The following is a 288,358-nucleotide window of genomic DNA, read 5'->3' as shown; positions in this document are numbered from 1 at the left end:
TGCCAATATTCCCTCTTTCCTACTTAATCCTTGGTATACATGTCTCTCAAACTTTCTTGCTACTTCTCGGGTAACAAACCAATTCCCGGATTGATTTCTGCTATCCTCAAAATCATACGTTCTTACTGATTATATCAATTGATCTAATTGTATTGCAGATCTAGGATTTGAACCACTAGTTAATACATTTATTGTTTCGCATGCCATTTTAGCAGCTGTGTCGGCGCTCTCATTCCCCTCAATATGAACATGGGCTAGAATCCACTGAAGACATATGTATGCTGTTGACATAAATGATACTATTTCCATGTAGCACAATACAACTTCTCTTGAAATTTTCCCATTGTGATCAAAATTGGCAAGTGCCTCCATTGCACTTTTTGAATCTGACAACAATACAATTTTTCTTTGGTTGCTAAGATTTTCTTTAGCAAATACAATTGATTCCTTTATGGCTATTACTTCAGCCTGGAAGATTGTTGCCTCTGAATGCAGTTTAAATGACTTTGACACTTATATCAATTGAATGACAAAGGCTGCCCCTACTGCAGAAATTGGGTTACTTTTCTTAGATCCCTCTGTATATATATCAAGGAATCCCCTGTATTTCTCTGCCATCATTAATTTAAATTTTATCCTGGAATCATGATTGCACTGTAGCTTAATTGTCTCCCAAAGAGCAGGTAATGCAATTTCTGGAACTTTTAACATATCTGTCATTTTTAGTGTCACTGCGAACGGACATCCACCACATGACTAATATGGGAGTAAAGTTCATTTGTGGTGCAAATAGATCTTATATTGAGATTGAGGATGCAATTCTAGGTATATATTTGCACATTAGGGGGCGGGGTATATATTCTCTGAATATATAGGTCCTAAGAAATTCATGAATTTCTTAGAAAAACAAGGAAAGAAGTGAAAATAAAGGCTCTCCCCCTGCAAAGTGTGTTAACTAGGATTATTCTGCTTAAAATACTGGTTGGCCGGTTGGCTAATTTAAAGATTTGTATAAATATATACACTGTCAAATTAGCCATCTGGTGGTATCCCACTCCAAACTGTTCACTGATACGAGAAGACATTTCAAAGATATTGTCCTGGTTTCTCTTTTTAAACTTATTTGATGTAACAATTTTTCCTGGTTTAATTATTCTTGATCTAACTGGGTTTGTATTATCTGTTGTCCACAATTTTTTTATATATTTCAGGACATTTACCTTTCTCATGGTTTCCAGGCTTTCAAGTCCTGACTCTGACATTAAAAACACAATAGGGGTAGTCTTTCTGGCTGCAAAGGCAATGCGTATAGCTGCATTCTGTACGGAATCCAACTTTGCTAGGCTTGTGTCACTGCCTGAGGAATAAATCACGGAATCATATTCTATCTTAGACCTAATATATTTTATAGAAAACTCCATCATAAAACTGGGTTTTTGCCCCCAGCTAACAGTTGTAAGCATCTTCATAAGATTCAGCCTTTTAAAGCAAGCAGCCTAGGTCATTTAAATATGTGGTTTCCAATTCCAATTTTTCTCTATATTCACACCCAGGAACTTTTTTTCACTCACAAACTAAATCTGCTGGCCATAAAATCTAATTATTGGGGTAACTTCCATTTTCTTCCGAGTTATTAACATGGCTTTTGTTTTATGTGTTGAAAATTTGAGATCAATATCAGTCGCCCAGTTTTCAACTTGTACTAATACTTTTGAAATAGCTTTGATTCCCTCTTCCAATGTCCTTGCCAAAATCACAAAATAATTGTTTCTATGAAAAGTAAAGAGCTCCATTAAACCTAAAATGAGCAGAGTAAAAAAATCTTCCAAGCTTAAAACTACTACAAATCACCATCAATAAATATGTAAAACCCAAGATAAACAGAAATTAACATGAGTAGGGTTGACAATCCCAATACCTTCTCAAGACCAGAACATAATTTGCATTTTACTTTAAAAAAGCAAATTAACATGGAATGCATATACAGATATTAATTCCTTAATGTATTTATACTTTCTTATTTATTAAAGTAAAAAAAAGTACAACATCTTATTTTTTTTTTTCAGTAAAGTGCAAATGGGGTACATAGACAGGGAGTAGGGCTCATGATGAATAAGAAAGCTCCTACGTCTTGTTTATGCTGGGAAGGCATTAATAATAGAATATTAATTGCTCATTTTATGACTAAATAGTTAATAGTATCAGTTATAGTAGCATATGTCCCTGTAGAACTGACTGACGGAGATGCTAGTGATTTGGATAAATTTTACTTGCAGTTACAGGAGAAAATAGATAGGGTCCCAGGTAGAAATATGATATTCTAAATTAGATATTTCAACACCCAGGTCAGTGGAAATAGAAATAGATATTATCCTAGCTTAGGTAAATTTGGTGTAGGAAAAGAAAACAGAAATGGCTACAGACTTTTGCAATTTTGTAGGTATAAAAATCTAGTTATAACCAATACGGTGTTTGGTCATAAAATAACCCATAAGTTAACATGGTATTCACGTGATGTTAAGACAGCAAATCTTATTGATTATGTTATAAAAAACCGATGACTGGCAGGACCAATACAGGATACAAGGGTATATAGGAGTGCTGTTATTGATGTTAAAAGAAAAGATCACCATCTAGTAGTGTCTAGGGTTAATTTATAGCTAAAATTTCGGAACGGTAACTACTTCCCAGGAAATTACTCCAGGATGAAAATTTGAGAGAAACTTTCCAGGAACAGTTGAATACTAAACTCGAGAGTTTAAAATTTGACCATGTGACAGATGGTTGGATTAATTTTAGAAAAACAATTTGTGAATTTGCTGACTGTGTCTTAGGGAAGAAAGTTAGAACTGCAGCTAGGAATATTAGTGAAAAGCTTGATATTTAATTGGTCTGGAGGTAGCACGAGAAGGAATGAGTTGATCTTGCGCTAAATAGTCTCGTAAGAAAGGTATTACTCTTGCATGAAGCCGTAACAGATAGACTATTAAAGGCCCGCTTTGGACACAAACATGGTAAAATGACTATTGTCGTATGCTATGCCCCGACCAACGATTCTGACAACAAAATCAAGGAAGAGTTGTACTCTGCTCTGACCAGATGTCTCATGACAGTTTCTCTCCACGATATAACTGTACTTCTTGGTGAGTTCAACGCAACAGCACGTGATAATACGGGCGTTTGGCGAAGCACAATTGGCCCTGTTTCTCCCGACCCACTTAACGACAATGGCCTTCACCTACTTGAACTATGCCAATCCCATGACCTAGTCATCGCAAACACTTATTTTCAACGGAAAACAATCCACCAGTACATATGGTATAGTAATAACAGTTGCACAAAGAAGATGATCGACTACGTCATTATATCTAAACGCTGGAGATCATCACTGAAGAACTACAGAACTCAGATTAGCTGAGCTTGGGAACGCAGACCACAGGCTTGTGTGTGCAGAAGTCCATCTCCGCTTTCAAGTACAACGATCAGAAAGAATGCTAGTTACTGCAGATATTGGGAAACTTCAGGAGCCAAATACTCCCCTGAAGTAAAACATTAACTCGCTTTATAATCAGTATTGAGGTATCAAATCGCTTCGAGCTCCCAGACACACTTAGCAGCAGTGAAGACGCCTGAAAGTATTTTGAATCGCAGACAAGTGAAGCAACACAATTGGTGCTTGGCAAGAGAGGTTTTTCGAAGAAATCTTGGCTAACAAATTATTCACTGGAGGCTATAGAGCAAAGACGGAAGGCAAGGCTCCTTGTAATTTTGAGCAATCACGATTCCCGTATCAGAAATGAATTTCTTCTTCCAGTCAGCAACAGCAACCACTCAGCAACAGCAACCAGTGCAGCAACAGCAACCAGTCAGTAACAGCAATCCAGATTCCCTTATCAGAAATGAATTTCTTCCTCCAGTCAGCAACAGCTACCACTTAGTTATCCTCTCTGTGTTATCCTTGAACATACGTCTGCAAACAAATCTTTGTCCTCAAACTGTTATTGACTACCCAGCAATATAGAAGGAACTAGCATCAATAAATTGGTCAAAACTAATTATTTCTGATATTAATATATCATGGAGAAATTTTAAAGAAGCCCTCTTATCAATTGAAAAAAAGCACTCCCGTATCATCTACCAAAAACAGCCAAGAACGCTTCCATTCCTCACAAAGGATGCAAAAAGAACAATCAACAGAAAAGCCAGAGCCTGGAAAAGGTACAAAGGCTCGGCATCTTGCCTCTAATGCAGTTAAGGAATTGAAGTCTCAGCATGAGGAAAAGCTTGCCACAGAAATCCAGACAAACCCCAAAATCTTTCTGGAGACATGTTTCTGCCAAAAATCCGAACGGTCACATCATTCCTGACCTCAGACATAATGGCATAACCCACTCATTGCCAATAGATAAGGTCAATGTATTAAATACCCAGTTTGCCTCTGCCTTCAACATCCAACCTTGTTCAACTATTCCTGTAGCACTGTCAAACGTAATATGTCATCCAATGCCAAAACTATCAATTACCGAAGATATGGTCTTAAATAGCTTGAAAAACTTGATTTTAATAAATCCAAAAGATCAGATGGAATACACCCGAGGGTTCTTAAGGAATGCCGAATTGTTCTCAGTTCTCCCTTGTGTGAACTCTTCCAGCTGTCCCTACAAAATGGGGAACTACCGTCAGATTGGAAAAAGTCCGACATAACACCGATCCACAAAAAAGGCCCCAAGGATAATGCAGAAAATTACTGTCCTATTAGCATCACTTCTGCAGTTGCAAAGGTGCTTGAGAGATTTGTTAATAGAGCTCTAATTCAGCATTTGGAAACTAACAACATCCTCACTTCCAATCAACATGGCTTCAGATCTTTAAGATCTGTTGACACTAATCTTATACACACATACGAGTATGTTACGTCATTATTGGACAATGATGTATCTTTTGATATGGTGGTCCTGGACCTTTCAAAAGCATTTGACAGGGTTTGCCATGAATTCCTCATTACCAAACTAAAAGCAGCAGCTGTTGATGACATTATTGTCCAGTGGATACAGAGTTTCCTTTCAGAACGAACACAAGTTATAAGAGTTCACGACTCTCAAGGTGTCTCTCATTGCTCCTTGTCTACAACTGTTTTAAGCAGCATTCCCCAGGGGACCATTCTTGGGCCAACTCTCTTCAACTTATATATAAATGATGCACCCAATCTCCTCTCTAACCTCCTCACTCTTTATGCTGATTATTCAAAACTTGTTGGTAAAGCAACCACGACTTCTGACTGGTAATCTATTCAAAATGACCTTAATATTCTTGGAACTTGGGCTGATACATGGCTCCTCTCGTTCAATACATATCAGCAATACCATCTCCAAGGTATCCCCCTTTCTGCTGTCTCTGAAGAAAGAGATCTTGGAGTCATTGTTGATCATCAACTAAAGTTCATGCTAAATCTGTATCATTGTCTGCCCTCCAATCTCTCGGAATGATCAAAAGAACTATCTCTAGCTGACGCACAAGCATGTTTATGAAGCTCTATAAGGGACTAGTTCGCCTGTGCCTAGAGGTTGGAATGTCGCTGGCATCACCCTATTTCAAGGAGGACAAAGAAATTGTAGAAAGAGTTCATCAAAGAGCAACCAAAATGGTCGACCCTCCAATCTCTCGGAATAATCAAAAGAACTATCTCTAGCTGACGCCCAAGCATGTTTATGAAGCTCTATAAGGGACTAGTTCGCCAGTGCCTAGAGGTTGGAATGTCGCTGGCATCACCCTATTTCAAGGAGGACACAGAAATTGTAGAAAGAGTTCATCAAAGAGCAACCAAAATGGTCGAAGGTCTCTAACAAATGCCATACAAAGAACGTTTATGTCATTCGAAACTTCTTACTCTTGCATACAGGAGGAAACATGGTGACATGATAATGACCCACAAAATTATTTCCAAATATGTTCTCTTTCGTCTCCTTACCCCTCCCCCAGAACATTTTGTCACTAGAATTCATTCCCAAAAAAATCTTCAAGCAATGCTCCTTAGTTCGAGAAAGAAGCCATTTTTTCAGCCAACAAGTAATAAACTTTTGGAACCTACTCTCTGAAAAAGTCGGTGGCTGCTGATTCAACAGTGCATTCAAGAAAAATTTGGACAAAGAATGGCTACAGCAAGAGTTCCTGTACGACTGGGAAGCTGCTGAGTCCTCAACCAAAATTTGGTCCTCAACCTCAAACCCATTGAAGTCATAACAGAGCATTACAAGGATTAAAATCCTTAATTTCGCTCCAAGCTGTGATTTAAGGTAATTTTAAGGAGTCTACAGGCTAAAATATGCCATGAGAAGGTACTGAGAATTATCTACCACCACTCCTCTCTCTAGAGGGTCCTGACCTTTAAAAATCTATAAGTTATAGAAGTGAAACTTTGCAAAATAGATCTTCTGCTTAGATGAAGTACAACAAAATTGTTTTCAGTTTCACAACTTTGCTCAATCCCAATTTGTAAGGTTTTAAAGATATACAAATATATTTCCTAAATTTTGAAAATAAAACTTTGATATGGCTTAAAATTCTGCTCAGATAACTGAAATTGCATTTTCAGAGCTAAAACCAGAGACAAAGAAACTGATAACTGAAAATTAAGGTAAAATGTTGTTTTGTCAAATTTCAGGACCCTCTTGAGGGAGAAGGAGTGGAGGTAGGTAATTCAAAATACCTTCCAGTAGAATTCCAGTATTTCCAGTAGACTGTCTATTTCCAGTAGACAGTAGAATTTTACTGTCTTTTTTATGGTCTTTCCAAATATAATAATTGTTTTTGTCAGAAACAAATTTTACCCCACTCCTATACCCCTATATATATTAATTCAGGTTATATATTTGCACACTAAGGGGGTGGGGGTAATTTGATTTCTGATGTAAATGAGAGGTAACTATAGTTTCCTCCCACCCCTCCCCCGAATGTGCAAATATATACCCTGAATTGATATATATTGGGGTTGGGGTAAAATTCATTTATGACAAAAATGATAATCATATTTGGGAAAAGCACAGAAAATGTATCAAGTGGTATGTCTACTTTATTCATTAGTCAATAATATGAACAGCAAAAATTTACCAAAGTATGTCCTGGGAAGGTATTCTGAAGTACCTACCTCCACTCCTTCTCCCTCTAGAGTGTCCTGACCTTTTGATGACCTTTAAAAATCTGTGAGTTATAGAAATGAAACCTTGCAAAATAGTTCTTCTGCTTAACTGAAGTACAACAAAATTGTTTTCAGCTTCACAACTTCGCTTAATCCCAATTTATAAGGTTTTATAGATATGCAAATCCTCTCTTCTAGCTATTCTCTCTCTCTCTCTTTCTTTTGTATCTTCCTCCTCTTTTCGTTCTCTGGCTATCCTATTAGTCTCTTTCTTTCGTTCTCTATCTATTCTAATATTCTCTTCTCTCTGCTCTTTAGCTATCCTCTCTTTCTCTCTTTCTTTTCTATCTTCCTCCTCTTTTCGTTCTCTGGCTAATCTATCTTTCTCCTCCTTTCGTTCTCTAGCTAATCTGTCCTTCTCCATGAAATTTAATAGTTGCTGTGTCATCTCTATTTGAGTACTTTTTCGCGAGCTCCTGCTTGAAATTGAGCTTCTACTACTCCTGCTACTTGGCATACTATGATTCTCACTGTCTTAATATTCTCTTAATTCGTTTTCTGAGTCTGCTCGTTCTATAGTATCTTCTCTTACCCGCAATTCCCCTACTTTTTGTACCTCCTCTGAAGGGTGAGTTGGTTTTGTTTTACCCGTACTTTCATGTAATGATTTTTCTTCATGTATTATCGCCACTGTTTATTTTGTCTGGGTTTCTCTATCTGGTAATAATTTTTTTCTGAGTCTGCCTTAAACTCTTTTCTTCTTCCATGGTTTATACCGGAGATTGTTCTATTACTGATTTTGTTTTGAATATTTCCCCTTCACACGTCTCAGAAATATGTATCTCACCCCCTGAGTGATATAGGGTTCTATCTGATGGTATTTTGCTTAGGGTACTTCCAGCGGGAGTTGCATACAATTGCATGTCTGAATGCGAGTGCTGTTTTACCGCGATAGATCTTGTCTGAATTCTCCCTTTTCCACCATTATTTCAAGGTTTACTTAACGTCTTCCATCCAAATGAAAATCCTTTTACCATTGTCTCTTTTATCTTTCAGGGAAAAACTGTTGTGTTTTAATTTGCCGATTCTACGTGTGCGGCGCAGCCTCCCTTGTCTCACAAGTTAATTATTCCTTTGGAATATTGATACTTAAATTTTATTACTTATTATTATCTAGCTAGGCACAGCCCGGATAAAAAAATCTCTGTGCGATTTTTTTTATGTAACCACAATAGGCTACTATGTAGGCTAACTCAACTTGCCTCTTCGAAAACGTGGAATTCTTTTACTATTAGGTTTACTGATAGGACCTTTTCTTGCGGCCACCAATGTTAGTGTTGATAGTCACCAATATTATACCGGTAGGCCACGATGCCACCAGTGTTATAGTGATAAGATACAATGCCCCAATATTGGCATGGCAATGTACGGGTGTCACCACTTATTGGAGGGGAAAGCCCCGGCTCCAAATTATAATGTGATGCCTACGTCTACCACACCGGTTCTGCAAATATCGGGTTTGGTACTGCCCCATTTACAGTATACCCTGTCCCAGCTTTAGATAACGTGAACGAGTGGTCATATGACCACTTTCTAAGGCCAAGTTTTCCCACCCTGGGTTACCACTAAAAATCTCTAACTCTCTCCTTGGAGGTAACAAACCCCCCTGTCAATATAATAATGACGGTATATCGTAACTCTGCTCCTACCCTGTCTGGGTTTCAGAAAAACTAGTACACAATTTATATAAAATACCTTATTTGTATTCTTCCAAACGGTCATATATAACAACCAAAAAAATATGCCTCCCTGAACGGGATCTAAATGCAGACTAGCTCAAAAAAATATTCTGTACAGCAACTGTTCATAAGGGTGGACTTTTGCTTGGAACAGCTAATCCTCTCCATCCCCATTCAAACCCATTCTACTTTCTTAGCTTTATCTTTCAATGACTCACCAGGAAGTCCAATATAGAATTTAGTTCAAAGCTTACTTATTGCAAAACCACTGTAGCTTAGCAACGAGACCTTAAATTGTCATTGAAAATTATACTGTGGGCAAATCTACGCAAATGTAAATACGGAACGAAAACAGGTCATTTATCTGAAAAGAAAAGAAACAGGGGTCGAACCCCAACATACGTGCTACTAAAATCATACTCGGTACAAATTATTTGTTTTAGAGTCTGCTCTCTATTTGCTAAAAATACCCTCTGTCCGTGAGCGCAGATAAGAATTTATCTTCAAATCTGGACCCTCACTACTCGCCAGTTAGAAGCATCGTTTGTTGTCGCCAACTTCTTGCGCAAAGCGTCTGCCTACCCAGAGCTGGAATAATAAATCGAACCGTTGAGATGCCGTACCAACCGTTTTACAAATTCCTTGTTCACCAGTGCTTTTAATCATTCGTAATTCATGAACCTGATGTTGTAAAAAAATACCGTAATTTAGTTACGGCTTAGGCCAAAATTATGAGAGCTTTTTTTATTAAAAGAACCTTGAATATTTTTTAAGCCCATATTATTGAATGATTATTCATTAAATTAACGGCTACATTGTATACCAGCCAGGCTGACGTGAAACAGGCCCTTCCTAGTAATTTAAATTTTAGGAATAATCCGATTATAACATATAAGTTTTCAAAAGCGATAGGACAAATGATTTTTAATTATAATTTAATACTTAAGAACTTTGTACACGGATAGTAATTGGAAACCTATTTGTAAGTGTGACCAATTGTTATCATTTGTTAATCCTGCTTACGAACATATTATTACAGGTGATTTAGCAATAATAAAACAAATTGATTTGCAGAATATAATGAATATGGGGGCCAAATTCCGTCTTTCAAATCATCTAAAACCCTCGAATCTGCTTAGTGGGTTAAATAATAATCTAGAAATATTTATCGGTAATTGGTACAAAAAAGAGAAAACGAATAAAAATAGTTTTCAGAATTGGAAAAATTTGATTATTAATAAGGTTAGAAATAAGATATATAAGAGGACAAATAAACCTAATAATGAGGTCGTTTTTTATAATTCTAAGATAAAACAAGCGATTGCTAGTATAAAGAGGGGTTTTGTAATTGTACACATTGATAAAGCAAACAATAATTTTACAATAATTTGTCAGAAACTATATTGCGATGTTTTAACAAAGGAGCTTAGTACAACAAATACATGTAAAAAGGTTCAAGATGTTAAGAATAGTCTATTGATTAGAATAGAGGATATACTTTTTAAAAAATTTAATATTAATATTAATGGTAATGATAAAAATTTTCCGTGTTTATATTGGAGGGCAAAATTTCATAAAAATCCCCCGAAACCACGCTTTATTGCGGGTGCAGCAAGATGCCCGACCAGAGTCGCGGCTACTGACCTGTCGTGTATTTTAGGAGAAATCAAAAATAAATTTAAGGCATATTGCTCGGGAATCAAAATTTTTTCTAAGTTTAGTCCATTTTGGAGCGTTAATAATTCGCTGCAAGTAATAGTTTCTCTTGCTTTAGTTTCAGCCAAAAGAGTGGACTCGTTTGATTTCACTACATTATATACAAATTTACCCATTGATTTAGTACTTATAAATTTAAAAAAGATTATTAAGAAAGCTTTTCTTTTGTCTAATTTGGCTTTTTTAAAAATGGATACGTATAATAAGAAGGGGAGATGGACTAATTACTTTAATAATACCACTAGTTCAAGATGTTATAGCTTAGATATTATTTTTGATCTACTAGAATTTGTTCTATTTAATACTTTTATAAAATTTAATGGTAATATATATAATCAAAGTATTGGAATTCCTATGGGAAGTAATGCCAGTCCAGCTATAGCGGACCTGTTTTTAAATTATTTAGAATATGATTATATGATGGATAAAAAGAATCTAAGTAACATAAAATATTCGCTCTCAAATAATAAAAGATATTTAGGTGACCTTCTGGTGATAAATTGTTCAAATTTTTTAGAGAGTAAAATATGTTGACCAGAGTTAAAGCTGGAATGCAGTAATGGGAATGACAATTATGACCATTTTCTAGATTTAGATATTAATGTTGCGCCTAATAATACAATAATTTTTAAAATATATAATAAAACAGACGATTTTAATTTTGAAATAGTTAATTTTCCATTTCCTAAAAGTAAAATTCATTTGAGTATAACATATTCATCGTATTTTTCCCAACTATTTAGATATGCAAGAATTTGTACTAATTTCATCGATTTTAGAAACAGATGTGTATTACTTAGCAAGAAGCTAATCGTAAGAGGTTTTTCCGCCAATGAACTTGCTTGGCAATTTAAAAAGCTTTGTTTTCAGTATAATCAACTTTTACATAAGAATAATAAAAGTTATCAAGATATCTTGAATGATATTTTACGGTAACCTGTTATAGGAATCTGGTTGATCTTCCTGGTAGTTTAGGGTTGGTTGTGACATATGTGGTAAAGATTAAAGTATGATATTTGGAATTTAATTCTTAGAATCTGAGTGAAAGTGAAAGTGTTCCGGGGGATGGCTAGTGCTATGTAATTATTTTGAGTTAAATGGGCTGAAGGTTTGGCTCTCAGCGTTAAATGAGGGTTGGTTAAGGATGCTAGGATAAAAATTTTTTTAGGGTATATTTTTTATATATATATTTTTGGGGATTTTGGATTTTGTTTATGATTATTCCATAGGTGTCACTACATAGGGATATGCCAGATTATGGCATGGCGCGCTCATTTTGCCTGGGTAATGAAATTTAAGTGCCGAAACCCATTTAGGCAAATGAGTTTTCATCTGATGAGCCCCAATATGTGGTGATCAACTGGGGAATATAAAGTTTTTGTAGATTTAAGGTGCTATAACTTGGTTTTGGAACATTGAAATAAACTTATTGGTGTCGATTTTGCTCTAATTGGACTTGATTTTCGGATTATCAGATTGGATATACTCTATTATACTAGGGAACTGGATGGATGAGTAAGGTCTAGACCTTGTAATTACCTTGTAATTAAATAGCCAAGTAATTACCGTAATAAATTATAATAAAGAAAGACCTCTTACCTATACTATATTTTATAGGCCACTTAACTATAGTATAGGTTAGCAAAGTTTACATAAAAGACCAATATAGTTCATCATTAATGGTGTTTGTCAATACGGTTTTATTTTATATAATTATCCATTTTATTATGTAAAATACAGTAATATTTGGGGGGTTTTAACAAAAATTTATTTGTTAACTGAAAATAGAATAATTCCTGAAAATTTTAAATAAAATTATATTAAAAGACGATTATTGAGATAGCAAACTATTGCATATATTGGACTTAGACAGCTGCCTGATTCTTTGAAGTTTGTCTCATACTAATCCAAATAAGAAAAAGCCGTAGGAGTTTCCTATTTGTAATCAATGTTATTATCAAGCAGTTCGTGGTAAAGAACTGTATAGTAAGAGCAACTCGTCTCAATAGTAACCGAAACTTTAAAAAACAGATTTTTTACATTTTTATGATGATTTCAATTATAATAAAGAACGACCTATTGCCTATGCTAAATTTTATAGGCCACGTAACTATAGTATAGGCTAGTAAAGTTTAAAAAAAGGACCAATATAGTTCATCATAAATGGTTACATTAAAAGACTATCATTGGAATAACAAACCATTGCATACATTGGACTTAGGTAGCTGCTTGATTCCTGAATAAGACTTTAAACTAATCGGCTTCCCGATCACTCCAGAAATGCCCCCTTCTGTGGAAATTATTTTTCGTAACTCAAAACACGTAACTCAAAATCCCCATGGATAGTTCCCCCGGGACATCTCTCCATGAAAAATTTTGCAAATAGAATGCAAGAAAATCAAAAGAATTTCATATAGTAATTCTGTCAAATCCCTCCAGTGTAACATTTCCCCTGGAATCTTCTCCCTATAGAAATCCACCCCATGCACAACTCACCAAAAAAAAATTAAATGTATTTATACTTCCCAACAACAATTACTATACGTAGCCAATGGGAGATTTTCATAACTTACAGGCTTTTCCCCACAGACTATGGGGAGTCATTTTAGATCTAAAGACATAATTATTTGCTCTTTCAACTATATTGAACAAAATGGCTATCTCAAAATTTTCATCAGATAATTTTTAAGAAAAATGAGTGTGGGAGGGGGCCCAGTTGCCCTCCAGCCTTACAGGTCACTTAAAAGGCACTAGAGCTTTTAATATCTGTTCATATACACCCTCTCCTGATATTTTAGATCTATTTTTTGATACATTCACCCCTGGATAAAAATACAAAAAAAACAAACACGCATCCGTGATCTGTCTTCTGGCAAAAATAGCGAAATTCCGGATTTATGCAGATAGGAACTTGAAAATTCTACAATAGCGTTTTATGGTACGCTGAATCTGATGGTGTGATTTTCATTAAGATTCATTTAATTTCAGGGGATGTTTTCTCTCTATCAGGCAAATTTTCTCAGGCTCATAATTTTTTATGAGTAACTTTAAACTTGATTAATTTCATATATTTGGAATCAGCATATGAAGTTGATTCTTTTGATGTGTCTATTGATATTAAAATTTCGTTTGTAGAGCTCCTGTTAGTAGGGGGAGAGGTATTACTCCGGGGCGAGCAACGGGGCAAACAAGACCACACCTCACTCTCGACCTGTTTGATGGTTTCATGTTTCTGTTGTGTTTGATGGTTATATGATTTGATGTTGGCTCTGTTCTGTTTCTTGATGGTTTGATGTTTTTTTCATAGTTCTGTTTGTTGATGGTTTGATGTTTCTATGCCTGAAGTATACAGACAGAAGTTCACATCATTGCTAAACAAGAGCGAGTCTAACGGGAAAGGATCAATGACACCTATTTCCAGGTCAATAGATTTCTATTACATCACAATTCACCGGATGAAATACTGTGATAACAAGGTGTAATCATCAGATAAGGAGATTTCAACATCGGAATATTTTTACTAGAGAGTTGAAAATACAGACGAGACAAGATAACTGATTGAGATAATTTCTCCATGAGATAAGATAAATTTGAAAGTAGAAACGAAAATGGTAAACCATCCGAGGGAATACTAGCTCCTATTAAGAGATACATATTATTTTTTTATTTGGGTGATTCTCGACTGTGTTCTGTATAATTCACAACTACCATTCGAACAGTGTTGTAAGGTCCCCTACCCCAACGCCAAGGCCCCCCTCCCTCACCCCAACTTCCCCCCTTTTTATAATACTTGTTTTTGCACGCTTGAGACATAGAAGGCCCCCAATCCAAACCGCTTTTGCCCCCCCCCCCCATTTTTTTACAATACTCTTTTTGCGCACATGCGACACAAAGGGCCCTCCTCCCCCATCTTTTTGCCCCCCCCCCCTATTTTTTTAACACTTTTTTTGCACGCTTGAGACACAGAAGGGCTCCCCCAACTTTTGACCCCCCCCCCCACATTTTTAATCCTTTTTTTTGCAGGCTTGAGACACAGAAGGCCCTCCCCCTCCACCCAACTTTTTCGCTCCCCTCCCCCTCCCCAGAATATATCATTTCAGATCAAGTTCTCTTCTTAATATTCCTCCTAAACTTATTTTATAAGTTGAAGTACTCATCTTTTTCATTCCCAACAATGCTTTACGACTTTTCACATACCCCAACACTAAGCATGACTTTTCAAAAAGCTTTATTATATTTTTTCAGAACAAGTACTTTTCTTAATCTCACTCCTAAACCAATGCTACAAGTTGAAGTACTCATCCTCTTCACCCACAACTTTACTTTATGGCCTTTTGAATACCCCAACACCAAGCAATACTTTTCAAAAGGTTTTATTATATTATTTCAGAACAAGGTCCTTTCTTAATATCCCTCCTAAACCAATTTTACAAGTTGAAGTACTCATCCTTTTCACCCACAACCTTACTATATGACTTTTTGCATACCCCAACACCAAGCAATACTTTTCAAAAGGCTTTATTATATTATTACAGAACAAGTTTTTTTCTTAATATCCCTTTTAAACCAATTTTACAAGTTGAAGTACTCATCCTTTTCACCCACAACTTTACTTTACGGCTCTTTTAACACCCCAACACAATCAATACTTTTCAAAGGATGTATTATATTTTTCAAAACAAATCCCTCCCTCCATCCAACTTTTTTTGCCCCCCCCCGGCATTTTCTTTAACATGGTATTTTTCAACTCTTTTTAGTTTAGAGTTATATTTTAGTTATAGTTAAGAGTTTTAGAGTTCATAGTTTTAGCTTAGAGTTTAGTTAGAGTTATAGTTTAGTTTAGTTTTAGTTAAGAGTTTTAGTTTTAGTTAAGATTTTTAGTTTTAGTTAAGAGTTTTAATTTAGATTTGTAGTTTAGTTTTAGTTGAGAGTTTTAGTTTAGAGGTTAGAGTTTTAGCTTAGAGTCATATCGTAGAGTTTTAGTTAGAGTTATAGTTTAGTTTAGTTTTAATTAATAGTTTTTTTAGAGTTGTTTTTTAGTTTTAGTTAAGAGTTTTTGTTTAGAGTTTTAGTTTGGTATTACCTTACAGTTTTAGTTAGAGTTATAGTTTAGTTTAGTTGTGGTTCAGAGTCTAGAGCTTCAAGTTAGAGTCTAAGCGCTTAGAGTTTTAGTTAGAGTTATATTTTATTTTAGTTTTAGTTAAGTATTTTTTGGACTTGTAGTTTAGTTATAGCTAAGAGGTTAAGCCTAGAGTCATAGCTTAGAGTTTTTCGTTACACTTTTAGTTTAGTTTAGTATTAGTTAAGAGTTATAGTTTAGAGTTGTAGTTTAGTTTTATTTAAGAGTTTTGGTTTAGAGTTGTATTTTAGTTTTAGTTAAGAGTTGTAGTTTAGTTTTAGTTAAGAGTTTTAGTTTAGAGTTGTACTTTAGTTTTAGTTAAGAGTTTTAGTTTAGAGTTTAGAGTTTTAGCTTAGAGTCACATTTTAGAGTTTTAGTTAAAGTTATAGTTTAGATTAGTTTTAGCTAAGAGTTTTAGTTTAGAGTTTATAGTTTTAGTTTTGGGTTTTATATTAGAGTTTTAGTCAGAGCTATAGTTTAGTTTAGAGTTTTAGTTTAGTTTTAGTTAAGAGTTATAGATTAGAGTTTAGTGTTTTAGTAAAGAGTCTTAACTTAGAGTTTTAGTTAGAGTTATAGTTTAGTTTAAAGCTTTAGTTTAGAGTTGTTGTTTAGTTTTAGATAAGAGTTTTAGTTTAGAGGTTTAGTTTGTTATTAGCTTACATTTTTAGTTAGAGTTATAGTTGTTAAGAGTTTTAGTTTAGAGTTTTAGTTTAGAGTTTTAGTTTAGAGTCTTAGCTTAGAGTTTTAGTTAGAGTTATAGTTTAGTAGTTTTAGTTGAGAATTTTTGTTTAGAGTTTAGAGTTTTAGTTTAGAGTCTTAGCTGTAACGCGATCAAAATGCTAGAAGCATAAACCCCTCCGTCGAGTTATTAATTAAGACAATATTTTCTGATAGTACGCTAAGTTAAAAGACACGGAACTTGCGTCGTGCTATTTGCTTAATTATGAGGGAAGTGCCTATATCCGGTCCTTACTATGAAACTTATTATTCCAAGTATCAATTAAAAAAGCCGAAATAAGTGAAATTCCGAAAGAAGGATTTCGCTATCCAATAGCTATAATTTATGTAAAATAAAACATGACCAATTTTTATACAAAACTTTTGTTGACAGAAAGAATTCCAAGACGTCAGATTTACAGCCATATATCTTATAGTTAATCTTTAAATTTGTGGTTTGACTAAAATTACCGGCGCCAGTATCGCAGGTGCAAAACAATGATGTCTTTAAGTATTGAATAGCATCCGCAGATGCAAACAAAGTAACCAATGGCGAAACAGTGTTTCACTAATAAAAAAAGATACAAAGTAGGATAGAAACCAAAAAAGAGAAAAATCTAAAAAAACAAAAAAAAAACAAACGAGACCGTGGCCAGTGGAGAGAAAAGAAAACAACAAATGTAAAACAATGGAGATATTTCGCCTGTATCCAAACAAGGTGTCTTCAGCACGGAAGAAACACAAGAAGAACAGGATAAAAAAAACAAGATAAAACTAAAAACCAATTAAACCACCACAAAAAAAAACAAACAAAAATTTGCACTTGGCGCAAACTGATACACGTAGGGAAAATATGCTATTTTAGGGTTACTTCAGAGAGGACACCAGAATAACTGAGGAAAAATAAAAAATCTGTAAATTACTTTAATTACTTTTTTGCGAAATAATCCTTTTGTTAGCTATTTCTGAAGCAAATCGTTTTGGTCTAGCAGGTAAAATATTTCCCTGGTGATTATTTAAAATCTTAACTCCCTTATTGACTGCTGATTCACTCTTTAGAAGATTATCATAAATTGGGTCAATATTAAAATTACCCGTGTCCCTATTTAGGGAAACGTTAGCAAACATATGTTTTTTAATTTCTATGGCTTCCCTCGCCCATTGAGTGTAACCCTTATCATTTGATATAGCCAAGGCTTCATCAAATTTAACTAAATGATCTGGTTGAAACCAAATATGCTCTGCTAAAGCTGAAACGAAAGTTTCTGGTGGCTTGCTTAATTGTAGGGTTTTTTTCTATTGAATTTCGGTGTTCAATAAACCTTTCAAAAAAGTGTTGGTGAGTCCTACCAATATAGAACTTCCCACAAGAACAAGGAATTTTATACACCCCACTTACTAAATTTCCCCGGGTTAAATCCTTACCAGAACTAAAGAAACTACCCATTGGCTTCAACGATTGGAAACATATATCAATACCAAATTTACGTAAAACCCGTGAAAGTTTCTCACCCAAACCAGGTACATATGGTAATGAAATGAAACTTTTTGATACAACTAAATCTAAAGACTTAGAAACCCCAATTACCCTACTATCATATTTAACCCGTCTATTTTCAATTATTTTGTCAATGAACTTAATTGGGTAATTGTTATAAAATAAAATATCCCTCAAGTATAACAATTCCGAATCCAGAAATTCGTGGGAACAAATTCTAAAGGCTCTATCCGCTAGTGAAATTACAACCCCCCGTTTCATCGACATAGGGTGGCAAGAATGAAAATTTAAATACCTATCATTGCGCGTTGGTTTTCTATAAATCGACAAAAGTAAATGGAGATCCCTTTTAATTAATAAAATATCCAGAAAAGGCAATTTATTATTGTCCTCAAACTCAACTGTAAATTTAATTTTATCATCAAAACTATTTAAATTCTTACAAAATATGTCTAAGGAGCCCAATTCATGTTTCCAAAAGCACACCACATTATCAATGAACCTGCCCCAGAATCAAGGGGAGACTCTAAAACTGTTTATAGAGGAGGTTTCAATGGCATATATGAATAGATTTGCCAATAAAAGAGAAAGAGAAGCCCCCATAGGTAACCCAAAAATTTGTCTATGAAACCCCTCGAAAACCAAAATAAAAAGAAAATTCATTTACTAGAATAATTAGTCTCATAATGACTTCAGTATCCAAACTGGCTAAAGTCACATCTTGTATTAAATCATAGTGTTTTTCTAATTTACTTTTTAAAATGTCCTCACACCTTTTTAAATCATAATTTGAATACATGGACATAACATCAAAACTGCAAAGAATTGAACTATCCTTCAGCGTGAAATTTCGCAATTTATTAGTAAGATCAGTCGAATTTTTTAAATATGATTTTTGTGTTCCCAAAAGTGAACGTAATGCTACAGACAACCATTTTCCTAATTTTGAAACAGGTGACGGAAAAGTTGACACAATGGGGCGGAGGGGGGCTCCAGTCTTATGAATCTTAGGTAGACCATAGATCTTTGATGCCGAACAACCCCTAGGATAATATTTGTTATAAAACTGTGGAGTAATGTGAACACTATTTTTCAATGATTCCAATTCCTTTCTTGTTGATTTGCCATATTTATCTCTTGGATCATAATCAAGTTTTTTGTAACTAATGGTGTCAGAAATAATGAATTTCATTTCATTATTATAGTCTTCAGTGTTCATAATTACAATCGTGTTTCCCTTATCGGCTCTGGTGATAGTGAGGAATTTAACCTTTTTCAAATCTGAAAGTATTTTAACGTCATTTTTTTGTGAAATATCTTTACCAATTAAGTTCATATTAAAGGTGTTTAGTTTTCTTACGATCTCGGCTCTGAGTTCTTGAGGAGTATCAACCTTATCTATGGAAGCCATAATTCCTGACTCCACCTTTGAAATTATTTTTGAATAGGAGATTGGTGTTGGAAAACAGAACTTAGAACCCTTCGACAAAACGGCTTCCTGTTGAATATTAAGAGGTTTAGAAGACAAATTCTTAATTGCTGGACCCAGACAATGACGAGGATAAAAAACATCTGAATCTTGGAACTTCTCAAACAAGTTTATTAAACTTGTCAACCAAACGAACCTTGGACAAATGAAAACCATGGCGAAAAGATCTAATGGCCATTTCCTTAATTCCCATAAAAATGTATTATTAAAGATTATTCCTTAAAAGGGTTTCAACAGAATCCAAGTCCTTAGGCAGTTGAAAATATTTCTGTTTTTGTTAAGAAACTACGTGATTTAAACCCGTTATACTTAATTTATTTTTTAAATTTGTTTAATTTTCATTTACAAAATGGGTATACATTTTAAAAGATTTCGGAATCACTGATTACTTCTTGCAATTTTTTAAGAAAATTTGTTGATTTAACAGATTTGAATGTTTTTTAACTAAAGACAAATAATAATTGACAGAAGCGGCTAGTTGGTGCCTGTACAATTGACGAATGAAAGATCTTAAGCCGAACTGGCCAGCCATGACAAAAAACAAAAAAGATAAAAATCTAAAAAAAAACAAACAAACGAGACTGTGGCCAGAGGAAAGAAAAGAAAACAACAAACGCAAAACCACGCAGATATTTTGCCTATACCCAAACAAGGCGTCTTCAGCACGAAAGAAATACAAAAAGGACAGGATAAAAAAAAGATAAAACTAAAAACCAAAGAAACCACCACCAAAAAAAAATGTACAATTGGCGCAAACTGATCCACGTAGGGAAAAGATGCTATTATAGAGTTACTTCAGTGAGGACACCAGAGTAACTGAGGAAAAATAAAAAAACTGTAAATTACTTTAATTATTCTGTTGCGAAATAATCCTTTTTTAGCTATTACTGAAGCAAATCGTTTTGGTCTAGCAGGTAAAATAGTCCCCATGGTGATTATTTAAAATCTTAACTCCCTTATTGACTGTTGACTCACTCTTTAGAAGGTTATCATAAATTGGGTCAATATTTAAATTACCTGTGTCCCTATTTATGGAAAGGTTAGCAAACATATGTTTTTTAATTTCTATGACTTCTCTCGCCCATTGAGTGTAACCCTTATCATTTGAAATAGCTAAGGCTTCATCAAATTTTACAAAATGATCTGGTTGAAGCAAAATATGCTCTGCTAAAGCTGAAAGGAAAGTTTCTGGAGGCTTGCTTAATTGTAGGGTTTTTTTCTATTGAGTTTCGGTGTTCAATAAACCTTTCAACAAATTGTTGAAAGTTATACAAGGTCGAACATTAATAATGTAAAACAAAAACTTTGTTTGACAGGAAAAATTCTGAAATGTCAATCTCATAACTATAAATTACGTAAAAGTTAAGTTAGCCAATTCGTGTATTCTCCGTCCAATAAGAATATAGGACATAACATTCGACCAATAGAACCAACGTAATATACCTTTTAGCAACGCCTGAATGTAACCTCTGGCGAAATTGGACAGTATAGTTAGTTAGAACTTAGCAATTTTGCGCCAGTCTTGCAGTCGAGTTTTAGAAGGAGTTTATAAACAGTGAATAACCAATCTAGAGCAATCTAATGTAAGTGAACTTATGATCTGACTATGAATAACTTTTGACAATTTGTTTGAGGTCACTAGTAAACCTACGTTGCGCTACATATGCCTCAGTGTATAATTTTCGTCAAAATGTCTTAACAGTGAATTGAAGTGCAGTTTATTTAATATTCCCGCATCAACTTTGTATTGCAAATGTGAGTAAAAATAAATACATTACTTTCTTACTTTTTATTCTTAATGTTAGTATTTCTCAAGAATAACTAATCCTTGTGGCTGCAACCGCTCTATAGGGAACCTGAATCCTTATAATCTGATTTCGACTCAGCTCGGCCATTAACATATGCTCCCCACTTGAACCGCTGTTTTAATCCCCATCACACAAAGTTGTCCCCCAAGCCAAGGTATAGAGTACCAGTATTACTACCAAAAGAGACCCCCCAAGTAGAATAACGAAACCCAACCAAAAGAAATAAAAAAGACCCCCCCCCACATTAGAATTGGCGCGGCACTGTTTAACGGAGCAAACACAAGGACAAAATTTCCCCTTAGAAAATATTATTGATAAATACTACGCATAGAGAAAGTGCAACATCTTGTTAGGCCTAAGTCTCCTTAAGATAGTAACAAAAAAAAGTATACCCCCTAAGAAAAAAAAGAGAATAGAAGATCCTCATAAGAGAAGCAAAATTTGAAAGCGTCAAATTTAAATAATAAAAAAAAACCTAAGTGCCGAAATTTATAAGGTTCTTGAAATAAATTGCCAATATGTCGTTAGATCCAAACGAATAATTGTTAAAACAAAAATTTATTGCTAAAAAAGTAGAAATTTCAAAATCCCTTCCATCATATAATGGAGATTCCGACGTAGATGAATTTAGTATCCAATTAAACCAATTTGTAGAAGAAACTCAAACGGAAACTCAACTCAAACGGAGAATCATTAGTAGGCATGCTGTTAATGAGACTAAAAGGGCAAGCGCTAACATCTTTAAAACAAATAGAAAACACCATAGGAGAAGATAACAACCTTCCAATAAACTCCATAGAAAAATTGCTAAAAGCATTCCGAGAAAGATTTGTCGAGACTAGCTCAACACACAAATTAAAGCACGGAACGGTATGTTTTGACGAAACCCAAAATGTTAGGGAATACCTACACAATGTAATGGTATCCATAGAGGCTAAATATGGGAAAGAATCTGGTAGCTTATATGATAAAGTTATGCTGAACGCTTTCTTACAAGGACTGAGCCCAAAACTATAACCAATGATAATATCAAAGTATACTAAAACGATAGAGTTAGTAGTTCAGTAAGTTGAAAGAATGGTTGAAATTGAAAAAATTTGGGCAAACCACAATAAGTCAAGAATAAATAATGTAAGAGAATCAACGCCGGGGCGATCACGAGAAATTTTCACCCGCATTCTTCTCAAGAGATAATTCCCCAAAACAGGATCGTAATAGATCCTCAACCCCTACCAGACAAAGAACTTTACGTTTCGTACCCGCGAATACGACAAACTATGTAAGTAACCCTCCAATTATATGCTATGCACGTAATAAACAAGGGCATATTGCCAGGGAATGCCGCACTAGAAACAACTATGCACCAGCAACCCCCAGTTATAATAACCGTTTGTTCGGGAGAACAAACTCAAATGCCAATGGGTCAGGAAGGTATAGGAGTAACCCCCCACGCCTGACATTGTTCCGCAACCCCTATCAACAAGGATTGGAATATGCAAATCTTCCCCCCAACAGACAAAATAATTATCGGTTTCTCAACTCAAATACGCGGCAAAACATGTACCAATTTAATTCACGGACAGTTTATCCTACTAGAGTTAGCAGGAATACGAATGATGACAGAAGATATTTTTTCCCGACGGATACAAATTTTTCGTCAATGCAAAATGAACAAATGCCACGAGTCGTCGTCACAATAAGTTCCAACCCGCGTAATAATAGTTGGCAACCAAGACCACCAAATGTCAATCAGCTTGCTAGTGAAGTTCCCGTCTAACCCGAATGTCAAACATCAACCTATAAACTTAATGTACAAGATAATGAATCAGGACCCCACGAAAACTAACGAGTACCTTGGAGGCCAGTGTTTTTTATATGTCCCATCCCGTAGTCGTACCTTCTTTAAGTGACAATAATTATATGTTGCCTAAATTTGAGTATTTTGGTGCTGCAAATATTTACTTCAAGGCGCTAATAGACTCCGGTGCGTCAGTTAACATAATAAATTCGAATGTATTCAATAAATTACCAGTGTATATCAGGCGAAGAAAAATTTTTAATATTCCCAGTTTAACTGGCGTCACAGGGCATAGGCTGGAAGCAATACGCTCAATACGCCTAGATGTGACAAAAGATTATAGAATCTTTCCTACCAACTTCATTATGCAAGAACTTTCCATATGAGGCTATAATCGGTGCTGATTTTTTAAAATCTAATAAAGTGTAATTAGATATAGCTAATCACAGACTCGTATATCCATCCGATTCTATTCTCCGACGCGTGGAGAAAGGGGAAGCAACAGTGAATAGAATAAAGTCTTTTGTACCCCATTTTTCGTCCTGTAGGAGAAATTCCAGTGGCAAATAGATCGAATAAATAAAAGCAAAGATAGGGAAAATGCAGGAGTATAGGCAAACAGAAATTAAGGAAATAGCAGAATCATGGAACAAAATAATAAATTTCAATGCGGTCCCCTTACAACCAACCCCACTAATAGAAGATTTGACGCAAACCAATGCCAATCTTAACTTAATAGAGAATAACTCGGAAGAAAAATATTATGGATTTGCAGTACGTAAGACAAAGATTCCCCCAAAAACAATGCAAAGAGTTCAGATCTCACAAATGGTCACCCCCGTAAATGACAACTCCGAAATTTGGTTTGCATCCCCGTGTGGAGAAATCCCTGAGAGTTTATGTTGTGAAGAACAGATTATTTCATATGAGAAAGGAGAAGGTTTTATTTGGTTAACAAATATCCACAAAAATGATACAATTACATTAAAAAAGGGAACTTCTTGACTTACTTGACTTAAGGCTCCTGCCGAGGGTTCGGCGTAGAGAACGATGAGACTAGGCGCCTCCAGGTTGACCTATCGCTTGCCAGGATCGCAGTGTCTTCCACCGGGATGTGATCTTGGGTGAGGAATTCATCGGCTTTGTCTTTCCACCTAGTGGGTGGGCGTCCTCTGGGTCGTTTCCATCCGTGTAGGGTGGGGTCGAAGTCGAATGCGACCCGTGCTGGGGCGTCGTTTGGCATGCGTAGGAGGTGGCCGTACCACCGAACAGTACGCTGGGTGAGCTAAGTCGAGAAAGGAGTTTGAGCCGTACGTGATAAGAGAGTCTGGTTGCTAACGAAGTCAGTCCAGTGAAGTCTTTTTTAAAAAGTCAATTAAAAAAGGGAACGTGTCTCGTTGAAATACAAGTTATTTCCGAGTGCGAGCTGTATGAATGGAAAAACTCCAAAAGGAACTTAGTTAATAATATTGATATTAGACACCAAAGGAATAAGTATCCCCTAAAGAGATCCCAATTTTTGGAAAAATTTAAATTAGATCATATCCAAAATGCGGAGTTAAGAGAAAAATTATGCGATTTGCTCCGGAACTTAGGAGATATATTTTCTACGTGTGAAGAGGACATTGGATTGATACCATTCTATGAACACTCTATCCAAACTACAGGGTTGCCTGTAGCTAAACAACCCTATCGTATCCCCCATCCCTACAAAAATTGGTTAAAAAATAAAATTCGCGATTTAGAGAGAAATAATGTAATACGCCCAAGTATAAGCCCGTATTCGGCCTCCGTTATATTAGTGCCAAAAAAGAACAAGGACCTTAGGCTTGTAGTAGACTATAGAGTCCTAAAATAAACAAGAAATCAGAGATATGTTTCCCCTGCCTCGAATCGACGAAATCCTGGTTTCCATCTCAAACAAAAATAAAAATTTTACCTTCGTCGACCTCACACAAGGGTATCACCAAGTCAAGATAGCAGATAATGATGTTTATAAAACGGCATTTTCTACATCTGAATGCGGTTCTTATGAATATTTAAGAGTACCCTTCGGACTTAAAACTAGTTCAAGTGCACTATGTAGACCGCTGTTACATTTATTACGAGGCGTAGACAATATTATTCATTTTCTGGATGATGTAATTTGCTTAGGAGCAAACCCGGAGGATCATTTAGCTACATTAGCCAAAGAAAAATTCAGGGAAGGCAACCTAAAATGTAGACCTAAAAAAGTAAATTTACTTCAAGCCCGAAATAAAATTTTTGGGAATGATAGTGACCCTAGGCAAGATATCACCAGATCCTGAAATAAAAATGTGTAGAAAATCTCAAACCCCCAAAAACTGTAAAACAGTTGCGACCAATTCTGGATTTGACCAGTTATTTTAGAAAATTTATACGTAATTACGCCCAAATTGCAAAACCCCTGACGGACTTAACCAAAGAGACCCCCCAAAATATTACCTGGTCGCAGGAAGCTCAAACTTCCTTAGACACTCTCAAGAAAGCACTCACTTCTGAACCAATTTTCTCACTACCTGATTTTAAAAAAGGACAATTTGTTGTCACCACTGACGCCTCTGCTCTAGGCATCGGTGAAATCCTTTCCCAGTTAATCCCCGTAGAAGACTACCCTGATACCCTACAGAAATCCCCTCAGTACATAGAGAAAGTCATTTGCTATTCAAGTGGAACTTTATCGAAAGGCGAAAGCAGTTATTCTGCAACGTAATTAGAGCTACTATCTATAATTTGCCACTTAGACAAATTTAGACATTATTTGGTGGGTCGAAAATTCAAGTTGCGTTCGGACTATAAAAGTCTGCAGTACTTAAGCACATGCAAAAATCCAACGAGAATTTTAGCTAGGTGGATAATGAAAATCCAAGATCTGGATTATGAATTCGAGCATTTGACAGTTAAACAAAATGCCCCCTGTGACTACTTAAGTAGGTACCCCGAAAATAACTCCCCATATAATAAAAACCTAGAGGTAAATGCCATCAATCCCAGTAAACGATGGCACAAAAGGAAAAAATTAAATTCAAATAGAAGAAATCGAGATTAATCATTGCCCCTTATCGCTGACAAACATTAAAAGAAACCAGATAAAATATGAAATGTGTTCGACTCTCATAAATTACTTCGTAGATTTTGATAACCTGCCCGATAAGTTCAAAGCCCTAAGAAGGGAAATAGATAATTTCTATTACGATTTGGACAAAGAAATCCTTTGCAGAATAGTAGCAGGCGATACAAATAGAAATCAAACTTCAATAATTCCATTATTACCCCAAAACTAAATAATACCTGCCTTTGAATATTTCCATTCAGATGTAGGTGGACATTTAGGAGTTATTAAAACCTTTCAAAAGTTAAAACAATATTTTTATGTGCTGTCGGCATTAACAAAACGTAAAGATTTTGTAAGTACATGCGAAGCGTGTAACTTAAGAAAAAATGCTCAAGTTTATCCTAACCCCCCAACGGGAAGAGTCCCGATAGCCAGGTTCACCTTCGATATTGTTTCATTTGATTTATATGGAACTAGTGGAGGCTTACCTGTTTCCAACAGGGGCCATACTTGTATTCTTTCAGTTATAGATCACTTTTCTGGATTTACTTTTGCTAAAGCATTGAAAAATCAAGGCGCGTACGCTACGAGTAAAGCGTTAGCGAAAATATTCTTAAAGTTTGGCATCCCTAACAAGGTTGTAAGTGATAATGGAAGTAATTTTGTTTCTAAGGTAACAAAAGATTTAATGAGTTTTCTTAACGTAGATCAATTGGTGACATCCCCTTATCACCCACAAGCTAATGGGAAAATCGAGAACAGGTATACAATATTTTCCAATGTCTTAAGCATTTATACAAAAGACCACAGACACGACTGGGATCAAGTCCTACCCTATTTAACCAATGTAATCAACACTGCCTATTCGGAAACAACCAAAGAAAGTCCTTTTTATTTATTATTCGGCCGGGATTTCAAAATACCGTATCAGGAAGTTATAGAATCAAGACAATATTACAATAATACAGAGGATCACAAGCAAGAGTTTATAAATAGGATGAGGAAAACCTATAAGATAGTTAGACAAGAGTTGGAAAAATTCAAAATAAACCAAGAGTTAAGAAAACAACCTAAAGTCAAGGGGAACATAAATTTCAAGATAGAAGATTGCGTCTACCTAAAAAATGAGGCAAAGGTGGATGGAAAGAAACTTTCCAACAAATATTCGGGACCTAACAGAATAATCAAAAAATACGACAATGATTTTACTTTTAAAATGATAAACCATGATAATAGAAGAACATATAAGGCACATGTTAGCCGGATAAAAAGAGCCAAATTCCCTTAAAGATGGAGATAGAAATTGTCATCTACCAATTTGTCAAATATAGAAGATGAGTTCCCCAAATCAAGTTTAGCTGAATTAAAACCTTTTAATTTCAAACAAGGTTATTTCGAAAATGACAGTGACGAAGAGAATTTTGAAGAATTATTGGCTATGAAAAATCTAGTTGTCCCCAAAATAAAATCTTTAATACCAGTAGGAACAAAAACGCCAAAAAGTCCAAAAAGTTCATCGTCAGAAAGCTCAGAAGAGTTAGACTATACGCTATCCTCAAAAACCCAATTTCCCGATAGAATTTCGACCCCTTGTCCCCCCAAAAGGCTCCCAGATGATATGGTATCACCAGCAACCCCAATAGACAGACCCTTATCGTTAAAGGATGAATTAAATAGAGCAATGGAAACCCCTGGTGCCAAAATAAAGAAAACTCAACCCAAGGACACAAACAAGAAAAATTTAAGAGAAACTATGGACGAAATTAATTTTCCTATTAAAAAAAAGACAAAGTACCTTGCCTTGGGCCCAACAAATCCCTGAAGAGGCAAACCTAGGACAATACCACGACATAACAGTGTATAAAGTCATACCTATAGAATGGAACTCCTGGCGAGAAACCACGCAACAGAAAATTCCCCACCCCCCTGAAGACATGGCGTTCAAACAATGAAGACACCTTGCGCAAACATTTGACTCCTCCCAGAGTTCTCAAGAATCTTTTAACTCTCCTGAAACAAGAATTCAGCATGAGGAAATGGAAAATAAACCTTTTACTTCCAGAGGAGACGAAATATATAAAGCAAGGGCAGGTGATACTTCAAAATTGCGAAGGATGCTTAGATAATTTTTTTGGGGGGGTATATTTTTTTTATATATATTTTTCTCTTACTATACAGTTCTTTACCACGAACTGTTTGAAAATAACCCTGATTACAAATAGGAAAAATCCTATGGCTTTTTCTTATTTGGATTAGTATGAGACAAATTTCAAAGAATCAGGCAGCTGTCTAAGTCCAATATATGCAATGGTTTGCTATCTCAATGATCGTCTTTTAATATGATTTTATTTAAAATTTTCAGGAATTATTCTATTTTCAGTTAACATATAAATTTTTGTTATAACCCCCCAAATATTACTGTATTTTACATAATAAAATGGATAATTATATAAAATAAAACCGTATTGACAAACACCATTTATGATGAACTACATTGGTCTTTTATGTAAACTTTGCTAACGTATACTATAGTTAAGTGGCCTATAAAATATAGTATAGGTAAGAGGTTTTTCTTTTATTATGAATCTTCAGAGACCAGTTCTATATAATCAGAAGAGGAATCAGTCCCAAACGAACCCCAAGACACACAAAAACGAAAATTAACTTCAGCTGCGGCCCATGCGAAGGAGGCTAAATTAAAAGGTCGAAAATTCTTATTAAAGCAATACAAGAAGTTTGACCTAATCTCTACGGGAAGATCTAAAAAGAATAAAACGCAAGAAAGCGAAGAGGAAGTTACCACCAAATCTGGCAGAGTGGTTAAAAAACCAGATAAATGGAAATACATATAGAGATCAAGTATTTAAAAAAAACTCCTAAATTAAAATTGATGCGAATTTAAATAATAATAAAAAAACCCTTAAGATAAATGCGCATGATGCGACACTTCTTCGAAGCTGTCTGTGAAAGGATGAAGGAAATTAATAGTTAACTTTTGCAGATAAGCTGAGTTCCGGTTTGATAGAGAATCCTGAAGGTAGAAGCAGAACAGGAATTGTTCAACCCTTCCCCCCAAAAAACGTTGCAGACGGATCGAATATGGACCAACTACTTCTGAGGCGATCAAAACTCCTAGATGCCTCGGCACAATTGATAACAGAAAGATTGAAAATTGAAAACATGATGCAAGCCGTACTTATATCCCTCAGCGAAGTCAAGGCCTCCAAGGAAAAAGTAAACAAGAAAATAAATGAAATCCTAGTGACCAAGCAAATAGATAAACTAATCGAGACCGATTTTGTGGAAGTTAAGGAACAGGCTGCAAAAATTCAGAATGAAATGGAATCAATGAGTGACGCTACGCTTATCAAGGGGTACAATTACGTCGATAAACTCCTAAAATTACAAGGCTTATATAATAAAATGCAAGAAATCGGTAAAAAAGTAGAAAACTATAGAAACAATACTGTCTTAACTGCAACAGCAGCGGTACAAGAAGCATTGGTGCCCGAACAAATCAAGCTCGTAAACTTACAGCATGAATACGACAACTTGAAGGCACAGAAAGAAATAATTAAACTACGACAGGAAAGCTTAGAAAAACAACTCAAAGAAAACAAAACCGAAATCAACAGAGAATTGCAAAAACAGAGACAATTTTGTTCAGAGGCAGAGAAAATGGTGGAAACCTTATTCACAATCGAGGTCGATCTACCCCTTAACCCACAACTGGAAAATTTGCTTGCTAACAAATATAGTGAAAGACCACAACCCCCATACCTCGTGATTCCAAATCAGGCTCAGTACCCTCTTATAAACCCCCAAACGGAATCTACTCAACAAGACCCTTCAACTTATAATAGCATGACTAGAACCCAATACCCCACTACCCAAGTAAATGATGCAACTGACCAAGGCTCCTCAAAAATCTCTCCACCACAAGGAACGCCCAAGGTACAACCGTTACTGTCCGTTACAGAAAATTAGGAAAGTATCGAGTGGTGCCGCCATTTAAATTCCAGAAGAAGGTAAAAATTTTCTTGTCGCTTAAATATTTAACAAAAAAAAACGAAATACTTTTACAAGTAAAAATACATAATAAATTGCGCAAACAAGGGATATAGCGGTAATCAAATACCCCGTGCGCGATCCACGCTAAACTAGAGGACTCATATTTGCATGGTGTTGGCAGTAATGTGTGACGTTAATAGAAAGCTTACGTTATTGCTAACGCCATAGAAAACAAATTTAAATTCTTTAAGACTTCTTATTTCGTTCCTGGTTCTTTAAACAATCTCGTCTATATTCACATTTGAAGATGAGTAGAATAAAATACTATATTTTGGATTCAGTTGTAGAAACTGAAGTATAATTGAAGCAGCAGTCTTAGTTTTACCGGCCCCTAGTAAACCCCATAGCTACCTACTAATTCAAAAAAGTGAATCCTAAATTAATTGAATTTTTTGATTAAATTAACTGAACAAAACTAATTGACCTGCGTACCGTTGTACATTCTGAACTATTTTAACATCCTTATAAATAAGTAATCTATTCGCCCAAAATCAGAGACAATATGAACAATCAACTTTCTACGATAAAAAAGGGTCCACTAAATAACAATAATAAAAATGCCAATGTCAGTGAAAAAAAAGGGAGGCAATTATAAATCTTTCTGGTGTCAGATTACGGATCCCTTTGCTATTCATCGAATTAACTAATGCACTTGTTACGTAAGATCCGAAGTAGGAAAATAACTCCCAAGCCTTTGTCTTCATGGTATTGTCTTCGTAATTTTTGTCCTTTGGAAAAAAAGAGACTTGCCTTAATAAAGTCAATAATACTTTAATCTAAGTCATCCCTTACCACTTTTCTTCAAAGTCAATCACGTTACAGACGTTGAGTTGAAATTTTTTCTGTAATTAGCTTACGTTACAGAGCGTAAGTAGGCTACGCTACGGAGCTTATGGAAAGTAGGGACCTTAAGTGGGCAAGTAGAATAAAAAAAACAAAAACAACTTATCTAGTGTGAAACTGGCAGTTTTCACTACGCAAAGAAAATAAGAAGCGAAGAAAGGATTTCGCCTTTTCATTGTAATTTTTGTGGTGCAATCCAAAGCTAATTCACATACCTTAAGTAAATTGTGACGCTTAACTCGCAAAAAAAAAACTTTTCGATAACTGACCCTCGGATTCTAGCAATCAATTGTAGGTAGCCCGTGCCAAAATAGACAATCAAAAAATACATAAAATAGAAAAAAAGCCCCTACAGTTTGCCTCAATCATCTCCCATAAGCTAAATGGACAAATACCGTTGTGGCTTTTCATGAAAATCATACAGCTTACCTCAAATATTATTAATCGCGTACATAGTTCAATTGCCCCATGTAAAGCGTTAATACGAGATAATAACATAGCGCCCGTTACTTCCAAGCGTGTTCGAGAAACCACAAAAATTTATGACAATTTAGTTGGTTCATCTACGCACATTCTGCTCAAATTAAACTAAATACCCTTTTTATTTTTTTTTTATTAGCAATTAGATATATTGACCTGTATACCGTTGTATATTCTGAGCTATTTCGATACCCTTAGTGACGGTCTATTCACCTAAAAACAAAAATCATAGAAACAATTAACTCACTATGCTAAAATGTCCATTAAATACCAAAAGTAAAAACGCCAATTTCAGCAATAAGGTGAATTGCCCAAGAGAAAATGAGACGATTATGAAATATCTTTTGGGTCTCAAACTATTGATATCTTCGATATATTCTTATTTATATATATCTTTGATTATATTTTGATTATATTTTAGTGTAGCATAATCCAAAAATACATGAGGAATAATTGCCAAAGAATCGAAAAAAAAATCATCCGTACTCTGAAAAAAAAGTTTAAATCGTAGCATTTAAAATACTAATTTAGGCCTGCAAATTTTGACCTAGAAAAATGCGATATAACCATTCACAAAAGATAAGTCTGTAGATATAGATAAAACCATGATGGCAGTATAACACTAAAAATACAAAATTAAGCCCCAGAAATACGCAAAACCTAGGAAAACCTGAAAAGAAAAGTTTTATGGCCCTAGTCTATTAATCTCCTCGGCTTGATATATATCTTGTTTGGCATAATCTAAAGTTAGTCTCGTATCTTTTAAGTCTAGTATGACAATCACATCGAACAAAACAATTTCAACAACCTATTCCTGCAATCTAGCAACTAATCACGTGTCACTCGCGTAAAAGAGACAGGCTTGAAAAACAAAAGAGGAACCTTCCATAAGTCAGAAGTACATGAAATTAGCTATCAAAGTTCCAAAATATAGTATCTTGGAGTCACAATCAAGACATAACTAAAGCAAAAAAAGAAGAAATATTGATTAATTTTTCAACTTTTCATGGCCCTCTATAGAGAAAGCATTTTTGCTAACAAAAATTGTACAATAGATTAAATTCGTAACTAACGTTTAGCTAACTGAGCCATTAGTTTTATCATCGTTAGCTAAAACCGCAGGACGCATACCGCCGGTAGGCAGAGGGCAAAATAATCGTCAAAAACCCTAACAATTGCAGCAATAAATTCAGCCGAAATTATCTTAAAACGAATCGAAACATACAAAAGTAAACCGCGCAACTAGAAGAATAAGAAAGCTACCCTTTGAAAATAAGAATAACAAAAAAAAACTTTACCTAGGCTAAATAATTCCTTAAATTTCGAAAGAATTATGCGACATAATTCAGAAATAAGCACAAACCTTTAAGTCAAATGTGGGACTCACCTTGAATAGAACTATTTCGATATTTATTGCTTATAATCTAGCAATCAGTCGTATGTGTCCCATACAAAACATTCAGTCCAAAGACACATAACATAGTGTATAGTATAAAAACGACCCTTGATATAAACCACAGTTTATAGACAGTAAGCTTATCGCAGATCATTTCTGGTCATCGTGAACAAAAAGCTCCTCCCACTTCTTTCTGCCTTAGCTTGTTTAGCCTGTTTCTGAATATACCAGTAAGCTTATCGCAGATCATTTCTGGTCATCGTGAACAAAAAGCTCCTCCCACTTCTTTCTGCCTTAGCTTGTTTAGCCTGTTTCTTTCCACTCGCACCCCTGTCCGGGTTTTTATAATGGGAGAGATAGAGAATGATCATACTGCTATATTCTGTCTACTGTGATATAAACAGTCATAACTCACTATGGCGATAAAAAGATAACGATCATAAATGCAAATAGGTCGACACCCTTTGAACATAACCATAACAAATATCATTCTGTTTCAGAACAAAACCCACATAAACCTACATAATCGAAGAGGAGTAGTAAAAAAAAATTGACAAAAAAAGTCAATACCCAGGGCGTGAAAATAAGTTGATAATCATAGCATTTAAGACACAATTTTTGGTCCGTAAATTCAATATAGAGGGAAGCAATACAAGCCTTAACTTGTTAAAATAAACCCGTCGAAGTAGGAAAACTTCAAACGCGACATAAATCTTAACCTATAAAAATTAAGCCCGTAGAGGTAGGTGAAAACTAGGAAAACCTAAGAAATACCATATGACTCGAAACCTAAGCAAATCGCGAGCCCTTCGGCGAAAGAAGTGGCCAACTGCGACAATAGTTGAACCAATTCCTAAGAGTAGGAAGGAAACCCCCTCCCCTTTTTTTTCGTTAACGGAAATTCTAAAACTAGAATCCGCGCGTTTTTTCAGGATTGTAGAATAATATCGTAATTTTAGCTTAATTTTCAGATAACTGTGAAAAAATAAGGCGTAAGAGAGCAATTATATTTTTGCAAATACGCAGGGTGCCAGAAAGGGTTTTGTCAAAACGAGTAGATCGAAGAAAAGGGGAAAGTTTTTTCTGATAGGCTGAACGAGAAATATACAATCTTGGCGACGCAAAAAGCAACAGCCGAAAAAACAATTCAATCTTACTGAGTTAAAATACAGAATAGCCAATTTTTCTGAACCTGAACGAAAGAATGAAATTAAATGGAAAAATTTTACGGTTGATTTGCAAATTGTAAAAGAAAACCACGATAATTGTTAATTTTACTAACCTTTTAGACCAATCGCGGAAGTCAAAGCGTGTTTCATCAAGCTAAGAACGTAACATTATAACCAAACAGAGGCTATCCATAGAAAGTTAATTCCGCACAAATAGTCTCTTAAGTCATAAATGTAAAGTAATAATCATAGCATATATGATGTTGAACTAAAACTATTATAAATGAAACCAGAATATATACGAAATAAAATCGACCCCAAAGTAGACCATAGTATAAATTGGATCAATAAATTATAATTACAAGGGACATCGGATTAATGGACGACCAAATAGTATTCTGTAAACAACAGCCACACCCAGAATTTCTCTTTTATGTAAAACCGACTAAATACACGCTAAATTGCAAAATTCTCGTGAGAAACCCAAACATCGTAAGGGATAATCCCTTATGACAAGCCTCTATGAAATACTAAACTAATGACTAAAGTAAATTTTGAGTAACCGATTTATTCGAATTACAGAAGACCGAAATGGCATAGTTCATAGTCAAGTACACGATTTATTGTATTTTTCAAACCACTTCGATAAATCTTGCATAAAAAGAAGGGTAATATTGTATTTAATTACAGGAACACAGGCCCACGACGTGGCACTTTTTTTAGCCGCAAAAGAAAAGTAGGCTGTTCCAACAGATTCCCTTCGGCAATAATGAGTCAAGGCCCCGAATTAAATAATTTTAATTATTTGCGAAATCGAGAAAATGGAAGATGAGTCAAAATTAGTTTTGTCTGTTTTACGCTCTACATAGGTATGAATAGCCCACGCTAAAAAATAATATAAGGTAATTAAGTTTTATGCTTGGCGCCACGTGCGAAAAAAAGGTTAAAGATGATTATTAAAATTGAAAAGAAATATGAGTATTCTAGAGACTATGCCTGATGCCCTAATAATCTGAATCTGACCCAGAGGGAGGAATGAAACTATTCATAAACGCTTGAATATTCCGCAAAATATATGGACTTGTTAATTAACACAGTGAAATTCAACATAAAAACTTAGATAACATCGCTTTTAAATATATATACCTCCGCCGCGTGGCACTATCTCTGCCACTGCAATAGAATAAGTCGACACATTAAATGTTGATACGGTTTTTAATTCATTCGAACTGGAAAACTTATTCTTTGTTAACTAGACTTCGTATTCCACCAATTTTTGCGTAATTCTGGAATAGCCTAAAATAAGGAGTTTATTCCTACATATTCTAACGATATTATTTGAGTAAACGTTTATGTACAACTCTTCATTCCAACTAACTTAAGAAATAGCCATCAAAACAAGCAATAAAGGAGCAACAGCTTTCAATATAAGATAAATTAACTCCCTTTAAATTAATCAAGTGCGAGACTGAGGAAAATAAATTAATTGCTAATTTAATAGCAGGAAGCTATGAAAAAAAACCTTGAATTAAAGCTGACTAAAATGTGACAATAAATGAAAATGCCTTACAGTTTAATAGCTTACTATTGCTTTGTAATAAGTATTAAGTTCTTAGTTTCCGATGGCCTTAGAAGATAAGTTTGTATTTTCAAACTTCTGTCGTAAGGAAGTTTGCTTACGTTGGCAGGATACGCGATAATTACAGATGCTTAAAAGATTTTTGGTTATGAGGATTCACCAAGTATTCATATTTAGGCATGAAAACAGGGATCGAATGCCCACATATAATTCTAAAAGAGAATTTTAGAGCTTTTTTCAAACACATCGTCAGTTCCTGCATTAATTGAATCCAGCCTTTTCAGAAATGTACTGTTTTGCGTTTGCATTTATTCTAGGGCAGACAGGAACAACAGAGAGTAAGGCTACTTACTAACTTCGACTATAACTGTGATTGGCCCAAGCCCAACACTAACCTTTACCATACATGAGTTGATAAGTAAGAAAAAAACACCCCACCAAATCGGTAAATTTGTCACATGAGTACCAGATAGCATTGTCTAGGATAGAGAACTTCTCTGTCACAAAATTTAAGATAATCAAATGAACGGTCAGACGAACAAAAATATTAACTATGCCCCACATAAACAGTACGATAATTCTCTCTTTAACGATCTACGCTCGAGGACCCACTCAAGACTAAGTAAAAAGACACTTTTAGCTAAAAATCAGTAGGGATACCCCTCACACTCCGGGAGGTAATAACAATAATTTTTTTTTGCTCTCGATACGTAAAGAAAGCTCAATATACACGGCGAAACTCTTTTGTAAGAACAAAATGACCAAACAATCAGCAAAATTTTGCTGATTGAAACAAAAAATTAGAATTTTTTTAATCTTTCCCCTTTCACTTCAAATATCTTAACCATTGTCCTATTAAATGATAAATATTATATATTAACAAATTTGCAGATACTGGTACGCGAGTAACCGTCGACCACTGGTTCAGTGAAACGTCGAAACAAGCGACTACATGGTACGTTGCTATTATTAACTCAAAATCTAAAATAATAAATCCAAATAAAGGGGGCAAACATGATAAGATTCTCGAGCCAACCACAATTAAGCAACTGTAGCCTGACAAACAAAACTTCGTGGAGACTCAAGAAAAGCCATAGTACGGGTAGTATTAATAACTCTTTAAAAGAATGGATTCTTATCAGAACAATGGAAAATCTTGACTGCCCCACACTACATTTCCTTTTAAAATCTCCAAGGGAAGTCTTGGAAGACAGAAATATCCTAAGATTAATAGCAACCTTAGTTCATTATAATTTTAGTGCACGTTTAATGACAAGAACAATCGAATACACCAGGCTGAGCGCCAATCTACCTTTCCAAATCTTAATACAAAGGATCCCAATGACAAAGTATGTTCTATTATCTGAATACATCGCAAACAACATTTGGTATGATCAAGACGATAACAATATCACTACAATTTGGCCCATTAAATTTCTCTCTATGCTAATAGATCGAGGATATATACTTAAGGGAGAAACTGCCTTAAGGGCCTATACGCAAACTGTGTAAACAACACATACCTAAACCCTATAAACCCTTCAACAGGATCCGCTATTTATCAAGTAACCCCGAGGGATTATAAAGCTGTAAAGAAAGTAACCCTGAATTTCTTCCAACAAGATGAAAATTTTGGGATCAAAATTTTCCCTGACTTTGACGTAATCGTGTGCGAGCAACTATGTTGCTGCCAATTGCACATAAGCTTAAGTTTTTCCGTTGTAAGAATAATAAATGACCCTCTTTCATTATCTCAATGGTGCCGAAAAGTCACCCAACAAAATATGCCAAGAAAAAACATAATTGCCACATTGGAAGGTCTGCACCTCCCAAACCAATTATTAGTATATTTAATGCATTTGAATACGCCATAATATCGCAAAAGTGACGTAGTATATGAACTCAAATTCCTTAGTTCCAATGTATCAACATGGGAAAACTATCGACTTACTAATATATTAACATCATCTGACTTAAAGGTGGCATTGCCAGATGATGCACCCATATTGAAATTGAAAGCCGATATGCGTGGAAGAAATTGCGCATATAATTAATCCCGTAAATAGAAGAGCTCACAAAAATTATCTGAAGTGTTATATCTAAAGTGATCAGTTGTTATTTGAAAAGTGCATTATATAAATAGGCTAGTAGTGTATTAATACGTTATAAAACTAAGTCAGGAAGTAAAACCCCAAAGACACCTATAGGTATATGTGTATACATATATATATATATATATATATATATATATATATATATATATATATATATATATATATATATATATATATATATATATATATATATATATATATATATATATATATATATATATATATATATATATATATATATATATATATATATATATATATATATATATATATATATATATATATATATATATATATATATATATATATATATATATGTATATCATTCGTTAAATTAAAAAAAAGGGAAGAAAAAAAAGGTAGTTTCGTGGAAAACTCAATACTTTTAAGCGTGTGTTGAACTTTGGAGAATCGAATTAAGTTCGAACTAATGAATAGCCAAATGCAAGGTGGCATTGGTGAACAAGTAGTTCAACCTCGACCTGAAGTTGCCTTACATTCCATTCAAAAATAAATATTCATTATTGGTTAATATGGAGCTTTAGAAGTATCGAATTATGTCAAACGAATAAGTGCCCGAGTATGAGGAATACTGGCGAAAAGGTAGTTTGATCTCGACCTTAAGTAACCATGATTGTAACTAATCTTGAATTAAAGTAACTAGACAAAAGCCAATAGAAGCTACCTTTCATTTCAGAACAATGGCCAAGGCTATTATTGATACTGAATTTATAACTATCAAGTATGCAAAAGAAAACGTGATATACTCTGCAGCAATCCTATTTGTAAATAAATCAGGGGAAGAAGTTTTCACGAAAAAGTCGGACGTCAAATATGATTTAAGGGAATATAACATAGGATCGTAGCGTTTTGGACTACGATTGGCAAATACACCCAAATATCGACCTACAAGAGGAAAATTAGGAATAAAATATAACGGGAGAAAGGGCAAGTACCTTCAATATATACAGCATGAGACAAGAAAATAGCAAAAAATATGAAAATAGGTTGCGTTGCAATATAGATTAATACATATTAATTCTAGAATTAAACAGTAAGGCGCGACCAACGAATGTCACCATAATTTTCATTGTTCGCTCAGCGGCTCAAGACGTCGTAAAGCAGGGAATCATACCTAAGCATGGGAACTACCCCCAAAATAGTCATAATGCATGAAAAATATGAATTATCCTAATCACAAGGAGACCAAAGATTATCATGTACGGGGAGCCAATGTGGAGATTCTTCAGCTCATTTCAAGTGGAATATTTAGTCGTTTACAAGACTGGAGTTCATTAATTTCCCTAACCATGAGGACTTTCTTGATCCCCGTTATGAAAAAATTATCAGAAGACGGGGAAAAAACCAAAAGTAAGATCACGTCGAGTCCAGTGAGATGCACAACCTAAACCCGGAACTCCCTGATAACCCTTAAGCCAAAAAAAGGGGAGGACATGATCGAGCGAATGGGTGTAGAGGTCCTCCTTCGTGCCATGTCATAGTCCCACTCCTTTAATTATTGTTTGCATGAGCCCATGCTGCCGTAAAGATAAGTTGACATTTCTTAAGCGGCATGCACGTGCGTAAACAGTAAAGGCATAAAAATTTATAGTAAATTAAGACCTCTTATTAAGCCATGTAAGCTACCTCATGTTAAATTAGATAGTTGAAGATTAGTTTAATTATATATTTGAGATTTATACGCAAAAATTAGTTGAATGTTGAGAAATGTTTAAGATAAGGTAAACACAGAAATGTGTGCTGAAGATATATAAATAAATATTGTCCTAAAAATTGACATAGTGTATCAATTTTCCTTGTAGTTAATCATTTTTTTATATAGGATTACTAAACCTGTAGCATAGTAATCCAGTATTGCTTTAATATGCTATAAAGATGAGAACAGCTTTTAATTGTTTTATCTTTAAATTTAACATTGCTCTGATTAATTAGTTATAGCTAGTATAGTTAATCACGACTACTGCTTCAAATAATAGTCCCTGTATAAAATCCTATAGAGTATGTACCATTGTCTTATGTGTTTTAACCTATGTGATTGCAATAGCATATGATTCTGCCTAGATATTTGTATTTTAGGAAGCGGAGTAATTAGTGGAAATTCATCATGGTATACTAGCACGCAACACAAATACAATCCAGTAGCCTCTACTCTCATCATTCGTCAACCACCGATAAGTACTCACCATGTAAATCCCTGAAGACAACACACTGATGACAACCCAAGTTACCTTTGGGGTAAAATCGTAGCTTGGTGCCCTAAAATACCAAGAAAAGAAGACTTTCCCCTGGCCTATTAGTATTGTCACTTAAAAAAGAGCTTTAAATTCACCTTTGAATGAGCTCCCTCAACAATTATCTTGGACCTTCGGTTTGATACAATCAGTAGTAACCTATATAATGATTTGAGGACAGATTTAATGTCCATGGTAAAAGCTTGTCAAACAGGGTATGTCATAGAGAGGTATCTGGGTCAAATGTTGTCAAGCAGGTTAATAACCTGCAGTTTCTGATTATACATAATCTATTCATCATTAGACAGATAGCAAAAGGTATATAATTTGCTTAAAGGTATCTCAATTTGCAAAAGGGTATTCTATTTGCATAATTCTGGTATGAATGATCTTAATTGGTGATTTGAATAATAAAATGAGACAGAACACAATAAAATTCCTATTTCTTAATTGGTTCTTATGAAAGTGATAAAGGAATTAAAATTGTTTATCAATTGAGGTGATTCTTAGGAATTGGTAAGTCTTACGCAACATGATATAAATGTTAAAATTCTGTCATTGGTATCAATTTGTGGGAATGGTTAGCGATGACAAGGCAATCTTGTGACTTGACTTAGCTATAAATTATTGGCTGTGTTCTGTATAATACACATATATAATATATAAATTGAGGAGTGTGGCGATATACAAATATTCTTTAGCATAGGAGTATGCTAGAAAGTTGAAACTAATAAAGTCGTAGGCGCCAAGAAAAGAGGTGATCTTGTAACTTGACCTGGCTTTACTTCTTGGCTCTGTTCTGTATAATAAACAAGTACCATTTGAGGAGTTTTGACAATATAAAATATTCTTTAGTATTGAAGTATGCTAAAAATTTGAAATTAATAAAATCATAGTTTCCAAAGAGAAGATCTCTTGACTTGACTTAGCTTTCACTTCTCGGCTGTGGTCGCTATAATACAGAAGTACAGAATGAGGGATGTGGACAATGTAAAAAATTCATTAGCAATGGAGTATGCTAAAAAGTAGAAAATCATAAAGTTGTAGATGACAAGAAAAGAATTTTAAAATAATAAATACAGAGCAATCTTTAGAAATCCTTAGAAATCAACTAGTGAGATGGTTATGGGTTTGAATCATAAAGGACCGCAACCACCAATGACCCTAACCACCAGGGACCTCAACCTCCAAGGATCCCTCTCTCCCCAACCTCCAAATGTCCCTTTCCCCCCAACTTTTTGCTTAGGTATCTTAAAATAACGCTTGCGGTTGAATTATGCTTGCGGCTGTACCAAAGATACTCTATGCTTGCTCATAGACACGACGACGCTGTACCAGTAATACTCAATTGCAGGTTATTGACACTAACTAGTTTATTGTATGTGTTAAATCAGTAATGTTCACACATTGGAAGGACAGACATCTGCATCATATTTTTTTTAAAGTGAAGATGAATTATTCCGCTAAAGTGTGTACACACGATAACTCATCGTTGTGTTGAATGCTGACAAAGATCAATATTTGAACTATGAAATATGCATTAATGGTGTTCTTATTGGAAATGTATGCGTGCGTTGCCATGACAGCGAGGAGCTAAATTTATTTGGAATATTGAAAGCATTCAACGTTGCTAATGGTGGATATGCGAGAGTAAGATCTTCAGAGATGATAGTGCTCGAAGAGAATGCCTACATAGAAATAATAGTTAAGCACATAATGAGGGATATGGACAATGAAAATATTCTTTAGCAATGGAATATGCTAAAAAGTTGAAACTAATAAAGCTGTTGATGCCAAGAAAATAATTTTAATATAAAAATTCGGAACAATCCTTAGAAATCTTATAAATCAACTAGTGAGATAGTTTTGGATTTGAACGTCCAAGGATATAGTGCTCAAAGAGAATGCCAACATAAAAATAATAGTTGATGAAGATGGAAGTCCTCTTGATAATGATTCTGGTAACACATTACCTGTTGATAGATCCTATTGCCATCATTCTGTTGTTAGCATTGTAAAAACAAAGAAAAAGAAGACAGGTATACTGCTGCACTATTATCATAATGATATCTTGTCTATATGTCAGAATTCCTACCTGTGTAAATACAATGTGAGAATAGACACTAAAATCGCTAACAAAATAAAAAGGGCATCGGCAGACAATATCACTAAAAAATATAAAGATAAATTGATGGAAAAAAAACGCAGGTGAAATTTATTACTACTTTTGATCATATAGTCAATGAATCAAATAATACCAAAGAGTAAACGCATATTAAACCTGTAGTTGAAACTCAAGTAAAAATTGTGTATGGCTCAAAATGGAATAATGTTTATTCTACTGGTTATGAACTAAGAGAAGAAGGTAACTGTAGTATCAAGAGAGAAGATGATGAATTATTTTATGGAAGATACTCAAAATGTCCAAAGTTGTTCAATGATATTAATAATATATGATAATGTACATAACATATTTTTATGATAATATTCTACATGTCGTTAATTCAATAAAATACTATATGCATTACTATGTAATATTACCATTATTTTTAGGGAACACTAGTAGGTCAAACGTTTAGGATGTTTATCATAGGCAGTGTAATCGCCCTGCCTAAATAAAGAACGTTGTTAGCACAATGTATTATTTATATTTTTTTTTTCTTCCATACCAGGGCACTTCGTATCAAAGGAGTTGTCGTATAAACGTGGAAAAGGGCTCGTTCGATTGGAAATTGGAACGAATAGTGTCCTTTTTAATAGTCGAAAGGGATTGGCAGGCAACTAATACCTCTTCCTCGTCCACCATTTCCCCAAAAACATCCAACAAAAATTTGGATATATCCATTTTCTTCGGCGTAGTTGAAAGTTCTGAAAACTAGGTCTTTGAGGATGACAACCCCCCACAGCCCTTAGGACACGGGTTATAAGTTATGCCCTGGGGGCATATAAGGTTTTCATAGAAAGCGTTGTCGTAGAAACTTCAAACATAGCTCACTCGATTGGAAACTCATAGGGCTAGTGCCCTTTTTAATAGTCGAAAGTGATTGGCAGGCAACTAATACCTCTTCCAAATCCACCTTTTCCCCAAACACATCCAACAAAAATTTTGATATAGCGATTTTCTTCAGCGTAGTTGAAACTTATGAAAATTAGGTCTTTGAGGATGACAACCCCCCACAGCCCTTAGGACAAGGGTTATAAGTTATGCCCTGGGGTCATATAAGGTTTTCATAGAAAGCGTTGTCGTAGAAACTTCAAACATAGCTCACTCGATTGGAAACTCATAGGGCTAATGCCCTTTTTAATAGTCGAAAGTGATTGGAGGACAACTAGCCCCCTCTAAGGCCCACCTTTTCTCAAACATATCCAATCAAAATATTGAGATAGCCATTTTGTTCAACGTAGTTGAAAGTTTTGAAAATTAGGTCTTTGAGGATGACAACCCCTCCCCCACTAGAGTCCTCAGGGCAGGGGTTGTAAGTTATACCTTGAGGGCATATAAGGTTTTTATAGAAAGAGATGTCGTAGAAACTTCAAAACAAAAAGGGCTTATTTGATTGAAAATTGAAAGGGCTAGTGCCCTTTTTAATAGTCAAAAGTTATTGGGAACAACTAACCCTCCTCTCACGCCCATCGTCTCCCAAACCACATCCAGTCAAAATTTTGAGATATTCATTTTCTTCTGGAATTAAGTCTTTGAGGATGACGACCCCCCCCCCACCAGAAAAAAAACCTCAGGGCAAGGTTGTAAGCTATGCCAGGGGGCAAATATAGTTTTTACAGATAGGGTTGTCATAGAAACTTCAAAAAGATCTTATTCGATTGAAAATTGAAAGGACTAGAGCCCTTTTTAATAGTCGAAAGTGATATAGAACAACTAACCCCCCTCTTAGGCCCACTATTTCCCCAAACACATTCAATCAATATTTTTAGATAGTCATTTTGTTCAATGTAGTTGAAAGTTCTGAAAATTATGTATTTGAGGATAAAAAAACCCGATAGCCCCCAGGGCAAAGGTTGTAAGCTGCACCATTGGGGCATATAAGGTTTTTATAGTTTGTTTTTTCGTAGACACTTCAAAAGGGGCTTTTTCAAACGGAAATTGAGAGAGCTAGTGCCATTTAATAGTAAAAAGTGATCGGAAGGCGAATGCCCCCCATATCCATCATTTCCCCAAATATTTCCGATCAACATTTTGATATAGCAATTTTATTGAACTTATTCGAAGGGTCCAGAAATTATGTTTTTGGGTATAAAAACCCCCAGAGCCCTCAGGGCTAAGGTTGTAAGCTATGCCATGGGGCTTATAATGTCACATTAAAAGTGTTGTCGTATAAAACTTAAAAAAGGCTTTTTCAATTGGAAATTGAGAGTGCTATTGGTGTTTTTTTAGCATCATAAGGATTTTACAACAATTTACAGAATCAAGAAACTATTGTACTTTCTCAGAATCTATTCTTTTGCAGTGTGGATGTAACTAAAATCTTCTATTATCAATTAATACAGATATTGATTAGCATCAAAAGGATTTTACAACTTTTCACATAATCAGGAAACTATTCAAATGCTTCAGAATTTATGCTATTGCAGTTTGCAAGTAACTAAAATCTTCCATTATCATTTAATACAGGAATTTTTTAAGCATAAAACTGATTTTACAACATTTCACAGAATCAAAAAACTATTCAAATGTTTCAGTATCTATTCTTTTGAAGTTTGCATGTAACAAAAATCTTCCATTATCAATTATCACAGGTATTTTTTTTTGCAACAAACTGATTTTACAACATTTCACAGAATTAAGAAACTATTCAAATGTTTCAGAATCTGTGCTTTTGTGGTTTTTGCAAAAGGTTTTTGCAAATTTTCACAGAATCAAGGAACTATTCAAATATTTCATAATTTATGCTTTTACAGTTTACATGTAACTAGAATATTCCATTGTCAATTAATGCAGATAAGTTTTAGCATCAAAAGTATTTTACAACATTTCAGAGAATCAAGAAACTATTCAAATGTTTCATAATCTACGCTTTAGCAGTTTGCATGTAACTAGAATCTTCCATTACCGATTAACACAGGTATTTCTTAAATTATCAAAAAGATTTTACAACATTTCACAGAATCAAGAAACTATTCAAATATTTCAGAATCTATGCTTTGGCAGTTTGTATGTTACTAAAATGTTCCATTATCAATTAATACAGTTCTTTTCTTTACCATTAAAATTATTTTAAAAAATTTCACAGAATCAAGAATCTATTCAAATGTTTCAGAATCTACACTTTTGCAGTTTGCATGTAACTAGAATCCTACATTATCAATTAATTCAGGTATTTCTTAGCATCAAAAGGATTTTGTAACATTTCACAATATCAAGACACTATTTAAATATTTCAGAATCTACGCTTTTGCAGTCTGCATGTAACTAAAATCTGAAATTATTAATTAATACAGGTAGGCTACTTTTTATCATCAAAAGGCTTTTGCAACTTTTCAAAGAATCAAGGAACTTTTCAAATATTTAATAATTTATGCTTTTATAGTTTAAATGTAATTAGGATCTTCCATTGTCAGTTAATACAGGTACGTTTTAGCATCAAAAGGATTTTGCGACATTTCGCTTAATAAAGAAAATATTCAAATGTTTCAGAATCCATGCTTTTGCAGTTTGCATGTAACTAAAACCTTCGATTATCAATTAATACAGGTATTGTTTAGCATAAAAAGGATTTTACAACATTTCACAGAATCAAGAAACTATTCAAATGTTTCAGAATTTACGCTTTTGCAGTTTGCATGTAATTAGAATCTCACATTATCGATTAATGCAGGTATTTGTTAGCATAGGAAGGATTTTATAAAATTTCACAGAATCATGAAACTATTCAAATGTTTCAGAATCTATGCTTTTGCAGTCTGCGTGTAACTAAAATTTCCCATTATCAAATAATACAAATACTTCACAAATGAAGAAACTATTCAGATGTTTCAAAATTTAAGCTGTTGTAATTTTACAGCACTACACAGAATCAATAAACTATTCAAATATTTCAAAATTTATGCTTTTAGGGTTTGCATGTTGCTAGAATCTTCCACAGTCAATTAATACAGGTGCGTTTTAGCATCAAAACTATTCTACGAAATTTCACAGAATCAAGAAACTATTCAAATGTTTGAGAATCTACGCTTTTGCAGTTTGCATGTAACTAGAATCTTCCATTACCGATTAATGCAGGTATTTCTTAGAATCAAAAAGATTTTACAACATTTCACAGAATCAAGAAACTATTCAAATATTTCAGAATCTATGCTTTTGCAGTCAGCACGTAACTAAAATCTGCAACTATCAATTAATACAGGTACTTTTTAGCATCAATAGGTTTTCGCAACTTTTCACAGAATCAAGGAACTATTCAAATATTTCAGAATTTATGCTTTTACAGTTTACATGTAACTAGAACCTTCCATTCTCAATTAATGCAGGTAAGTTTTAGCATCAACATGATTTTACAACATTTCAGAGAATCAAGTAACTTTTCAATTGGTTCAGGATCTATACTTTTGCAGTTTGCATGCAACTAAAATCTTCCATTATCATATGATACAGATATTTGTTTGCACCAGAAGGATTTTACAACATTTCACAGAATCAAGAAACTATTCAAATGTTTCAGAAACTATACTTTTACTGTATGCATGTAAATAAAGTCTTTCATGATCGGTAAATTCGAGTATTTTTTAAAGTATGGAAAGGACTATGCAAAATTTCACAGAATCAAAAAACTATTCAAATGTTTCAGAATCTATGCTTTTGCAGTCTGCATGTAACTAAAATCTGCCATTCTCAATTAATACAGCTATTTTTATAGCATGAAAAGGATTTTATAACTTTTCACAAAATCAAGAAACTATTCAATTATTTCAGAATTCATGCTTTTAGAGTTTGCATGTAACTAGAATCTTCCATTATCAAATAATACAAATACTTCTTAGCATCAAAAGGATTTTACAACATTTCACAGAATCAAGAAACTATTCAAGTGTTTCAGAATCTATTCCGTTGCAATCTTACAAGACTTGACAGAATTAAGAAACTATTGAAATCTTTCAGAATTTATACTTTAAGGGTTTGCATGTAACTAGAATCTTCCATTGTCAATTAATACAGGTACGTTTTAGCATCAAAAGTATTTTATAACAATTCAAACAATTTAGAAACTATTCAAATGTTTCAGGATATATGCTATTGCAGTTTTCATGCACCAAAAATTTTCAATTATCGATTAAAACAGGTATTGTTTAGCATCAAAAGGATTTTACATCATTTCACATAATCAAGAAACTATTCAAATGTTTCAGAATCCATGCTTTTGCAGTTTGCATGCAACTAAAATTTTCTATTATCAATTAATACAGATATTTTTCAGCATCAAAAGGATTTTACAACATTTCACAGAATCAAGAAACTATTCAGATGTTTCAGAATTTATGCTGTTGCAATTTAGCAGCACTTCACAGAATCAAGAAACTATCCAAATATTTCAAAATTTATGCTTTTAGGGTTTGCATGTGACTAAAATCTTCCACAGTCGATTAACACAGGTGCGTTTTAGTATCAAAACTATTTTACAAAATTTCTCAGAATCAAGAAACTATTCAAATGTTTCAGAATTTACACTTTTGTAGTTTGCTTATAACTAGAATATTCCGTTATCGATTAATACATGTATTTCTTGTTATCAAAAGCATTTTACAACATTTTACAGAATCAAGAAACTATTCAAATGTTTCAGAATCTACGCTTTTGCAGTCTGCATTTAACTAGAATCTGCAAGTATCAATTAATGTAGGTACTTTTTAGCATCAAAAGGTTTTTGCAAATTTTCACAGTCATGGAACTTCTCAAATATTTCGGAATTTATACTTTTACAGTTTACATGTAACTAGAATCTTCCATTGTCAACTAATGCAGGTACCTTTTAGCATCAAAAGGATTTTGCGACATTTCGCATAATAAAGAAAATAATCAAATATTTCAGAAACCATGCTTTTACAGTTTGCATGTAACTATATCTTCCATTATTAATTAATACAGGTATTTTTTAGCATCAAAAAGATTTTACAACATTTCAGAGAATCAAGAAACTATTCAAAGGTTTCAGAATCCATGCTTTTGCAGCTTTCATGTAACTAAAATCTTCCACTATCAATTGATACAGATATTTTTTTGCACCAAAAGGATTTTACAACATTTCACAGAATCAAGAAAATGTTCAAATGTTTCAGAATCTACACTTTTACAGTTTACATATAACTAGAATCTTCCATTATCGATTAATACAGGTATTTCTTAGTATCAAAACAATTTTATATCATTTCACACAATCAAGATACTATACAAATGTTTCAGAATCTACGCTTTTGCAGTCTGCAAGTAACTAAAATCTGCAATTATCAATTAATACAGGTACTGTTTAGGATCAAAAGGTTTTGCAAATTTTCACAGAATCAAGGAACTATTCAAATATTTCAGAATTTACGCCTTTACAGTTTACATGTAACTAGAATCTTCCATTGTCAATTATTGCAGATACGTTTTAGCATCAAAAGGATTTTGCGACATTCCACATAATAAAGAAAATATTAAAATATTTCGGAAACCATGCTTTTACAGTTAACTAGAGTCTTCCATTATCGATTAATACAAATATTTCTTAGTATCAAAAGGTTTTTACAACATTTCACAGAATCAAGAAACTATTCGAATGTTTCAGAATCTACACTTTTACAGTTTACATATGACTAGATTCTTCCATTATCGATTAATACAGGTATTTCTTAGTATCAAAAGGATTTTACAACATTTCACATAATCAAGAAACTATTCAAATGTTTCAGAATCCATGCTTTTGCAGTCTGTATGTAACTAAAATCTGCCATTAACACAGCTATTTTTATAGCATCAAAAGGATTTTACAACTTTTCACAGAATCAAGAAACTATTCAAATATTTCAGAATTTATGCTTTTAGAGTTTGCATGTAACTAGAATCTTCCAATATCAAATAATACAAATACTTCTTAGCATCAAAAGGATTTTACAACATTTCACAGAATCAAAAATTCAAATGTTTCAGAATTTGTGCTGTTGCAATCTTACAGAACTTCACAGAATTAAGAAACTAGCATTAAAAGTATTTTATAACAATTAAAACAATCTAGAAACTATTCAAATGTTTCAGAATCTATGCTTTTGAAGTTTTTATGTACCTAAAATCTTCAATTATTGATTAATACAGGTATTGTTTAGCATCAAAAGAATTTTACAACATTTCAGAGAATCAAGAAACTATTCAAAGATTTTAGAATCTATGCTTTTACATTTTGCATGTAACTAGAATCTTCCATTATCAAATTCAAAAGTTTAACTATTCAAAATTTTCAGAATCTATAATTTTGCAGTTTTAATATAACTAAAATCTTTCAGTTATCAATTAGTAAAGGTATTTTTTACATCAAAAGGATTTTACAACATTTCAAAGAATCAATTCCAAGTGTATTCTTGAAATCATCACTGTAAGATTGATTTTAAAATGAGTACTACGAAGAAAAACCACCCCAAATGCTCCCATCTTGCCACGCCCAGGGTACCCGCAGCCATTGTGTCACACCGGACTACCTATAGTAAACATTTTTGTATTAACTAAGTTACAATATGTTAACTATTGTTTTTTTACCTCTAGCTATAGATGGCCGCAAACCCGATCAGACACACAGATCCAGTGAGAGAGAAAAGCAAAAAGTTAGGTTAATTTAGGTTAGCTTAGCATGGCGCAACATGCTAAGTTTTCCAAAATTGTTAAACATTAACAATTGGCCTAAATGTTAAAAAATACCTGTACTAATTGATAATGAAAGATTTTAGTTACATGCAAACTGCAAAAGCACAGATTCTGAAACATTTGAATAGTTTCTTGATTCAGTGAAATGCTGTAAAATTGCAACAGCATAAACTCTGAAACATTTGAATAGTTTCTTGATAATGTGACATGTTGTACAATCCTTTTAACGCTAAGAAATACCTGTAGTAGTCGATAATGGAAGATTCTGATTACATGCAAACTGCAAAAGCGTAGATTCTGAAACATTTGAATAGTTATTTGCTTCTGTGAAATGTTGTAAAATACTTTTGATGCTAAAAATATCCTGTATTAATTGATAATGGAAGATTTTAGTTACACCAAACTGGAAAAGAACAGATTCTGAAATATCTGAACATTTTCTTTACTATATAAAATATAGCAAAAACCTTTTGATGCTAAAAAGTACCTGTAGTAATTCATAATGGAAGATTCTAGTTACATGCAAACTAAGCATAAATTCTGAAACTGATTCTGTGAATAGTTGCAAGATCCTTTTGATGCTAAAGAGTACCTGTATTAATTGATAATGGCAGATTTTAATTACATGCAAACTGTTTAGAATTTAATTACATACTGCAAAAGTGTAGAATTTGAAACATTTGAATTGAAACCTTTTGATGCTAAAAAATACCTGTATTAGTCAATAAATGAAGATTTTAGGTATGTGCTAACTGCCAAAGCGTAGATTCTGAAACATTTGAATAGTTTCTAGATTCTTTGAATTGTTATTAAATACTTTTGATGCTTAAAAAAACCTGTTTTAATTGATAATGCAAGATTCTGGTAATATTCAAACTGCAAAGCAAAGATTCACAAACATTTGTGTAGTTTCTTGATTCTGTGAAATGTTGTAAAATCCTTTTGATGCTAAAAGATACCTGTATTAATTGATAATGGAAGATTCTAGTTACATGCAAACTGCAAAAGCATAGATTCTGGTACATTTGAATAGTTTCTTGATTCTGTGAAATGTTGTAAAATCTTTTTGATCCTAAAACAAAATAACTGTTTTAATTGATAATGAAAGATTTTAGTTACATATAAACTGCAAATGAATAGATACTGAAACTTCTGAAAAGTTTCTCGATTCTGTGAAATGATGTAAAATCATTTTGATCCTAAAAAAATAAAATACCTGCATTCATTGATAATCAGAGATTTTAGTTATATGCATGCTGCAAAGCCATAGATTCTGAAACATTTGAATAGTTTATTGATTCTTTGAATTGTTGTAAAATCCTTTTGATGCTAGAAAAAAATACCTGCATTAATTGTTATTGGAAGATTCTAGTTACATGCAAACGGCAAAAGTATCGATTCTGAAACGTTTGAATATTTTCTTCATTGTGTGAAGTGTTGCAAAATCCAATTGATGCTAAAAAGTACCCGTAATAATTGATAATATAATATTTTAGTTATATACCAACTGTAAAAGCATAAATTCTGAAACATTTGAAAAGTTTTTAGATTCTGTGAATCAATAGCATAGATTCTGAAACATTTGAATAATTTCATGATTTTTTGAAATTTTGTAGAATCCTTTTGATGCTTAAAAAAATATCAATATTAATTGATCAAGTGGACCAATCATATTGCAGGCTTTTTTTTACTTGATCCTAAAGATCATGAATTCAAAGACACTCGAGAACTAATGATAATACAGCGATAAGCAATTAGAAGCACGTAACACAGTTTTTCAAAGCACATTGACAACATATAGAAGATTTTAGTAGGCATAGCTTCTGAGACGTTTGAATAGTTTCTTGATTCTGTACAATATTATAAAATCCTTTTGATGATAAAAAAAACCTGTGTGGTTGAATCTGGTGTATGCAAAACTACTTTTAAAAAAATTAATTTCTTATCCTCAATCCTCATTATATAGATTTATGAGTCTGCTAGTAGAATCTATGTCTCCGAAAATTCCTTTTCTTACATCTCTGACTTTTAATAGACATGCTAAGCGTTTGACCTGCTAGTGTACCCTAAAAATAATGGTAATATAACAAAGTAATGCACAATATATTTTTAATTAAATCACGACATGTAGAATATTAATAGAAAAATATGTTATATACATTATTGTACTTTATTAACTTCATTTAGCAACTTTGGACATTTTGAAACTGTTACATAAAATAATTCATCATGTTCTCTTTTGTTACTATATTTACTCTCTTCTCCTAGTTCATAACCAGTAGGATAATCATTATTCCATTTTGAGTCACACACAATTTTTACTGGGGTTTCATCTACAGATTCAATATGCGTTTCGTCTTTGCTATTATTTTGTTCATTGACTATATGAATAATAGTAGTAATAATGTTCACCTACGATTTATTTTCCATTAATTTATCTTTATATTCTTTAGTGATATACTTGCTAGCGATTTAACTGTCTATTCTGACATTGTGTTTACACAGGTAACAGTTCAGACATATAGACAAGATTTCATTTACGATATTAGTGCAGCAGTATGCCTGTCTTCTTTTTCTTTTTCTTTACAATGATAATACCAGAACGATGGAAATATGATCTATCAAAAGGTAACGTGTTACCAGAACCATTAGCAAGAAGATGCCCATCTTCATCAACTACTATTTTTATGTTGACTCTCGCACATCCACCATTAGCATTGTTGAATGTTTTGGATACTCCAAAGAAATTTAGCTCCTCACTCGGTGTATTTTGCTAGCGATTTCACTCTCTATTCTCACATTTTGTTTACACAGGTAAGAGTTCTGACATATAGACAAGATATCATTTATTATATTTGTGCAGCAGTATGCCTGTCTTCTTTTTCTCTTCTTTACAATGCTAATACCAGAACGATGGCAATAGGATTTATCAACAGGTAATGTGTTACCACAACCATTTGCAAGAATATGCCCATCTTCATCAAGTATTATTTTTATGTTGGCATTCTCTTTGAGCTCTATCATCTCTGGAGATCCCACTCTCGCGTATCCACAGTTAGCAATGTTAAATGCTTTGGATACTCCAAAGATATTAAGCTCCTCGCTGTCATGGCAACGCAAACATAACTTTCTAATAAGATCACCATTAATGCTTGTTTGATAGTTCAAATACTGAGCTTTGTCAGGATTTAACACAACGATGATTTTATCGTGTGAACACACTTTCTCCAAATTATTCATCTTCACTTTTTTTTAAAAATATCATGCAGATGCCTATCCTTCTAATGTGTGAAAATTACTGATTTAATACATACAATAAACTAGGTAGTGTCGATTACGTAGAATAGAGTACCACTGGGACATCCGCGTCGTGTCTATAAGCAAGCATAGAGTACCATTAGTACAGCCACAACCATATTTCATGTTACTTTCAGATACGTAAAAAAAAAGTTGAAATATTTTAAGTCCCGAAAATTCCAAGTCAGAAGAAAAAAGTGCTACTACAAACATTATTTTTCTAATAGTAAAAGTCACGACTAACGTATCAATATCATTTCCATTTTGTATTTGCAAAATATTAAATGTGATTTTTTTTTGTTTAAAGTATATTTAATGTCCTTTTAAGACATATAAAAAAAAGTTGAAAAAACTTCCATGTTAAATTTTTTTTAATAAAAAGAAGTTTAAAAAAAACTTTAAAGAATGTAAGCAAAAAATAGGGGGAGACCCCAAACAGTTGTGGGAGGGGGCCCCTTGTAGAATGGAGAGAGGGGGCCCCTTGGAGGTTGAGTTCCTTGGTGGTTAGGGTCATTTGTGGTTGCGGTCCTTGATGGTTCAAATCCATAACCATCTCACTAGTTGATTTCTAAGGATTTCTAGGGATTGTTCTGAATTTCTATATTAAAATTCTTTTCTTGGCATCTACAACTTTATTAGCATACTCCATTGCTAATGAATATTTTACATTGCCCACATCCCTCATTATGCACTTGTGTATTATAGCGACCACAGTCGAGAAGTGAAAGCTAGGTCAAGTCCCGAGATATTTTCTTTGGCAAATATGACTTTATTAATTTCAACTTTTTAGCACACTACAATACTTAAAATATTTTATATTGCCAAAACTGCTCAATTGGTACTTGTGTATTATATAGAACACAGCCAAAAAGTAAAGCTAGGTCAGTTCATAGGATTACCTCTTTTCTTGGCGCCTACGAATTTATTAGTTTCAACTTTTTAGTACACTCCAATGCTAAAGAATATTTTTATATCACCCACTCTCCTCAAATGGTACTTGTGTATTATTCAGAAGACAATCAAAAAGTATAGCGAAGTCAAATTGCAAGATCGCCTTGTCATCGCTTACCGTTTCCGCAGATTGATACCAATGGCGTTATTCAAACATTTATGTCACGTTGCGTCTTAATTGATAAACAATTTTAATCCCTTTATCACTTTCATACGATCCAATTACAAAAATAACGATTTTATTGTCTTCTGTCTCATTTCAATCAAATCATCAATTAAGATCATTCATACTAGTATTATGCAAATGGAATATCTTTTTGCAAATTGAGACACCTTTATGCAGCTGAGATACCTTTTTCTATCTGTCTAATGATGATTAGATTATATGCAATCGGAAAATACAGGATATTAACCTGTTTGACAACATTTGACTCAGAAAACTCTCTATAACATATCCTCTTTGACAGGCTTTTATCATGAACATTAAATCTGTCCTCAAATCAGCATATAAATTACTACTACAATCACCCCTGGAAAAAAACAACAAATATACATGCATCGACGATGTTTCTTCTGAAAACAAGCGAAATTCCAAATTTTGATAATTTGCACTCGAAAGCTCTATGGTAGGGTTCTCTGATATGATGTATCTAATAAAGGGATTTTCAATAAGATCGCTTGCTTTTTTTGGGGTGTTTCACCTTTTTTCAAAAATCTGGCAAATTTTCTCAGATTTTTGGTTTTGGGTGGGCAACAATAAACTGAAAGAATTTTATATATTAAGAAGCACTATAAAAAAAACAAATCTGCCGGTATAGCAATTGTCATGAGAGTTCCATTTTTAGTTTTGGTGAATATTGGTCCAAAACACTTTTTACTCCCAGTTTTGTTATCACAAACTATTTTATAAGATTTATTGTGACGAATTTTTTTTTACCTGTTCACTTTATTTAGTTGAATAGGACACTAAAAAGAAAGAGGGTTAATTTTACAACAGCTGGATAGTAAGTTTAAATTTAGTTTTTTTTTCGCTATTCCATTTTTTAAATGTCTGAATATATGAGGGATTTAAGTTCGATGGAAGCAGAATTGTCCTGTTATGAAAGAGGTATATTTTACAAGGCCGTTGTAAAACCTAAACGTGATATCTATGCAGGCATGATGATTTTTTAGTATCTCTACTCCTTCTGTAAACTATTCTAAGGATTAGGAAATTGTATAAAGACAAGCCTACATTTGTTTTGATTAATTTTAAAAAAAATTCTTCTTTCGCTGTAAAAGTCTAAAACCTACTGCATCATTGGCACTTTACTGAAAACCAACTTTATGACAAATATTTTCTTTTGTACTTAATATTGAAAATAAACATTAAAATTATAGTAACACTTTATAATGTTACTAATACAATTACAGTGAAATAAATTCTTGAACAAATGGATCTTTCAACAATTAATATTATTATACATGAAGCACTTAGTGTGATGTTGTTTATACTTTCCAAGACTGTTTAAAACGCAAATTGTATCCAGTAAAGTACCAATGACGTAGTTTTTTTTGGACTTATACAATGAATGAAGGAGGTCATACCCAAACTCTTCTTTGTGGTGATTTTTGTTCGTTTCAAGCTTGATTTGTATATTCAATTTAAGTTTCACCCGTTTTAAGATTTATTTATGAATTTACATTAGCATCTATTGTTTGTTTGTTTGCATTGATCGTTTATTTAATTTCTGTTCGTTTTAAGTTTCATTTATACTTCAATAGGAAAATATTTTTTTTCGTTTAAAGCTTGATATTCATATTCAATCTAAGCATTTTTTAAGATCTATTTATCCATTTATATTATTACTTGTTGCGTGTTTTTGCTATGATTGTTTATTTAATTTCTGTTCGTTTTGAGTTTCATTTATTCTTTAATAGTAATTTCTGGTTATTTTGAGTTTGAATTTTAAAAGTTATTTGTACCTGCTAAGCTTAAGTTTAAAATAGCCTTTACTTTTCTTTGAAAAACCTATTTGTCAAAAAAAAAATTAATTAATTCTTTTTCGTTTTTGATTACAAAAAATCTAAAGTTTTTAAAAATTCCTTATTTCAAAAACAAACTTAGAAAAAAAAATCAAATGTTCATCAAAGTATGGAAACTGATATCAAAGTAACAATATCAAAGTGGAAAAATGGGTTTGTGTCAACCTTGGAGATTTTATTATGTTATGTTTGAACTATTTTTGACAAAATTGCTACCCAAAATTTTTATCGGATGGGTTTGGGAAAAAGAACGTTGGGGGACTGGATTAAGCTTCGGTCTCTTTTGACTCTTTAAAAGTGAATTAGAACTATCTATTTTCAATCAAATGAACCCTCTCTGAAGTTTATACGAGTATCCCTTCTATGAGAAGCATATATATCCCCAGAGTATAATTTACAACGCCTATCCCTGCGCCCTGGGGGTTTTGTCGCCCCATAAGTTTTAATATCTGATGTTTGAACTGTTTTTAACAAAATGGTCACCTGAAATTTTGTATCGGATGGGTTTATCCATCCGATACACCTAAAGGTATTTAGGGCGGGAGGGGCTAGTTGCCCTCTGATCTTTTTTCACTCTGAGTAAATGTAATACAACTTTTAATTTCCATTCAAATGAACCCTCTCTGAAGTTTATACGAGCATATCTTCTATAAGAACCATATATGCCCCCAGAGCAGTACTTACAACGCCTGCCCAAGCCCTGGGGGGCTGTGTCGACACAGTAGTTTTTCCTATTTGATCTTTGAACTATTTTTAACGAAATAACCATACGTATTGAAGTTTTTGTTATATGATCTTTGAGCTATTTTTAACAAAATGGCTACCTCAAATTTTTTATCAGATGTATTTGGGGAAAAGCGGCTTGGGGGGGGCAGTTGTCCTCTGATCACATTTGACTCTTAAAAAGGGCACTAGAACTCTCGATTTCCAATCAAGTGAGCCCCCTTTGAAGTTTACACGACAACCCCTTCCATATGAAGTGCCTCTGGGAAAAAAAATAAATGGATTGCATGGACAGGCTAGCTGCTCTCCAATCACTTATGACTCTTATAAAGTGAATTACAACTTTCAATTTCCAATCAAACGAGCCCTCTAGGAATTTTATACGAGCATCCCTTCCATAACAACCATATATGCCCCTAGGGCATAAATTTCAACGCCTACTCCCGAGCCCTGGGGGGCTGTGTCGACACCGGAGTTTTTTTTATCAGACCTTTGAACTATTTTTAACAAAATGTCTATCTCAAAAATTTTATCTGGTGCATATAGGGCATGGAGGAGGGGGCTAGTTGCCCTCCGATCTCTTTTGACTCCTAAAAAGTGAACAGGAACGTTCAACTTCAAATAAAATGAGCCCTCTCCGAAGTTTATACGAGCATCCCTTCCATAAGAACTATATATGCCCTAGAGCCTTACTCATGACGCCTGCTTCGGGGCCCTGAAAGGCTCCGTCGAAAAAGGAATTTTTCTTATCTGACCTTTGAACTATTTTTAATGAAATGGCTATTCTAGACATTTTATCGGATGGGCTTGGGGAAAAAGGGTGTGGGGGGGGGATAGTTGCCCTCGGATATCTTTTGACTCTTAAAAATTGAACTAGAAGTTTCAATTTCCAATCAAATGAGACCCCTCTGAAGTTTATAAGAGTATTCCCTTCATAGGAACAATATACGCCCCAAGGACAACACTTACAACGTCTATCCGCCGGGCTCTAAGGGGGCGTTTTTGTTATCTAATTTTTGAACAGTTTCCAAAACACTGGCTATCTCAAAATTTGTAGCGGACGGGTTAGGGGAAAGAAGAGCGTGGGAGGGGGCTAGTTGCCTTTAACTCTCTTGACTCTTAAAAAGTAAACTAGAACTTTCAATTTCTAATCAAAAGAGCCCTTTATGAAGTTTATACGAGTATCCGTTTTTTAAGAACCATACATGTCCTTAGGGCATAACTTAGAACGCCTTCCCGGTTCTATTGACACCGGATTTTTTCTCATCAGACATTTGAACTATTTTTAACAAGATGTCTGTCTAAAATTTTCTTCAGATGGGTTTTGAAAAAGAAGGGGTGGGGGGGGGGACTAGCTACCCTCGGATCTGTTTTGACTATTAAAAGTGAGCTCGAACTTTTAATATCCAATCAAATGACCCCTCTCTGAAGTTTATACGAGCATCCCTTTCATACCAACAATATATGCCCCAGGGCATAGCTTACGACGCCTGCCCCCGGGCCCTGGGGGGTTGTGACGACACCTGAGTTTTGGTTATCTGAATTTTGAGAAATGTTTAACTTAATGGCTATTTCAAAATTTTTATTGGATGCATTAGGGGAAAAGGAGCATGGGGTTGGAGCTAGTTGCCCTCCAATCTCTTTTTACTCTAAAAGCTTAATTAGAACTTTCAATTTCCCATCAAATGCGCCATCTCTGAATTTTTTACGAGTATCCCTTCAATAAGAACCATATATTCCCCCCAGGGCATAACTTACAACACCTGCCTTTGGGCCATGGGGGGCTGTGTTGACCCCTGAGTTTTCGTTATATGTTCATTGAACTATTTTTAAAAAAGCTATCTCAAACTTCTTGTCGGATGAGTTAGATGAAAAAGGGTGTGGAGGGGGGCGGGGGGCTAGGTGCCCTCCAATCTCTTTTGACTCTTAAAAAACGAACTAGAACTTTCAATTTCCAATCAAAAGATCCCTCTTTAAAGTTCCGAGCATCCATTCCATAAAACCTATATATGCCCCTAGGGCATAACTTATAATGTCTGCCCCTGGGCCCTGCTGGGTTGTTTCGACGCCGGAATTTTTGTTATATGATCTTTGATCTATTTTTAACAAAATACTATCTTAAAATTTTTATTGGATGCATTTGGGAAAAATGGGCTGGGGGGCCGGGGGGGGGGTAGCTGGTTACCCTAAAATATCTTTTGACGCTTAAAAAGTAAACTAGAACTTTCAATTTCCAGTCAACTGAGCCCTCTCTGAAGTTTATACGAGCATTACTTCCATAAGAACCATATATACCCCCAGGAAAAAACTTATGACCCGTGCCCTTAAATCTGTGGGGGGAGGATTCTCCTCAACAAGAAAATATTCGAAAGTTCCGACTGTGTTGAACAAAATGGCTGTATCTAAATTTTGATTGAATGTGTTTTGGGACAGGTGGACGTGATGGGCATGTTAATGGCCATCAAACCACTTTCGAGTATTAAAAAGGGAACTATCCCTTTGAATATAAAATCGAATGAGCCTTTTTTGAAGTTTCTACGACAACGCCTTCTATAAAAACCTGATATACCCCCAGGGTATGACTTAAAACCCTTGCGTTAATGGTTGTGGGGGAGTGTCCTCCTCAAAAATATTTTTTATATCTGGAAATCAACTATGCTGAACAAAATGGCTATCTAAAAATTTCGATTGGATGTGTTTGGGGGAATGATGGGCATGGGTGGGGATAGCTGCCTTCCAATCACTTTTAAATATTAAAAAAGGGCACTAGCCCTTTGAATTTACAGTCGAATGAGCCTTTTTTGAAGTTTCTACGACAACGCCTTCTATAAAAACCTTATATGCTCCCAGGGTATAGCTTAAAACTCTTGCCCTAAGGGTTGTGGGGGAGTGCCCTCCTCAAATATATATTTTCTATCTGGAAATGAATATATGCTGAACAGAATTGCAATCTAAAAATTTCAATTGGATGCGTTTGGGGGAATGATGGGCATTGGTGGGGATAGTTGCCTTCCAATCACTTTCGACTACTAAAAAGGGCACTAGCCCTTTGAATTTCCAATCGAATGAGCCTTTTTAAAGTTTCTACGACATTGCCTTCTATTAAAATCTTAAATGCCCCCAGGGCATGACTTAAAACTCTTGCCCTGAGGGTTGTGGGGGAGTGTCCTCCTCAAAAATATATCTTCTATCCAGAAATCAACTACGCGTAACAAAATAGCTGTCTCAAATTTATATTGGATGTGTTTGGAGGAATGATGGGCGTGGGGAGGGGGCTAGTTACCCTCCCATCACTTTCGACTATTAAAAAGGAGACTAGCCCTTTGAATTCACAATCGAATGAGCCTTTTTTGAAGTTTCTACGAAAGCACCTTTTATATAAACCTTATATTTCCCCAGGGCATAATTTAAAACCCTTGCCCTGAGGGTTTTTGGGGAGTATCTTCCTCAAAACATATTTTCTATCTGGAAATCAACTAGGAAAACCAAAAAATTTGATTGGATGTGTTTGGGTAAAGGATGGGCATGGGGGGGGGGGGCTAGTTGCCCTCCAATCACTTTCGATTATTAAAAAGGACATAAGCCCTTTGAATTTTCAATTGAATGAGCCTGTTTTAAAGTTTCTACGACAACACCTTCTATAAAAACCTTATATGCCCCCAGGGCATAACTTAAAACCCTTGCCTTGAGGGTTGTGGGGGAGTGTCCTCCTCAAAAATATATTTTCTGTTTGGAAATCACATACGCTGAACAAAATGGCTATCTCAAAATTTTGATTGGTTGTGTTTGGGAATGATGGGCGTGGGAGGGCTAGTTGCCCACCAATCACTTTTGACCCTTGAAAAGGGCACTAGAATTCTCGATTTCCATTCAAATGAGCCCCCTTTGAAATTTCTGCGACGACCCTTCCTCATGAAGTGCCTCTGGGAAAAAAAATGATAAGAATAAAACATTGGAGCCGTATGGCCTTTACTATGGGCAACGATTTAGCGTTACCTGTGATTTACGGAAGCAGTAAATCTTTCTGTAATTTTGGGTTGAGTTTAATTTTCTTTTAAGATTCAATGCATAATAATTGAATATATTATTGTTTTAATAAATTGTTCGCTTTGCCAGGAACCCCAGTCATTTAAAATATACTGTATTTTGTTTCATTTTACATGTAATTTAATTGCTCTTTTATTTGAGAGTTTGTTCCTAAAAGTATTTAAAAATAAACTTATTCTTACGAAGAAAATTTCCTGGAATATATTCCCTATCACCCAACCACCACTGATATTTTGTCGTTTGCCCCCTCCCCCCTGGAAAATTGTCTGCCGGCGCCCGTGCATCTTTGCAATCTCGAAAGACTGCTAAACTGGGATGCCAAATAACACTTTTAGTGGCTTTTTGACACTTTTTCATTCTGAGGGACACTGGGACACTATTGGGTCAAAAAGGCAGCTTTTTAAAAAAAGAACACTTTTTGGACACTTTTCCATATCAATAACCAAATGTATTTGTTTTCTTTTTTTTCATAAATACAACTGCTTTTAATTTTGTACTTAACTTTTAAGCTTTGGTAACGTCTTGGGGATTCTTCTTATAGATGTTTTTGCGCACAGATTTTTCCGCACTTCTTTCAAAGGTTTTTGAAAATTCACAGTGACAACCCTGTATTTGTTATTTTTGCTCATTTGGACACTATTGTCTTTCAAATTTAGGCAACCCTGCTCCTGACGCCTTGGCAAAAATTACAGCTTAAAAATATGTGGATGAGTAGTAAACCTATAAGACAAATTTTTTTAAACTACTTTATCAAAAACGGACATAAGATAGTTCCGTCGAGCTCTGTTATACCAAATGATGATACTTCTCTTCTTTTTACTAATGCTGGGATGAACCAGGTCAGTTTTAAGCACTTCAGGCTATAGAAAAGTGATTCTTAAATCCTAGCCTGATTGAGCTTAGTTTACTGTGGACTAATCCTAGGCTACTACCCATCAACATTGTTGAGAGCACTGGAGGGGAATGCACAAGACTCATAACTCAGTAAAAGTTAAATTTTGAAAGTTATGTAGGCTAGGCCTACTGGGAGGACCAGATTGTTGGTTGCCAAATACATTTCTGCAGGGTAAAATGACAGTTGTAAAATTTCCAAAATAGTGGCTTTCCAGAAGGAGGCATGATAGAATAAAAAGGGTATTTTTAGATTACATATTTAATATTCTTTTTATGGTTAAAAGTCACATTTGTGATAGCCTAATTCATCACCAGGCCTTCACCCTATATAATCCAGTAAATTTTGTTGTAGTTCGTACTATTGACTTAAAATTAAAGTAAATGGTAAAATTCTACTTTAGCTACTTCTGGCTATCTTGGAAAGGAGTTTGGTTAGGAAAATCAAATGGTAAAGTTCTACGAAATCATATAATTGAGCTAGAAATAAAGTGAATACACCATTCAATGCCTTTTTTTTATGCTGATTACAAATATAATAAGCATTTCTATCGAAATTTAATTTCAGCCCTCCCCCCTATATATGCCAATTCAGGTTTAGGTTAGGTTAGGTTAGGCTAGGTATAGCCTATATGGGGGGGGGGGCTGAAATTCATTTCCGATATAAATGCTTATTATATTTGTAATCAGCATAAAAAAGGTATCAAATGCTGTATTCACTTTATTCCTAACTCAATAATATGATTTTGTAGAACTTTACCAATGAAATTTTCAGGGATAGATCTACAGGCTAAAGTATGTCCTGGGAAGGTATTTTGAAGTACCTACCTCTACTCCTTCTCCCTCTAGAGTGTCCTGACCTTTGATGACCTTTAAAAATCTGTGTGCTATAAAAGTAAAACCTTGTAAAATAGATCTTCTGCTTAAAATGATGTCCAACAAAATTGTTTTCAGCTTCACAACTTTGCTCAATCCTGATTTATAAAGTTTTAAAGATATGTAAATACATTTCCGTAATTTTGAAAATTAACATTGATATGGCTTAAACTGCTACTCAAATAACAGGAATTGCATTTTCAGAAGTAAAGCCCGAGAAAAAGAATCTTATAGGCCTAACAGAAAATTAAGGTAAAATTCTGTTTTGTCAAAATTTCAATAGGTATAGATAGACCTGTCATGTAGGCAAATTTCAGGATCCTCTAGAGGGAGAAGGAGAGGAGATAAGTATTTCAAAATACCTTCCCAGGACATATTTTAGCCTGTAGACCCATCCCTGAAAGTTTCATTTTCCTAACCTCACCCCTTTCCAAGATAGGTAAAAGTAACTAAAGTAGAATTTTACCAAAGTAAACATACCACTCAATGCCTTTTTTTTATGCTCTTTCCAAATATATTGGGCTAATCATTTTTGTTGGAAATGAATTTTACCCCTACCCCTATAAATACCAATTCAGGGTGTATGTTTGTACATTAGGGGTGGGGGTGGTAAATTTTATTTTTGATGTAAATGAGAGGTAAGTTGAAACTATAGTAAACCCCAAACCGGCACCAAAATAACATCCAGCAGACACAGTCAGACTGGTAGCAGTGCACCACCAGTAACACCAAATAAATATTAGTGGCATGCTGTCAATTGATTGGTGTTTGTTCTATTTTTTGAATTATTTTGAATATTTTTAAAAAATTTAAAAACTAAATGAGTATCAGTTTTTATCAGAATTTGGCCCACAATTTCTTTTTAGCTTCATTACCATGACTGAACCTTGGTATAATAAGCACAAGACATCAAATTTTAATTTCTCACAAACATCCTTTTAATCCAAATGATATTAGTAGTTCTTGCACTAAAAGTTTCAAGTCAATACCCTTTCCTGTTCCTAAGATATTGCAGATGGACCTTTTAGATAACCTGGAAACATATAGTTTCTTTGATTTAGCTCAACATTTCCTGACATATTGCCTCAACACTCTTAGCCATTTTTGACACATCCAGGATAAAACGTTTTCCCCTTTCCTAATGATAAATTCAGAATGTAAAAATGGACAAATTGCAAAACTTACATTCCTTGCCTTGGGACTGCGGGGCATGGCATCCTCAGAGGTTTAGCTATTAGACGCTGTGAATATTTTGAATAAAATGCCTTTTTAATATATCTATCAGTGTTAAGAAGAGAATCTAAAAGGGCAAGACAGGGAGCAGCTCTCCTAACTTCCTTTTTTAACATGGCTTTAAAGTTTCAACTTAACACTCTTGGCCATTCCTTATATTTTGCTGTTGTATCCTTTTGTAAACCCTCTTGCATATAGTGTGATTTGGTTTGACATCACCCTTAACATTTTCCAGAAGTTTTACTTTAATATTCTTAGCCTTTTTGGAGGCTCAGGATCAAACATGCCACCTTTCTATAACAGCCAAACTTGTATACAAAAATAGGCTGTAAACCTTTATGTTAACAGAATATTCAGATAGGCAGGAAAGAAACTTACCTATCTGGGATCAGAATTTTTTCCTGAATCCAAATATGACATTTATTTGTGTTGAAAATCCTTTCTAACCTTACCTAAACACATAGCCTATATTTCCTATTACCTTAATTTATACTTTGGAGCAAAATGAGGTTTATGCTGGATTTATTCTGCTCTGCATCAATGATGGTAATTTGGAATGTCACTGTGTTATGGGCCCAGTGATGTTCCATTAGTTGGCAGCTTAGTGGGACAGACTGACCCACTTATATTTCCATGGCTTGTTGTTCTATTTGTTGTCAAGTCTTAACTTAAAGAGGCACTAGTGGATGCAGTCACAGTTTTGTCTTGAAGGTTATTCTAGTTGTTGGAAATATGCTCAGTAAAAAAGTTTTTGTGCATTCTAGTCTTCATTCTTTGCTTTTCTAGCTTCTGCAAGTGTCCTCTAGTGTTGTGTTGACCCGTATGTTTTGTGAGGGGGGTATTGTTTGGTTGCCTATTATATTTGTAGGTCAGCATTATGTGACATCTGCCATGTCTGAAGACCAGCGTTTTTAATTTTAGATGCTTCAGTCTCTTATCATACAGCATATTTTGCAGAACTGTGATGCATTTGGTGGCATGTCTTTGAACTCCTTCAGTTATTCTTGTAGGTGGGGGAGGTCAGACAGCTTCCAAAACCCTATAATTGCCTTACAATATCCTTGTAGAGTCTCAGAAAGACAGTACTGGACTGGCTGGTGATAGTGCATTTCAGAAGGACTGTACTTGAGTTAGCTTTTGACACAACTTGCTGCCAATGCCTATGGAACTTCAGTTGCTCATCAACAAGTACTCCCAAGTCTTGTTCTTCATGACTGGTTTGTAGCTGAATATCAGACTGCAACTTCTGGCCCTGCTTGGTATATTTGTGGTGAGGATTGACATTGCCAAAATGGAGGACACAGCATTTATTGATGTTGAACTCAAGTAGACATTTGCTGGTCCACTTCTGGATTCTCTTGAGGTCTAATTGTAGGCTTTGTTGAATGGCTGATCTGAAAAGCAGGGAATCATTGGCATAAAGTGTGATGTTATTTGTGGCTTCCTTTGTCATATTATTTATGTAAATGAGGAAGAAGATGGGGCCTAGGACAGTACCCTGAGGAACTTCAATAACAACATCACATGGTTTGGAAAATACTTTATCACTATTATTGGTGAAAAGTCAGACCTGCTGCTCTAGGTCTGCCAGGAAATTCATCACCCATTCTACTACATCAGTGTGGATAGCAACTGCCAATAATTTGGCCCTAAGGTGTTTGTGGGGCACCTTGTCAAATGCTTTGGATAGGTCAAGCAAAATAAGGTCAATAGGTACTCCCCTCTCCAGGAGGTCAGTGATGATATTGTAAGTTTCAAGTAAGTTGATCTCCACTGACTTTCCAGAAGGAAGCCATACTGGTTTGGTGACAGTATACTGTTGGACAGAAGATGTGTCAGAATTTTAGTGTTCACAAGGTGTTCAAGGGTTTTTGCTACAGCTGAGGTTAAGATGATTGGCCAATAATTCTCTGTATTTGTCTTGTCACCTTTCTTGAGTATTGGTGTAATGTGAGAGGTCTTCCAATCCAAAGGCATAGTGTTTGACTAAATAGTCTAATGATGCTATTTTTGTTTTAGATTAGTTTTATATGTAGGCTAGGCTAGCCTAGGATTATAGGTAAATTTTTTGCAGTTCATATTATCTTTTCAGTGAACTAAAAACAAAATTTAATTAAGATTTTAAGGAATAAATATCAGCATATGTATATTAAACTGACAATGCACATTTTTTTCAGAAAATTCATTTGAATTTTTTTCAGTGAACTACTATCACTTCAATTGCTGCTTCTGTAGAAAGTACTACCAAGGCTGAGGGCATTGAAGTGAAAATGTTGAGGGGAAACTTAAGCTAAATCAAATTGCATTAGGTGCATACAGATTGTCAAAAGGGTATATCAGCAATATCTTTGGGACAGCTTAACATGTCAAACTGAAACTTCCTGGGTACAATGAGGGAATGTTTAACTGGTCAAAAGGCAACATGTGTATACTACTACCACTACTGCCACAATACTAGTACTATTAAGACTAAAGGTATGACTGTGAAAATTTGAGATAATATACAAAAGAAATTTGAATTAAATCAAAATACACTATGTGCAAACTTTTTGTCAAAAGGGTGGATCTCAATCAATCAATTTGCTGAATCAATAGATTCACAACAAAAAACATTTTAACAGAGTCTCCCCCATAAGGCTTTATGGTCAGGAAAAAACAGGGGAAAAACAAAAATGTTACAAATTCTTAAAAAAATGTTTGCAATGATTTCCAAATTTAAGAGACCCAACACAAGAGAAAAAAAAAAATATATAATCATCCACATCAAAAAGCTAAAAATTATAAACTAGGCAGAGGACTACTGCATGAATTAAAGTGATTTCAAATCTCATATTTGAAACCAAGCCATGGGAGAAGCTGTGCACAGGTCAAACACCCATCACAACAAAAATTTCTAACCCAGCCCTGAGCTGTCAGTCCCATTAATATTAAGAAAAAGAAAAAAAGCTAAATGAAAAAAAAATTAATAAACATAAGTCATCAAAACATAAAAAATTTCTGAAGATTCTTTTTAAAGTACCAAACAAGTGAAATTCTTGAGCTGACACAGGTAGGGTATTAAAAAATTATATGACAAGTGGTTAGTGGATTGAAATCAGACCTCACAATTGGAGTATATATAATATTAATATTCCTTGAATTATGAAGATGATGCATGGACCAATAAGTGATGAAAAATGGTGTAACTTGTAAGGCTGCAGGAACATCCCCATGGAGTCATTGAAAACGGAAAGATCACATCAAAGAAAGCATTGACTGTAAATCAAGCCATTGGTTAGTTAGATTAGTTGTCGAACATTTTGTTTCCTTTATAAGCCTCCTTGCTTTATCATATAACTTCAACAATGGTTTCAAAAAAGAAGAAAAAGTCAACATCCTTATAGTAGGGCAGTAAGAGACATAGGATGGAACTAAGCAAAACAACATAATTTTTAAAACAGATATAGGAAAAATATGCTTTAGTTTCCTCAAAGTTCCAAGACTCCTTGAGATCTTCATTTTAATTAGTCCAATAACCTGCTTAAATGAAAGGTTTGCATTGAGAAGAATGCTAAGAATTTGGACATACTGATTGTTAGGTCTACTGAGAGAAACCCTTGACAGCTGAATGTCAGTAAACTGTGGGCAAGCCTGAGAAATATGGGAAAATTTTAAAAAACTTGACTAAGCAATATTTAGGGCAAGCCAATTAGCATCAAACCAACGTGTGACTCTCTCAGAAAGGCCCACTTGTTTAGGAAGCAAACTCAGACTCCATTCCTTACAGTATCAAGGACACTGTCATCAGCAAAAGCAACATGAGTGTCCTCATCCTGTGAAGGTGATTTTTTTTTTTTTTTAGCATTAAAAGATTCAGGATGACATAGGCAACATCAAACTGTATGTTTTAGCTTCTTAACCGCAACTATAAGGTCATTAACAGAAATGGTCAAAGAACACAGCCTTGAGAAACACCAAGCTGGACTTCAGACAAAGAATGAAAAAGGGAATTGACAGAGATAGTTTTACCTGACAAATAAGAATCAAAACAAGCATGAGCCTTTCTTCTTACACTTTTGTGTGATAACATATAAAGCAGAATCCCTTGAGTTAAAGAATCAATAATAGTAGTTCACTGAAAAAAATCCAAATGAATTTTCTGAAAAAAATGTGCATTGTCAGTTTAATATACATATACTAATATTTATTCCCTAAAATCTTAATTAATTTTTGTTTTCTTAAAGTTATAAGTGAAAATATTTAAAATAATTTTTTTTTTCAGTAAAGTACAAATTATATTCTGGCATTTAGAAAGAATAGGGTTTAGAACCCTACTCAGATTAATTTCTGCTGGTTCTGAGTTTGACTTATTTTAATTTATGTTTGTCTTGGGTTTCATTTATTCATTGATACTGATTTGTGGTAGTTGTATGCTTTTTACTATTAAAAAGGGCACTAGCCCTTCAAAGTTTCTATTACAACACTCTAAAAAAACTTTATATGCCCCCAGGGCATAACTTGCAACCCTTGCCCTGAGGGGTGTGTGTGAGGTGGAGGGGTTGATCATCCTCAAAGACATAATATCCATAACGTTCTACTACGTTGACAAAAATGACTCTCTCAAAATTTGATTGGATGTGGTGGGTGTAAGAGGGAGGTTAGTTTCCCTCCAATCATTTTCAAATAGCCTATTAATAAGGGCACCAGCCCTTTCAATTTCCAATTGAATGAGCCTTTATTGAAGTCTCTATGACAACATTTTCTATAAAAAACCTTATATGCCCCCTGGGCTTAGCTTACAACCTTAGCCCTGAGGGCTCTGGGGGGAGTGTCATCCTCATAGACCTAATTTCCAGAATTTTCATCTACATTGAACAAAATGGCTATCTCAAAATTTTAATTGGATGTTTTTGGAGAAAATGGTGAGCTTAAGAGGAGGGCTAGTTGCCCTCCAATCACTTTTGACTATTGAAAAGCGCACTAGCCCTTTCAGTTTCCAATCAAATGAGCCCTTTTTGAAGTCTCTACGAGAATGCCTTCTATAAAAACCTTATAGGCCTCCAGGGCATAACTTACAAGCCTTGCTCTGAGGGGTTTGTCATCCTCAAAATCATAATTTCCAGAACTTCCAACTGCGTTAAACAACATTGCTATCTAAAAGGTTTAATTGAATGTGTTTGGGGAAATGGTGGGCGTGAGAGGGGGTTAGTTGCTCTCCATTCACTTTCGACTATTAAAAAAGGCACTAACCCTTTCAATTTTCAATCAAATGAGCACTTTTTCATCAAATGAAACCTTATATGCCCCTAGGGGTATAAATTACAATCCTTGCCTGTAGTGCTCTGAGGGGGTTGTCATCCTAAAAGACCTAATTTCCTGAACTTTTAACTATGTTGAAGAAAATGAATATCTCAAGATTTTGATTGAATGTGTTTGGGGAAATGGTGGGCGTGAGAGAGGGGTTAGTTGCCCTCCAATTACTTTCAGGTATTAAAAAGGGCACTAGCCCTTCCAATTTTCAGTCAAATGAGCACTTGTTGAAGTTTTAAGACAATGCTTTCTATAAAAACTTCACAGGTCTCCAGGACATAACTTACAACCCTTGCCCTGATCTCAGAATGTTGATTGGATGTGTTTGGAAAAATGGTGGGCGTGAGAGGGGGGATAGCTGCCCCCCAATTACTTTCGACTATTAAAAAGGCTACTAGCCTTTTCAATTTCCAATAGAATGAGCATTTTTTAAAATTTCTACAATAACGTTTTCTATAAAAACCTTATATTCCTCCAGGGCATAACTTACAACCCTTGCCCTAAGGGCTGTTAGGGGGGGATGTCATCTTTAAAGTCCTAATTTCCAAAACTTTCAACTGTGTGGAACAAAATGGTTATCTAAAACTTTTGATTGTATGTGTTTGGGGAAAAGGTGGGCATGAGAGGGGGGCCATTTGCCCTCCAATCATTTTCGACTATTAAAATGGGCAATAGCCCTTTGAATTTCCAATCAAATGGACCCTTTTTCAAGTTTCTGCGACAAAGTTTTCAATAAAAATATTATATGCCCCCAGGGTATAACTTATAACCCTTGCCCTGTGGGCTCTTAGGGCGTTATCATCCCCAAAGACCTAATTTCCAGAACTTTCAACTACGTTGAACAATATGGCTATCTCGAAATTTTGATTAGATGCGTTTGGATAAATGGTGGGCATGGAAGGGGTGTTAGGTGCCTTCCAATCACTTTTGACTATTAAAGAGGGCACTATCCATTTCAATTTCCAATCGAATGAACCCCTTTCAAAGTTTTTACGAAAACCTTATGTTAGGTTTTTGGCCTTTGGCCTTGAAGTAGAAAGGAATAGAGCACATACATCAAAAATAGCTTTCACACACTCATAAAAAGAATCATACTTTGAACAGAAATCATTTTACTCACCAAAATATTCATTGATTTACCAGCTAAAGGGGATCTGAGTCGGATCAGTCCATTCAGATCAAACCTAAAAGAAGCTTGGGTATTTCAACTCATCATTTTTTCAAGACCAAAAAGGGAAAGTACACGAAAATGGTCTTAAATGTCACTCACTGCAGCAAAATTCTGAACCAAATTCAGAGACAAAAAAATGTCATCACGTAAGGACGCTGACGTATCAGTTAAATTCGTCAGGATGCAGGCTGTTGGTAGAGTCCCGGCAGCAAGCATAGTTGAAAGAAAATCCACTGTAGTAGATGACTCCATATCAATCAGGTTCAAGTTAAAGTCTCCCATTATTACAAGTTTACTCAAACGTTTTCTTATTAAATCCAAAAGCTCATCAAGGATCTGAAGAAAAGAAGGGACAGGTCCACTCGGGAGATCTATAAACACTACCGACTATCAGATCCCTATTTTTTAATTTAGTATCAATAAACTGGGATTCAAAAGCTGTTCTTAATGTAAAAAAAAATCAAATGGGAAGATCAAGACTAGATCACCCTTTGCCATCCTTCTGCAATTTAGTCCATCTATCTTGTAATCTGTATATCCAGAAGTATTTCATTATTAGAATCCAGGAAGGTGTCACATAATCAAATAACATCAGTTTGCCCATCAGAAACTACCTTGAATATTAAGTTCAAACACCAAACAAGATCATCTCATCTAGTAATGTACTTTAAATTTGAAACATACTTACTAATAACTAAAGGAGAAAAATTTACATAATTTCTTTTGATTCAACCTAAAGAACTATTGACAATGCTCAAACATCCATTTGGTTACTTTGCAATTGAAGTAAATGCCCGTCAAGGGAGCAGACATCCCCGGACCATGAGTTAGAAAAATTTATGATACTTATAGAGATGGTGGATTAAACCTGCAGCACTGACATGGACTGACATGTCAGTGCTCGACTGACATCATCAAAATAAGGATAAGTGGACAAAGACTTGGCAATCTGAACAAGCTTTGGCATTTAGTTGTAATTTGATAACCCTGAAATTATAAGACAACTGCAGAGTATTCGCAGTTTAAACCATTTCACAAATTGCAAGAATATTAACAGAAGGAAATTCACAAGGAAAGCAAATTTTTATTATTTTTATGAATTTTTATTAATTATGTTTACTATTATTTTTACATGTAAACATAGATGATGTAAAATAACACTGATACTAAATAAACATTGTAAAAAATATTTAATAGGGTGAACCAGGGTTATTCCGGACACTTTGACCTTTTTTTGGATTCAAAAAATTCCTCCTGCCAGCAGACTTAAAATCTCGTCATAAAATCGGATTCGTATGAAAGTACAGACTGTTAGCTTTCATACGAGAGCTAGAAACTTCCGAAGTTCGAACTATAAAGGGGGTTGGTGACCTGATTTGAAATTTTCCCATGGTGTCTGGAACTAGCCACCAATAAACGGGTAATTCTGGACGAGGTCAATATCTTTGTACCTGAAGGAGTAAAAAGTCTTAGCTGTGGTTGGTGGTATGAGCACCCCAGAATCAATGTTTCTTCCAAATTTCATGCGCGTATATTCTGAACTAGCGGAGTTATTCAGCTTTGCAGTTGTGTTTTTGTTTTTCTGATAATAAAATATAATTTTTAAAATGTGTAATACCAAGGATTATAACGATAATTTGATAATAAAGTGATTATAACACCACAAGCCAGCATTTAAATAGTCTTCTGAAGGACTGGGGGACCTGAAGGCCTGGGCCCTCATCTCCTGCAACTACAGAATCCATCTGCTAACTTCCTTGAAATTTGTATATTAAAAATAAGGTAAAAATAATACACAAGACGACTTCAAATACTGATAAAAGCCAAGTTTAGAACCAAAACACAGAAGAACTAGGTGATCACTTCTTTTTTCCATATCTTTTTTTCCTTTCCTAGTGGTATTTCGCCATTTCGCGAGGCTCGCTTATAATGAAGAGTCCAGTGCCTTTCAGAGCGAGGGGCCCTCCCAAGATAAACTCTTTTGCAACGTCTGTGATGTCATCGTTCTTGGGCCAGCTAAACTCGTACGTCGCTGCTGAGTCGAGCTTTAGGAACTTCATCCTAACGACCCCTTCATCAACAAATTCCACAATTCTGCCAAAATAAGGTGAGTCGTCGTAATACACAGCATAATAATGGTCAAGCTTCGTTTCGATCTTTTTCTTGCTAGGGCCAGGCTGATCGAGGTCATCAAGAACATACGTCTCTTCAAGAGAAATGTCATCATCGGTATCTCGGACTCGCTTTCGGTTTCAGAAAAGGGAACTGGGGAGGTCGCTTCTCGTGAGAGCTTCAGCCTTTTGCTTTTGGTACCAGAAGTCTGGGTCTCACCGGTTTCTTTTGCTTTTTTTTCTGTCTACCTTTTACTGTTCCTCCTGGTGCATCTAAAGTTGTTCTAAATACACCTTAGAAGTGATCACGTCCGCAGCTTTCTCAGTAATCTTTTTCCACTGGCCTGGTTCACTTCTCGGTTCTCTTCTGATACTCTCTAACAGGAGCTCTTCAAAGGTCTTCTTCATTGGAGTTGGTGGTTTCTTCTCAGGGGAAGAAATGTTGATGTTGACGGACAGATTGTCACTTTCTCTCTGGACTCTAGGACTAATCCTATCGGCTATTGACTTCTCTGCTGGTTTCTTTGCTTGTTCTCTTTCCTTTCCTTCAAGAAAGGCATCGTAACCCCTGAGTTTCTGCGGGCCAAACCGCTCTCTGTTGATTTTTACACAGTTGGCTCTCTCTGGTATGCTAGGATCATAAACTCCAGTTGATGCAAAGGCTTTCTGGATTAGAACTGGATCTGCTTGTTTCCAAATTTCACTTATCATTTTGACAAAATATGCTTTCTGTTGCTTCTCTCCAACATTTTTCCTTGCCCATTTGGTTAGCCTTTGGTCATACGTGGTTTTGAAAGCCTTGAAAACGCCAACGTTTAAAGCTTGAAACATTTGTGTCGTATGGGGTGGCAGCTTCAGAATCGTGATGTTTTCGTTCATTGCAGGCTGCACAACTTGCAGCGACAAATGAGAGCCATGACCGTCAACAAGGAACAGAACTGGACGTTCTTGCCCAATGCTAGGAATGAACTGGCCTTTGAACCAGTTGTAGAACACGTCAGCCGTCATCCAACTCCTTTCTGCGGCAGCATATGAAGTGTCAGGCAAAGCGTCATCGGATGTCCTAGTGGACCACACAGATTTGCCTTTGAATATGATCAGGGGGGAAGAATTGCCCCTGCAGCGTTGATGCAACCGAGAACTGTTGTTTTCTCTCCCTGTTCCAGCAGTTTGGCGGAAACTTGGCGAGTTCTTCTGTCCTACGACTTTGGTTCTCAAAGGATCAATACAAAAGCTCGTCTCGTCCAGGTTGTACACGAAGTGGGGCTTATCGAGGAGTTCAAGTTCATTCAACATTTCTGAGAGAAGATAAAAAAATCCGTAGATCAAGAACAGATTTTCGGCTTTGTATCTTGAATTCTCTTTGGTTTCAGGCTTCTTGAGACTAAGCTTGTGTCGTTGTTTTAAGTATTTTCACCAGTCTCAACCAGGAACACCGTCTTTGAAAGTAGTTTTCATATTGTTCACCTTCACATATTCGCCTACAAGAGGGACTATATCGGTTTGGGATAGTCCAACACCCCACTTGTCCATGGTTTTGATGCCCTTTTCGAGTGTCACTTCTTCATCTAAATCCAGTTGTGTTGGTCTACCTGCTCCCACTTTCGACGATGTTGCAGTCAAATGGTCCGAAATTGTCGACTTTGGAATCCTGTACTTTGCTGCTGCAAGTCTGATTGTCAGCCAACCCATTTTCACCTCTGCTAACGCCTTGTCCAGATCTTCTGGGCTGTACTGTGTTCTCGGCATCTGAAAGTCAAAGCAAGGGTAAGTAAAAGGTATAAGAAGAAAAGTTGTCGAGAATGTAAAAGGTAAAAGAAGAAAAGGTATAAGAAGAAAAGAAGAAAAGTATAAGAAGAAAAGTTGTTTGCACTGAAAGAAACCAAAACTAATGAAAGTTGCAGATCATCAGCCCTAAAAAAAACTATTTTTCCTGAAAATAGTTCAGTAATCTCATGCTAAATTGCTAGAAACTCGAGACTCTCTGATAGAAAACAGTTCCAGGAGGCAGAGGTCAAAATTCAATGAAAAGGAATTAATTGCATCACGTTTTCCCCTGTCCGGAAATACCCCTCTGTGTCCGGAATTAAGCCTCACCATCTGTCCGGAATTACCCTGTTTGGGGTCAGAAAATGGGTAATTCCGGACACCTAACCTACGACTAAACCGTTAGAGATAAAAATCTGCAAAAAATCACATTAATGCCCTAATTAAAACCCTTTTGAATGGCAAAACAACAAAATCCGTAAGTTACACCGTTCACTAGCAAATGCAAAAAAACTGACACCATACATACTTTTTCATCGAAGTTTCTCCGACCGACTCCAGTTCAAGATTGACTGTATCCCCCACACGCTGGCTGTTGTCAATCAGTTATAGTGAGTCATAAACTAGAGCCGTGGCACTACCTCTGTGATTTTTTCAAAAGAAATTTAACAAGGAGCTGGCAAGATAAATGGGGGTGTCTGGAATTACCCACTGTCCGGAATTACCCTGGTTCACCCTAATAACAATAAAAAAAATAACGAAATAAAAAAATAAATCATAGAAAAATATTTATTTCACTAGTGCAATATTTATTTCTTCACTTTTTCACTTAGCTTCTGGAAGTCGATCTCAATTTGGGTATTTGCACATCGTAATTGGTACTGCAGGTTAGCGTCCGTTATGTTTGAGCGTGTTTTGTGTTTGGTCAATTTCATTTTCGAAATTAAAAACTATCCGCAGATCTAAATTTAACCAAAAGCGCTAACAACTTTTTGTGACTAATTTCATAAATTGGATAATCTTTCTTTTTTAACGTAAATGTGAAAAAAAAACATATTTTTAATTGCGAATTTTCAAACATACGTTTTAATTCATTATTGCACTGTATGTCAATCAGATGTATTTGGAGATATTCTGGGACAGACTCAATTTCTACATGAAATAGCGATGAATATATTTTAAAAATTGTTGGTGTATTTTTGCCAACTCTAGATTATTGAATAAGCTTTCAAAAGAATCTACAAGTTTTCTTATTTCTGTCACTTTTTTTATGTATTTGTTACATTTTGATTTCTTAAATTTTTTCAACATGGAAAGAAGTGGGGAGCATTATTCATTTTCAATTGTGAGACAAATTACAACAATTTCTTCTGAAATGCACTGATTTGATGAGGTTATCTTTTCCTTGAAATGATATATTTAATTTATTGAGTTTGTTGACAATATCCACTAAAAAGCAATAATCTGATAACCACTCATCATTTCTTAATTCACGCACATACCTTTTTTGTTGCCATTCATTTTTTGTCGTTTGTCATTCATAAGCAAATCAATTTCTTATCGTAACTGATAAAATCGCTGTAAACATCTTCCATGACTTAACTATATGACTCGACTCACAGTAGAGATAATTACACAGTGGACTCGACTGAAGTACAAAACGTCACCGTATTCAGAATCTGATTTTTTCAGAAAATCCTTAAATTGTCGATGCGCAAGTGTATGTGATCGAATGTAATTTACTGTTTTTATAACTACTTGCATAACATGATACATTGATAATACTTGGGCTTAACAATATTGTTAAGAGTGAAACATCGAATCTTTGATGTTCCAAGGTGTGCGCGCATCATGAGGGCGCAGAATATAAAAGTGTGATGAATCTAGCGGGCCGCTAAAATGTTTACGACCAGCTGCATGTGGCCCGCAGGCCACAGGTTTGTCACTCCTGATCTGGAGCAACATCCAATACATTGGAAGCATGAATGTTAAAAGAATTTTTTTTTCCTAGGGCCTTTAAACGCGAAAGTTTCAGAACAAATTCTAGACTTGGTGTTAAATTATAAAAGACACATTTAAAGAATTAAAAATAATTACAACTAAACACAATCTGCAAATGATCGAATCTTTTGTATGACTGATTGACCAGATGGTTTGGCCAAAATTTGTCCATCGTCAGTTCACACATTAAATTTACCAAAGCAATTTCTTGACACGTTAAAAACTTCACGGCGCTTTTTTTATTGATTCCGACTAAAATATTCAACTTTTTGCTAGTTTAATCTTTGCTTTGAAAACAGTTTGAACTATTTCAGCATTTCTGAAGCGTATTAACACGGGAGCCGCTTTAGATTGATCGTTAGAGTTGTTCAAACGAAATCCATAAACATGTACAATATTATTAACACCAAACCAGGTACCCTTTAACTTTGTCTTTAATGATAGCCATTATTTATTCCTTAAGGTCATTCCCAAGACTCTGCTTTTCTCCATTCATCACTAAGCAATCCAACATTTTTTATTGATTAAAATCATCCACTTACGATTCCAATGACAAAATCCTATTTTCCAATCTTTTAACCTTTTTAAATAGTCCTTTGAGCAATTTCTCTGTTTTGTGGAAATTTAGATAGTAAGAAATGGAAATAGCATTGCGTTTTTTTTTACTGTCATATTAACTGGTATATACTGAACTTAATTGCTGCTGTAGCTGGATCTAATAGTTTAGCCTTAACTTGACAGAAAATCAAAACTGTAAGATTTGCTTGTGAGTGATGTAATTCATCCTTGGTAAATGCTATCAGAGGCAATGCTATAGCGTTACCTATAGTAAAGGCCATACGGCTCCAATGTTTTGTTATTATTTTTCTTTTTCCAGAGGCACTTCATATGGAAGGGGTCGTCGTATAAACTTCAAAGGGGGCTCATTCGGTTGAAAATCGAGAGTTCTAGTGCCCTTTTTAAGGGTAAAAAATGATTGGAAGGCAACTAACACCCCTTCCACGCCCACCATTTCCCCAAACGCATCCAATAAAAATTCTGAGATAGCCATTTTGTTCTACGTAGTTGATTCTCCAGATAGAAATTGTGTTTTTGAGGAGGACACTCCCCCACAGCCCTCAGGGCAAGGGTTTAAGTTATGTCCTGGGGGGATATAAGATTTTATAGAAAGTTTTGTCGTAGAAACTTCAAAAAGGGCTCATTCAATTGGAAATTGAAAGGGCTAGTGCCCTTTTTTTATAGTCGAAAGTGATTGGAGGGCAACTAACCCCCATCTCACGCCCATCTTTTCCCCAAACACATCCAATAAAAATTTTGAGATAGCCATTTTGTTCAACTAGTTTAAAATCCTGGAAAGTAGGTCTTTGAGGATGACAACCCTCCTACAGCCCTCAGGGAAAGGGTTGTTAGTTATGCCCTGGGGGAAAATTGGTTCCTATAGAAAGCGTTGTCGTAGAAACTTCAAAAATGGCTCATTCGATTGGAAATTTAAAGGGCTAGTGCTTTTTTCAATAGTCGAAAGTGATGGGAAGGCAGCTAACATCCCTTCCACGCCCACCATTTCCCCAAATACATCCAATAAAAATTTTCAGATAGACATTTTGTTGAACGTAGTTGAAAGTTCTGGAAATTAGCCTATATCTTTGAGCAGGACACTCACCCCCCACAGTCCTCAGGACAAAGGTTATAAGTCATGGCCTGGGGACATATGGTTCTTATGGAAGGAAGGCTCGTATAGACTTCAGAGAGGGCTCATTTGATTGGAAATTTAAAGTTTTACTTCACTTTTTAAGCGTCAAAAGATATCAAAGGATAACCAGTCCCCACGCCCTTTTTCCCAAATGCATCCGATAAAATTTTTGGAGACAGCCATTTTGTTAAAAAATGATTCAATGATCACATAACAGAAACTCCCGTGTTGACACAACCCCCAGGGGTCCAGGGACAGGCGTTGTAAGCTATGCCCTGAGGGCATATATGGTTCTTATGGAAGGGATGCTCGTATAAACTTCAAAGAGGGCTCATTTGATTGGAAATTGAAAGTTCTAGTTTATTTTTTACGAATAAAAAAGATCGGAGGGCACCTAGCCCCCCCCACCCCATCTCCACGTCCCTTTTTCCTCAAACCCATTTGATAAGAACTTTGAGATAGCCATTTTTTTAAATATAGTTCAAAGACCATATAACAAAAACTCCCGGTTGACACAGACCCACCCCCCTTCAGAGCTCAAGGGCAGGCGTTGTAAGTTTTGCACTGGGGGAATATATGGTTCTTATGGAAGGGGTGTTCGTAAAAGCTTCAGAGAGGGCTCATTTGATTGGAAATTGGAAGTTCTAGTTTAGTTTTTGAGAGTCAAAAGAGATTGGAGGGCTACTAGCCCCTCCCCACGCACCTTTTCCCTCAAATGCATCCGATTAAAATTTTGAGATAGCCTTTTTGTTAAAAATTGTTTAAAAGTCAGATAACAAAAACTCAGGTGTCGACACAACCCCCAGAGCCCGTGGGCAGGTGTTGTAAGTTATGCCCTGGGGTATATATGGTTCTTATAAAAGGGGTTCTCGTATAAACTTCAGAGAGGACTCATTTGATTTGAAATTGAAAGTTTGAGTTCACTTTTTAAGATTCAAAAGAAATTCGAGGGCAACTAGCCTACCCCGCACGCCTTCTTTTTCCAAAGTCATCTGATCAAAATTTTGAGATAGACATTTTGTTAAAAATTAGTCCATAGGTTGGATAAGAAAAACTCCGGTGTCAAAACAACCTCCAGGGTCCGAGGGAAGGCGTTCTAAGTTATGCCCTGAAAGCACATATGGTTCTTATGAGAGGGATGGTTGTATAAACTTCAAAGAGGGTTCATTTGATTGGAAATTGAAAGTTCTAGTTCATTTTTTAGAGTCAAGAGATTTAAGGGTAACTAACCCCTCCCCACGCCCTTTTCCCCCCAAATCCATCCGCTACAAATTTTGAGATAGCCATTTTTTTTAAATTGTTCAAAAAGTAGATAACAAAAACTCTGATGTTAACACAACCTCCCAGGGCCTGGGGGTAGGCGTTGTAAGTGTTGTCCTGGGGGCGTATATGGTTCTTATGAAAGGGATGCCCGTATAAACTTCAGAAAGGGATCGTTTGATTTGAAATTGAATGTTCTAGTTCACTTTTAATAGTCAAAAGATATCCGAGGGCAATTAGCCCTCCCTCACACACCCTTTTTGTCCCCAACCCATCCGATAAAAATTATAAAATGGCCATATCATTAGAAGTAGTTCAAAGGTCAGATAAGAAAAACTCCTGTGTCGATGCAACCCCCCATGGCCCTGAGGTAGGCGTTGTAAGTAATGCTCTGGGGGCATATATAGTTCTTATTGAAAGGATGCTCGTATGAACTTCGGAGAGGGCTCATTTGATTGGAAATTGAAAGTTATCGTTCACTCTTTAAGAGTCAAGAGGATTGGAGGGCAACTATCCCTCCCATCCACGTCCTAAATGCATCAGATAAAAATTTTTAGATATACATTTTGTTAAAAATACTTCAAAGTTCAGATAAAAAAAACAATATATGGTTCTTATGAAAGGGATGCTCGTATAAACTTCAGAGAGGTTTCATTTTATTTGAAATTAAAAGTTCTAGTTCACTTCGTCAAATCCCCTGACATTAAGGAGTTGAAGGGGTCACCGAATTTATGGTGCAAGTCAGAGTTAGAAAGGAAAAAATGTGTAAGTGTAAATGTTGATGGGGTTATTGTTTCATTACTACTACTACTACTATCGTTAACCTCAATGGTGGGGGTGGCATAGAGCCGTCAATAGCACCACCACCAGTCTGTTCAATTGCATTAGTGGGCCCGTGTGTAAAATAACCTAATTCACTGAGTATGGCTTCCAGGGTATTTGGGAAAAGCTGGTCTAGCCACCCTGTATTGTCATGTGACGGAATTTCTTTATGAGGACCCGGTTTAGATGCACTTGTACTACTAATATCACATAAATACTCATTCATAATTCTATTTGTCCATTCCGGGTCCTCCACTATATCAATGTCACAGGTTAGGTCATCTAGGCTGGCCATGTCCCCAAAACACTCATTTAAAAAACCCCTTTGCCATTCCATATTATCAACAACTAGAATATTGTCGTCTCGAAACTCCACTGGCGGTGCAATGGCTGGTGCAGGTTCACTACAAATAAGTGCGATTTGAGCTGATGGTTGTGCCAATTCATTAATCTATAAAAAACAGGGTTTATTTTCCATGTGAAATATCCGTTATTTTATAACGTCAAAGACTACGCAAATTTTTCACCCCGTCAAAACTTAATTTCCCTCCTAGCATTATATTGACTAAATACTTGCAACCCTTCACCCATATAAAGTAGCCAAATGGCACACACACACACACACACACACACAACGCGACGTTTGATTAATAATAATAAAGCACAATAAAAAAAATATTTGTCAAGCAGCTGCCATTAGCTCAGTAAGAAGCGATAACCTATTTCTCATGAAGCATTTCAATACAATTCTACTCACAGTTTTACCAGATACTGAGTAAAGACCAAAAGACATGTAGCAAAGTTAAGTTTTTTTCCCCATCCCCCCATCCTTTTCTTCAAGACCCCTATCCCTTTTTCTTATGCAAAATTGTGAGCGCACTTTAAAGTTGAAAACTATCTGATTATGGGGGTTACCTTGGAAATTGAAGGTAGGTCGGTAGAAGCTATCTGTCCATCTGAAGCTTGCCCAAAACGGATTACACTATCTCTCCTCAAATTCATGTATCTGATTATGTCCGTGTGTGTGATCCCCGGTCCGGCATCCAACTTCGACCGCTGTTGGCCTGGGGCTTGATTACCAGTGTCCTGGAATAAAAAATTAATTTCAGTTTTTTTTTCACTATGTAACTTGTAGCCTTATAGGCCTAAATCACCCTAAAACACATAGAAAAAAAGAACGCCACTTCAACATATGATAAAAAAAAATTGACAATTAGCTACGTTTGAAATTTATTCAGAATATTAATGGGGGGGGGGCACTACCTCTTCAATTCCACAATACCAAATCCCAAAAGATGATAATTACAGATCTTTTTCAATTGTATATGCCACGGTTTTAAAACTAATATGCCTAAATTGCAAACTACTTAAAGTCATAGAAAAAGAAGAAGAGTTAGTTGCTATGGCACACACACACACAACGCGACGTTTGGGCAATAGCAATAAAGTACAATAAAACATTATTTGTCAAGGAGCTGCCATTAGCTCAGTAAGAATCGATAACCTACTTCTCATGAAGCATTTCAATACAATTCACATGTTTACCAGGTACTGAATAAGTACCAAAAGTCATCTAGCAAAGTTAAGGTTTTTTCCCCGTCCCCACACCCTTTTCTTCAACATCCATACCCCTTTTTTCATATGAGAAATTATGAGCCCATTATAAAGTTGAAAACTATCTGATAAATGGAGGTTACCTTGGAAATTGAGGGTAGGTCGCTAGAAGGTATCTGTCCATCTGAAGCTTGCCCAAAGGGGATTACACTATCCCTCCTCAAATTCATGGATCTGATTACGTCCGTGTCAGTGCTAACAGGTCCGGCATCCATCTTCGCCCGCTGTTGGCTTGGTGTTTGAATACCAGTGTCCTAGAATAAAAATGAATTTCAGTTTTTTTTCACTATGTAACTTATAGCCATATAGTCTTAAATCGCCCTAAAACACATAGAAAAAAAGAACGCCACTTCAACATATGATAAAAAAAAATTGACAATTAGCTACGTTTGATATTTATTCAGAATATTAATGGGGGGGGGGGGGCGCTACCCCTTCAATTCCACAATACCAAATCCCAAAAGATGATAATTACAGATCTTTTTAAATTTTATATGCCACGGTTTTAAAACTAATATGCCTAAATTGCAAACTACTTAAAGTCATAGAAAAAGAAGAAGAGTTAGTTGCTATGGCACACACACACACAACGCGACGTTTGGGTAATAGCAATAAAGCACAATAAAAAAAATATTTGTCAAGGAGCTGCCATTAGTTCAGTAAGAAGCGATAACCTATTTCTAATGAAGCATTTCAGTAGAATAGATCTATGCAGTTCTACAAGGCCCCCGTACCAAACAGGTTTTTTCTGGTAGTTACGGGTCATCACACTCTTTGCCAAGAGGAATGACGCGATTTCAAAGTTCACTGCCTTTTTGGTGATAAGCTCAAAAAACCAGCTCTTTTAAGAGATTTGTTTTCTGGTAAGTATAATCTGGTTTGGTAGGTACAATCTGGTTAGGTGGGTATAATCACATTGCCTATTCAAAGGTAGCGTGCAATTTAAGCTGTATCAAGTATTTTATTCCAGTTTTTCTAAAAACCAGTATTGTCTATAACTTAATTTACGTTGGTTAAACTTCCGATGGTTAAGAAAGCGTAACAGGTAATTAAAGTATTAGGAATGGGATGCTATAATTAGAATGATTTTAAGTTGAAAAATTGTGACGTAAAAATAACTCAGTTATTTGCTTGCGTGTATAGGAATTCCCATGTTATTTGCTTGCATGTATAGGAATTCCCATGTTATGTGCTTGCCTGTATAGGAAGTCCAATCGTATTTGCTTGCGTTTATATGAATTCCCATGTTATTTGCTTGCATGTATAGGAATTCCTATGTTATTTGCTTGCTTGTATAGGAATTCCCATGTTATTTGATTTCTTGTATAGGAAATCCAAAGTTAGGTGCTTGATTGTAGAGGAAGTCCAAGGTACAGTGATTGGATGTATAGCACTTCCATTGTTAAATTCGTTCATCTATAGTACGTCAAATGTTCTTTGAGAGCATGAATAGGAACTCCCATGTTATGTGCTTGCTTGTATAGGAATACCCAGGTTATTTGCTTGCATTTATAGGTAATCCTATGTTATTTGCGTGCTGGTATAGGAATTCCCATGTTATTTGCTTGCTTGTCTAGGAATTCCCATGTTATTTACTTGATTGTATATGAATTCCCCGGTTATTTGCTTGCTTGTATAGGAATTCCAAGGTTATTTGATTGCTTGTATAGGAAGTCCCATGTTATTTGCTTGCATGTATAGGAAATCCCAGGTTATTTGCTAGCTTGTATAGGAATTCCCAAGTTATTTGCTTGCATGTATAGGAATACCCGTGTTATTTGCTTGCATGTATAGGAATTCCCAAGTTATTTGCTTGCGTGTATAGGAATTCCCAAGTTATTTGCTTGCATGTATAGGAATTCCCATGTTATTTGCTTGCATGTATAGGAATTCCGAAGTTATTTGCTTGCTTGTATAGGAATTCAATTGTTAGTTGCTTACATGTATAGGAAATCACTTGTTATTTGCTTGCATGTATAGGAATTCCCAAGTTATTTGCTTGCATGTATAGGAAGTCCCTGGTTATTTGCTTGCATGTATAGGAATTACTATGTTATTTGCTTGCGTGTATAGGAATTCCCATGTTATTTGCTTGCATGTATATGAATTCCCATGGTATTTTCTTGTATGTATAGGAATTCCTATGTTATTTGCTTGCGTGTATAGGAATTCCCATGTTATTTGCTTGCTTGTATAGGAATTCCCATGTTATTTGCTTGCGTGTATAGGAATTCCCATGCTTTTTTAAGGCCTTATGTCCCCCCCCACGCTCTTATAAGAGTTTATGCCCCCTTCCTATGCTATTACAGGAACTTATGTTCCTTCCTATGCTATTATAAGGGCTTTTTCCGTGTGGTTTTTCTTTACTTGGTACCCATTAAAAACAAAATTTTTTTTTTAAATAAGTAGTTCTTATATCTTTTAAAAGATCTTTACGGGGTTTGAGACTCTCTGTTGCCTGATCCCGTTTGATTTTTCTTTACTTAGTGCTCATTAAAAAAGAAATTTTTGTGTAAAATAATTAATTCCTGTATCTTTTAAAAGAGCTTTACTGGGGTTGAGAGACTCGGTTGTCTGATTCCGCGTGATTTTTCTTTACTTGGTACCAATTAAAAAAGTTGCTAGCGAAAACCCCGTGTGGATGAGTTGAAATAAAAATATTTAACAAGAACTGGCTGAAAAGTGTTTTGGGGGAGATGGGTTGATTGGCAGAAGGATGTATTAGTGAATTTAAAGTGGAGGGGGAGTTGCTAGCGAAAAAAATCTAAGCTAAGAGGGGTTTTTGACCGTAAACTCTAGTTTTTTTGTAAGAAAATTATGGAAAATACAAGTCGTTGGTTCAGAGATGAAAATTAAGTCCAGGTATGGATAAAAAAATAAACTTTTTCTGTAGAATCTGAGATAATAAGGGTTTTTGACCATAATATCTAGTTTAATGTAAGAAAATTATGCAAAATACAATTCTCTCGTTCAAATGTGAAAATTAGGTCCATTCTCTGGTTCAAATGTGGAAAAACCCGAGTGAATGAGTTAAAATAGAAATTTTTTTAACAAGAAATGACTGAAAAGTGTTTTGGAGGAGATGGGTTAATTGGCAGAAGGATGTATTAGCGGAGTTATAGTGGAGGCCGAGTTGCTAGTGAAAAACCCGTGTGGACGAGTTGAAATAAAAAATTTTAACAAGAAATGTCTGAAAAGTGTTTTGGGGGAGATGGGTTGATTGGCAGAATGATGTATTAGCGAAGTTATAGTGAAGGACAAGTTGTTAGTGAAAAATCTAAGCTAATAAGGGTTTTTGACCGTAAACTCTAGTTTTTTTGTAAGAAAATTAGGGAAAATACAATTTGTTGAGTCATAGAAACTTAAGTCCAGGTATGGATTGAAAAGAAATTAAATTCAAGAAATTATGAAAAAATTCTCAGTCTAAGTAGTAAATTCTTTCTTGAATTCACCTGTTGGATAAACAAAAAGACATTTCGTTCAAGAAATTATGACAAAATACTCAGTAAGTAACAAACTCTTTATTGTTTTCACGAGTTAGATAAACGATGTATAGAAATTTCAGTCAAGAAATTATGACAAAATTCTAAGTAAGTAATAAACTCTTTATTTCTTTCACGAGTTAGATATACGATTTAGAAATTTCATTCAAGAAATTATTAAAAAATTCTCAGTCTAAGTATCAAAGTCTTTCTTGAATTCACCTGTTTGATAAACAAAAAGAAATTTCGTTCAAGAAATTATGACAAAATTCTAAGTAAGTAACAAACACTTTATTGTTTTCACGAGTTATATAAACGATATAGAAATTAATTTCAAGAAATTATGAAAAAATTCTCAGTAAGTAACCATTTCTTTCTTGAAGTCAACTCTTGGATACACAGTACTGAAATTTCATTAAATAAATTATGACAATACTTGTTATTAAGTAATACGCTATATATTGAGCCAACCTATTTGATGTACATTACAGATACTACAGTAGATAAACAATTAGTGTATTCAAAGGTTTTATAATAAATATGTCATTTCTTTAAATACATTTTTAAACACTTCTCATTCAGTACAAAAATCTTTATTGATTTCAAGATTTATATAAACAATTTATAAATTAATTTCAAGAAATTATTAAAAAATTCTCAGTCAGTAACCATTTCTTTCTTGAATTCAACTGTTTGATACACAGTACGAAAATTTCATTCAAGAAATTATGAAAATATTTGTAAGTAAGTAACAAACTCTTTATTGATTCCACCTCTTGGATATACAGTACAGATACTTCATTCAAGAAATTATGAAAAAATCGCAAGTAAGTAACTTTTTTTCTTTATCACAAACAATTTTCACTTATCTACATGATGTATAAATTTAATTCAAGAAATTATGAAAAATTTCTCAGTAATTAACAATTTCTTTCTTGAAGTCAACTCTTAGATACACAATACGGAAGTTTCATTCAATAAATTATGACGGTATTTGTAAGTAAGTAACAATCTCTTTATTGATTTCACCTCTTGAATATACAGTACAGATACTTCATTCAAGAAACGTGATTAAACACGTTTCGAAACTACATGCTATTTGCATGCCTGTCCTTGGCACCTTTTCCAAAATGAGCGGGGCTTCCCCACTGTTTCCTACACATTGCGAAAAGTGAGCAGTACGAGAACTCCACGTTTTCAACCAGACTGGTTTTTTTAGACAACACACCCACAGAGATGACACACACACACACAGAGAGACGAGACATGCACAGACACGACACACAAACAGAGTCATAGTGAGAGAGATATCCAAAAAGTTGACTTGATCTAGGTTCACTTAGAGTAGCGCGAACCCTTTCCTGAAGTCACCTCTCGGATACACAATGCAGAAACTTCATTTAAGAAATTATCAAAAAATTGTAAGTAAGTAGCAAATTCTTTCTTGAATTTGCCTCTTGGATAAACAAAAAAAAGTCATTTCATTCAATAAATTATGAAAAAATTCTAAATAAGTAACAAATCCTTTCTTGAAGTTACCTCATGGATACACAACGCAGAAATTTCATTTAAGAAATTATCAAAAATTGTAAGTAAATAGCAAATTCTTTCTTGAATTCACCAGCTGTATAAACAAAAAGACATTTCTTTCAAGAAATTATGACAAAATTCTAAGTAAGTAACAAACTCTTTCTTGAAGTTACCTCATGGATACACAATGCAGAAATTTCATTTAAGAAATCACCTGCTGGATAAAAAAAAAAGACATTTCGTTCAAGAAACTATGAAAAAATTCCAAGTAATTAACAAACTCTTTATTGTTTTCATGACTTAGATAAACGATGTATAAATTTAATTCAAGAAATTATGAAAAAATTCTCAGCAAGTAACAATTTCCTTCTTGAAGTCAACTCTTGTGTAGAAATTTAATTCAAGAAATTATGAAAAATTCTCAGTAAGTAACAATTTCTTTCTTGAAGTCAACTCTTGGATACACAATACGGGAATTTCATTCAAGCAATTATGAAAAAAGTGTAACTAAGTGACAAATTCTTTCTTGAATTCACTTGTTGAATAAACAAAAAGACATTTCATTCAAGAAATTATGACAAAATTCTAAGTAAGTAACAAACTCTTTATTGTTTTCACGAGTTAGATATAATATGTATAAATTAATTTCAATAAATTATGAAAAAATTCTAAGTCTAAGAATAAAATTATTTCTTTAATTAACATGTTGTATAAACAAAAAAACATTTCGTTCAAGAAATTATGACAAAATTCTAAGTAAGTAACAAACTCTTTATTGTTTTCACGAGTTAGATATACGATGTAGAAATTAAATTCAAGAAATTATGAAAAAATTCTCAGTCTAAGTAGCAAATTCTTTTTTGAATTCACCTGTTGGATAAACAAAAAGACATTTCGTTCAAGAAATTATGACAAAATTCTAAGTAAGTAACAAACTCTTTATTGTTTTCACGAGTTAGATAAACGATGTAGAGAAATTTCATTCAAGAAATTCTGACAAAATTCTAAGTAAGTAACAAACTCTTTATTGATTTCAAGATTTAGATATACTATTAATAAATTTCATTCAATAAATTATGACAAAATTCTCAGTCTAAGTAGCAAATTCTTTCTTGAATTCACCTGTTGGATAAACAAAAAGACATTTCGTTCAAGAAATTATGACAAAATTCTAAGTAAGTAACAAACACTTTATTGTTTTCACGAGTTAGATAAACGATATAGAAATTAATTTCAAGAAGTTATGAAAAAATTCTCAGTAAGTAACCATTTCTTTCTTGAAGTCAACTGTTGGATACACAGTACGGAAATTTCATTCAAGAAATTATGAAAATATTTGTAAGTAAGTAACAAACTCTTTCTTTCTTGAAGTCAACTGTTGGATACACAGTACGGAAATTTCATTCAAGAAATTATGAAAATATTTGTAAGTAAGTAACAAACTCTTTATTGATTCCACCTCTTGGATATACAGTACAGATACTTCATTCAAGAAATTATGAAAAAATCGCAAGTAAGTAACTTTTTTCTCTTTATCACAAACAATTTTCACTTAGCTACATGATTTAGAAATTTAATTCAAGAAATTATGAAAAAATTCTCAGTAATTAACAATTTCTTTCTTGAAGTCAACTCTTAGATACACAAAACGGAAGTTTCATTCAAGAAATTATGAAGGTATTTGTAAGTAAGTAAAAATATCTTTATTGATTTCACCTCTTGAATATACAGTACAGATACTTCATTCAAGAAACGTGATTAAACACGTTTTGAAACTACATACTATTTGCATGCCTTTCCTTGGCACCTTTCCAAAATGAGCGGGGATTCCCCACTGTTTCCTACACATTGCGAAAAGTGAGCAGTACGAGAACTCCACGTTTTCAACCAGACTGGTTTTTTAGACAACACACCCACAGAGATGGTTTACCTTGTCACAGTTACATTTTCTTGATGTTTCAAAGTTCATTTTGAATTTCTTTCGTTGAAATTCAAGAGTTGGAATATTTCAGTAGTGTTTGGTTGTGGTTTACCTTGTCACAGTTACATTTTCTTGATTTTTCAAAGTTCATTTTGAATTTTTTTCGTTGAAATGCAAGAGTTGGAATATTTAATTAGTGTTTGGTTGTGTTTTACCTTGTCACAGTTACATTTTCTTTATTTTTCAAAGTCCATTTTGAATTTCTTTCGTTGAAATGCAAGAGTTGGAATATTTCAGTAGTGTTTGGATGGGGTTTCCCTTGTCACAGCTACATTTTCTTGATTTTTCAAAGTTCATTTTGAATTTCTTTCGCTGAAATGCAAGAGTTGGAATATTTCAGTAGTGTTTGCTTGTGGTTTACCCTGTCACAGTTACATTTTCTTGATTTTTAAAAGTTCATTTTGAATCATTCAAGAAACGTGATTAAACACGTTTGGGTTACGTGATTTTTCTGCCTAAAAAAATTCATAATACTGTTTTTGTTTAGTTAATATTCTTAATGGCTTGTTAGCTCAGTTGGTTAGAGCGTCGTGCTAATAACGCGAAGGTCGAGGGTTCGATCCCCTCACGAGCCATAGTTTTAACATTCGTATGGTAACTCCATAAGTTATTCTAGGGATATATTTTATATCGAGTTAACAAATTTTTATAGGAATCAATACACACACAGACACGACACACAAACAGAATCATAGTGAGAGAGATATTCAAAAGTTGGGTTGATCTAGGTTCACTTAGAGTGGCGCGCCACTCTAAGTGAACCTAGATCAACCCAACTTTTTGAATATCTCTCTCACTATGATTCTGTTTGTGTGTCGTGTCTGTGTGTGTATTGATTCCTATAAAAATTTGTTAACTCGATATAAAATATATCCCTAGAATAACTTATGGAGTTACCATACGAATGTTAAAACTATGGCTCGTGAGGGGATCGAACCCTCCACCTTCGCGTTATTAGCACGACGCTCTAACCAACTGAGCTAACAAGCCATTAAGAATATTAACTAAACAAAAACAGTATTAAGAATTTTTTTAAGGCAGAAAAATCACGTAACCCAAACGTGTTTAATCACGTTTCTTGAATTATTCAAAATGAACTTTGAAAAATCAAGAAAATGTAACTGTGACAGGGTAAACCACAAGCAAACACTACTGAAATATTCCAACTCTTGCATTTCAACGAAAGAAATTCAAAATGAACTTTGAAAAATCAAGAAAATGTAGCTGTGACAAGGTAAACCACATCCAAACACTACTGAAATATTCCAACTCTTGCATTTCAACGAAAGAAATTCAAAATGGACTTTGAAATATCAAGAAAATGTAGCTGTGACAAGGTAAACAACAACCAAACACTACTTAAATATTCCAACAATTGCATTTCAACTAAATAAAATCTAAATGAACATTGAAAAATCAAGAAAATGTAACTGTGACAAGGTAAACCACAACAAAACACTACTGAAATATTCCAACTCTTGCATTTCAACGAAATAAATTCAAAATGAACTTAGAAAAATCAAGAAAATGTAACTGTGACAAGGTAAACCATCTCTGTGGGTGTGTTGTCTAAAAAACCAGTCTGGTTGAAAACGTGGAGTTCTCGTACTGCTCACTTCGCAATGTGTAGGAAACAGTGGGGACTCCCCGCTCATTTTGGACAGGTGCCAAGGAAAGGCATGCAAATATCATGTAGTTTCGAAACGTGTTTAATCACTTTTCTTGAATGAAGTATCTGTACTTTATATTCAAGAGGTGAAATCAATCCAGAGATTGTTAATTACTTACAAATACCTACATAATTTCTTTAATGAAACTTCCGTATTGTGTATCTAAGAGTTGACTTCAAGAAAGAAATTGTTAATTACTGAGAATTTTTTCATAATTTCTTGAATTAAATTTATACATCATGTAGCTAAGTGAAAATTGTTTGTGATAAAGAGAAAAAAGTTACTTACTTGCGATTTTTTCATAATTTCTTGAATGAAGTATCTGTACTGTATATCCAAGAGGTGGAATCAATAAAGAGTTTGTTACTTACTTACAAATATTTTCATAATTTCTTGAATGAAATTTCCGTACTGTGTATCCAACAGTTGACTTCAAGAAATAAAGAGTTTGTTACTTACTTACAAATATTTTCATAATTTCTTGAATGAAATTTCCGTACTGTGTATCCAACAGTTGACTTCAAGAAAGAAATGGTTACTTACTGAGAATTTTTTCATAACTTCTTGAAATTAATTTCTATATCGTTTATCTAACTCGTGAAAACAATAAAGAGTTTGTTACTTACTTAGAATTTTGTCATAATTTCTTGAACGAAATGTATTTTTATTTCTAACACATTATAATTCTATTTATATTTATCGTAAGATACTGATTATAGGTTAATATGGTATAGAAATTTCTTTATACCTATATTCCATATAACTATTCAACAATACAGTTTGAGGGTCGTTCATATTATTTATAAATTTTAAATATAACTTAATTTCTCCACCTAGTTTCCATCACTATATTCATCACAACTTATTGTTCGAAGGCCGTTGAAGTGTTTAATAGTAAAATTAAAGAAATTTATTTTTTATTCTAAACAATGTGAATTCAAGAAAGAATTTGCTACATAGACTGAGAATTTTTTCATAATTTCTTGAATTTAATTTCTACATAGTATATCTAACTCGTGAAAACAATAAAGAGTTTGTTACTTACTTAGAATTTTGTCATAATTTCTTGAACGAAATGTCTTTTTGTTTATCCAACAGTTGAATTCAAGAAAGAATTTGCTACTTAGACTGAGAATGTTTTAATAATTTATTGAATTTAATTTATAAATATTATATCTAAATAGTTAAAACAATAGATATTTTGTTAATTAATTAGAATTTTTTCATAATTTCTTGAATGAAATGTCTTTTTGTTTATTCAACAAGTGAATTCAAGAAAGAATTTGTCACTTAGTTACAATTTTTTCATAATTGCTTGAATGAAATTCACGTATTGTGTATCCAAGAGTTGACTTCAAGAAATAAATTGTTACTTGCTTAGAATTTTTTCATAATTTCTTGAACAAGAGTTGACTTCAAGAAAGAAATTGTTAATTGCTGAAAATTTTTTCATAATTTCTTTAATTAAATTTCTACATCATGTATCTAAGTCATGAAAACAATAAAGAGTTTGTTACTTACTTGGAATTTTGTCATAGTTTCTTGAACGAAATGTCTTTTTTTGTTTATACAGCAGGTGATTTCTTAAATGAAATTTCTGCATTGTGTATCCATGAGGTAACTTCAAGAAAGAGTTTGTTACTTACTTATAATTTTGTCATAAATTTCTTGAATGAAATGTCTTTTTGTTTATCCAGCTGGTGAATTCAAGAAAGAATTTGCTATTTACTTACAATTTTTTATAATTTATTAAATTAAATTTCTGAGTTTTGTATCCAATAGTTAACTTCAATAAATTATTTTTTTGTTAATTAGAATTTTTTTCATAATGTAGTGAATTAGATTAATTGTTTTTTTTTCTCAAAGATGCGAATTAAATAAATAATTTTATACTGACTTACAATTTTTTGATAATTGATTAAATTACGTTTATGAAGTGTTTATACAAGAGGTGACTTCAGGAAAGGGTTCGCACCACTCTAAGTGAACCTAGATCAACCCAACTTTTTGGATATCTCTCTCACTATGACTCTGTTTGTGTGTCGTGTCTGTGCATGTCTCGTCTCTATGTGTGTGTGTGTGTCATCTCTGTGGGTGTGTTGTCTGAAAAACCAGTCTGGTTGAAAACGTGGAGTTCTCGTACTGCTCACTTTTCGCAATGTGTAGGAAACAGTGGGGAAGCCCCGCTCATTTTGGAAAGGTGCCAAGGAAAGGCATGCAAATAGCATGTAGTTTCGAAACGTGTTTAATCACGTTTCTTGAATGAAGTATCTGTACTGTATATTCAAGAGGTGAAATCAATAAAGAGATTGTTACTTACTTACAAAATACCTTCATAATTTCTTGAATGAAATTTCCGTATTGTGTATCTAAGAGTTGACTTCAAGAAAGAAATTGTTAATTACTGAGAATTTTTTTCATAGTTTCTTGAATTAAATTTCTACATCTTGTAGCTAAGTGAAAATTGTTTGTGATAAAGAGAAAAAAAGTTATTTACTTGCGATTTTTTCATAATTTCTTGAATGAAGTATCTGTACTGTATATCCAAGAGGTGGAATCAATAAAGAGTTTTTTACTTACTTACAAATATTTTCATAATTTCTTGAATGAAATTTTCGTACTGTGTATCCAACAGTTGACTTCAAGAAAGAAATGGTTACTTACTGAGAAGTTTTTCATAATTTCTTGAAATTAATTTCTACATTGTTTATCTAACTCGTGAAAACAATAAAGAGTTTGCTACTTACTTAGAATTTTGTCATAATTTATTTAACGAAATGTCTTTTTGTTTATCCAATAGGTGAATTCAAGAATAATTTCTTGAATGAAGTATCTCTACTGTATATCCAAGAGGTGGAATCAATAAAGATTTTGTTACTTACTTACAAATATTTTCATAATTTCTTGAATGAAATGTCCGTACTGTGTATCCAATAGTTGACTTCAAGAAAGAAATGGTTACTTACTGGGAATTTTTTCATAATTTCTTGAAATTAATTTCTATATCGTTTATCTAACTCGTGAAAACAATAAAGTGTTTGTTACTTACTTAGAATTTTGTCATAATTTCTTGAACGAAATGTCTTTTTGTTTATCCAACAGGTGAATTCAAGAAAGAATTTGCTACTTAGATTGAGAATTTTTTCATAATTTATTGAATGAAATTTCTAAATCGTATATCTAACTCGTGAAAACAATAAAGATTTTTTTACTTACTTAGAATTTTTTCATAATTTCTTGAATTAAATTTATCTACATCGTTTATCTAACTAGTGAAAACAATAAAGAGTTTGTTACTTAATTAGAATTTTGTCATAATTTCTTGAACGAAATGTCTTTTTGTTTATACAACAGGTGAATTCAAGAAAGAATTTACTACTTAGACTGAGAATTTTTTCATAATTTCTTGAATTTAATTTCTTTTCAATCCATACCTGGACTTAAGTTTCTATGACTCAACAAATTGTATTTTCCCTAATTTTCTTACAAAAAAACTAGAGTTTACGGTCAAAAACCCTTATTAGCTTAGATTTTTCACTAGCAACTTGCTATCCACTATAACTTCGCTAATACATCCTTCTGCCAATCAACCCATCTCCCCCAAAACACTTTTCAAACATTTCTTGTTAAAATTTTTTATTTCAACTGGTCCACACGGGTTTTTCGCTAGCAACTCGGCCTCCACTATAACTACGCTAATACATCCTTCTGCCAATTAACCCGTCTCCTCCAAAACACTTTTCAGTCATTTCTTGTTAAAAAAAATTTCTATTTTAACTCATTCACACGGGTTTTTCCACATTTGAACCAGAGAAGGGACCTAAGTTTCACATTTGAACGAGAGAATTGTATTTTGCATAATTTTCTTACAGGAAACTAGAGTTTATGGTCAAAAACCCATATTAGCTCAGATTCTACAGAAAAAGTTTATTTTTTGATCCATACATGGACTTACGTTTCATCTATGAACCAACGAATTGTATTTTCAATAATTTTCTTACATAAAACTAGAGTTTACGGTCAAAAAACCCTATTAGCTTAGATTTTTTTCGCTAGCAACTCGCCCTCCGCTATATATTTGCTAAAACATCCTTCTGTCAATCCACCCATCTCCCCTAAAACACTTTTCATATATGTCTCGTTAAAATTTTTTATTTCAACTCATCCACACGGGGTTTTCGCTAGCAACTTTTTGAATTGGTACCAAGTAAAGAAAAATCCCACGGAATCAGACAACCGAGTCTCTCAAACCCCGTAAAGCTCTTTTAAAAGATACAGGAATTACTTATTTTACACAAAAATTTAGTTTTTAATGAGCACTAAGTAAAGAAAAATCAAACGGTATCAGGCAACAGAGAGTCTCAAACCCCGTAAAGCTCTTTTAAAAGATATAAGAACTACTTATTTAACAAAAAAAATTTTGTTTTTAATGGGTACCAAGTAAAGACAAACCACACGGAAAAAGCCCTTATAAGAGCACAGGAAGGAACATAAGTTCCTGGAATAGCAGAGGACGGGGGCATAAACGCTTATAACAGCATGGGGGGGCACATAAGCCCTTAAAATAACATGGGAATTCCTATACACGCAAGCAAATAACTTGGGAATTCCTATACATGCAAGCAAATAAAATGAGAATTCCTATACACGCAAGCAAATAACATTGGAATTCCTATAAATGCAAGCAAATAAGATGGGAATTCCTATACACGCAAGCAAATAACATGGGAATTCCTATACACGCAAGCAAATAACATAGGAATTCCTATACATGCAAGCAAATAAAATGGGAATTCCTATACATGCAAGCAAATAACATGGGACTTCCTATACATGCAAGCAAATAACATGAGAATTCCTATACATGCAAGCAAATATCAAGTGAATTCCTATACAATCAAGAAAATAACTAGTGAATTCCTATACATGCAAGCAAATAACATGGGAATTCCTATACATGCAAGCAACTAACTTGGGACTTCCTATACAAGCTAGCAAATAACATGTGAATTCCTATACATGCCCGCAAATAACAAGGGTATTCCTATACATGCAAGCAAATAACTTGGGAATTCCTATACATGCAAGCAAATATCATGGGATTTCCTATACAAGCAAGCAAATAACCTGGGAATTCCTATAAATGCAAGCAAATAACATGGGAATTACTATACATGCATGCAAATAACATGGGACTTCCTATACAATAACTCAAATAACCTGGGACTTCCTATACACGCAAGCAAATAACCTGGAAATTCCTATACAAGCAAGCTAATAACATAGGAATTCCTATACAGGCAAGACAATATCATGGGAATTAATAGACAATCAAGCACATCCCAATTGAGTTCCTATTCCTTATATCAAATAACATTTGAATTAATTTAACTGCAATATCATTACCATTGAATTCATATCCCAGCAATCAAATCACAAGTGACTTCCTATACAAGCAAGCAAATAACTTGGGAATTCCTATACAAGCAAGAAAATAACATGGGAATTCCTATACAAGCAATCAAATAACATAGGAATTCCTATAAAATCAAGAAAATATCAAGGGAGTTCCTATACATGCAAGCAAATAACATGGGAATTCCTATACATGCAAGCAAATAACATGGGAATTCCTATACATGCAAGCAAATAACATGGGAATTCCTATACAAGCAAGCAAATAACTGAGTTATTTTTACGTCACAATTTTTCAACTTAAAATCATTCTAATTATAGCATCCCATTCCTAATACTTTAATTACCTGTTACGCTTTCTTAACCATCGGAAGTTTAACCAACGTAAATTAAGTTATAGACAATACTGGTTTTTAGAAAAACTGGAATAAAATACTTGATACAGCTTAAATTGCACGCTACCTTTGAATAGGCAATGTGATTATACCCACCTAACCAGATTGTACCTACCAAACCAGATTATACTTACCAGAAAACAAATCTCTTAAAAGAGCTGGTTTTTTGAGCTTATCACCAAAAAGGCAGTGAACTTTGAAATCGCGTCATTCCCCTGGCAAAGAGTGTGTTGACCTGTAACTACTAGAAAAAACCTGTTTGGTACGGGGGCCTTGTAGAACTGCATAGATCTATTCTACTCATTTCAATGCAATTCTACTCACATGTTTACCAGGTACTAAATAAATACCAAAAGTCATGTAGTAAAGTTAAGGTTTTTCCCCCACTCCCCACCCTTTTCTTCAACATCCCTACTCCTTTTTTCATAAGGAAAGTTGCGAGCGCATTAAGAAGCTGAAAACTATCTGATAAATGAGAGGTTACCTTAGAAGTTGTATGTAGGTTGTTAGAAGCTATCTGTCCATCTGAAGCTTACGCAAAGCGGGTAATTCTATCCCTTCTCAAGTTCATGGATCTGATTATGTCTGTGTGAATGATATCCGGCCCGGCATCCAACTTCGACCTCTTTTGGCCTTGGGCTTGATTACCAGTGTCCTGGAATAAAAAAATAATTTCAGGTTTTTTTCACTATGTAACTTGTAGCCTTATAGGCCTAAATCATCCTAAAACACAAAGAAAAAGAAGAAGAAGAGTCCTAGATGAACCCTAAACCAAATATATTTTTAATACGATGCATGAAAAAATAGCATAATTTGATTATTTAGTCTGTTTTGTTATTTATTCAGAATATTAATGTGAGGGGGTATTGTTCATCCACTCGACAATAACATAACCCAACATTGGGATAAAGGGAAAAAATGTATATCATTTTAAAGTTATGAATCAAGAACCCTTTTTAGACAAAATACCTGAACACCTGGCTTATATCACTTGAATTTACCAATGATAATACTATGCTCGCTGAAAGGCAGACAGCAGAGAATTCAGTCTTAAAAATGTGTTATTTCTGTAAAGTACTTGAAAACCATTTTAAATCAGATAGCCTATATCAAAATGGGTATCACAAAACACAATTTAAATATGATACATAAAGAAATGATTATTTACTCTGTCTATTATTTATTCAGAATATTAATGGGGAGCGCTGCTCCCATAACTCCACAATACTAAATCCCAAAACACGATAATTAGGGTGAATTGGGGAAAGTCCGACACCTTAACATGTTTTTTTTTTTGTTAAATTGACTCTCAAGATTTTTTTTTAGGAGTATCTCAAATCATCTTCTATCAACCTTTTTTTTAAAACAATTTCCCATATTATTCACTTTCTGATTTTACCATATAATTTGCTTGTAGCCCATCACCAGGTCTGAAAGTTGGTGCAGCCTGCTATGTTGGACTTACCCCAGCGTTGGGGGACGTGCAACAAATCCTACTATCTTTTTTCAACAATATATCAAAAATAATATGACTTCACCATCTTAAAGGGCATCAAGGAATCACTATAAGTCCATAAGCAAACAATTTTTATGACAAACTGACTGGCATCAAAAGGCCAGACCATACTTTTTTCTGCTGCTGTGGGGTAACTCCAACAGTGTCGGACTTACCCAACAGATAAACGTTACAAGCATCATAGCCGAGGTGCACAAATCACTGAATGTAAATGTGCTTGTATTTTAAAAAAGAAAAACATATCACACAAAATATGGTTTGACTCCAGATACAAAAAGTTACTCATATATGTTGTCGCTTACGTATATGGGCATAAAACAAAGATCTACTGACGCTTGCTAGTAACTGCCTTGTACGATACAATAACCTGACGGATTTGGGCTATTTCAAATGGTCCGGTTTTCCCACTAAGTTTACTAGTCCTGCTTAATGTATTTGTCATCTACAGTATCGAAATCGTCTTTCTTTGGACAATTGAAAGAGTAGGTGGCAAGGCTCAAGCAGTGAAGAAACTTGAGCTTAACTTTTCCCTTGTCAGGAAAGTCTAGAACCCTTCCTATGTAACCTTGTTCGTCATTCCTTGCATTGTATCTAACTGCATTGTACTCATTTAGCTTGGGAACAATCTTTTGCTTACTGGGTGTCTCCTTGTCATCGCTGTCACTTTCTTGAATATTATCTTGAATACTCTGATCATCCTCATCAGAGCCAAGTTCAAGGCTGATGTCTGATTCGCTATCACCCGTATCTCTATTGGCTTCCCTCTTAGGAAATTTTTTTTTTTGATTTTATACCCTTCCCATCTGAACTTTTCTTCTTCCCTTTGCCTTTTGCTTTCAGATTTTCTTCCCTCTTAAGCACCTCTAGATGTTCTTTTGATGTTATCACTTCTGCCTCCCTAGCAATTTTCTTCCGTTTTTCTATTCCTGAAACTGATGGTAGGTCGGGCCGCTTGATTGAGTCAAGAAGAATCTTTTCAAAAGTTTTTGATTGGTTGCCAAGCAACTTCTTTGGACTAAAGGTAACATAAAAGGTATTTTTTTCTAGTTCAGTGTTGACAGTGGTTGTGACTTTAGATGTGCCTGAATTTTTCTCCTGCTCCATTTTTATTTGTGCATAGCGTCTCAACTTGGTAGGTTCAAACTTGGTTTGATCAAGTTTGGTTCTTGGTTTGGTTGAAACTTGGTATATATATATATATGAATGAATGGATGAATTTATTCGAAGGGGAATTATGAATGAATTGATGAATGTATTTGAAAACCTGTCACAAGCAGGTGTGCAAAAAATTCCAAAACAGCCAGTAGCAGAATTCCAAAAGCTGCCAACACTTTAGCAGCAAAATCCGTGATTTGACAGCTTTTCTTTGAGCAAGAAGTATTTCTATAGGTAAAATTTTCAGAAAAGTAACAAATGTAACTTAGTATAGCTTGCTGTTAGAAATATCAATAGTTTTCTTAATCATATTTAATCATATTAAAGTACTGTCTCATATTTACTCTAATACTGCTAACGGTGTATAGTATTCAAAGTAGCAAGTGTACAGTATATAGCTTACTGCTGGTAGTTTATGGATTGAGTTGTACACTCCAATGATATTGGTATTATAAAAATAATACACACCCAACTGCATTCTTAATATTTATTGATCACTGTACTACAACTATAAAAAGGTCAGTATACTTTTACTAGCATAGGAAGAAAGGTCAGTAATTCAGTAATCTATGTCTGGTTTTGATGTGTAGTAAATAATTGAGACATAAACTTTTGAAAATAGTGAAAAAATTATTTCAAGTCAAGTGAAAGTAATAGTTACTAGGGGTGGATTGTCGTCCGTGATAAATCACTAGGGGTGGCAACCCTGAAAGAAAGGGGATTTTTGGAGAACCGATTTTGAGAATGTTTATGAGAAGACAGATTTTGGGGGAAATCCCCAAAAATTTGGGGATAGTGGAAGCACTGGTATTTTTGAAAAAAAATGCCAACAAATTTTACTAGGCCATGAAAACTGTCCATTAGCATTGCTACTATGCTATCCCACTTTTTGCACGGCGGAGCACGACTTGTGTTTTGACACCTTTTCTTTGAGCAAAAATTATTTTATATGTAAAAAGGGTATTTTCAGACAAAATCTGCCAACAAATTTGATACATGCCAAGTAGCATTTCTACTTCGCTACACTTTTTTCACGGCAGGTCACAAGTAAAGGTTAAGACGAAAAAAAAATTACAGGGGAGAAAGATAAACGAAAGCAGGCACAGAACTGCAATACATGAATGATCAACATAACACTACATTCCACTAAGTTAGTAAAGCCATTTAAGGATGGTTACTGGCTTCAACCTTTATTATCTAAAGCTTAGAATCTGCTCTACCATTTAAAATATCCATCTTTGGTAACATGGGGTAAGTCCGACACCCCAGCCAAACTTCCCCCGTAGGGGGTAAGACCAACATGTCGGACTTTCCCCAGATGGGCTTTTTCGGGGGTAAGACCGACACCCCTCTTATCTGTTCAACTAATAACATTAGCTGGTTTTAAAAAATCAGGAAGATGCTCCTGGTCTTCTAGTTTCTAAGAAATAAAAAAAAAATTCTCTATCTCTCTTACTTTATAATCTGCATAAGTTAAAGTAAAGTCAGTTGCCTGTGTTCCTAAAAAAACGCCGTCCAAAAAACTTCAAAACCCTCTGAACAGAAGGCGTGCTAACTCTGCCAGAAGTTGATGGCACTGTTGCCTACTGCTACTAATATGGAAGAAAATATGAAAGCCTCCCACAGATACAATGGACCATAGACAAATTGAAGGTCGGTATCGGACTTACCCCACTGTCGGACTTTCCCTGATTCACCCTACAGATCTTTTTAAATTATGTATGTCATGGTTTCAAACAGCCGTGATTTGGTCAAAAGTTCTCTTTACCCAGGTATATAGACATCGTCATCGACTGATTATAATAGCCTAATTTACCTGTCTCATATCCGACCAATCCAAATTTAGTCCTCTTATTGGCTTTAATTATTATAATTATTTAGTTGTTTTTTTTACTAATGCAAAGACTATGCAAAAGATGATGCAACAGTGCTGGTATATAAATTTAACTATAAAGAGTTATTTCAAGTTGTTTTCTTCAACTAATGCAGAAAGACCAATTGTATCTATATTTATAGTGAAAAAAACGTGATTACTGGGTGAAAACCAGTATTTTTACAAAAAGACCATCTTTGAATATACAGTATGACGAAATCAAGTTTTGGGTATTGAACCTATGAAAAACATGTTTGACAATGACTATAGTCGTGAAATATATATACTCATGGTAGGGACATGAACCGACGATACTGGAAATATATTCTTGAATAATTCCTTATGCATCCATGTTTGGGCCAGAAAAATCCGTGTTGGCACTGAAACCCGTCTAGCAACTCATGTGTCGTTCATGGTTCCAAATATAACGTGTTTGATCGTTTTATAGGTCCATAATATAGAAGGTTTGGTCGCTTTATACCATCTAGTTCTGTATCAATAGGATCAATACTACTTATAACATAATTCTTGCGGTATGAAAATTACTCGCCAATTCTAATTTAAAGTAGGATAAGTTTAAATTTCCTTCATTTTAATTAACCATGTTACCTAGTATCTTATCTTGAAATTAGAAGGACTTAAAAATACCTAATGATCTATTGATTGTGCTTGATCTTAATGACGATTTTGATTATTCTGAAAGTTATATGCAAAAAAGCTTTAAACTGTAATTTTAAGTTGTTTTTATTTTGAAAGGAGGATGAAATTTGTAACATTTTGAAACCCAGTAATTTGCTTATACTGACCATTCAAAGACAATATACCGCTACTTGGACGGATAAAGAATTAACTTAGAATTTATTCCGTAGGCTATTTGACGATTGTGTCAATAGAGTTACAAAAGGAACGTTTAAAAACTTTTTGATGTAAAAGGGTCCCAACGTATAAGCTTCAAAAAATGCTAAAAGATTTTATTCATTTACTCTGCTTACAAGGCAACTAAAAAAAGTATACATTCAGAATTGTTTTGCATAGATTTAGATTTTAATTTTTTTAATTTGGGCCCATAGTGAAAGGTCAATATTAGTTGCTTATTCAATTAGGGACTTCGAATAAATCATAAATTACTCAATAATTATCTTTAAGACATTTTTTTAGTTATTCTTCTTTCTTTTTTATCTTTACAGAAAGAAATTAAAAACGAACAGAGAATAAACAAAAAAAAAATTTTCTTAATGAAAATAAATAGCGAAGCTCTATCTTGAGCAAAGCAAAAAAAAGTAGAAATTATAATCAATAATGAAGCAAAAGTTAAAAAATGAAACTAATAATGAGCTTATAATGTATTAAAAATCAAACTAATATTCAACTCGAATTTAAAACGGACAGAACTTACTAGATACAAGAACTGGGATGTCGTCCCCCTTGTACCCCAATTAAAGTTAAAAAACAACAGATGTTAATTAGACTTAATAAAGAACGAAACCAATAATGAATTTTACAATTTACCAAGATTAAAAACTGATATTCAATTTAAACTCAAAACGAACAGAAATTATTAGATATACGAATGTGAAGTCGTCCCCCTTGAACCCCAATGAAAGCGCGAGTGTTATTCGCGCTTTACTGAAAACAATATATATTTTAAATAATTTCGAAGTGAAAACAAAGTAAAAAAAAATATATTTTTTATCAAAGAAAAACTCAAGACCATATCTAGAGTGATGGGTTTACTGGGCTTCAACTCACCCCCATCCCCATCGCCCCAAATGTTAAATTCTACTCGTAAAAAAGTTACAAAAATGCTAATAAACAAATTTCGATGCACTTTGTAAAGTTTTTTGTTACCCCCTTGGACAAAACATCCAGAACAAGAACAAAACTTTTAGTTGCAAAATTTGACTTGGATATGTTTTTTAAATAGGAAAGAATGGTTTTCCATGGCAATAAGGTTGATTTACTCTTGAACTACCCTTTCTAGCCAAAATTTGGATTTCAAATACCATAGCTTTCTATAGATAGATAGATATAGATAGATATTTATTGCAATAAAAGCCACTTTGGGCCATGGCAAAAAAGGAAAATCACACAAAATAATAACATGATTATAATCACACAAAATAATAACATGATTATAACACTCATAGCAAAGTATGGTAGCCTACATAACAATAACAACTCAAAATTAAAAAACCTTACAAAAACATAATAAAGCACACGATACCATTAAACTAACATAAATAGAGAGATTTATGTTACATCTATCAAGGGCCATGACTACGAGTATCACAACCAAGAACACCACTTACACACATACAACAATACTTTCCACACTCACCCCACCCCTTTTTACACAAATCTATCTCTATGTGACATACCCAATATTATATACCTTGCTATCATTCTTATTGTCCCATAATTTTTTGATCTCATTACTGAAACCAACCACTCACTTGTCCCCACATTAACAAAAAATAAATCTTTCATTAGATCCTGTAATTCGGGACAAAGGGCCATGAAGTGAAGCAGATCCTCCCCATTTTCTCCGCAAATAGGGCATGAGTAAGGACCGTCCTTTACCCTTACCCTCCCTAAATATTTCCTCCTTTCTCCAAGTGCTAGAAAATTACCCCTCCCTGATATATACCACTTAATTTCTTCACTATTTAAACCCGCTTTAAAATAAATATCATATCCCCAGACCTCCTTCCATTGCTGGTAAATGCCGAGGGACACCGAGGCTGCGACTTCACACTGCCATTTCTGAATCTCCTGATCTTCAATCACTCCCTTTACTAGTTTTGCTGCATTTCCTACTTCCAGCCCTATCCCCTTCCCTTCATTCCAAACACCTGATAACCCACAACTATTTAAGATTGATTTCACCTGGGAAGCCCATGAACATTTCCTTCTATCCTGCAACACCTCCAGATAAGCTGCATTTACTAACCTATTATTCTGTAAACCAATCACCTTTTCCCAGTATCCTATCATTCTAACCAATCTTTTTATTCTCAATGAAAACAATCCTAGATCACCCTTTAACACCAGATTATTAAATTTCCCGCTTAGCCCTAAAAGTCTCCTGAAATGTCCTAAATAAATTCTCTCTATTTTTTCCCCTTTTTCAAAACCCCAGACTTCCCCACCGTAACTCAATGCTGGGCCTACCTTCGTCTCAAAAATTCTCTTCTGTAGCTTAATATCTGCCGGTCCTAGATGCCTAAGGGGACTCTTCAATAATGCCCATGAAGCCTTCTGATCCTTCCAACTCGCTATTTGCACCTGATCACTCCATTTCCCTGAACTTGTGAACTTACATCCCAAATAAATATAATCATTAACTTCCTTCATCTCTTTCCCTTTAAAATAAAACTTATTCTTTTCCCTTTCATCATTTCCAAAAACTAATATAACTGAATTTTCAATATTTAAAACTAATTTTTTACTCCCCAGATAACTATCCAAAATCTCTAACATCTTTTGCAAATCCGGAGCCGATTTCGCAAGCAATACCATGTCATGTGCAAAGAATAAACAAAACAGCTCCAGCGACATTAATTTTAACATAGGGACATTTCTATTTCTAAAATACTGCTCAATATCATTAATAAAAACAGAAAACAAACGCGGTGATAGAGTGCATCCCTGTTTGAGGCCTACATTACTTAAAACTGGCCTAGAATAAGAAATACCTACCTTCACTACTACTTTAACCACCTCATACATTTTCATTATAACTTCTACTAACCTAATTGGCAATCCTAATTTCACCAACAGCACTTTCAACAAACTCCTTGAAACTTCGTCAAATGCTCCCCTAATGTCCAAAAACGCCGTATATAGCCTATTTTTCCTATGCCTCGTATATTTACTAGCTAAAGCCTGTAAACAAAATATTTGATCAATTGTACTATAGTTTTCCCTAAACCCTGCCTGACATTCAATTAATATACCATTATAATGCAACCATTTATCCATCCCACTAGAAAGGACTCTACAAAATAGCTTACTGATAGAACTTCCTAAACTTATCCCCCTATAGTTCTTGTGTAGGTTTCTTTCTCCTTTCTTAAATAATGGGATCATAATCGATATCTGCCAATTTTTTGGCCATAGAGGTGTACTTAGAATTGCCAAGAATATCAATGCAAGCACTGGCAGTATCCACGCTCTTGACCATTTCAGCAGCTTAGTTGGTACTCCGTCGATGCCCGGAGCTGAATTCCCTCTCATGCTTTTCAAGGCGTGCCATATTTCCTCCTGTCCAACCGGTTCCAGTAGTTTAGCGTCCTCTGAATCCAACTCAAAATCGGCTGTTTCTTCTAAACTATTCATCTCCTCATCAGCTCTCTCTTCGTCCTCTTCGGTGTATATCTCTTTGTATTTTTGTTCTAGGTATTCTGGCAAGGTATCGGCGTGAGGGACTGAATCAGTCAACTTTCTATTCTCTGTTGATTTCCTATTTAACTTTCAGAACTCCGTTGCATCATTCACGCTAAATTTTTCCCGTATTTTTTGGCTCTCTTCCTCTTCAAAACGACTCTTCTTCAACTTAAGTAGCCTTTTATATCCCCTTCGCTTGTCCCTAAAAACCTGCAAATTATTTTCCAGATCAACTGTACTACTAGCCTTAAGCAATCTAAAAGCTACTAAAACCTCCTTCTTCTTTTCCTCACAATCCTTATCAAAAAACTCATCAAACCAGTACTTCTACCATTTTTTCTCCTGCATGCCACCTTAGTTCCAATCTTATACAAAACCCCCGACAAAAAATCAACAGAACCTGCTATCTCCCCTTCCCTTGCCATATCCTCACTCTTCTGAATAAATGACTCCCGCCCTCTCTCCTCAACTAGTACCTTTTTCAACTTCTCCTCACTATCATTGTCAAACCTGAACCCGCCCCTCCAATCAAGCTCACTACCCAACTTTCCCTTACCCCCAAACTTCTTTTTCCGGCTCTCAGCCCATCCTCCCCCTCCTAATTCAACCCTAATAGGCACGTGATCCGACCCTGCAAGCGCCATCACCTCAAAATCCACACAACCAGAAAGAAGCCCCAGACTAACAACCCCATAATCTATAAAACTTGGAGATCTACCCGAAAAACATGTAAAATCCCCCACTCCTTTATCCTTCCCTGTCCTCCCATTCAAAATAACCAAATTCTGCTTACCACAAAAATCCAATAATTTTTTCCCCCAATTATTCTTTCTCTGATGACCGTCCTTACTCGTCCTCCTCCTAACCGATGGCTCAATCATATCAACTCCCTTAGTTTTTCCTAGTTCGAGACCCACCTCCTCCTCACGGGCTCCTTCATCCTCCCCTGTATATCCGTTAAAATCCCCTAGAAAAACAAAATAATCGGACGGAAACTGTTCTGAAAAACGATCCATATCATTTTCTAATATCTCCCAGGTATCCTTATCACTACAAGTGCTAGTTTCCGGCGGTAAATACACTGAACAAAAGATAAACGAATTACTACCTAAAGGTACTCGCACCCATACTAGATTACATGAAACACTTTTCAATCGAGATAAATTTCGCCATCTATTCGTTATCAATAATGCCACTCCTCCATAAGTTCTACCATTCTGCGATCGCTTTCTTTATGATCCAAAATAAGAAAAACCTTCTATTCTCTCCTCTTTTTCCAGCCACGTTTCTACTAATGATACAACTGAAAAATCACAACATTTAAGAAGACACTCTAATTTAAGATACGAAAAGCCCTGAACATTCCAATGCGCTAAATGACACTCGTAAATTGCGCCATGGCCCTGCTTATCCTATCCACTATTTGAGCCAATGGGTTGTGACGAGTTAAATAGCCGCCTAGGCTCCATTTTGTTAGGGTCGTCAGCTCTAACCGACTTGCTCTTCTGTCTTAGGTGGTCATCTGGGCTAATAATTTGTTGGCTGTTACGTTTGGGAGCCCCCACAGGCCCGTCAAAAGTTGATGCGGAGCCTTTTTTAATAACAGGAGTTTCACTGTTTACCCCATTTATTTCGTTATCACTACTAAGCTCCTCCACTACACTAAAGAAAGATTGAATTGAGGATGAAAATCCAGAACGCGATCTTAAATTGCAAGGCTCTTCCAGGTTAAACCAATTATTTTCAGAAAACAAACTCTTTACTAAACTTTTTTGTGGCACTGATAAGGACCCAGGTTCACGGAGAAACTTTTGCCGAAAAATTTCCTTAAAATGGGTCATGGTACTCGCTGATGACTCTATATTAGGGGAATTCGTAACCTCAACTACAGACTGCTTATCAAAGCTATACGTAAAACACTGTTGACCAATATATAACTTTGTCCCTCTTAGTCTTGCTTCTCTATTTTCTCCTCTAGCCCGTTCAAGAAAAGGCTTTAGGTGGTTACGAATAGACAATTCACGCTTTGTATAATCGGGACTAACACCAAGACCCGCCCTTTTCAGGTGCGCACTTGAATGCAATACAGTATCACGAATGTAACCACTTGTAAACTTAACCAGCACCGGTCGCGTGTCTTGTTTAGCGTTTAGCCGAAAAATGTCTCTAATGTCCATCATTTTCAGCCCTAAATTTGGCACATGTAAGTTGAGTGCTCTCATTACATCTTCTCGTAACGAAGAACCTTTGTTTGTAGGATCGAAATTATACAGGACCAAATTACACTTTTTAGACTCATTTTCCAGTCTTTGCAATTTTACGTTAGTAGCCGACAATTCAGCTTGCAAACTTAGGTAATCTTTCTTCAATTGTGACGTATCCTCCGAGAACTTGTCTACTGTCGAATCAATTCGCGACGAAATAGCAGATAGGTCGTTTCTCAGTTCTTGAACCGGCGATGAAACTATTTCTATTCCGTTCAATTTTTGATTAATTTCTTGTAGAGTTTCAGAAAAATTAACAGAAGTCATAATTAATCCGGAAATATAGTTATAATAATTAGAAAGATTACTTATCTTTCTTTGAGGGCCGAGCCTCACAAATGCATCAGAGTGACTATTCCAGTGCCTGTACTTATTCACACAAAATTTCTGCTTAACATAGCAAGTCTTATAAAGTAAGATTTCCACTTAACATGACAATTCTTGTCAATGGGAACTGGTTTTTCAAGTTATTTCACAGCCTGTGTACTTAGATGTAAGCGGAATGAATGCTGATGAAAACATATAGTGATATAATGCATGGCCCCATGAAAAGCTTCTGCTATTTATTGGCTGTTAAGAAGTAACAAATAAACTAACGCTGTTGCTGCTATAGAATAGTTAAACCACCAATTGAAATTCATAAATAGTCAATCTAAAGCGCCAGCTTAATCGTTATTTTTAGAGGTACAATGTCTCACATAACAGCCTGGCCTTTAATCAGATTAAACTTAAGATTGTATTAGGGGTTAGTAGCTATTACAGCACAGTTATGGTGATGAAACTCTGTATTGGCAACATAGTATATCAACTGCTATGTTTTTCACTGTACTTTTGTTTTCTCTAAGTCTTTATGCTGCTCTTTAGTTTGTTATGCTACAACCATGGTCAATTCAGTCATTCATTCTTTGATCAACAACGCTTCTCGACCAAAAATATCCTTGTGTCGGCTCTGTGGCAGGTGAAATCAAACTCTGGGGCACATGGTTGCTGAAATAGCTCAATTCTAGCAACGGCATACAACAATCCATTATAATCAAAAATCAAAACATTAGAGTAATTTTCAAATATAAAAGAGTAATTTCAAATGTAAGAATGCAGGAATGATAAAAATTATTCATGTTAAGCTTAAAAGCAAGAAGTAATAGCAAGCACAAATTTATAAGAATTTTAAAAAAGAGATTCAAATCCCTTGAAAACAATGGTTGATGTTCGAAAATCCGTAGCCCTGGTTTTTGCCCCTTCCTTTTCCCTAAACTCATGTGTTCCCTAAAGGGGCACTAGACTCCAGCTGAAGAGTCTAAGGCTGAGGAATCGTAGTAAACAACAATAGCTTAAAATCTGTGGCTTGTTGTTTACTAGGTTCCAGCTAAAAAAAAGCTCCAAGCTTTTTCTTATATGCTTATTTGAGAGGAAATACTTTTTTGACCCATTTATGTTCCTCACAAAAAGCCTATGAATTTATTGCATTAGGTTTTCTTCTTGTTCTGTAATTCTCAATAATAAATTTATTTTTATTGTTTTATTTAGTTTTTTGAGGATAGATCCACTACTTGTCATTATTTTTTAATTTGTATTTTTAAACAGACCTGTTCTTTAAGTTATGTTAAAATCAATCATGATTGTGATAAAACCTAGCACTGGATCATAATATGCATTTAAAATCAAGGATATATGCTGCTCACGAAAGCCACAAAATATATTTAGGCCAGACATGAAACTAAGTGGAGAGAGTGTTCAGTGGGTCAAAGAGTTCCCCTACCTTGACAGTCTAATCATCAATGACGACAACGACCCAAAAGATATAAAAAGCCAGCTTACCTTTGCCAGTTCCAGTTTCAAAGCTCTTATGCCCATATGGCGAAGGTAAGATTTGTCTATACAACTTAAGACACGACTTGTTGACACTTTTACTATCCCCATCACAGTATACTCGTGTGAAACATGAACGTAGAAGGTAGATGACCAGTGTTGACTCGCAGCGTTTGAAACTAAATGTCTCCGCTGCATTGCTGGTATTACCTACCTTGATCGAGTCTAAACGTCGAACTACCTGGGCTCCTTCAAATCCAATCAACAATATTCACCAAGATCAAACTCCAGTAACTTTGGTGGCTTGATCCCTCAAACGGATGAGTCAGTTTCGTCTCCCGAAAATCATCTTTGAAGGCCAAATTCACGGTTCTCATCCTCGTGGTCGTCCCCCAAAGAAGTGGAAGGAATACTTTCCGCTTCGTCGTCTTTCCAACCCTCTTCGTCTAGCAGAAGAGCGTGAGGCATACAGAAGACATATCCATGCTATTACGAAGAAAGTTGCCCCAAGACGGTCTTCAAGGGCAGACTTGACTTACGTGAAGTAAGTAAAAAACCAAGGAAGAAAAAATCTGTCGCCTGATTTGTTTCGGCTGAATCCTCTCCAAAATCATGTGATAAGAGTGTATTGTAGCTATTCACTTACCTTATAATAGTGTTTTAAAGGAAATATAAATGCACATTGGCAATCTTATTAATTAGTTAGCATGTTTAATTATTATAATTTCTCTTGTTTTAGTTCAAAAACATTTTTCTTGGTTTCAGTCAAGAAAAGTATGCACAAGTAGTCAACAGTCAAAAGTGCATACGCGTTGGTGGAAAACATAATGACTTATCAGATGTTGGCAAAGATGGAACACATCATACTTTTTTTGAAATGCTTGGAAATTGGTCATTTTCAAGTTACTTTAAGGTATATTATCGTTTTTTTATGAATTCTGCTTACAGGTGTATGAAACTGAAGCTTTTGAGGTGGTTCAGAGGGATATTTGAGGGCGTAAAAACGTGCATTTATGACCCAATTATTTGACGAATTATGAGTGATTCCAGCCAACCACGCCCCTTATATGTGAAGGTGGGACTGTAAATATGAATCGTTAAAACTAATGAAATTGATTGAGTACTGAAACTCCCAAATGCAAAGAGGATTATTTAAGGGGGTTGTAGGATTGAAGAAGAGCGTTCACCAGTGTTAGCCTCAGTCAGCTCAATGCTTCAAGGGATTTGTAGTAGCAGAGGCGGCCACTTTGAGAAGCGTTAGATTACCCCTTTTAGGAAGACTTTGCAAAAAGTAGGCCAATATATATATTCGACATTATAATTTTGAAGATGGTTCAGAACATTAGGGCTATAGGAATCTGAAATTTTTCCTGAGAAGGAATGGACTTTTACCTCAACGAGAGCTCATCCAGATCCAGTTATATAATGATTATTATATATCTGGGCCAGGAAATTTTCTCTATCTCGGGTGCTTTTTCAGACCTAAATTTATTTCTTAACATATTCGGGTCTGTAAATTCTTGCTGTAAGAGGCTCATCTTCAAACAAAGAGTACATCCAGACTTGGAGATATGATAAATACCGCATTTTGGGGTGTGGGGATGCTTTCTATTTGAGTCGAAGCCTTTTTTTAAACCTCGTGACATATCCTTACCATAAAGTTTTGATTGTGTGTATCCACTTCTGAGTAGTTTTGTACGACATAAATACCCATTTGTAATTCTAGGTATACTACAGAGGAGAAAATGGGAGAATACCTCCCTCAAGATCGGCCTGGCTGATATGTCCTCATGAAAAATATAGTGATTTGGCCTAGATAGACACTATTTAATCTTCCGGAAGGAATTGTATGTATCTATGAATTCAGAGAGATAGTGCATCAATAGGTGCTATCAGATCAATAGGCCCTAAAGAACGACAGAAATGTATTTCCTTGAACGGCTTGAAACTTACATTTGCAAGTTCTTGCGCAAAGTGGCCATAATCCCCTGTATAAATATAGGGTGGGGCACGGAATCCCTCAAACTAGGGCCCAAAAATAGGTATTTATGACAAAACAGAATATATAAAGCTTGTTTTAATAAAATTATGGCTGAGGATACGCCTATATTTAAGGGTGTCTAGAGGTTGGGAGGTAAGGATGTCCTTAGCGTCATAGAAGACCAATAATTATGCAGGTTTTCAACCCATATGATCTAAAATCTTCCTTTCCATCCACCCGAAACTCAAACTAAAAATAAACTACTTAGAAACTACTGCACAAAATTACGGGTGGTCAAAAATTTTGAATGAACATTCAAATTTTACCTGATTTTTAAATTAGAATCCAATATTTTAGATGCAATTTTTCAAAAACTGACTGTATTTTTAGTACTTACGGACTCTAAAAAGGGTCAAATTGTCGGGGAATATACATTCTAAGGTATACAATTGATTTCTGTATGGTCTGAAAGTCTTACCAGGAGGTTTAGAACCCTTGACCTTGAAAAAAGCTGTACAGCATGACGTGAATGTCACAGTGAGTTCTGTGTTCATTCAAAAGTCGTCAACTGAGCTGATAATGAGTGAATACTCATTCGACACGGGTATACATTCACATATCTTATTGACTGCTTATAAGCGTGGAGTTAATATTTCTGTCTTCAAATCGATACGAATGCAGAGAATTCACCTGGTGCGGTGAAAATCACTCCTTCAATTCCAGTAAAAAAGGGTATTCGACACGGCGCTGTTACTTTTCCTCTCCTGTTTAATAATACTGTCATTGTGCCTCAACAGAACGTTCTAACCACATGTATATTTAATGGCATTGATGTTTGGCTAGCTAACTATGCTGATGACAACCTTGATATTAATAGAACAGCCTCTGGAATTGAGGAAAATTTTGGAATTCTCGATAGGGAGTATAAACCTATTCGTCTTCGATTTAATGAGAGTAAGACTGGGTTCCTGGTGTTCAATCACCGTTCAGATTGCCCGACAAATGTTCAGTTAGATGAACATGTTATTAAACCACAAGATACACTGACGTGTCTTGGTGTACCGATTGGGTCAAATTTTCGCGCCACTCGTCAACTGTTGAAAGATTTTTTTGCCAGAAAAGCTAGGAATGCGTATGGTTTACTAGTTGCGTTAAAGCTTGAATTTAACCGCCGTATCTTAGCTAGCGTTTATAATACATTTGCTGTTCCGCATCTACTTGCCCTTGCACCATTTTGGTCTCTTCTTACTGCTTCAGATATTAAGGATATACGGAAGTGTTTCTACAAGTATGCGAAATATTTGTTAAGGCTGCCTCTCTAGACTAATAACAGCTCCCTATCCTCGCGATTGGAGTTGCTAGTCCAGTGTCCGTGGTACAAAAAAGAAATGAGAGATATCGCAGGCCTCCCACTGGGCTCATAATTATGAAAAAAGTTCATATTTTTAACCTAGGTTCATAAATGGTTCATAATTTAGAAAAAAGTTCATAAAGCTTATATTTTTCTTGTCATGATTTGGAAAGCACTTGTGGTTTGTGTCTTTTTTCTTTATGAAGGTCAAGCGAAGCAAATGTATGTACAAGAGTTTTATTTAGAACGTTTCAAACTTTAGCACTCAGTATGTTTTGTGAACATACATTTTCTTCTGTTCAAAAAGACATTGTTACATCTAATTTGGTTTCTAATTTGTTACATCTAATTTGGCCCCTATATCTTCTTGTACGAAGCTATCTTTTAGTCTTTTCCTTTTTTGGCTTGAGTCTTTGCTACCTTCATAGAGTTTTCTAGTAGTAATATTCCTAAATACCGTAAACTGAGTAGACTTTGTACCACTTTTGGGGGTTTTTAGCTCACAAATTCTCTAATTTTTGACAGAAACAGCTAAAACTTTCAGGAAAGATGCAACTAAGTCTCTAGAAAACATGAAGTAATGAAAAAAAAAAAATTGATTTTTTTCCTATCTTTTTTTTTCAATTGTTTATGGTTCAATCTCATCCCACCGGTCGGGGTGACATTGCACCAGCGTATCTTGCTAATGAGAAACCAAAGACGTGTGTAAACAGGGTTTACTTTGGTCCACAAACTTTATTTTAAAAAAATTAGCATAAATTTGGCATTGATTCAGGAACTTTGGGATTAAAGTAACTTCTCATCTTTACATATAAAACGCAAACTAAGCTAAATGAAATTTGATTGAAGAACAGAAACAATCTCAGAAGTCCACAAATATAAATCTGGTCAGCCTAGTTGAAGACACACCAGGAGCTGGCTCTGGCTCTTTGAGTATTTTCAGAATGTCGGCCACCTGGTAGTCTTCAATATCGTCACGGTCAGGCCATTTCCAAATATTGGGTCTGACCATCTGCATTGACTTGATTTTGAAAGTTCTGTTCTTTTCTTCAATGATCATGCCAGGGAATTTCTCCCCTTCGTAGACAAACTGAACATAATTTCCCACTTTCAGTTGCAGATTCTGGTTCAGACCATTAGTTGTATCACGGGTGCTCTTCCGCTTTTTTGCAGAACTTTCTTTGCCCTGTTTTTCTAATATTCTGAAAAGCTCTTCTTCATCAGAGCTATCACCAGACTGTTCATTGGTCATCCCGCCTGTACCGGTAATATATTCAACCAAATAGCTTTTTCCAGCAGGGACGTTTATCTTTTTTCGTTTCGTAGTCTTTTCTGTCTCCTTTCCGTGCCGTATCTCTTTCAGATAGTATATAATAGTATCGTTCAACACTTGAGTCGTGTTGGTTGTATCTGCATTAAATCATTAGGGAAGGCGCTGAAGAACTTTGTTTATGTTAAAAGGATATATTACACACTTTTTAAAACCGTTTTTCATATTTTCTGGTTCATTTCCTTCTTCGAGACACTGTAGCACTTCTTTCAGCAATTTCGGAAAATCAGCATTTCGTATGCCAACTGACGATCCATTCTTTTTGGTTTTGTACCTCAAAAGTATTTGTCGCCATTTCATTTTTATTGGTCGAAAATATGCAAGATCTAAGGGTTGTGTCAAATGCATTGAATTAGGCAGGAGTGAGATAAATGCAATGTTGTTCTCTTCGCAAGCCTTGAGAACACCGACACTGATGTGGTATGAAAGGTTGTCAGAGATGACAACTTTTCTGCCTGGCTTTTTCTTTAAGACTGGCATGAGTAACCGAAGAAAGTAGTCTTCAAAGCAAGTCAGGTCAATCCAACCAGACTTGGTGCGAGTATATCGAGAACCAGCTGGTCCTCCTTCGACCCAGGATGTCCACATCCCCTCACTTTTGTAAATCACATAAGGTGGCAGCAGTTCACCTGCAGCTGTCCCTGTTATCATGATCGTCGTTAAGGCTTTTGACGAATTTAGTACCCGCTATGGATACTTTGAACCTCTTTTTGTCAGATTTTTTTTGAGCCTGGGTTGTCGGTTAAGTTTGTTTTGTCAAAATTGATTATATTACCTGGCGGAATGACATCTAATTCCGTTTCAAGGTGGTCAAAGTAATTGTTGAGCACTTCAGGTCCGATCTGCGCTCTTTTGCGCTTCATATTGCTTGCAAATCGTTCAGTTAACTCATCATGTCTGAAGATGAAACTCTTGGTCCACTCTTCTCCCGGCAGATTGTCTTTAAATCGCCTCACTTTCGTCCCAGTCCTGTCCAAATATGCCTTCACTAGATAGCAGAGGTCACTGCAGTCAAGAGGAAAGCCTGCCTCTGACATGGTGATCACAGTATGAACAAAATAACTTTCTTCTTGGGCAGACAGCTTGGTTGGGCTGCCAATTTTACCAGTATGCTGCTTATGAAGCTTGTTCATCAGGGTGCTTCGGGGTGTTTTATACTTTTTAGTTGCATCGCGTGTCGTCATACGGTTGTGCTGAATATCGCGTAATGCTTTTTCAAGTGTTTCTGTACTATAGTCAACATACCTCCGACTTCCTGGCTGTCTTTTGTGCTTGCGTGGCATCTTCAGCTCTTAACCTACAAAGAAAAGGCAAATGTTAGCTAAAGGTTGTGTTAGTACAAAGTTACCCCATTTTGACTTCTGGAAATAACCATTTCCAGATTTTCTTCTCTCACTGGTCCTCAGTCAGGGATAGGATTGATTTCTTTGAGTTTTTTTGCTGACAGGATGTCCAGGAACACGCTGACCTAAAAAAAAATTAGCACCGGTGAATTGATAAGTCCAGAGCTGATGCAATTTGTAGAAGGAAATAAAATTTGCCAAAACTTCACTTGTAACAAAAATTTTTTTGAAGCCAAACAACTTGAGCAAATTCAAAGATAACTGGTGTAAGACTTTACCTTATGAACCTTCTTGCTTGAGAAAAAAAAAACTGGAACTGCAACTTCTCAGATTTTGGAGCCCAAGCCATTCATATCTTTTTTTTCAGCTTTGGTCCAAAGTTACCTCATTGGTCCAAAGTCTAATCAGTTTACGGTAGTTGATTTAAGCTTATGAGCTGTAACATAACTTCTTGGCAGAAGATCATAAGTTGATTGATTATTCTTTTTTTTCTTTTCCTTTTGTTTTTTACATGGATTCACACTAATGCTTTTTGCAAGGACCTTCTACGCGACATTGGATCTTCTTACTTGGCGTTGCTTTACGATGAGACTACAAATGCCAAAGGTGCAAAGGAGTTGAATATCATGAAAAGATACTGGTCGGAGACCGAAGAAAGAGTCTCTGTACGCCACCTACAGTCCTTTTTCATAGGACACGCAAAAGTGGAAGGTTTATACCAGCACCTACTACAAGCTCTAAAGGATGCTAACCTTGATCTCCGTCAAGTCTCGATGCTGGGAAGTGACGGACCTAATGTCAACAAGAAAGTTTGAAGGTTATTTGATACCGAAGTTAGAACTGTGCGCAGCGACCGAGGCCTAGCTGACATTTTGAGAGGTAACATACACATAGTCCACAACGCTTTCTTGAAAGGTTTGGACCATCACGGATCCAAAGTTTCCGATTTTGCGATTCGAATTTTCTACTTCTTTAGTGGTTGGCCTGCCCGTTTAGAAGACTTTGGTACCATCCAGGAGAATCTCAAGCTTCCTCCACATTGTTCCCTGAAACATGTGCCAAGTCGATGGGTAACCCTCGTTGTTTCAGATGAGAGACTTGATGAGCAATGGGATGCTCTCGATGAGTATTTCCTGAAATTCATCTCTAAGAAAAGACCAGAATTGATAAAGTCTAGCGGATACCGAGAGATTTCTAGCAATCTCCAGTGTACCACAACCAAAGCGTTAGTCTTCTTTGTCATATCTTTGGGAAAGCTATTTGCTCAGTTCACAGAGTTGTTTCAACGTGAAGAACTACTTATCAACATTCTGTATGACGAAATGCGTCGATTAGTAACGATGACCGCCAGCCGTTTTCTCAAGCAAAGTGCTTTGACTGATATTCAGAAGGGAAAAAATTTTTCTGAACTGTCCAATTGAAGTAGGGATTTTCTTCCATCCGATAAAGTAGCATGCGGTGACGGCGTGGAAGAATGCCTATCGAAGGTACAAAAAGTTGATGCTTTGAACTTCAGAAGTAGTGCCAGAACTGCTTACCTGGCCGCTTTCCGCCATATTGAAAAGATAAATCACTCGGTCAAAGTGCCCTTCAGCATTTCCGGTGCCTGCGGTAGTATACTTCGAATCCAGAGACAAGGGCAAGCGACTTGGCGAAAATTATTCGATTTATCTTTTTCCATGTGGATACTGAAGCTGCTAGTGACGAAAGGAACTTGCTCCAGCTGGAACCGAGTTTGCCTAAGAACGTGACTTCAGCGAGGATTGATGTTTTATGGAACTCGGTTTTTAGTCTGAAAAAACAATCAAGGACAGACAAAATATCTCCTTGTTTCAAAGATAGTAAAAGCAGCTCTCTGCATGTCGCATGGGAACGCTGACATTGAACGTGATTTTTCCCAATCAGGACGGATCATGACCGAGGAAAAATCATCGATGAAAGTCAAAATGCTCAATGACTGATAGTCTAGACTGATAGTCTCTGACGCTCTAAAGAAGTTTGAGAACAGGCCCGAGATAGTCCCTATTACCAGAGAGCTGTTGAATTTGGGGCGAAATGTGTGCTAGAGCTATAAACTGTACCTGGAAGCTGAGCGATCTAGACAGTCTGAAGAGGAGTCCAAAAGGAAAGAAGAAAAAGAGGAAAGAAAGAGGATATTATCTGAGAAGAAGACCATTGAACACCTGGAAAAAGGTTTGATTGAGAAGAAGTCAGTTGAAAAGGAGAAGAGGCAAGTAGCAGAAAGGCTTCTTCAAGAAGCTAATGAGAAGCTGAAAAAAGCCATAGATGCCAAAGACTTTGTAGAAATAAGCCTCGCACAAAATGTGATCGAGGCTTTGAGCCGGAAGATGCGCGAAGAAGATGAGGCAGCCAGAGAGGTTGAGTGGATACAGAGCAGGGTAAACAAACGCAAGTCGTCCTTAATTTCGTCATGTTTTGCCAAAAAAAGGAACAAGTAGAGTGGACTATTTTGTACTATTGTATTTTGGGTAAATATTTACCAAATCATATTATTGAGTTACGACTAAAGTGAATATACCACTCGATGCCTTTTTTTATGCTCTTTACGAATATAATAATTATTTTTGTCGGAAATGAATTTTAGCCCTCACGCCTATATATACCAATTCAGGATAGCCTATATATTTGCACATTAGGAGGATGGGGGGAAAAGTTTAAAATTACCTCTCATTTACATCAGAAATAAAATTGCCCCCACCCCCCTAATGTGTAAATTTTTGCACACCAAGCACCGCTTTTTGTGTCAATTAGTAGTTTCTGTGGTGCGAACACTGTAAATTTAGGTTCATAATTGGTTCATAAAAAGCGCAATCAAAAGTTCATAGAGTTCGTGTTCTTATGATCAAACGTTCATAAACCTCATATTTATCACGAAAAATCTAGCGGGAAACCTGCATATCGGAGGTAGATTATTGGTGAAAGCACCTCTGAAATTGTCCGTCGTTGATAATATGTTTGTTGTTACATATAATTGCCCTTATTTGTATTTTTTTTTTTTGTCTGTTCTTCTTTGTTTTGGTTCTGTTTGCATTTGTCCTAATTTATTCGTTTCTTTCCATTTTCTTTCTTTATACTCCATCAGTGTTGTATTTTACATTTATGATGGACAATAAACTTATACATACATACATACTACAGTCAATTAAAAAACAAATGAAAATAAATTTAAACAACGTTTACCTAAACATGTTTGTCAAAGAATAGTAAAGACCGAAGTTAAAACCTACAACAAACAGAAATAAAATCATTTAATGAGTCAAAGTTAAAACGAACAGAAATTACTATGGATGAATAAATTTAACTTACAAGGATCCAGAATGAAAATGTATAGTCAGGTCAAACTCAAAGGGAAGAGATTTTGCCACAAATAACAGTAGGCTACCGGCTGCTATAGCCCTCTAAACGCTAGAGTAGTTAAATATATACTTTAACTAAACTTGAAACTTTACTAAAAATTATGCTTTGAACAGTTTTTCTTCAATCATTATCGTATTGAAAATCAAAAAATTGCTCAAACTTCCAGGAATTCCTCATTCATTTATTATTGCGTTTTAAACATTCAAATTCAATCTAGTTTGATATGTCTGATGTGCAGTAACGTTCCATAAATACTTCTTTCCTTTGAAATATATCTCTTTTTTAGTCTGTAAGAATTGATTGGAGAATCCCATATTGATTAGCTAAATAAGTCAAAACTTATTTTGTAACACAGCTAAAAAACTGGCAAGCAACTCAGGGATAAAAAATATCCCTCCGGGTGATAGTACAAAGTTTGTAATCTTTTAAATCATTAGGGATAAAGGGCAACATTTTAAACAAGGGAACATTTTAAAGATTTGTGTATGTTTATACATGTATATAAATGTAGAAATATGTATGTTTATATATTCTGTATTGCTTCTTTAAATTGTGCTTTATTGATAGAAGCCATAATATCTAAAAAAAAGGAGAGTGCGTAATTATGTTGCTCAATACTTGTTGCTGTACATAAACGGTTCTCTTTTTTTTTGTCAGACTGAAGCCTGCTCAATGGCATGGGAACTTTTAACCCAGGGTTATGGAATTCCTGCAAAATCGCTTTTTGTCACGTATTTTGGAGGGGATGCCAAACTTCGAATACCTCCAGACTTAGAATGCAGAGATATATGGCTGTCACTTGGGTGAGGTTTTGTTTCCACACGTTCCAGTGCTATGAAGTATAGGAATTAATTTCAATGATACCTCTACCTGCCCGTTTTTTGGTTGGTTAGCAAGGATAATCTGGTTTTGACATTTGAATATATAGCTCACCAAGGCTTTTAGCTGGTGTTCAGATTTCGCCACGAAGCTACTAACAACAGTGCATCATTGTATGGTTTCTAAAGCTTTTAAGATTATTTTTGATTTCACAATAAGCTCGCATTAAAAAAAAACTTGTAAAAGCGACCTATTTTAAACTAGAGAGAATTTCATCAAAAATGCATAAAGAAAGAAAGAACTAAAAGAAAACCATAAAACGCTAAAAAAAATACGAACATGGGGCTTGGGCAAGGCCATATCCAGGGGGAGGGGAGTTCCGGGTAAGAACCCCCCCCCCACACCAAAAGAAAATTATCTGACGTGTAAAAAAAAACGTAACAAAAATGCATGTAAATAGATTTTTGATGGGTTTTTAAGGTTTTTTGTGCTCCCCCCTTTCAACAAACATCCTAGATCAGCCCTTGGGCCTGGGTCCCCTTTGGAGACCTGTTTGGGTAATCGACATATGCTGACTATAAGAATAAGCAGTCAAGTGGCATGTTCATTCATTTGTAGCATAAGATGTATTGCTAGTTAGAAACTCCAAATGCAGTTCAGGCTTTTAATAATGTATGATAATTTTATTGTGTCTTTATGTGTTTACATTTAGTTTTTCTTTTAATTTTTGAGAATGTGTACTTCATTTTGTACTTTTTGTTATGTTAAGGCTGAATGTTAAACCTCTATTTGTATTTATATACGTTTTTAATCCTTATGCTATTGTTTCACTCATGCTGGATATGTGATAATTCAGAAAAGCCCCGTGGAACATAGAGAACACACCTTCAAAGAACGAAAATCTCCACGCTCTCTCCTTAATTCTTTGTTAGCATTAATAAAACACATGTAAACTAAGCGATTTTATTTTTCTGATTTTGAAAAATCAGTGCCTGGCTGAACATGTAGCTCGGCTGAACACAACTAATGTGAAATCAATTTCCGCTGAATAAACTTTGAACCTGGTAGCAGAAATGCAAGTTATGAATTCTAACTACTCAGATTAGCTTATTACAACCCTCTTCAATGAAACCGATATGTATTTTAAAAAATCAGAATATAAAACAGATGAGAAGAAAAGTGTTGTTTCAATTATTTGGCTCAAAATTTACAAGTCATCATTAAATATTTAAATAAACAACATGCAGGCAATTTTAGCATATATGACTCAGGGTTGCCACCTGTAGCACGAAAGTGCTATTTTAGCACTATTTCATCCTGATTAGCACTGTAGCACGTGCTACATTTAATGAACAGATAGTAACACTTTCGTGCTACAATTTGTCGCATTTGCGTGTCCGTCACGCTCAAAAATTGTTTTGACTGTAGCACCGAAAATCGTCGTGTAGCATGCAATTTGGGCAATTTTAGTACTTTAGGTGCTGACCTTGGTTACAACCCTGATTGAACTACAACACGATGTAAGTATTCGATTATCGGAGCTGATTCCTCCTTTACTGATACTGACTTAATATCTTATCTAAGAGTCAGAGAGCCAAAGTTAAAAGGTTGTCAAATAATGACTTAAATATAAAAAAAAGTTCTGGTTCATTCCTATCTTTGGGAACGATAGTCTTGAACATGCTGCTTCCATTGATTTCGGGAATTAAAACTGCTAAAGTGTGCCTCACGGTTCCACTAACCAAAAAAGTTTCCTGATTAGATCAAGAACCGAAAAGAAACTTAAACTGAACAAATATTATCGCTTCTAAGCCTGTACAATGTAGGCTCTTAAAGTAATTAAAATTCACTGGTTGCTGATGCTTCCCCATACTTTTAGGATTAGCTAAAATCTAGTGCTTTACTGAAAATACAAAACACCATTGAATTTTCGTCTAGTAGAAACATAAATTGTTTAAGGATATTTTTAAAGCAAAGAAGAATTTTCGAATATTTCCAATTGGTCTGAACTTACTTAATTTGGCGTGACTTCTGCGAAATGAGCCGAATTAAATTTTTCTGCTTGAAAATGAATATTTATGATTATTTGATTGACAAATCCAATGGGAAACTACTTTTGATAGTGTCGGGAACATAGGTAAGTTTCACAAATTTGCATCATAACTTGAAATGTTCAGCGCTATAGACAGAAATAATTAGATTTATGGTGTTTATAAAATAGTTTATTGGTTTTTAATTTTGAGTAATGCCCTGGTGAATTTCTACAGTTTAAAATTTCATATCACTGCTATTGATTGTAGAGATTGTGGGTCAGGTGAGTTGCCTTATTGATCGGTCTCTCATTATTCTTTTTTCCTCTTTTTTGAACTGCTAAATGCATTTTTGGTTACTAATACATCGTTGTATTTTCTTTTGCTTGAGGTTTTAAGAGAATTTAAATTTTTATGCTAAAATTTTTCAATATCTTTCCTGATTTGAAACTATTGGGAGCCTTATAAATAAAACAGTTATATTCTGTAATGACATTTTGGGTCCTAGAGCCTTTTTTTTTCTTGGTGTTTTCAGTAAAGTACTATCTTTGGGTGAGTTCTAGGCGTTTACCCCCGCCCCCCCGCGGAAAATGCCCCCGGTAAATACCCCCCCCCCCCGAGTATTTTCCGGGGAGGTAATCGCCGGGGGTTTAAACGACGGCCATCCTTTGGGTGATGCTACAATTATAGCTAAATATCAGCGGTCGCCATATACATATTATTTTTATAGATATATGTTATATAGGCTTCGATCCGACAATTTTTCGCCGTTTTAAGCTTCAGTGTCGTTCTTTACCTTCAGCAGAAAAATTTTGTCTTTGTTGTTAATTTCTGCTTCTTTTTCAGACAACAGAACAACTCCCCCATCTATAACTGAAGACTTCATTCTTCTTTTCGCCAGTGTATCTCCAGTGTATAGTTCTATAGTTTATATGTTCTGAATTTATTATTTTGGAAATTGGGAAAGTGTTGATGCTTTGTTTACTTTTTTTGCACGTTGCCCGCGTTCCTGTCTGCTTGTTACTGTAAGTAAAAGACAAAAGCTACCGAAACAGCGCTACTTTAACTGAAGGCCATAATTCAGTATGACGCTTTTATTATCTGTATGAAAGCGCTTTGGACAGTGGAAGGAGACTTTAAGTTGGACTAAAACTGTTCTAAATGATAAAATATTTCTGCGATGGAAGATGAATATAAACCGAGAGGAGTGTCAGATGGAGTTATTCTGCTACGATTTTTAGTAGTGACAAGATAAGATAAGACTTTTAAAAAAAAGATCCTAACTAGTAAAACTGTCGAGCTTACGTTTTAGGTCAGAAACAATATGATGAAAATTAAATAAATGTGGTTACTAATAAATAGTGAAAGTATTTAAAAATGTAAAACACCCAAAAAAGATAAGTCGAAATTCTGAAACTGAACAGAATATCAATAGGGGTATCAGAAATTAGACATGCGGTATGATATAACGGGCAAAAATACAAGGGTCAAAGTATAGTTGTATTTTAGTTGCAAAACATTTGTCAGAGTTTCGTATCTTTCATTACTAGCCTATGAAGAAAATACTAACTTTAGGCTCTTTCTCCACTTCAAGAAACAACTGAGCGGGCGGACGAAATTTAGTCTTAATTCAAGATAGATGAACCTGAACTCGCTAGGCCTTTTTGGGCTTCTGCGTTTTAAGTGAAGTTAAAAGCATGGCTCGGAATTTCTACCCTATTTTTTGATATGGTGCCTTTATACTCAATGCTCTCTCGGAGCACTATACTAGGGAGGTCAGGGCCTGATTGTACCCATGCATGTACACTTCCAAAGTTTTGCCGTACCTTTACTCTCCCCTTTTATATGTATAATTAATACTCAACTATTTTGTTTGTAGCTTACCTGAATCTCATATTCTTCCATTTGGTGCTAAAGACAATTTCTGGGAAATGGGTTTGTCTGGGCCTTGTGGCCCCTGTACAGAAATCCATTTTGATAGAACTGGTCTCAAATCTAGTCATCTTGTAAACAAAGATAGTCAAGATGTTGTGGAAATATGGAATCTTGTTTTTATGGAGTTTAATAGGTAAGCGGGTAATGTTTTCGCAAATCATAGGCTATTACTGACTTACCAATAAAGTAGATATACCACTCGATGCCTTTTTTCATGCTCTTTACGAATATAATAATCACTTCTATCAGAGATGACGAAAATAAAAAAACCTAACCTAGGTACCTTCCCCCCCCCACCGCAAAAAAGCCAAACAACAACACTTTGAATATCGTATACGCTATTAAACCACGCTATATATTGTATTTCTCTACAGCGGTGTTTTGCATCATCCTGTCAAAACGGGTTTTTCATTTAGTCTTCAGTTTGAGATATATAAAAGAGTGGGTATATCAATGGAGTACCTGCAAAATTTATTGTTACAATTTTCATTTATCCATCTTAATTGTGGAAAGTCAGTGCTTGTAGATTAAAAAAAGGATTTATTATGAAACAGTAAAGTTTAAAACAGAATGTTGTAAGCCTTTGTACACCCTATATATTTTTATATTTTTGTCATTTTCAAGAGCTCAAAAATGGCTTAAATTTGAATTTCCGATAGAAATGATTATTATATTCGTAAAGAGCACAAAAAAAGGCATCGAGTGGTATGTTCACTTTATTTGTAACTCAATAATATGATTTGCGAAAAATTTACCGAAAAAACGTTTTATCCATACCTAATTTTACAAATCAAGTTTGATGTCTACCTGCTCTAGTTATCTTACCATATTATGTCTGATATTTTTATAAGACTCGCTGAGATCTGATGAAAGCACTTTTCTACGATGAATTAGCGACTAAATCAACTCTTTATTAAAATTTGTTTAGATCGGACAATGAATTTTCTAAATACAAACACACCAAGTACATATTTCACATTCGATGCCTGATTTCTACCAACTTTGGTATGTAAGGTTTTCGGAAAGAGTTGGTTCAGACTTTTATTCACCAATTAATACAATTTGGAATCAAAATACTCTTATTCTTCTTCGAAAGGCTCCATGGCCAGGGATGCAAGGGGATTACAAATTTGAGGCAAAAATGTAACATAAGGGTCCCAAAGCAAAGCACATTAAGCAAATATTTCGATCTCTTTCATATGTTTGATTTCCATCTTTGATTTCCTTGATTTACTAATATTTAAGAATTTCTGTAGAAGAATCCTACAGGAAATTTCAATCCGTAAGATTGGAGGCCTAAAAAAGTGGGATTGGAATCCAACTACTCCAGTCCAGGTAGGATTGGAATCCTGCTCCATAGTTTCGCTTGCATAGAAACACTGTACCGGTGAAATTATATTAAAGACTGTATATCATAGGCAGCGCATTCGCGCTGCCTAAATAAAGAACGATGTTGGCACAATGTATTTTTTTTTCATACCAGGGCACTTTGTATCGAAGGAGTTGTCGTAGAAACTTCGAAAAGGGCTCATTCAATTGAAAATTGGAGTGGATTTTGCCCTTTTTAATAGTCGAAAGTGATTGGAGGGCAACTAACATCCCCTCAACACTCCCCATTTACCCAAATATATACAATCAAAATTTTTAGAGAGTTATTTTGTTCAGCGGAGCCGATTTCCAAATACACATTATGTTTTTAAGGAGGATACTCCCCCAAAGACCTCAGGGCGAGGGTTTTAATGTATGCCCTGAGGGCATATAAGAACGATGTTGGTACAATGTATTATTTATTATTTTTTTCCTTTAGACCAGGGCATTTCGTATCGAAGAAGTTGTCGTAGAAACTTCGAAAAGGGCTCATTCAATTTTAAATTGGAGTGGCTTGTGCCCTTTTTAATAGTCGAAAATCATTGGAAGGCAGCTAACACCTGTTCCACGCCCACCATTTCCCGAAACACATCCAATCAAAATTTTGAAATAGCCATTTTGTTCAGCGTAGTTGATTTCTGGATAGAAGATATATTTTTGAGGAGGACACTCCCCCACAACCCTCAGGGCAAGAGTTTTAAGTCATGCCCTGGGGACCTATAAGGTTTTTATAGAAAGCGCTGTCGTAGAAACTTCAAAAAAGGCTCATTCGATTGGAAATTCAAAGGGCTAGTGCCCTTTTTAATAGTCGAAGGTAATTGGAGGGCAACTAACCCCCCTCTCACGCCCACCTTTTCCCAACACATCCAATAAAAATTTTAAGATAACCATTTTGTTCAACGTAGTTGAAAGTTCTGGAAATTAGGTCTTTGAGGATGACAACCCCCCCCCCCAAAGGCCTCAGGGCAAAGGTTGTAAGTTATGTCCTGGGGGCATATAGTTTTTTTTATAGAACGCGTTGCCGTAGAAACTTCAAGAAGGGCTCGTTCGATTGGAAATTGAAATGGCTAGTGCCCTTTGTAATAGTCGAAAGGGATTGGAAGGCAACTAACTCCCCTTCCACGCCCACCATTTCTCCAAACAAATCCAATCAAAATTTTGAGATAGCCATTTTGTTCCACGCAGTTTAAAGTTCACGAAATTATAACTTTGAGCAGGACACTCCTCCCACAGTCTTCAGGGCAAGAGTTATAAGTTATGCCCTGGGGGGATATAAGATTTTATTGAAATATTGGTCGTAGAAACTTAAAAAAGGGCTCATTCGATTGGAAACTCAAAGGGCTATTGCCCTTTTTAATAGTCGAAAGTGATTTGAGGGTAACTAGAGGGAGAGGGTAACCCCTCTCCCTCTCACGCCCACCTTTTCCCTAAACACATACAATCAAAATTTTTAGATAGCCATTTTATTCAATGTAGTTGAAAGTTTTTGAAATCGGGTCTTTAAGGATGACAACTCCTTCCTCCCACAGCCCTAAGGGCAATGGTTGTAAGTTGTGCCCTGGGGGCATATAAGGTTTTTATAATTAGCGATGTTGTAGAATCTTCAAAAAGGGCTCATTTAATTGGAAATTGAAAGGGCTAGTGCCCTTTTTAATAGTCGAAAGTGATTGAAGGGCAACTAACCCTCCTCTCATGCCCACCATTTTCCCGAACACATCCATCCAAAATTTTGAGATATCTATTTTGTTCAACGTAGTCGAAAGTTCTGGAACATATGCATTTTAGGATGATAACCCCCTCAGAGTCCTTAGTGCAAGAGTTGTGAGTTACGCCTTGAGTGCATATAAGGTTTATATAGAAGGTTGTTGTAAAAATTTTAAAAAGGGCTCATTTGATTGGCAATTGCCCTTTTTAATAGTCGAAAGTGAGTGGAGAGTAATTAACCCCCCTCTCACGCCCACCATTTCCCCAAAAACATTTAATGAAAGTTTAGAAATAGCTATTTTGTTCAACGTAGTTGAAAGTTATAGAACTTATGTATTGAAGGATGACAAACCCCCCACAGCCCCCACGGCAAAGGTTGTAAGTTATGCCCTGGGGGCATATAAGGTTTTTATGGTTAGAGTTGTCATAAAAACTTCAAAAGGAGCTCATTCAATTGGAAATTGAGAGGGCTAGTGCCCTTTTTAATAGTCAAAAGTGATTAGAAGGTAACTAACCCCCCTCTCACGCCCACCATTCCCCCAAACACATCCAATCAAAATTTTCAGATAACCATTTTGTTCAACGTAGTAGCAAGTTCTTGAAATTAGGTCTTTGAGGATTACACCCCCCCCCCATACCTCAGGGCAAGGGTTGTGAGTTATGCCCTGGGGGAATATAAGGTTTTTATTGAAAGCGTTTTCGTAGAAACTTCAAAAGGGCTCATTTGATTGGAAATTGAAAGGGCTAGTGCCTTTTTTAATAGTTAAGTGATTGGAGGGCAACTAACCCCCCTCTCACGCCCACCTTTTCCCCAAACACATCCAATCAAAAATATCAATTTTGTTCAACGTAGTTGAAAGTTCTGGAAATTAGGTCTTTGAGGATGACAACCCCCCCAAAGGCCTCAGGGCAAAGGTTGTAAGTTATGTCCTGGGGGCATATAGTTTTTTTTTATAGAACGCGTTGCCGTAGAAACTTCAAGAAGGGCTCATTCGATTGGAAATTTAAATGGCTAGTGCTCTTTGTAAAAGTCGAAAGGGATTTGAAGGCAACTAACACCCCTTCCACGCCCACCATTTCCCCAAACAAATCCAATCAACATTTTGAGATAGCCATTTTGTTCCACGCAGTTTAAAGTTCACGAAATTATAACTTTGAGCAGGACACTCCTCCCACAGTCTTCAGGTCAAGAGTTATAAGTTATGCCCTGGGGGCATATAAGATTTTATTGAAATATTGGTCGTAGAAACTTGAAAAAGGGCTCGTTCGATTGGAAACTCAAAGGGCTATTGCCCTTTTTAATAGTCGAAAGGGATTTGAGGGCAACTAACCCCTTTCTCACGACCACCGTTTCGCTAAACACATACAATCAAAATTTTTAGACAGCCATTTTATTCAATGTAGTTGAAAGTTTTGGAAAGTGGGTTTTTAAGGATGGCAACTCCTTCCTCCCACAGACCTCAGGGCAAAGGTTGTAAGTTGTGCCCTGGGGGCATATAAGGTTTTTATAGAAAGCAATGTTGTAGAAACTTCAAAAAGGGCTCATTTCATTGGAAATTGAAAGGGCTAGTACCCTTTTTAATAGTCGAAAGTGATTGAAGGGAACTAACCCCCCTCTCATGCCCACCATTTTCCCAAACTCATCCATCCAAAATTTTTAGATATCTATTTTGTTCAACGTAGTTGAAAGTTCTGGAAATTAGGTCTTTTAGGATGATAACCCCCTCAGAGCCCTCAGTGCAAGGGTTGTAAGTTATGCCCTGGGTGCATATAAGGTTTATATAGAAAGTTGTTGTAGAAATTTCAAAAAGGGCTCATTTGATTGGCAATTGCCCTTTTTAATAGTCGAAAGTGAGTGGAGAGTAATTAACCCCCCTCTCACGCCCACCATTTCCCCAAAAACATTTAATGAAAGTTTAGATATAGCTATTTTGTTCAACGTAGTTGAAAGTTATGGAAATTATGTATTTAAGGATGACAAAACCCCCAGAGCCCCCAGGACAAAGGTTGTAAGTTATGCCGTAGGGGCATATCAGGTTTTTATAGATAGAGTTGTCATAAAAACTTCAAAAGGAGCTCAATCAATTGGGAATTGAGAGGGCTAGTGCCGTTTTTAATAGTCGAAAGTGATTAGAAGGTAACTAACTCCCCTCTCACGCCCACCATTCCCCCATACACACCCAATCAAAATTTTCAGATAACCATTTTGTTCAACGTAGTAGCAAGTTCTTGAGATTAGGTCTTTGAGGATTACACCAACCCCCCCCCTCCCCCCCGCCCTCGGGGCAAAGGTTGTTAGTTATGCCCTGGGAGCATATGAGGTTTTTATTGAAAGCGTTTTCGTAGAAACTTCAAAAGGGCTCATTTGACTGGAAATTGAAAGGGCTAGTGCCTTTTTTAATAGTTGAAAGTGATTGGAGGGTGACTAACACCCCTCTCACGCCCACCATTTCCAAAAACATATCCAATCAAAATTTTGAGATAACCATTTTGTTTAACGTAGTTGAAAGTTCTGTAAAGTAGGTCTTAGAGGATGACAACTACTCTAACAGCCCTTAGGGTAAGGGTATTAATTTATGCCCTGGGGGCATATAAGGTATTTATAGAAAGCTTTGTCGTATAAACTCAAAAATGGCTCATTCGATTGGAAATTGAAAGGTCTAACGCCCTTTTAATAGTCGAAAGTTATTGAAAGGCTTGACATTTTTATAGTAAAGATCGATGTGGGAATAATGTATGATTTTGTTGTTGTTGTTGTTTAGGCCAGGGAACTTCGTATCGAAGGAGTTGTCGTAGGAACTTGGAAAACGGCTCATTCGATTGAAAATAGAGAGGGCTGATGCCTTTTATAATAGTTGAAAGTGATTGTAGGACAACTAAACCATCACCCATGCAAACCCACCCAAGTGCCCATTTTTTTTTAAGAATAAATGTTGCCTTAATATTAAATCAAAATGTACCGTGTTAATGCTAATTCCCAATAAAGCATCTCAGCAGTATCCCACGAACTACTGAGGGTATTATGTTCAAACTTTCGGGGCTACTTCTGCTCTTAAAATTTAACCAAATCAAATTAGCGTAAGTATAACCAAGCTATCAAAGAAAGTACACAGATTTTTTGCGAATGGTATCAAGTTTTCCACTTCAGGTCAACTAGAGGAGGTATGAAACTAAATTAAACACTACTATTTGTGTCCAGATTTTTAAAAGGGTTTATGTTGTTAAAAATTGCTGAAAATTTTTCTCCAGCATACAAATAACAGGCCAAACTATAAAGTCTTAAAAAAACGAAAAGATTTAAAGTATTATTTTCTTTTTCCTTGAAAAGACTATGTCAATATAAAACGAACAGAAATTAATTTAAGAAACTTTTTCCACAAAATAAGTTTTTCAAAGAAAAGTAAAGAACACCATTAAACAAAAAATGAGCAAAAATAAATCAAATAATCTACCAAGCGTGAAAATACCACAAATCAGCATCGATAAATAAATGAAACCCAAAACAAAAAGAAATTACAATAAATAACCGAGTCAAACTCAAAACGAACAGAAATTAACACGAGTTGGACTCAAAACTCCTATGCCTTCCCAAGGCCAGAACATAATTTGCACTTTACTGAAAAAATATAAATGCTTTTACTTTTATAACTTTAATAAATCAAATAATATTAACATTTTGATTACTAAGTATCAGTATATGTATATTAAACTGACAATGCACGTTCATTTGTATTTTTTTTTCAGTAAAGTGCAAATTATGTTCTGGCCTTGGGAAGACATAAGGGGTTTTGAGCCCAACTTATGTGAATTTCTGCTCGTTTCGAGTTTGACTCGGTTATTTATTGTAATTTCTGTTCGTTTTTGGGTTTCGTTTATTTATCGATGCTGATTAGCGGTAGTTTCACGCTTGGTAGATTATTTGATTTTATTTTTGCTAATTTTTTTTAAATGGAGCTCTTTACTTTTCTTTGAAAAACGTGTTTTGTGGAATTTTTTTTTAAATTAATACTGAGAAAGAGAGAAAGAGCTTCTGTTGTAAAAAAAAAAAATAAAAAAAAAAAATAATAATAATACTGAAAACACTTGTAGACCCCTAAGGTCCACAAAACACTATAATTATAAAATTATGTGCAATATGTTTACTATAATTGCCACTACAATATTTACAATTTGTTACTCTTGAAATCACATCTTTTGAGTAATTTCAGCTTTGGGGGTTAAGGGTTTGGAGCGTTACTAATGTCACTTAGACCTTGTCAATGCCATTTCATCAGACCATAGAGTGGTACTTATGTTACTAAGTCCTTCTATTAACGTCATACCATCAGCCCCTTCAGGAATTACTTTTCATAAATATGAATACATTCTTCCATGATATTTCTGACGTGAATGCTGCTGTTTCTTCTGAGTACGGTTACTTTAGTAAATCCACATCTGACAAAAGAAAACAATATAATTAAAAAATAACCAAGAAAACGAAGGTGATATCAGCAAGTAGGCAGAAAGAAGCGAAAAAACAAAATCAGATATTTTGGCAAGGACCTCCGCCAAGTCGTCTTCAGTTCTCAAAAAGAAGAAAAAACTAACATTTTGAAGTCCCATGGCAATGTAATTATCCTAAGTACCTAGGAAGTCCTTCTGAGAATTCTATGTTTTTAACTCCAGTGACACAAGAAGAGCTTGCTAAGGTTGTTAAGCTTTTAAATAATGGAAATTCCCCGGGGATTGATGAGTCGTCGACCAATATTGTTAAAGCCATTTTTCCTAGTATTAATAAAGTTATGTGTCATTTAATAAATCTGTCATTTAGATCTGGAACTTTTCCGGATTCTTTTAAAAAAGCGAAAGTGTTACCACCATATAAAAGTGGTGACCGGACTAATTGCTCAAATTATAGACCCATTTCTATTCTTTCGGGTTTTTCTAAAGTAATGGAGCGATGTTTTTATAATCGAATGTATAATTTTCTCTGTTCAAAAGATTATTTTTCAAAAACACAATATGGATTTAGAAAAGAACATAGTATGCATGATGCTATATTAACTCTGGTACAATTTATTCACGAGTGTCTGGACAAAAAATGGATCCCGGCGAGTATATTTTTGGACCTGGAGAAGGCCTTTGATTCGTTAAGCCATGAAATATTGTTGTATAAATTAGACCACGGTGGAATACGAGGACCAGCGCACGATTTTATCGCATCTTACCTAAGTCGTCGCTCCCAAGTGACTATGATCAACGGCACAGTTTCGGATTCATGTCTGTTGTCAAATATTGGTGTCCCGCAAGGCTCAATCCTGGGACCACTGCTTTTTATAATATATATAAATGACCTTCCATCAGCAACAGAAAACCTTGGTCTGAATGTTCTTTTTGCTGATGATACCGGATCATCACTTACTGGACATTCGGAAGAGAATCTCAATGAGAAGCTGCTAATCGTATTTTCACAACTTCTTGTATGGCTAAAAGCTAATTGTTTGTCACTTAATGCATCAAAAACCAAATTTATCATTTATAGTAGAATTGGCAGAATGCTCAAGGAATTTCAACTATATTTGATCATGCTACAAATATTCAAATCCAAAGGGTAACTTCGTTCCGGTATCTGGGTATTATTATTGATGAAAATCTGTCATATAAAGAACATTGTAATAGATTACGGGTTAAAGTTGCTCAGGGGGTTGGTATAATGCGAAGATTTCAGCATTTTTTTCCATATGAAATCCTACGTCTAATTTATTTTGCGTTGGTTCATTCCCATCTTACGTATTGTCTCCTGATATATTTGGCAACATTCAGATGTCATGTGAAACAAACACAAATTCTTCAAAACCAGGCTCCTCTATTTTTACAGAATTATTTACCATCACCGTCTTCGAAACTTAATAAGAGTAAAACTGAAAATCTATATCTTGTAACTAATATTTTGCCTGTTTCACAGATTTTCACCCTCAATTCTTTTTTATTTAAGGTAAAATATGACCGGTCGGAACTACCTACGTACTTTCGTTCAAATAATTTTTTCCCTGTGCAGCATGCCCATTCTTATGAAATCCGACATAAATTGAATATTCAGCACCTAAAATTAAGCACAGAGAGATCATGGTTCTCGCCATTATTTTCAATCACGGGTTCATGGTGTCTTCATCTACCATTTATTGATTGCAGCAAATCTCTTCCAAATATAAAAAAGCAACTTCATTCTATCCTTATAAATAATTTTAAGAATTAACAATATATTGAAAATCTGGGTACATTTGATATTATTGTTTTATTGGGTGTTTTTCCCTGTGTGATGCCGGTTATCGGTTACCCCTATTCGCCCGTTGGTATTTTTTTTCTTTTTTTTATTGGTATTTTCGGTTGATCTTTGCCCGGTGTCGGTGGGTGTCCGTCTATTGGTGAGTCATGGAATAACTCTTATTTATTATTTTGTTGTTAGATAGGTTTATTCCGATTAATGTACCGGGTTTTTGTCATTCGACCTTGTGTCTCCGGCGTTTAACCTGTATTTATGTCTATTTTGTACAGATATTTTAAAATTAAACCTTGAACCTTGAACCTTGAAGTGAGCTCTGACAGAGCAGAAGAAACACTGAATAAAAAAAAGAAGAAAAAAAAAGCCAGAATAAAAGAACGACTGTTTACAAATTAGATTGGGCAAGAATTCTCTGCTTAGTGATTGACTTAGTTTGCCTACTGACCTGATTTTTATTATTAGTGCGGTCATATGATCTTGGTTTTAAGTGAGGAAAAATATTATTTGATTCTCTTAACATTAAGCTAATGAAAATTTGGTTGATATGAATATCTCCAGTATCTATTTAAAGCAAGGTCTCTGCTTATGTATTTTTAATTAGATTTACTTCCCTAAAGGATTGTGGTAAACCATCTACTTTAGAAATTAAATTTGCCTCGTCAAAAAGGAGTAAATGATCTGCATTTACAAGAGCGTGGAGGGCTAAGGCAGAAACAAAATCACAATTTTTTTTCGCATCTTAGAGATTTATTTATTGAAAGCTTGTGTTTATACATACTAAATGTATGTTTAGGTTCTGGAGTTGTACATATGCCACTGAGACATTTATGCTAACGCGGTCTCCCAATGTCATGGTAGAGTATTTTTTTTTAAACTAAAACTATTTCTTCAGATCCAAAAGGTCCTTTCTGCAGGTCAAGGACGATTTCGTGGTCAGGCACATGAGGAAAAACCGTACTAGATCCATATAATAATACAGCAATAACACAACAATCTTCAAACTTAGTACCACCTACAAGCTACAATCTACAAGTTATTAATAAGTACTAAATTTTACCACCCAAGGCAGACTAAGGGCCGATGAAATAATGGTTGTGGGCCAGTAATAATAATATATGTTAAAAAAATGTTAAAGAATTTCTTTTTTTCTTGATCTAAAGAGGCCAGATTACATTAAAACTGAGCTTTGACTCACGCTAGCTAAGCTAGCTTCAACAGTTATTTCTATTGAAAGGTGGGAGTAATTTAAAAGAAAAATTGCCCTTTCGTTTTGTAAGACTTTGGTCCCTTCTAAAATGATAAAAACTGACAAGTAAAATAATAGGGAATTTATCTAAAACAGTAAAATTTGTTTAAGTCTTAAATGAATATTTTGGCTCTTTATCCAAGCTGTCATCAGCAAACTACATATACAAAAAAAAATAAGACTCACAATAAAATGTGATCTTTAAAACTAAAATTAAAACAGCCCAGAATCATTACTTCAGCGAAGTTCAGCAAGGACTGAAGATAAAACAATAGGAAACAAAGTAATTCATTCAGGTAAATACATATCAAGAACATTTTTTTATTGCGACTCTTGCTTTTTTAGCAGCTAATCTAAAAAGTTGTTTTTGTAACAGATTCTTCGGTATTGGCATTGATTTTGTTATATAATTTTTTAACTCATTTAAAATTAATTTTGCTTGTAAAGCATTGAGTGTGTACTCCCCTTTCTATTTTCATAATGGAAGGGCAGTGTGGTCTTCGTCATTATTTCTTTCTAAAATGAACTTTGGAAAGGCCAAAGACCAATTTTTGGGTGAAATAAGAGGTAATATGGGTAATGATTTTAACATTAAACATTGAAAGTGCTCCCAGTTTAAAAATGCGTTAAAGGTCCAAATTTAAAGATATTATTAGAAACCAAAGTTATAATCAAAACATGATCAAAGTGAAATTTTGGGTGAAGAATGGTTTTTTCTTTAATTTGTTATATTTTTCTAAGTTGACCCAATCTATCCTTGAAATTATTGCCAATATACTTGTGGTGTAAGACGAGAGTTAGTTTTTATCTTTGTCCGCAGTGAGCACCATAGTTTAGCACCTTTAAAAAATGTTGGCCACATTTGACTCACAAAATTTTTATTTTTATTTTTTTTTATAGCCACAACCAACCGACTTTTTAAGTGTAGGGCTCCTTATACGATTAGATCGTGGTTTTTCGTTTGGAGTTCTTTGCTTATGATTCGGGTCTATACGTATTCAAATATGGGGACGGGACTTAAACCATTTTGTCTGAAGGTGGGGTTATAAGGTCAATCCCATGGCCCTATAGACACATATTCGTTCTTTAGATCCATTTGCAGCCGAATTTAAGTGTTGGAGAAGTATTTTGAGGGGATCATACTTAGACCCTCCTCCCCTTGGATGCAGCCCTCGGTACATTTTTGTTAGCGCATCTATTTTAAACACAATATTGCTAGTCTGAGAAACGAATTTTCTAACTCTTATCTGAAACAGAGTGGAACCGGATATACACGTAGATCAAGACAATTTTTTTCACTGGTCGACATGAAACCTGAGGTGAAATTCATCTTCTAAATGGACCTAGTATTAGGGGTTTGAAATTACGAGTTCTTGAAATCCTAATTTTTGGCGAAGGCCATAAGTGCCCAGAATCAAAGAGTTAGAAACATTTTCAGAATTAAGGAAATATTGGAAATGTAGTTTTTTTTTTCCGTTACATATTTGTTAAAATTTGCTATGCCATCTAGAATTAAATATGTCTCAATCAAATATGTTCCCATCCCGCCTTTGCAGACGTCATTCAGCAGTTTTCACCGACGGCTCTTTAATTAGATGTGTAACTCAATACCATACAAAATTGACCATTGACCCGTTCGGCATAACGCTAAAGATTTTTTTTTCTAGGAAACCTAATGGCGAGCTTGAGAAGTTAAAAGGTCATTACGTTGATACGGGAATGGGACTTGAGAGACTGTGTGCAATAGTTAATGGAAAGCGGTCAAATTATGACACAGACTTGTTTATGCCAATTATTAATGAAATTCAAAAGGTAAATATATGAAGCTTCAAATGATTTGTAAATTTAACTTCATGTATTGGTGCTTCTTAAATTAGTAGTATTCTTAAAAACTGTCACTTTAAGGTTTTGCTGAAAATTTGCCTCGATGCCCTAGGGCAGTGGCTCTCAAATTTATTTAGACACTGTACCCTTTTTTACCCACAAAAGGTACCCCTTCTCAGTTACCGGTACTAAGTAAACTATAAATAAAATTGCCTGTCTTAGAGTTAAAGAGTTGTTGTTTTTTTTTTGTTGGTCGGCCGCGTGCGCCCTAAAAATTTTTTAGTACACAAAGTGGTACGCGTACCGCAGTTTGAGAACCACTGCCCTAGGTGAAGTAATATTTAGTAGCTAAATTTTGGGGAAGATGTCTTTTGTGCCTGCACAAAGAGGCAATGAAGGGATCCTTTCCCCTAGGGTTTTTGCGAAGGACCCTACTCCTGATAAAATTATAGAATAGTGGTCTTTTCTCCTTGACCCCTCCTCCCCTTCCTATGAAATGTTCTTTGATCATCTCTCCCTGCAAGTACCATATTCGTGAATACTGTAATGCGTTTTTAACTGTAAACACAACTAAATATGATATTTACAAGTTATAAGTTGAATTTAGAATAATTATATGACATTCACAAAATTTTAGTCCTATTTTTGTGACCACCGATCAAAAGTAAGCTAGAAGTTGCTTACTTCACAAAGAAATTGAAAATTCAACCATCAGACTTGTTGTATTCGGTGTTCAGTGTTGTATTCTCAACAAAATCTGATCCCATTATTTATAGGTTTATTTCCCTTTCTTATTTGACTAATCAACTATTATGTAAGCATTGTATTAAACGATCATTAAATACTTTCATAATAAATATTGTGATAAATTATCGAAAAAACGCGTAAAAACAACTGTTGAACAAATCCAAAGTCGTACAAGACTGAGGAAGAAGCTATTATATTTGAATTGTATTGCGAAGCAACACCTCTGCTTTTGTGGCTTTTCAATGCTGGGGCGGCCACTGAAGGTTGGTTCTGATGGGGTAGAGGATGTTTCAGAGTTTAAGTTTCATGAGGTTTCCTTGGAAACCTCATGAACACTGAGGGAAGCCTGGAGCGCGAGATCGTTACATGCATTGTGTGTGCAGGCAATGCTTTTACCAAACATGGTAAAGTCTGAAAAAACTTGGAATACTCTCTAAAGCTCAAAATCCGATTCCTAAATAGCAATGTCCTTTCTGTACTAATATATGGGTACGAGACATGGACATTGACAAAGCCACTTGAAAAACTCGTACAAGGTTTCGAAAATAATTGTCTCCGGTGCTTTCTGGGTATCTACTGGTCTGATAAGATTACAAACACCTTTATACGTAAAAAAAAACAAAAAAAAACAAAGCAACCATTGACAGTTGCGGGAATTCGAAGTATTAGTTGGCGGTATTTATTGGGGCTATATGGTCCGTGTGGGTGAAGCGGCCGCAAGCTCTTCAGAGGTCTTCGTGGAGGGGCACCGTTGTCGCCCTATGTGCCAAACTGCGTAAGAGGAACTAAGTAAGGAGGAACTTTGTAAGTAAGGTGTAAGTAAGTAAGTGATATAAAATCCGTGAAAGAAGATCAGTCTGTTTGTAAAAAAAAATGAGGCAAATTTAAAAGCAATATCCCCTAAATTAGTTCGTTAAAGTGACCAGTCAGTCCGTAGAATACTTTGTCCCCCCCCCCCTAGACGTTTTGGCTAGAGACGCCTTTGATGCAAGCTGAATTACTTCTAATAAAATGCACTTGTACGAATTTAAATGTGCTTTTCCCATAATTCAGAGCTTTGTAAACTTAAAATACCTATGTCAATATAGTTGTTGATTTTTGTAGAATTTGGCCTCATATTTAATAACCCTTTCAGTTGTTACATGGCTGTTAATAACTTGTTATCGTGAATTCGTTTTCAGAATTCAAAATGTTTTTATATTGATATTAGACAAAAAAAAAAATAATTGTCTCATTTCTGACTCAGGTTTCGTTTGACTCAACTAGAGAGAGCAACTTTTGGAATTGTTGGCTCCTATTTTGCTGAAAGTGAGATAAATCTCACTAATGTATTTAAAAACTCCACATAAAAGTCAACTAAACATAAGAAGTGAATCTTCAAAACAAAGGATTTAGGGTAAGTACGAAACAAAAGAAAAAATAATCAACCGTATATTTTTCCTGTGTCAAATAAGACGTCCTCGTCGTTGAAAAAGGGAAAGAATTTAAAAAAAGGAAGAAAATTAAAATCAAAATAATGTAACAATTCTACTTCAATTCTTTTTAAATGGTGTAGTTTTTGTAAAGATTCTTTGGATTTTTTCTTGTTCTTCTGTTTTGATTTTATATTTTTTCCTTTTTTGAAATTGTTGTTTAAATTATTTCCCTTTTTTAACACTGAGGTGGTCTTTTTGTGATTTTGATTTAATAACATTATTTATATTTTTTAATTACCCTAGGTATCAAAAATTCAGGAATACCAAGGTCGCTTTGGATTAGAGGATAGCGACGGATTAGATACTGCCTATAGAATAATAGCAGATCATGCTCGAATGATAACTATTGCATCAGCTGATGGGGCATTTCCAGATGAAAAGTAAGTTCACTCCCTCGAAATATATTCTTTTTCACTCTTTTATCCATCTCTCTCTATCTCTCTCTCTCTCTCTGTATCTCTCTCTCTCTCTCTCTCTATATCTCTCTCTCTCTGTGTCTCTCTCTGTCTCTCTCTCTATCTCTCTCTCTCTCTCTCTCTCTCTCTCTCTCTCTCTCTCTCTCTCTCTCTCTCTCTCTCTCTCTCTCTCTCTCTCTCTCTCTCTCTCTCTCTCTCTCTCTCTCTCTCTCTCTCTCTCTCTCTCTCTCTCTCTCTCTCTCTCTCTCTCTCTCTCTCTCTCTCTCTCTCTCTCTCTCTCTTATTATGTATCTCAGTCCTCGTCCCTCTCCCTCCACTGGTTAAACTCGTTATTACATTAACTCGAATTTCAGTTTTTGTTTTCAAATACTCTTTCTTCCGCCTCATCACTTTTTCACCTTCTCCCCTGCCCTCTATGTTTGCCTTTTCAATCATTTACAAAGTTTATAGTACCATCTCATAGGGAAAAAACGCTTGAAACCTATAGTGAAGAAGCTTTTGTAAAAGCTTTTGTAAAAGTTTTCTACTTTTAAAATGTTAATTAAGATAAATATTTTCAACAAAATGACAAGATATTTACACAAAAATAAAAAATAATGAAGTTTTACTTAAGGGATCTCTAAACCTGGCTATGCTAAATAAATAATAATTTAACGTGTACATTTATGAATTATACCCTTCTCTTTGTCAGTAAACATTTGTTGGTGAAGCTTTTTATTAGAGACCAAAATCGTTTGAGAATCTTTTCCACCATCTAACTGTTAGAAACTTTCTTATGAAGTGATATTTTTTAATATTTATTTAAAATAAAAACAATTTATTTTATTAAAAGGTTTTACTACTGTTTAAACTATTACGGGAATTATATTTTATGAGTTAACTGCTTCAATTTTGATTAACAAAGAATCTTTTTTTTGTTTATTCAACCATTTGCAGTTAGTCTAAATCTATGTCTTTTTCAGGTAAAATTTGATTTTTATCAGAGTTTCTTCAACTAGTATAGTTCATATTCTGCAAATATGTATACTTTTTTTATACCGGAAAATTGAAAATTCTTATGAATTTTCAACCAGTTCTTTCAACAGATATAGTTTATATGCTGCATATAAATTAATATTATAATAAAAAAGGAGATTGTCCATGAGGTTTTATTTGACTAAACTAGAGAGAACAGCTTTTGATATTTTTGTCTTCTGTTTTGCTGCAAGTAAGATAATTATCACTTACGTAACTAAAACATAAACTAAACCAAAGAAGCAAATTTTCAAAACAAATGATCCGTTGTAAGAACGAAATAAAAGAAGAAGAGAACCTTCAACCGAATGTTTCGTCTGTATTGAAACAAGACGTCCTCAACGTTGAAGAAGGGACAATCCCCGAAATTGTTGGATATTGTTTTTAATATACATGCTTAAAAACATTTCCCGAGAATCCAAGAGAAATCAAGAGTCAAAAGATGAGTAACATGTATATATTTTGAAGTTATATGGAAGGAGGGGAGCTTGGATAAAAAGCCTGCTTTAGGCATTTTCAAGTGAACTGACCAAGAACTTTTCGTTTGTCCGAATCTTTTGTTTTACTTAAGGAGTTTTCAAGTTACTAATTGTGACTTCGAGTCTGAAACTGCAATTTAGGGGTCTGAAAACATCAAACAGAAAAAAAAGTACCGGTTTTGTCGTTTTTTGGCTTGAGCCTAGTAAATAAGGGAATCACAGCCATCAATATTAGTGGTCGTGCGCACGCAAAACATTTACGACTGAAAAAAAGTGAAAACTTTTAATTTCCATTCAAATAACCCACCTTATGAAAATCTACGTCCTCTGGATTCATTCAATTACTGCTCGGGGGGAGAGTCACAACAGCTGTGCTGCCAGCTTCTGAAATGCAATTTTTCTTGCTTTTCAAGATATGGAACTTTAAGACTCTGACTAAGGTTTTCAGAAATGAAATGTCGCTTGGTGTTCTCAGAATTTGTGTTCCCTGGTACTTCTGCTCTATATGGGCTAAAATTGATGCTTTGCAGAGCAAAATGGCTGAAAGTAGCACTTTGCCATGGCACGTTCTATTTGTTACTTAAAAAGGGGAAGTCGAACTAGATATGTTCATATCCTTTCAAATTAGACTTCCCTAGATATTCCACTAATAATGGTTCGATACGATCGTTTCTTCGGGAAAAATGGAAAAAGGAGATACATTGATGGTGCCCATGGTAAATTTGATTTTCCTTTTTGTTGAAGGTGGGGAGGGGAAGTAAATCTCCAATTATTGGTTTATAACATTGACTGTTTCAATGGTTGGTTTTTTATTTCAGTTTGAAGTCATTTTAATTTTTTTAGGGCTATTCAAAATTCTTAGAAGTTTATTCTATTTTTTACAAATTACTGTTTTGTTAAATCCGAATGTAAATTGGTATTTTCAAATTTGTACTACATAGAAAATTTTCGACACTGGACAGTTTCTTTACTAACCCTAAATTATATAATACTATTGTAATTACCTCTCCCTATCCAAGAAAAACATTTTTGGCTTGGATTCCAGGCCGTGATTAATAAACACAAATATCGAATAAAACAATGGAGCATAGTACCTAGCACAAGAGAATATGCCATTTAATAACTTCACAAGTAGAAAGAATCCACTATGTTATAGGTATAGGGCTAATCATAAATAAGGGTTCATCAGGGAAATACCACTATACCCTAAGATTTCATATCCTTTGAGTCTGGACAAATGGGTTTTAACATGTTTCCACCTAACGATTTTTCATCCCAACGATCTTAGTCAATGATGTAGTATTATTTGCATTAAGTTAGGTTTTACACTCATGTCCATCTTATGCCATCAAATTAAGCTCATGTACAATTATTTTTATCATCTGATGTTTTACTGCCGTTGTTCAAAAGAATAGCTCATCGATTTTATGTTCTACTTCCGTGGGGTTTGTCATGGAATAGCAATTACGTTTATTCCTTTTGGTCATTTTCCTTTTATTCTCTTTGATTTTCTTCCCTTTTTATGTACTTATTTCTTTTTTTTTCTCTGCAAGCTGGGGACGCCTTGTTGGTTACAGGTGTCCAACAATTCATTAACTGAGTAATTGTTTTCCTTTTTTCCTTGTAATGGCCATAGACCCGTTATTATACCGTGAAGCCACAACTGCCACCAGTATTCGTGCGGTAATGTATGGGTGTCACCACTTCTTGGTGCAAAAATGGTGTTACACCACTTGCTGGAGGGGAAAGCCCCCGGCGGCGCCAAAAATTATAATGGAATATCCGCGCTTACCACAACGGTTCTGTAAATATAGGGTGTGTTGGTACCCAATTTACAATACACCCTGCCCCAGGGTATGATAACGTGATCGAGCGGTCCAATGGCCAGATTCTAAAGCCAAGGGTGTATCCAACCCGTGGTCACCACTAAAAAAATCTCTAACTATCTCCTTGGAGGTAACGAACCCCCATGTCTGTATAATAATGACGTTATCTCGTAACTCTGTTCCTACCATGTCTAGGTTCCTGGAAAAACTATTCTGCACAGCTGTAGAAAATATCTTACTTATAATCTTCCAAAGGTCACACACATATAAGAAAAAGAATAGACTCCCCCAACCGGGGTCTAAATGTAGACTAACTTAAAAATAATATTCGTTCTGTACGCAAACTTTGCATAGGGGTGGATCTAGTCAATCCTCTCAATTCCAATTCAAAATCCATTCTACTTTTTCTTAATTTTATCTTTCAATGGCTCAGACCCGGAAGACCAAAATAGAACTTACTTCAAAGCTTGCTTATTGCGAAAGAATCTAACCTAGCAACCAGAGTTCAACTTAGGATTAAAAATTATCTTATAGGCAAATATAACTACAGAAAAGAAAATAGGTCATTTATCTGAAAAGAAAAGAAACAAGGGGTGGAACCCCAACACCTCCCCCCGTAAGATAAATAACCACCCATGCGCAACGCTGGTCCACCCTTACAAATACAACACTTAACTTCAAAATCACCTAACTTGTCTATCCTTTCTTCTTTCTTCCACCAGTGCCTGTATTTCCACCGCTTGGCTCAGGATCCGTCGTCATCCACACGTCTCTAACGTAGAACCACCATGGTCTCTATCGTATGGTATCTGCATTAGGTTTTGAAAGTTGAAGTCCCCAAGATTCGCAGGACATGATCGTGCTGAGCACAATCAAAAAATTCAAATTTTCTCGCTCTCACGAATTTACATTTGAGAGGAGCAGAGAATCAGTTTCTGGCACATTCGATAATGCCAGCCATCATGAAAAATTGGCTGCACTAGCCTCTTAATTTCCATCTGTGGAAGCATCCCCACATCTCAATAAGAATGTTAATTGCCCCTTGGCATAATTTTAAATAGTCCCAGGCCGAAAATACAGAGGCCTCTGAAAACGATAAGGGTACAGGGAATAAAGTAAAATTTTGGGCCAACCTTGAATCGTCTTTTTTGGGTCCCATCCCCTAAAATAATCGAATGAATAATGCTCGGCGATGAGGGATGAAGATGAAATTGAAGACTGGAAAGACAAGGCTTCAGTAAAGGGATCACAATTGGTCCGCCAGTTGTGCATTGCGGAAAAAGGCTATCTTTCACGTTTTTCCGCAGGGGATCTTCCCTCATAAAGGAACAAACCCTCTTTTGAGTTGATAAAACCAGTATCAGATTCCTTCCTAAGTTTTTCCAATCCAACCTGATATTCAATATCTCCCAACTTTTCTCCAACCCGTTTTTGGTCGTTCAACTCTATTTTGTAATCATCTTGTTTTATTCCCCATGGGTCTTGGACCTCTTTGTCCCCCCGATTATTTATATTAGCTAGGCAAAGCCCATCGAACTTTTTACTTTTCACCCAATCATCCATTTTATTTATTTTAGCTAGGCACAGCCCATCCAACTTTTTAATTTTTCACCCTATTATCCATTTTATTTAAGTTAGCTAGGCACAGCCCATCCAACTTTTTATTTGTCACCACTGCAGGCTGAATCTCCAAATTTTGTCTCTTTTTGCACTTCTCTTTTCATCTCTTCTTTTCTCAAACTTTCCAATCGCGCACATTAAATCATCATTAAATCTAACTTGGACTCCAGCCTCCACTATCTTTGACTGCATCTCTTTATTGTTGTTTCGTTTTGCATCTTTTTTCTCTCTTTTAGTCTTCTTTACTTTTACCGTAGAAACAAATATTTCGTCATCAAATGGGAACTGAATTCCGAAATTTTGTTTTTCATATTGTACTAAAAGTTCTCAAACTTTTCGAGGAAAATCGCGAACAATAAATTTCGTATCCTTTTTCTCTGGTACAATCAGTGCTTCATTTTGGCAAACATTTTTTGGCGTCTCACACTCGTTTGAAGTGTTCTCAAGTTTTCCATTTTCTGGAAATTTTATCGATAATTCATTCTCGCGCGTTTTATTTTCAATATTATGTTTTATTTTTACTTCCGCATCCCGTTTTTGTGGATTTTCAACATTTCGAACACGAGTATCAAGCATTTCATTTTTCTGACAGGGGGCGCAGCGTCCCAATTTGTTTTACGGGCCGGTCTACCTCCCCCCGTAGTCAAAGAAGATGTATATTTTTCCGTCTTAGTGTAGTTTTGTAATTTTCTCACTGTTAATGAAGTCGCTTTTAACAATGGGATATTTCCGATATCCCCAAAGTCTCCTCCTACTAAAACATCCACTGCTAGAGTAGGTACTAAGCCTACTTTTATCGTTTTTCTCTGGACCGTACCGTCCTTCTTTGCAATTTCTATTCTTACCCAAACAGACGGGCATTGGTGCTTATCTCCATAATAACATACTGTTGTAATATTATTTTTAGGGTCTATTTCTGTCTTTTTGATTAGTTCCATTCGCACAAAGGTTTTCTCACTCCCTGAGTCAATAACCATTTCGGTCAATTTTCCGTTTAATTTTACTTCTATTTTATGCGATCTCACAAACTCTTCAATGTTTCCTTTATTATGGGCTATATCCCAATTTGTTCATTTATAGGTTAATTTCTCATCTTCGTTATGGCAATTTTTAGAAAAAGGCTCCGGGGAATCAAATTTTACCAGATTATCAACATTTGAGTATCAAGCATTTCGTTTTTTCTACAGAATGGCTCTGTCTCCCATTTTGTTATTTGGGCCGGTTCACCTCCCCTTGTAGTCAACGAAGTAGCATGTTTTCCCGTAAAAGTGTTTAATGTTTGGTAATTGTCATTTTCTCGCGATTGATCCTTAGACAAATTATTATGGCTATCCGACGGCCTATAAGTAACTTGTGATAAAACGTCACTTTGTGAATTTCCCCAACGAGTTTTCATTAGTCTGTCAACTGTTTTTGGAGCATCCTGGTAGTATTATTTATCGGTCTCCCTATGGGCCTGTCTTTCTTCCTCTACATTTTCCTCAGTTATTTTGTATAATTTAGAGGTGTATTCCTTTCGCGGTCTAGAATTTTTCTTAATTAATAGAAGAACCCTGCCAATAATTTCCACCTGAAATTTGTCAACCCTCTTATTTAACTCTTCTTAGCGTTGACAATTTTCTCTGAGTGCTGTTGTGCAAGCCTCGTAAGCGATGTTTTCCTTTTCACCAGAGGGATGAATCCTATCTTATTCATTATATAGATCCTCAATAATCTGCTGACGTTTAAGAACAGTCTTTTCATCCTCCTTATCTCCTTGCATCCCTCCTCTTAAAATGTAAATATGACTCTGAATCACTTCAACAATTGCTGACCGTTCTTTTTCGTTTTCCTTAAACATTTCTTCATATATTTGTAATTGCTTTTTATTGGCCTCCGTAAGGATTTTGAAAGCAATATCTTCTGCCTTACTAGCTTCTTTGAATTCTGCTAGTTTTCTCAAAATCTCCCTATGGCTATGATTAATGCCTTTATACGCGATGCTTGTTAGAAGATCTTGATTGTTAAATATCTTAGAACGACGATTTAATCTAGAGCTAGCGTTTTTAAGGTTAGTTGGTCTCCGTACATCCGGAAACCAGAAATTTTTCGGTTGATCTCTCTCAAAAGCCTCCATATGGGCCGGGTCTCCTCTTTCTGCTTCATTTCTACGTTTCTTTTCTTTAATGTCTCTTTCTTTACTATATCTCTCTTTCTTTTATATATTCCTTCTCTTTTCTTTCTCTGGCTATTCTATCCCTCTCTTCTCTCTTCTCTCTAGCTATTCTCTCTTTCTCTCTTTCTTTCTTTCTCTCTTTCATGTAATTTAATAAATATTGTGTCACCTCTACATTACTACTTTTTCGTGAGCTCCTGCTGGAATTTGAACTTTTGCTACTAGTGCTATTCGGACTACTTTGATCCTTCTGTCAATATATCTTCCTAATTCATTTTCTGAATTCATTCGTTCCGTATCTGTATTATATCTAACCCGCAACTCCCCTTCATTGTACAGCCTCTGAGGGGTGAGTTCGTCTTGTTTTTTCTCATATTATTTCTTCCTTGTTTATTTCGTACTCCCTCATTTTACCGTGTATACTCCTTCCCTATTATATTATCTCTTAATTAATTAGTCAATCTTAGCAAGTTCAAGAATTGACACTCGCAAATTATGGTACACAATTACTATTGTCTATTCTTACCGCTGTATAATGAGATTCAATAAATTTTCAAATGATCCGAATATCTAGACTTCATTAGGGAATAACGACTTCTTTCGCAGCAAGCAAGATTATACGAGTGAAATATATCTCCAAAAAATGAATTAACAGGGCTTGAACGAGAAGGTAAACTGAAAAACCGCGCAAATATTTCACTAGTGAATTGGCTGGACTAAAACTCAAACAGGGGAACTACCCTGTAAAACAAATCACGTATCCTCCCTGGATGCTCGTACTCCAAATATAATCTCCTCTTAGGCCGATTACTCAATAGGACAGGTGCCTTCCATCTTCCTTATCAAATGTTCGCACAAAACTGACAAATTTTCCTAATTTGCCGTCTTTAATAATCTTATAACCTTCACCAGTGAAGATTATATTCAAAATCTAGATTATATTCAAATTCACTGAAATAAAAAACCGACTTTTTCTTTCTCTTATCCGTTCTTAAACCCTGTAATTACTTTCCAATACGGAGATTCCCCCACTGTAAACTCAAACTCAATTAATTTCACGCTATTCTTTTTTATTGTTGTCTATCAAGGCACAGCCCATTTTAGATCTTCATAATTCCGTATTTTTTTTCTTTTTCTCTAATTTCCGTTTAGGCTCAGCCCAAACCTTGATGAAAGGTGGTAATGAAAGGGGATTGTACCCTTTCTCATGAACTGCGTCGTTCCTAGGTAGGAGCCTGGCTCGTCAAATTATAAATTCGCAATCTTTCAATTCTGTCTTTCCGTACAGATTTTTACCGCCTATAGCCTATACTGTAGGCTAATTTTCACCAGAATTTTCGGAAACGCTTCTTCTTTTGCTATCGGTGCCACTGATAACTCCTTTTTTGCTGCTACCAGTATTATACTGGTAACCACCGCTGCCACCAGTATTCGTGTGGTAATGTACGGGTGTCACCACTTACTGGAGGGGAAAGCCCCCGCCGGCACCAAATATTATAATGGGATGCTTGCGCTTACCACAATGGTTCTGTAAATATAGGGTGTGTTAATACCCAATTTACAATATACCCTGTCCCCGGGTATGATAACGTGATCGAGTAATCCAGTGGCCAAATTCTAAGGCCAAGGATGTACCCAACCCGGGTCACCACTAAAAAAAATCTCTAACTATCTCCTTGGAGGTAACGAACCCCCCTGTCAATGTAATAATGACGGTATCTCCTAGCTCTTTTCCTACCCTGTCTGGTTGCCTGGAAAAATTAGTCTACACAGCTGTAGAAAATATCTTACTTGTAATCTTTCAAAGGTCACACACATATAACAAAAGACTTCCCCAACCGGGGTCTAAATGTAGACTAACTCAAAAATAATATTCGTTCTGTACACAAACTTTGCGTAGGGGTGGCCCTTCGCTTGGCCCTAGCCAATCCTTTCAATCCCCATTCAAAATCCATTCTACTTTTTCTTAATTTTATCTTTCAATGGCTCAGATGCGGAAGACCAAAATAGAATTTACTTCAAAGCTTACTTATTGCGAAAGAATATAACCTAGCCACCAGAGTTCAACTTAGGATTAAAAATTATCTTATAGGCAAATATAATTACAGAAAAGGAAATCGGTCATTTATCTGAAAATAAAAGAAACAAGGGTTGGAACCCCAGCACCCGTTTAATGTTTTCACCATTTTCTTTTTCGTTTTGTCATAGTAGGTCATTTTGGCCTGAGGTATTTTATATGACATTAAATGTATTGTTTGTTACAGTCACCGTCTACGTCATGTGATCCGTCGAGCCCTGAAAATTAGTTCAAAAGCGTTTAAAAAAGATGTAACCTTGCTTCAACATCTAATTCACCCTGTCATAGGCACACTGGGTGACGTGTATCCAAATGTTTCTTCAAGTTTGAATAGAACCGAAACCATATTGCAATACGAGGAGGAGCTTTGTAAGAAACTGGAAAAAGAGAATAAGAAGTACCTTCAAGTGCTGGTAGGGAAACCTTATGTTGATAGTCTTGACCTTGAGGATCTAAAAGGCGCTGCAAAGCTTGTTGAAGAAATCGAAAAGCTAAGAATCAAAGGTGTCAAATCAGTACCGCCTAGTTTAGTGTATCAACTTAATTCAGATCGTGGTCTTAGTCTCACAGCGATTAAGACTATTTGCTCTGGCGAAAAAATCGGATTTAATGAGGACGATTTCCATGCGGTTTCTGAAAAGGTGAAAGAAAATTCGAAAATGGCAACAGTGTCCGGAAGACTCGAGAATGATTCTAAATATAAAGTGTTTAGTTGTTTAAATAGAAGAGGTGTGAAGCATACAGATACGTCTAGTCAACATTCTTATTCAAAATTTGATAGTGATTATAAGTTTCCAAAAATATCAGCTAAAGTTGAGACTATCTTGGTTGACGGTGAGTCGAAGAGCTCTATTAGCAGTGGATTGTTTACTATTGTTTTAGATAAAACAAATTTTTATGTCGAATCGGGAGGACAAATTTTTGACACTGGGTGTATATATTGTGACAGAGGAAAGGCCAGAGTAATATCTGTTAGTGATTTGAACGGTTACATTCTTCATCATTGTGAGATGGTGGAAGGGTTTTTGGAAGAAGGAATAGCTGTAGTGGCATCTATTGACGAAAGTAGAAGAATAAAAATTATGTCGAATCATACAGCCACACACTTATTGAACTATGCACTGGAGAAATGTCTAAGTGTAACTTATCAAAAATCTAGTTTTGTTGGTGAGGAGGAGCTCCAATTTGGGTTTGGAGTTTATTCAAATTTTGATCTGAAAACAGTCGAAAATCTTGAATCTATTGTTAATGATTTGATAGAAAAGAGGCTAGATGTAAAAAGAGAAGTGGCTCCAAAAAGTGAAGCTTTAGAAGTGGCCGAAGTAAGAACACTTCCTGGCGCTGAGTATCCAGATCAAGTCAGCATTATTAAGGTATTCGCTTGACAACGATTTGTTCATTTGACGTAGAAAAAAGGAAATATATTGGAAAAATAGCAAACTTTATGAGTAATCTTAACATGTTGGGTAAGAGAGATGGTGAAATTGACCCAAAACACCCCTTTGCATATGATCTTGCCCTCTGTGATAATAACTGGAATCCTGCAAGATATTTGATTCTCGGAATAAAGATAAAGGTTACTCAATATTTTCTGTAAAAGAACTACTTATATTTCTTTTTTTCTTTCGTTTTTACAAGCTTGAATTCCTGAAAATTTTCCCCAGTAAAATTAGGAAACAAGGCTGAATGACTTTAAGCCAAGATTTTTTTTTTCCGGAGTCTGTTCAAGTTTGAATTTGGAAACGATCGGAAAAGTGAATCAATAGCTGTATATCCCGATTAACTCACCATTATTAAAAAATAAACACAAAAACGAATACTAATTATATGGAAAGTACAAGCAATTGTATGAGCAATCTTGCTATGTTGGCGGAGGTGGTTTCAGGAGGAGGAGACTGAGGGAGCACTTGCCCTGGGCGCGGAAATTATAGGGGGAGGGGGCAAAATTTCAAATGGATAATCTGACGGTTATAATCATTTTTTTTTTTTTTAAGTTTAATGTTTTATTAAATTAGAGTAGAGGGAGTAGTTGGCAGTAAGCATAAGCAAATTGAATGCAAAATCTTCATTTTCTTCATATCTTCATCACAATTCCTTGAAAATATAAGTAAGTTGACCCAGTTTAAGCAATTTTAGATTGAATATGAAGCAAAAAGTAAGTAGACCGAAATAAAAAATTATAAACAATCAATTGGGACGAGATAATTAGTCTAAAAATTTTCTATAAAATTGGCCTGAATATTTTAATGAGATAGGGGGGGGGGGGGCGCTTAACGAAGTTTCTGGGGTTGACCTTTCCAGAGGAATTTTACACGGGGAAATTTCCTAGTATTCATGTACGAAATTCGTTTTATTTATTTTACTTTCTCTTTGGTGACTTAGTTCTACATGTGGAGATGTTCCCGGGAAATTGTCTGGGAGATATTTTCAGTGGGGTTGGAATTCTTTTTATGATTTTGCTGTGGGGGGGGGGGGCTATTCCGCGGCAGAAATTCACCATGTTGAATTTTCCGCCGGAGAAACTTTCCATTGGGGTAAGGGAGTATTTACGGGGAAAATGGTCCACATAGGGGGGATTTCTTGCAGACTTGAAAAAACAATCAAAAATAAAATAAATAACTGTTTTGTTTTTTCAAACAAAATATGCTAAGAAGAATTTTTCAGGCGGAATCGTCAGCAAGTAATCCTCGTGGGGGAATTTGCATCGAGGATGGAATTGTCTGGGGATAATTTTCTGGGGGGGGGGGTAAGGATTTTTCGTGGGAGGAACATTCCAAGGTGGAAATCTTGTGGGGGAGGGGGGGGATTTTCCTTGGGGAGGAAGGTGGACTTCCCGGCTTTAATTGAAAAACTAGGAGAAATTAAATAAAAAGACAAATTTTTTCATCTGAAAGTAAGAAGCAACGTTAAAACTTAAAAGGAACAGAAATTATTATGTATATGAAAGGGGCTTCCCCCTCCGCAATACCCCGATATTTGCGCAAAAGTTGGACTTTTTGTCCAAATTCTTTAAGAACGGCTCCTGCAACACAACGGCCTTTTATTTAGAATCAGAAGCTTTTTAAAAGCATTAAAAAACCGCATTTAAGAACGGAATATTGAGGTGGGGGTAGCCCCTTTCATATTAATTTCTCTTTGTCTTAAGTTTTAACGTTGCTCATTACTTTTAGTTGAAACAAACTTGTTTTTTTATTTGATAGAATACTAAAATCCGAAAAAATTAAGAAAGTGGTTATGCTTCTGGCTTTACTGCTACCATTTTTTTTTTATTTTAGAGAATCAACTTTAAGGGAGGTTGAAGCTAAATTATATTTAATTAGTATTGTATTAGTATTTATGCTGTTATGTTTGTTTATATTATCGTTTTCTTATCCTCATACTTTAAGATTTGTTATTTAACTACTGCTTCTTATTTATCCTTTTCCTGTATTTTGTAGATAGTTCTCCAAATGAGCTGTTTTGTGGTATTTCGGTTTCAAACACAAAACACTAGAATATTAGAACCCATAGAAATTAAGAAAGTGGCCAAGGTTTTCACGTTACTGCTACAATATTCCATGATAGAAAATCAACTTTGACAAGACGGGGTGGGGAAAGAGAGCTACAGTGTATTCTTTTAGCGTGTTATTAATGTTTATGTTGGTATTAAATCATTAAATTTAGTGTTTCATTTTCATTGAGGTTTTTTAAGGAAGGAGTTGAGTGTTAAGTTAGTGGTAGCATGGTATATGATGCTGTAGTTGTGTTTAGTTCTTAAACCCCATCTGAGGTAAATTTTAATTTTTTTTTTTCTTGGATTTGTCTGGTTATCCCTCCTCCATATCATGCTGTGGCATTAGGAAGGGATGTGCTTATTTTAAGTTTTTTGTTAATGATTGATATTAAATAAATATATCTCTTATGTTATCATTACAATATCCTCACACTGTAATGCATTATTCTTCAAATAGTTTGTCATTCATTTGTTGTTTTTTTTTTGCTTTTTGTAGATTGGGGAGACTGTGTCAAAGGAGTTATGTTGCGGTACCCATGTTTTAAACACAGAAGATCTGATGAAATTCGTCATCACAGATTTAAGAAGTTTTGGCTCTGGAGCAAAGCTTGCAAGAGCTATAACAAGGGATGAGGGTTTAAAAGCAGAATCCAATGCCATCTACATTGACAAGAAGTTGAAAATCCTAAATAGCAAACTATCAAATAATTTTGAGACAGTTGACGAAATGCTATCGAATTTGCTAATTGTGCAAGATGATATTGCAGTTTTGAAAAACGAGTGTCTGAATATGAAGTTGTCTTTGGTGAAAAGACGATATTTTGAAAGGGAAATTGATAAATGCTTTAGAAAGGTAATTCATTTTTGTTTTATTCATCTTTGTGGCAAGAAATTCGACAACGTAGAGCAAGGGCCCTTTTTTTCTTTATAAATGCAACTAAATTAAGGCAGGCATTTCTGACTTTTGTCTCTTATAGGCTGTTTTAAAAATAGCAAGAAAAACAACATTCAAGTCGTACTAAAGAAAAAACAACACACACACCAGACGTATGAAATGAAGCTATTCTTGAAATAGTTTCTAGCATTCGAGCAGATATTGCCTGAAAATAAAGCTTTTACTCTGCTAACTACGAGGAATGTGTAACTTCATGAAATAAAGCACAATTTTGAAGTATAATGAACCATCCTTGGTACGTTCTGCTAGTTTGTCGTGAATAATTGAGAGTTGAGGATTTGTATATAAAGTAAGTATAGTCATGTTATTGTTTGTAATTGTTTTTGATGCAGGATCTGTTTGTAACTATGAAGGCAGTTGGTTTTCTTTTCTCCTTTTTTCTTAGCTTTTCGCTGCGTGCAGTTTTTATTGTATAACAAGGTTTGTAATGTATGATATCCCTTTCTTATATGATATACAGACACGTTTACAGGTGGCTTCTTCGAGTCTAGCCCTTCGAAAAAATATTCAGATCCTTCCAGTTTTTCCCATATTTTCTATTTATAGCCGCTTGTTTCTTGGGTTTTGATTAACTTTTCCCGTCCTCCCCAAAATAAAGTCCTGCCTACTTGTCTGTTGTTATATGTTTCTAAAGAATAAAAGAAGAAATTTTAATGCCTATTTTAATAAAATAAAAAAAGGAGGTGAATGAAATATATTAGGCATTATTCTACTTTCGCTAGTAGTTGTGAAGTTATATTTTTCTTAAACTATGTAATAAGTATTACTTTATCAAAAAGATTTTATATTCAAATATAAACCAGCTTGGGATACCCAAAAATAAATCGAAAATAAATCGTCAAGTCGTTATTTCCTTTCACCTAATTTATTGAAAAATGAAATTACTATTTATGCAGTAAAAAAAAAAAATTTAGCATATCTTATTACATTACATAAATTAATTACAATAAGCATATTGAATGCGTGGAAAGGTTCTTAAAAGTTTCTATATCTTTAATACGCAATTGTGTATCGATGAATAATAAAAAAAATGAGCATATCTTTAATCAGAGAATGGGTGAAAGTCCAATTATGGAGTAAATTGGCATAATATATGGATACTTATAATACAGTTTTTTTTTTCTAAAACGAAACTTGATAGTAAAGTCAATCTTCCGATTCTGATAGAGTAGAGATACTTAGGAAAGTCCCATTTTTCCGTTTATTGGTTAGTGTTAATCGTCCCGTTACTGCTTAGACCCACAAAATTAGCAATATTTTACGATAATAAATTAACTAATTAAACATAAATTGCATTAAAAACAATTTTTGCCATAAACTAAAATTTATTGCAAGATTAAAGATGAATATAAAAACTTATCAAAATCAGGAACTATCTTCCCTAAGATAGATGCAGCTAATTTCTATTCTCATTTATAGGAATAGAAATCTCAAAAGTTTCCGGTATATGCCTTGAGCCAGCCCTTTTTCCCCTCCCCATAAAGATTATTTAACCCCTTCAAGCGTTTTAAGCAGTCCCCGAAAGTGCCTACAGAGTTTTATATAGATTTTACCTGTTTTGTTTTCTTTTGAATGATTTTATTCCCCTCCCCTCATAAGCAAATTTCGGAACATTTGTCTAAGATATTGTATGTCATTCCAGTAAAAGATGCTTTCTTCTTTAATGTTAGTTTTTTTTCCTGATTTGCTTCGCAATTTGTAAGCTTTATAATTGTTTCATCTAGAAAGCCAAAGTTTTTTTGTTGAATGCGGTGAAATAAAAAAAGAATGGAAGACGGTGTGTAACTTCTGAAATATTTTGCTCTAGATCTAGATATGCTCTGGATTACATTATAGATTTCAAGATGAGTTTTTATGTGTAACTTCTGAAATATTTTGCTCTAGATCTAGATATGCTCTGGATTACATTATAGATTTCAAGATGAGTTTTTGTGTGTAACTTCTGAAATATTTTGCTCTAGATCTAGATATGCTCTGGATTACATTATAGATTTCAAGATGAGTTTTTGTGTGTAACTTCTGAAATATTTTGCTCTAGATCTAGATATGCTCTGGATTACATTATAGATTTCAAGATGAGTTTTTGGGTGTAACTTCTGAAATATTTTGCTCTAGATAAACTTGAAATGTATAACGAACAGATCATATTCTGCCCTTTTATAGGTAGTTATAGATAGTTATAGTTAGAGGTAGCTAGATTGATGTACCTTAGAAGTCCCGCGAGCGATGGAAAAAAAAAAAAATTGTAAGTAACACTGAACCCCACAAGTAAAATAATTTAACGTATCAAAATATAAAAGTACGCTTAGTACGTTTTCCGGTCTATATTCTCTAAAACAAGACAAAACCATCTAAAATAATCACGAAATTCCAGCGTAAAATGAGCAACAGAACAAAAATATAAATAAAGTAAAAGAACACGTATATAATTATTCAATTCTGATGATCCCACTTACACGATTCTACATCTTCACAACTAGAGCTGTATAAACAGACGTGAACAAAAATTTACTGAATTAAAACCATTTAAAAAGGGAAAAAAGGAATTAAAGATTAATTTTAAAACAAAATAAGTGCTTTGGAATAATCGTCCTTTAAAGTTCAAGGCATATTCCATTATTGAACAATCCAGACCCTATATATTAGTGTAAATGTTGATTTTAGAGTTTTTAAATAGCGTGTTAAATGATTTAAATTGTTCGAAATCTAAACTTCATATGATGCAGCACTGGTATTTTTAAATGCTGTTCGCCAAACCGGCAGGAAAGGGTAAAGTGGACCTGTGGGCTGGACAAGGCAGATTCGTAAGTGCAAATAGTTTAAAAAGAGTGAATTTGTATCCTTGGGCGTACGAAAGGAGGGAAGAGGGGGGTAGCTGCCATGCTAGAACTTCAAATTTACACTAGATATGGTTGAAAAAGCAGATGGTTGAAAAAGCAATGGTAAATAGGTAGATGGCTAAAAAAGCAATTGCTGAAAGGTAGATGGTTGAAAAAGCTGGAAATAAACAGCTGGAATAACAGAATAAAAGTATAACAAGAATCAATTATCTATAATATCTTGGAAATTTTTTGCTCTAATCTAAGAAGATTAATGCTGAAGCTTTTTGATGATTTACGATTTTTAGTGATTAATTATTAATAAAGATTTTATTGCCTGGCTGGCAATGTAAGGTTTTATGAGCTGCCAATATAACTTCAGCTAGATAGCTAGATTTTAGTTCATTCTTGTTATTTGTGGGTTTTCTCATATGGAAAACGCCTTTTGATGTTTAGAAATCATAAGATTACTACATTTTTATTTAAAAATATCATACGAAGTAGTTTAAAATCGCCAATTTTACACCACATTCGGTGCCACAATTACAAAATTAGACCACAGATTTGCTGTTATTTTAAATAATGTTCGGCAAAGTAGAAGGAAAGGGTAAAGCGGACCTGGGGACTTGACATCCGTAGATGCACTAATTTTACAAAGATAAGAATATGTACCGACTGATGAAAAGACCACAGCTATTCTAATGTAAAAATCTATTTTATTGTTTGTAAATGGAAAAATTATTATATTTACATTGTGGCTAGATGTAAATAATCTTTAAGAGCAAGAGACTCCAGCCGGTGGTTTTCGGAGGTGACTCATTTGACTATAGCTTTAACAGTAAAGTCAGGAAGTTTCATATATATATTTTTGCGAATTTAGTTTTTTTTTTTTATTTCTTGAGGTTTTCTGTCTTAGTTTGTCAGGTTATTGTGCTTTTTTCTTTTCTCTTCGTAGGGCACTGAGGACATTCCATGAACATCAGCACAAAATGTCAGCTATTGCTTTCACTTTTATGCTTCTTGTCCTGTAACTTGTTATTACATAACTTTATACTTTTTTATGGCTCGTTCTGGCAAGAAAAGAAAAAAATTGGTTTAGTCTAAAAATTTTAGTCTAATTTTTGGTTTTTGCCTTTTTTTTTTAGTTTTGCCTAATAGTTGACACTTCGAAGCTTCTCTGATTTTCTTGAAGCTTGAGTACCACAGTTTTAATATAGAAATATTCTTATGACATTTTGCCTCTATCATGTCTAAAGGTTTTATATGCTCAGATGGTCTCAAAGAGGGGAATCAATAGAACAACGTGTGTTCACTCTTATTTTGACCCTACCGATCTGAATTGCCCTGCTGATCCTCCATTTGAGTGATGAGGTGTGAAGATGTCAGCTACGACCCTTAAGCATGACTGCGGTGACTGGGTCACAAATATCTGCCACACTTTTGTTGGCCTTAATCGGTTGCTTCTTATTAAAAACACTTAATTTTTTATGTGATCGTTCTTTTTGGGCAGACGTAAAAAATGACTTTCATTTAGTCCTACGGAATTTTACGACTCGGAAGTTTTATACAGTCTAGTTCGATAAAATATTTAGAACGTCTTAATTATTTGGCAATTTGAACTTTTGTAATCTTGTTGTAGTTTAAGCTATGGGTATTCCATTGTATTCAATTATTGTATTGTTTTTCTATCCTGTATCGTTATACTCATTATAATATCTATAAGGTTAATTATTCCTTTTTTATTTATTGAGAATCAGCAGAAAGAGAGAAGAAGATAATGAAAAGATGAGTTTTTTCCGTAAAAAACAACGCAGATGGTTTTTTTTTTTTTTTTTTGTTGCCATGGCCCACGTTGTACTAGTGCTGAATAGGTCATATTGTGTTATGTTCTATTTTTCTCTTTTATAGGTTAATAAAAGAGAATGATATCTTTTAAAGGTGAATGTTTGTTTTCTTTGTAGGTAAAGGGACAGCCTCAAACTATTTTGAATTCAGTTCTTAAGGCGGAAATTGAAGAAAAAGTTGTAGCTGCTAAAAGGAATGGATTAACTTTTTTAGTTGTGTCTCTTGAGGTGCCTGAAGCTTTCAGACAGTTTAAACGTGTCGAAGTCCGACCAGACATAGTTACAAAGGAGATGACAAAAAATAACACAGCTTTCGCAATTTGTTACGCAACTTCTGAAGGTGTTTTTGCAAAAACTTATATACCAAAGGTAAGAAATCAAGGACGAAGACCAGAAATTTTGTCTGGGTCAGGGAGGGGGGTAAGTTTCTAAGGAATAAGTGTCATAATGATGAATTAAAGCACTTAGCAGGAAGTAGTATCTCCATTAGAATGAAAGTGATCTGGTTTTAAACACATATGAGGACAAAGGCCGGGCAAATACAAAGGGGATTAAGTCTCTAAAAAATTTTTTTTATTTTCTTCCTTTTTCCAAAGGGAGGGGGGAGGGGAAGGGTTTAGCCTTCCTGGCTTTTCCGTGATGCAACTCTTATAATGAATCGTCTTTTTTGCAGTTTTTGTCATTAGTGGCTTCCTAATTAGGTGTTACTATGTAGCAATGATTATAGCATTAAACGCTTATAGCATCCATACGGTAAATAAAAAGAATGCGGAAACAAAAATAATTACATGTTTCATTATTAAGATTAAGAATAAAGACTGGTAGTTTCCAAAGTCACCTTGTTTCAGCTTATTCTAGCCTAAGTATCACATCTGATCTCAAGCCAAGCAAGCTTGGTCATTGCCTATTCAAGCGTCAAATACAATTTTTGATTTCTGAGTCATATTCTCTAAAGATTTTCATGTATTTCGTGTGCCAAAGTGCCCTTGTCAGTTTTACTATAAAAAATCTGGCATTGGAGTAATAATAAATTTAAAAAAAATCTAGAACCTTTAATGCTTTAGCTCCTTAAAAAATAGTATAAGAAGTGACTAAGTGTAATATGTTGACAATTGGTAAGTTTCATAATGCGTCGCAATCTCCGTAATAGCCGTCGTTTTATTATGAATAGTTTTTCTTTTCTTTTCAGTTTAATTTGAGAAATTGGATTACTGTTGAATGCACTCGATTAAGCTGAAAAATTAAAAAAAATGACAAAATTTTTTACGTGCAAACGCATCTAAACAATAATGAAGTTTTTACGATTTGTCTTTTTTTTAAGTAGCTTGCGGATTGTTTTACTTCTTTAAGGTTCACTTAAAAATATTCTGAGAAAAACTTTATAATTCTGATAATTTTTTATCAGTAATTTTGCAATTGATAAATATTAAACATTTGGAATCACCATCAAAAGTATAATATTTGGATTTACTAATTTTTGCGAATCAATCTAGTTTTTAGGTTTTGGTTACTATTACAAACGGTTATTCTTCTGATATGGCTAATGAGATAATGTTAGATAATCATATATTGTCAGAAAAGATGATTTAGGCCATTTGGGTGTTTTATTTTCGGTGATTGTGCTTTGGGTTCTTCAAAGATTATTTTTTTCAAGCTAGAGTTGTTTTTAAAAAATCGCCCAGTCGGAACATTTTTGCTCGAGATACGGCGCTTTTGGCGTATACAGAAGGTGTTATTTTAGCCATATGTACTTAATGACTCACTGAAGATATTTCTAGTCTTGTCACTCTAAGAGGCTGTTTTCACGAAGACTCGGGTTGAACTCGAGTTAAACTAAATTCCTTGTGAAAACAATGAAAGATAGATAAAATCCATCTTTTGTTCAACTTCGAGATGGATTTTCAACTTACCAGGTTGACGTTCTACCCTGCTATTAATACAGAGTTGAACAAACGACGGATTTGAGCTCAACTTCGAGTTCAACTTTAGATGGATTCGAGGAGGATTTACGCAAAAACATACATCCAGCGAGCAAATCCAGTGCAAAAACATAAATCCACGTGGAAGTTGAACTCGAGTTCAACTCAAGTCTTCGTAAAAACGGCCTCTAAGATTCTACTCAATACTGCATTTTTTAATGTATCTCTTAAGCTTTTGGTAAATCAAAAATAAAAAAAAACTTTTGAAGCTTTTTGGCTAAAAGTTTCTCAATAAGTGCCATTTCAGAGCCGTCCAAATTCACCAATATAATATGATAATGCCACAGAAGTAAAACTGGCCATAATCCCAAACTAGAACCAGTGTCAAATGATCAAGTATAATTCCAGAAACATGATTAACATACTTAAATTTTACTGTAAATTAATAATATGTTTTTAGTCACCAATAATTTTCTTTTCATTGCACGTAAGTACAAACATATAGTACGGTACGCATTAATGAGGTAAAAGTAACCCAACACAAATAGAATCATTTACCAATAGTTGGAGCTTAAGAGGTTATGTACTCTTATTAGAACGGCATTGCCAAAGTTTGGCATAAAAGCAGCTGCTTAAATCTTTGTAAGCTGCCGAATTGTTTTAGTTGTTGCATCTATCCATGTTTTAAGGTATCAGACTTGAGTCTGAAGCATGTCTTATATCAATCTTTGAAGGGTATTGGCAAATAAATGGCTGGAAGGCCATTATCAAGAATACATTTTAAGACCACACTGGCTATACATGACATATGAAAACAAGAGAGGAAAGGAAATAATAAATGAAAAATCAAATCAAATAGGTGAGAAAACTAGGATTTTGTCAGCCAGAGGCAAAATATAAAGACGAAGAACTAGCAAATATTTCAACAAGGACCTCCGCCAAGTCGTCTTCAGTGCTAAAAAAAAAAAAAACAATCAAACAAAATCTAAATCTAAAGACGTATTTAAACTATTTAGACTTTAAAAACGCCATTTTCCACAGTCTGACTTGTGCACCGTCTACCTGGTTAGCCAGCAAGACAATATCATCCGTATAGTTTGGTTCGCTAATGGAGAAATCAGGACTGACCTCGGCGACTCTTAACAGAGTGCATAGTGCGCTTCATTATCCAATCGATAGCGAAATAAACAGAATGGGGAAGAGTACACAGCCTTGTCTCATGCTAATTTGATGTCGAAAATGAATAATAATTCTCCAGCAGCTGATACGGAACCACGGATATTATGATACTATGCCTGGATGAGGGGTATCAGCTTCTGCATATTACGGTCTTTACACATCGCAAACCACTTGCCTTCTCTAATGGTTGAAAGTAGATAATAAATCATGAAGAGGGCTATAATGACCTCGTTGTGTTTTATGTTAAGCTCGAATATTTGTCGGAGCGTAAATAGCTAATCAACACTGTCCATTCCAGGTCGAAACTGTTTTTTTTTTGTGTGTGTGGTGAGGTATCTGACTGAGCTAAAGTGGTTGAGAATATCCATAGTTAATTTTTTGACAATCATAGTTATGTCAAATGTTCTTCGATATTTCTTGCATTAAGTTCTATCCTCTTTTTTGAACAAGGGGATGATGATTTATACTTTGTAATTTCGTGTAAATGCTCCCTGTTTCTAAATGTAGTTCAGCAGCATTTGTAGGTGATTAGGAAGAAGCCTTGGGATCTCTTGTAAATCTCTGCTGGCAATGCATCTACTCTTAGTGCTTTATTATTGTTCTGTTTTTATTCCTACCAGTATTTCATCCTTGTTAGGCGGCTCCACCTTGACACCTGTATAAAGACCCCTGGGAGGCATTTGGAGTGTTTGAGGAATTGTACGGATACAAGACGGTGGAAAAGCTGAATTATTCTTGGGCTGAGCAGGAAGTGATATAATGACAGAGATTTGGGATTGATTCCTTTATTTTCAGCAATTCACAATGCAACAAATGAATAAAATAAACCTAGCCACTATTAGAACGTCAAATGACCTGTACACAGTGCCTCAATTAATCAATTAAATCACATAATGAAAAGACAAAAGAAAGAAAGAAAGAAAGAAAGAAAGAAAATAAAGAAAAGAAAGAAAGAAAGAAAAAGAAAGAAAGAAAAAAGAAAGAAAGAAAGAAAAAAGAAAGATGATATCCACAAGTAATCTGCTCTCACCCTGCATTTGGACTAAGGAGTAAGCTTTTAAACTGGAATTTAAACGAAAAAAAAAACAAAAAAAAAACAATACAATACCCCTAATGCTGTCCGGGAGGAATTCGAGAGGGCTACATTCATGCGACGGAACACATGGGCTAACCTCACTGTATCTCCCTTTTCGTATACTAGATGACCGGCATTACTGCTTGACAATTAGAATTAGCAGACTATATGTCCACGAAATATGCTGGTGTAACATCATTCATATTGGTATACCAGTTTTAGTAACTAGGGATCTCGCAACTTGCCAATATTGAAGATTTTAAAATAGCAGTAACAAGTGAGTGTATCACTAACATTAGCACATTTCCCCAGAAGACAAGTTTATTTATTCTGAATTGTCTAGATTCTTTTATAATTAGCGTAAAAGTTACTTGCCCAAAAGGCACGCACATATACAATATAAGAATAGATAGGTGAACTATAAATGATCTTTAACACTGAGAGCGGGAACAAGTTACGAAATCGTTTAAGTAGACTCAAACCTCTTGTTGTTATAGACGGTATATTTTCACTGGGCATCTCCCATTTCGAAGTACAATCAACAACAAATTCCAACAAATACAATCAGTTGACGGGACGCTTAAATTTGGCTTAGGGGTGTAATGGTAGAATATTTTTCTTTGTTGCAAAGTGGATAATCTCCTCAGACATCCACCGTCTCTGTTCTCGCTTCACTTTCTCTCTTCACTTTCCTCGCGTCACTTTCATCTGCTACATCTTGGAACGTATTTTGCAGCTTCTGTGAGTCTACATCAACTGTTGCATCAAAGTCCTTGTATCCCGGTGATTCGTTAGGATGTATGTCTTTCAAGACACTGAAGTGGCTTGAGACGGAGTTACTCCACTATTACCGGGTGTTTGAGAAGGGAACAATGAGTCCTCTAGAGGGCTCTTTTTGTTTAGTTCCTGCTAGGCTAATCACAATTCACGTTTAATCAGGTAGGGTCCGTTCCGTGGTGGGTGCTCTGTTAGCTTTCCAGTTCTTCATTGACCATCTTCAGTGGGAATGTGCGATTGAGTAGTCTAGATAAGAAGGTGATCCCTTTCCATAGACCTCTATGATTGGGCGTGAGGGGGCCTGTGTATGAAAGGTGTGTTTGGTATCACAAGGCAGTTCTTTTTTTTGAAAATTGCGCCACCATTTTCCTCATTTACATCTTTGACCATAAACTTTTTCCCGATACTCCTTCTGCCCTTTACCGATCTTCTGCCAGCATGTACATTCAAGTAACCACGGAAGAGGCTACGTTTTGGTATTTTTTTACAACCTTATTAAGTTCAGCATGAAAAGTATCTATTGCTTGTTCAGAACTGATACTTGCCGATACATGGACTGAGAGAACAATAACATTAAAAAGTTATTGTATTGTAGTTGTGGAAGCTACTGTAAAACTGAAATTGTCAGTCTATTGAGTCAGCTAAGGTCGAATACTTGTTTGAATATTTAATTTGATCTTTGGATTTTATAGGGCATCTCTGAGACACTTACTGCAGAAAAATGGATTCAAAGTGCCCTCCATGATTTGGATGTACGAATATCTGGAGAAACGGCACATGTCGAAAATATTCCTTTACATGAAGTTGAATTAAGACTTAAATCGATCGGGGAAGAACACGAGTTTAAGGTAACGTCGGTCTATTTTAACCAGTCTTTAACATTCTCAGGCTTTTTGCCAATTAAGTAAAGCCGTTTATTATTGCTACCTTTTACAAGATACTGTACAGGTCAAAATGATCAATACCACCTAACTGTGTATGGTGCCGTTAACCCTCAAAAAAGAAAAGGATTAGCTAAGATGGCTAACGCCGCTATATTTTTTATTTGATTCTGCTCTACTCTAATTTGTACTAAAGTGCTGTGATCAATATTGATTTGTATATATTTATTGTCCATATAAAGTTTATAAACAAATTGTATTAACAATATTTGTATGTATTTATATTAGCAAAAACCATCCTATTTTAAAAACAACTACGAATACCCAATATCTGTACTTATATCTCCTTAATTTATATGTATGTTTAATATACTTCCAAAATGTTCTATAAAAAAAAACAGCTGTCGTCTTTTTTTCCAACTGAAAGTAAGGAGCAACTTTGAAACTTAAAAAGAACTGAAGTTATGCTATATATTAGCCGTCCCCTCCTCAATACCTCCCTCTTCATGTTAAGGTGCTTTGAAACTTTTAGAAAAGCTTCTTATTCTAATTAAGCCGCCATTGTGTTTCTGGAGCGTTCGCGTAGTTTCGTCAAAATCTGGGGGGGGGGGGCAGAGTTTGTGCCAATTTTCCCGAATCAAGTGAAAATGACTGTGAAAATTGAAAAATGAGCCAAAAATTATCATAAAGACAACGATATACTAAGCAAAATGGGTCTGTTTCTCTGGATGCTTGAATTATGCAGGCTTATCTTACTTTTGACTAGAGTCTTAGTTTTGCCCCCCGAGGAAATTATAGCCTAGTAAGCGACACTGCACTCGCACGGGATTCTGATTAATGGATAATTTTTCTGGGGTTGGTCTGTTTTGACGGGCGTTTTCGGGCTGAAAAACCCCTTCCTAGCTGATTTATCTACTATGGGTTGCCTCCTCATAGTAGCATAATATATGTAGGGATGAATATATAATGAGTCGGAGGTAATAGGCTTGAGACTGTGTGTGCAAGATTTCGACTCTTGTTGATTGAAGATGGGCCCAGTATCGCGCGAAGCCTCCATTCATGCTGGAGGTCCCAGGGACTTCCTGTTGTCCGGTTCTAAGCCGGCTTAAGTGCTCCGGTGTAGACTTAAGAAGATATGTGATCCCCGTCCAGCACTGATAGCCGGGATGATTGCTTTTCCTGAGGCCAATATAATTTCAATGATTGAAATAACATGGAAATTGGAACTTAGAATGTTACGACGTTAAAAAATGACTATCGTATAGCCTTTTTGCCTGAGGAATTCAGACGATTCGAAGTGGACTTCTTAGGAGTTTCAGAAACTTATTTCCTAGGGGTAGGAAGTATGAAATTAGGTGATATAAATTTGTTACTCAGGCAGGAAGGATGGGGTACATAGACAGGGAGTAGGGCTCATGATGAATAAGGAAGTTTGCTAAGTCTTGTTTAAGCTGGGAAGGTATTAATAATAGAATACAAATTGCTCATTTTATGACTAAAAAGTTTAGGGTATCAATTATAGTAGTATATGTCCCTGTAAAACCGACTGACGGAAATACTAGTGACTCAGATGAATTTTACTTGCAGTTACAGTAGCAAATAGACAGGGTCCCGTGCAGAAATATGATTCTTTTACTAAGAGATTTTGACGCCCAGGTTGGTAGAAATAGGGATAGATGGTATCCTTGCCTAGGTAAATTTGGTGTTGGAAAGGAAAATAGTAATGGCCACAGACTGCTATAATTTCGTAGGTATGACAATCTAGTTATAACCAATACGGTGTTTGGTCATAAAATGGCCCATCAGTTAACATGGTACTCACATGATGGTAAGAAAGCAAACCTTATTTATTATGTTGTAGTAAACTGAAGACTGGCTGGATCAATGCAGGATACTATGGTATACAGGAGTGCTGTTATTGATGTTAAAAATAAAGATCATCATCTAATAATGTCTGGGGTTAATTTAAAGCTCAAATTTCGGAAGGGTAATTACTTCCTGGGAAGTTATGATGTTGGTAGACTTTAGAATTTAAGAGAATTTTTACAGGAACAATTAAATGCTAAATTTGAGAGTTTAAAATTTGACAGTGTGGAAGATGGTTGGAATAATTTTAGTAAAACAATTTGTGAAGTTGCTGACTGTGTCTTAGGGAAAAAAGTTAGGACTGCAGCAAGGAATATTAGTGAAAAAGCTTTATGTTTAATAAAGAGAAGGGTCTTGTACAAGAATTATCTGAGTGATAGATCATATGAAAACAAAAGGAATGTAAAGAAAGTGGAGAAAGCATCAAAGCATGAACTAAGGAGGTGTGAAGTGGAGGCCATGGTTAAAATTGCCGAGGATCTGGAAGATGCTGTTTGACGGTATTATATTAAAATATTGTACTGTCAGGCTAATATATTGAAAGGGAGTAATCAATCTGGACTTGTCCCAGTTAAAGATAGGAACGGGGCCGCAATTAGTGATAAGGAAATAATTAAAGAGAGATGGGTAGAACATTTTGAGAACGTACTAAACTGAGACAAAGCTACAGGAAAAGATATACAGGAAAAGAAAAAAGTATGTGATGCCTTGGATGTGAAGGAAGATTTGTTTTGTGAGGAAGAATTAGCGACAGTACTAAAATGATTAAAAAAATAATAAGGCTCCTGGTGTAAATGAGTTCTTGTAAAGGCTCCAGGTGTAATAGTGGGGTAAATGAGTTTCTTATATATTATGGCTCTGAGGTTAGATATAAGTTACTGAAGATTATGAATATGATTTTTGAAAAAGGGGAAGTGCTTAATGATTTTAGGAAAAACTAATAAAACCACTGTTTAGTCTGTTTTTAGTCTGGTCTCTGTAGGTAGCAAATTACTTAGTAATATGATACTTTTAAGACTGTGAGGTGCTGTAGACAAAGTTTTAAGTGAAGGACAGTGCTGTTTAAGAAAAGGCAGAGGTTGTGTCGACCAAATTTTCACTCTTAGATCAATAATTGAGAAGTGCCTGAGTTGTCAAACACCTTTGGTCCTCAGTTTTATAGATTACGAACAAGCGTTCGATTCTATGGATAGAAGAGCCTTAGTAAAGGTCTTATCCTTGTATGATAAACAATAAGTAGAACAATAGGGATTTTTTTTTTATCTCTGTATATAAGACTGTGGAACGCTACTTTTTCATATAAGATAAGGAAATATAAAAAATTACCTATTGTTCTATGTACTTATTGTTTATGATGGAAAGGCAGTGTGGTCTTCGTTGCTATTTATATCCTTGTATGGTATACCAGACTAATACATTAAAGTGATTAGTGCTAATTACAAGAATAACACTCCTGCGGTTACGGTAGGAAATGAGGTTTCCGGCTGGTTTTGTATTAAATCAGGAGTTAAGCAGGGTTGTGTTCTATCCCCTTTTATATGGATCATTTTGATGGACTTTGTCTTAAGGAGCACAGGAAAGGCAATGGGAGATCAAGGAATCAAATGGGGAGAAAATACTCTCCTAGACTCAGATTATGCTGATGATTTAAGCATCCTAGATGAAAGTGTGAGCAAAATGAATGAATTTTAGAGATTTTGCGAGTTCAGGGTACTAGAATAGATTTTCACAGTTAAAATTTTTTGTTTTTTCACAGTTAATTTTTTTTTTTTTTTTGAAAAATAGGAAGATAAGTCTGTAAACCAAAATTAGAATATTAGAAGCTACACTGATAACAGTGGTCAAATATGGCTCTTAAGCATGGGCGCTCCGAAAAGTGGATGAAGATTTACTAGATGTTTTCGAGAGAAATTGTCTATGGATTGTTCTGGGTGTCCGGCAAACTGACCGTATTTCAAACAGTAGGCTGTACGAAAAATATGGTTCAATGCCGCTTTCTTGGGCTATAATGAAAGAAAGTTTGAGATGGCTAGGGCAAGTTGTGCGGATTGCCGAAGATTGTCCTTTTCGGCTAACCGTCTAGGGCTAAACTGAAAGCAGGTCGTCCTCGTCTTGGGTGGGAGGACGTCATAAAGAATGATTTAAACGAAATGGAGACTCCGTGGAAGAGTTCATATAGGGAAGCTCTTAATAGATTAGGATGGAGAATAAGCGTATATAGCTCTATTGCCCTCAGGCGGCTTGGTGCTGCGGTGAGTTGTTAGTAGTAGTAGTACTACTACTACTATTGCTTTTACCACGGCTAACACTCATATACTGCAACTACTTCTAAGGCTGAGGATATTAAGGTGAAAATTTCAGAAATTGCGGAGGGAGAAGTTGAACTAAATCAAAACAGACTCTGTGTATATATGTTGTTGAGTTCGAACAAGTGGTGCAATGTAAAATGCCTGGTAAGTAGGTCACGAGTTTGAGAAAATTCTTTAAGAGCCTTATGTTCGTGGTGTTTAGCCACCAGTGTTATACCGGTAGGCCACAACGCCACTGGCGTGGTAATATACGGGTGTCACCACTTATTGGAGGGGAAAGCCCCAAATAATAATGTGATTCCCGCGTCTACCACACCGGTTCTGTAAATATCGGGTTTGGTACTACCCGATTTACAGTATACCCTGTTCCAGGGTATGAAAAAATGATGGGTTGGTCAAGTGGCCGCTTTCTAAAGTCAGATGTACTCACCCTTGGTTGCAGCTAGGAAATCTCTAACTCTCTCCTTGGAGGTAACAAACCTCCCTGTCAATATAATAATGACGGTACCTCGTAGCTCTATTCCTACCCTGCCTAGGTTACGGAAACTAGTACACAGTTGTAAGTAGAAGTGACCCTAAAGCTACAGAACGAACACCCCTGCTGCCATCTACAATTTAGTTTAATGCTGACGGGACATAATTTATTCAAGGATTATCGATCGAGTCTAATGGGGGTCAAGGTCAATCGATCTGTTGTTGTTTGGCCACGTGTAATGACATGAGGGGTGATTTACATAATCGATGGGGGAAATTATTGATTTACGAAGGGGGAATTAAGAAACATTAAGGCTTCTTTAATCTTAGGTCTGTGGGATAAATGTTCATTAGGTCAGAGAGAAAAATTAATATACTATTTTTAAATAGGGCTTCACGAAGGGGGAATTAAGAAACATTAAGGCTTATTTAATCTTAGGTCTGAGGGATAAACGTTCTTTAGGTCAGAGAGAAAAAATAATATAATATTTTTAAATAGTGATTCACGAAGGGGGAATTAAGAAACATTAAGGCTTCTTTAATCTTAGGTCTGAGGGATAAACGTTCTTTAGGTCAGAGAGAAAAATTAATATTCTATTTTTAAATAGGGCTTCATTGATCTTTAGTGTCATGAATTATAAATGACATCATTTGTTATCTTGGAATTATGTGGGAGTCTAAAGAGATAGAAATTCTATTTTTAAATACGGCTTAACGGACCTTTAAGTCGGAGAGATAAATTGATATTCTAACGAAACCATAATAGTTTAGCTAGGAAAATTTATGAGATGAAGAGATTAACGTAGGAAAGGGTTTCCTAGAAATTTGAAATGTGAAAGCACTGAGATGCCAAACAAAAGGAACACGATGAAATTACTTTTAGGGATTATTTGGGCGAAACGGTTTTAGACAGCTTATGGAATTATTTCGGCGAAACCGTTAGAGACGTTGATTTAAAAGATGATTTAAAAGATGATTTTTGAGTGTGGTCGTTATAATACACAAGTTCCATTGAACAGTGTTGTGAGGTCCCCTACCCCAACCCCAAAGGGTTCCAATCCCCCACCCCAACCCCGAAGGAAGTCCCCGGTACTCAAAGGTTCCCAGGGCTCCCACCCGACCCCCAGACCCTCAAAGGCCCACCCCAGGCCCCCCAAAGGCACATCGAGCTCCCAAAAGACCACCGGGGTCCCAAAGGCCTTCACCCGGTCACCAAATGTCCCCCAGGCTCTCAACCGGCCTCCAGGACCCCCAAAGGCCCTCCACCGGCCCCCAAAGGTCCCCCAGGCTCCCAAAGGGCCCCCCATCCTCCCCTCCCTCTCCCTCTCCTCCCCACTCCTCACCGTCACCTCCCCCTCCCCTTTTCCCCTCCCCTCCCCCTCCCCTCCTCCCCTCCCCTCCCCTCCCCCTACCCATTTTTTTTATATTTTTTGTGCATTGAGACACAGAAGGGACACCCTCCCCCAAGGGTCCCCCAAACACCCTCCCCGGGCCCCCCAAAGAGTCCCCTCTCCATTTTTTTAATACTTTTTAATGGCTTTATTATATCTTTTCTGAACAAGGTCCATTCATAATGTCATTCCTAAACCCATTTTCCAACCTCAAAGAGTCCCCACCCCAATTTGTAAATACTTTCTTGAATTTTTTAACATGGTATTTTTTAACTTTTTACGTTCCGACCTTTCTCAAAGAGTCAAATTTAAAGTTCTATTCCACATATTTTCCCGGAACAAGAAAAGTCCCAAGACATAAAAAATTTAAAGTTCACTTCTAAATTTTTCCGTAGAAGAGAGGAAAAGTTATACTATGATTGTGATTATTTTCTATGAAGATAAAAAATTTCACTTTAATTCTAAATTTTCTTAAATTCAGTTCTGACCATTCTCAAAGAGATAAAAAAATTTAAAGTTCTGTTCCAAATATTTCCCCGGAAGAAGAAAAGTTCAACTTCAATTCTGAATTTTCTCAATGAAAATGAAATAAGTTATTGATCAATTCTATTTTCCCAAAATAATATAAAATTTTCCACTTCAATTCAGATTTTTCTCAAACAGATGAAAAAATTTTAAATACTGTTCTAAATTTTTCATAGAAGATAGAAAAGTTCTTGTTCTCTTCTGAATTTTATCAAAGAACATAATTCATTTCTAATTTTACCAGAGAAAATAAAAAGCTTCCACTTCACTTTTAAGTTCACCAAGACATAAAAAATTTAAAGTTCTGTTCTAAATTTTTCTGTAGAAGATAGGAAAAGTTATACTATGATAGTGATTATTTTCCATGAAGATAAAAAGTTTCACTTTAATTCTAAATTTTCTTAAATTCAGTTCCGACTTTTCACATAGAGATGAAAAAAATTTAAAGTTCTGTTCCAAATTTTTCATAGAATATTGGAAAAGTTATACTTTGATTGTGAATATTCAAGTTCTCTTCTGAATTTTACCAAAGAACACAATTCAATTCTAATTTCTCCAGAGAAAATAAAAAGCTGACACTTCAGTTTTAAGTTCGCCACGACATAAAAAATTTTAAGTTCAGTTCTAAATTTCTATATAGAAGATAGTAAAAGTTATACTATGATTGTGATTATTTTCTATGAAGATTAAAAGTTTCACTTCAATTTCATATTTTCTCAAGGAAGTGAAGAAAAGTTCAACTTCGATTCTGAATTTTCTCAATGAAAATGAAATAAGCTATTGATCATTTCTATTTTACCAAAATAATATAAAAATTTTAAACTTCAGTTCAGATTTTTCTCAAACAGATGAAAAAATTTAAAATACTGTTCTAAATTTTTCATAGAAGATAGAAAAGTTCCTGTTCTCTTCTGAATTTTATCAAAGAACATAATTCATTTCTAATGTCTCCAGAGAAAATAAAAAGTTTCAATATCACTTTTAAGTTTACCAAGACATAAAAATTTAAAGTTCAATTCTAAATTTTTCCATAGAAGATAGGAAAAGTTATACTATGATTGTGATTATTTTCCATGAAGATAAAAAGTTTCACTTTAATTCTAAATTTTCTTAAATTCAATTCCGACCTTTCTTAAAGAGATGAAAAAAATTAAAGTTCTGTTCCAAATATTTCCCCGGAAAAAGTTCTAGTTCAATTTAAAATTTTCTCAACGAAGTGAAGAAAAGTTCAAGTTCTCTTCTGAACCTTACCAAAGAACACACTTCAATTCTAATTTCTCCAGAGAAAACAAAAATCTTCCACTTCAGTTCTTTATTTCACAAAGACATAAAGAAATTTAAAGTTCAATTCTAATTTTTCGGTGGAAGATAGAAAAAGTAATATCATACTTGTGAATATTTTCACGGAAGATAAAAAGTTCTAGTTCAATTTAAAATTTTCTCAACAAAGTCAAGGAAAGTTCAAGTTCTCTTCTTCTAATTTCACCAGAGAAAATAAAAATATTCCACTTCAGTTCCTTATTTCACAAAGACATAAAGAAATTTAAAGTTCAATTATAAATTTTTCTGTGGAAGATAAAAAAAGTAATACCATACTTGTGAATATTTTCATGGAAGATAAAAAGTTCTAGTTCAATTTAAAATTTTCTCAACGAAGTGAAGGAAAGTTCAAGTTCTCTTCTGAATTTTCTCAATGAAAAAGAAATTAGACATTGATCATTTCTATTTTTCCAAATAATATAAAAATTTTCCACTTTAGTTCAGATCTGGCTCGAAGAGATGAAAAATTTAAAATACTGTTCCAAATTTTTCACTGAAGTGAAGAAAAGTTCAAGTTCTCTTCTGAACTTTACCAAAGAACACACTTCAATTCTAATTTCTCCAGAGAAAACAAAAATCTTCCACTTTAGTTCTTTATTTCACAAAGACATAAAGAAATTTAAAGTTCAATTCTAAATTTTTCGGTGGAAGATAGAAAAAGTAATACCATACTTGTGAATATTTTCACGGAAAATAAAAAGTTTTAGTTCAATTTTAAATTTTCTCAACGAAGTCAAGGAAAGTTCAAGTTCCCTTCTGAACTTTACCAAAGAACACAGTTCAATTCTAATTTCTCCTGAGAAAACAAAAATCTTCCACTTCAGTTCTTTATTTCACAAAGGCATAAAGAAATTTAAAGTTCAATTCTAAATTTTTTGGTGGAAGATAGAAAAAGTAATACCATACTTGTGATTATTTTCACGGAAGAAAAAAAGTTCTAGTTCAATTTAAAATTTTCTCAACGAAGTGAAGAAAAATTCAAGTTCTCTTCTGAATTTTACCAAAGAACACAATTCATCTCTAATTTCACCAGAGAAAATAAAAATATTCCATTTCAGTTCTTTATTTCACAAAGACATAAAGAAATTTAAAGTTCAATTCTAAATTTTTCGGTGGAAGATAGAAAAAGTAATACCATACTTGTGAATATTTTCATGGAAGATAAAAAGTCCTAGTTCAATTTAAAATTTTCTCAACGAAGTGAAGGAAAGTTCAAGTTCTCTTCTGAATTTTCTCAATGAAAAAGAAATTAGTCATTGATCATTTCTATTTTTCCAAATAATATAAAAATTTTACACTTTAGTTCAGATCTGGCTCGAAGAGATGAAAAATTTAAAATACTGTTCCAAATTTTTCACTGAAGATAAAAAAGTTCAATTTCTCGTCGGAATTTTACCAAAGAACACAATTCAATTCTAATTTCACCAGAGACAATAAAAATCTTCCACTTCAGTTCTTTATTTCACAAAGACAGTGAAATTTAAAGTTCAATTCTAAATTTTTCGGTGGAAGATAGAAAAAGTAATCCCGTACTTTTGAATATTTTCCCGGAAGATAAAAAGTTTTAGTTCAATTTAAAATTTTCTCAACGTAGGGAAGAAAAGTTCAAGTTCTCCACTGAACTTCACCAAAGAACACACTTCAATTCTAATTTCTCCAGAGAAAACAAAAATCTTCCAATTCAGTTCTTTATTTCACAAAGACATAAAGAAATTTAAAGTTCAATTCTAATTTTTCGGTGGAAGATAGAAAAAGTAATACCATACTTGTGAATATTTTCACGGATGATAAAAATTTCTAGTTCAATCTAAAATTTTCTCAATGATGTTAAGTAAAGTTCAAGTTCTCCTCTGAATTTTACCAAAGAACAAGCGTCAATTCTAAGTTCTCCAGACAAAACAAAATCTTCCACTTCAGATCGTTATTTCACAATGACATAAAGAAGTTTAAAGTTGAAGTCTAAATTTTTCGGTGGAAGATAGAAAAATTAATACCATACTTGTGAGACTAAAAATGAAGATATTTATGCAGAGTTTCAACTAGCTATGGCTAAGTTTGCTAAAGACAAGCTATTTTCTTGCGAAAACACACAAACTCAGAAAAAATGTTCAATGTTCCTTTAGTACCTAGGCAATTAGACTAAAAATGAAGATATTTATGCAGAGTTTCAACTAGCTATGGCTAAGTTTGCTAAAGACATGCTATTTTCGTGCAAAAACACACAAAATCAGAAAAAATGTTCAATGTTCCTTTAGTACCTATGTAATTAGGCTTAAATGAAGATATTTATGCAGAGTTTTAACTAGCTATGGCTAAGTTTGCTAAAGACAAGCTATTTTCCTGAAAAAACACACAAAATCAGAAGTAAATGTTCAATGTTCCTTTAGTACATACACAATTAGGCTAAAAATGAAGATATTTATGCAGAGTGTCAACTAGCTATGGCTAAGTTTGCTAAAGACAAGCTATTTTCTTGCGAAAACACAAACAAAATCAGAAAAAATGTTCAATGTTCTTTTAGTACCTACGCAATTAGGCTGAAGTGAAGATATTTATGCAGAGTTTCAACAATCTATGGCTAAGTTTGCTAAAGACAAGCTATTTTCTTGCGAAAACACAAACAAAATCAGAAAAAATGCTCAATGTTCATTTATTACCTACTCAATTAGGCTTAAGTGAAGATATTTATGCAGAGTTTCAACTAACTCTGGCTAAGTTTACTAAAGACAAGCTATTTTCTTGCGAAAACACACAAAATCAGAAAAAATGTTCAGTGTTCCTTTAGTACATACACAATTATGCTAAAAATTAAAATATTTATGCACTGTTTTAACTAGCTATGGCTAAGTTTGCTAAAGACAAGCTATGTTCTTGCAAAAACACACATAATCAGAAAAAATTTTCAATATTCCTTTAGTACCTACGCAATTAGGCTTAAGTGAAGATATTTATGCAGAGTTTCAACTATCTATGGCTAAGTTTGCTAAAGACAAGCTATTTTCTTGCAAAAACACACAAAATCAGAAAAAATGTTCAATGTTCATCTAGTACCTACTCAATTAGGCTAAAATGAAGATATTTATGCAGAGTTTCAACTAACTATGGCTAAGTTTGCTAAAGACAAGCTATTTTCTTGCGAAAACACAAACAAAATCAGAAAAAATGTTCAATGTACCTTTAGTACCTACGCAATTAGGCTGAAAATGAAGATATTTATGCAGAGTTTCAACTAGCTATGGCTAAGTTTGCTAAAGACAAGCTATTTTCTTGCAAAAACACACAAAATCAGAAAAAAATGTTCAATGTTCCTTTAGTACCTACGCAATTAGGATAAAAATTAATATATTTATGCACTGTTTCAACTAGCTATGGCTAAGTTTGCTAAAGACAAGCTATTTTCTTGCGAAAACAAACAAAATCAGAAAAAATGTTCAATGTTCCTTTTGTAACTATTCAATTATTCTTAAATGAAGATATTTATGCAGAGTTTCAACTATCTATGACTAAGTTTGCTAAAGACAAGCTATTTTCTTGAGAAAACACACAAACTCAGAAAAAATGTTCAATGTTCCTTTAGTACCTACGCAATAAGACTAAAATGAAGATATTTATGCAGAGTTTCAACTAACTATGGATAAGTTTGCTAAAGACAAGCTATTTTCTTGCGAAAACACAAAAAAAAACAGAAAAAATGTTCAATGTACATTTAGTACCTACGCAACTAGAATAAAAATGAAGATATTTATGCAGAGTTTCAACTAGCTATGGCTAAGTTTGCTAAAGACAAGCTATTTTCTGACGAAAACACACAAAATCAGAAAAAATATTCAATGTTCCTTTAGTACCTACGCAATTAGGCTAAAAATGAAGATATTTATGCACAGTTTCAACTAGCTATGGCTAAGTTTGCTAAAGACAAGCTATTTTCTTGCGAAAACACACAAAATCAGAAAAAATATTGTTAGGTTAGGTTATGTTAGATTAGGTTAGGTTAGTCTACGTACGCGCGCATATAGGTGAGTTTAGGTTGGATTAAGTTCGGTTAGGTTAAGTTAGGTTAGGTTAGTTTAGTTTAAGTTGGGTTTGGTTAAGTTAGGTTAGGCTAGTTTAGCCTACGTACGCGCGCGTACGTAGGCTAACTATGATAAGTTAAGCTAAGCTTTTCCGGCGAGTATGGTTAGGTTAGGTTAGACTAGATTAAGTTAGGTTAGATTAGGTTAGGTTAGGTTAACTTACGTACGCTTAGCTTAGGTTAGCTTAGGTTAGGTGAGACTCATGCAAAAAGTTAGGTGTATGATTAGGTTAGGTTAGGTTAGATTAAGTTAGGTTACGTTAAGTTAGGTTAGGCTAGGTTAGCCTACGTACGCGCGCGTACGTAGGCTAACCTAGCCTAACCTAACTTAACGTAACCTAACTTAATCTAACCTAACCTAACCTAATCATACACCTAACTTTTTGCATGAGTCTCACCTAACCTAAGCTAACCTAAGCTAAGCGTACGTAGGTTAACCTAACCTAACCTAACCTAACTTAATCTAGTCTAACCTAACCATACTCGCCGGAAAAGCTTAGCTTTTCCGGCGAGTATGGTTAGGTTAGGTTAGACTAGATTAAGTTAGGTTAGATTAGGTTAGGTTAGGTTAACTTACGTACGCTTAGCTTAGGTTAGCTTAGGTTAGGTGAGACTCATGCAAAAAGTTAGGGGTATGATTAGGTTAGGTTAGGTTAGATTAAGTTAGGTTAGGTTAAGTTAGGTTAGGCTAGGTTAGCCTACGTACGCGCGCGTACGTAGGCGACCCTAGCCTAACCTAACTTAACCTAACCTCATTTAATAGAACCTCACCTAACCTAAATTAACCTAACCCAACTTAATCCAACCTAACCTAACCTATATGGGCGCGTACGTAGACTAACCTAACCTAATCTAACATAACCTAACCTAACAATATTTTTTCTGATTTTGTGTGTTTTCGCAAGAAAATAGCTTGTCTTTAGCAAACTAAGCCATAGCTAGTAGAAACAGTTCATAAATATCTTAAATTTTATCCTAATTGCGTAGGTACTAAAGGAACATTGAACATTTTTTCTGATTTTGTGTGTTTTCGTAAGAAAATAGCTTGTCTTTAGCAAACTTAGTCACAGATAGTTGAAACTCTGCATAAATATCTTCATTTTCAGCCAAATTGCGTAGGTACTAAAGGTAAATTGAACATTTTTTCTGATTTTGTTTGTGTTTTCGCAAGAAAATAGCTTGTCTTTAGCAAACTTAGCCATAGTTAGTTGAAAATCTGCATAAATATCTTCATTTAAGCCCAATTGCTTAGGTACTCAAGGAACATTGAACATTTTTTCTGATTTTGTGTGTTTTCGCAAGAAAATAGCTTGTCTTTAGCAAACTTAGCCATAGATAGTTGTAACTCTGCATAAATATCTTCATTTCAGCCTAATTGCATAGGTACTAAAGGAACATTGAACATTTTTTCTTATTTTGTGTGTTTTAGCAAGAATATAGCTTGTCTTTATCAAACTTAGCCATAGCTAGTTGAAACACTGCATAAATATCTTCATTTTTAGCCTAATTGCTTAGGTACTAAAGGAACATTGAACATTTTTTCTGATTTTGTGTGTTTTCGCAAGAAAATAGCTTGTCTTTAGTAAACTTAGCCATAGCTAGTTGAAACTCTGCATAAATATCTTCATTTTTAGCCTAATTGCGTAGGTACTAAATGTAAATCGAACATTTTTTGTGATTTTGTTTGTGTTTTCGCAAGAAAATAGCTTGTCTTTAGCAAACTTAGACATAGCTAGTTGAAACTCTGCATAAATATCTTCATTTAAGACTAATTGCGTATGTACTAAAGGAACATTGAACAATTTTTCTGATTTTGTGTGTTTTCGCAAGAAAATAGCTTGTCTTTAGCAAACTTAGCCATAGATAGTTGAAACTCTGCATAAATATCTTCACTTCAGCCTAATTGGGTAGGTACTAAAGGAATATCGAATATTTTTTCTGATTTTGTGTGTTTTTGCACGAAAATAGCTTGTCTTTAGCAAACTTATACATAGCTATTTGAAACTGTGCATAAATATCTTCAATTTTATACTAATTGTGTAGGTACTAAAGGAATATTGAACATTTTTTCTGATTTTGTGTGTTTTCGCAAGAAAATAGCTTGTCTTTAGTAAACTTAGCCATAGATAGTTGAAACTCTGCATAAATATCTTCATTTAAGACTAATTGCGTAGGTACTAAAGGAACATTGAACATTTTTTCTGATTTTGTTTGTGTTTTCGCAAGAAAATATCTTGTCTTTAGCAAACTTAGCCATAGATAGTTGAAACTCTGCATAAATATATTCACTTCAGCCTACTTGCCAAGGTACTAAATGAACATTGAACATTTTTTCTGATTTTGTGTGTTTTCGCACGAAAATAGCTTGTCTTTAGCAAACTTAGCCATAGCTAGTTGAAACTGTGCATAAATATCTTCATTTTTAGCCTAATTGTGTATGTACTAAAGGAACACTGAACATTTTACTTCTGATTTTGTGTGTTTTCGCAAGAAAATAGCTTGTCTTTAGCAAACTTAGCCATAGCTAGTTGAAACTCTGCATAAATATCTTCATTTAAGCCTAATTGCATAGGTACTAAAGGAACATTGAACATTTTTTCTGATTTTGTGTGTTTTCGCAAGAAAATAGCTTGTCTTTAGCAAACTTAGCCATAGCTAGTTGAAACTATGCATAAATATCTTCATTTTTAGTCTAATTACCTAGGTACTAAATGAACATTGAACATTTCTTCTGAGTTTGTGTGTTTTTGCAAGAAAATAGCTTGTCTTTAGCAAACTTAGCCATAGCTAGTTGAAACTCTGCATAAATATCTTCATTTTTAGTCTCACAAGTATGGTATTAATTTTTCTATCTCCCACCAAAAAATTTAGAATTGAACTTTAAATTTCTCTATGTCTTTGTGAAATAAAGAACTGAAGTGGCAGATGTTTGTTTTCTCTGGAGAATTTAGAATTGAAGTGTGTTCATTGGTTTAGTTCAGAAGAGAAATTGAACTTTCCTTGACTTCGTTGAGAAAATTTTAAATTCAACTATAACTTTTTATCTTCCGTGAAAATATTCTCTAGTATGATCTTACTTTTTTTATCTTCCACCGAAAAATTAGAATTGAACAATAAATTTCTTTATGTCTTTGTGAAATAAAGAACTGAAGTGGAAGATTTTTTTTTTATGTTGAGAAATTGGAATTGAAATGTGTTCTTTGGTACAGCTAAGAAGAGAACTTGAACTTTTCTTCAATCCGTTGAGAAAATTTTAAATTGAACTAGAACTTTTTATCTCCCGGGAAAATATTCACAAGTATGTTATTACTTTTTCTATCTTCCACCGAAAAATTTATAATTTAACTTTAAATTTCTCTGTCTTTGTGACATAAAGAACTGAAGTGGAAGATTTTTATTTTCTCTGGAGAAATTAGAATTGAATTGTGTTCTTTGGTAAAATTCCGAAGAGAACTTGAACTTTTTTATCTTCAGCGAAAAATTTGGAACAGTATTTTAAATTTTTCATCTCTTCGAGCCAGATCTGAACTAAAGTGGAAAATTTTTATATTATTTGGAAAAATAGAAATGATCAATGACTAATTTCTTTTTCATTGAGAAAATTCAGAAGAGAACTTGAACTTTCCTTCACTTCGTTGAGAAAATTTTAAATTGAACTAGAATTTTTTATCTTCCATGAAAATATTCACAAGTATGGTATTACTTTTTCTATCTTCCACCGAAAAATTTAGAATTGAACTTTAAATTTCTTTATGTCTTTGTGAAATAAAAAACTGAAATGGAATATTTTTATTTTCTCTGGTGAAATTAGAAATTAATTGTGTTCTTTGATAAAATTCAGAAGAGAAATTGAATTCTTCTTCACTTCGTTGAGAAAATTTTAAATTGAACTAGAACTTTTTATCTTCCGTGAAAATAATCACAAGTATGGTATTACTTTTTCTATCTTACACCGAAAAATTTAGAATTGAACTTTAAATTTCTTTATGTCTTTGTGAAATAAAGAACTGAAGTGGAAGATTTTTGTTTTCTCTGGAGAAATTAGAATTGAAGTGTGTTCTTTGGTAAAGTTCAGAAGGGAACTTGAACTTTACTTGACTTCGTTGAGAAAATTTTAAATTGAACTAGAACTTTTTATCTTCCGGGAAAATATTCACAAGTATGGTATTACTTTTTCTATCTTCCACCGAAAAATTTAGAATTAAACTTTAAATTTCTTTATGTCTTTGTGAAATAAAGAACTGAAGTGGAAGATTTTTATTATCTCTGGAGAAATTAGAATTGAATTGTGTTCTTTGGTAAAATTCAGAAGAGAACTTGAACTTTTCTTCACTTCGTTGAGAAAATTTGGAACAGTATTTTAAATTTTTCATCTCTTCGAGCCAGATCTGAACTAAAGTAGAAAATTTTTATATTATTTGGAAAAATAGAAATGATCAATGTCTAATTTCTTTTTCATTGAGAAAATTCAGAAGAGAACTTGAACTTTCCTTCACTTCGTTGAGAAAATTTTAAATTGAACTAGATCTTTTTATCTTCCATGAAAATATTCACAAGTATGGTATTACTTTTTCTATCTTCCACCGAAAAATTTAGAATTGAACTTTAAATTTCTTTATGTCTATGTGAAATAAGGAACTGAAGTGGAATATTTTTATTTTATCTGGTAACATTAGAAGAAGAGAACTTGAACTTTCCTTGACTTTGTTGAGAAAATTTTAAATTGAACTAGAACTTTTTATCGTCCGTGAAAATATTAACAAGTATGGTATTACTTTTTCTATCTTCCACCGAAAAATTAGAATTGAAATTTAAATCTCTTTATGTCTTTGTGAAATAAAGAACTGAAGTGGAAGATTTTTGTTTTCTCTGGAGAAATTAGAATTGAAGTGTGTTCTTTGGTAAAGTTCAGAAGAGAACTTGAACTTTTCTTCACTTCGTTGAGAAAATTTTAAATTGAACTAGAACTTTTTCCGGGGAAATATTTGGAACAGAACTTTAATTTTTTCATCTCTTTGAGAAAGGTCGGAATTGAATTTAAGAAAATTTACAATTAAAGTGAAACTTTTTATCTTCATGGAAAATAATCACAATCATAGTATAAATTTTCCTATCTTCTATGGAAAAATTTAGAATTGAACTTTAAATTTTTATGTCTTGGTAAACTTAAAAGTGATATGGAAAATTTTTATTTTCTCTGGAGAAATTAGAAATGAATTATGTTCTTTGATAAAATTGAGAAGAGAACAAGAACTTTTCTATCTTCTATGAAAAATTTAGAACAGTATTTTTAATTTTTTCATCTGTTTGAGAAAAATCTGAACTGAAGTGGAAATTTTTTATATTATTTTGGGAAAATAGAAATGATCAATAACTTATTTCATTTTCATTGAGAAAATTCAGAATTGAAGTTGAACTTTTCTTCACTTCCTTGAGAAAATATAAAATTTAAGTGAAACTTTTAATCTTCATAGAAAATAATCACAATCATAGTATAACTTTTCCTATCTTCTATGTAGAAATTTAGAACTGAACTTAAAATTTTTTATGTCATGGCGAACTTAAAACTGAAGTGTTAGCTTTTTTATTTTCTCTGGAGAAATTAGAATTGAATTGTGTTCTTTGGTAAAATTCAGAAGAGAACTTGAATATTCACTATAAAAGCATAACTTTTCCAATATTCTATGAAAAATTTGGAACAGAAATTTAAATTTTTTTCTTCTCTATGTGAAAAGTCGGAACTGAATTTAAGAAAATTTAGAATGAAAGTGAAACTTTTTATCTTCATGGAATATAATCACTATCATAGTATAACTTTTCCTATCTTCTACAGAAAAATTTAGAACTGAACTTTAAATTTTTTATGTCTTGGTGAACTTAAAACTGAAGTGGAAGCCTTTTATTTTATCTGGAGAAATTATAAATGAATTATGTTCTTTGATAAAATTCAGAAGAGAACAATAACTTTTCTATCTTCTATGAAAAATTTAGAACAGTATTTTAAATTTTTTCATCTGTTTGAGAAAAATCTGAATTGAAGTGGAAAATTTTATATTATTTTGGGAAAATAGAAATGATCAATAACTTATTTCATTTTCATTGAGAAAATTCAGAATCGAAGTTGAACTTTTCTTCTTCCGGGGAAATATTTGGAACAGAACTTTAAATTTTTTCATCTCTTTGAGAATGGTCAGAACTGAATTTAAGAAAATTTAGAATTAAAGTGAAATTTTTATCTTCATAGAAAATAATTATAATCATAATATAACTTTTCCTATCTTCTGCGGAAAAATTTAGAAGTGAACTTTAAATTTTTTATGTCTTGGGACTTTTCTTGTTCCGGGAAAATATGTGGAATAGAACTTTAAATTTGACTCTTTGAGAAAGGTCGGAACGTAAAAAGTTAAAAAATACCATGTTAAAAAATTCAAGAAAGTATTTACAAATTGGGGTGGGGACTCTTTGACGTTGGAAAATGGGTTTAGGAATGACATTATGAATGGAACTTGTTCAGAAAAGATATAATAAAGCCATAAAAAAGTATTAAAAAAATGGAGAGCGGACTCTTTGGGGGGCCCGGGGAGGGTGTTTGGGGGACCCTTGGGGGACGGTGTCCCTTCTGTGTCTCAATGCACAAAAAATATTAAAAAAATGGGTAGGGGGAGGGGAGGGGAGGGGGAGGGGAGGGGGAGGTGACGGTGAGGAGTGGGGAGGAGAGGGAGAGGGTGGGGGCCCTTTGGGAGCCTGGGGGACCTTTGGGGGCTGGTGGAGGGCCTTTGGGGGTCCTGGAGGCCGGTTGAGAGCCTGGGGGACATTTGGTGACCGGGTGAAGGCCTTTGGGACCCCGGTGGTCTTTTGGGAGCTCGATGTGCCTTTGGGGGGCCTGGGGTCGGCCTTTGAGGGTCTGGGGGCCGGGTGGGAGCCCTGGGAACCTTTGAGTACCGGGGACTTCCTTCGGGGTTGGGGTGGGGGATTGGAACCCTTTGGGGTTGGGGTAGGGGACCTCACAACACTGTTCAATGGAACTTGTGTATTATAACGACCACACTCAAAAATCATCTTTTAAATCATCTTTTAAATCAACGTCTCTAACGGTTTCGCCGAAATAATTCCATAAGCTATCTAAAACCGTTTCGCCCAAATAATCCCTAAAAGTAATTTCATCGTGTTCCTTTTGTTTGGCATCTCAGTGCTTTCACATTTCAAATTTCTAGGAAACCCTTTCCTACGTTAATCTCTTCATCTCATAAATTTTCCTAGCTAAACTATTATGGTTTCGTTAGAATATCAATTTATCTCTCCGACTTAAAGCTCCGTGAAGCCGTATTTAAAAATAGAATTTCTATCTCTTTAGACTTCCACATAATTCCAAGATAACAAATGATGTTATTTATAATTCATGACACTAAAGATCAATGAAGCCCTATTTAAAAATAGAATATTAATTTTTCTCTCTGACCTAAAGAACGTTTATCCCTCAGACCTAAGATTAAAGAAGCCTTAATGTTTCTTGATTCCCCCTTCGTGAAGCCCTATTTAAAAATAGTATATTAATTTTTCTCTCTGACCTAAAGAACGTTTATCCCTCAGACCTAAGATTAAAGAAGCCTTAATGTTTCTTAATTCCCCCTTCGCGAAGCCCTATTTAAAAATAGTATATTAATTTTTCTCTCTGACCTAATGAACGTTAATCCCACAGACCTAAGATTAAAGAAGCCTTAATGTTTCTTAATTCCCCCTTCGTAAATCAATAATTCCCCCATCGATTATGTAAATCACCCCTCATGCCATTACACGTGGCCAACAACAACAACAACAGATCGATTGACCTTGACCCCCATTAGACTCGATCGATAATCCTTGAATAAATTATGTCCCGTCAGCATTAAACTAAATTGTAGATGGCAGCAGGGGTGTTCGTTCTGTAGCTTTAGGGTCACTTCTACTGTTGTACACATTCTAAAGGATATGTATATATATATATGTATATTATATATATATATATATATAATATATATATATGTATATATATATATATTATATATATATATATTAAATTATGTAATTTATGCTCTTTTTAGTAAACATGTGATTTTTAGTAAACACCATATCACTATCACTGTGTATATGTGTGTGTGTGTACGTGTGTGTGTGTGTGTGTGTGTAAGTGTGTGTGTGCGTAACCCTGCCTGGGTTACGGAAACTAGTACACAGTTGTACACATTCTAAAGGATATGTATATATGTATATATATATATATATATATATATATTATATATATATATAATATATATATATGTATATATATATTATATATATATATATATATAAAATTATGTAATTTATGCTCTTCAAGTTGTGTACCGTAACCAAAGTTGTGGATTTTTAGTAAACACCATATCACTATACATATATATATATATGTATATATATATATATATATATATATATATATATATATATATATATATATATATATATATATATATATATATATATATATATATATATGTTCGTAGTGCTAGCTACCACTGGCGTGGTAATATACGAGTGTCACCACTTATTGGAGGGGAAAGCCCCGGCCCCAAAATATAATGCTATGCCCGTGTCTACCACACCGGTTCTGCACATATCGGGTTTGGTACTACCCTATTTACAGTATATCCTGTCCCAGGGTACGATAACGCAGTCGAGTGGTCAAAGGGCCACTTTCTAAAGCCAAATGTACCCGCATTGGGTTACGGCTAGGAAGTCTCTTAATTCTCTCCTTGGAGGTAACAAACCTCCTTGTCATTATAATAATGAAGGTACCTCGTAGCTCTATTTCTACCCTGCCTGGGCTACGGAAACTAGTACACAGTTGTAGAAAATACCTTACTTGTATTCTTCCAAAAGGGTCACATATAACAACAGAAATATCCTTCCCCATACGGGGTCAAAACGCAGACTAGCACAAAATAATATTTTACACACCACTGTTCATATGGGTGGACCTCCGCTTGGCACAGCCAATCAGCTACATCCTCATTCAAACCCAATTCAACTTCTTAGATTTATTTTTCAATGACTCCCAAACCCGGAAGTACGAAAATCGAACTTAGTTCAAAGCTTACATATTACAAAACCACTATCGCTTAGTAACGGAATTTAACCTATCTTTTGAAATTATACTATAAGCAAATGTAATTAAGAAAACGAAAACAGGTCATTTATCTGAAAGGAAAAGAAACAGGGGTGGAACCCCAACTCCTTAATTTTGGGGGAAAATTTATATGAATGACGTCATTTTTAGGAATACATTTGAAGAGCATAAATTACATAATTTTCCCCACAGGAGTAGTCGTATCGTCTTAGTATCTGTAACGTATGCAAAATAACAAAAGAAACATATCTAATTATAAAATACCAAGTGCAATGACTTCATTTTAAAAAGATGTTTTAAGCAGTTTCATAATATTTAGAGGATAAAAACGTAAATTAACAATTACTCAAAATGAAAAAAAAGACCATCAAATGAGACAAGATCAAGAGGAAGACCCGAGAAATATAAATTCACAATTGGTGACAATGAACAACTTAGACAATCGAATGTGAAAAGACGAATCCGAGTAACTAAGTGCATGGAAAAAGTGTCTGAAGTGATGACAAACAAAAATGAAGAACAAAGAAATATGTGGTTAGAATACTTGCGTCAAAAACGAACAAAGAACAAAGAAATACGCGGTTCGAAGATAAGCGGCAGCGAGAATCAGAACGTTTGAAAAATGAAAGTGAAGAATAAATAATTGTGTGTCTAGCATATACACTAAAGTTAGTATCATAACATTTCAAATGAAGGTGAAGAACAAAGAATTGGGCGGTTAGAAGACAAGCGACTGCGAGAATCAGAACGAGTCAAAATAAAGCGAAGAAGAAAGAAATACTATGTTAGAAGAACACCATCGCAATCTTTGACGCCAACCCTTCAACGTTGTAGGTATTCATTATGGATCCCTCAGGAAAGAGTAGTAACAAATTGCACATCCTTTAAATTATGGGATCTCTCGTAATCTAATGGCTCTCTTGGAAGATATATTGCGAGACACTAACATCTATGCCAAAGGTTTCCTAAAACTTGCGAGAAGTAGAGGATGATATGAATCAACCTGCTAGTTCACTGGGACAGCAGCCTCGGTTAGAAAAAAAATGAGAACCACCCTGGGAAAAATATGAATTCTTCCTCAAAGTTGTGACCTATTTTCATCATTTTTTTTTGGCTAAAAATGTCAATGTGCCAGTTATAAGACAAAAAAAATGTAGCCAATTTTGAGGCCGGACTCTGACAGGGCTACGCAGTAGGCATTTATGCATTGATTCTCATTGTCGCTCGTCTTCTGACCGCAGACAATGTGAGCCTCATCTTGATGCTATGTCGTTAACATAGGTTTGATACAACTACCCTGGGATAAATATGAATTGCTCCTTAAAGTTGTTACCTGTTTAGAAAGTTTTTTTTTTTTTTTTTTTTTTTTTTTGCCATAAATGTCAATTTTTCAATTTTAAGGAAAAAACAACCACTATGTAGCTGATTTCGAGGCCGGGCCCCGGCAATCGGCATTTGGCAGGATTGCATATATTCATTCTCATTGTAAGTAGCAACCTCCAAATAGCAACCTTTGTTTGCTACTTTTTCCTCGGGAAAATCGAGGGCTATTCAGGGAATACATATTACCTTGTGCGGTCCTAATTATTTGTAATTGACAGTTGCACGGTTCATGCTATCTTTGTAGGTTTTCACTGCTTTTTGTTACCATATCTGGTGGCGTCGAAGATTGTGATGGTCTTGTTCTTGTAGCGTAAATATTTCTTTCTTCTTGACTTTTATTTTTGACTCCTTCTGGTTTTCTCTGTCGCTAATCTGCTAACAGCACAATTCATTATTGTTCACTTCATTTTGATGCGTTCTGATGCTCGCTTTATCGCTAGGAGCATTGCCAGGTGCGGAAAACCATGTTTTGACCAAGATTGGGCAAGGATTGCACAAAGCCTCCATTCAACATGAGGTCCCAGGGACTTCTTCCTGTCCGGTTCTAAGCTGGCTTACACGATTTGTATAGACTTAAGAATATTTTTAGTCCTCTTCCTGCAATGGTTCTGGGATCATTGCTTTCCCCATCGTCAATACCTCACTCTTTACGCTAAAGGTTTTTTTAGTACTTTCAAAAGAGCTATTTATTCTAACTAAACGGCTTTTGTGATTCAGGGTCATTCTTAAGGAATTGGAAAAAAATTCCAACTTTAGCGTAAAGAGCGAGGTATTGACGAAGGGGTGAACCCCGTCATATACGTAATGATACCTGTTCCTTTTAAGTTTTAATGTTGCTCTTTACTTTCAGTTGAAAAAACTTGTTTTTTTTATTTTATTAAAAGTAAAGATCACCATCTAATAGTGTTTAATGTTAATTTAAAGCTGAAGCTAGGAGGGGTAACTACCTTCCGGGAGGCTATGACGTTCAAAGACCCTAGGATGAAAATTTGAGAAAAACTTTCGAGGAACAGTTGGATTTTAGACTGGAGAGTTTAAAATTTGAGAGTGTAGAAGATGGATGGAATAATTTTAGGAAAACGGTTTGTAAAGTCACTGAAGGTGTCTTAGGGAATATAGTTAGAAACGCTGCTAGGAATACTAGTGAAAATCCTTTATATTTAATAGAGAGGAGAAAGGGCGTGTACAAGAATTTTTGAGTCATAGATCATATGGAAACTAATGGAATGTAGAGATGTGGAGAAAGCAGTAGAATAGGAACTAAAGAGCTGGGAAGTGGAGGCCTAAGATAAAATTGCCGAAGAACTGGAAGATGCTGCCAGACGGCATAATGGTAAAATATTGTACTGGCATGTCAATAAATTGAGAGGGAATAGTCAGTCTGGACTTGTCCCAGGTAAAGATAGGAACGGGGTCACAATTAGTGATAAGAGAAGAGTTAAAGAGAGATGGGCAAAACGTTTTGAGAATCTACTAAACCGTGATAGAGCTACAGAAAAAGATATAGAAAAGAATGAAAAAGTTTTTGACACTTTGGATGTGAAGGAAGATTTGCTTTTTGAGAAGAATTAGTGACAGTACTAAAAGGATAAAAAAAAAAAAATAAAGGCCATGAGGATAATAAAGGTTATGAGGTTAGAAATAGCTTACTGAAGATAATGAATATGCATTTGAAAAAGCTTAGTGATTTTAGGAAGCTTCCAATTAAACCATTCTATAAGAACGGGGATAAGAGTAAGTGTCATAAAGAAAGAAAAACGAGCAAAAATGGGGTTTTTATAGGCCAAATGAAGATACTGAAAAAACAAAGCGAATATTTCGAGAGGACAAAGGCCTCTCTTCTTCAGCGCGAAACGAAACGATGTATCAATAAAAGCCAAAAATTAAAAGAATTAAAACCAAATACCTAACAACCATAAAAGCGAGTTATTCGCCAATATCCGCGATTTGCACAAAATCCAAAAAACATGAACTGCCATCGACGGATACTAGCGAACAACTGACAAAGGAAAGGAATCAATTCATTCACTCGAAAAAACAAAACGAACCAGCAATTAAATAATTTGGAAAACTATGTCATTTGATTTCGGATTTTAATTAAGGCATTTCTTGCAGACACCCTTTGAGACCTAAGGGGTTGTTCACGTGTTTGATTAGATGACTGGGAAAGTGGTTCAAGGTTTATTTCAGGGATTACTAACGTATCGGCGTCTCTTTTGAGAAAACCGAAATATGACTCGTTTATTCTTAAATCACCGGAATCTCTGTTTTAAGCTAGACCTAAATGTTGGTATTTATAAATTTCAACAGCTTCTCTATAGTGCTGGGCAATACCTTTATCATGCGAAATAAGACTAGCATGATTAAACAAAATAGTATGGTCTGGTTTTTCAAAAATGTGCTCTGCAAGGGCAGAGTCAAAAGTTTCTGGTTTTTTCCGCTTTTTAAGTGAATTATTAATTGAACTAGAATGCTGAGTTAATCTATCTGTTAGTCACTGATTAGTTCTTCCGATATACCAAAGACCACACGAACAAGGAATTTTGTAGACACCGGAGTTTTCACCTATCGGGATAGGGTCTTTACCTTGATGAATTTGGGACCTGATAGTTTTCCTGGGTCTATAATAAGTGTAAATGTTATTTTTCCTTAGATTTTTTGAAATGTGGTCTGAAATCCCTTTAATGTATTGGAGACCAAGATAAACTGAATTTTCCCTTTGATTTGCGTTTTCTGTGGAACTATGTGATAATCTTTTAATGCGTTTTGTAATTACAGAATTTATTAGACTAATTGGATAACCATTCCCAAATAAAATATCTCTAAGGTGGTTGAGTTCTAAATCCAAGAAACATGTTGAACAAACTTTCAATGCTCTATCAACTAGAGAAGTGACAACTCCTCTTTTCACAGCAGGAGAATGATTGGAGGAATAACTTAAGTAACGGTCATTATGTGTGGGTTTTCTATATACACTACACTCGAAACATGAATCATTTCGGTGCACCAGAACATCTAAGAAAGGAAGACGCCTCTATCTCTGATTCCTGAGTAAATTTCAGTTTTGGATCCAAGGAGTTGAGCAAGTGAAGAAAAGAACCCAGAGACTCGTCATCATGCACCCATAAATAAAAAATTTCATTTTTAAAATGAAACAACAATTCAGGTTTATAAGAACTTTGCAACGTGGAACTTTCTACGCGGTTTTCCATAAAGATATCAGCCGGTATTTTAGGTAGAGTGGCACCTAAGTAGTCCCAACATTTTTTTCTATAAAAAAATGTCTCGCTCGTGGAAGTAAAAAGAATTTCTGTTACAAAGGGCTGTAAGCAAAAAAAGTGTCTGATTCGAAAGAGTACAATTTTCTGATATAGATGGGTTAGAATTAAGTTTTTGCTCCAAAATCAGTTCGGTCTTTTGAGGATCACAATTGGTATACATTGAATCTGCATCAAAACTTCCAATTCTTGTATTTGGTTTAACCGAAACCTGCTTTACCTTGGAAACAAAATCAGCGGAATTTTTAATATAGGATTTTTGAGCCTGAATTAGTGGGCGAAATATCACTGATAAGAATTTTCCTATTTTTTCTGTAGGAGAATTAAAAGAAGAAACAATGTGTCGAAGTGGATTACCGAGCTTATGAACTTTAGGAAGACCATAAAAGCGAGGGGACGTACATCCGCATGGGTAAAACCTTTTGTACAACTGATCTGTAATTTCACCTTTTCCTTTTAGATAAGAAAGCTCTTTTCGGACTTCCTGTACAAATTTTTCTGTGGGATCGGTAGCTAATTGTTCATATGTGTTAGAATCATTTAAAATTTCTCTGATTTTTTTGTCGGAATCATCTGAATCTAATACAACAACAGTATTGCCTTTATCGGCTTTCGTAATAATCCTGGAATGATCTTTTTTTAATGCGTGTAAGACCATGTGTTCATTTTTACTAAAATTTTTTAAATTTCGATTATCAATAGAAGGAGAATCCAACAAAGTTTCAACAAATTGTGCTCTAACCTCAGCAATCTCTCCAATATCCGCACGAGAGTCATGAAAAGCACCCCCTGTGTTCACGATAATTTCACTATGAGGTATTTTCGAAGGGGTTATCGAAAATTTCAATCCTTTCGATAGAACCTGATTTTGCTCTGTTGTAAGGGGCGTGGAGCTGAGATTTATCACAGCAGGACCAGGAAACGCATTTGGGACAAAAGGTGGATTATTAGAGAGTTTTTCCAACTTTAAACGGTGTAATTTCTCAGAAAGTCTTTGTCTAGAAATCCTAAAATCATGCTGAAAAGAATTTTCCGGTGATTTAAACAGAGATTCCGGTGATTTAAGAATAAACGAGTCATATTTCGGTTTTCTCAAAAGAGAAGCCGATACGTTAGTAATCCCTGAAATAAACACGTGAACAACTCCTTAGGTCTTAAAGGGTGTCTGCAAGAAATGCCTTAATTAAAATCCGAAATCAAATGACATAGTTTTCCAACTTATTTAATAACAGGTTCGTTTTATTTTGTCGAGCGAATGAATCGATTCCTTTGCTTTTTCAGTCGTTCGCTAGTATCTGTTGAAGGGATTTAATTTTTTTCTGTATTTTGTGCAAATAGCGGATATTGGCAAATAACTCGCTTTTATGGTGTTTAGGTAGTTGGTTTGAATTCTTTCAACTTTTGGCTTTTATTGATACATCGTTTCGTTTCGCGCTGAAGAAGAGAGGCGTTTGTCCTCTCGAAATATTCGCTTTGTTTTTTCAGTATCTTCATTTGGCCTATAAAAACCCCATTTTTCATCGTTTTTCTTTCTTTATGTGATGTCAGGCCAATGTGGTTTAAGAAATTATCTAAGAGTAAGTGTGGTTATTATAGAGGCATTAGCCTGGTTTCTGTAGGTAGCAAATTACTTGAGTATCATGATATTTTTTAGACTAAGAGATATTGTAGACAAGTTTTAAGAGAAAAACAGTCTGGTCTTAGGAAGGGTAATGGATGTGTCGACCAAATTTTCACTAATAAGTTTATAATTGAGAAGTGCCTGAGTTGTCAAACATCATTATTCCTTCGTTTCTTAAATTATGAGCAAGTGTTTGATTCAGCTGATAGAAGAGCTTTAGTAAAGGTCTTATCCTTTGCTAAAATAAAGTAAGAAATGTGGTTAGTTGCTGGTTTTGTATTAAATCAGGAGTTAAGCTGGGATATGTTCTATCCCCATTAATATGCATCATTTTGATGGACTTTGTCCTAAGCACAGCAAAGGCAATGGGAGGACACGGAATTAAATGGGAAAGTATTTCTCTCCTGGACTTTGATTATGCTGATGACTGAGGAATCCTAGATGAAAATGTTAGCAAAACGACTGAACTTTTAGAGGTATTGGGAGTTCAGGGTGCAAGCATAGGTTTGAAAACTAATGTTAAGAAGACTTAAGTCGCTGAGACTAAGAATAAGTAAAGGTGAAAATGTGATGTTGGGTAACTAGAAGATTGATCAAGTAGACAGTTTCACTTACCTAGGTAATACTATTAGTAAAGATGGTGGGTGCCGTGAAGATGCTAAAAGAAGATTAGCCAATACCCAGGGTATTTTTCACAGCTTAGAAAAGTTTGGAAGAATAGGAAGAAAAGTCTGCAAACCAAGATTAGAATATTTGAAGCTACAGTGATGACAGTGGTCAAGTATGGTTCTGAAGTGTGAGCGCTAAATATTTTCCATTGAAATTGAATAGACTGAGATGGAGGAGGAGGGTGCGTTAGGTGTGGTGGCCTCAGGCGGCTTAGTGCTGCAGTGAGTTGTTAGTAGGTTTAGTAGGATAGGAAGTGTATAAGGAGTGATACTGAAGTTAATAAAGATTGTAAGCTATTACTAGCTGGTATTTTGCTGTTGCGATATTTTTTCGTCGTCTTTATTTTTACCCTTTAAGTACCTATTTTCATTTTGTTTTATTGGTATTGTAGAGGCAAGATGTCTCTGATGTTTATAGTCGTCACCTTGAAGATATACAAAGGTCATTCTACAATGAACAAGGGGTAACCTCAAGTCAGGTTAAAAAAATTCGAATGCTTTTAAACACAGCTGTACATAAAGAGGATCTTGAAGCTCTCAACATCTTAGCAGTTCTACTAAAAAAAATTGATGAACCGGTCAGCGGTGAATACGACAGCGTCATTGTGGAATTACTAAGAGAGGTATCTTATCTAAACTTTACTTAGACGTACACATAGGTTTAATTAAAGGAATTCAGGCCTGCTCATTACTGAAGGCACCTCTCCCCACCTACCCAAAGATACACCGGCCCTGCTCCGTAGTCGCTGATGCGTAATTATTATGTTGCCCACTTGTGTGTAATTTGACCGTGTATGAAACCTTTTTTTATTCTGTTTTATTTCTACGATTTCTGTAGAAAATATGTTTGTCACTTTATTGCCTTTCATCTTTTTTCACTTCATAGTTAAGGCAATATGCTCACCCTAGTGAAGCAAACCTTAACTCTTTGTTACAGATTATTTAAAAAAAACTACGTTTTCTAAAGAGTTAAAGAGGCTGAGTCACACGTTGGAACCTTAAAACGTACAGGGATTAGGAGGTACAGTTGGGGGCTGCCGCCCCCAAACCTCGCGCTTTTGCAGCCTCTTTTGTTAAGGTTTTTTAAGTCCTGTAGCCTGCAATCAGTTGGTCGTACCAAGTTCATCACATTATAGCTTGTTATCGGTTAGGGAAAAATCTCCTGTAAAAAATCCAGCAAACAGGCTCAGAACTGTTTCTAATCAAAGAGATGAAATAGTATGTTCTTACGGTAAAAAATTCAAGCAGACTTCGTTTGTGTTTCAAAACATTTCTTTGCAAGGGAAAAAGCGGGGGTTGAGGGGGGTGGAAGACCCCTAAAATAAAAACCTTAACAAAAGAGGCTGCAAAAGGGGGGGTTTTGAGGGGCGGCAGCCCCCCCCCCCCCAACTGTACCTGCTAATTCCTGTACATTTTAAGGTTCGAACTTGTGACTCAGCCTCTTTAACTCTTTAGAAAACTTGTTTTTTTTTTCAAATAATTTCTGCATGTTTTTGTACAGTTTATTACTTATTATTGCTTGACTAACTGTTAGCTGATCGTGTCAGGAGTTAAAGTGGGGGAGCTTCCCCCCCCCCCCAAACCCCCCGCTTTTGAAGATTCTTTTGTTAAGGCTTTTAATTCCTGAATACTCAAATCAAATGCACAGTAAGATTTTCTTTTTTCAACTTTTCTTCGAGCATGCGGGTATACTACATGTTATCAAAGCAGTGGAGACTTACCTGTAAGCTGAAGGCCGACTGCGATATTTTTCTGGAGACGCCTGTTGAGCCGAAGTATTTAATAGATTGGATTTAAAAAAAAGACTGAGTTTCTTTTTTAAACTTTAAATTTAAGAGAAAATACTTTAAATTCTATATATAAAAAATTTACTCCTACGGGGAAAAGAACCCGAGTCTTCTGCATGAGAGGCAGCAATAGTGCCCACTGTACCATCAGAGACTGTTGATAGTTTATTTTTATTCTCTGCTATCTATTTTCGACGCAAGCAAATAGAAAGTAAGATTTTCGTTTTTCGACAAAAAAAACTTCTGGGAAAGAGCTGGAATTTTTGGAAGCTTGCAGTCGGTCTTGTCAGGTTAAGAGAACTATTTTGATCTAATTTAATAATAAAATACTATGCTTTTAAGGAATTTCAAAAATTAACATGGGCTCTTACATGAAAACGAGGTTTTTCGTAAATGTAAATTCGGGGGATAATTTTTTCGGTCTGAAAATATCAAAAGGCCCTAACAGGTCGAATTTCGCTTCGAATGAGTCCTCATTCATCCGGATCCGTTGTCAACTGTGGCCGGTAGGCGTGGCTAACAAAAAAATAATTTGATGAACATTAAGTGGGTATATTTGGTTTTTGGAAAACAGAGAAGGAGTGATCGGATTGAGCTGAAATTTTGAGGATAAGCTCCCAGGCCCTAGGAAATCTTATCCTCTAAATTTCACAGGGAAGGCCCGATCGGACAACGTTAAACGGGGGCTGTGGTGGGAGGGTCGAAACTTCCGGCCCACTTTCCCCCATGAAGATAAAATCGGAGGGAGGTGAAATTTTGCATATTTCTTAGTTTGAGCTTAGGCTCCAAAATGCAATCACCACCGTCTCTCTGCGACAGCTAGGACCGGAAATCGCTCAACATTGTAGTGCGTCGCCTCTCTAAAGAGGCACAAGTTTTTTTTTTAAGTGTCAAGTGAGGAAGAATCGGTGTTTGAAGCCGATTCAGCAACGATAATTATTATTTCGATGGATATTGATCTTAGAAGCTAATTCTGAAAACAAATGTATGGAAATTTTGAACAATAGCCTGAAGCCCCTTGAGGATCGAAATGAAAACTGCACAATAGCGTAAGACTCACAATAGAAGAATTACAGTCCCCTATCTTAAGCAACTACAACAATCACTTTTCGTATGTGAAGCAGTGATTTGTCTGCTTTTTTCTTTTTTTTTTCTTCTTTTTCTTCACCACTGTTGGAGCACAGAAATATGATTAAGAAATGTTTAAGGGCTCAGTTAAAAGCTATTTTTATAAACGGGCTTTTTTTTATAAATAGTAAAGAAACTGTATTAAAATAAATTGCGCTTTCCGATTAAAGCTCCATCTCATGCAACATCATATAATGCCATCTTCTGCAAAGTTGCTTTTCTGCTTTGTGATGTCATATTTGAGTGACGCTGCTGCCTGATTCCCTGTGATTCGTTCTTTATTAAATTTCAGCTGAGAAAAAGCCTAACGCTTTTTCCTGTTTGGCTTAAAAAAATAGTTTTATTACTTCTACATCAGAAGGGAAATGAAATGCATTGATTATACCTCGCATTTGAGAAAATATGGCATCTGCATTTTTCAAGTTCTGGAAAAATCTCGAAACCAACATGTCCGAAGCCAACATAATATTTTTTGCAGACGATACACTTCTATTAGTTGCATGTGAAAATCTACCTTCTTTGTTTACAAAAATGGAAACAGCTTTCACTGAATTTGTCACATGGGCTGATTCGAACTATTTAACACTGAATTACACTAAGACAGATTATGTACTATTTTCTAGAATATCGTCAATTAAAACAGATCTAAAATTAAAAGTAGCTAATAATGTTATAAGTAGAGTAAATTCAGTAGATATCTTGGATTTGTAGTTGATGTGAATCGTTTCGTGGAATGAACATGCAAAATTAGTAGGCAATATGCTTTCAAGGTCCCTTAGTCATCCGCCGTCTTAAATTTTGGTTCCCTAATAAAATGCTGAAAATGATTTATCATTCTATTTTTCATCCTCATGGGTCTTACGGGTGCTCCATATGGGTAAGTAACTTCATTTCTTGCTATAAAAGAGTTCAAATCATCCAAAATAAGGTAGTTCAAATTTTATCACCTGTTCAACACACAGATGACAAAAGTCTTCATTTCAAATTTACCAAGATATTTGATGTATTAAAGACTCGAGATTACCAGATTGCAAATTTTTGTTTCAAGTATTTCAATAACCTCCTTCCATCTTCATTTCAAATTCTGTTAACATTGAATCAAGATTTGTAAACTTACCACACACGACATTCTTGTGACATAGTCCAAGAAGTGCCTTCTACGAAAAGAGCTTCTTTATTAATTAGATTTTTTGCACGGACTATTTGGAATTCACTCCCCTTAGACATCGGAATTCAAACAATCCTATATCCTTTAAGCGAGCAGCGAAGGGTCTTTACAGAAAAAGTGTTTAGTGCTGTTCTCCACCAGGTTTGTTTTTTCTCTCCATTTTTATTTTCCTTTTTTCTCGTTCCCTATTGCTTTCTCTATCTTCTTCTTTTATTTTACCTTTAAATTTGAAACCATAGGTTGATTTATTTTTGGTTTAATTTTCTCTTCTTTTTTTCTTCTTGATATGTTCAGTTAATTTGTTGTTTGTGTTTTCCTGGCAGGAATGTTATGTAAGTTATGTATTTTGTTTTTAAGTAAAGATAAATGAAACTGAAACTATGGCATCTGACACAACCTATTGAAGATCAAATCTAGCCTATAGTATCCGAGCAGCTAAAAACATGGTGTGAAAAAAAAACTTTCGACTAAAGAAGAAGTGCCGTTAAAAGCTGATTCAGGAAAAAAAGTCAGATTTTTCTTTAGCTTTGAAATTTTTATCAATTTACCTAAAAAATTTGTTTTGTGTAATTCAACTGGCATTGAGCAATATTTCTTTTTATATTGTGTTCTTAAAACGGATTTTAAGCTCTACTTATGGTTAAATAAAACCTGGAATTTTTACTCTATGTCAAATCCTTCTGTTAACTCCATCGCTAAAAGTAACTTTTCCTTTAACTTTTTGTATGAACTGTATGGTGGCAAGTCGATTCGATTAAAGCATGCGTGAGCCAAAGGGAACTTGTCCTCTGTCCCCCATTTCTGAATTTTAAATTTCTTCCCATTTGAGCTTTTACCGAGTTCCTTAAAACCATTCATGGGAACACGAGAAGACCCGGTGACGAACTGAAGAAGCTTAACCCTTTGTTGTGCCGTAAAGGAAAGTACAGCTTTCCAGAACCAAAGAATAACTTTATGGCTCTGTGAATAACCCCCTGAATATTCTGTGTTTACTTTCCAGTCATTGACGTTGATTTCATTGATACCACAAAGAAGAAGTTCAAGCTCCTCTTCATCGAAACCTCTAATATTTTCAATGGGTATGATTTCATTAAACCCTTCTAAAAATGCATCCATTTGAAGCTTGCAACGAGTCACATATCGCCATTGTAGAAATTTTTTTATATATTCATCTTTGTTTTCATTGGTTAAAGGAATATTGGCTCCACCCGGTATGAGCTCCACCTGTTTTGGCTCCACCTGTTTTGGCAACCCCAGTGAATTATCATCAACTGAAAAAGTCAATTCTAGTCCTGACGGGTCATTTTCATTAATAAACTTTAATGAATTATAGCAGTGTTTATCCGAATTTTGTATATCTTTGAGATGTATTTGTTTGTTTAGCATTGTTTTATAAAATGGACGAGTAAAAAAGATATTGAGCATGCTACCGTGATATACAGCCATGCCTGCAATTCTCCCAAAAAATTTAAAATACAATAGGTGGTTGTCATGGCAAATGCCGCTTTGAGGATTGATTTGAAGCTCAAAACTATTTTCCGACGAATACTCGAATAATCCATGATCTGGATTACATAGCCCCTTTGAGAGCAAACAGAACCATTCCTTGGTCAAACCGCCATAATCGAGACCAGTCTCTTTGAAAAAGTGAACCCAAAGCTTTCTTCTTAAGACTTTTGGATGATTAACTTGCGATATCAGTTGAAAGGATTCATCTACAATTGAATCACGAGAGACGTCAATTTTAAATTTTTGAGAAGTTTGAGGTGCCAACGGGAGTAAACTCCGGAAGGTTTTAAATTTTTGACTGTTGTGTTCTGAATACGTAATTGGTGGCCCTGCGATTTCTGCGTCTAAGAATCTTGGATCGTCCCATTGTGTTGTTTTTAAGTCATGATTTACGTATAATATCCTACCATCTTTTTGTTGGCGCTCTTCCCATTCATCTGCTAAGGGCTTAAGGTCTTCTTCATCTCCTTTATTTGTGCGTGAATGCACAAAGCTTCTTTTGTGGGTTATAGGATGATCCCATTGCGTTTGTTTTTGCACGTGATTAACATAAAACGCTTTGCCATCAGCCGTGTACTGAATGTACCAGCCTGGTGGCAAATTATTGGTTTCGTTATTTATGGGTTCTGACTGAGCTCCCGATGGTTTTGTTGACATTTTGCCGGTAATAGGATGTTTCCATTGTGTCTCTTGCGTATTGTGGTTTATGTAATATACTCTATTATTAAAATCTAAGCGTTCTTCCCAGCCCTCAGGCAGAACAGGTTCAACGTACGCGTGAGAAATTTCTAGGTTTCCTTTATACGTATTTAACATGTAAAATGCTGAGGAGTTTTCTGGCTCTTCATCAATTTCTTTGAGATTCAATTCAACCTTACCAAGAACTTTACTACCTATGATGTTCTTGTCAAGAATGGTGAGCACTAATTTATGCACATTTGGTTTTACTTGTATATGAAACAATTCGTCCCACCTGGGATTTGACGAATTCTTTATTACTTTCGTTTTAAAAACATCATTTGAGACTTGTCTACTGGGGCGATCCGGAGGGTCTATGAGAGTAATTTTTACATTTGTATTGTTTTTGAAAAAAAAATGGCTTCTAGGTAGGTTGTGACAAGCTATTATGCGAAGTTTCAGAGATCGCGCTTGGTCTGTCGGTAAACTTTTCATACACGTGTGTTGGGTTGAATGTTGTTGTACCGCTCGGGTTTTAACCATTTAGTTATTTTAATTGTTGTTTTTGTTTAGCTACTGACAGTATAATATATGTGGACAGTTGTTTCTTCTTTAGCTATTCAAGTTTTATTTGGTTTCAGCATAGATGATTAGATATTAGCAGACGAGTCGAGAAGTACTAAGAATTTTTTTGCAATTTTTTGTTCCTATAATTTACTCCGAGTTTATGTAAAAATATTAAAAACAGTTTCACACTTAATGGCACACCAAAAGGTTTGTCAATCCTCTCCAATCCAATTTTTGTTAGATTTAGCTACTGATGGTGGACGGTCATTTACTCCGTAGTTCCTTAATACAAAACAAAAAATTACTTGAAACGAGATTTCAAAACAAGCGATAAAAAACAAGAGAAGTTTATGAAGACTTGCTGAACCTGTGTAAGGCTGCTAAGCCTCTTCTAAAATTTATTTTATGATTTAGTTTAAAAATTTTCGATGAGGTTTGAGTAAGTTTGTTCTCTTTTTTTATATTGTATTTCGCTGATGAACGCTGTTGTACATATATAGCCGAAATATCCGATTAGCTAGTATTCAATATGTCTTCACAATTTCGTTATCTTCTCTTGTTTTGTATTATTTACTCCGAGTTTATGGAAAGATGAGAAAAATAGTTTCCCAAATAAATGGTATCTGAAAAGTTTGGTCAATACAAACAAAAATATATGATCCAGTTACAACGATATGCCGATTCAATCATGGTTGCAATCTAGGAAAGGATGAACTATAGACTCTAGTTACCGAAGATTTAAAAGGTGTTTTGAAAAAAACTATCAAGTGAGGAAGATTTGCCATTTGAAGATATTCAGGAATGGTAACTATTATTTCCGCTAATCTTAATGGTAAAAGTTTATTGAGAAAACAAATTTCCGGGAATTTCGCAAGATTGTCATAAGCACCTTGAAAATTGTGTCGGTTCGAGATGCGACCAACATCGTCGGAATCACTATAGCCGAAAACCACATGTAGAAGAATAACATTCCCTCATCTTGAGAACAAGGAAGATCACTTTTTCGCATTGGAAGCATAGATGTTTTTCTTGAATTGGAAGCAAGATTTTTTTTTTTTCATTCGGGGTGATTGTATCAAACCAGTAGTCGTAGAATTTTGAATTACTTCAAAAGAAATAGCTATATCTAGTGCTTTTTGTCAGTAATAAAAGATAATATTAAAATAAAGTGCAATTTTTTACCAAAACTGCATCTTCGTTTACAAGATGATGTAATGTTTGTATATTATGACAAGATGATATAGCACACGTATCTTTTGAAAAGTTGCTTTTATGGGGTATGATGTCATATTTGAATGCTCCGTTATCTCCTTCCTGATAATGTCATCATAATCTGGTTTTCAGAGTGTTCTTTGTATTATAAATTCGAACAAAATTGTTAAGTTTACCATTCAACAGATATCGTAAATATGTTTCACTTAAACCAGTTTTAAAAACAAAATTTAAAAATAACAAAAATAAGAATTAACCAACTAATGTGTGTGTTGCTTTTTTATAGTCCAATGACACATAATTTTTTAACAACACTTATTTTTGACAGCACAGCATATTCACAATATGGGGGTCAAAAATAGTTTGTCTTATTTTAACCTAACCTAACGCAAAAATAATTAACATAATCTTAGAACGGCTTAATTTTGTGAAGTTATTTTTAAAATAAAAGTTCAAAATAGGGATAAAATCCTTTTTAATAGACAGTGTATAAAATGACGGTCAATGTATATGTGACCGAAATATATGGTATTTTTTGTGAAATTTATTATACACTGTTTATTAAAAACGATTTTATCCTTATTTTGAACTTTTATTTTATCGTCATGGAAAGGCAGTGTGGTCTCCGAAATTATCATATCAAAGTTATTTTTATCTCAGGTAGACAAGTCTAAGGCACAGATTGAACTGGACATATATTTGGCAGATCAACTACAAAGTGAAAAGAAGCATTCTTGGTGTTTTTCCCACATTTCCTGTCCGGATGAGCTTAAAAAGTACGGTGCTAAGCCCCATCTAAGAAAACTGGCACAGAAAGCTCCCCACACACCAATATTGCTTACATCATTTTTAGATGGCAGCTTCGTTGGTTATTGCCGTGTGCCAGAGGTTAGATTTATTTCTTTGGTCTCGTTTATTGTCATACTACCTATATAATTTTATGTGTATTGTTAATAATTTTAAATGGGGACTTCGATGGGCATAACCCTGTGCCAGAGGTTAGGTTTACTTCCTTTGTCTTGTTTATAATCATACTGCTTGCTTCATTTTGCTAATATTACTTACGCCATTTCTAGATGGAAGCTTCCTTGGTTATTGCAGTGTGCTAGAGGTTGAATTTATGTCTGTTTTATGACTGACTGACAATTTATTTACAAACTATATTAATAAACATCACTTTACAGCAACCCTCAACGTAGGCAACAAAGTGCCTGATGAAAGACGGCTGCAATATTTTAGCTCTGAAACAATTAATTATTGGAATATATATATTTCAATAATTTGCTGCATATATATATATATATATATATATATATATATATATATATATATATATATATATATATATATATATATATATATATATATATAAATTAATTATCACCATACTTTTTTCATAACAAAATATAAATTATTAATTACTGTTTTTCGTCATTAAAAAAAAACTTCTTTGATCAATTTATAAATAAACCAATGTGCTCAGCCCCCTGAATGCCAGTCGGAATACCATTTCAAATCTCCGGAGCTAAATAACAAATAGTGAAGCCGGCATGTGTAGTATTTCGATACTTAACTAAGAAATTGTCGACATTCCTTGTATCATGAGTGGACAGTATTTACACAAAGGAACTGGCTGAAAGCTGGAGGGCCTATATTACACCAACATTGGTATGCGAATATTGCTGTTTGGTACTCAAAAATTTGTCCCGTTAAGCACTTTTGTCGCAGCAAATCGAACGGCTTTGTTCTGTAAAATTTGCACCCTTTAAAATCCGCATAAAAATTACTTGACCATTAAAAACAGCCGTAAGAAATGTAAGGGCTCACTATTGCTTGGTATAATGTTTGAAGAGCTGATAGAGGTAAAACATGCTTCAACCTACGTATAACTTCTAGACCTCTTGCAAAGTTTGCTGCATCTAGCTCACTCTGATGCGCCCAAGACGAATTACAATCCAGGAAGATACCTAGGTAACGTACCTCGTTCACCTGTGACAAAGCTATACCATTGAAAAACACGTTTTCATCAACATTTGGCGAACTTCCAACTCTGCTAATTACAACGGAATTCATTTTCTTCACATTAACTGACTGAAGACTTAAACTCGTAAACACATAGAATGACTTCCAAATCCCGCTAACTTTCACCAGCAAATCCTTTAATGTTTGACTTAAACAGTAATGGCAGTGTCATCCGCAAAAGATGTAAGGAAACACTCAAGATTAATGGAATCGTATTGTATCAACGTAAACCAGATATAAGAGGGCCCTAAAACTGATCCCTGAGGAACGCCACAATTAGTTTCGAAAGGATACGATAGTACTGTTATATATCTGTATAAGTCAACCACGTAAAAAACTATCATACCAACCTAAAACAAGTACCTTTAACACAAAGATAAAAGATTAAAATCTTAAAATCCAACGTATCAAAAGCCTTTTGGAAATGAATAAAAAAAAAGTTAGAGGAATTTGACTACGTTGAAAGCACAAACTCACAGTATATAATGTACGGCATGTCGCCTTGCCTGAAACTAAATTGTGTCAAAACGCTTGGTAAATAAATTTATAGTTAATGGGTTAACTTTTTGGTTGTTATAGTTGTTGTTTGAAAGGTGTTAATACATTTGCCGTAGTTTCTTTTTTAGACCCAGATGACGAGGACAGTTTTTGCCAAAGTCAAATAATTTAAATTTTTAGGCCATTTGAAGATTTCTTACAAACAGCAAAAAATTACTAGGGAAAAATATTCTCCTCAGCTGTTAGTTGATGGACGAAAAAAGAATAGCTGGATGAATATAAGTATTGACACGGGGAGATTTTTCCCCAGTTAATAGGTTTGATTTTTGTTCTCAGTGTTTGGTAAATGTGTCGGAAATATTTTCTCTTAGCTTCTTTTTATGTTTTCAGCACCGGTTTATGAGTCGGTTAAGCGGATACCTGTTCAACGGATAAAAATAAATGCAGGAAATGTAAATGTTTTTTTTTTTTTTTTTTTGACAAAATAAAAATGCCATAGATTCCTCTTTTTAATATGATGAAAAACCGGAAACCAGAAAAACCAGAGCATTTATTTGACCTTCCACATCATAGTTTATTTTTGATAAAACGAAAATAATGGACATGTCTGTTGGACTTTAGTAGTGTTCCAGAGAAATTATAGAAATTAAAAAAATTATTTATGTGGGTATTAGACTATTAGTATTAAAAGAGATGAAGGGGAATATAGATTACAGCGAATTGCAATAGTTTATTTGGGGGGGGGGGAGGTAAAAATTTCAAATAGTAATGTTTTGTATAATAGTCCCCAAACAAGTGCCAACCTTGTCAGCGGAAGTCGGGATGCGGTCTATGCTGGAAAGAGTCAACCCACAAAAAAATCCATTCAATATATAATACACAAGTTTCTTTGACCTGTTGCCATGTATAACCTTAGATTGCCTATATATTTCAAATGATCTTAACTTTGTAATTTTAATCATTGGAGATGACCTGGGTTTTATGTAAGTTCTTTCCAATACATATAGTGTTTCATTTATGCTAGATCTTATTTCCAAAATGAAATTATACCAGAGACAATCTTTTCTCTTTTTTGTGTGCTTATTCATGCTATTTACACTAATTGCAGCATTTTGGAGCTATTAAGATGTGAGTTTTATTTATTATTATTTTTTTTTTTAATTTAACTTTACTTTTTTTTTGTTGATTAAAGCTCCCGGACATGGAGATTTTTATTATCCGGATTTTTATTATTTAAAGTTTGCTGGGTTTTTTTTGTTCACGGTTTTATTTAAACACGTTTTTTCCCTCTCAAATTCTGCTGAGGAATGTTTGTTTCCGCTGTCTGGTGGCTAGAAAACAGTTTTGTTATCATATTACTGCAAGGAAACAACTGTTTATTTTAATGAAAATAAATATAGACACTTGTGTTTCGACAAAGTTAAATGATTGGAATTTTTTTTAGAGCATAGGTAATTTTTTACTTTGATGCTGTATTGCTCTGGTCAAAGGACTAGCTAACATAATAAAATTCAATGTAACAAGAGATGTATCACGCAATGATTCCGAATTTGATGATTCATAGTGGAATTTTTTGAAAAAAATGGAAAACTCTGAGATGATGAGGGGCGACACTCATGCCTAATGTGTGAGGGCGTGAATGAAAGTGTATATATATTTATCTAATACTTGAGGAAACCATCGTAGAGGAATACTTGCAAACAAGAAAATAAATAAAAAGAGAGAGGGGGAAGAGAAATGCATAGCATGTGACAGAGTAGATAAAGTAGGAAACAGAATGGAAGTGCATAGACGAAATTGATTAAAGCAGCATTTGTGACGTCATTCTTATAATTCGTTTAAAAATCATTGGTAACCAAGGCCACACCTAGGGAGATTACCTGTTTCGAGCTCCCCCCTTCCCCAAAAAAAATGAAAGATATTTGTGTTTCAAAGCATTGGGTAATACAAAGAGATGACCCATCTTGGGTCAAAATGCTATACACACGTCTGATGGTAACAATCCAAGCGACATCAACTTTCTTCCCTCTCAGCTTTCTTTTTCACTGAACATTAAAATTTATAAGAGAATGAAGTTGTCTTGAAGTAGTTATAATAACTTTAATCAAAATAAGCTGACAAATTGATTAAAGCAGGAAGAATACTATAACCACGAAGTGAAACAAACAAAACCGCAACACAAAGGAAACCGAAAACGAACTAAATAAGAGGAATGTTAATTACAATGTTAAGATCTGGAAAATGAAGCACACATGAAATTGTTCTGAATTAAATTGCCTTTTATTTTCAAGTCCATCGGATTATTTAACAGCAAAGAGTACCCTAGACTTTTTTTTCGACGCCAGAGAAGTGCTGTATTCTTTCTGTGGTTATAAATTGAGTCCAGTTGGTACATGGCTCCAAAAGAGCTATAGAGTAATTTTGGTAGAGTAGAAACCTGATCAATTTTTATTAACAAAAATACTGTGTCGTTTATTTTAAAATCTGTGATAAAAATAGTCTTGTGGTAATAAACTTACTCTCTAATGCTTAAACGTGTAACACTTATGTTAGTCTAAAAACAGCGTCCGATATGAATGTGTTATTTTCTCAGCTCGCCTAATTCCGCCTTCTCTTTTTGAAAGGATAATTCAGTTTGAAACTTAGACTGAATCGCATTTTGTTGTAGGGAAGATGCAGTGAAAAGGTCTCTTCATATGATTGGCTAAAAGCAGCTGCAGCATCTTTAGAAGAACCAATGGAATATGAGATCCGAACTGGCAAAAATCAGAAGGCTGAATCCCAACTTATAGCTAGTGTTGCTGGTGACTTTGCCAAAGTGAAGAGTAACTTTGAAAACGGAGCTATAAATTTTGCTGAGAAGTTTTTTAATTGAGCTGATAGTGAAGATTTAAATTAATTTAACAAATATTTGAAAACTGCTTTGAGTACGTATTCCCAGAGGGGTTATGAATTGTAGCACAACGTACAACATATTTTTTTGTACGTTAGTTGCGTTGCATTTGTTCGGATATTAAGGTGACTACTTTTTTCATTTACTGAAGATGCTGCTGTTATACACTTCCATCTAAAAGGGAAAGACACTCCTCCAATTCCCAGGTGTCCGAGGAACTTCTTCCTGGGATACTATTGTAAAAGTAAACACAATAGCTTAAGCTTACCATGCACGTTTAAAATGCATTCTTTCAATTAGAGAATCAAACCATCGCCCCTCTGTATCAAGAAGGAAACTGTACATTAAATTTCTTAGAAATTAACTGGAGATAGACCCATGACACATAAGGATCGAATATTGATATTAAGGTATTGATATAATTCACTGCTATTATTTGCGTCCCACTTTTGCAAAATCCTGCTCCTAATTCTTCTTATTTTGATATTATGATCAACACCATTTTCTTTAATAATCATTCATTGTAGGTGGTTGATCTCTAATTACGTGTGGATATTCTTTAATTTACAAAGTTTAGTCGATAAAATTTATCATAAGATGAAACTTATAACTATTAAGTATTAAGAAACTTTAAAATATTAACTTTAGTTATTCATGGTCTGTACAGGATTTTGATTGATTTTGACTGTGCTAAAACTTTCAGAAACAATGTATTTTAAGTGTTTTTGTTATATGCATTTCTGGAATCTATAGTAGAACCGTAGATGTATATTTTCTTACTCATCCTTGTTTTTGCTTTTTCGAATCTTTTTTTTTATAATCTCGCCATAAGCTCAAATTAATCAACATAGCTGTGTAACCTTTTTTAGAATTAAAACATAGAAGATAGAAATTATTTTTGTATCCTCCAACTTTAAAGTAAATTCTAGATTCTTGGTAAATTCTTGTAAAGAAGTAAATTTTAGATTTCTAGTAAATTCTAGTAAAGAAGTAAGTTCTACGGTACAATCTAGAACAATAGAGGCACCAAAAATAGCTATTTTCAGCCATATTAAGCGTCTCGTCTTTGGAAGTAGAATACCCCTTATAGACAGACCATAAAACAAAGTGGATTAGAGAAACACCATAGAATACCCGTAAAGCCATTCAGGTCCATTCTCTTTCCAGGAAACTTAAACCGTTTCTGGCTTCTATCTTTGAGCAATTTTCCCCACACTTGGAGTCTAAGAGAAACGTCCCAGAATTGTGATGCTTAGCGATTAACTTTACAAAATTATTGGTAAGTTCAGTCTTCGGGGCAGGATAGACGTTGCGTTTTATTCTAACCCTCTAAGAGCGTGTGCATTCTAACAACAAGCTAGCTTCTTCTCAGAAAATGGGACCTTCCCAGAAATTTTTTTTAGTTACTATTTTAAATCGTAGATCAAAGAAGCTCAAACAGGAAAATAGGTTTGGCAAAGCCATCATGTAGTATAGTAAGTGAGATTGTGTGATCTCATAACCATAGAAATTGAAAAAAAAAAAACATTGAAAGAAAAAATTATAACAAAGCAATATTGAAAAAACTCAAACTTATTCTAGAAATCTCTCAACCCTGAATAAGCCAGCGTGATTTAATCTAAGAATGAGTTTTAATCCGGAAAAAAAATCCCAGTTAAGAAGCTGACGGTAAAACGGCCGTATAGAATAAATACGACCGTTATTACCAAAAAACATTTCCACTATTCATTCCTTTAGTGTTAATTTCAAAATGAAAAGAATTAGAGGGTTTTCTTTTTCAAAACAGATTGAATTTTCGGTAGTAGTGTCCATAAAATCCCTAGCTCCGGTGGTGACTTTTACATGATGTGGTATTCTTAAAAAAAAAAAAAAAAAAAAAAAAAAAAAAAAAAACACAATGGTAACAAACACCTAGGCTGTGGCTAAAACTTGACTGGGAGAAACCAATACGAGTTTAACTCCCCCATCCTTTTTATATACTTTGCTAGCTCTTGCACCCTTCCTTCTCCCACAAGATTGACATTTAAAAGAATGGAAGATTTTCAACCGGTGTCTACTATTAGTTGGACCATCTTCAACAAGATGCCTCCACGTTTATAGGGTCATCTTGCACTTTTGGCTTAAAGTGAATCAGCCCTCCCAACTGGACTAGGTGTTTCCTGAAATTTACAATCCCTGTTGTGGCTTCAGCTACCATTCTTAACTCTGACCTAATTAGTCGTAGTTTATGTTTAATCAGCGTGGGAATAAACTTCATGTGATTGGGAGTGAATTTTGCAATATTTCTAGACCACTGGGGAAATTTTTCATCCTAGATATGGGCCATATAGAAAATTACTGGATATTAAAGGCTAAGTCCTCTTTTGGATTTGCTTATGCTGTTGAAATGTTCATTTATATGTTAATGTTTCTTTTCCTGTCATGATCTTCTTTTTTCTTGTGATAAATATCATATACGGGTGATATTTTGTTGAACCATATTTATAAGGAACTTATCGAAGCTACTAAACCAAAGGCCAACTAACCGAAATAAGAATATGATATTAACTATATCAAAAACCACAGAGATAGTTTATTAGTAATCCAGTCTATATCAAAAACTATTGGGCGCAAAAATCCAAGATTAAACTTAGATTAGCCTTGAAGATAACTTAAAAGTTACCAAAATTTACCGAGAATTACTAGAATTACCAAATTAAACTTCTGATACGGTGTGTTGTCTGTATAAATCGTTCTGTGTGTCGGGGCTATCCTTGAAAGTTGCAGGTCTGTACTTTTCCCATAAGCTAAAGAACTTTTGTAAATTAGCTGAGGCACATTTTTGGAGATTTTCTGTTGTAAATCTCCTGATTTCCAGATGATAATTTTAATAAATTTCTTCAACCACGTTGTGGAAGATCCCTAGAGCAAGATTTAAGCAATTCCTCTTACCCGTTTCCAGAATAAAATCTCAGTGGATTCTATGAACATAGTTATGGTATACTTCGAGCCGATTTTCTGAAGATTCTCTTATTGAACCTGCTATATATTCCCTGAGCGAAGTTATGGTAGGTACTACTACTACTAATACCTCACTACAGCCCCATGAGCCGCATGAGCCCAACACAGCTACGCACGCTCCTCTATCCCAATCAATTCAAAGCCTCCCTCTTTACAACCTCCCAAGAAGTTCAATTTCCCTTACGGCATCCTCCCTCCCCATTCGGGGACGAACTGCTTTTTGCAGATACCTTGAATAATAATCCAGTTCTCTAAACATTCCCAAGCAACAATTCCTGAGAATTATCAAGTTCACAGAAACATCATTTTTATCAAAGAAGCATTAAAAGAAAACTTTCCATTGTGCGCTCAAATAATCAAATATTTGCTTTTAGTATGCTGCATAACTTAGTTTTGTGGTAAGTGTGTGTCCTTATTTTATTCTAAATCTGATATGCTTAGTAAAATTCAAGTATAGAACGTTGAATTTTTGCATTAGATCTTTAGAACTCTTTCTTCGAGCACATAACCTGAATTTTGTTTTGAAATTTTATTTATAAAAATGATCTCATAAGAATCTTTCCTTGCTGTTGGTATGATGTATGATTTAGTTTTGAGCAACATTTCCAATTGACCAACAATTGCTCACAAAACACCTTAAAACAAATAAGAGAAAGAAATTTCTGTTTCTCGCCTGAGACGGCCAATAAATACCCTTGGATCGAACCGTCTAAAACTGATAATTTTTCGCTTTTTTAATGGTTTCAAAACTGAAGTAAACTTGAAAAAAAAGCAACGTTTCAAGTGCTATTTTTATAGTGAGGAAATACTATAACGAAGTCACAATTCTCTGGGAGGACTTGAGCCTGCTAAGCCTCCCCCCTTGTCCGGTGTATGTGCACTTCAAAATTCATTTCCTTTTTGTCAACAATTTGGACAAAAACATAAAAAATACAATGGGTAGATAAGACACACCACAGCTGGTTACAAATTTTTCAGCAAGACTGGAAGGCCATCCGCCCCCTGAACGCTTGCTTGCGTCTAGGTATTGGAAGCAAAAAAAAAAAATCAAATAAATCACCTAGAATTTTATTTTCTATCTTTATACCACAGTGTAGGGTTTTCAAATTTTATGACTAAAGACTTAGGTAGGCCAACGCGAAAATCATTTTGAGTTGGCCCGACAATTCAGGAGTATTCGAAGTATTTCACTTTGAGCAATACCACGATTGCCGCTGTGTATCATAAATACCAATTTAATACCGTAAATACCGACTGGTCTCGCCCCCTCCTCCATCCCAAATAATTTGACATTCCTGCTTGAGCACTAACCAAACAAATCTCCAAAGGATTCAAGTGATTTTCTAAAGTTAACTCATAACGGATGGTAATTAAACAAATGGCTTAAATGGATTATTGACGAAACCATGTTGGTTCGTCAAAATGTTTAGATTAGGTATCGCCTGACCATGCTTGGGCCTAATAGAATGAAGGACCAAATGATATAAAGGAGATTATTTTGGCCAAGTTACAAATAAAGAAACTACTACTACCAACAACTCACCGCAGCACCAAGCCACCTGAGGCCAGCATAGCTACGCACGCTCCTCCTGCATCGCAATCTATTCAAAACCTTCTTCTTTACACCGTCCCCGGAAGTTGCCATTTCCTTTAAATCTTTCTTCATAACATCTTCCCACCCCAACCACGGACGACCTGCTTTCCGTTTAGCCCCAGACGGTTGGCCGAAAAGGACAATCTTTGGTAATCTGACATCCTTCATCCATAGAACGTGCCCTAGCCATCTCAACCCTTTCCCTCATTATAGCCCTAGAAAGCGGGATTGAACCACACTTTTCACACAGGCAACTGTTTGAAATACGGTCAGTCAGCCGGGTACACAGAACAATCCGTAGGCAATTTCTAGCAAACCTTCATCCGCTTTTCGGAGTGCCAGTGCTTCAGAATCGTATTTCACCACTGTCATCACTGTAGCTTCCAATATTCTAATCTTGGTTTGCAGGCTTATCTTCCTATTCTTCCAAACTATTTTTCCAAACTGTGAAAAAACATCCTGAGCCTTGGCTATTCAACTTTTAACCTTTTCACTGCCCCCACCGTCTTTACTAATGATACTACCTAAGTAAGTGAAGCTGTCCACCTAATCAATCTTTTTGTTACCCAGCGCCACCTTTTCATCTTCACTTATTCCTAGCCTTAGCGACTTAGTCTTCTTAACATTAATTTTCAAACCTATTCTAGCACCCTGAACTTGCAAAACCTATAAAAGTTTATTCATTTTGCTCACATTTCGTCAAGGATGCTTAAATCATCAGCATAATCTAAGTCCAGGAGACTCCCCCCTCCCATATGATTCCGTGGTCTCACATCGGATTTTCTGTGCTCCACAAGACAAAGACCATCAAAATAATCCATATAAAAGGGGATAGAACACAACCCTGCTCAACTCCTGATTTAATATGAAATCAACTGCTAACCTCATTTCCTTCAGCACAACGGTGTTATTCTCGTAAATAGCACTAATTACTTTAATCTATTTGTCTGGTATACCATACAAGGAAAAGACCTTCGTTAAGGCTCTTCTATCAACTGAATCAAACGCTCGCTCATCATCTATAAAACTGAGGACTAAATGTGTTTGATGGCTCAGGGACTTCTCAGCTACTAACCTAAGAGTGGAAATTTGGTCGACACATCCTCTGCCTTTTCTAAAACCGCACTCCTCTTTTCTCATAACTTTTTCTATAGCATCTCTAAGTCTAAAAAGTATCATATTACTAAGTAATTTGCTACCTACAAAGACCAAACCAATGCCTCGATAATTACCACAATCACTCTTATCACCTTTCTTATGCAGTGGTTTAATTAGGGTTTTCCTGAAACCGCTAGGTACTTCACCTTTTTCAAAAATCGTATTTATAATCTTCAGTAGCTTATTTTTAACCTCAAAGCCACCATATTTAAGAAACTCATTTACCGTAGTATCAGTAACTGGAGCCTTATTATTTTTTAATCCTTTTAGTACTGTCGCTAATTCTTCCTTGACAAAACAAATCTTCCTTCACATCCGAGGCATTACAAACTTTTTCATTTTTATCTATATCTATTCCTGCAACTCTATCTAGGTTTAGCACATTCTCAAAATGTTCTGACCATCTCTCTAGCTCTTTCCTTATCACTAATTGTTGCCTCGTTCCAATCTTTAAGTGGGACATGTCCGGATTGACTAGTCCCTCTCAATTTATTAACATGCCAGTACAACATTTAACTATTATGCTGTCTAGCTGAATCCTCCAGATCCTCGGCAATTTTATCCATGGCCTCCACTTCACACCTCCTTAGTTCATATTTTAATGCTTTCTCCTCTTTCTTTACATTCGTTTTGTTTTCATATGATCTATCAGTCAGATAATTCTTGTACAAACCCCTTCTCCTCTCTCTAATAAACATAAAGCTTTTTCACTAATATTCCTAGCTGCACTCTCAACTTTCTTCCCTAACGCACCATCAGCAACTTAAAAAATTATTTTCCTAAAAGTATTCCATCCATCTTACTCATTGTTGAATTTTAAACTCTCAAATTTAGTATTCAACTGTCCCTGGAATGTTTTTCTCAAATTCTCATCCTGGAGTCTACCAACATCATAACTTCCCGGGAGGTAGCTATTCTTCCAAAATCTCAGCTTTTATAAAAAAAAAAGAAAAAAAAAGAGAAGATAACGAGGAAATAAGAGAATACAAGTTAAGCGGATATTTCGGTCAATTATGCAATAGCCGTCATCTGCAAAATACAACATAAAATAAACAAACATACTCAAAAAATCTCATTGATAAATAAATTCTAAAACTTCAGATAATAATTTTTGAAAGACACTCAGGTTCCTCGCCTCACAAAGGTTCAGTCAAGACCGATAAAAAAGGAATTATTCATTCATGCTATTATAAATTTTATTCTATTGATCAGATTTTTTTTAGTAAGTTTGATTCTTTTTATTTGTGTTATATTATATTTCGCTGATGATTGCAATTGCAAATACAGCCGAAATATCCGCTTAACTTGTAATCACTCTATTTCCCAAATTTTCTCGTTTTGTATGATGGATAGGCAGTAATGTCTTCGTCAGTATTTAAGTTAAAAATTCTTTAATATAGGTTAGATATTTGGCAAAACAAAAATGTCATTCGTCAAAAATTGTAACTGTCACTTGAGCAAACTTCGACCTAACGGAATAAAAGACTAAATTAATATCAAACGGATGCACTATGCTTAGTCAGATTTTATTGTTGTTAAATACAATACAATTAATTTCTGAATTAAAAGCACCAAGAAAAAAAAAATGAAAACAACACTATTAGATTCCGAGTTTGAGTTACAAGACTATAACAAGTGCAGATGACACTTTTGAAGGCACAAAAACCCCTTGATTAGGGGCCTAAAAATAAAATATAAATCAGGCTAAAATCCACATTTACACAAATCTGTTTTACAAGCGCAGAGGTGCTCTAATGTCTTCTATATTGACTTCATAAGGGTAAAAGATGTATTTCAAGAAACAAAAATTTGCAAAACGCACATTTAATTATGAGTAACAGTGTAAACACAGAGTAGTATGATTATAAGTAAACATGGAGGTCCGACATTAAAGAAATGATTGATATTTTCAAAAGAGGGATGGGAGGGAGAAGTTAAATGAGTCAAAGAAGCTTATATGGGATCTTTAGGGAATGAATCTTATAGAATCACCATTCCTATCTCTTTCTGCAATTGTGATTTGAGCAAAAGCATGCGACATTTCCACTTAAATACACGAGTCCTAATATCTCGTGGAGATCTCTGCGATTTTCCCATATTTTCTTAGATGAAAAAAAAAAATATGCAGCTTTTCTGACTTGCTTAAGTCCCCATCGAAAGATTATGGCACCCCTTCGAAACGATTTCCTGTGTGCGCCCTTTTTCAGTCTTTCAACGAATGAATGCATTTATTTCCTACCCACAAATACAAAAAAGTAAATGCAGAGTACAATATAAAAAAGGAGAAAAAGAAATAAACAAGACCAAAATACAATTTTGCTGATGTAATCTGAAATCTGGAACATTTCTCAGATAGCCAAAATCACAAAAAAGGTGGTGAGCTCTTTTTGTAACCGTTTCGTGGTGACCCTTACACTTAGCCTATCGGTAAAGACTATTATTAACGTTTACATCTACTTCAATAGTCCATTGAAGTAAGTGTTTTTCACTCGCTTCCCTTGCTTTTTTTCACTCTACCTAGCAACGTAAATCCCATTCTCGATGAGCATGGCTTGAACGAAGCATTAAGAGGGCCAAAAATAGTGCTATCATGGTTCCTACCTTATAGTAAGTGGTAACATCACTTGTTAAGTTAACCAGAAACAGTGTAGTAAGGGGTTATAACACGGACGTATATAACTCTATTTTTCTTTTTATTTACTAAATCAAAAATGCGGAAAAAAATTGTAATTTTTTGCAAACTTTTTAAATTAACTTCTTAATTATACTGTTAGTTTTTAGCAGCAACTGAGAACCAAGATTATTTTCGTATTTATTTTTTATGAGATAAAAATCTGCAAAAATCATACAAATCTGCTGCTGCTATCCACGGCCGACTTTATGAAGTTAGAAAGGTATAGTATTAAGCTTGGTCACTGAACGTACGTAGTTTTACATTAATCAACCCAAAAATAAACCATAATTTCATATGCAGTTTTTTTCTAGATCGTCTACCTGACAAAATAAGCAGTTACCGCAAGAATGGGAACTAAGGTAACAAAAATGGTAACATGAATGGTAACAAAATTATCCCTATAATTCCACGAGGTTTCTGTAAGAGATGATCTAGCATCTTTTCAGGCAATAGATCTATGCAACTTTCCATGTAAAGCTAATTTTTTTCAGTATCCCCCAAAAAAGAAATAATACGCCAATGAAACATCAGTTATCTATCTTCCGCAGTGATAATCGTATATGTCTTTTTATGAAACTAGCATACTACCATCTTCTGGTAAAAAAAAAAAGAAGGTGTAGACAGGTGACGACTTTGAGTCCCAATCCCCTTAATATTTTTCATAAAACGTCTGCTGACTGAAATTATTATTTCCTACCCACAAATACAAAAAAGCAAATGCAGAGTACAATATAAAAAAGGAGAAAAAGAAATAAACAAGACCAAAATACAATTTTGCTGACGTAATCTGAAATATGGAACATTTCTCAGATAGCCAAAATCACAAAAAAGATGGTGATCTCTTTTTGTAACCGTTTCGTGGTGACCCTTACACTTAGCCTATCGGTAAAGACTATTATTAACGTTTACATCTACTTTAATAGTCCATTGAAGTAAGTGTTTTTCACTCGCTTCCCTTGCTTTTTTTTTACTCTAGCTAGCAACGTAAATCCCATTTTCGATGAGCATGGCTTGAACGAAGCATTAAGAGGGCCAAAAATAGTGCTATCATGGTTCCTACCTTATAGTAAGTGGTAACATCACTTGTTAAGTTAACCAGAAACAGTGTAGTAAGGGGTTATAACACGGACGTATATAACTCTATTTTTCTTTTTATTTACTAAATCAAAAATGCGGAAAAACTTAATTTTTTGCAAACTTTTTAAATTAACTTCTTAATTATACTGTTAGTTTTTAGCAGCAACTGAGAACCAAGATTATTTTCGTATTTATTTTTTATGAGATAAAAATCTGCAAAAATCATACAAATCTGCTGCTGCTATCCACGGCCGACTTTACGAAGTTAGAAAGGTATAGTATTAAGCTTGGTCACTAAACGTACGTAGTTTTACATTAACCAACCCAAAAATAAACCATAATTTCATATGCAGTTTTTTTCTAGATCGTCTAATTACCTGACAAAATAAGCAGTTACCACAAGAATGGAACCTAAGGTAACAAAAATGGTAACATGAATGGTAACAAAATTATCCCTATAATTCCACGAGGTTTCTTTAAGAGATGATCTAGCACCTTTTCAGGCAATAGATCTATGCAATTTTCCATGTAAAGTTAATTTTTTTCAGTATCCCCCAAAAAAGAAATAATACACCAATGAAACATCAGTTATCTATCTTCCGCAGTGATAATCGTATATGTCTTTTTATGAAACTAGCATACTACCATCTTCTGGTAAAAAAAAAAAAGATGTAGACAGGTGACGACTTTGAGTCCCAGTCCCCTTAATATTTTTCATAAAACGTCTGCTGACTGAAATTAGAGACCCTTGAACACAAATACTGGGATTAGATGACATTGATGAGAAGGTGTCTGGAATTTTTAGACAAATGCTAACTGTAATCGGATGCCATTATAAAAACAAGGTTTTTTTTGTGAAATCTTGCTTTGTTGATAAGGGACTGGGTCAATCAAATTTAAATGCACCGATTGCTTAATTAATTAGCCGTCTTGCTTAACACTTAAAGTTGTTTTACAAGATTTAAAAAATATCTTTCTTTTCACTGAGCAAAGCTCGGTCCCTTCGTACCACAGATTTACGAATATATGGATACAAAATTTAAACTAGATGCTCAAAAAGAGTTCTAAAGATATGTAGCTAAAATTCTATGTTCTATAGTTCTAATTTATACAGCCTTTCAAATTTGGCCTAAAATGTGGACGACACAAACAACAAAACTAAATTATACAACATATTAAAAGCAAAGATTTGATTATTTGACCGCAGAAATAAAACTACAAACTCCATCAAAAGCTATTAAAGTCATTAATAATCACTATTCAAAATGCATCGTTAGGATCAATATCACCAAATCTTCTGTTAATCCCATGGCAGTTAAATAATGTCACAAAACACAAAGAGCTTAAAATAAAAAGACGCAAGAATTATAAATCCTTTGAGGGAAAAAGGGTTACGGATTAATCTACCTCAAGGAAGAAATAATTAAAAGGATTATTTCCAGAACTCAGTTACCATTAATGATGATAAATTATTTCAGTTTCATGGCATCGCATAACAAAAATTATGCGCAATATGTATTACTATTAGTGCAAGACGAACTAAAGTGTAGCCCATTTTGTGTTATAAGCATTTCAGGGGATAGATTTGCTGTTATCTACTATTTTTGACTGAAGGAAATGACGGAAAACCAAGGTTCATTAATTATGATTAAGTTCCGGACACACCAAGTTTCTCGGAGGATCCCCAATCCCGACCGATCTGGGATTTTAAATTATAGCGGGAGTGGGCTAGAATTCTTAGAAGTTTTTTTTTTGAAAGATTTGTAGAAAACGGTTACCATTTAGTTTAAATTTACGTTCGCAGCTTTAAAATACGTGTCCTTAATTTTTTGGACTTTTGACTTTTTTGAATCGTTACGATCAATATCACTGCTTTTCTCTGTTAATCATATGGCAGTTAGACACTGTCACAATTTGTGACTTGTCATAATTTGTCACAAAAACACTTAATCCTGTCCTCCGGTAAGTTTGTGAAACATGTCTTCATTTAAGGATTGGTTTGCCTCTTTTGACCTCATTGATAGAAATATGTAACCACCAATAAACTCATGGACTACTTTACAGTCAGCTGATGTGACAGAGAATATAGCATTACCTTCTTCAAACTGAACCATCATGTGCTTGATCTCCCAGTTAACATTCCACGCCTGTAATAAAATATAAATTTATTAGCAATTTTCAAAGATTTTCAGGGAAAGAGAGATAAAAAAAAAAAATTGACAAGGCATATTTTTAGGCACGAATTTTTAATTTTTGGGGGTAAGTGTAAATCAAAATGTGAAGACGTAAAGGAAGTGGAATTTTTGGCTTTAGTTTTTTAAGGTTTTCCCTACTCTCTTTGGATGGGTTTCAAGAGGAATCCCAATCCCAAACATTGGTTCAAAGCACTCTTCCCCTTTTCCCCCTAAAATGTTATGAGATTTGTATGTTTTGACCTAGGTCCTAGAATAATGTGCAAGATCCCCACAATAAATTACGGGACAAGACGGATTAAAATATCCTATTCTAAAATCAATCCCAAGTTCAATAAATTAAGTTTTAGAACCAAAGTATTTTTTCATTTGCTAGTTTGAAATAAGCCACTCGTCTAAGATCACTAGCTGCATCAGTAGTGATTCCAAATGGCACACAAAATCACCACAACCAGTACTGTTTCATAAGACAAAGAACATTCACTGATCTTATATTTACCCTTAGAAAAGGTGTGGAGTCAGGAACTTTCAGCACTGACGACATGCATACTCTTTGGGAAGTGTCGCCAACCTCATGTTTAGCTGGTCAATATCAAGATTATTCGTTTACTGGCAACAGTATTATTTTTAGTCTACCTGCTATTTTCTTCATCTTCCTTTTTCATTCCGCATGTCACTTCTTCAATTATTACAGGCCATTAAGAAATTTGTCCTGCTCTTGAAAGAGGGACACTTGAGGGAGCATACCCTTGCATACCCTTTCAGCATACCCTTGTTACTAAAAATATTTGTTATGTTTCCGTGAATGTCCGAAAGTGGTGAAGGTCGAAATTCACCGGTGAATGTCCAAATACCTTTTTTTTTCTCCTTGGATTTAGTCAGCGTTGCCAGTCAGGCTTTTCAGTTTTATGCAAGGTTTAATGGTGGCAGGTTTGGTTAGGTGGGTTTTTGACCCATTTCTGAGATTTATAACCTAATTTAACTAAACCTAACATAACTTTTACCGTCAAAGCTTGCATAAGACTGAAAAGCCTATTAGCAAAGCTATAGAATCCAAGAAGAGAAAAAACAATTTCGGACATCACCGATGAATGTTGACATTAACCAGATTTCGGACATTCACAGTAACAACTCTACTCAACTCACTTCATTAGCTCACCATTTGTAATTGTATATTGTTGTGGGGCGGACCCAATTGGCATGAGGCTCAGGCCCGAAAGGTCCATTGCCTCCACGCCCCAGATGGCTGACCTTACAGTCACACCACTAAACCTACCTCAAGCCAGGACCAGGGTTTTGGAAATACTGATATTTGAGCCTGCATCCTGAAGGACACAGGATAGCAAGTCTACTGTGCCATTCACTTGGCTAGAGTGACTCAGCTCATCATTTAGAAAGAGCGCAAAACCGATATTTATCTTTCAGATATATGATAACATATCGAGAACTCGCTCAGTACATGTAATTAAGGTTTTTTTTTTACTTTGTTTACCAGTAATTACTTTGAATACAGGTCATTCTATTGTAATAGAACCACTTTTGAGATGAACATTTAAAACAAAAAGCAATGAAAAAAAAATAAAATAAAAAATAAAGTCGTTTTTGTTGTACATAGTTGTAATTCATTTTAAAGTGAATTATACAAGGCTTCTCTTACGGAAGAGGTTTGACCACCATCTACAAAAGAAATCTATCCTACTCTTGAATACAATTGCCCCCATGTGCTCGCTAAAAGTGGACCCGGGTTCATCAAAACCCGAATTTGCTGTTTAGAATCAATACAAAATATTATTCCTTTCTAGTCATTCTATTCGCGCCCCCTGAAGTCTACAAAATTTGATATAACTTCATATTTTTTACCGGTTTTTCTTTCGTTTGTTTTAGCCTCAATTTATCTGGCATTATGCAAAATTAGGTCCCTAACTAAAGTCTATTCAGGAAATAGAAATAGGGCTCAGGGTTACGATAGGTTTCCCCTCACCTTTGGGCTGCGATAGGTTTTTCTTCTTCTTTTTAATCCAACCTCCTAAACGCTCTTTATTTTCTATACCAAATAGCTTCCTTAAGGTACCACCCAAGGCCGTACCCAGAGGGGGTCTGAACCTCCCCCCCCCCGCGAAAAAAATGTTTGAGTCGTTAAAACGTAACAAAAATGGATATAAACAAATTTTGTATGCGTTTTATGCGTCTTTTTTTTTTAGTAAAACTCCCTCCGAAAAAAAAAAATCCTGAGTGTGGCCTTGGTACCACCTACCATCACAAACAAGCAAATTAAAATTTTTACCAAATTATAAACATTGAAATTTCATCAGCTAAAACTAATTACATTTAATTTATGAGCATTCTACAACCAACTATTCAAGTGAGCCGAAGCTCACTTGGATAGTGAGGTGAAATTTCTTTAAAATTAACGGTGAAATTTACTTCACCACTATCCAGCTGTAAACTAAGTTAGACTTCTTGTCGTGGAATTTATTTCGCCTTGAAATTCATATATTTTACCAATATCCAGCTGAAAACTACATTAAATTGCTTGATACGATATTTATTTCACCTTGAAATTTATTTATTTCATTCTTGAATTTGGTTCACCTTCTTGGATACTCCTTCGTAGTGGCATAACCCATTATAGTGTTTGTAAGATCTGTCCACTTTGTTTTTTATTAAACAAATTCCCCAGTAACATCTAAGTTTCGGATACCAGGTGACGCGGAAAAACACGAGCAAAAACAAGAAGAATAGTTATACAAGTTCTGCATCCACCAAGTCATTTTTCAGAATGCCCTTCCGTCGAAAAATTGCTAAAAACCCACAAAATACTTTTTTCTCAGAAGTCTCTCAATTATCTTAAATTTCTTCAATTTACTCACTTATACCCTAACTTCATCTAGATAATACATCACGTCTTTACATTATCTTACACAGCAATACATTCAACAATTAGACAAGATTTTCCATTTAAATCTTTAAACTGTAATTCAATCTTAGTTAAATTAGCCCTTCTTAATTCAACGTTTATTTAATTTGATTTCGAAAGTTTTAATTCAAATATTTAAAAAAACGTTTCCAACTACTGAAAAATCCACCCAATTAATGATTATCTACCTAGTTATCTCAAATTCCCTCCTCAAATTTACTTATTAAAACCCAAAATTCCCTCCTCAAATGTACTTACTAACACCCAAAATGCATCAAAATGAAAAACCTTGTCCTTACATGTTACACACAACAATGCACTCAAGAATTAGACGGTTTTCGGTTTCAAACGGTTTCAAAGGTTTTCTATTTAGATATTTAATCTTTAACTCAAATCTCAGAACTTTTGAACTTAATCAGTCTCATAAAAGCGTGAAGTGAAGTCTTTAATCCTAATTTATTCAAGAAATAAGAGTATTATAAGCTATGATGGTTCTGATAAAGTCTCGCCGTTATGATGAGTTTTCCCTCTGCTTTGAATTATAATGATTTGTAAGCAGTAGCAGTGCTGGCAGTAGTAGCAGTGTCGTCAGTGGTGCAGCATTGGAATATTAATTTCCGAACCTATTCTTGCACCCTCAGCTCTCAAAACCTTCAAAAAATGATTAGTTTTTCTAACATTTTCCTCTAGGACACTCAAATCATCAACATAATCTAAGTCTATGAGGGTTTTACTTTCCCGTTTGCTTCCATGCAGTCTTATAGCATTTGCAGTGTTCTTTAGGACAAAGTTCATCAAAATGATCCATATAAAAGGGGATACAATGCAACCATGCTTAACTCCTGATTCAATAGGAAAAGCTACTAACCTAATTTTCTACGTTAACCGCAGCTATATTGTTCTCGTACATATAATGTATTTATCTGGTTTCATGTTGCATTATGTTGCAGTGATGGCACTGATTGCAGTGATACAAAGAGATCGCCCATCTTGGGTCAAAATCCTATGCACACGTCTGATGGTAAAAATCCAAACAAGCCCCTCCGACTGAATAATTTTTAGTAAAAGGGTATGCATATGGAGCTTTATTTGGGCGTAAATCACAAAAGGACTAAGGGGTTTAAATTGGGGGGTGGGGACAGGATATGAGAGATTTGACCCTCCCCCCAAAGTTTGAAAAATACTTTTTTGGGGGATTTTCGGCTGAAAAATGCCTTTTTGGATTTTTAGCGAGAAAAAAAAAATCCCCTCCTAGATACTAATAAATACATTAAATGTATTTATACACGTATTTCTGTGAGGCCACTGCAAGGAATCAACTTTCTTCCCTCTCAACTTCTTTTTCACTGAACATTAAAATTTATAAGAGAATAAAATTGTCTTGAAGTAGTTATAATAACTTTAAATCAAAATAAGCTGACAAATTTCGGACTCAAGCGTTCTTTCGCTGTTTCCCATTTAAGTTCTTGATACTTAGAAATTCTTTGAAAATCAGCCCAAATTTTTTTCCAATTCTTGTTCTAAATCCTTAAATCTTTAAGGTCCTAAAACTTAAAATGTAAAGCTTTGTGCTATGTCTATCCCTTGTTCGGCTTTAAATTTTACTTTTTTCAGCTGCCATACAAGGATAAAACCTTTGCCAAAGCTCTTCTGTCAGCTAAATCAAACGCTTGCTCATAATCTATACAACTAAGGACTAAAGGGGTCTGATGACTCAGGCACTAATCAATTATTCATCTAAAATTAGAAAATTTGGTCGACGCGTCCTCTTCCCTTCTTTGACATTCTTTTTAGATTTGATGTAAACTTATGTTTCTGGTATGGTAAGGAAACAATATATTTTATTTTATTTAATATAAAATAATAACAAAAAAGTCAAGCACATACCCTCCAAATGCCCGGGTGTGATATGGAGAAGGGAAAATCAAATAAATCAAAAGAATCAAAATAAAAAATAAATTTACTTTTACCACAGAAGGGGTTTAAAAAACGAACATGAAAACATCAGGTACCCTGCTACCATTAACTCAACACTCAACAGTCAACTTCTTCTTTAACGCACATCAATCAAAATTAAAATACAGAAAATGATAATACTAATATTAGTGATTTAGTACCGTTTTATAAATTGGTAAAATATGAAAGTTTGTATATAACGTTCGCACAACCTATTTAATAGACTTACTTTCATAGTGCTGAACCTCCAAGTTTTAATATGATCTCCAGTATTTAAATCCATTCTCATAATTCTGTTATTTGTAACTCCCAATAGCTCATCTTTTTTCTGATTGGTAAATCGTACAACGAAGAGGTGGACACCATACCATGGTAAATTTTGCCAGGCACGAATGTAGCCTAACTTGGCTTCGATTAATGCCAATTCTTTTACGTTTGCCTGAGCTTCTAAAATACGATTTGTCTGAAAAAAAAGAAAGCTCTGATTTCAAAATTTTTTCTTCCCCAGGGACTATGGGGGTCATGTCATCCCCAGAGGTAAAGACTGGATTATCAAGTCCAAGGATTGCCATAAATATTATTCAAGAAAAGAAGAAGGATATTACAAAATCCAGAATCTTATTAAACAATTACAAAAGTTCTGTGATCAGACAGAAAGCTAATAAGACAAACCAATGCCATTTGCAAAGTTATCTTTAGGTTAGTATCCCAAAGAGGTTCAAATGAAAGAGTAAAACTCCAGGAAACACGTTATTCAGCTACGTATGCAACTAGGGGGGTACTTCAGACCTACCCAGGAATCTTAGTAATTTTCTAATCTCTCCTGCAACTTCCTATATTTTTCAGATTGTTTGACTTTTTTTTGCGTTTTGCCAAATTCCTAAATAAATTTTACAAATTTATAAATTTTAAATTATTACATAAATAAATTCCCCCTACGACAAATTAAATTAATCCCTCGCAAAAATAAATTCCTTCACACATACCTGCCAGCTTACTAGAAACTACCTTCAAATTTTTGAGTGTTAAACCACTCATTATTTATGAATCCTTCAGAATCTGAAGCCTAAAGTGGCTTCTGAAGCCTAAAACAGAGGAACGTACATAATATCCTTTAACACGAAATTGCAAAGATGCTTTTTCAGAAATACTGAAGAAGGTAAAGATATCAACGAAGTAAATGCAAGATTTAAGTTAATCTTTAATTATTGTAATTAGTAATTCATTTTGTCTCTCAGTTTTTCTTTGACTTCCTATTTTACAAGAATCTGGCTTCAGATTCTGTATGGCATGACTCCATACACCCTAATACTGTATTCAGCCGAAACGAAAATAAGAAACTCAGCAGAAGCGGATCTTTGGCACTTGTCAAAGTGGCTACAATAGAAGTAAAATATTATCGCTTAAGAGTGTGTAGCGTCACCCAGCTTAATTCGATAACTGAAGATTTCTGGTAACAAAGGCCTCACAACTCTTAGCGGTCTACGGACCGTTGCTACTGGTACAAATGAAACTAAACATCGATAAACCGTAAATAAATAGGAAATAGAAACGGCTTAAAACCATAAAATGGATTGAGCGCCTCTTGCGGACGATGGAGTCGAACTATATGGAGAAAGAAAACTTGTAAGATGTATTCCAGGGAAAAAAGAGAGTAGTGAGAAAATGATAGAGAGAAAAAAAACTGAAACAAAAGGTAGAATTTCTGCTGACCACCAATGAAACCAGTGCCTCCAGTTTAAACAGCTTATGTTATATGCCTACATTATCAGTTTCAGCTATTCATTCATTCTTTAAGTGTTCCATCAAGAATCCACAATATACCGTGACGAAAAAGTCTAAAGCTACTCACTAAAATGTGCACCGGACTTACCTTTCCTTTGTACTTTCTTGTGTATTTGTGCGGTAGATAATCCTCAACATCAACGTCTAAATTTGAGGGCTCAAATGCTGGCTCTGCAGCAGGTTTTTGCAAGGATAAGAAATTTAAAATATTCTTGACCTCGGAGTCGTATGACGCGTCAGCCATTGTTTTCCCCTTGGATGCCAAGCGGCAAGCAGCGACCCAGTTTGCGTACTGAGTTTCCTAAAAAAAAAAATACCAAACAAATGATATATTTAACTAGTTAAACAACTTCATATATTCATGTTTCTGCAAAACATGAAAAATATCGCAAGAGTTTTGTTGAATTGCATAACAGCCAGGAAAACTAGTCATTAATTTAATTTTCATTTATTTTTAAACCACGTTTTGACTTATTTTATTTATGTGTTTTGTACAATATATTACATTTGACGTGAAAGTCAAATTCACCTGACGTGAACATCAGTGATGACAAAATTTTTCGGTACGATATATATGTAGGCTACTAGTGCTATTTGTGACGTGAAATTCAAGTTCGGCAATAATGCTGAGAAAGAAATTCTAAAATTAAACTCTATTCTATGTTCAAATAACCAAATCTACTTGAACACATCTGTACAACTATTTATTATGGCTAAATTTAGAAGTAATTTTGGAATTATTCATTATGTTTCCAACAATTAAACTCATTATAAAATTTATGATTATTAATTTTATATATTAAGCAAATATATTAATGAGCAAATTGGGTCCCTTACATAAAAGATAGGGAATAATTAGTGCATAGGAACATGTCAAATTATATTTGTGTAACAAGCCCTCAGTCAAGAAATATAAATATTCCACTGCAATCTTTCATTTTTATATCTAATTAATCCTTATTTTCAAGAAATTAGCAACACGTTGCACCCAAGTTTTTAAGGCAGCATCACATTTTCGTCAGTGTTGGCACGTTGACCCGCGAAAATAAATAAGCAAGACTAATTTGTAAAATTTGACAAGGCTTTTCTTTCGTAAAAATAATTCAACCTTTGACAATTTCTTGATTGCCAGAGACATCTAAACCTTCAAAAGAAGGCTACACCTTCTTAAGCTGCTTGGCGTGATAGGTTTTAGATCATGTTTTCCTAATTTTTCACCAATATTTCTTATTTTTAAACTTGGAAGCCACTAAAACCAAGAACTGTATAAACTTTATCCAGAAGCCTTTTTCATTAATAATTAAATATCAATTTTTTGTTTTTAAGATATATAAGGTCAAGGCCGTATACAGAGGGGGGGAGTGGGGTCAGGATTTGAGCCCCCCCCCCCTAAAAGCATATTTTTGCCCGACTCGTAGAATGTGACAAAAATGTACATAATTAAATTTTTGATGCGCCTTTAAAGCTTTTTTGTAACAACCCCCCACCCCCGAACAAAATCCTGAATACACCTAAGTGTCAATTTCCGCTTAACCATCTAAAACAATCCTATTTCATTTGCACTGCCCATAGAACTTTAGCAATTCCCACGGATTGTCTATTATATTTTTCAGCAGGTTCTTTCTCTAAAGGGTTTGGGCTCCGTCGAAACCACATTCCATATAGGCTCGCACTCCCTTGAAACCAGTCTTAATTCAATGTTTTTTCAATGTTCAATGGGTTTATTAACAAATGAAAATAATAAATCACACATAATCAAAATACTCAGTCCATTCCTGGACGCCGAGAACCAAAATCATTACAATTTAACATAATACGCTGAATGGTCACTGCTCCTATTGTCACACACAACCATACCTCTCATTTGCCAAATAACTAAAACTATTACCTTCCCGTTCCTTACCCTCAGGGGAAACCACCCCGTCATATTTAAAAATCATACATTTGTAATTTAAATTTACTACTTAAATTTAATTCTAATTTTTTTTTTCGTTTTATTAACTATTCATTTGTAATGCTATTAAATGATTTTTTACTCTTTCTTAAATGATGCGAGGGAGCTCCTACCTCTCAGCTCTTCTGGGATCAGGTTCCATATCTTTGCACAAGCTACGTTAGGAGCGAAATCTGATCGCAGAGTCGGGGTGAGGGGTATTTGCAGGTTTGATGATGATTGGGTATGCAAATTATGCTGGTATGAAATAGGTTGAAATAATCTTTTAAATGCAGATGGCAGCTCTCCAGCTAAAAACTTGAACACTCAGGTCGAGCATGATAATTGATGCAGGGACCCTAATGACAAACACCTTTCATTTTTTCCACTTAGCATAAGTCGTCATTGATGACTCGAATTTAGTTTTCGTAAGCGGGATTTAAAATTTGATTGTCAAATCATTGCACAATACTGTAAATGGGGTTTTATAAGAGCATTGTACAGGAGGACCAGCATTTTCTGCGGCAAAGCGCTGTTCGGTTTTTTTATTATTCCAAAATTCCGGGATAGCTTCAACTCTACTGCTTGAATATGATGCATGAATGATAGGTTATTATCGAGGAGGATTCCTAGGTATTTTGCAGAATGCTTTTCTGGCCGACTAATCACACCTCTGGATGTCCGGATACCACATACCTCCGGATGGACACTTCCAACCCGGGAAAAAAAAAGAACGCAAGATTTCTCAAAATTAATAACAAGTCGGTTAGCATCCATCCAGAGATACGTCCCCTCCAGAACCTCCCTCAGTTTAGACATGAGCGTTGTCTTATCCGTTTCACAGCAACCAAGCGTGGTGTCATCGGCGAAGGCCACGAGCTCATCATCTTCACCTTCGGACCGGAGGGATCTTTCATCCTGGCACAAGTTACAGCAGCGAAGATTTGTTCGTGTCGGGTTCAGCACTCGACTCAGATCGTTAACATGGATCAGGAAAAGTAATGGTCCTAATATTGAGCCCTGGGGGACGCCGCAGTTAACGCGCACATCGTTTCCAGGATCTTCTCACAAATAAATCCTATAGTCCCTCAGATATGATCTGAGCCAATCCAGGGCTTCGCCTTTTATTTCTATATGTTCCAGCTTCCCGAGGAGAATTGAATGGTACATGCTATCAAATGCTTTCCTGATATCAAGCAGAACCGCTGCAGGTAGTAGACCAGAATCCAAAGCTTTGTTTATCCATAAGCTTAACGCCGTTAGTGCATCCTGCGTGGAGTGCTCTGGTCTGAACCCAAACTGGCGATTATTAAGAAACCCTTTCTTCTCTAGAAACTGGAGTAGCTGCTGTTGCACAGGTTTTTCAAAAACTGTTTAAAAAACTGAGAGAATACAAATAGTTCTGTAACTAGCTGGATTAACACGACAACCCCCTTTATGCTGTGGAATTATTCTAGCTTTCTTTAGCAGTTCTGGGAAAATGACCTTGTGCAGAGAAAAACTTATGAGGTAGGTAAGGGGCTCTATGATTGAAGGGGCAACTGCTTTTAATACTTTGGTATGTACTCAATCAAACCCAGAAGCCAAATTGCCTCTTAGATTTAATATGATTAGCAGAATTTCATATGGAGAGACAAGTGCTATTGTCGTGGACTTAGTGCATGCTGGGCCAAGGTAACCTCTAAAACTCTTCGCGGAATTTTCAACAGAATCTGCTGTTTTTCTGCCTACTTCTGCAAAAAATGTTCCCAATGCATTTGCAACGTTATCTGGTCCTATCACTGTTTCCCCATGGACAGATAATTTAGATGGAAGCTCAGGTGGGGGGTTGCAGGGACGCAGTATAGAGTTAACAACCTTCCATATTTTCCGAGAATTTTTGCCACTTTCAGCTATTTTCCCACTAAAATAATCTCGTTTAGCTTTACGTAAAACTGATCGAAGACATTTTTTATATTTTTCATATTTCTCCAGCGTTGCAATGCATGGGTCATTTGTGTAATCCATCCACAGTTTATATTTCCTGTTAATACACTGGAGCAATCCATGACTAATCCAAGGGCTTATGGGTTTATTTTACTGTCCCGTCTTCCTTGAACACTTTCCACAACGGCAATCCGTATATATTCTCATGAAAATGTTATGAAATTCCTCAAATCCTGAATTAACATCATCTGTATTCATAACACTTTCCCAGGATGTGCTCTCTAGATTTTGATTAAGAATTTTCAAGTTCTCGTCATTCAGTTTCCAGGTAGTGAACCCTTGCTTAATCGAAGCATTAGGCTTTGGATATTTATGCTGTATGTTGAAATTTGTAAGCAAAGGGAAGTGATCTGAAGTGTCGGATAGCAGAATTATGCTTCCACTTCATCAAAATCGGCTTCCAGTTAGGCTTGCACAATAAAAATTGGTTTTAAATTAGACTTCCGACAACTGAAACTGGTTTCCGATAATGCTTGCGCTTAATTGAAGCTGGTTTTCAATTAGGCGTCCGCTCCATTGAAACCAGTTTTGAGTATAGTTTCAATTCATCAAAACCAGCTTTCGGTTGCTCTCAATCAAAACAGGGTTTAAATTAGGTTTTAGCTCAACTGAAACTAGATTTCAATTAGGCTAGTGCTGAATTGAAACTGTTTATCATATAGGCTTGCGCTCTCTCCAAACCGGTTTTCGCTTACGCTCCACCAATACTGGTTTTTAACTGTACTTGCGAGCCAGTCCATGCAGGTTTTAGAAAAAGAAATAGTCATGTTTGTAAATTCTTATTGCAAAGGATAATTTTTATCAAAAATAAATAACTAGAGTGCGTACATTATGGGAGAAGTATTATCTTCAGTTAGTTTTTAAGGAAAGACTTGACACAAAAATACTAAGCTTACTTATTTTTGCTATAAATAAAGAAGCACTTGAATGAATATAGAAAAAACCTGACGAAAAGTAAAAATCCCAAAGGCCAAAAAAAAAAAAACAACCAGAAAAGAGAGAAATAAACAATGAAGCAGTCATTTCTACCAATATGCCATACCCTTGAGTGACAAGATGGGAGCAAGCTAAATAAAATCAAAAGAGAGAGGCGGGCTTTTTTTTCGGTTAATTTGTCTTGTTTTTTCTTCAATATATAATTTTTGGATTGGTTATATTGTACTCTTATAAGATTGTGTTGTTTACTTAGATACTTTTTCTCTCTTTAAATCGATGAATTCTCAATAAGAAAAATTTTCAGACTTTATTATTTTGTTTTTTTTTTGTAATGAAAACTATATATATATATTCTTTATAGCCATACGGTCTTTAAATTTGTCTTCTTAGATCATTAACAGCATAGATTAGTGCTGCCAAATCAGAAGCAAGGGTAAATATAGGCACAACTGTCATTTTTTGGAGAAGGATGAAACTCGGCGTATCGAGTTTACCGCTATTCCAACAAACTAATTATGGCTCTGGCCAGTCTTATGCTACATAAATTTGATGAAGCAGAATGGCCCCTCCCCCAAATATCCGCACTTATAGGGAAGGACGACAAACTTTTTAAAGAAGGTACATGGATCTTCTGATTGAAAAAAAATATGACCAGTAAAAAGAACTCCAACTTTCCCGTTGTTTACCGTGATTTTTATAGATTTCCACAAGTAGATAAGGCAAAATTTGGCTTCTTATTTATGGACAGAGTATGATTGATCAAATGTCACAAATCCTTTAAAGAATCGTTTAACATCACAAGTTTCATTTAAAAAAAATCGCTTCTTTCTATTTTTAAAAAATTGTTATTTCTAAAAAATAGTAAATAATAAATAAAATAAAGAAAATAAAATCTTTAAAAAAAAAACGTCACAAAAAAAATGATCACCTTGTCACATCTTAGGCATAGTTCAGTCATTCCACCATCTTCGGGGATTTCAAGACGAATCCCAAATTTGTCCTCTTGAAGATTGACGTCTGGGGTTACTTCACAGCCTTTGAGATTGAACTTGTGGTGAGGTGGGATGCCACTCTTTCGATCATCAGCTGATTTATAACAAAGTAATTGTAGATCCTTGCAAATAAACCAGTATCTCTTGAATCCTTTCAGAATAAATCGCCTTGGTCTAAAAATAAAAGCGTTCATACATTTAGAATATTAGTAATGTAATACACTCCAAGATCTTTTTTCCATCATCATTTTTAGACTGATAATTTCTGTTATAAAAGAAACTTTAATTCTATTATTAATTATAGTGGACCCATAGGGGGAGGGTCGCCCCTCCTTGACTTCATGTAATTTACTTTTATGCAACCAAATATGTTTATGCATGGGAATCTGTGGAGCAAAAGAAAAGAAAGAGTCGTGAAGTTCTCGCCCAAAACCTGCAGAGGTTCTTAAACTGTTCAGACCCCCACAACTTTGGTCAAACCCCGACATGCCCTCCCTCTCATAAAAATAATTTTAGTTTCAATCGTAATAAAAATAACTTTAAGTGTGGTTTATCCTTAACACAACACACCTTTTATAAATAATAGCTCGTGTTGATTGTTGCTGCCTTTTTGTGATGAATGTAATGAGAGATGAATGTTTTGCAAGTGTTCAGAATTTAGGACAATTTCCCAGGTTGGCAATAAAGCACAGAAGTACATTTTTATGATTCTTGTTTTTCTTTGTTAATGTATTGTAGCGTTTATGTTATGTTTATGTAATGTCAATTATTTAAAAGGTCAATAGTCTTTTTTTGTTGTGTATTGCCATGGCCCTAGGGCTTTTAGCGCAATAAAACTTACTTACGATCATTATGCCAAATTGTTCACACTTACGCAATTATTATTACGCAAATTTCACAAATCTTTATCTGTCCTACCAATACTACAATCTCATTTTTTAAATTTTTTATCCATCTCCCGGGGGTCACTCTTCATACTTTGAGAACCCCTGCTGTGGAGCAAATTCCTTCGGTCCGGGAAAACCCTAAAAACCTTATTTCTAAACTTTATTAGCATTTTTTTAGAGGAAACAAACTTTATGCAAACAAAAAATTAAACACATTACTTAAGGAACTAGACAAATTAGCATTAGCAAGGACGTTTTAAAGTAAATACCCAACATTTTTCTGCAACAAGGAGGGAACTATCACCCTAGAGCACCCTTATTCAGGCCAATTCTAAATAAAGGGAGATTAAAGGTTAATTTCTACCCCTCCTCCTTCTATACTTAAGGTTCACGGGGGGGTTAGACAATATGAGAATTGCAACAAACTCTTTGAGACAGCTATTTTTTCTTGCAATTTTTTTCTTGGAGACAATTTCTTATCTTGAAAACATGCTTCCTAAAACCAACTTAATACTGAATAATTAAAGTGTATTTAATTTCTTTTATTAAAACTATAATAAGAAAATACAGTAAAAATTGTCGTTTTGATTTACTGACACACTTTTTTCTCTTTAAGAGTTCATTTTTTAATACGTCACTTCTTAAAGAAATCGTAATGCTATTAAACTATATAATCAACAGTTTTTGTAAGCATACAACAAATAAACAATTTAGTATTGAAAAACTGAACTCATGCAAACAATGTTCAATTGACTTTGAAGATATTATCATTTATTTCCAACAATAATAAAAAATCGAGTTTTCGCAAAATTTGCTGTTGATCGCCAGTTATTGATAAAGAAATCTGTTCTTGCGATTGTTGATTAACAATGAGTGCGTAAGAAATGACAAAACAGTTTCCAATTATATGGATACCCAAAATGCCTCCACAAACTCCTAAATTTAATCTAATTACATTCCTTCATATTAACGGAGCTTAAGCCGTAAATTGCCTCATCCCGATTCATTAAAATGAACCCTCGCAAATAGCTAGGAAACTTGAGTCCATAATTACAGTTTTCAAAGCTTTAAAAACCCCCTCCCAAATCTCCTGAACACTCCCCCTTCAAGGCCCTTCCCTTGATAAAAATTGTATGTATAACTATCAAACAAGACCGTTAAAAGATTTTTCTACAGGAGAGGGGAGGTGTGAAGCATAATCATAATTTTGTCTAGGAAGTAGAAAGTCCTCCATGCAAATCCCGGGAAGATCCCTTTCCTGTTCATGTAGATATGTCAATAAAAACTTTTACCTCATATATCGCAAATAATCAGACAATTCCGGCACTTGTGTGATGTCACCGGAACTAAGATTTGCATTTGGTCCCTCCAAGGTCAGTTGAAGTTCATTCAAGGCAGCATCAATATCATCCTCTTCTTCGCCGGTTTCATCGGTCTGTGGTGAAGCACTTGTTAAGTTCACTTGCAACTATAAAAAACATAGGACGTTATTTTGATTAGTTGGGCCATAATACACAACTTTTCAAATTCAACGCATTTTTGTGCCTATTTAGTACATAGTTAATAAATTAGGACCTTAGCGTCATTTCAAGCTGGAAACACTCAATTCTATATTCTAAAAAAGGTATTTTATGCCAGCTTTCAAACCAAGTATTTTTAGATTAAGGCTCATTTGATTTCCTTTGCACATACTTATTTAACTTTAAGATTTGGAAACAATAAAACTGAGTATTTTTAATGTTGGATTTGTGAAAATACTTACTATTAGAGGTATAAGCTAATCCATCCCACTAGATATGCTTCTTGACGGCTTGGCTCAAAAAATTCTTCTTTGACCGTCCATGTTTTATAAATGTTTTGAATGTGATTAGCTTAAACGTGACAAATGTGATGTATGCTTCACAAATAAGATATTTCTGAGAAAAAGTAAAGTTTTTGTAAAGACTTGTTGTTCGCAAGTATATAATCTTAAAATTCTGAAAGAAAACATTCAACTGTTCAGTACTTTAGAGGAACTGACAAACTTCGTCTCTTTTCCTAAATATACTATAAACCAATTGACATCTAATTGCAGACGCTGGGTTTGTCCTCCGGAAGAGTTGTTTGACATTAAGATCATGAATTTTCTATCGCCAAGTGAAGTTAATAACCTGGTTCCACCCATTGGGACGTGTAGGACAATGTTGAATACAGTATTTACAAAAGCAAAATTCACAAATAGATCGAATATCTTCTGAAGAATTGGACCACGCGGACCTCAATACTAAAAATAGAAACTACTTAATCAAACTCGGACCCCAAAAGAGTAGAGCTCAGTTGCACGAGAGGGTGAGAGATTCAGTACAGCAGGGTCCAAGATGTTATATACCCAAGCAAATTCAGACTCTCGATATAATCTGCGACAGTTGCAGGTGAGTGCTAGTAATAGTCACTTATAATGTAGCTTTGGCGCAAGCAAGACAGAGCCAACTTTCACTACTGATACCAGCTTGGATGAAGACTAGCTTGGATGAAGACACCAAGATTGGATGAAGTGAATGCTTGCAGCCCATCTGGTTATAAAAGTGGACTTAAAATTGACTTCAGCTCATCTGTTATTGAGAATGGTAAGTGCAATGTGACACGTCCTTGTATAAATGTATAACTGTGCCTACTCAAAAGGAAGACTAGGCTAGGAAAGCTTATGTTGCCTCAATGGGATACGTGAAGGCTATATAATTGGTTTCAAGACGGGTTTTTAGTTGAGGCCAGTATCCAGAATTGTTTTTTTTTTTTTCTAGGATTAATTCGAATGCAATTTTTCCGAGGGTCGAAGCTACACTCTGGAAAACTGTAGCCAAAAATGCTAGAGTTATTCCTCAGTCACTGTGCAAGAAAATCATGGAAAAGTTTTTGCTGTGAATAAACAAATGTAAGGAGCTACATTGTAGCTGTACCAGATTTCTGCTCTAGGATTGAAAGAAATAGACAAAATGTTGTCAAACTAAATATAACAAGTAAATACACTGAACTCATTGAACTACCTATACCCAAAGTTTCGCTGCCTTCTAACAAAAGTAAGAAACGAAGTTCATCCAAAGTCGAGCCCACTTTTCTGGAGGTTAGCCTAAACTATAATACCCAGCCTTATTGCTATGCATACTTAGTTACTAAGTGATTGACCGTCTCAATGAAAAACAACCCATCAGTGAATTCTTTCAGAAAACTAGCCATCATCGAGAGCTATTCAGATTGTGGTTTGACTAAGATACTTGTCAAATTTTCAAAGCCGGTAGCACCGCATCCAAAACCCGTCGAATTGCTCAAATAATATTTCGTTTGAGCTGATTTTTAGCGTGGCTAACGTGGCATCATCGAGAGCTATTCAGTTTGTGGTTTGACTAAGATACTTGTCAAATTTTCAAAGCTGGTAGCACCGCATCCAAAACCCGTCGAATTGCTCAAATAATATTTCGTTTGAGCTGATTTTTAGCGTGGCTAACGTGTCAACATCGAGAGCTATTCAGTTTGTGGTTTGACTAAGATACTTGTCAAATTTTCAAAGCCGGTAGCATTGCATCCAAAACACGTCGAATTGCTCAAATAATATTTCGTTTGAGCTGATTTTTAGCGTGGCTAACGTGGCATCATCGAGAGCTATTCAGTTTGTGGTTTGACTCAGATACTTGTCAAATTTTCAAAGCTGGTAGCACCGCATCCAAAACCCGTCGAATTGCTCAAATAATATTTCGTTTGAGCTGATTTTTAGCGTGGCTAACGTGGCACCATCGAGAGCTATTCAGTTTGTGGTTTGACTAAGATACTTGTCAAATTTTCAAAGCCGGTAGCAGTGCATCCAAAACACGTCGAATTGCTCAAATAATATTTCGTTTGAGCTGATTTTTAGCGTGGCTAACGTGGCATCATCGAGAGCTATTCAGTTTGTGGTTTGACTAAGATACTTGTCAAATTTTCAAAGCCGGTAGCACCGCATCCAAAACACGTCGAATTGCTCAAATAATATTTCGTTTGAGCTGATTTTTAGCGTGGCTAACGTGACACCATCGAGAGCTATTCAGTTTGTGGTTTGACTAAGATACTTGTCAAATTTTCAAAGCCGGTAGCATTGCATCCAAAACACGTCGAATTGCTCAAATAATATTTCGTTTGAGCTGATTTTTAGCGTGGCTAACGTGTCATCATCGAGAGCTATTCAGTTTGTGGTTTGACTAAGATACTTGTCAAATTTTCAAAGCCGGTAGCACCGCATCCAAAACCCATCGACTTGCTCAAATAATATTTCGTTTGAGCTGATTTTTAGCGCTTTCCATGAAACTATGCTCGAACTTTTTTGGGGACTGTCCTTTCCTAAACTTTAAAAAGAAAATCCTGCGTCGTTTAATCAAAAAGCAAAATTCACACTTTCTAATGATATTAGTTTCATTAAAACTGAATATCTCTATCTATAGCACAAAATGAGAGACATTAAATGTGTTTCTAAGGTTTCTTGGAAATTAGGGGATCTTTTAAGTTACCGCATGACCCTAATGGAAAAGAAAGTCGTTAGGATTTATAAATTAAGAAAATCAGGTTGGCTTTCTTCGTTTTCCTTAGTAGAAACGTGCAAAGGACTGCCCAACTTCAAACAAATTTAAGGAAGGCCGTCCACAATTATTGACTTCATCCGTGTTTTTTAATGGTTCTGAAGTCTTCCCATGGTCCCATAAAATATTGTTATAGGAAGAAGGAGAGTTTCACTAACATTTCACTAGTTTCTATTTATTTGTGTGACAATTATTTGGTGTCAAATATACAAAGAACAAATTTAAATTTTTCAAACCAACAAAATTTTTCTGCAGCATTCAGGACAATTATCTGTAAAACAAGAGCATATTAGGAGAGGAAGGACTTCAGCCCCGTAACTCCCACTCTCGTAAGTACACCTCCAGCCCCGATTCAAACATAATTTACTCCACAGCTTTGATATAAACATACATACCTCTCTAGTATTTTTAATAACGAAATGTGATTAACCATCATTAATTTATTTGGTCTTCTTGGCGGCCTAGATTTGTAAATTTGTGTACTTTCAGCCCCCCCCCCCACTCCGTCAAGAAATTGAAACTGAAATTAATTTCACGTCTAAAATATATACACGTTCTGTATGATATTCCATATTAATTCCGATCCCCATCCAAATTCTTTTATTCAAGGACAGGTTTAACATCATTCTCTTATTTAAGCTTTTTGAAGAAAATTTGAAAAAAAAATCTTTTTTAGAAAAAAATGAGTTTTTTGTTATCCCCCCCCCCCTAAAAAAAGAATCCAAGCAGTAAAAATTGACTTAAAAATCCTCAAACAAAAATGAGAAACAAATTTCAAGGAAGCTGTTTACATTAAAATTCAAAATCAATTCATTGGTTAGTCAAAACACAATTTGCACTGTGCATACAATGGACTGAGCATAATGCACTTAAATCCTTTATCTGCCACAATCTCCTCAATTAAGTAGACTGACATGGAAACTAAATCATTCTTTTATATTGGCAGTCAGTCGCCTGCACAATCAGCCTTAGTTTCAAACTAATAGGCTACAACTGAGAATTTGAAATTTTACTAAATGTCTTTTAATTTTGAAATATTTACAATACATCACTTCACTATGATACACTGATGTCGATACCTCGATTTTTTCTTTAGTTTAATAACAAAATAATAAAGTTCAAAACTATATTTAAGACAAAAACAAAATACCCCCCCCCCCTTGAAATTAGGAGAGCACAAATTTGCGTAATATATAGCTTAGAGGTATGTTCTAGTTATCTAAAGACGCCCAAAAGATAATGCTAGGTTCCCTTTTAGTAGGTTTTTTTCCAGGAAAACAGAACTCTTATCTATTCGAACAAATAGGTTAGGGAAATATATATTGTAAATTATTAAATATTGACCCTAAATTATCGTCGACGTTGATCTATACAGGTTAGGTTGACTTGCGTTAACTATAGGTTAGGGTGGGTATCTAGTTTCTAACTTCAGTTAGGATTGCACATATACATTTTCCGGCTGGGGGGAGCAATAATTTTTGATAACTTGAACAAGAAATGAAAAAGAAATTCAAGAAAATTTCGGGTTTCATTAGGGCCCAGACCCGCCCCCCTTTTGTATGGGCCCTGCTATGAGTAAAAAAGTTTAGCCTAGTTAACACTACTAGCTTGGGTTAGGGTTAAGGCCACTGTCTATCATTATCTAGGGGCTCTGATAAATTTTGAATGGAATCTAGGTTAGGGTTATTTATAATTTTTATTAATGATCATTACCCTATTGGGAAGCAATAATTACGTTTCGCAAACGGCAAATCTTGGGACACAAAATTGGTCCATTGGACCATTTTCAGTCCTATTTTTAGTCATTTTCAGTGCAGGATAAAGCAAAATTCTTACAATAGTCCAATGGTACAAAAATGTTCAAGTTCATAGTATTTTATTTCTGATAATGCAGACTCAAAACATTTAGGGACAATTTAATCACAGGAACAATGATAAAAAAACAAATATTAAAGACAATAAGCCTCAAAAACATCCCCCCATAAATACAAAAAGATTATAATAAAATAGTTATAAACTAATAAATACAACAGAACAAAATATTTTGTGTCCAAATTCGGAATCCATTTCCAGAGAAGAATCAATAAAAGTAAATTTTGAACGTGAAAAACACGCATTTCGAATATCTGAAAACAAAATAAAACAAGAGTAAAAACAGTTTACCAAAATCCTCTCCTTATATTTAGCCTACTGTTTAATTACTGAAAAGGATTTCTGGTATGAAAGTAAAATTTCGTCTTTATTTTTGTTAAGTTTGGCCTTAGTTCTTCATAAATAAAAAAAATTTTCCACTGAATAAAAATATTTCTTTTTTTAATGGAAAAATATTCTTTTTAATGGAAAAAATCATGGGTTTTAGATATTGATTACAGCGACAGGTGTATATAGACCTATGTTCATTGAAATACGAGGGGGGGGGGGAAGATTTGTCTTCCGAACGCTAGGGAATATCCCTCTCATACACAGGAATGTTTATGGCCCTATGTTTACAAAGTCAATATCATATTAAGGGTATCAAAGGTCTGTTTCTAGAACTCGAGGGGTGGTCTAAAACTTCTAAAAAGTGCGATTACACTCCCTAAATATTCCTGATATATCTTTTAAACCTATCTCAAAGGGGGGGGGGTGGCAATATGCCCTAACCCCCTGAATACAAATATTTTCATTACTGTAATCATAATATAAGAAGGGAGGCAAATATAAAAGCTTCATCTTCCGCAAGGTCAATTCTCTATTCAATAGTTGTCCTAATTTCTTCAAATGTCCTTAATACATTTATCAATCTGATCTCAAGGAGGATTGGAGATATACTGGCCCCCTGACTATAAGTACGTTTACTAGTATCATCAAAATACCTGCAGTGCAGCAAACATAACAGCTTCATCTTCTGTGCAGTCAATTTCTTCATTCAACAATTCCCATTTCGCTTGCTCATATATTTGATTAATTCGGACTTGATCCAGCTTGGGATTCAGATCATAAAACGAATAGAACTTGTACCTCAATAATAATGTGCTAAACTCTCTGATTCCTTGTTCCATAATTGACATGGAAGAGTTTAACCACCTATAACAATAAGATAAAATGACAAATGAACTAAGATAAAAATAAGCTAAAGACAAAATAAAAAAAAATTAATATAGAAGAACATACAAAATAATTAAATAAATAAAATAAATATAAAAAGGGCAAATAAATAAAGAAAGAAAAAATAAGATTTGATAAAAATGATACAACCCATAAAATGAAATAAGACAAAAATAAAATAAAGAGAAAATAATAATAAAAAATATAGAAGAATAAATTAAATAATTAAATAAATAAAATAAAAATAAAAAAGAAAAAGAAACGATACAAATGAGACAAAAAAAGAACAAGTCTAAAGAGTATACAAACACTACAAGATTAGAATCTTCGGCGCTTTAAAATGGGTTTAGTAGAAATTACGAACTACAAAAGCCACAGTGAGAAGAGCGTTACGCAGCAGATCCGGAACAGAAACTAGTTTGATGTTTCTTTAATAAATTATCTTGCAGTTATTTATTAAGTCCTTTCTTCGTTATTCAATGATAGATACACATCAGTGTTGCTTTAGTCACTTCTTAAGACAAAAAAAAAACAAACTCAACAGTGTGCGAACACTACAAGACTTGAACCTTTGAAGCTTTTAAATGAGTTTAGCAAAAATTAAAACTCTAGTGCCATCGTGGGCACGGTACTACCCAGCAGAAAAAAAAACATACCTAGTTTGATTTTTACTTATTAGTTAATTTTCAATTATTTATTTGTTTCTGAATTTTTTTTCTTAGCCATTAGCCGATATATAAAATTAGTGTTGCTTTAGTTCTTTAATCACCCCTTAACAAATGGAAGACCAAAAAATTCAAAAGCACTGATCTGTATAAAATTAAGAAAAAACACGTTTTCAAACTCCCACCTACCATTTCTTGAATAACGACCTTTTATGAATTAATTTCCTGAAATGTTGATTTCAAAGGTTTAACTTTATTCCGATCAAACTGGAAATTTTCTGAAAGCAGAGACATTATACTTTATTCTTCAAAGTGGCTAATTTACCTTAGGTCCTGTGTAAGCTAAAAGCAAAAAACATATATACAATATTTTTTGCTTTTAATTTCAATTGTTAACGTCAATAATTCAATTTAGAAATAGGTCAAAATTACTCACTGCGGAACAGATTTTTTCACTCTAAATGAAATTTAATCTGTATATAGATGTGGCTGATTGTTCAAGCCGCAGTTCAGGCATAGGCAGAACCCTCCTGCACCCACTATGCAAAAGTCCCTCTACTTCTCTCAGCCAAGATGGCGTTGAGAAAAAAAAAAAAACGAACGAAAAAGATCATTACAAGTTCAACTTGTTTTCCAGTATAAAAAAAAAGAAAGATTAGAAGGGTTTTATTTTCGACTAATAATTACATCATAGTTAACTGGCACTTACCACATATTTTAAATATCATTATCAACCAAACGTAGAAAATGGTAAGAACGTGTGACGCTTTATTAAGCCACTATTGTGGCTTGACCAGCGTCACAAAACCTTTCATCACAAACCAAACTCATTCACTCTTCCTACTCTTTTCAGAGGCAACGCTATAGCGTTGCCTATAGTAAAGGCCATACGGCTCCAATGTTTTATTATTTATTTATTATTATTATTTTTTTCCAGAGGCACTTCATATGAAAGGGATCGTCGTAGAAACTTCAAAGGGGGCTCATTCGATTGGAAATCGAGAGTTCTAGTGCCCTTTTTAAAAGTCAAAAATGATTGGAGGGCAACTAGCCCTCCCCCCACGTCAATCGTTCCCCCAAAAACATCCAATCAAAATTTTTAGATAACTATTTTGTTCAACGTAGTTGATTTTCAGATAGAAAATATGTTTTGAGGAGGACACTCCCCCACAACCCTCAAGGCAAGGGTTTTAAGTTATTCCCTGGGGGCATATAATGTTTTTATAGAAGGCGGTGTCGTAGAAACTTCAAAAAAGGCTCAGTCGATTGAAATTCTAAGGGCTAGTGCCCTTTTTAATAGTCGAAAGTGATTTGAGGGCAACTAGCCCCCCTCTCACGCCCACCTTTTCCACAAACACATCCAATCAAAATTTTGAGACAGCCAGTTTATTAAACGTAGTTTTAAGTTCTGGAAATTAGGTCTCTCAGGATGACAACTCCCCCACAGCCCTCAGAGCAAGGGTAGCAAGTTGTGCCCTGGGGGCATATAAGGTTTTGTATAGACAACATTGTCGTATAAACTTCAGAGAGGGCTCATTTGATTGGAAATTGAAAGTTCTAGTTCACTTTTTAAGCGTCAAAAGATATTAGGAGGGTAACCAGCTCCCCCCCCCCTAAACCCTATTTTATATCCCTATGATATCATTTTTATACCCCTTAAAAATGAACACAATGCGATAAAAGTATAACTCAAAATAAAATATATAGAATAATCTAAGCACTTAACACTGAACAATTAATCAAAATTGCACATTATGAGTTGGGGCTCACCCAAATCATGGGTCAGGGGGCTCACCATTGCACAATCTGTGAAATAAATCCTGCAATAACTAAAAATATAAAGTATTTTTTAGTATTTAAACGTCTTCCACAACTCAAACGGTCCAACATTCAACAGCCCAATGAGTCTGTCTAATCTCCTAAATCGGGAACGGAGGAGATGAGTGAAGATCCACCCCGTATTGGATTAGTCTCCAACCTCACCCTCCCCCTGTCCTACTGTCTACGCTAGAGTTTCCTTCTTTATGCCGAGTACGCCGCCCCCAGCCCAAAGACTTTAATAAGGTAAAGTTTTGTATGGGAAGAACACATAATAAATCTATTATAATTATCCAATTATAATGTTAAAATACATACTCTGCGATAGACGCAAAATTGCTTTGGCAAACAAAATCCTATTAAGGTCAATTCCAAACAGTCGTTATCTCTCTGTGTCAGCAAGTGAAATGGTCAAAACACCTTTATTGAAGCAATTTTTTCAATCCATTCATTGTTGTCAATCGATGTCCACAAGTTATGCAAGCTGTCTATTGTTCATATATAAGATTTTTATCAAAGAAGTAATCGTATAGACTTTGAACAAAGCCTCATTCGATTTAAATCGAAAGTTCTAGATCCGTTTTTTAAAGTCAAGAATAATCGGACAGTAAGCGACCCCCCCCCCCCCCCAACGCCATAAAACTTGAAACTTTTTGTAATCAAAAACGAAAAAAAATTTAATTTAAATCTTTCCTAAAATAAGTTTTTCAAAGAAAAGTAAACGCCATTGTAAAAATCAGCTCAGCTGAAAAAAATACATTTGAAAATTAAAACCCAAAATGACCAGAAATTACTATTAAAGAATAAATGAAACCCAAAGCAAACAGAAATTAAATAAACAACCGTAGCAAAAAACGTACAACAAGTAATAATATAAATGAGTAAATAGATCTTAAAGCGAGTAATGCTTAGATTGAATATGAAGATCAAGCTTAAAACGAAAAAAAATATTTTACTATTAAAGTATAAATGAAACTTAAAAGGAACAGGAATTAAATAAACAATCAATGCGAACAAACATACAATAGATTATAATGTAAATGAAAAAATAAATCTTAAAACGAGTGAAACTTAAATTGAATATGCAAATCACGTTTGAATCGAATAAAAATAACTACAAACAAGAGTTCGGGTATCGCCTCACTGCAGAAGCCTAAAGCCTACTATTGGTGCTTTACTGAAAACGAATTATATTACAAATGTTTTCTTTTGTACTTACTATTGAAAATAAACATTGAAATTACAGTAAAATTTTTAACTGATGAGCTTTCAGCAATTAATACCATTATACATCAATATTCAGTTTAATTTATTAGCTCTTTTCAAGATTAGTCAAGACAAATATAGTTTCATTACAAACAAAATTTGGATACTGCCCCCTTCTTTAACTGTAAAAACCTAAAGCATTCTGCGTCATTGCTTCACTAAAAACGAATTACTCGTATATTACAAATTTATTCTTTTCCAGTTCTTACACCATTCAAAATGAAAATAAAATTACAGTGAAAAAAAAAAATCTTGAACTGATGGATCTTTCAACAATTAATATCATTATATATCTAATATTCAATTTTATTTTGTTTATACTTTCCAAGACTGTTCAAGACTCATATAGTTTTCAGTAGGGCGCCAATGACGCAGTAGGTTTTAGGCTTCTGCAGTGAGGCGATACCCAAACTCTTGTTTGTCGTTATTTTTGTTCAATTCAAACTTGATTTGCACATTCAATTTAAGTTTCACTCGTTTTAAGATTTTTTTTTTCATTTACATTAATATATATTGTATGTTTGTTCGCATTGATTGTTTATTTAATTTCTGTTCTTTTTAAGTTTCATTTATACTTTAGTACCAAAATATTTTTTTTCGTTTTAAGCTTGATTTGCATATTAAATTTAAGCATTACTAGCTTTAAGGTTTGAAGATTCATATATATTATTACTTGTTGTATGTTTTTTGTTATGATTGTTTATTTAATTTCTGTTCGTTTTGGGTTTCGTGTCTTCTTTAATGGTAATTTCTGGTTATTTTGAGCTTGAGTGTTAACACGTATTTGTATCTGCTGAGCTTAAGTTTAAAATGGCCTTTACTTTTCTTTAAAAAACTTATTTTTCGGAAAGTTTTTTTTAATTAATCAAAGAAAATAAGTCATATGTCTAAAATAAGACTGAAACAAACCATTAGAAAATTATTCAAAACTGATTTGAGGAAGTCAAAAGGCTGACGTCACCCCCCCCCCCCCCCTCACACCAAGCTTCTTTGGATTAAGTCTAAAAGCCCCATAACAGCTGACTTTTTACAAGTAAACGTCTTCAGTTTCAGCGAACGTCTTAAGGGGACGTTTCACTAGTAAACGTCTTCACGGAAAAAGTCTTCAGTTTCTTTTCCAGCAAAGCCTAGTAAAGAACGGACTTCGTTGTCATCACTTTTACCCAAGTCACTCTTTGAAATAGTTAGTCATATAATAATTCAAACTTAAACCAAATAAAAATTACTACCAATTAAAATGAAACTAAAAAGGGATTGAAACCAAAATGAATAATCATATCAAACATAAAAACAAAAGATACTGCCATTGATGAATAAATGGATCCGCAAAATATTAAAATGAATGATAAAATGAAACTTAAAACGAAAAGAAGATTGACATAAATAAAGGTAGGGTTATCAACCCCCGAGACCTCCAAATACCAAAGTGTCACCTGAACTTTACTGAAAACAAAATATATTTCAAAGTTATCTGTTTTATAATTATAGCAATGAAATTTCTAAGACTTCCAGAAACTGATATTATTATATATCAAACAACTAGTCCACTTTTATAAGTAAATTTTGATTAGCTTCACACTATTACTTTTTGTTGTTTCGCTGTTATTGTTATGGCAAACTGAAAATTGTCTGAATCACCGACCAAGCTCTTGCAAGATCTTTTTGTCTCCTAGTGAGTTAGAGCCCAGAGAGCCCTAATGAGTTTAATATAGCCTTTACTTTTCTTTAGAAAACTTCTTTTTCCGAAAGTTTTTTCTAAGTCATTGCAAACTACATTGTGCGATGTCCTCCTTATGTTACATCATCTTGAAAAGACAAAGAAATTATATCGATAAAAAATACTGGAGGAAAACAGCTTCTTTCTGCCTGAAAAACCTCAAAAAAGTAATTACAAAACAGAGAGACTTGAATATTATACCATTGACCTACATTTTCCCGTTAAAAATATACAAAAAAAAGTATTGAAGAAATAAACAAAACACTTCTTATTACCGAACATTCATTCTGGCCTTTTCTGCCAAGCTTTTAGGTCGGAGAGATCGAGCTTTGACATCTGGAGTGAGTTGAGATGGTGACATCGACTGTGATAAATCCAAACCGCTAAAAGACGCGTTCAGGGAGTTAAATGTGCTATTAGGAGAGCCAGGAGCAAGAGAGCCTTTTCTGTATGTTGCTGACTGCAAAAAGAGTTAAAACTTCTAAAAGCTCTTGCAATATTACTTTTTCTCAGACTTATTTCACCTAACTTAAATAGTGTCATGGCACCTAACTTTAAGAGCGTCGTTTTATGTAGATGGTGTCATGTTTTATTGACATGTCGAGGAAACGGATACACTAAATAAAGTACGAGGGGATCCCTCTAATGCTTTCCCGAAGGCTATAATCATGTATAGCCAGTTTCGTCACAGAAAGAACCTACGGTAAGCATACACGAGCATGTGAACACAGTTTTTTAATTTTGTATTAAAAAAAAAAAAAAAAAAAAAAAAAAAAAAAAAAAAAAAGAACATACGAGCCTCATTTGTCAATTTAATTTTCTGCGAGATTACAAAGTAAAACTTTTCTAAAGTGTATTTTCTTCAAAAGCTTTTTCATGTAAATACCTTTTTTCCTTCATTTCCTTGAACAATGAGGACGGCTTAAAAGAAGTCTTTGTCGGAATGTCTGCTTTGTCTTTTCGTTTTTATTCAGTTGCGGTAAATCACACTCGTTTGATTTTTATTTTTCTTAATTATTTTTAACATTTCTGTTTTTCGTCGTTTTGTTTTGTTTCGTCGAATGATCGTTTGTTGTTTTTTTTTTGTCTATTGTTTTATTCACTGGTTGAAATTACACTCGTCTTTTACTCTTTTGTCTTTTTACGTCTTTTGTCTTTTACGCTCGTCAAATTACTTTGTCTTTTGTTAAATTATATGCCTTTCTTGTTTATTTTTTTTTTTTAGATTTTACCTACTAGATGAGAACCACACTCGCTAGGTTTTTTCTTTTTCTTAATTAGCGTTTTTTTTTCTTTATTTACATCGTAAGAGAAGATGTGCAAACATTCGTTTATTTCGTAGGAAGACACCCAATAGCCTGATATCAAGCAATCTTCATGTGTCTTGTCTTTTAGGGCCAAATGGACCTTATAGCTAACAAAATTAGGGATGGCGCAAAGCAAACATTTTCCCAGGTACCGAATCAATCTTCTGATACTTAGCCAAATTGAGTTTTCTATATAAACAATTTCTTTGCTTACACTTAATAGGACTGGGGCTTGATAGCCAACCTTCATAAGTTAAACATTAACTAACCCCGTCCCCGAAAGTTCGGTTTAGGTTGCTTTAAGTTTAAACACTATCTACTTCTATTATCACAGCCTAGGTTTCATGACACATTCAATGTAATCAAATGTAATTGTTAAGATCAGAAATCAGGTGACCTAGTTTTCCGATTTATTTAATTGCTGGTTCGTTTGTTTCAGTGAATGAAATTTTCTCTTTTATTTCCTCAGTTGTTCGTTAGTATCCGCCGATGGCAGTTAAGAATGTTTGGATTTTATGCAAATCGCGGATATTGGCGAATGACTCACTTTATGGTTGTTAGGAATTTGATTTTAATTCTTATAATTTTGTCTTTTTATTGAATTTTATTTATATTTTAATTTTTTGGCTGTTGTTTTAATTAGTTTTTATTTTTCATTGACTTTCCGCGTTTTTTTTTTGTTTTTTTTTTCTTCGGAATTTCCCTTGTTTATATTATTTTGTTCGCGCTGAGGAAGAGGCGGTTGTTCTCTCAAAATATTCGCTTTGTTTGTTTCTTCAGTATTTTCGTTTGGCCATTAAAAGCCTCATTTTTGATCGTTTTCTTTCTTTATGTTATGGTGGGCCAAAATGGTTTAAGAAATTATCCTTGTTTCTGGACATATTCTATGTAGTAACCAAGACTAATACATCAAATTTAATAATACATTAGTTATAATTCATCGGGCTCACTCCCCTAGATCATTTACCCATACTGGTCTCAGTATCCTATTCTAACCTTTATATAAAAATTAGAATTCCATTGGTAAAGAAAATACACAATTCCATTTATTCTAGCATATGTTCGTTTCAACCTTTGGCTCGTTTTAATGTGCTTACTTTGTTTTGTTCTATAGCATTATTTTGAAAATTAAATACACTTGTTTTTATATTATTTTAAGTTTATGTTATTGCAATAATTGAGACCAAAAATATATAAATAGGAGAAATCGAGGTGAATAGGTTAAATATTCAGAATTTGGCTATGATTATAGTCCAAGCGGCAAGCGGCCGAGGACACCAGCCCAAGTGGCAAACATCACTAGCACTATCTAGGCCAACTTGGCTGATTTGAGCAAATTGCGCTTTTCTTTTATTAATACAGTTAATTCGTATCTTATCTTTTACCCTATTGGCTAATTTTTTAAAATATAATAAGCCAAATTGGACTTTTACTAGTCACTTAGCAGAAACTAGCCAAATTGGCCGCGCTGTTTTAACTTTATCTTGGAGCATGGAACAATAAAGATAAAAGTTGAACTTTTAGAAGAGGAGAATTATAATCGATATTTTTTAAAGAAAGGTCAAAATATATTCATAAAATATACACAAATTCTTGCACAAACATACCGAATTCAAGGGTGTTCCAATACTGTCACTATGGCTGTGACTATGATGGCTTGTCTTAATTGGAGTAATGGGAGCGCAATTTGGAACAGACTTATCCAAGCTGTTGTTTGAACTAAAGAAAAAAGTAGCATGCTTAATATAACTATTTTGTCCTATACGCACTTGTACTATGATAAATCCGTAATTCGAAACAAAAAACATATACAAAAAAACATACATATACAAAATACACATACATATATAAAAACAAAAACATATACAAAAAACAAACCTGTATACTAATTTACACTAATTTTTGAGCTCCTAAATTTATACTAGTGCTTATAATTTACCACATTTTTGACAGAAACCCTTTCTAACCAGCAATTATAACATTTAGAAAAGATCATCAAAACAACAAAAGAGTGTTGAAAAATCGACCAGAACTGGATGTAGACCTTTAAAAAAAGAAAAGAGAAAAGATAATTTCTTAAACCACATTGGCCTGACATCACATAAAGTTAGAAAAACGAGCAAAAATGGGGTTTTTTAGGCCTAATTGCTGGTTCGTTTTGTTTTTGAGTGAATGAATTGTTTTCTTTTCTTTCTCAGCTGTTCGCTAGTATCCGTCGATGGCAGTTCATAATTTTTTGGATTTTGTGCAAATCATGGATATTGGCGAATGATTCGCTTTTATGGTTGTTATCTATTTGGTTTTAATTCTTATATTTTACGGCTTTCTTTAAATTTCATTCATCTTTAAAGTTTTTGGTTTTTCATTGGTTTTTGGGTTCTTTCCACATTGACTTTCCACGTTTGTTTTTGGTCGTTTTTTTCTTCGGCCTCTCCTTTGGACTTATGATTTCGTTTCGCGCTAAAAAAGAGAGGTGGTATTACTCTCAAAATAATAGCTATGTGTGTTTTTTCAGTATTTTCATTTGGCCTATAAAAACCCCATTTTTTCTCGTTTTTCTTTCTTTATGAAAAGGGAAAATATAACCGAAATAGCGTAAAAATTACTCGACCTGACTTAATTTAGATGGCAATAATTGGTACCTCAGGAAAAGAGATCAAAGGTGTTTTTTTACTCGAGGAAAGATCCAGTACTTCAAAATGTGCGTCAAAAAATTCGAAGCATTAACATTTTTGTATCAGATTTTGTTGTGTTCTTGGCCAAATTTTGCTAACGCAGAAGGCGATCGTATGAAAGATCTTCAGGGTTCCCTTGTCCCACCTCTTCTAAAGAGAATGGTGGTAGCTATATGGTTCTCACTATACCAGCCACTCGCACCGGCGTCTCTATATCAATTTCCCTTTACAAACCTCATTAGCATCTCTGTACTTTCTGAAGATAACAGCGTTGAAGAGCGTCATTAACTTTAAAGGATTCGGTGGCTTGCCACCCAACAGAATGAGAAAGATACCCACTAAAACGACTTCTATGTCCAAAGATTTCTCATCATGTTGCTCCGATAATTACTGTATTTTTTAACTTTGTTAAATTTTTTTTTTGCTTACATAGACTTTTCAACCGAAACTATCAAACTGTCTCAATTCAATCGTAGTCAACGCAGCCGCGTTCACTAAGTAAAGAGGGAAATGTGTCCCGAGTACTTTTTTCTACAGAGGTTATCATATAAAGCAAATGACCGTAAAAAAAAGTAAAATAAAACCTCATTTGATAGCAAATTATGATTTCTAGTATATTTTTTAAGGTAGATACACATCGAAGGGCATTCTGACCTTATTCAATACTCCATGTGTCCCAGGAGCCTAAAAAGTCATCAGATCAAAATTTCTAGTCAGCCGTTTAAATCAGAGCGAACGAAAAAATTTAAAACGTTGGGGCAATATGATAATTGCAACACCAGAGGTAAAGGCCCCCAAATTATGCAAATAATCGGCATAAAGCAAACTTACATAAAGCAACAAAACTTCGTAGACAAATTTTACACGGGGCCTAAGTCAGGACGGGCCGTTGGATCTTTTGAATACCATGTATTGATTTCATATATGGTACTTCATTTCCAGAAAAATGGTTGATAAGGATTGCTGAGCTTGATAATTGCAGACCTGAAGCTAATATTGCAATAAACACTTCCAAATCAAATAACACTAATACAGTTTTAACGAATGATAGGCATTTTGGACCTTCCTGAAATCAGTACCGTATAAATATTTTCAATCTGCATGGTTTTGGGGCTTTGAGCAGGGTCCTTGGGCCCCAACCAACGCTAGCATCACCCCCTATAGTCTACTGCAGTTCCCACGTCGCTCATATAGACAAGTTATACCTCTTTCGAATCATGGACATTCAGGGATTATTTAGAGAATGTTTCTTAATGATCAATGTGGACAGTGATATTACAGCATATATATTTAGTCAAAGTTGGTTTATGATTTCTGAGCTTGCTGGTGACAAGTCTAAGGCTAAAAATGAAATAAAGACATCCAAAGACGTTAAGAAAGTATTGCACAAATTGTGGCCATGTCCATCTTTGCTGAAATGCGGGGTATATAATAATTTCCAAAATGTATAACTGGAGGGCCAAAAGCGGGGACTTCGGACATATGCCAACTCCACCACCCCCTCCCCAGTCAAATGTAACACACGTAGCTATGTTATACTACTTTCGACTCAAGATCAGTCAGAGATTATATAGGATTGGAGTAAAAGAGTACGAGGTTAATAATTAAAACTGATAAAAGATTGTGGAATGAATCCTCTTAATTAATAGAAATTAAGTTAACAATTATAGAATGACATTTCCACACCAAAATTGGTGATCTAGGGTTTCTGAAATTTCTAATTACAAATCTGAGGCTAAAGCTGCATTTTAAAAGCCAAAATCTGTGTATATAAGTTAAATATTTCCTATATCGCTCACCTTTCAACACATTTTTCAAAGTAATGTAATACCACCTGAATTCTGGAAAATGTCTCGTACGTGTCTGCAGATGACAAATTTCGTTTTGGGTGTTCTTTTTTGTTCTCGGTCAATACGTACACAGCCAAAATAATTCACCCATTAAAGGACGACCCAAACGCCATCCACGTTCGAAATCACGTGTAGTATAATCAAACACTCGTAGAATATTCACAGTTATAATTAAACACCAAAAATATGATTATCTAATCTGTTTTTATCCTCTAATCTGTATATTGTTGAAATAAATTGCTATGTCAAGGGATTTATGTGTTAAAAGTTTCGACAAGGGTTCTTTACAAGTAAGCTGTGAAACACGAGCATTATTTATTGCATTGTGCCCATCAATGTGAAACAGTTTTCACAGTGTGACATAGAAATTGCTCAAACAGTTTTCACAACAAATGCGAAACAGTTTTCACAGTATGACACAGAAATTGCTCAAACAGTTTTCAAACAAATTGCTCAAACAGTTTTCACAGTGTCATTCTTTTCCTTGAAGTTAAAATAGACTTGGATAATAGCGTCCAAAAAGTTTTCAATATTTTTTATGTGATAGCGATGAAGGTAAAAAAAAACTGAAAAAACAAGTGCTTGAAAAGAAGTAAAATGTCAATATACTACATGGCAATTTTATACATCCATATGTTTTTAAATTACGATGAGAGAGCAAAAAATGGAAAACAAACACAAAAAATAGGCTAATTATAAAGACAAATTGTACAAAAAACGGGGCAAAACCGTTTCATTACAGGGTTTGTAATAATTCTCTGTAACTTGGAAATGTCACTTTACAAGGAAAATGGATTCAAAATTATTTCATTTGGAAGAAGAAAAGAGTGTTTAATTTGTGCATGTGTTGTTACTATTTGAGCCATTTGTACTTAGACCTCAGACGCTAAAAATATAATAGCAACTGCGCCCATATATTTTTTCTTCAGGTTTTAAAGTTACATCATATCTTTCTACCTTTTTCCTCCATAATTCTGTAATAACAATAACACTAAGGTCGTATACAGGGAGGCGGGGAGGGGGGGTTAGGTTTGACCCACGCAAACCTAAAATTTTTGCTCGACTCGTAAAAACGTAACAAAAATTCATATAAACAAACTTGTCATGCGTTTTTTGAATTTTTTTTTTAGTCATCCCCGCCCCCTCAAAAAAAATCCTGGATACGCTCATTGATAATACTAATGCTTTCACCTAATAAAAAGCGAAGCTTTACGATCAATATTCTAAGTGCTTCTAATAAATACATAATAAATAGTTTAAATAAATGCAACAAACATTAAATGTACACAAATTGGACTACTTATCATGAGAATTATTCAAGTTACCTTTAAGTTACCTTGAGTAAAAGCGGAACGTTATTTTCTTATTAAGGTACTGGAAATAGAGATATTCAGTTTTAATGAAACTTGCTTCATTAGAGTGAGAATTTTGTTTTTCCGATTAAATCATCAATTCAATCCAATTTATTCGAATAAAAACATAACACAAACATTAATAACAATAAAGATCCTAGAAGATAACTTGTTAAGGACCAAGAGAAAAAAAAAATTAAAGTAACACTGAAAGAGAAAAAAAAATAGAATAATAAAACATGGCTAATTAGAGCAAATTTGTTAAAAATGGAAATATTAAATTATACCATCAAGTTTTGTTACAATTTTATACAACTTGCAGAAACTTGTGGCTAGTTCAACACTGGAGGGAATTTTGTTCCATTGAATAATAGATTTGTAAATGGGAGATTGCTGGGCAGCACTAGAAACGCATTTAGGAATTTTAAAGGCTCTATTGGATGAACGGAGACAATGGGCTTCCGAATTATTAATATTATAATAGGTTAGGAGTTGAGGTGGAAGATTATTGTGGAAAGCAGAGTAAGCAAGCGATAAATTTAGTTTTTGTATGATTTGATCAAGTGGAGCTATGCCAAAATCTGAATACAAATCACGAGGTGGATATAGACGGGGAAGCCGAAAAACTGCTTTAATGGCGCGGTTTTGGGCAAATTTGAGTTTTTTAATGAAGGACCGTTTTGTATTTCCCCAAACTGATCCGCAATAAGAAAGGTAAGGAAAAATAAAGGAATAATAGAGGGTAACTAGGATGTCAGGAGGAAGAAAATAATTCACACGGTTAATCATAGCTACTTGTCTCAAAATTATTGCTGTTATGTAAGAAATATGATTAGAGAATGACAAGCATGAGTCAATAAATACACCAAGAAACTTGGCAACCTCCACTTGTGGGATGGTGTCGGAGGAGTACCTGAGACCAAGAGCAGGTTGAATAACGCCTTTGTTGTAGGGGGTTCTGAATAACACTATTTGACTTTTTTTGCTATTAATGGTCATGTTATTCGTAAGGCACCATGCCTGGACTCTGTTCAGAAGGACTTGGGCAGAGGTTACTGCCAATGGTAGATTGGTGCCAGTGATGAAGAAGTTGCTGTCATCAGCAAATAATACAGGATACACTGAAGGGCCCAGGTCTATAACAAGATCATTGATATACAGGAGAAATAAAATCAGGCCTAGAACGGAACCTTGCGGACACCCCTCCGAACAAGTAAGGGCTGAGAAGACACTCCACTTAGGCTCACGCTCTGTACCCTTCCATACAGACAAGAATCGAATCAAGAGAGGGGAATACCACGAATACCGTAACTGTTTAATATACTTATAAAAACACTATGATCGACCATGTCAAAGGCCTTAGAAAAATCCAAACATAAGCCCAATACAGTTTTTTTAAGGTCGAGTTGTGAGCGTATGAACTGTGTGGCGTCAATTAGAGCATGAGAAGTTGAAAATTTCGGCCTAAAGCCATATTGGTGAGGAGAAATCAAGGAAACGGAGTGCTGACTGTCAAACAGAAAGGGAAACAGACGTCTGAAGATGATTCTCTCGAGCACTTTGGATATAACAGGAAGAATTGAGATTGGACGATAATTACCTATCTCAGTTGGATCACCCTTTTTAAGAACTGGAATAACACTGGCTGACTTTAGTAAATCAGGGAAAACTCTGTGGGTTAAAGATAGGTTGGCAATATGCTTGATGGGCTCGTAGACAAAAGGAGATATGGTCTTCAGGAGCTTATTACTTAATCCAAGACAGTCAGGAGTAAAACTATTAGGGAGAGAACCGATGATTTGAAGTACCTCATTGCTATCAGTTGGGCAGAAAAACATGGATCTAAAATTGAAGCAAGGGAATACAGCCTGTGAGGAGGAGTGGGAGTCAGTATGAGGAACATTCAAAAAATAATTATTAAATGCATCAGGTGCATGTAAAGGGTCAATTAATCTACCATTTGTGTCTGTAAACACAAAATGGAGCAGATTTGTAAATGGAGCAGAATTTTCTTTTTAATGTTTAGGAAAAAGTACCTAAAAATGTTCTAACATACCCGATAGAAAGCCGCTAAAAATTCAGCTAAAAAAATTATCATTTGAGCACAGTCACTTTGAGAGTTCCTTGTGGTATCACCCGCTTGGATTGACAAGTTCACGGACAAAGGGACTTAAAATCATTTTCTTTTCAAAGTTCAGGAAACGGCAGTTCCTAAAATGTTCTAGCCCACCTGCTAGAAATCAGCTCAAAAAAATTATCAGTTGAGCATTGCTGCTTTGAGGGTTCCTTGTGGTATCACCCGCTTTGATTGACAAGCACGCCGACAAAAGGGGTGTAAAATTTCACTGTCTTTTAAGTAAAATTTCACAGTCAAACTACAACTTAGCGGCAGATTTCGATGATGTTAAGTCCCCTGGGAGAATTTGCTAATGAGCCTTTTGTCTTTGTAACGGTTAGCCGTCACGCTGAAGCTCAAGAAAAGATTTTTAAGGTATTTTGTCAGGTTAAGGGATTTATATCTCTGGTTATCAGAACGCATTTTCAAAATGTTCCTAAAGAATAAACAACTTGAAGTAGATACTGAGGACGACTAACATAAATCTGACAAACATGAATCCAGATTAAATTACTAAACGCTATTGAACATAATATTTGCTTAATGAAACTTGTGTCCAAATTATGTTTTCACCAAAACAAGAGCACTGGCTTTTTGTCGGATCACTCAGGCCCACGGTACTTACACACATAGCCTGACACAATCTCCCAGAGTCGCTTTGCTCAGTCAACACCAGGGGCATATGGCCACCGCAAGGTTGTTACCATGACGTCATATTTCAATTTTTTTTTCGAAGCTTATTTTATATCTCATTGTTCCAAAATATTTCAGAAATATTTTTAGATTTCTAGCTTTAATAATTTAGAAACATGTTTTACCTACATCTGTATTGACGGTTCTAGCCGAGTCGTCCTAGCTGAGTAGTTACCACGGTAGACTTGGAATAAATTGTCCGTGAGGACAGAGGTTCGTGTCATGATGTTGCTGGTTATTTGGTTTGGAATGGGGGTCAGTGGCGCAACTCTGTAAGCTCGACTCAGCTCTAAATGGGTACCTTGAGAAATCTGAGGGAGGTAAACAGGAAGGTTGCACGAAAGGACAGGATGGCTGGCCCCTAGCCCCCCATTGCACTTTCTAGCTGAAGGGACATGAAACGGAGATCAGCGTCGCTGGGAGGGACTGTAGTGTCCAGTGCCATACTCTTCACCTTTTTTGCACTAACGGTTCACTCATTATTCTGCATAATTTCTCCTTTCTAGTTTGAATATTTTAGCTGTCTGTACATTCAGCGCAGTGTTTTAACTAATGCATTTTTATAATTCGTTAATTGTGGGAAGTTTTCCGTAAAAAAATTCCTAAATGGCGTTTCGGTTTCCGTAGGTCTCACGCAACCAAAGTCTCATTGTCCAAGTACAAAACAGCAAGAATATGGTAGCATTGTCCACCGTAATCGTTCACAGGTACAATATTGGAGTTTCACCTAAATTTGAATTTTTTCTCTTTTGCTGGCCGGTAAGGTTCTCCAAAATTTCGCTTTTTGTAAAGGTTTTGGCCAAATTCCCTTTCTGTCATTTTCTTATAGAAATAATTGATCCTAACAAAACATTTTACGAACGAAGTTAACAGATTCAGTGATGATATGACGCAAATCTTGGCTGATTTTCGTCCGAAATATGCCATGGTCATTAATTACTAGTTTGAAGAAAGTTATCAGAAGAATTTGAAGTTCTAAGCGCATGAGAATCTGGAAGTTAAAAAAAAACCTTTAATTACAGACTTTGCAGCCCCAAACATATAAGATTTACGGACTGAACCTTAAAAGGCATGGAAAATACTAAATGTCCAAACAAAACAGAAAACTTACTAAATTTAGTGTCCAAACAAAAAAGTAAACTTCAAAGACCATGAAACTAGGGTTGTAAATCCAATCACTGCAAGAAAACTGGGGGTCAATATCTTGGACTCCTATCACAGACCAGGCACTAAAGAATTTTTTCCTTTAATAAAGCAACGAAAAGTGTCGCATGAGTTAATTTTTGAATCAAAAGGCAATATAATTAATTTGGATGACCAAGCTGATCATGACTATGCCCCTCCAAAGTTTAAACCTTTCAGTGGACAATTGGATGTGCTGGGAAGCACATCAAGCATTGTTCCTTCAATTTCGCCAACCGTCAATGTTGTCCTGAAAGCTTGTGAAACAAAAGTATTAACAAGTTAAAGACTAGATAAAAGGAAATCAGTGACACACATACAGATTCGACATGGAGGAACTCGGTTGGTTGGTATATTAATCATAGTCACATTATGCAAGACGTTCACCGTTAAATACAGGAGGCACGACCCAGTTTGGCAGGCATATCCTTCTCCATAGTTGGTGGAATTCCAAGTAACGAAATAGTAGATGAAACTAGCCCATTTATAGATCTGGAACTTCTCGGCTCGGCTCCTCCTCTCTCATGATTCGAAATGGATAAGAACATCATTTCTCTTTTTATGGTTTTTATGTTTCCAGTTGTGCTTACAAAAGTAAATACAGAATAGTAACGTTTTTTTTAAACGGAAAAACGGTGTTGTTAAAGACATTATTTAATCGTTTTCTGTTGACCTCCTGTTCTATACGTAGCTCCACTTCAAAACCAATTGATTTTAAAATCATTCCTTTTGCCGTTGATAAAGGCTTCCGGATATGAAGCCGAAAAATTCAAACTTTTTGTTATTATTTTTTTTGTCACCGTGTTATTAAAATAAATCTACTCATTTTTCATATATTTTCTTTCGATTGTAAAATCGATTAGATAATGTATTGGTGATACTTGTGTAGAACACAAAATATTTTAGTGGATTATTGATAGCTTGAATAGCTAACTGATCGTTTTACTAGACAAATTTCATTATAAGAAGGAAAAGTGAACTTAAACATTAACAAAAGAAAAGAAGAAATTGTTTTTATGTTCTTTATTATATTGGTTTTTCATGGACGAAACAAAAAAGAACGTTTATTTGAGTTAAAATTTATTGTCAATATGGTATTATGCTGATTCTGCTGATATGAATTTCCGTTTCTTGATTTCGTCTGCGTTGATTCAATCCACTAGTATTAAGATGGAACAAGATTAACGTACGGCTAAATGCATGGAAAAATATAATTTAGGTTACATATATGGACATTAGGAGCGGGGGGGGGGATAAGGTATAGTGGAAGCGCCCTCAAAATGTATTAAGTAAAATTTTCCTGCATATGAAGAAGTAAGAATTGTTTTCTTAACAAGTTTCCTTCTCAATAGCCCAAATTGTGCATTAATATCGAAAAATGTACTCTAACTGTACCTTGTTGTAGAGGCGCTAGTGTTCGCTAAATAGCTATCTATTGTCGAACCATTTGCATGAGTGCGTTTCCTATCTTTGTAATTATATTTCAAATCATCTGGTTCCAGTGGTTTTGCAAATGACAACTCTTCTGGGTGCCTTATCCCTATAAATAAAAGAACGAAAATGAGAGGAATAATTATTAAAGTTTAAATATAAGCTAACTAATACATGCAATATTACTATTATATTTCTTATTTATATTATAGTATATAGCTGTATATTGCTTGTCGAAGTTTTATTCGAAATTCAGTCCCCGTAAAATCTTTCACGGAGCAGGACAAGCCTGTAAAAGATTTTTTTTTTTTTTTAAGGTAAGTGGGCAACTATATTTTCACCTCTGAGTTATTTGCCAAAGAACAATTACTAAGCTGTTTTAAAGGAAGAATTAGGAGAGTAATGAAAATCAGGAGGGTCGAAGCGATTAAAAATACCTTGCTAGATTGATCCATACTTTTAATGCTGATTAGCAAAAGATTTTCGGCATTTTTTTCGGAAATTTGAACTCGTCAAATACGACGTTTAGGCAACAGTGACGATATAAAAAACAAACGCAACAGTGCGGAGTTACCGAGCCACACGACAAAAATTCGAAACAGGCCTAATTTTAAATTATTAAATTTAAATTCCAGATGAAGGTCTAAGCTTATTTTGAATTAACCTCAAATTTTCTGAAAGTAAACCGATTCTTTTGTCAACAAAGATTTGATATTAGTGCTAAAAGTACTTGGCTAGCATACAGAACATAGGCTAGTTGGAAAAGAAAATGCGAACATATGCCTGTTCTGCCGTTTAGGCGAGAGTAGTTATTTCGTATTCGGTCCAATAAAACATAAAGCTAATTTTAATAAAACTTATAATTTTTATGTTTATGGTTTTTGACATTGTTCGGTGACACTTAATGCTGTCGGTTTTTGCTTTTTTTTTTATAACATGGGATTAGGTTTATTCTCTTAGATCAGAAAATATCTTCCCTGTCGCGGCGTGAAAGCATTGAAAGAATTGGAATGCATTATAGTACGGCAGATGCTTCAAATAAATATGCACGTATTTTTAGATGAATATTGCACGTCTTCCGCGCACTGCAAGTCATCGAAGGCGTTGAACAGTCTTGTGGCCTAATTATTTTGACACGTCTTTTTTAATCAGGAAATAAAATGTATACTAGTTTATACATACTAGGCATACATACTAGTTTATAGAATTAGAAAAAAATAATAAGGCAATCTATAAGAAACTGACACAAGTAGGCTAGCCAAAACTTTTTATTAAAATCAGCAAATAATAGTTAAGCCATTCCATGAGCTACATAAGTCCGGTGTAGAATGAAAAAAAGGAAAACATTCTGCATTACGAAAGCCCTTGAAATGAATTTTACCATATTTAAGCAAGCACAGAAAACAACACCAACAAAGTCGAAATGCTTGGTACCAAGGACCCCTTATGTTCAATCGGCAATTATTAAGCAAATGAAGAAAATAGCGAAAAATATAAGCGGTTCGAATTCCACTCTGATAGGCAGAGGCTAACTAACAAGCAGAAGAATAGCTAGAGTAAAATTACGATATTTACAGTATGTTTTGCCGTGAAGATTCAAAATTGGCTAAATAAAAAATAAAAGATTATTTTTCACCACTTAGCTGTTTACAACAACCGGTTTTTTTTTTTCTTCACAAGATTTTCTTCCTATCGATAGAGGGTTGTGGGTCTCTGGGGTGCAACAGAGGCTCCTTCTTCGTCCCTAGCTCTTCAGGGAGAAATCCAGCTGCGTGGACTCACCGTGGCAGAAGGGTGGCAACGGCCCTGTCAACCTAACCTTGGCGGACGCCGGCTAACACGCAGAAGGGGTGCCGTCGGATTGGGGACCCATCGGCTAAATATATTCCCATGAAACGATGGAAATGGCAGAAAGAATTAAAAAAACAACATTGGCTATGGCATTCCCGGCAAGCGATGCGTCGGAGGCTACGGCAACCCCGACGAAAAGCGAACTAGCCGACCACCTGTTGAAACATCAACAATCCCTCAGTGTGGGGTGCTGGAACGTATGTTCATTGAAATACCCTGCGACCCAAACCTTCATTGTGGGCGAATGCAAAAGGTATTTCATAGACATTTTGTGTGTATCCGAAACCCGGCTAAAGGGAAATTTGGAAGACGAGCCCGTCTCCGCCCCTGGTGGAAAATCCGAATTCCACTTTTTCAACTCCGGACCTAGTGATGGCTCTGGTAATGCGGGGGTTGCTCTCCTCCTCAGTACTAAGGCAGCAAAATCCCTAGTTGAATGGCGGCTCATCTAACCTCGTTTGGCTGAGGCTCGTCTTAAGGATCACCTGTTCAACATCACTGTCTTCTCAGCCTATGCACCAACCAGAGCCACGGACGAAAGTACAGTTGACGAGTTCTACGATTCTCTGACCCAGTCATAACAGTGAGAACAGTCCCAAACCGTAATTTACTCATCCTAGGAGGTGATCTTAACGCTCATGTTGGAAGCCGCGAGACAGACCGCGAAAGAGCTTTTGGAAGATTTGGATAGGCTGACAGGTGCGAGCGTGGAAGGAGGCTCGTAAAATTTGCCCAACAGTATAATCTTATATTGGCAAACACGTTGATCGAACACAAACCATCCCAGAGGATCACCTGGCACTCTCGAGATGGAAGAGCCCAATCCCAGGTGGATTACTTGCTAATACCCTCCCGATGACGAAGCTCTGTACAGAACTGTAGAGCCTACCGTGGAGCCGACACAGGGGCGAAGAATGGCTCCGATCATATGCTGCTAAAAGCTTCCCTGACCATAAAGCTCGCCTCCGGGAAACGAACGCAACCTCCTCCGAGAAACGATGTAGCACGTCTTCGTGATAAAGCAGTCACAGAAGAGTTCCGCTTGCAATTAACCATTTTGACATCTTGTCCGCAGACGACGATAACGAACCAACCGATTAAGCCGATTAAGCCTTGGATATCTCCTGGATTGCTGGTATCAATAAAAAATAAGAATCTGTTATATTAGGCATACTTAATGCATCCATCTGAAGTTGAAGTAGCTGAATTTCGCATATACAAAAATTATTTAGCAAAAATGTTAAGATTAGCAAAAAGTCAATACTTCGTCGAAGCATTTGTTGAAGCAGAAGGGTCCCCCAAGAAGACATGGGAAATAATTAATAAATCCTTAGGAAAGGATACGATCCATGATCTTCCTGATGAATTAATAGCTGAAGATGGAACTAAACTGGCTACAGGGAAATCGGAAGTTATCAATGCATTAAATATACACTTTGCGAAAATGGGTGAGGAAACCGCGTCAACTGCTGGAAACAACCTGGCCCGTCATCTGGATAATGAAACTGGAGAGGACTTTCAATCATACCTACCCCCGTCTCACAATTGCTCCATTTTTCTTACTCCTGAAACCCCAGATGAACTTTTACTTACAACAAACCTTTTAAAGAATGGATCCTCGGAAGGGATTGATGGGTCATCGACTAATCTGATTAAGTGCATAGCACCAAATATTGTAAACCCGCTTTCCCATGTGTTCAACCTCTGTTTTAAAATCGGAAGATTTCCTTCTCGTTTCAAGTCTGCAAGAATGATCTCTTTGTATAAAGGAGGAGACCCGAAGAACCCAAAAAACTATCAGCCGATTTCAATCCTGTCTATATTTGGGAAGTTGCTCGAAAAGTGCCTATATAACCGTATAGTCAGCTTTCTAATGAAATCTAAATTTTTTAGTCCGATGCAATTTGGGTTCCGGAAGTCTCACTCTACTCAGCGTGCTACTATGGCAATTACTCAGTTTGTTCATGACGCCCTCGACAAAGGTGATATTCCTGCTACAATTTTTATTAACATCAAAAAGGCATTTGATACGATTTCCCATAAAATATTTCATACTAAACTTGATAACTGCGGCATAAGAGGCCCAGTTAATGACTTAGTAATGTCATACCTAAAAAACCGAAATCAGTATGTAGACGGAGGCGATACTTCTTCCTCATCAGTATCTCAATCTCAGTCAGTTGGAGTCCCACAAGGCTCTATTTTGGGTCCACTCCTATTTCTTATCTATGTTAATGATATCAGTAATAGCATCAAAGACATTGACCTTAACATATTATTCGCCGATGACACGGCATGCAATGTTAGCAGCCCCGACTCTAGATCTCTGAAGCTTAGGTTGGAATCAGCACTGTCGCGGCTTATCTTCTGGTTTTCGAGAAATAAATTGACTATTAATTGTACTAAGACAAAATTCATCATCTTCTCTCGTAGCCTACTGGGAAAACAGCACCGGAAATTATGATTAATTTTCAAGGCCTACCCATTGAAATTGAAAGAATTGATGATATTAAATATCTCGGGATAATACTGGATTCAAGTTTATCATTTAAAAGCCATGCAATTTATCTTCGAATGAAACTGGCAAGAAATATTGGAATGATCAAACAAACACAACTTAAAAACAATAGGGAAATTTTTTTTTTCCAAGACAGTGCAACTTAAATTGGTGAATATTTCGGCCCTATGTCCAAGGGCCGTCTTCAGCACAACATTAAAGAAAAAATATATATATAAACAAACTTACATTAAAATACGAAGTTTAAAACTAAAAATGCTTTTTAAAAGACGCTTTTAAAAAACCTTTAAAACAGCCCCAGTATCCTTACTTCAACGAAGTTCAACCAGGTTGAACTTCGTTGAAGTAAGGATACTGGGGCTGTTTTAAAGGTTTTTTAAAAGCGTGTTTTACAAAGCATTTTTAGTTTTAAACTTCGTATTTTAATGTAAGTTTGTTTTTATATATATTTTTTCTTTAATGTTGTGCTGAAGACGGCCCTTGACATAGGACGAAATATTCACCGATTTAAGTTGCACTGTCTTGGAAAAAAAAAATTTCCCTATTGTTTTTAAGTTGTGTTTGTTTGATATGGAAAGGCAGTGTGGTCTTCGTCAATATTTGTGTATTGGAATGATGAATTATCTGAAATTTGTTCTGTCATTTTTTGTCCTGAAATCTCTTTATCATTCTCTAGTACATTCATATATAAATTACTGTCCAATTATTTTTTTGAATACTTTTTAAATTCTTATTTTTCCCCTGCAGAGGCAACGAAATAAAGCGCTGCGTATATAGAAAAATTGCCTGCCTAGCCGGTATTCTTACCCTGGTAAATCGTCAACGAAAAGTATGTATCAAATTCTAAATATCCTTTCACTGGATCTTTTCTCTTCTTTCCATTCTGTTCTTTATATGATTAAACACGTTCAAGGTCTTTTGTCTGAGTGTTTTTATTTGCATAATAATTTTTTTCAGGATGATAATCAGGTTTTGCATGCATATTGGACCCGTGGCAGTTCTGTTGTCCGTCAGGCTTTAATAAAATCTGAAAGGTCCCGTTTTTCACCAAGGCATAGTATTATATATAATTGGAATAAATTCCACAGTTTTACAGATTTGAATAATTCGTTGGTTAATAATAAAATTAGATTAATGAATCACCTAATCAGTAAGTATTAATTTGATTTATTTTCTGGGGTGGATACACCTCATTTCACTTTATTTATTTGGTTATTTTGATTTTATTTGGATTTTGTTTGCTGTTACCGTGCGGAGCGATCGAAGAGCAATCTTTTTATTACATTATATGTAGATAGTATTATTTATTTATTGTTGAGTGTATTTAAACAAACAAAAGAGTTATTCTCACTGTGGGTCATTAATTTGATAGTTTTGTCCAAAAATTTTTATTGATTAATAAAGAACTTGAACTTGAACCACCATAAACATAGAAGACGAGTGGAGGAAGATCAGAGACACCGTAACAGACGCCTCTAAAAAAGTCCTTGGCGGGCTAAATCGGAAGCGGAAGAAGTGGATCTCAGAAGACACCATCAAGCTATTAAACCAGTAACAACAAACCGGAAATACCCAGTCGAGAGTGTTCATAACACTGAGAAAAGAATGCCATAAATCCGCCCGCCGTGACAGACAACGTTACTGGGACGACGTGGCAGCAGATATGCAGAAGGCTGCTAGTCATTTAGATACCAGAAAGCTTTACCAACTACTAGAAGAAGCAACTGGGAAAAGTAATAAGTTCTCAACTGGAGTGAGAGGCGAAGATGGAACTCTTCTGTTAAGAAAAAGATGACATAATCACAAAGATGGCAATACCACTTCCAGAAGCTGCTGAACCTCACGTCACAACATCCCTCCCACTCAAACGTCCCTCAAAAATAGCGCCACTGCACTCCAGCGAAGAAACCCTAACCTTAACTCCTAACTACCAAGTCAACAAGCCCCATACAGCAACGTCATTGTTCACCAATACAAGAGATCAAAGAGGCAATCAAGCAGCTTAGGAATCACAAGGCACCAGGCACAGATTCTATCCGGGGAGCAGTTTACAAATTTTCTCCTATTCTCGCAGAGACACTACTGAAGCTCATCTGCTCAATCTGGTCTCAGGAACGGTTTCTCCAGGAATAGCAAGACTCAGTTATGCTACCTGTCTTCAACAAAGGCGACCTCACTGATTGCAAAAATTACAGAGGGATCGCACTAATGAGTATTGCAGGAGAGATCATTGCAATGATCCTGGCTAACCAATTCCGCAAAGTCCGCAACAAAAGAACCCACCCAAACCAATCTGGTTTCCAAGCTGGCATGGGCTGTATTGACCAACTCTTCACCTTGAGACAGATTTTTGGACATAGAGCAAATCATCAACAAATCACCGTCGCTGTCTTCATTGACTTCGTAATGGCCTTCGATTCAGTCATCCGGGAGGAACTTGGATGGCAATGGAAGAAGACTGTGTCCCACCTAAGATCATACGACTCATTCAGGCTTACTATCAACACACACGAACTTCCATCAAGGTGAACGGAGAACTTTCTCCGCTATTCGATATTGAATTCGGTGTGAGGCAAGGGTGTGTACTCTCTCCCGAACTATTCAATTTTGTCGTCGATTGGGTAATGAAAAAAACAATGCTAAACTTCAGAGGAGTCGAGGTTAGCCCTGATTTCAGTACCACTGACCCGGATTATGCCGAGGATGTTGCTCTTCTTGGCAAATCCGTTGGCGAAGCCCAGAAAATGCTACTGAAAGTCTCCGAAGTTGCTGCCCCAGTGGGGCTCAAGATTAATATTGACAAGACTAAAGCTGTGTCTAATGTCCCAGATATAAGTTCTACCCCTATAACCCTTAACCATAGGCAGATTAAAGTAGTCAATAAATTCAAGTATCTCGGATCATACATTAACATTAACGGCGGATGTAGTGAAGAAATTCAATGCCGCATTGTATCAGCGTCCGCTCTTTTTTCACAGCTGTTGAAGCCGCTATGGAATAGAAGATAATATACTGGAAAACAAAATCCTTACTTACGATACTCTAGTCCGATCGGTCCTACTGTACGGTTGTGTAACTTGGCCCTTAAAAGTCACCGAGGCACATGCCCTCAACACTTTTGAACAAACATGCCTGAGGAGCATATTGGGTTACGACTCAGCGACCGAATCCCAAATACGATCATCCGCCGACGATGTGACCAGAAGTATGACATCACGTCTATCATTCGACGCCGCCGCCTGTCCTGGTTCGGCTATGTTTGCCAAAGACCAGCCGAGACTTTCACAAATCAAAGCTTACGCTGCTAACCAGCACCTGATTGGAGGAAACGACATTAAGGACAAGCCAAAACTTGGCTTAAGACAGTCAAATCTGACCTCAAGCCAGTTGGCGGATTCCGGAGACACGGTCGCAGATGGGACCCTTCATGGCTTGAAATTATCGCCCCATTAACTCAAGACCATAACCTGTGGAATTCAACAGTCTGCCAGATCCTGTCGCCAGGGAGAGCTACATAGCTTGTGTCCTGATCCAAGTACAAGTAAGTAAGATAGAGTTTTAATTCGATATTTTGACTTCCATACAGTAGTTGATCAAGCCCGGAAAATAAAAATTTTTGAGCGTCATATATATTTTACTAAAAGAAGATCGCTTCAAAAATTGTCTGATGATTCTCAAACTGTTGCTCAACTATTGATATTTGAATCAAAATAGGAAAAACAGTCTGGGTAACTCTAAGTAATTGAAGATTTTCATGATGATTTGTCAATGTGATTCCTCATTCATTGTACTATTTTTTTTATTACAGATTTGTTTTTTCACTCATGACATTTGTCTGTGCGTTTTTCGATTTGTTTTAGGTTTAATTTCTTCATTCGTGGTGATCTATACTTGCCATTAGTATGACTTCTTGCATTAGTTAGTATCTGCTCATTTCAAGTTTTAAAACCACTCCTTTTTTTCGTAAAGAAAAAACAACAACAACAAAACTAAAAAAAAATATAGCTTAAGAAAAGAGACACTTAAACGATAGAACTTACCTAATTCTTTGCAGAGAGTAACAACAGCATTAAACGTTTTAACGGAACAGTCTACACGACAATCAATAGAACGGAGGTCCGGCAGTTGAATTTTCAACATTTTATGCATTGGCGTGAACCATAGGATTGCATCAGCTTGAACTCCATACTGATCTAATGTTGACCTGGTGCGAGATAACCACATATTCTTCTCTGGCCACCAAAGTGCGTGATCTGACCAATCAATTGCCATTTCTAGAAATAAATGTTTTAAAAAGAAGTGACAATCAGCGTTTCTAATCTTCCTTGTTAGTATTCTAGATGAATGCTATAAATTTCTTTGAACTGACAACTGAATAATCAGAGATATGATAATACCGAAATCGTCAATTAAACACATTAGTATATAACGAAAATCCAGCACAACTGTGACGGTTCTCTTAGTCCTGATAATTCAAGACCAAGTGAGTGTAAAATAGTGAAGGCTCTACATGGCCAAAATTTCCACGGTAGATCAGCGTAAAAAGGAGTTCTTCACGCTAAGAATCGATACAACCACATTTTTCCGCCAGAACTTATATTCCTAGTTAAGGTCTCCTTGGTTCAGTCTTCTTACTCTGAAAATGTTATGTAGGTTGGAAAACAACGATGTTTGGCTCATTTTTGGGTTTTACAAATCAATACAACCCATTATTTTTCCAAAATATGTTTTCCTCTTAGGCTTATTTGGCCCAGTATACATGCCTAGTAAGTTGCTAGCCAATCGAGCACAACCAAATTCGGGCTTATTTCGGGTGTCACGAATCAGTACAACAATTTATTTCTATAGCTTTTGTCTTCTTTGAGCTCCCTTTCTCTCTGTCTGCAAGTCATGTAGGCCTAAGTCAATCAGAGAAAACAGAACTTGCTGGTCCCACTGCTGTTGCCACGCATAACACAGCCAATCTTCCAAATATTTTTGCTTCCATTACGGGCAACCTTGCCCTACCTAAATAACCAATAAGTAACGAGCCTATCAAAGACAAAGATAAAATTTGGCATAGTTTGGGGCACCAAAAACTGAACTAGCCAAAATTTGTTTAAAATTTGTTTTCTGCATAGCACCTAGCTAAGAAATTTACAAATGTTATTTTCAAACCGATTGAAGAGATGCAAGCCCCCCCTTCCCTATAAACATTTTTAACTTAATTCCTCAAGCTCTCCTAAAGATAATTCAGATACGTTAGTTTTATGCCTGGATACACATAGTTTCTTCCGGTCTACATTGCAGCTTCACCGGCAATAGATTCCTCACTCTTTACGCTAAACTTTGACTCTTTTACACAACTCTACTTTTTAAAGCATTAAAAATTTTAGCGTAAACAAGCGAGGCTTTGAGGAGCAGGCAGCCCCTTTCATATACGGAATAGTTTATGTTCGTTTTAAGTTTTAATGTCGCTCCTTGCTTTCAGTAAAAAAAAAAGTTTTTTTTTATTTAATAGCAAAAGGATATGACATTAGGCTATTAGCTTTCGACATCGCTAAAACTTTCGACCGAGTATGGCATCGTGGCCTTCTAAAGAAACTTTACGCTTAAGTTTCAATGGATCTCTTTTAAAAGTAACAGAGCTTCACTACTCTTTCTGATCGTTCACTACGGGTTGTTCTTGACGATGCACTTCCCACGAATATCCAATAAAAACAGGTGTATCCCAGGGTAGTATCTTGGGACCTCTGCTTTTCATTCACTACACAAATAACATAGGAGACAACCTTGCAAGTCCTATATGTTACTTTGCCGAAGACACCACGACACACATAGCCATCCCAAAACCCAATGACCCAACAACAAAGCCTCTCTGCCCCTAAAGATAAATCTTTTGGAAAGTGAAAAGTAATCTGATGTACGGATGATCAAGTTCAATTGTCTATCCAAGGAGCTGATGATCTTTCGATCGAATGTGCCACTCAAAACACCCCAACTCCATTTCTTCAAAGATCTCTCTTGGACAACCCACCTCGGTCGGGTGAAAACTCCTGAACAAGATAGCTGGGGATCACTCTTTGATCGTTTGATCTAAGAAAAGTTACATATTTAATCAAATATAAAAGTTATATACAACTTTTAAGGAGTGTTTCTGCGTTTCGTTGCAACTGAACCCTCGTTTTCTCGAACCCTGTTTAACTGATCCCTCGTGCAACTCAACACCCATGAACCTCACCCCCCTGCGCAAATCAACCCCTCAAAGTACCCAGACAGATGACTTATTGGGATAGGACATGGTATACTTTCAATGAGGACTACTTAGGCTAAATCCTGACTGCCACTTATATCGTATATTATATAACTTTTATGCTTGGTCCAACGTTTAACCCAACCACCGTTTAACTGAACGCCAATGCTACTCAGCCCTGATACAACCCAATATCCACGGAAAACAATCCCATTGAACTTAACCCTCATTCAATTTAACCCTCATGCAACTAAAGCCCCCGTTTAATTCAAACCACATTCAACTCAACCTCTGTGGAATTCAAACCTCATTTAACTCAATCCTCATGCAAATCAACCCCCCCCCCGCTTTAAACCAACCATGTTTGACTGAACGCACATTCAAATCAACCGCATTCCGCTCAAACTTCCTCAAGTCTGCAATATAACTAGAAAATATAATTTAGCCCGTTTTGTCGGAAGTGATAAAAACTGACTTGAATAAAATTGTCTTTATTTATGGGTTGATTCTTATATAAGCGTTTTTTTTTTAATTTTATGCTGATTCAATACAAAGCTATTCCTCCTACCCCACTAAGGAACAACAATTTATCCGCCTGTCTTACATATTTAAAAATTAGCGAAAATTGTAGTACCAAGGGCCCGAAAACACTCGAATCCCATGGTTGCAACAACAGCTGCACCCTAGGACAGAGAAAACCACGACCTACAGTAGCCAAAACCTTGAAAACATGTCAAAAAATCACTGCCTCGTAAGAAAAGTTTGCCGTTAATGCTAATTCAGGAAGGATACTTATTATTTAGATTCATTTTTACTGTAAAAGTTTCTCGCTGAAACTACTTTATAGGTATTAACCCAGAATTGTCTTGTCTTTCTTTCTTTGAACGAGGGTCCAATTAAATGGGGATGATTCACACAGGGGTTCAGGCAAAGGGGATTGAGTTAAGAAAGAGTTCAGTTAAATGGGGTTGAGTTGCATAGGAGTTCAGTTAAACGGGGTCGAGTTAAACAGAAGTTCAGTTGCACAAGGCATTAGTTATCACGGTTCAGTTACACGAGGGTTAAGTTACGCACACACTGCATTTCTTACAACTTCCTTGTGGGGAGCGGGAGGAGGAGGGATTTCCCAACTCATGATGATTTTGAGCTAAAGGCATTACTATGACAATGAATAGCCTACTGCATCTAAAGCGAAACCAACATACGTTTAAATACTTATTCACAGATTTGTATCCATTAACTCTTTGACACACGCTAGTCTAATAAAAAAAAAAAGTTTAGAGAATAAACTTTCGAATTTACTGGAGGCTTAAAAAAGTTTCTTAATTATATGGAACCTTTGATGTGTTAACAATCTTACCAAGATCTTCCACCAATCGTAACATGACTCCTCCAATGTGAACGTCTCCTTTGACACGTAGCGATCTATCAAGTTGAAGGTCTGTAACAAACACTTTCAATTCCCAGGAACCATCAGCCAGTATACCATTTGTGATCATCTTTATAGCGTGTTCTGAGTTCAACTAAAAGATAGATTTGTTGACAGACACAAGTATTCAGAAAAATAACACAAAGCCTTTGTGGGTATAGTTGTTTTATGGCAATCAGTCATCATTGGCCCCCCCCAGGGTAGTAGGAAGGCATTATTTAATCTGAAGTTTTTGAAATTAGCAATACTAAAGCAAGATCTCCTCACATCTGCCAAGGAATGGCCCACTTCCCTCCTGGAAAAATTAAAAAATAGTGGCATTTCATAAAATCTCAAGCCTACTCCTGAAGATAAGGTCTGCATGCAATTACAACTAGAAGTGAGAATCAATAACAGAGGAGTAGAGTTTCAAACCTTTCATCACAAATACCTCAACAGAGAACATATCAGAATAGAGAAAATTGTCCAGCAGATGTTCACAAAAGATGAGATAAAGCCAAGGATAGAGCTTTATAGACAGCAACAAAAAGCTTTAAAGCCCATCCATGGCGCATGCAACAATTTATTTTTTTTATGAGTGATGTCTCAGAAAGATTTAAATAGGTAAATTGAACAAAAAATTGGAAGAATACTGAGCATTTTGTGAGAGTTGAAGCTAAAAATAACCCCACCCTGTTCTACATGCTTGCATGTAAACCATCGTATGAAAATAGATAGGCCTACGTTCTATATAAATTAATCTAGTCACTTAGAATCTTTACTTTAAGCCAATAATTAATATTCTTGGTCAAGAGCAGGTTACTTGTCATGCGTAAAACACAATGTTTTTCATGATGTTTTTTTCTTTGTGTGTGTGGATTTTCTCCACTTTTTTTCATATTGAAATCTTGTTGCTGCCCCCTGGTTACTTGTATCTTCTCCTATTCCTCTCTGTTTGCTTCTTTTCCTTCAACTTGACACTCCTTTGTTTTGTCTGACTGTCTCTTCCGCTCTCTCTTTCTCCATGATTTATCCCCTTCCCCCGTTATTCTATCTCGCTCTAATATTTCCCACTCTTTTCTTTGCAAATCATTATAAATAATTAAGTTATTAATTTTGAATGCATAATGGTTGAATAAAAAATCTAGTTGTGTGCCAAGTCCTATGGTAGCGCAGTGGGTTTGACCTCAGCTTGGTAATGCGGGATCCAGAGGACTTACCCGGCTGTAAGAACAAACTGCAGGGCCGACCCAAGGGCGTAAGTAGTAAAGAAGCGTCGTTAATCCGATACAATACAACAATACATGACTGCAAAACAGAAAATTTGAATCAATCTTAATCCCTCTGCTGTTAAGCGTATTGTCAATTGGGTGCTAGTATTAGCAAATTAGGAATGATTCAATGAAGTAATGTTGATTAAAGTAAAGTGATTCAAATTTGTGGTAACTGCCACACCTTAGTTTACCTCAGTTACTATAATTTTACACTTTAGAACTCATCAAATAACATTAATTGGTATTAGAAAGTATTTTGAGCTACTCGGATAATTTAGATTTCTCCTTTACTTAGTATCTTACATGTAAAAATAAAGAAGGATAAATTGGAATCACTTTCAAACGGAAATTAAATTATAAACATACCAAACTTAAAACAAACAGAAAGCAATACAAACAGGAGCTTGGCTTCAATTTCGATAAATAACAGTTCAAATATGGATAAATCCTTTTATTAGCCATTGCAAATGCCGATACAGTCTATGTGCCGATAGAGTCCATCTATCTCCAACAAGACGAAATTGAGCTGGTGGGAAATTCAAGTATCTAGGATCTCTGATCGACGGCAACGGAAGAAGCTCGAACGAAGTCCGCACTCGAATGGCATCCGCGGCAAAACTGTTTGCCCAGCCCATCTCTTTTCTATGGCAAAAGCGTCAAATCCAGCTGCAAACAAAGATCCGTATCTACGAGGCACTCGTCAGATCGGTCCTCCTATGTGGATGCGAGTCTTGGACGCTGAAAGCATCGGAGGTACATAATCTGAAAGTTTCTGACCATTCTTGCCTTAGGAGGATCCTCGGCGTCAGACAAACCGACAGAATGAGCAATGCAGATCTCAGTCGATCATGCTCCCAGCACCTTGACATCAGGTCAGTAATTAATACCGTCTGCGATGGGCACATCCAACTCCGACCACCTGAGGCCCTGACCAAAAAAAGCGCTTTATTGCCAGCCTCTTCCCGGCTGGACAAAACGCCAAGGGGAACAACGCAAAACGCGGCTTGCCTGCGTCTAAGCTTACCTCGAACCCAAAGGGGAGTTTCGCCACTTTGGTCGATGATGGGACAAGAACTGGCTCAAAATCACTCAGGAATGGATCCTAGACCGCCAAAGATGGAGCTCAATCGTAGACGAACTATTAGATGCTAGGTAAGGCTTGCAGCCGTTGCCCTGACCCAAGTGCAAGTAAGCAGCCAGTACAAAAACAGTCAAAAAATACTGGGCATTTCGATCACACATACTGCTGATGACATTTATGTTTTTTTTTCCTGCTGATGACGGTCACTGTATATGTGACCGAAATATCCAGTCTTTTTGTTTGTTCACTGTCTAATAAAATGAGTTATCCCTGTTTAAACTGTTATTTATCGTCATGGAAAGGCAGTATGGTCTTCGAAAGTACCTATGGCTTCATTTTGTTGAAGCCGACGTCAATTCGTTGTAGAATTCAAGAAACAAAGAAGTTTTTAACCTTATTCAATCGGAAAGTTATATCCCCATTATAGAAAAGCTCTGTATTCGGAAAACATATTTTCCCATTTTGGTCCTAAAATAGACAACATGATGCAAACCAGGAGTCAGTCCTTGCTCTCAAAGGAGGGGGGTCTCTATTTTCCTTCCTAGATCCAATCTTAATCCATATTTTAATAGCATGTCTAGAAATTTGGTATTACTACACTTACTTGTTTTTTTTTTTTTTTTTTTTTTTTTTTTTTTTTTTTTTTTTTTACCAATGGTTGATTTGTATTGTCAATTTGCTACAGTTTACAAATTTTTTTTTGCCCAGGAGTGCATATCCAGGGATTTCAGGGAAGAGATCTGGAATTCGATTGTAACAGTAGTAATCAATGCTTTTTCATTATTTGCAGATGTGTATTCTTAGACTGGCCTTTCATTTAATGAGGATATAAGTATGACACTTGTTCAGCCTCCTATCACAAAAGCCTCTACTGCTTCTCTTCAGCTTGTTAATCTAGTTTTTATTACTTCTATTTGCATATAATCCTAAATTATGTCATTTGGCTCTTGTTCAGTCAACTAGTTATGGACTCCTAGTTTGCAGTAAATTGTTGTTGAAGCGTTTCTTACTCGCACACCATCTGTGATTTTTTTTTTTGTTGCTGTCTCTCCTATGGCTCATCCAATAAGAAGGGGATACAAGATCTCTCCATTTTTATTATTGTAAGTGCTTTTTTTCTCCCGCCTTGGGTTAACGTTTCAGTAACATCAAAGTATGGAACAATTGGCCCTATTGCTATCATTATTGAAAGGCAAAACAAGTTTAGAGGTTCAAGTGATGTTACTGAAACATCAATTGTTTCAGTAACATCACCATGATTTTTACATTCTTAAAGTAAAAAGAAAATTCATGTTCTTACGATAAATCCAGGGTGAACTGGGGTAAGTCCGACTCAGGAGTACCTCCAACACCCCCATCTTATCTGCCCCAGTGAAGACAGAAATCTGTAGTTTTGTACTTCATCTTCTTCCTGTTTCTTGATACGTGGCAACATTGTTCAGTATTGCCAAAATCTTTAGTTCTTTTTGTACTGAAGGAATTTGAAATCTTGAGGAGGGCATCTTAGCTGGTCCAGGTAGAACTTATGTTTTTGTGGAGGACACTCCCCCCACAGCCCTCAGGGCAAGGATTGTAGGTTATGCCCTGGGGCATATAAGGTTTTTGTAGAAAGCTTTATTGTAGAAACTTCAAATAGGGCTCATTCGATTGGAAATTCAAAGGGCTAGAGCCCTTTTTAGCAGTCGAAAGTGATTGGAGGGCAACTAACCCCCCACTTATGCCCACCATTTCACCAAAAACAACCAATCAAAATTTTGAGATATCTATTTCTTTCAACGTAGTTGGAAGTTCTGGAAATTGGGTCTTTGAGGATGATAACCCCCTCAGAGCCCTCAGGGCAAGGGTTGTAAGTTGGGGGCATAACCCCTGGGGGCATATAAGGTTTGTATATTAAGTTTTGTTGTAGAAACTTCAAAAACGGCTCACTTGATTGGAAATTAAAAGGGCTCACTTGATTGGAAATTGAAAGGGCTAGTGCCATTTTTAATAGTCGAAAGTGAATAGAGTGACTAACCCCCCTCTCACGCTATTTTGTTCAACATAGTTGAAAGTTCTGTAAATTATGTATTTGAGGATGACAAACCCCCCAGAGCCCCCAGGGCAAAGGTTGTAAGTTATGCCATGGGGGTATATAAGGTTTTTATAGATAGCGTTGTCATAGAAACTTCAAAAGGGGCTCATTCAATTGGAAATTGAGAGGGCTAGTGCCCTTTTTAATAGTCAAAAGTTATTGGAGGGTAACTAACCCCCCTCTCATGCCCACCATTTCCCCATGGAAATTCAAAGGGCTAGTGGCCTTTTTAATAGTCATAAGTGATTGGAGGGCAACTCACCCTCCTCTCACGCCCACCTTTTCCCCAAACACATCCAATCAAAATTTTTAGATACCCATTTTGTTCAACGAAGTTGAAAGTTCTGGAAAACTAGATATTCGAGGATGACACCCCCCCCCCCACAGCCCTCGGAACAAGGGTTGTAAGTTATGCCCCATGGGCATATAAGCTTTTTATAGAAAGCATTGTCGTAAAAACTTCAAAAAGGGCTCATTTGATTGGAAATTGAAATGGCTAGTGCCCTTTTTAATAGTCAAAAGTGATTGGATGGCAATTAACACCCCTTCCACGCCCACCATTTATCTAAACAAAGCCAATAAAAATTTTGAGATAGCCATTTTATTCAACGCATTTGAAAGTTATGGAAATTATATCTTTGAGCAGGACACTCCCCCCAGTCTTCAGGATAAGGGTTATAAGTTATGCCCTGGGGGCATATAAGGTTTTTATTGAAAGCTTTGTCGTAGAAACTTGAAAAAGGGGCTCATTTGATTGGAATTGAACTCATTTGATTGGAAATTCAAAGGGCTAATGCCCTTTTTAATAGTCAAAAGTGATTGGAGGGCAATTAACCCCCCTCTCATCCCCACCTTTTCCCCAAACCAATCCAATCAAAATTTTTAGATAGCCATTTTGTTCAATATAGTTGAAACTTTTGGAAATTAGGTCTTTAAGGATGACACCCCCCCCCCCACCCCACCCACACCCCCACTCCCAGAGCCATCAGGGCAGGGGTTTTAAGTTTTGCCCAGGGGGCATATAAGGTTTTTATAGAAAGCGATGTTGTAGAAACTTCAAAAGGGCTCATTTGATTGAAAATTGAAATGGCTAGTGCCCTTTTAATAGTTGAAAATGATTGGAGAGCAACTAACCCCCTCTCACGCCCACCAACTCCCCAAAAATATACAATCAAAATTTTGAAATAGCCATTTTTTTCAACGTAGTTGTAAGTTCTGGAAATTATGTCTTTGAGGATGACAACCTCCCCCCCCACACAGCCCTCAGGGCAAGGATTGTCAGTTATGTCCTGGGCGCATATAAGGTTTTTATAGAAAGCTATGTTGCAGAATTTTCAAAAAGGGCTCTATCAATTGGAAACTGAAAGAGCTAGTGCCCTTTTTAAGTCGAAAGTGATTGGAGGGCAACTAACCCACCTCTCACGCACACCATTTCCCCAAACACAAGCAACCAAAATTTTGAGATCCATTTCTTTAAACGTAGTTGAAAGTTCTGGAAATTAGGTCTTTGAGGATGATAAGCCCCTCAGAGCCCTCAGGGCAAGGGTTGTAAGTTGGAGGCATACCCCTGGGGGCATATAAGGTTTTTTATAGAAAGTGTTGTCGTAGAAATTTCAAAAAGCGCTCATATTATTGGAAATTGAAAGGACTAGTGCCCTTTTTAAAAGTCGAAAGAGAATGGAGAACAACTAACCCTCTTCTCACGCCCACCATTTCCCCAAACACATTCAATTAAAGTTTTGAGATAGCCATTTTGTTCAACGTAGTTGAAAGTTCTGAAAATTATGTAAAAAGCGCTAGTTCCCTTTTTAATAGTCGAAAGTGATTGGAGCGTAACTAACCCCCCTCTCACGCTCACTATTTCCCCAAACACATCTAATCAAAATTTTCAGATAGCCAATTTGTTCAACATAGTTGAAAGTTCTGGAAATTGGATATTTGAGGATGAAACCCCCCCCCCCCGGCAGCCCTCAGGGCAAGGGTTGTAAGTTGTGTCCTGAGGCATATACGGTTTTTATAGAAAGCGTTGTCATATAACCTTCAAAAAAGGCACATTTCATTGGAAATTGAAATGACTAGTGCCCTTTTAATATTCAAAAGTAATTGGAAGGCAACTCACACCCCTTCCAAGCCCACCATTTCCCCGAACACATCCAATCAAAATTTTCAGATAGCCTTTTGTTCAACGCAGTTGAAAGTTCTGGAAATTATGTCTTTGAGCAGGACACTCCTCCTACAGTCTTCAGTGCAAGGGCTTTAAGAAATGTCCTGGGGGCATATAAGGTTTTTATTGAAAGCTTTGTCATAGAAACTTCAAACAGGGCTCATTCAATTGGAAATTGAAAGGGCTAGTGCCCTTTTTAATAGTTGAAAGTGATTGAAAAACAACTAACCCCACTCTCACGCCGACCATTTCCCCGAACACTTCCAATCAAAATTTTGAGATAGCCATTTTGTTCATCATAGTTGAAAGTTTTGTAAATTAGGTCTTTGGGGATGATAACCCCCCTCAGAGCCCTCTGGGCAAGGGTTTTAATTCTGCCCTGGGGGCATGTTTTTATAGAAAGTGTTGTTGTAGAAACTACAAAAAGGGCTCCTTTGGTTGTAAATTTAAAGGGCTAGTGCCCTTTTTAATAGTCGAAAGGGAATGGAGAGCAGCTAACCCCCCTCTCAGGCCCACCATTTCCCCACGTTCAATCAAAGTTTTGAGATAGCCATTTTGTTCAACGTAGTTGAAAGTCCTGGAAATGATGTATTTGATGATGATAAACCCCCCAGAGCCCCTAGGGCAAAGGTTTTAAGTTATGCCCTGGGGACATATAAGGCTTTATAGATAGAGTTGTTGCAAAAACTTCAAAAGGGGCTCATTCAATTGCAAATTGAGGCTTTTTAATAGGTGAAAGTGATTGGAGAGTAACTATCCCCCCTCTCACACACACCATTTCCCCAAACACATCAAATCAAAATTTTGAGATAGCCATTTTATTGAACGTAGTTCAAAGTTCTGGAAATTAGGTCTTTGAGGATGAACCCCCTCCCCCCCACAGCCCTCAGGGCTAAGGTTATAAGTTATACCCGGGGGGCATATAATGTTTTTATGGAAAGTGTTGTCGTAAAAATTTCAAAAAGTGCTCATTCGATTGGAAATTGAGAGGGCTATTGCCTTTTTTAATAGTCGAAAGTATTCCGAGGGAGAATCCCCCCCCCCACGCCTATCATTTTCCCAAAGATTTTCTATCAACATTTTGATATGGCCAGTTTGTTCAACAGGTGTGGAAATTATGTCATTGACGATGACAATCCTTCCCCCATAGCCGTCAGGACAAGGGTTGTAAGTTATGCTCTTGGGGCGAATAAGGTTTTTATTGAAAGTTTTGTTGGCGAAGCTTCAAAAAGGGCCCATTTGATTGGAAATTGGTAAGACAAGCGCCCTTTTGTATTGGTATAAAGTGATCAAAGGGAAAATGCCCCCCCCCCCCCACACCTAACATTTCTCCAAATACTCTCAATCAAAATATGGATATAGCCATATTGTTCAGTTATCCGAATGGTTTGGAAATTATGCTTTGAAAGTAACAAAACCCCCAGCCCTCAGCGTAAGATTTAAAATTTTTACCCTGGGGACATATAAGGTTTTTATAGAAGAGAGGGTCATTTGTACCTCGGAGGGGGATCATTGGATTGGTAATCACGCGCTCTAGTGTTCTTTTTAAGAGTCAAAGGTATCGTACGATAGCTACCCCCTCCCCTACACACAAACTTGTCGTTTCGTCCCGAAATGCGGCTAATAGGAATTCTGAGACAGTTATTCCCTTCAAAATGGTCTATATATAACATAACATGGCATTGAGGCTTAAAACAATCTCCAGAAACTAGGGGGCAGGAATTTTGAGCCATACTCAGGGTGTAATTAAGGATTTAATTGAAAAGATGGTAGTTTAACTTTAGAAGAGATTCAGTCTTTATCCCAGAAAAAGACTATGTCAATATAAAACAAACAGAAATTAAGTTAAAAAACTTTTTCAACAAAATAAGTTTTAAAAAAAAGTAAAGAACTCTATTAAACCAAAATGAACAAAAATAGAATCAAATAATCTACCAAGAATACAACTACCAAAAATCAGTATCAATAAATAAATGAAACCTAAAACAAACAGAAATTAAAATAAACAAGATTCAAACTCAAAACGAGCAGAAATTAATATGTGTAGGTTTCTAAGCCCCAAGCCTTCTAAAAGCCAGAATATAATTTGTACTTTACTGAAAAAAATTCTTTTAAATGTTTTCACTTTACTAACTTTTAGAAATCAAAAATCGATTAAGATTTTAATATCAGCAAATGCATATTAAACTGACAATGCAGATTCTTTTTGTAAATTCATTTGAATTTTTTTCAGTAAAGTAAAAATTATATTCTGGCTTTTAGAAAGCTTGTGGTTTAGTACCCTACTTCTTCTTTCGAAAAACGGCACCTGGAATCTATAATAGACTCCTTTCGGTTTCTAGGTTTCATCTAAATACCCAATCAATACAACGAAAATCAACACAACCAACAGATAAACAAAAAAGTTTTTTTTGACATCACAATCAATATTTTTTTTTTCATTCTTTTTCTCTTTTTTTCTTTCTTCCTTCAATTCTTAAGGAACATAATACTCTTGGTTTTCATATAACAAAAAAAATTCATATAACAGAAAAAAACTAAAATAAGAAACAATGGAATTGGATGGCTTGTGGGAAGTACGAGTACTTGAGCTGCCATAATCCCAGCAATTTAAGGCCTGGAGGCCAGCTAGTACCTATTCGGTTCTTGCTACTCGCTCTCGCTCTTTTCTGCACTCACTCCGGTTTCTTCAAACAATAGGCTTATTAGTATCCATGAGAAAATCAATTATGCTTTTGTACAAGTATCTTTCATCTGATGCATTAATGGCTTTAAATAGCTCGTCGATATCTTTATTCGTCTTCAGTCTTTCAAATGTACGTTTGATATTTGCTGTCAGGTATGCCGTGCTGCAGCACTGAAAAATTATGTGTTATAAAGTCTCAGGCCCTTTTAAACAGAATCTGAAGTGTGGGTCGTCCCTTTTATTCCATTCATGTCCTTCCTTTCTTAAAATCAGAGAGTCACTCTTTATTCCGAAACAAGGAACATTGGTTTTCCGATATGGGAAGATCAGAATAAGAGGAAAAAACTGTTTTTCAAGTATTCTATGTTGGGCTGTGTCACGTAGAGTGAGAGACATGACGTTTATAGAAATGGGTGTATCCACTGTAGAATTTGCGAACAAATCAGCAATTTCATTATAGTATATGCCCTGATGACTTGGAACATGCTGAAACTGGATGATAATATTTCTCTGTTGAAGGTCAAAGAGAAGGTTCCGAAGGTAATGCAGATCTGAGTCCAATGCTGATTTGTGTACTTGAGAAGCAAACGGTAAGGCTGACTTTGAGTCTGAGAAGACTATACACTTTTTTTATATTGGGGGTCTTGCTTTACCTTAAATGTCTCAATTAAGGCTTTAATCTCAGAAGTCAAGATGGAAGCTCTATTTGTCAGCCTTGTACAAATATTCAAAGAGTAGCATGGGATTGTTGCAGCTGAAGCAGCTTAGGAGCCTTCTGCCGAACTATCTGTGTAGATATGTAGGAAATCAGGGTAATCATTTAAGACTTTCTGTCTGACAACTAACAAACTCTGAGTGTGGAGAAAACTTGAGTTCTTATCCATTATAAGCTCAGTGAATACTTGAGTCGGATTAAACTTCCATTTTGGAGGCTGAAGATGTAAAATGCAAATCACTGCATCCTTATTCCAGTTGGAAACTAGTTCAGTGAAAAGAATCCAAGAGCAGATATGCCAGCTATCATTTATTGAACAATTATTCCTAAAGGTTTTTGAAAAAAAAACATGCAATTGACCAATGGCTTGGATTTTCGTGTAATACTTGATTATCATCATGTTCTTCCTTTCTTGTACTGACGGCATACCAGTTAGTGCCTGGACCTTGTAACTTGGTAAGGTTGTGAAAACCAAAGGCTGTTTTAATTGGCATGTTTTGGAAGGTTTCCAATTTTGCCAAACTTGTTTTGCAACATCCTCTGTATGCTTCAATACCATACTCATTGACCAGATAAGCCTTTTGTAATAATCTAGCAGAACAGTTGGTGAGCTGGCCCGTTTAGTAGTAGCTAAACGTTTTAAAAGAATAAGCCTTTTCATGCAAGACTTTTTAACAAAATCAATATGTTTTTTCCAAGTCAAACCATCATCCGAATGGATACCAAGAAGTTTGGGAGAAGGGTTGTAATCAATTTCATTTCCATTTATCCATATTTTGGGAGGATCAAATCCTTTTCTTTTGTAAAACATAGTTGCCTTAGTCTTTGATCCTGATACCGGAAGAGAATAAGCCATAGAAAAGGCCCATAGCTCTCTCATCATTTGGTTTAACCCTATTACCATATCATTTGTATTGGACCCAGAGCTCAAAATCAAAAGATCGTCAGCAAACTCCGCTTTTCAAGCATTATCAGAGCTGAACTTTAAATCAGACAGAAACAAAGTGAACAATAAAGGGCTAAGTGATGACCCCTGCGGGAGTCCTTTATGCACTGTATATACATTAGAGTACTCTCTATGGACTCTAACTTTATAATGCCTGTCAGATAAGGTAATTATCTAAGGATTCGATAGCCCCCTCTGGGAAGTCCATATCTTTAAGAGTTCTGCAAAGTAAAGTTTTATCTACATTGTCAAAAGCAGTCTCAAAATCCACCAACACGGCAATTAAAATCTTTCCTTGCTCTGTGGATTGTCTCATAGCAGCTTCAAGGAGGACTATATTGTCCACAGCGGATCTACCCTGACAAAAACCTGATTGGGACCTTGGCTGTAACTGGTTAGATTCGACAAACCATTCCAGTCTTTTATGAATTGTTTTCTCTGAGAGTTTAACGAGGACCGGTAAAATTGACATAGGTCTATAAGACTCCACTCTTATGGGAGGTTTTCCTGGCTTAGGCACTGGTACAATAATAGCATGCTTCCATAACTTCGGATATCTCCTACTCTGCCAAGATTGATTATAAATATGAAGTAGTTTGGTTTTAAAAATTTCACCAGACTCAATTATCCATTTATAACTGGTTTCATCTTCACTTGCTGCAGATAAAATATTGACTTCCCCCAGAATATCATTCAACTCTGTTATTTTCAGAGGCAACAATAATTCCTCCTTTGACTTGCCAGTATCATGGAGTTTGCAACTGAGGGGTTTCATTGTCAAGGGGTTCAAAGCTTCTGCCTTTTCTTTATCAATATGTAGTAATTTGTCACTGGGCCATAATGATGGGACTGTGTTGCTTGTATTTTCATTACTTACCATCATTTTATTTATAAAGGTATGAATCTTTCTTGAGGGGACATTTTCATCTAACTCTAAGGAAAAATTATTTCATACTCCTCTTTTAGCTTTCAGCACTGTATTTTGACCAGAGATTCTGCTCTCCTCATTGAAATCAGTGCTTCTTGGCTAGGATCCTTTTGAAACCTATTTCTTGCCTTTTTCTTATCCTTGCTGCCTTTCTGCAATCATTGTTCCACCATATTTTAGGATGTTTCTTAACTGTTGGAAAATCAATTTGATCAGAATTAAGCCCCAGAGACTTTTCAGTTGCTCTTTCTAAATGGTGTGAAATGAGGATAGCTTGACATTCTAGGTGATCTTCCTCTGTCAATGGCAAATAGTCTGCTTCATTTAAATATTGTTTGAAAAGACTCCAATTAGCTTTCCGTATATTGAATTTATATCTTGGTGGTGTTGGTGTCGAGGATTCGTTTGTTATCTGACAAAGCAGAGCAGTATGGTCTGTCTGAAGTTCAGGAACTCTTTTAATCTCAATCTTTGGGTCTAGCCATGTAGGTCCAATCTGCAAATCTATTGTAGAAATTCCTCTAACATTGTAGTGATGCCCTGTTATGCCCTGGGGACATATAAGGTTTTTTTATTGAAAGCTTTGTCATAGAAATTCCCCAAACACATCCAATCAAAATTTTTAGATAGCCATTTTGTTCAATACAGTTGAAAGTTTTGGAAATTAGGTCTTTAAGCATGACACCCCCCCCCCAGCCCTAAGTGCAGGGGTTTTAAGTTGTACCCTGAGGGTATATAAGGATTTTTATAGAAAGCGATGTTGTAGAAACTTCAAAAAGGGCTCATTTGATTGAAAATTGAAATGGCTAGTGCCCTTTTAATAGTTGAAAATGATTGGAGAGCAACTAACCCCCTCTCAAGTCCACCATTTCCCCATACACGTACAATCAAAATTTTGAGTAGAAATTTCTGGAACTTATGTTTTTGAGTATGACAACCTCCCCCCCCCCCCCACAGTCCTCATGACAAGGATTGTCAGATCTGCCCTGGGGGCATATAAGGTTTTTATAGAAAGTGATGTTGTAGAAACTTCATAAAGGCCTCTTTCAATTGGAAACTGAAAGAGCTAGTTCCCTTTTTAATAGTCAAAAGTGATTGAAATGTAACTAACCCCCCTCTCACGCCCACCATTTCCCCAAAAACAACCAATCAAAATTTTGAGATATCCATTTCTTTCAATGTAGTTGAAAGTTCTGGAAACTAGGTCTTTTAGGGTGATAAGCCCCTCAGAGCCCTCAGGGCAAGGGTTGTAAGTTGGAGGCATACCCCAACAGGCATACCCCCTGGGGGCATATAAGGTTTCTATAGAAAGTTTTGTTATAGAAACTTCAAAAAGGGCTTATTTGATTGGAAATTGAAAGGGCTAGTGCCCTTTTTTTCAAGTCGAAAGTGAATGGAGAAAAACTAACCTGAGACAGGCATTTTGTTCAACTTAGTTAAGAGTTCTGGAAATTTTGTATTTGAGAATGACAAACCCCCAGGGCAAAGGTTGTAAGCTATGCCCTGGGGGCATATAAGGTTTTTATAGATAGTGTTGTTGTAGAAACTTCAAAACGGGCTCATTCAATTGGAAATCGGGAGGGCTAGTACCCTTTTTAATAGTCAAAAGTGATTGGAGGTTAACTAACCCCCCTCTCATGCCCACTATTTGCCCAAACACATCTAATCAAAATTTTCAGACAGCCATATTGTTCAACGTAGTGGAAAGTTTTGGAAATTAGGTCTTTGAAGATGACACTTCCCCCAGAACCCTCAGGGGTAAAGTTGTAAGTTATGCCCTGGGGGCATATAAGGTTTTACTAAAAGTTTTTTTATAGAAACTTGAAAAAGGGCTCATTCGATTGAAAATTCAAAGGGCTAGTGCCCTTTTTAATAGTCGAAAGTGATTGGAGGGAAACTAACCCCCTCTCACGCTCACCTTTTCCCCAAACACATCCAATCAAAATTTTGAGATAGCCATTTTGTTCAATTTAGTTGAAAGTTCTGGAAATTACATCTTTGAGGATGACAACCCCCCCCCCCCGCACAGCCCTCCGGGCAAGGGTTGTAAGTAAATAATTGTACTTACAACTAATATTTGCATAAATATTTGCATAATTTTTCAATTTTTTCACTGGCTGTTAATTGTCCTTGTTTTCTTCCTTTCTTCACGATTTTATGTTTTAAGGGTTGTAAGTTATGCCCTGGGGCAATATAAGGTTTTATAGAAAGCATTGTCATAAAAACTCCAAAAAGGGCTCATTTGATTGGAAATTGAAATGGCTAGTGCCGTTTTTAACAGTCAAAAGTAATTGGAAGGCAACTAACACCTCTTCCAAGCCCCCCATTTCCCCAAACACATCCAATCAAAATTTTGAGATAGCCATTTTGTTCAATGCAGTTGAAAGTTCTGGAAATTGTCTTTGAGCCAGACACTCCCCCCACAGCCTTCAGGGCAAAGGTTATAAGTTATGCCCTGGGGTCATATAAGGTTTTTATTGAAAGCATTGTCATAGAAAATTCAAAAAGGGCTCATTCAATTGAAAATTCAAAGGGCTAGTGCCCTTTTTAATAGTTGAAAAGCATTGAAGGACAACCAACCCCACTCTCATGCCCACCATTTCCCCAGACACATCCAATCAAAACTTTGAGATAGCCATATTGCTCAACATAGTTGAAAGTTTTGTAAATTAGGTCTTTGAGGATGATAATCCCCCTCAGAGCCCTCAGGGCAAGGGTTGTAAGTTATGCCCTGGGGGCATATAAGGTTTTTATAGAAAGTGTTGTCGTAGAAACTTCACAAAGGGCCCATTTGAGTGTAAATTAAAAGGGCTTGTGCCCTTTTTAATAGTCGAAAGTGAATGGAGAGCAGCTAACACCCACCATTTCCCCAAACACATTCAATCAAAGTTTTGAGATAGCCATTTTGTTCAATGTACTTGACAATGTACTCTCACACCCACCATTTCCCCAAACACATTCAATCAAAGTTTTGAGATAGCCATTTTGTTCAATGTACTTGAAAATCTTAGAAATTATGTATTTGAGGATAACAAACCCCCCAGAGCCCCTAGGGCAAAGGTTGTAAGTTATGCCCTGGGGACATATAAGGTTTTTATATATAGAGTTTTTGTAGAAACTTCAAAAGGGGTTCATTCAATTGGAAATTGACAGGAATTGTGCCCTTTTTAATAGGTGAAAGTGATTGGAAGGCAACTAACACCCCTTCCATACCAACCATTTCCCCAAACATATCCAATCAAAATTTTGGGATAGCCATTTTGTTTAGCATAGTTGATTTCCAGATAGAAATTATGTTTTTGAGGAGGACACTCCCCCAGAGCCCTCAGGGCAAAGGTTGTTAGTTATGCCCTGGGGGCATATAAGGTTTTTTATAGAAAGCATTGTAGTAAAAACTTCAAAAAAGGCTCATTCAATCGAAAATTCAAGGGGCTAGTGCCCTTTTTAATAATCAAAAGTGATTGGAGGTCAACTAATACCCCTCTCACACCCACCTTTTCCCCAAACACATCCAATCAAAACTTTGAGATAGCCATTTTCTTCAACGTAGTTGAAAGTTCCAGAAATTAGGTCTTTGAGGATGACACCCCCCCACAGCCCTCAGGACAAGGGTTTTAAGTTATACCCTGGGGGCATATAAGGTTTTTTATAGAAAGCATTGTCATAAAAAACTTCAAAAGGGGCTCATACAATTGGAAATTGAAAGGGCTAGTGCCCTTTTTACTAGTCAAAAGTGATTGGAAGGCTTGACAGTTTTATATTAAAGATTGATGTGGGTACAATGTATACCCTTTTTAATAGTCGATTTTAATAGTATGCCTTTTTAATATGGCTAGTGCCCTTTTTAATAGTTGAAAGTGATTGGAAGGCAACTGAAACCCCTTCCATGCCCACCATTTATCCAAACACATCCAATCAAAACTTTGAGATACCCATTTTGTTCAAAGTAGTGGAAAGGTCAGGAAATTATATCTTTGAGGATGATACTCCCCCCACAGCCCTCAGGGTTAAGGGTTGTATGTTATGCCCTGGGGGCATATAAGGTTTTTATTGAAAGCTTTGTTGTTGAAACTTGAAAGGATCATTTGATTGGAAATTCAAAGGGCTAGTTCCCTTTTTAATAGTCAAAAGTGATTTGAGGGCAACCAACCCCCCTCTCACACCCAGCTTTTCCCCAAACACATCCAATCAAACTTTTTAGACAGCCATTTTGTTCAATGTAGTTAAAAGTTTTAAAAATTAGGTCTTTGAGGATGACAACCCCCTCAGAGCCCTCGGGGCAAGGGTTGTAAGTTATGCCCTGGGGGCATATAAGGTTTTTATAGATAGTAATGTTGTAGAAACTTCAAAAAGGGCTTATTTTATTGGAAATTAGAAGGGCGTGTGCCCTTTTTAATAGTCAAAAGTGATTGGAGGATAACTAACACCCCTGTCACACCCACCATTTCCCCAAACACATCCAATCAAAATTTTGAGATAGCCATATAGAAAGTGTTGTCGTAGAATTCAAAAAGGAATCATTCGATTGGAAATTGAAATGGCTAGTGCCCTTTTTAATATTCGAAAGTGATTAGAGGACAAGTAACCTCCCTCTCACGCCCACCATTTCCCCAAACAATTGCAATCAAAATTTTGAGATAGCCATTTTGTTCAACATAGATGAAACGTCCGGAAATTAGGTCTTTGATGATGACAACCCCCTAACAACCCTCGGGTCAAAGGTTGTAATCTATACCCTGGGGTACAAAAGGTTTTTATAGAAAGCGCTGCCGTAGAAACTTAAAAAGGGCTCATTCAATTGGAAATTAAAAGGGCTAGTGCTCTTTTAAATAGTCAGAAGTGACTGGAGGGAAAGTAACCCCCCTCTCATGCCCACCATTTCCCCAAACACATCCAATCAAAATTTTGAGATAGCAATTTTCTTCAACCAAGTTGAAAGTTCTGGAAATTACCTCTTTGAGGATGACACACACCCCCCCCCCACCCTGGGCAAGGGTTGTAAGTTATGCCCTGGGGGCATATAAGGTTTTTATTGAAAGCTTTGTCATAGAAACTTCAAAAGGGCTCATTTGAATGGAAATTGAAAGGCCTAGTGCCTTTTTAATGGTTGAAAATGATTGGAGAGCAACTAACACCCCTCTTGCACCCACCATTTCCCCAAACATATCCAATCAAAATTGTAGCTAGCCATTTTTTTAATGTAGTTGAAAGTTCTGGGAATTAGGTCTTTGAGGATGACAACACCCTCACAGCCATCAGGGCAAGTGTTGTAATTTATGCTCTTGGGGCATATAAGGTGTTTATAGAAAGCATTGTCATAGAAACTCAAAAAGGGCTCATTCAATTGGAAATTGAAAGGGCTAGTGCCCTTTTTAATAGTCGAAAATGATTGGAGGACAACTAGTCCCCCTCCCACGCCCACCCTCCCATTTCCCCATTATGTTTAAAACTGAATGTTGCCTTAAGATTAAACCAAAATGCACTGTGTTACTACTAATTCCCAATAAGGCATCTCAACAATATCCTAAGAGCAACTGAGGGTATTAGGTTCAAACTTTTGGGGCTACTTCTGCTCTAAAAATTTAACTTAATCAAAATAGTGTAAGTGTTTCCAAGCTATCAAAGAAAGAAAACATATTTTTTTGTGAATGGTATCAAGTTTTCTATTTCAGGTCAACTAGAGGAGGTGTGAAACTAAATTAAACACTACTATTTGTGTGTCCTGATTTTTAAAAGGGTGTATGTTGTTAAAGATTGCTAAAAAAAATTCCAGCACACAAATAGCAGGCCAAACTATAAAGTCTTAAAAAATCGAAAAGATTTAAAGAATTATTTTCTTTTTCTCTGAAAAGACTATGTACATACAAAACAAACAAAAATTATTTTAAAAAATGTTTTCACAAAATAAGTTTTTCAAAGAAAAGTAAACAAAAGAAAAGGAAAAAAAACAAAAATGAGCAAAAATAAAATCAGATAATCTACCAAGCATGAAACTACCACAAACCAGCATCAATAAATAAATGAAACCCAAAACAAACAAAAATTACAATAAATAACCAAGTCAAACTCAAAACAAGCCAAAATTAACATGAGTAGAGCTCAAAATCCCTATGCCTTCCCAAAGCCAGATTATAATTTTCACTTTACTGAAAAAAATACAAAAGAATGTGCATTGTCAGTTTAATATACATATACTGATATTTAGTAATCCAAATGTTAATATTATTTGATTTTAAAGTTACAAAAGTAAAAACATTTATATTTTTTCAGTAAAGTGCAAATTATGTTCTGGCCTTGGGAAGGCATAGGGATTTTGAGCACTAGTCATGTTAATTTCTGCTCGTTTTGAGTTTGACTGGGTTATTTATTGTAATTTCTGTTTGTTTGGGTTATTTATTTATCAATGCTGATTTGTGGTAGTTTCATGCTTGGTAGAATATTTGATTTTATTTTTGCTCATTTTTGGTTTAATGGAGTTCTTTACTTTTCTTTGTGGAAAAAGTTTTTTTTTAATTAATAAGGAATAAATATCAGCATATGTATATTCAACTGACAATGCAGATTTATTTTAGTAAATTCTAGTATAGTGAAGTTCCAGTTGGAATGTATTACAACAATTATACTGCATATTATGAAGTAAGAATTGTAGTTTCCAACCCTTTTATATGGCTAAATATAAGAGAATAAGGTATCATCTTTCAGGGTCCATGATGGGCTTAAAGTTGAATTTCTGAGTAAAGCAATTATTATATTCAGAAAGAGCATGAGTGTTTTGTTCACCTTATTAGTAATTTAAACTGCTCCATATTTGCCAGTAGCCTTCTAAACAGACTGAAAAGCAGCAAGGGGGTTGAAGTAGACTACTAAGGTTATATGCTTGTAGGCCTAGTCTATAGCCTAATTTGAGTCAGTCAATCACTGGTCTTTCAGGCAAATTTGCAGGTGGTACTATAATTGAGCTAGGATGATAGTGAAAATGTCATTGGATGCCTTGTTTATGCACTTTTATAAGGCAATACTTGCTTCTGTTGCAAATTGCATCTTGAACCCTTAAAGGGGCCCAAAGGTATTTTATATGAATTATGAAAGAGCATAAAAAAAGCATCAAATGATGTTTTCACTTTCATCCTAGCTAAATTATATAGCCCACTCCAAATTTACCTTGAACTTTACCCCTCCCCCTCTCCACTCACCCCCTAATGTGCAAATATATACCCTGAATTATCAACAGCAAAGTTTCAAATTACAAAATTCAGTACTATTTTTGTCAATAGCATTTGAAAAACTTGAAATGGTAAGAAAATGGTTTGAATTGAGTTGCCTAATAAATGAGGTTTGAATTGTTTTTTTTGGAATAAATTACTATTGAACAACTTATTTATAAACTAGTGATATGGTTTTACACTTTTCAATAACTTAATAAGTGTTGATAACTTCTTTGTGTGGTTACAAAAATGAAATACCTTCAGGGCCCCTAAATGGGCTCAAGATGCAAATTGCAACAGAAGCAATTATTGTATCATGAAAGAGTATAAAAAAGGCATCAAATGAAATTTTCACTTTCATCCTAACTAAACTATTGGGTAAAATTCTACTTTAACTACTTTTGGCTATCTTGGAATGGGGTTAGGTTAGGGAAATGAAACTTTCAAGGATGGGCCTACAGGCTAAAGTATGTCCCAGGAAGGTATTTTGAAGTACCTACTCTACTTCTCCCTCAAGAGGGTCCTGAAATTTATCTACATGACAGGTCTATACTCATTGAAATTTTGACAAAACAACATTTTACCTTAATTTTCAGTTATCAGTTTCTTTTTCTCTGGCTTTAGCTCTGAAAATGCAAGTTCAGTTATTTAAGCAGAATTTTAAGCCATATCAATGTTTTATCTTCAAAATTTAGGAAGTGTATTTGTATATCTATAAAACCTTATAAACTGGGATTGAGCAAAGTTGTGAAGCTGAAAACAATTTTTTTGTACTTCATTTAAGCAAAAGATCTATTTTGCAAGGTTTCACTTCTTTAACTCACAGATGTTTAAAGGTCATCAAAGGTCAGGACACTCTAAAGGGAGAAGGAGTGGAGGTATGTACTTCAAAATACCTTCCCAGGACATACTTTGGTAAATTTTTTGTTGTTCATATTATTGACTAATGAATAAAGTAAATATACCACTTGATGCCTTTTTTTGTGCTCTTTCTAAATATAATTATCATTTTTGTCAGAAATGAATTTTACCCCACCCCTATATATACCAATTCATGGTATATATTTGCAAATTAGGGGGAGGGCTGGTGGGAAAGTTTAAACTTACCTCTCATTTACATCAGAAATCAAATTTACCCCCACACCCCTAATGTGCAAATATATACCCTGAATTGGTATATATAGGGGTGGGGGTAAAATTTGTTTCTGACAAAAACAATTATTATATTTGGAAAGAGCATAAAAAAGACAGTAAAATTCTACTTTAGCTACTTTTGGCTATCTTGGAATGGGGTTAAGTTAGGAAAATGAAACTTTCAGGGATGGGTCTACAGGCCAAAGTATGTCATCGGAAGGTATTTTGAATTACCTACCTCCACTCCTTCTCCCTCAAGAGAGTCCTGAAATTAGCCTACATGACAGGTCTATACCCATTAAAATTTTGACAAAACAACATTTTACCTTAATTTTCAGTTATCAGTTTCTTTGTCTCTGGCTTTAGCTCTGAAAATGCAATTTCAGTTATCTGAGCAGAATTTTAAGCCATATCAAAGTTTTATTTCCAAAATTTAGGAAATCTATTTGCATATCTTTAAAACCTTATAAATTGGGATTGAGCAAAGTTGTTAAGCCAAAAAAAAATTGTTGTACTTTATTTAAGCAAGAGATCTATTTTGCAAGGTTTCACTTCTATAACTCATAGTTTTTTAAAGGTCATCAAAGGTCAGGACCCTCTAGAGGGAGAAGGAGTGGAGGTAGATACTTCTAAGTACCTTTCCATGGCATAGTTTAGCCTGCAGACTCATCCCTGGAAGTTTCATTTTCCTAACCTAACCCCTTTCCAAGATAGTCAAAAGTAGCTAAAGTAGAATTCTACCAAAAAGACATCAAGTGGTACATTTACTTTATTCACAAGTCAATAATACAAACAACAAAAAATTTACCTATACTTTAGCCTGTAGACCCATCCCTGAAAGTTTCATTTTCCTAACCTAGCCCCTTTCCAAAATAGTCAAAAGTAGCTAAAGTAGAATTTTACCAAATTATACTGCCACCTGCAAATTCACTGTCTTTTAACCTAAAATGCCTGTTTACCAGGGATTTGGAGATTGTATCAACAACATAACCCAACAGAGGAAAACAGCCTAGCCTAATCTAGATGTACATGTGGCCCACTATTTTCTTCAAATCAATACAGTGACAAATAACCAGAACAATAGCAACAAATGTTGGGAAGGAATCAGTTAGCCTAGGCTATAAAAAATTTACTGATATAAATTATTTAGGCTACATCCTAGGTCTATTTCTACAAAAGTGAATGAGAAAGGAAACACCTAGAATATCTATTGACTACAATTTTCCTGCACCTTTTGACATAAGAATTACTTCAATAACAAGTTTCGTTCTGGAGAGGTCAATCACTAGATCAGAAGTGGTTCAATGTTTTTCTATCTGTCAAACCTTGGCCTAGTCTAGAAGACACTCAGGTTTTAGTCAAGAGAAATTATTTATGCGAGTGAATCAGCTATTAT

The 288,358-nt window shown here is 35.1% G+C and overlaps 3 protein-coding genes, 1 non-coding gene and 1 pseudogene across 5 annotated transcripts in view; 3 read left to right on the top strand and 2 right to left on the bottom strand.

Annotated features, from left to right (window-relative positions):
• The first annotated feature begins 3,019 nt into the window (after window positions 1-3,019).
• On the top strand, window positions 3,020-3,418 carry LOC148949272 (protein CFDP2-like). Its single transcript, XM_089092666.1, has one exon. It carries the CDS (start codon window positions 3,020-3,022, stop codon window positions 3,416-3,418), a length of 399 nt encoding a protein of 132 aa, XP_088948792.1.
• A 58,143-nt stretch (window positions 3,419-61,561) lies between these two features.
• On the top strand, window positions 61,562-204,792 carry LOC148949269 (alanine--tRNA ligase, cytoplasmic-like). 2 transcript variants are annotated; one of them, XM_089093311.1, is made up of 13 exons: window positions 61,562-61,725; window positions 109,827-110,000; window positions 119,128-119,273; window positions 123,199-123,387; window positions 135,502-135,646; window positions 138,124-138,260; window positions 147,655-148,840; window positions 151,457-151,813; window positions 156,696-156,947; window positions 162,221-162,376; window positions 190,851-191,081; window positions 199,168-199,395; window positions 203,696-204,792. In XM_089093311.1, exons 1-13 carry the CDS (start codon window positions 61,588-61,590, stop codon window positions 203,900-203,902), a joined length of 3,546 nt encoding a protein of 1,181 aa, XP_088949437.1. In that variant the 5' UTR covers window positions 61,562-61,587; the 3' UTR covers window positions 203,903-204,792. The 2 variants fall into 2 exon arrangements, with proteins under 2 accessions (XP_088949437.1, XP_088949438.1); XM_089093312.1 differs by lacking the exon at window positions 190,851-191,081.
• TRNAI-AAU (transfer RNA isoleucine (anticodon AAU)) lies at window positions 89,106-89,179 on the top strand. Its single transcript has one exon. It is a non-coding gene; the product is annotated as a tRNA-Ile (tRNA).
• Window positions 194,661-198,521, bottom strand: LOC148949270 (E3 ubiquitin-protein ligase NEDD4-like pseudogene; annotated as a pseudogene).
• A 10,333-nt stretch (window positions 204,793-215,125) lies between the features above and the next one.
• Window positions 215,126-288,358, bottom strand: part of LOC148949268 (unc-112-related protein-like) — a 73,336-nt gene continuing 103 nt past the window's right edge. Inside the window, exons 2-12 of the mRNA XM_089093310.1 lie at window positions 266,711-266,873; window positions 263,159-263,392; window positions 254,714-254,858; window positions 245,058-245,169; window positions 242,419-242,603; window positions 236,446-236,656; window positions 230,300-230,475; window positions 228,057-228,294; window positions 222,362-222,574; window positions 220,718-220,951; window positions 215,126-215,570 (exon numbers count right to left, since the gene is read on the bottom strand). Of these exons, the coding sequence (XP_088949436.1) occupies window positions 215,370-215,570; window positions 220,718-220,951; window positions 222,362-222,574; window positions 228,057-228,294; window positions 230,300-230,475; window positions 236,446-236,656; window positions 242,419-242,603; window positions 245,058-245,169; window positions 254,714-254,858; window positions 263,159-263,392; window positions 266,711-266,849 (2,088 nt within the window). The 5' untranslated portion in view covers window positions 266,850-266,873 and the 3' untranslated portion in view covers window positions 215,126-215,369. The remainder of the gene's footprint in view (window positions 215,571-220,717; window positions 220,952-222,361; window positions 222,575-228,056; window positions 228,295-230,299; window positions 230,476-236,445; window positions 236,657-242,418; window positions 242,604-245,057; window positions 245,170-254,713; window positions 254,859-263,158; window positions 263,393-266,710; window positions 266,874-288,358) is intronic.

This window comes from Artemia sp. Qi Xiang Cuo, chromosome 8, assembly GCF_049724085.1.
Source record: "Artemia sp. Qi Xiang Cuo chromosome 8, ASM4972408v1, whole genome shotgun sequence".
Lineage (NCBI taxonomy): Eukaryota > Metazoa > Arthropoda > Branchiopoda > Anostraca > Artemiidae > Artemia > Artemia sp. Qi Xiang Cuo.
This window is presented reverse-complemented; position numbering and strand designations above follow the sequence as displayed.

Bases quoted from the DNA above. Each gene is read 5' to 3' on its own strand.
- LOC148949269 (XM_089093311.1), top strand. From the start codon at position 61,588: ATGTGGATGAGTAGTAAACCTATAAGACAAATTTTTTTAAACTACTTT. The intron at 135,647-138,123 runs GTAAATATATGA...TAATTACCCTAG, and splicing joins TTATTAATGAAATTCAAAAG to GTATCAAAAATTCAGGAATA. The intron at 191,082-199,167 runs GTATCTTATCTA...TTTTTATCTCAG, and splicing joins TTGTGGAATTACTAAGAGAG to GTAGACAAGTCTAAGGCACA.
- LOC148949272 (XM_089092666.1), top strand. From the start codon at position 3,020: ATGACTATTGTCGTATGCTATGCCCCGACCAACGATTCTGACAACAAA.